The sequence below is a fragment of the Adiantum capillus-veneris genome, chromosome 9 (assembly GCF_014529385.1).
Source record: "Adiantum capillus-veneris isolate H3 chromosome 9, ASM1452938v2, whole genome shotgun sequence".
NCBI classification, from domain to species: Eukaryota; Viridiplantae; Streptophyta; class Polypodiopsida; order Polypodiales; family Pteridaceae; genus Adiantum; species Adiantum capillus-veneris.
In genome coordinates, this window is record NC_140939.1 from 31,659,010 (window position 1) to 31,947,367 (window position 288,358).

A 288,358-nucleotide genomic window follows, 5' to 3' on the forward strand; every position below is an offset into this window, starting at 1 on the left:
CTCGCGGGACTGAAATAGTAGCTAAATGTGTTATAATTATTGCTCAAGAACGAGTACTGTTGTGGTGGGCGCCTGTGCTTTGGTGTGAACACAGCCTCTGAAGACAACTGGAGCTGCTCATGATTAGTGCTAAGAGCCTTGTTAATCCGCTCTGAGTTTCGTGCAACAATTATCTCCCTTCCTAATCTCGAAGAGGGAGAGCTCTAACAATCAAATTCCTATCCATTTAATGCATAATTAATACCACAATGATGAAGGCGACTGATAGAAACAGCAAAGATGCCATCATTTTTATTTATGACATTGTTATACTGCAGGTGCTCCTCATGGTTGGTGGTCAGTGGCTACTCTCATAATTGCAATGTCATAATTCCTCTTAGTAATCTTACCATGCAAGCTGCTACAGCACTCGATTGCATTTTTCTTCTTCTTCTGTTTGCCCCTCATTCCTAGCATTGGCGACAGGATTTTGCTCCATGCTAGTGTGCCACATGAGCTCTTAGCTGGTTTCCGACCTGTAGATTCCTCTTCCTTCTCCTTATACATTTAAGAACATCAAGAACAATGGCAACATTTCTCTCGATGATGTGATGAGATTGCCCGTGTGATGCATCCCTATTCGATGGCAAAGGAGCTCGCTGGCACAGTAAAAGAAATTCTCGGCACTGCGTTTTTGTGGGTTGCTTTGTGGATGGGAAGGATCCCAAGGATTTGCAAACAGAGATTGACGATGGGGATGTTGAGATTCCAGAGAGTTAGATTAATTAATCTTAGGTAGGTGCCGCTCTAGAATGTAGCGCTGCTAAAGTAAGTTTCACTTTGTGGTACTACTACTGGGTTTTTCTTGCAAATCATTTTTGGACAAACGTCAGCTTGTTATACTTCTAATGAGTGTATGCTCAACGTGGAGAGAGAGAGAGAGAGAGAGAGAGAGAGAGAGAGAGAGAGAGAGAGAGAGAGAGAGAGAGAGAGAGAGAGAGAGAGAGAGAGAGAGAAACTGAGAAACTCACTTGGTAACTTTGCTCGGTTTTGAACTTGCTCGGATAAGTTCGCTCGATGTTTGGTAGAACTCAACAAACAAGAATTTGTTGAGACAATATCCACATCTTGTGATACTTCCCCATAGATTTGACATTTGTCTACTAGATAGACAAGTTCTTTTGTGACCTCGTCTAAAGTTGTGCATTTTTTCAAGTGCAAATCCTTCTTGAGATGCTCGTTCTTAAGCCCCTCAATGAACAACACTACTTCGCAGTTCTCCTTAGGTTTCTCATGCGGTGGGCATCTTTCAATGTATTGCTTGAATCACAATGAAACCTCTTGTACTTTTCACTATCTTTCTGCTTGAAATAATGAATTTGTGACACCATATAGTGCTTGATTCCTTTCATGCAGGAAAAATCTTCCCAACAATCCATCAATAGTTCTTCTATGTTTCCATATTCTTCCTTTTTGAAAGATTGGAACCAGGTAAGGGTTGTGCCTTCCAGAGTCAATCCAAAACTTTCAAATTGGATTTGGAAATTTGTGATGTACTTAGCTCTCAATACCTGCTTAAATGATGCAAATGTACGTAGGGATCCTCGGATCCATTGTACTTCAATGCCATTCATTTTGCGACTTGAGATGGGTGCATGGGCCTCGGCACAACTGCATATCTCATCACTCATGGAGCTCTTGAAAAAGCCTCCCCATAAGTACGTGCTACTGTTCTAGGTGGTGCTCTTGCTTCTTCTCTCGTAGTCACATCTAGAACTACTCGCTCGATGTGAGGTGGCATGGATGACCCAACGTTCATAAAGCCGCCTCTGATAGGCTCTGGTTCTAACATGTGACTCCTCATCCAAGGATCTAGAACTTTTGGTGCTCTTGATCCTGTCCTGCGTTGCTCTCTACATGGGGTGAAATTTCTATGACTCTATCCATAAAACTTACCTCTTTTGCAATTGGCTTTTTATGGGCCACTTGATTCAAATAAATGAAAGCAAACAATTCTCCCCAAAAAGAAGCCTTTTCCATGTTTGTCATATACGCATATCTAACTCATGTCCCTTGTTGTCCATCAAAATTGGTCGTTTGCCCGTTTCAAACTGATAAACCTACATGTACATCTGCTTGATGTCAATAAGCTCTAAAGGGCTCACATCTTCCCTAATGTAATAGTTTTCCCCTTCCTTGGTCGTCAGCTTGTATAATCCCACTCTAGGATAATTGATAAGCACTCTCTTCGGCTCTTTATCTAAGAACTTAGGAGACTGCTTGAGAGATCCTCCTCCCTACTACCAGCCTATATATAGACCATAAGACTCATACCTTTGTCCATTTGGATCTCCAATCCACATTCCAAGCTGTCCAAGCCCTTGGCCTAGGTCTGTGACCCCCAAGAAAGTGCTTGAGAGATACTCCTCCCTACCACCCTATATATAGATAAGACTCATAGCCTTGTCCATTTAGATTCCCAGTCCACATTTCAAGTTGTCCAGGCCCTTGGCCTAGGTCCGTGACCCCATGGGTAGCCCTTGGCCTTACATTACTCCCCCCTTAGAGAAGTGTCTTCGTCCTCAAAAACAAAAGTGGGAAACTTCTTCTTCAAAACACTAAGTTTTCCCAAGTGGCACCTTCCTTAGGTCGATCCATCCACTTGACTAAAGATTTTTTGATGCACATGACCGCATGATCTTGGAGAAAATCCTTGACCTATTGGAGCTTTTCAGTTGCCAACCCCACCATAACTAGTGACCTTGGGTAAAAACCATATATGAGCATGAAAGGACTAAATTGAGTCGTAACATGCTTAGCACTATTGTAAGAAAATTTGAGAATAGGAAGATAATCTTCCCAGTTTGATTGCTTCTTGCTAACGTATGCTCGTAGCACATCCTCTAGCACTTGATTGACTCTTTCATATTGACCATCCATTTTAGAGTGATCTGTTGTACGTAGGTTGAGTTGTGTACCCAATCATTTAAACACATCCCTCTAGAAGTGGCTGTTAAACTTGGGATCACGATCACTCACTATGTTACTCACTACAAATTGTCCACAAATAACTTAGCTAACTCTGGAGTCTTAATGAATGACTTAGTTGGAATAAACTTGCAAATTTTAGTCAACTAGACTACGGCCACACATACCAAGCCATGACCTCATACAGTGGATGGTAAACCCACAATGAAATCCATAGAGATACTTGCCCACTTCCATTGAGAATCTCCAAAGGATGTAAGAGTCCTCTTGCCTTCAAGTGCTCTACTTTATTAGCTTGACATTTCTAGGAATGCAAGACGTAATCTTGAACTCAACCCACCTGGCCTTTCGACCCTTTAAATCTGATTGTTGTATAAACCATTTTATGCTTTCATTGTCAAACGCAATTTCAAACACATTTTATGCTTTCATTGTCAAACACAATTTCAAACTATGCCCCATATAAATAATGGTGCCAAGTCTTCAAGGCTGACACTATTACATAGAGTTCTCTTTCTTAAGAAAAAAATTTTGTTGGGCTAAATCAAGTTTCTTGCTTTCAAATGCAATTGGCCTTTCCTCTTGTAAAAGAACTGCTCCAATAGCATGGTTACTAGCATCCATTTCTAAAACAAATGGCTTCAAAGGATCCACAATAGCCAAAATAGGAGTTGTAGCTAGTATGTCCTTCAGAGCATCAAAACTTTGTTGTTAAGATGGATCCCATTGAAGAGTTTTCCCCTTGGCCTTCAGTTGATCTGTCATCGAAACTGCAATGTGAGCATAGTTTTTAATGAACCTGCGGTAAAAACTGGCAAATTCCAAGAAAATCTAAAGCGCTTCCAGATTTTTGGGAGAGATCCACCTCTGAATGGCATCCACTTTGGATCGATCCATGTGTAACCCGTCCACTGAGATAACATGCCTTAAATAGTGAATCTCCTCCTTGAGAAAATCACACTTTGGTTCATTGGCATATAAATGATGCTCTCATAACAAGTCAAACACCTGCTTGAGATGTTGTAGATGCTCTTCTTCAAAACCACAGTACATGAGAATGTCATCGAGGATAAAAATAACAAACTTGCCCAAATATGGTCTCAAGATGCTGTCCATAAGCATAATGAAAATAGATGGCACATTGGTCAACCCAAAGGGCATAACCAAAAATTCATAATCATTAATCGTGTTTGGAAGGCAACCTTGGGTATATCCACAAGTCTTATGCGTACTTGATGATACAGTGATTGTAAGTCTATCTTTGTAATAAAGATACAAGCATGAGTGAGCTTATCAAATAGCTCATTCATCCTTGGTAAAGGGTACTTGTTCTTAACAGTTATTGCATTCAATCCTCGATAGTCTACGCACATGTGTATGCTACTATCTTTTTTCTTCACCAATAAAATTGGAGAATCCCATGGTGAGGAACTCGGTTATATAAAACCTCTACTGTGATAGTCAACAATTTGACATTCCACCTCATCATCCTAAGAATGGCTCATTCTATAGGGTGTTTTACTAATGCATTTAGTGCCTGCAACCACATCTATTCCATGTTGCATGGCCCGTGTCGGCAGTAACCCTGGTGTTAAATCATGTGGAAAACAATCTATATATCTAGTTAATAGTTTTCTTAAACTGTTAGAACCATTTGCTTGTTCGAGAGAGAGAGAGAGAAGTAGTTGTTGATGGAATAGAAGAGAGAAAATCATGTGGTGTTGAGAAATTGTCAAATAAATTATGATCTACATTAGAAATAAAATGACACATGGAGTAACACAAGAAAATTTCTTCTATTTTGCTATTATAAGTGAGCTTCATAAGCTCTGTTGTACAAATGAGTGGTGAAGCAGGCACATCCTTCTCTCCTTACAGCAGCACATGCATGCCATTTGATTTGAACATTAAGCTATTGTGCTCATAGCTACGCTTAAGTGATGGTCCTAGACTATGTGACCACTCTCTACCCAGTACCACATGTACCCGCTCCATATTCATAATTTGGAAATTCAAGGATGTGTGATACCCTTGAATTTCCAATGGCACATCTCTCACTTGAGTGTCCCACAACTCGACATCATGGCCGATCATCATCCCTACCTTGTAACAGTGGGAATTCGGATCTTAAAGAAACTTGAGCCATTTCGCTAACGTATAACTAATGAAATTGCACGAAGCACCATCGTCCACCAAGATCCACACCTTGTGCCCATGGATAGGCCCATTCATACGCACCAGCTCATGTGGATTGAAGGTTGGCTGCCACATGGAAGCCGTGATACAGCATTCATGCACCACCTCGGTGTGTGTTACCTCCACATTGGAGAAGAGAGGACGACTCAAGAGGCAGCAACTGCACCATGTGCATTGCCCGCTCTTTTCCTTGGGCAACATATTTTCCCTTGGGACAATTCTTTTTTCCATGCCCACTCTTTAAACATGTAAAACATAGTTTTTTAAGGCCTTTAAACATGTAGGTGGGATATCCTCACTGGCCATGGTAAACAAACACTAATACGCTTTTAACCTCCTCCAAAAATAGCTTGGATACCAGTCTTTGTATTAGTGTTTGTTTACCATGGCCAGTGAGGATATCCCACCTAAGACGTATGCCTTAGTTCGACAATAATTTTATTGGCCGGGCTTACATCATGATGTTCAAGAGTACGTAGTAAACTACCAACAGTGCCAAGTTAATAAGGCAGAGTGCCTCAAGGTAGGTGGCCTTTTACATCCTTTAGAGATTCCACAAGGTAAGTGGGAGAGTATATCTATGGATTTTGTAGTAGGACTACCTACTACAAATCATGGCCATGATGCCATTTGGGTAATTTAAAGACCGTCTCACAAAGATGGTCGATTTATTTCCACTAAGACTACGGTTATGACATCGGAATTAGCACGGCTATTTGTAGAGCATATATATAAAATCTACGGTCTTCTAGCTAGTATCATTAGTGACAAAGATCGAAAGTTCGATAATCGCTTCTGGAGAGCTGTGTTCCAAAAGTTGGAAACTAAACTTAATCTAAGTACGGCTGATCATCCAGAAACGGATGGTCAAATAGAAAGATCTAATCAAGTGCTAGATGATATGCTACAAGCATACATTAGCAAGAACTAAACCAATTGGGAAGACTACTTACCTATATTGGAATTTTCTTATAATAGTTCAAAGCATGTGACTACAGGGTTTAATCCATTTATTCTTTCGTATGGATTTCAACCTAGATCACTCGTTACGGTCGGCTTGGCTAAGAAGAAGATACAACAAGCGAAGAATTTTCTCCAAGACCATTTTGACATGCTTCGAGTTGCTCGATAGAACGTTAAGCAAGCTCAAGATTGATATAAGAAGTACGTAGATGAGCATCGACGTCTTGCTACTTTTGAAGAAGGAGACAAGGTTTTCCTCAAAGTTCTAGAGCATTCAGAAAGTCTGAAGACGGGAAAAGTTGTTAAACTTTCACCACGCTATTGTGGACCGTTTACCATTCTCAAATGTATAGGTCAAGTGGCCTATAAGTTAGCTCTTCCAGAGCACTCATGAGTTCATCCTGTTTTTCATGTTACCCATTTAGGAAAACAGTCAGGACAGAATGATAATGTCATTGACACAGGTGTGTTGGTTGACCTTATCGCACCGCCAAGCATTCCTCATGAGCCTGAAAAGATTTTGGATTCTCATGAGCTTCGCACCAGACATCATGTCAGACGACAGGTGTTGGTAAAATGGCTAGATAGACCTGAAGAGGGTCTACATGGGAGAATGTCTCCGCACTTAAGAAACATTTTCCTACGTTCGTTTTCGACAACGAAAACGATTCTCCAAGGGGGGGGGGGGGGGGGGGGGGGGGGGGGGGGGGGTAATGTAAACACATGGGTCCTATGGGCAAGGTCATCGGTACGGCCGGACAATGTGTACGCCAGGGGGAGGCTATAAGATAGCACGGTTGGGTGGAGACTAGCACACGCATTACCACCGCCCTTTCACTTAAGCTATGGTGTCGGACCGCGGATAAACCCACGGACCTGCTGAAAGGTATCTAGCCCCTCCAGCTTGAAAATGACATCTCGATAGTGTGAGATATATTCCAACATTGTTTTATGCTGTCGCATAGAACACTTATCCCAAGCAGATCAATTTATGTCCGCTTCATTTGTGGACAGAAGTTCTTTTCTAAATACAATCTCAAAGGCTACCCAAGCCTATGGTATGACACCCTTATCCTTAAGAGACATCCACCATTTATAGAACTTGCCTTCTAATGTTAGACTTGTTTGCAGTGCCTCAATTGCATTTGGAGTGCATCGCAGATAGTGAATCCCATCCCACTTACTGAGGTATATATTCATTGCATCTTTATTGCATTCTCTTTTTTCTCCCTTATTTGTCATCAAAATTTTCCACCTCTTTTTGGGTGAGAGAGTGCAGAGAATACGAAGGGGGACCTTGTCCCTCATTGGAGCCTTGCTCATGCATATGTGTATCAGTAGAGCCCTTGGCCTGCTGTTGCACATATTGCACTACTAAGTTTGATAATTTAGTAACATTGTCATTCAAAGATGCAAAATTTTTCTCCATCACACACATATGCATTTGCATTGCATGAAACTCTTATATATCAAGAAATTTGTAGCTATCATCCGTACCTAGTGCCATGTGAGTACCCTCCATGAGTATATCCACCAACTGCGGGGGAACATCATTGGATTTGGCATAGAATGCTCGAAATCAAATGCATGATTCATATTAATGTCCAAATCCATGGCGGTGTGTGCTATGCTAGCAAGAGAATAGAAGATACCTTATCTTCAACATGGTCAGATGTGATAACAATTTGAAACTATCCTGATTGACCGTGCCACGTAGAAATCACCAGTAGATGATGTCAAGGCCGAAACCACAAGTCGTAACATTTGTCTAAGTGCCTCAATGATTTATATACTTAATAACTTGGTCCGAAAATCATGTGGCGTGTTTGATCCGCAATCCAAGACACAAAATTGCACCTCTTTAGTGCTTGTAGTGTTGAAAATTGACCGCTTATCGATGACTATGTTGAAAATCGATAAGTAAACCTTCTTGCCATGTGTAAAAATTGATTTGAATTGTTATACTTTATGTAATTTTTTTGAAATTGGGCTCAGCACGTGGTCTTGGGTACCTAAGCTCTGTGTGACTAGCTTCGCTTTTGGCCAAGGCAAGAGAGAAGATTATGGAAAAAGGGAAAGGGGGGGTGCGGGGGGGGGGGGGGGGGTTGGCTGTCGTGGGTTTTTATTTACCCTAAAGTTTTTAAGGAGTGCCCAAAAGTAGTGGTGATGGCTTCCTGCTGTAAGATGTTGCGAGGAGAGAATGAGAGAGAGAGAGAGAGAGAGAGAGAGAGAGAGAGAGAGAGAGAGAGAGAGAGAGAGAGAGAGAGAGAGAGAGAGAGAGAGAGAGAGAGAGAGAGAGGGTGATGCCTTGCTCTATGCCCCTTACGCCTGTAATGGGTTATGGCTCCCCTCGGCCTTGCGCTCCCAATGAGCTTGCCTGCAAGTCAAATGGTGGAGGTAGAGCGCCGCTCCCTCCTCGACCTAAGCAGCCTTGCACATGCCAAGAACAGCTCCTTCCTCACCTAGCAAGCCCTCCTACACACAACGGCCATCAACTATCCCAAAAAATTGCATGAGCATGCAAACTCTTTAGTGAAGTGAGATGACCATGCCTTCTTTCCCCAAAAAAGAACCTTGCTCTTGATGCCAATCTAAGAACCCAAGAGACTGCTTGAGATATGCACCTCCTACCACCCTATATATAGATCATAAGACTCATAGTCTTGTCCATTTGGATCCCCAATCCACATTCCAAGCTTCCTAGGGCCCTAGGTTGCCCTTGGCCTTACACTTTGATAACTATGAATCTAGCTCTCGGATCATTCTCCAAAGGAGGTCTCTATTACTTTGTTGATTTTGTCTTTAGTCCAAGTCATACCCATTTCATCTACGAGGTCACGATTATCGGTCCTAGGATAGGCAACCCCTCTTTAGTCAATATATCGGTCTCCATTGTCAGTAGACCTGTTCTCAAAACTTAGGGTTTCCTAAGTTTTCACAAACATAGCATAAATGATGGTTATCCACATAGATTCTGGCTTCTTGACCATCAATGTAATAGTAGTATAACTACAAGGTCAGCATAATTTCTGGTTTCCTTGGGATACTAGCCCCATTACCCTCATGCTAGCTCATTTTTGGTGCTCTTGCAGCCATAAGAATAATGAAAGCCTATTTTGATAAAGTGTCAAAGACGATAACCTCTTTCTAAACAGTCCATAGTTTAGGTGTTCTAAGTTAACTTGATTAACACTCTCTTCAATACACCCACGACCCACTTGATCTCTCTGTAGCCTATCGCCTAACCTGTACCAAGATCTCGACCTCAATAACATGAACAATATGGGATTTGAAACCTAACCTATTACCTAGAATTCTTTAGATTCTTTGGAACTTCTACTTCACTCAAATTCCTCTCGTGCATCGATCTTCTTGCTTGTACAAGACTCAACACAAACTAAAGGATTGGTGGAGTTATGTCAAGCTAGCAGATGGTGTGGTGTATACACAATTTTTATAGACAACAACAATTGACACACAATTTTCTTGGTCCAAAGGGCTACTATTTCTATACAATGCTTGATTTAGAGTACCCAAAAATTTGTCAAAAAATTGTGCTCCTTACTCTTTGGAGAAAAAATCACTTTTTTTTCTTACCTACTAACTTATGAACTAATTTTCAATGTGTCGCTATCATAGGCATACCACACATTCCCAATTTTTAGGCTTTGTCAAGGGTCTCTAGTGGTCACTTGACCCTCTTTCAACCTACTTTCTAACTAGGATTTGTCCTAATACATAGAAGCCCAATCTCACTTTTGACTTGATAGGTGTGACCCTTGAATCATGGTCTACGAGTGGTCCAAAATCTTGGCCACAATTTTCCACTCCAACAGATTTTCTGGAAAAAATGACGTTTTTTCCTTCAACTTGCTTTTGACACTTTGTTTGCAATTTTTGCCAATACCCTATCTCAAGAGTGTATTACCCAAGTGTCACACTATTTGGTTATCTAGTTTGAGATTAATTCAAGTTTAAGAAATTTTCTCTGTTTGAAAGCCGCTAATTGACCTCACACTCACAATGTGAGTCCAAACTCAATTTTTATTTAATAGCTTGTTTTCTAGGGTTAAGCAAAATCCCTATCCCAATTTTTACCCATTTTTGGCTCCTAGAGCTAGGCGAAGGGAAACATTCACGTTTTTTTCTCTATCCTTCCTTATCTGGATTCCAATCTAGTTTTTGGCAATTGGATTATGTTTATCACTATCAAAAAATATTGTGCACCTAGTTTTGGTTAAATTTGATTGTTTTTCTTGCCTGATAAGCTCCTATATGTCCCTTCAATAGCTCAAATCTCTGTGTATGTAAGCATCCAATAGCACGCATGCATATTTTCAACATGAATTAGCATTCAAACACCCAATGAACATAAGCCTACAAGAAAAACTCAAAAACTGAACTCCTGGTGTTGCTCTAGGAAAAAATCACGTTTTTTTCCGCAAGAAAACTCATTTTTCCTTTTTCCTTGATGTGGAGCCACTTTCCCAATTTTTCAAGCACAATGAATGGTCTGCAATTCCTTTCTCACTCTTTACCATTTGGTATTAACTTATGAATAACCTTGTTGACACCCAGTCTCAATGCCTACACACAAACTTGGACTTCCAATGCGACAACTGTATGGTTCAGTGCAAAGAGATAAGATAATAGTAGAAAGAGAGAAGCACATGACATACAAAAGAAAACCTTATCAACTCATTTCATTCATAAAAATCCTCTTCAAAACTTTACAATGTTTCCTTTTATACCCTAGCTTTGGGTTTCATGTACAAAGGCTGAATTTGCTTTAATAATAGCAAGAATTACAACTTGGGGCTCATAATTTCAACCTCTTCATAATTACAAGATGATTATGTGGGTAAGTGTTTTGGGCAAAAATATTACAACCAGTTTACAAGGACAAAAATCTGCTTGGCCACTTCTTTACATAGTTGGCCTCCATTGTTGTTGGAATCTTCCACAACAAAAGGCTTGAGGGATCAGGCACCTTGCCGGGAGGTGGGCCAAAATCACAAGGGGTTTCTCATTTGGGAGAGCTAAAGCAACAGCTCGTTCACAAGAAGTCAGTGTTCGACCAACAAGAGGAGGGAGGATTCATCACCATCACCAGAGGACTGTGGAAACAACAAGAATTTGACCAAAAATTGATAACTTGGGAGGTCTTACCACTATTATCTTTGGAAGTGTCTATAACCCGTATATATCATTTGGACAAAAACTAACAATTGTCAAACTTGATAAACCTATGACATAGAAAACAAGAAAAATAATTTTTGGAAATTTGTGTTGGTCTACCACCTTCTTTAAGAAAATTTTTGTGTTTTGCTTCACTTGCCTTATTGCCAACTATATCCGATAAACAAGAAACACCACTAAATTAACATATATGGCATACATATTTGACGTGGAGATTTGGATACTATTGTTGAATAGTGGATACAAGCAAGTGCACGCTATTCTGAGCAACCATAAAACAAGCATGTTCTTTTGCAAGGATTGTCTCCACTACCAAACATGAGCACCAACTCTCTTGGTGGAGTTGGATTATATATCATTGCTAACCATGAAGCAAGGTTTTAATTCTGCACCAAAGGACCACCTCTTCGCCGAGTGCAAGTTAGTTGCTAAGGGCATTTTGAAAAACTTGCAAAAAGCTCACCAACCGTTAGCTTGATGTTTGATTTAACAACGCCATTGTCGTTGACAAGGGCATTTCAAGATGCTTGGCCAATTAGTGCATGCAGCTTGGGGCGTTGTGCTACACAAACCTTGCAACTCACCTTCTTTACCTTGCTTACACTCATCGTCGACAATGTTATGGTTATCTCTTCCAGGTAGCAATGTTTCAGAATGCTTGGGCACCGCATCAAGCTAGGACATCGTTCTAAAACATGCTCTACAGGAGTGCTACGTCGACCACTGTTGATGGTGTTTCAAAATGCATATTGAGAGGTGACCCTCCAATTTCCTCCGTGAGTGACTAGGGATTTGCTTGATTGTCTACAATGTTTTGAAATGCCATCCTTCAATGCCTACGCTTGCCAATCACCCGTCTAGGCTTTGATACCACTTGTAAGGGTAGCGGCTATGGAGGGTTCCAACGAGGAGCATGGCGAGGTGTATAGAGGAAGGTAAAGCAAACAAGAGAGAACCACAAAATAACGCTATTCTATATTATTATCTTTCTTTGAAGCTTGTTACATATAAATAGAACTAGGCCAACCATGCAAACTCCACAATGAGGAGTGACCCTCATCACTTCATTGGCAGTAGGGTGTTCCCACATAGGTACCAATGGGCTTGAAACCCAACACGTGTAAGTTGTAACTAAAGACTACCATATAAAACTTAATTTTGGTATACTATTGGTGCTTTAGTCTAACGACGTAGAAAATTTTTATTTCCTGCTAGAGTGAACTACAGAAGTTGGAGGTACATGACCGCATGTCCGCATGCAAAGGAAAACAGTAGGTTATAGAGCTTGTTTTATTTCATGAATGCTCCTACAAAATGAGACGCACCCCGACTTTCTAAGATACATGTATAATTGCTTTCATTTTTCTTCGATATCAAGAAAAGAGATGTTTGGATTGGCTTCCAAGGACATGATTGAATTTGCAACAAGTCTTGAAATAGAAATAATGGATGTGTCGTGGCAATAGTGATGTACTCATCATCGGGTAAGTCTCCCCAAAATCAAAGTTGTAGACATCTAGATGAGAGAAATTGGAGCTTGAATTGCATGACTGCTTTTGATAGTGGAGAATTGTGAATGAACATAGACTAACAAAGTGTGTTCTTTGAAATATTGCAGATACTAATGGCGATCATGTTTAGATTGCACATTTGAGTCTCGATGAGAAAAGGGCCCAAGGGATTCACCATGGAAAACTTACTGCACCACGTAAGTGTAAGGGAGGGGTTTTTTTTTACAAGTTACATAAGTGTATAAGTTAGGGGCAAGCCCCTAATAATTTATCTCTCAAGCTTAAAAATAAGGGAGGGGGGTATCATATTTATGGGGGGGAGGGGTAAGAAGTAAGAAAAGGGAAAAATCAGAGGAATTTTTTGTGTTTCAAAGTCATGGCCTCCCAAAAGATTCTGCCCTCGAACTTGTGAGTCTTTAACTACAAAGATATATGCAATAACTAACACTGCTTTGTATCAATCACTTTGTCTTGTGATTATAGCTCATTTGTTGAGGGATGAAAGCTATAAAGAGTTTGTATAGATGCAAACACGAAGAAACTAACACAACTTTATAACCATGTTTTTTGAGTAATTTAAATGGGTCAGAATTGGACAAGTAGCCAGAGTGCAGGATGATCGTCACATAGTTTGTATAGTTTGAAAGTCAAACTAAGACATATTGAGGGTAATGGCACACATCTTTATCACTAAGTGGATATAAGCTCACAGTTTACGCAACAATGCACTGTGATGTATCCATACCAATGTAATCATGCAAGGCATGTATAACAAAGGCTCACATGGTTGAGACTGTCATTGAAGCCAAGGGCTTATTATTCTATTTTTTGATTTGTATGCATGGCATACTACTATGATATCCAAACAACACCCATCATTAACAATTATATTTGGTGGAGTACCCATCGCTTATAATGGACAAGCAAGCGTCCTACCATTTTAGTTTTTTTTTCATGATTGTAGCACCACACGCCTTAAGTGTGAGGATCAAGTAGAGTTTTTTGAATGTCTTAAACTTGTAAGCACTTATCTCTACCAGAGACATTTCTTGACTATTTATGGGTTAATAGAGTGTTTTTTGTGTCTTCCTTTGTCCCCAGGGAATGATGTTGATGTTAACGTAGAATGTCCCCAGGGAATGATGTTGATGTTAACGCAGAATGGGCTTTTAGCACAGAGTGTACCTATAATCCTATTGTCCATGATGCATGCATGTCAGTTGCTGCAGATTCACATGTGTGGTATTTTGACAGTGGTTCTACAAAGCACATTACCTCACATCGTGATTTGTTCACCTCTCTTGAGTATGTCACTCATGGGAATTCAGTTACTTGTGCCAACAATGCCTCTTATCCGGTTTAGGGAGTTGGAAATATTGTGCTTACTGCTGCAAATGGTAGTTCTTTCACACTTGTTGATGCACTTAATTTTATGGTGAAGACATGTTAGTGGGCTCTGCAGTGCATAAATCGATTTCATTATTGTCCACCAATAGTATTGTGCATGGACTACTAGAAACTAAGGTTTCACAATGGAACAATATGGATGTGTATCAACTTGCATGTCTGGCTCTGCTCACACATGCAATGGTCTCAATGACAAAGGAGTACTACTCATTGTGTGCCAATCTCATCATCATTCAATGGTGTGAACGTCACAGGTGCTACTGGATAGCAAGAGGACCATGCAAAAATTGTAATATGCAGCAAGACACCAATTTGCAAGAAGTAGAACAAAGTTGTGTTCATTGCTCATCTCCGTAATGAAGAAGGGAAAGGCACCATTAGAAAAATTCATTGAGTTACCACGATAGGACACCTAGTTCAATCCGTTAGAGGAAGATGACTAGACAAAACAAGAAGATGGCGCGCCATTGCGTGGTAAAGTGAGGCATTTTGAAACAGTTTTGTTGTCATAAAATCTAATACCTAACCAGTCCAAATGATTTTCTCATATCAAACTGATCATTTAATATGGGAGAATAAATGGGAACAAGGGTTAGAATATAGACATGTGCTTATATATCTATCTCAACACATGGCCAAGGTTAAAGGGGTCCAAATGAAAGATGGTTTGTTAAAGATCAATGCTACCTAATGGAGCTTAAAGACCTTAGGGTTAGCTACATTCAAGACCTCCAAAAGTTAGTGTTAAAAAGTCATTTGACCTTAGGCAAGCTAGGGATGACCTTGAGGTGGGAATCCTACCCAAGCATGAGGTGCTTATTGTGCTTGCTAACAAAGGTGCTTAAGGTGTTTGTGGGAACCTTGCTCAAGCTTGAGGTTCTTATCATGCTTAAATGATTAAGGTTCTTGAAGTGTTCAAATTTTCATGCTTAAATGACTAAGGTGCTTGAAGTGTTCAATTGAAACATGATATCTTAAGAAGCATAAAAGACAAATGTCAAGATCCTTCCCATTGGCCCTCATGATGTGCTTGAATCCTATAGGATAGAATTTAAAGGGGTCCAATGAGAATTTAGATGCATAAAAATAATAAATAATTAAGTTCTTTCTCTCAAAGAGGAAAAAGAGGACACATGTCCAAATGATATAATTAAATAATACAAGAGAGAGAGAGAGAGAGACAGAGAGGTGGACCAAGTATGAGAGGGGGTATATTCTCCCACACACACACACACACACACACTCATTGTGTGAAGTGCAAAGGGCAAAATCTCCATCTCCTTCTCCAAGCTTGTTGAGAAGTTGAGAGCCTACACCAACAGTCTTGGCTATGGAATGCAAATCCAACCAAGAGCCATGCTTCAAAGCTTAAGCTTTCCATCTTCTTCATCTTCATTACTATGCTATGCTATGATAAGCAAGAAGAGTGATGATAAGTGAGGAACTATTTCTTTCTCCTATGAATGATTCTTCTTCCTCTTCCCTACCCTCATTCCCCGCTAGCTCTCTCCACCTTCGAAGGGTGTTTGAGGCCTTGGGACTGAGGCTTGGGATAGTTAATGCTTTTTACAAAGTTTATGTTATGCTCGTGATGCATGAAGCTTTTCATCTTCATTGCAACACCTAGGTCACAAGGAACACAAAGATTGTATTGTACCAAGTCTCTCTTGATGGGAGAATTTATAATACAAATGCCTTTTGGAGGGGAACCGGCTCCAAGTAACTCCGGTCCTCAACTATTGTCATGTTCTTTAATACTTTGTCTTGCAAAAGTATTGTTCATGCCAAGTTAATGTTGCTACCATCAATTAAGTTCACCCTCTATGTTCTCAAAGTAATCTAACAAAAATGCTCACGCTAATTCTCTTAATTCCGATATTCTCAAAGTTCATAGGCCATTTCCATTACATTGGTATCAAAGCATTTGGTTTCTCTTTTCTTTCTTAAGAAGAGAGGTCTTTAAGTAGCCTATTAATGGTTGATTTTGTTAATTATATTAGGGTAAGTGGGACTGTGATCTATTATCAAATTTGTTGAGCCCACTATGTGGGATATGGTGCACACCTTGGGAGCTTTGGTCTTAATAATGGGGTCTTTTTAGACTTGCCTACAGCTTTACCATTTTGAGCCATAAGAAGTCCAAAAGGAGCTATCCCTCAGAAATTTTGCAATATTAGACCCACTCCACTACTCTCTATAATTAACAAATCAAGTCGTGGATGTAGATACTTAAGTGTTGTTTTCAAAGGCTAAGAGGAGTAGCAACTAAGGTTTTGAATTGCTAAAGAATACACTAAGTAAACACATAAGTATAACTAGCATGGCTGACAATAACCAAGAGAGTAGAATGAACATGGATTACTTTGATTTTGAACATGAATGTGCTAATGATGATGCCCCTATGTTTGTCAATTATCTTGTTACCAGGTTGCAGCAAGCTATGGGCAACCCTACTTTGCAATCCAAAGTTACTCAACAACTTTGTGCTTATGGGATTTTCCTTCCTCTCCACGAAGAGAGAGAACTTAGGAGGCCTCTTGATGAGACCCTCAAAAGAAGACTCTCTCCCATACGAGAGGAGGAATCCAAAGAACAAGAAAGTAATGAATCCCTAAGTTCCTCTGAAGATGTGGCTCCATGAAGACGGTGGTCTAGACGATCGCCAACTCCTCCCAAGATGAAATGGTCAACACATAGTCCTTCTCCTCATCACTCCAAAAGGGAAGAGAGGAAACAAAGGAAGAAAAGGGCAAGAACGAGGCCCCCATCTTCTCCTTCTTCTTCACCTTTTCCTCTTTCGTCGAAAGCGATGGCTATTCTCCTAGAGAATACAAGAGGGGAGGACATCGCAAATCATACCTTGCATAGCGAAGATCACAGAAGATCAAGAATTTCAAAGAGGGAGGAAAGAGTATCTCTTTTCTCAACTATGATGGAACCTTTGGTGCCACCGACAAAGTATTGACCTTCATCCAGCAATTTGATGCTGCCTTTGGAGACTAGGGCTTCACAGAGGCCTCCAAGCTACACCATGTAGCTATGCACTTCCAAAAATCGGCCCGTCAATGGTGGGATAGCCTTCATGGCAACGGAAAAGCCCCAAAGACATGGAAAACTCTACGAGTTTCCATCATGAAGTTTTTCCTTGCAAGCGATGCAAAGGACAAAGTACTTACCAAATGGCATAGTTTGAAGCTTCTCTCCCATGAATTTATTCACAAATATGTGGACAAGTTTTAATATGTACATCTCAAGGCTGCTATCTTCCAAAAGATAGACTTTGTCAAGCAAAAGCAACAATTTTTTGTGGGATTACATGAGAAAATGGCCAAGTATGTCAACTCCCAATGGTCTGGTTCTATCACCGAAGTAATCCACCACACCATGGTTGCTTCCCGTATCAATTCCCAACAAGGGGCTAGACAGAATGTCAAGCCCATGGAAAACAAAGACAAAAGTGATGCAAAGGGGAAAACCAATGCCCAAAATTCTTCCCAAGGCAATTCCAATAACAACAACAACAACAATCGGCCCAAGGAGAAGGGAGTTGTAGTTTACAAAGGTAAAAGAACACTCTCTCCTGAAGAGCTTGAAGCTTTTCGCAAGGACCATAAGTGTTTTAAGTGTGGGGAGCAAGGATATGGCTATCGTTCTTGCCCCAAGAGAAATGCCCGTAGTGAGACTCCTAGAGCTTCCACCATCGAAGCTCTAAAAGAGGATACTGCAAAGGAGCAACTCTCTCCTATGCTTGGCGAAAGGTAAGGGAACATGATGCCTTCATCTTGTTTGACCCTAGCTCTACTAACAACTTCATATCAACGGAGTTGGCCACCAAGTTGGGCATTCAATCTTTTGAGATGGGAGATACTATAATTGCTGACACAGCTTCAAGGGACAGCAAGCCTCCATTACTCCCTTGATTGGGAAGTTGAGGCTTCATGTCCAAAGCTATGTCGACAAGGAAGACTTTTTCATCTCTCCTCTCCAACATGAGGATGCTATCCTAGGGGCACCATGATTCAACGGCATGGTTGCCAACATGAAGTTCCCTGAAAGGAGTTGTAGTTGTAGCATGGCTAGGATTACTACTTCACCACTTTGGAGTATAGGTACAGAGGCTGGTTTTCATCTATTGGGACAACCAAGTAGCATACACAACAACCTCTATTCTGAGGTGTACTTCTTGCTCCTCTTTAAAAAAATTGCATTAGTTGAGAGATGCCATTAACAGATTTTGTTTTCCCTTCTGGCCTCACCTTAACCTCCTCCACTTGCCACATCAGTGCCTCAAACGACCTCCTCTGCTTGTTGCCTCAGCGCCTCAAAGTATTGTTGCCTCTAGTTGCACTCAAACCACCACAACCCCCCAACCATCACAGTCATTAAGGGAGTCTTCCAATGACACCCCCCCCCCAAGGGTGCACATGCGCTATTCACAAGGCCCCCCAAAACACACACACACACACACACACAAGGGTATACCATCAAGCATGCTTCTTTCTCTTGACTAGTTCTACCACCACCAAAAAATTTGAGAGACACAGAGCAACTCAGTTGCGTAAGAGGCAATAGTTAGCATGCAAAAGCAGCCCCTCACTAGTTGTGCCACCGTTGTCAAGAAGTGCGCAGTGCGGCTAGGAAATCGTAGGGCCTCTAATTGTGAGGATTCACAGAAAAATCAAGCAAGTCGTGGAAGATTTGAAGCTAAAAACACACTCAAAAAGAAAAAAAACTCCATCCATGAAAGCTTCTCTTTGAAAAGGAGCCAATATCAACTCAAAACTATTGTGTGTGTGATATGGTGTAGCCTTGCTCCCAATTACACAGTTGTTGTGCTCTTTTGCCTTGATAAAAACCCTAACAAATGCTTCAATTATTTATCATAGCCATTTCATGGAAGCTTTTGAACTTCATTAGACAATCCAAGTAAGTACTTGAAGTGGGGAAACCCAAGCGACTATAGGTGTAGGCTTTGTATCCCTTCACAAAGGAGCTCAAAGTTCTGATATTCCACTTCTAATATGTTCTTTCAGCCCTCATAGTCACAGAACCATGAGTGATGTGGCATTTTGAGTCATTTTTTACCATTTTGGGTCATTTTGACCATTTCGGGTCATTTTGACCATTTCATTACCTTTTTTGGCAATTTTTTTCCCAAAAATGTTGTTTTTTTTCCCGTGAAAAGCCCAAATGAGTTGGGAAAAACCCCTAAAATTGTGGGAAAATCTATTGGGATTAAATTTCATCTTGAATCTCATTTTACCGCTTGGCAAGCACTTTGGATGCATCTCTTATGCTCGCGCATGAAACCTGCTATTTTTGGTCCAGATCGCCTGCATTGAACTTTCTAGGAAAAATGAGCGTGCCATTTCAAAACACTTGACATTTGTACATTTCTAAAGCAAGCTAGAAATATTTTTATGTGACAAAAAATGCCATAGTGCCACGTCCAGGGCCTCGCTGTCCTGACAAGGTATATACAGAACTGCAATCGTGGCATCTATTTTCACATATATCACAATATGTACACTATAGCATTCGGTCCCACATAACAAAAGCATTGAGAGTGAGGTAACTCTTTTAGTTTCACATTATTCACGTGCCACAGCATGACAGTGCCAAAAAAATTTGAGAGAGAAAGAGTTGTTTACACACACACACACACAGAGCTTTCATGAACTAACATCTTTGTAGTTGTTCAAGAGGATCTCCCAAGATTCTCCCCAAAATTTCCTTTTCAAAAATAGTATCACTGACTCGATTTAAAAAGTACATGCAGTCTTTTGTGTGATACACATGAGTGCTTGCCCCTTTTGGAGGAAAGGGAGAGAGAGGGACACGCGGTTGATGATACATAAATTAATCCCTTTGTGATTAAGTGGCCAAAAATACATAAATCCCTTTGACTAAGGTTCAATCAAAACACTTTCACCTTGATATGTTGGCTATTTCTCAAAGAAAAAGAGAGTTAGAGAAGCATTATGAGTTATTTATAAAGTGTAAGAGGGCTTGGAGCTATAGAGATAGAGAGGAATTGGTGTGTGTGCATTGGTGTCATTTAGGGACTCACCCAATATGGAATGGAATGAGTTGGTATGTATTCAGACAACTATTCCAGGTCGGTACTTAGAATTAGAGATGCCAGACTCAGAGAATCCAAATGACACTTTAGACTAGTGGAAAGCAAAACTAGAAAATGAAAGTACAAGACACTGTAACTGGAAATGTATTCAACATTATCAATGTATAACTGATAAGCATCAAGTATACTAGTAAGTGGCTTTGGAATTACAGATTGAGAGAGAGTGCAATAGCGCAAGATTACAAAACAATTACAAAGAATTACAAGAGTTCTAAGAGCTCAAGACGTTTGAGGGGTCTAGGGAGTCTCAGAAGTCCCTCAAAATGAGTAGTGGGTCTTGTTTATAGGCTGTCAAACTGGTGTTTGACTGATTGTGCTCTGTAAGTTACTTTTGGAAGCTTAAGATGTCCGCCAATCCTAGTAGAGGTAGTTCCCGCCTTCTACATTCCTCCTCTCCTTTCTTGAATTTTGATATATATCAAAATTTCTAGATAATGATTCCCAAATTACTTTCCAATTTCCCAATGATGGCTCCCAATTTCTTGTTGTATCTCTTGTATTTGGGTAGCTAGCTCTCCTATCTCATCATAGGACTCCAAAGTTGCCTGCTACTAAAACCAACGAATATAGTTTATCTTGCAAAAGGCCAGTAGTAGAACACCAATTAGCTCACCTAGTGTCTGTTGAGAAAATCCTCTTCTTGTCAAGTGGCTTCTTCCTCTTGGATGGTGTTTGGGATGCCTTCAAGGTAGTGGTTCCAGCATTTTCCTTTTGAATCAATTTGAACAATGCCTCTTGCTCCAACTGGTCCTTCCTGGCAGTCTTCATTTCCACTTCATAGGGCATCCCAAGTTTTGCCTCTCGTCAGGCAAGTCCTAGCCAGTTTGTGACAATAGAAGGAAGTGTGTATCCATTCGTGAGGCAATGGCTGGTTGCATTTAATGCAAGCTTCAAACAAGATTTTAGCCATTTATCTGAATTGAGGTTCAAAGCTTGTCTTCCTAGCCAGTTCCTTCTCTGGAATTTTTCAGGCCTCAATTGTTAGCTACTGCAATAGTTGATTGGTGATCCGAATGAGCCTTTTGATTTGAACTTTCCATTGGTCCATTAAAAGCTAAAATTTGTGGAGGTCACCCATAGTTCACTCACCACAGTCTTCTAAACTGCATCTTCTAGTACTTTGTTCCATGCCAGCCATTCCATGGCGCCTCCTCATACCAGATTATGAGCCCATCTGCTATTTGAAGATATCTCTGTTGATCTATTGGCTCAGTGTGAGGTGGATAAAGAGCTGGAAAGAAGCGAGGTAGTTCAGCTTCTTTGGTTGGGATGGCATATAGCAATGCTAGAGAATTAGGAACAAAATCTAGAAAACTCAAAACCATTTCATTCTCCTACTGTATCATTTTCCTTGTGACCCTCACTAGGTGAAAAAGAGTCTTTACGTGTGTTTTCTGTTCCTGTAGAGTCATTCTGGTTTTGGGTCCTCTACTGCTGGTTTCATTGTTCTCTAGTAAGGCTTTGACACTCAAATACAGAACCCCCCTGGCACTTTGCATCTGTATGAGCATCTCCTTTTAGTTGTTTTCGAATGGTTGCCATGCATTTGTATGTTGGTTTGTTACCCAATAACATTTCCACATGAAGCCCTAGTGACTTAAGGTCTGTTGTGGTCAAGTCTTTAGCAAATGGATTAACTACTCTCTCATTATTGGTAAGCTCCCACTCTGAAATTCTTTCGAGTACTTGGACACATGCAGGATGTGCAGGTAATTGACAAACTACTTGGTCATGATAATTGGTTGTTTCCAGTCTACAACCATCCCTCTTTCTCCCACATAAAGCATCTTAAATCTTTCCGGATCCAAGTAGAGTGAGTCGTCATCCAAAAAGTGTTGGATCTGAAGATTTTTATCTCTCCGCAGACTTTTGCTCAATCCTAGTAGCTGAGTGTAGTGATTGTAGTCAGATGCATAGTCAGTGTCTACTAATGTTACCATATACATGTGGTAGTGATGTGTGTGAACACACTTAGAACCGTTGGGGCATTTTTTCCACGCTAGGAGGTTTTTTCCCCGTGCATTGTACATACACCCATTACAACTTGTTGATGCACTTTATGTACCTGGGATCAAGATGAATCTTTTGTCTCTATCTACACTTGCTAGACTTGGTCTTGTAGTCAAATTTGTGGATGACAAATGTACAGTACATGATCTCACTTTGAGTGATGAAATTGTTGCACCTTGCATTTTATGTCGTGTGGGCTGTATAAGCTCACTTTGTATGACAATTGTGGGCAGAATTTTGCAAATGCAGTTTTGGATTCAAAGGCTATTTTAGATGCAAAACTTGGGCATGCGCGTTGTCGTGCTGTGACACGTACATAGTGGGAACGCATGCTACAAGATCTATCTTGTATTTTTTTAGATACATAATTATATTTTCTATAGTGTACATATGCATATTTAAGTATAATAATAAGCCTTCTATCTCATCCTATTATTTTTCTCAAGGGTAACCTATCCTTACTTTACCATCAAAAAATACTATGGGAAAAGCATCAATAGCTTCGCCTTTTTAACTTGGGGCAAAAAGCATTGATTCTTTATTTCTACTATTTCATTATCATCTCACACCCTAGCTAGATCCTATATCTAGGGTAAACTCCAATATATATATATTCTATGTATTTTTTATAATTTTCTTATATTTCTTTTTAAATAGCTACAAGGAGAGAATCAAATCCTAGTGGGACACTAGGTGGCATGATTTCAAAGATACACTTATTTTAATGCATTATTGCAAGCATGATTACAAAACTTTGTGAAGCAGCAATGTCATGCTTTCATATGGCATGAGGTGTCCTTTGGAATTAAATGAAAGTCTAGGCTAAGGAGACCACACGAAGACTTTTGCTACCATAAATGGACCCTATTTTGATGAATTTTTTACACAAGATTCCAATCCGAATTGGAAAACGATTTCAAAATGAAAATCGTAGCTAATGAGCTGAAGTTTCTGCCCATATTTTTACTTTTTTATTTGGAGCCACGGTTGAGGAGTTATGATCAGAATACTGGACCCCAGTCTGCCCACATCATGCAGGGACAGCTCATTTCCAACTTTTCCAGTTTCTATTCACACTGGCTCCTCTCTTCTTGTGTAACCCTTTGGGGCTCCCTTCACCTATAAAAGGGGACCTCTTCTTCCTTGAAAAGGAACTCAAGCATTCAAGCCATTGATGAGAGGAATTCTCGAGGGAGTGAGTAGTAATGCCTAATTGTACTTAGCCATTAACATAAGCCCCAGCCTACACTTTCTCCTGGAGGAGACTAGCCATTCTTCCAACAAGCTAACCTTGGAAGATCAACTCTAATCAAAGAAGGTTTTGCACTTGGTGTATCAATCAAAGTGGAATTATCCACTCTTCTTCTCTCTCCCTCCAATAATGGTGCCGAAGGGTTTCAAGTAAGATGTGTTCTACATTGATGTTTTCTTGATTTCTTGTTGTTTTCATTTTCATCTCTAATCCAACATATATATATATATATATATATATATATATATATATATATATATATATATATATATATATATATATATAATATATATATATATATATATATATATATGTATCTAATCTCATCTCCTTAACCAAACCTATCTCTCTCATTCTTAGTAATTCATTCTCTCTAGGTTCTCTTACTACAGGTACATCTCTCCCCGCAGTATCCTTATTGCCTACGGGCAAGAATAGGGCTTGGGAGGGAAACTTCTCATCTCTTCACTTCTCTCATATCTACATTTCTCACATACTATCCTAGATGAATAACCCACATGATGATCATTTCTATCGCTTTCACTCTGTACGATCTATTAGAATTAACGTATGGATTAGCCGTAAAATACACTTTCAACAACGTATAGTGTTTCTCTTCGGCCCTGAAAGGCTCAATGAAATACTTCTATCACCGGATCCCATCATACTACCTCTCATAGACTATAATTTTTCTTTTGATGTAAGCGTAGTTATCTTGCTATGAACCAAGAGGATTTGTACACACAATTAATCCCAATCACTAGACAAAATATATATATTATGGTAAGCACAAAACTACAATTCCAAAGAACAATTCGTAGCCTATTTGGTCAGCCAAGATTGAATGCCATTAACTCATCCATTAACCCTTTCATATTACCCATGATACGATATGACCATAGCCTTGATGTTTTCATCTTCGTATTGTTTTGACATTCTCTTTTGCGTTCTTTCTTTGTGTGTGTGAGTGCAAGAGAGAAAGAGTGAGTCTTCTTTGATTGCACTTCTTTCCAAACCCTAGTCTTCATGGCATCTATGGTTTAACTCCTTCATATAGTTTTTGTTGAGTTCTCTCACAAACTCTCACAGCCATAAGCCCGGTGCTTTCCTGGCAAGACCGCAAATTTCTCGACATATTTTTGGTGAACCCGACGCGAATCTGCTAGGGTGAGAGTTTGTGGGTAACCATGGGTGATCATGTTGAGCAACAGGGTATGCATTTTGACCCAGCAACAATGCAAATGTTTCAAGCATTTGCAATGTTCATGCAACAACAACATGCTACTGAAAGAAGGGAGATTTCAGCAACGAAGGCCATACAAGCGGTCGTCAACAGAATGGATCAGTTCAATGGCAAAGATGTAACCAAGTACTTACGCGAGTATGTGAAGGAGATGGAGCTGCATCGCGTGTCAGAAGGTGAGATGATTCAAAGCTTTGAGCTAGTTGTTGCTCCAGAAATTAGGGAGCATGTTAGGGCAATTAAAGATGGGCATGGGAGAAATTGGGAAGAACTCAAAGTAGCTTTAAAGGAGGAATATTTCATGGAGGACTCGGAGAGAGTGACCAAAAGGACATTCTTAGAATGGGTGGTCAAGCCAAAGCAAGGACTATCAATAACAGAGCTACTTAGGGAATTTGAGCGGCGCTATGCACAACTCACTAGGACAGAAAGGGCCACACTAGATGCAGAGAAGACAGATCTTTTCTTACAAGCTGCAGGTAAAGAGTTTCAAGAAAATTTGGAGCTTCTTCTTGAAGATAAAGATGCTGAGCAAGGACTAAAGACCGACTGGAATGAGGTTGAAGGTGCTGTCTCACTGCTTGCCAAACGACAAAGAAGAAGGGACAAGATGGTAGTAAACACTACAAGTCCTTCCACCTCAACTTCTGACAAAATGGTAAAGCCTACTTTTATCGCTCCTAAGTTTGATGAGTCCATGCTAGATGAGCTTGTGAAGGGAATGCGTGACTTGAAGGTGAAGTTTGCAAAGCTTGAAGAAAAAGGCCAACCATCAGGGCCACTTCCTAGGCAAAGACAACAGCCCAAAGAAGGGTTTGTTAATAGATGTATTTGGTGTGATAGTACAGACCATGTAAGAAGGGATTGTGATGATTTTAGTGATGCTTTGTCAAAAGATGTTGTCTTTTTTAAGGATGGTAAAATCCACTTAAGAGAGACAGGTCTACCCTTGAGAACTAACTTTGGGAAGGGGAGAATGCAAACCTTAGTTGAAGATATGGCAACCAAGCATGCCACCTCTTCAGTTGAGGCAGCTACTTATGGAGTAAAAATTGAACATTTTTGTGATGAAGAGGTGAGTGACCATCATGGTCAAATTTGGCCAAATGTCATGCAATTAGCTAAAAAGGAAAGCTTACAAAAGAGATTCTACATGAAGCAGGTGATTGCATACGTCTAGAAACAGGATGGAATGATCCAGTGGACTCATTGTCAGTGCATGCCTACATTACAAAATGCCAACAAAATGAGGCAATTGTAGAAGAGAAGCGCAGACGTGAGAATGCTGATGAAGGACCATCAAAAAGAGCTTCTAGAAGCGGGGGAAGAAGCGACTCAATGCCTTCTCAAACACCCTCAACACAAGGAGCATCTCCACCTGAAGTACTCATGGAGGAGTCTACAACAGGAAAGAAGAAAGGGACAACGGAAGGTAAGACAAAAGGCCCAACTTATAAACTACAATCTGATATTGAGGTTGCTACAGATTTAAAGAAAGTCTTGGAGGAAACGATCTTGAATAGCAAGATTAAGTTTACTCTGGGAGAAGTTCTTGGCATTGCAAAGCGTGAATTCCATGAGGAGATCATTGACATCATCAAGAGAAAGAGGCAAACCCTTGCAGAAGTTTCTCGTCCATAGGTTGAAGGGGAAACCTCAAAGACACAAGGGATGCAACTGCAAAATAAGGAGAATGATGGAGCTGTGGTAGGATGCTACCAATCTAGTGGGAGAGTGAAGCAAGTGTATTTCTCAAATGATGATGAAGAAGTTGAAGATATTCCTAGGAGTTACTATTCACGAAGTCATTGGGCAAGGGCTACTATAGAAACTTTGGTCAAGGTAGGTGATCTTGAAGAGCCATTTGTTGCCTTGATTGACCATGGTTCAGAAATAAACATAATGTCAAAGAGTCTCTACAACAAGTGTAAATGGCCGATGGACACAGATCATGGCTGGATGGTAAAAGTGGCAAACAATTCATCCGATGAATTGTATGCAGCATGTCCAGGTGTGAAGGTAACAATAGGTGATGTAAAGATTGACCAAAACTTCTTTGTACAGGATACATCTTCATATCATCTCATCCTTGGACAACCCTACATTGTGGGAGTTCGAATGGAAACAAAGGTAATGGACGATGGTTGAGCATATGCTAGAATACGTAGCAAAGATGGTAAACGAGCTGTCCAATTTCTCACAGTCTGTGTAAACCATGAAAGAAATCGTGACAACCTCAGAGAACATCCTCTACCAAAGGTAAGCAAAGAGTTTCATGATCATAGAGAAATGATGGGTTTTTGCCAAGTACCATTGTAAAGCGGGATTGCAGTGGTACAGAAAGAAAAAGGGTCTCGCCTGATCCAAAAATAGGTGAAACTTTCTCAATGAGCTCCTTGGTAACAAGGAATGGATCAGTATGTTTTACAAAACTTGAAGATTTGAAGAGATATGAGAAGCAATATGTGCATAATGTACAAATAGGCATGAAAAAGAGTGGGTTGCTAAAGCCTACTGAAAATGTTTTGGGTTTGTGTGAACAAGTTTCTTTTGTAGATACTATGGGTGAGCTTGATGCTATAATGAGGTCTAGTTTGCATCTTGAAAATGAAGTTGTGGAAGTTTGCTCTATGGAAATGTATCAAGTAATAGAAGCCTTTAAAGAAAGCCAAACAGTTGGCCCAGAAGTCCATGTTGAAACTAAATACAAGAGTGTAGCAAAGAAGGTGAAACCAGTAGCTTCACCCTTACCACCCAACAACAGGGAAAAGATTGAACAGGCTTCTTTACAACCAAGTTTTCGGAATCCTAAAAAGATCGGGCATACCTTCACAAAGGAGTCTTTTCAAGAGTTGCAGATTGGTTGCGAGGAGTTTCTAACACAGGAGGAGACAAAGTGCTTCAAAGAAATGCTTTCAAAGCATGGTAAGGCTTTTGCATTTGAGCCACATGAGATAGGATGTGTTGATCCTTATATTGTAGCTCCTATGGTAATTTTCACAATACCTCATGTGCCTTGGAATCTGTGGCCTATTCCGGTTCCAAAGGCTCATTTGCCAAAGTTAGTAGAGCTATTGAATGAGAAAATCAAAATGGGAATCTTGAAGCCTTCTTGTGCTCCATACTCAAACAGGTGGTTCACAGCTCCAAAGAAGAATTGTTCTCTACGCTTCATCCAAGATGCAACCAGTGAACAAGGTGACAATTAGAAATGTAGGTACATGTCCAATTGTGGATGAATTTGCAGAGGCGTTTGCAGGGAGGGCAATCTCCTCAATGGGGGATCTCTACTCAGGGTATGATCAATTTCAGCTTGCAATCGAAAGCAGAGACTTGACAACCATGAGGACACCTTTGGGTTTGGTAAGGATGTGTACCTTGCCACAGGGAGCAACCAACTCGGTTGCACATATGATGAATGGGATGAATAAGGTCTTACGTGACTTTATTCCTCAAATCACAATGCCTTTCATTGATGATTTGCCTATCAAAGGATGTGAAGAAAGTGACAAAGATGAATCTTTGGATCTCAAGGGATGTCGCAGGTTTGTGGTAAATCACATAAATGATTGTGATAAAATTTTGTCTAGGTTGGAAGAAGTGAATCTTACATTGTCAGGGAAAAAGTCTATGTTTGGTGTCAAAGAAGTGCTCATTGTGGGGCACATGTGTGGGCCATATGGTAGGAAACCTTGTCCATCAAAGGTAGATGCCATCCAAAGAATGAAAGAAACATGCACTAGCATCACTGAGGTTAGAAGGTTTCTGGGAGCATGTGTCTTCTATGTTGTTTGGATTCCACATTATGCACATGTAGCTGATCCTCTTTATCAGCTGCTTAGAAAGAATCAAAAGTTTAAATGGACAGAAGCACATGTAAAATCCATGAAAAGGCTAAAGGAGTTACTCCAGTCAGCAACGACTTTGAGAAAGGTAGACTATGAGTGTCAAAGGCCAGTGATTGTGACAGTAGATACCAGTCCTACAGGGATTGGATGGGCAATAGGGCAAGATGACAAAGAAGGACACAAGTATGTGGTAAGATTTGGAGCAAAGGTACTAAGTGCTCGCCAAAGAAACTATCCATAGATAAAGAGAGAGTTATGGGGTATGGTTACAGCCTTGAAAAGTGGGAAAGAGTACCTAATTGGTCCATGTGTGGTTGTAGAAACAGATTGTCTACCACTTCTTGGGATGATTACAAGCTTCTCAACACCAGACATTACTATGTTGCGGTGGATTGCCTACATTAAGTCCTTAAATCCCGAGTTTAAGCACATTGCAGGTAAAGACAATACAGTGGCACATATGCTATCAAGGGCAAGGTATGAAGATGAGTCACAAATGATTGATGAGGGAGATGATGTAGGCACAAAATTCTATTCTATCTCTCATGTCAAAGGTAACAATGTCTGCATGACTAATTCACTTGAATTGTTCTTGAAAGATCTTTATGAAGGTGATTTGCTTTCTATTGGAAGGTACTTGAGTACTCTAACAAAACAGGATGATTGGTCTGAACAAGAATTCAAGAGGATACGCAGGAAAGCATATGGGTACTTTTTAAGGGATGGTTACTTGTGGAAGCATCCTAAACAAAAGGGTGCTACACCACAACGGGTTATATGTAAAAAAGAGACTCAAGTAAAGCTCATGCAAGAGTTTCATGAGAGTCTATGGGCTGGACACAGGGGTGTGTGGGCAACCTTCTCCAAGTTGAAAGAAAAATACTGGTGGAAGGGTATGTATAAAGATGTATCTCAGTTTGTAGAGTCATGTGTAACTTGTCAAATGTATTCAAATGTTTGACATCGTGATGGATTGCACCCTACATATCCACTAGCCATGCACTATAAATGGGTTGTGGATCTAGTCACGATGCCTTTAGGACTCTGGCAGATGAGATACTTGGTTCTTGCACGAGAGGACCTAACTAACCAGGTTGAAGGAAGAGCATTAAGATCTAAGACCACAGAAGCTGTGTGCAAATTCCTTCTTGATGAGGTGATTTGCCGTTATGGTTGTGTGGGAAAAATCACTGCAGATCGAGGTGAACTGGATGCCGAAGAAGCAAGGGAGTTCTTTTCTAGATTAGGGATCAAGCTTTCTCTTACTACAGCTTACAACCCTGAAGGCAATGGAAAGAGTGAAAGAGGGCATCCTCCTATCATCAAAGCTTTGGCCAAGGCTTGCGAAGGAAGAGTTGGTGAGTGTCCAAAATTGTTACCATATGCTTTATGGGGTGATCGTACAACACATAGCTCAGTAACTGGCTACATGCCTGCGGAGCTAATGCATGGTCAAAAGCCAGTGATGCCGATTGAGGATACAATTCCCACATGGAATGTACTACCTTGGCAAGAGGGACTTAGTAGGGAAGATCTCCTTGCACTGCGTATAAGGCAGCTAGAGAGAAGACCTGGAGACATTGAAGCTGCAAAAGAACGACTCAAAAATGCAAGGTTGAAAAACAAGGACTATTTTGATAAGCGACATCGACTCAGGAGCAAAGCAATTGACAAAGGTGACTAGGTTTTAGTGTATGATAGTAGCCTTGATAACCAGCACACAGTCATGTGTATGTTCTCAAAAAGATGGTTTGGACCGTATGTTGTAAAGCATGTGCATGAAAATGCTACTTACAGCTTGTCTGAACTAGATGGTACAGAAGTAAAGATTCCCATTGCAGGAAAAAGGATTAAAATGTTTAAGAGAAGAGAAGACAATGATCTAGAAGATATTGATGAGGAAGAAGAGAAAAACACAGGTGAAGATCAAAGTGAACATGAACCTCTGGAATCATCCAGTGAAGAAGAAGACAAGGAAGATGTACAAGAGGTCTATTCTTACAAAGAGACAATGTGGCACATACCGGAGGATGTGCAGGTTTAGAGGGGGTGGATGTCGTGCTGTGACACGTACATAGTGGGAACGCATGCTACAAGATCTATCTTGTATTTTTTTAGATACATAATTATATTTCCTATAGTGTACATATGCATATTTAAGTATAATAATAAGCCTTCTATCTCATCCTATTATTTTTCTCAAGGGTAACCTATCCTTACTTTACCATCAAAAAATACTATGGGAAAAGCATCAATAGCTTCGCCTTTTTAACTTGGGGCAAAAAGCATTGATTCTTTATTTCTACTATTTCATTATCATCTCATACCCTAGCTAGATCCTATATCTAGGGTAAACTCCAATATATATATATTCTATGTATTTTTTATAATTTTCTTATATTTCTTTTTAAATATCTACAAGGAGAGAATCAAATCCTAGTGGGACACTAGGTGGCATGATTTCAAAGATACACTTATTTTAATGCATTATTGCAAGCATAATTACAAAACTTTGTGAAGGAGCAATGTCATGCTTTCATATGGCATGAGGTGTCCTTTGGAATTAAATGAAAGTCTAGGCTAAGGAGACCACACGAAGACTTTTGCTGCCATAAATGGACCCTATTTTGATGAATTTTTTACACAAGATTCCAATCCGAATTGGAAAACGATTTTAAAATGAAAATCGTAGCTAATGAGCTGAAGTTTCTGCCCATATTTTTACTTTTTTATTTGGAGCCACGGTTGAGGAGTTATGATCAGAATACTGGACCCCAGTCTGCCCACATCATGCAGGGACAGCTCATTTCCAACTTTTCCAGTTTCTATTCACACTGGCTCCTCTCTTCTTGTGTAAACCTTTGGGGGCTCCCTTCACCTATAAAAGGGGACCTCTTCTTCCTTGAAAAGGAACTCAAGCATTCAAGCCATTGATGAGAGGAATTCTCGAGGGAGTGAGTAGTAATGCCTAATTGTACTTAGCCATTAACATAAGCCCAAGCCTACACTTTCTCCTGGAGGGAGACTAGCCATTCTTCCAACAAGCTAACCTTGGAAGATCAACTCTAATCAAAGAAGGTCTTGCACTTGGTGTATCAATCAAAGTGGAATTATCCACTCTTCTTCTCTCTCCCATCAATAATGGTGCCGAAGGGTTTCAAGTAAGATGTGTTCTACATTGATGTTTTCTTGATTTCTTGTTGTTTTCATTTTCATCTCTAATCCAACATATATATATATATATATATATATATATATATATATATATATATATATATATATATATATATATATATATATATATATATATATATATATGTGTGTGTGTATCTAATCTCATCTCCTTAACCAAACCTATCTCTCTCATTCTTAGTAATTCATTCTCTCTAGGTTCTCTTACTACAGGTACATCTCTCCCCGCAGTATCCTTATTGCCTACGGGCAAGAATAGGGCTTGGGAGGGAAACTTCTCATCTCTTCACTTCTCTCATATCTACATTTCTCACATACTATCCTAGATGAATAACCCACATGATGATCATTTCTATCGCTTTCACTCTGTACGATCTATTAGAATTAACGTATGGATTAGCCGTAAAATACACTTTCAACAACGTATAGTGTTTCTCTTCGGCCCTGAAAGGCTCAATGAAATACTTCTATCACCGGATCCCATCATACTACCTCTCATAGACTATAATTTTTCTTTTGATGTAAGCGTAGTTATCTTGCTATGAACCAAGAGGATTTGTACACACAATTAATCCCAATCACTAGACAAAATATATATATTATGGTAAGCACAAAACTACAATTCCAAAGAACAATTCGTAGCCTATTTGGTCAGCCAAGATTGAATGCCATTAACTCATCCATTAACCCTTTCATATTACCCATGATACGATATGACCATAGCCTTGATGTTTTCATCTTCGTATTGTTTTGACATTCTCTTTTGCGTTCTTTCTTTGTGTGAGTGAGTGCAAGAGAGAAAGAGTAAGTCTCCTTTGATTGCACTTCTTTCCAAACCCTATTCTTCATGGCATCTATGGTTTAACTCCTTCATATAGTTTTTGTTGAGTTCTCTCACATACTCTCACAGCCATAAGCCCGGTGCTTTCCTAGCAAGACCACAAATTTCTCGACAGCGTTTTGGTCATCTGAATTTTGCCAGTTTGTTGCATTTGCAAAAATTTGATATGGTTGCTTCTTTGATGCCTCTTGAAGCACCTATCAAACACGTTTGTGAGGGCGGTATTTTGGGCAAGATGCAGCATTCTAAGTTTCCAAACGAGGATTCAGTTAGAGCCACATGCAGGTTGCAACTTGTGCATAGTGATGTTTGTGGGCCCATGCAAACTATGTCCTTGGGAAATTACCTTTACTTTGTGACTTTCATTGATGATTACTCCAGCCATGCATGGGTATTTCTGCTTAAAGCGAAGTCCGAAGTATTTATGTGCTTCAAATTTTTTTTGGCTATGGCTGAAAATGTCTCAAAATGTACTATGGGCAACGTCCATTCCGATCAATGGGGGGAGTATATGTCTCGTGAATTTAATGCATTTTTGGCTAGTTGTGGGATAAAACACCAATATATAGTGCCTTATACACCTCAGCAAAATGGTGTTGCTGAGTTTTGTTGCCTCTTTTCAGTGGTGAAAGTAAAAATGTAAATTCCAATGAGGAAAATGTACAGCCTATGGGGGTTTCTAAAAATGTTATAGATCAACCTATTACTAATGTAGATGTACATGATGTACTTGATGAGGAAAGGGCTGAAAATGAGCAGGACGGTATTCCAAAATGGTTGGTGCATACATTGCGTGACAGTAAATTGGATGCACCTTTGTCTAGTCGCACTCATTGAGGCTCTCGCCATGCATCTTATGCATCAGATTGTTATGCTTTGGTTGTGTCTAGCTTACATGATGTTGAGGAACCTCTGTCTTTTGCTGAAGCACAAAATTCAAAAAATGCGATGGCTGCCATGCAATCAGAATATGATGCACTTATAGAAAATGACACATGGACTTGTGATTTGCCTCCTTGAAAAAAGGCCATTGTTACAAAGTGGGTTTACAAGTTGAAATGCAAGCCGAATAGTAAGATTGATCGTTACAAGGCTTGACCTGTTGCAAAGGGTTATGCACAAAAAAAAAGGCATAGATTATGAAGAGACTTTTGCTCCCACTTGTCATATGACTACTGTGCATTTTCTATGTGTGTTGGCATCTCATTTTGGTTGACATGTACATACATTGTTATTGCTTTCTTGAATGGTGACATATTTGAGGAAGGACAAGAGGATAAGGTGTGCCAATGTAACAAAGCTTTGTATGGGTTGAAGCAATCTCCTCATGCTTGGTATGAGAAGGCTGACACTCATTTGGTCAAACGGGGCTTTTGTAACAATCCAACAGAAAGCACATTGTATGTAAAGAGTGAGGGTGATGTACTTCTCATTATGGTTCTATATGTGGATGATTTGCTAATCACTGGACCAAATGAGAGACATATTTCTAAATTTAAGGCTGATTTGAATGCTACTTTCAAGATGAAAGATTTGGGCTATTGCACCATTACTTGGGTATACAGTTTAAGCAGTGTGATGGTGGTATTGCCTTGTTCAAAAAAGTTACATAGAGACATTGCTATGTAAGTTTGGACTTGAGTATTGCAAGCCTATTGCCACTCCCATGGATACAGGCTTGAAATTGAGTCTTCATGATGCTGGTGATTTGTGCAGATGTCACTCTTTACCAAACTATTGTTGGATGCCTCATTTATGTATGAAACACGAGGCTGGATATTCAGTTTGTAGTCTCACAGGACAACAGATTTATGCATAGCCCAGGGTCTAAGAATTGACAGGCTTTCAAGAGGATTTTTTGCTACTTGAGTGCCACTCTACACCTTGGCTTGTTTTATCCCAAGGGGGGATCATTGCCACCAGACTTACATGCTTTTTCGAACTCAGATTGGGCTGTTTGTTTTGACATGCGAGTGTCCACAAGTGGTTTTTGTTTCATGATTGGCAGTTCATGTATATCATGGTTGAGCAAGAAGCAACCTAGTGTGGCCACTTTGAGTTGTGAGGTTGAGTATAGGGCAGTCTTTGACAGCTACGGTTGAGTGTGTATGGCTCAGACGTCTTATGGCTGATTTGGGTGTTGGAGAGGACAATGCCAACACTATCTACACTGAAATTCAGAGTGCACTAACAGTTGCAAGGAACCCAGTTTTTCATGCTCGCACAAAGCACATTGAGGTGCATTACCACTATATCCAGGAGAGGCTCTCAGTAGGAGAGATCAGCTTGGCTTATGTGCCAATACAAGACAGCCTTGCAGATCTTTTCACAAAGGCATTGTCTCATGATAAGTTCGAAGCTTTCCACAAATCTTTGGGCTAACTCCCCTTTCTGGACTGATCATGTCCTCAAGGCATGGCACTTCCCTTTGCTCATGTGCCAGCAGGGGAGATTTCTTACCATATACATGTGGTGTTGATGTGTGTGAACACACTTAGGACCACCGGGGAATTTTTTCTCTCACTAGGAGGTTTTTGCCCCCGTGCATTGTACATATGCCCATTCATTCTAGGGCTATCTATCTTTCCATTGCACACTAAGATAATACACTCTTTGTTGTGTGTCTTGAGCTTCCTTCGTCTTCTCCAAGCTGTATGTGTTTTCCTACAACCCTAATTCCAACAACTAAATAGCCTTTCCTTTGTTCTGGATATGATCTCCTTGGCCTTCATGTCCACCAGCCTATTGAGGTGGATTCTGTGTCTCTCCAACTGGTGGGTTGTGGTTCAACTGGCTTTGCCTGAAGCCAGATCTGGAGGTGTACTCCCAGTTGAGTGCCCAACAGGTGAACCAATGTTGTGACCACATGTTCCATCCTCACTCATCATCATCATCACGTTTCTTTTGGGTTTGCTGGTACTTATCTTGAGTCTTATCCTCATCATCATCTTCCTCATAATCCTCACCCTGATTTTGCTGATTGTCTATATATTCCATGATGGCTTCATTGACTAGTGTTGTATTGTACTGACCTGCTTTCTCTTTCAGATCAGACTAAACTGTCTCAACAAAATTCTCAAGGTCAGACACATTCAGAGTTAAATCCCCATTCTTATCCATAATTTGTACTAGACTGGGATAAATATATTTTTTGGGAAATAGCCTCTTTTGTTAATTGATGTTTTTTGAATAGGTCCATGTAGTATGCTCTTTTAGTCTCCCTAAGTGTCTGGAAGCAATCAACATCTCATTGAGCGTCCTCTTTTGACTCCATCATTATTCGGCTTTCCTATGTCAACTTAAGGATCTTCTTCTGCAGTCCTTCCTGATCTCATTTAGCTATTGTTCCTGTATCTGCAGGGCTAGATTTTATAGATGACCATGCAGTCTTCCCCTCCTTTAGCTTCTTCAGCTCAGCTTGGTTTGCTAAGTTCATCCTAAAGTCGTGATTCCTAGGATTCCATCATTTGACCAATGGAATTCACAATTTTATTCCAACCAAATTGAATGGCTATTGCACACCCTTGAGTGATGACATTTGGGTCAATCTGATCTGTCTAGCAGCCACAATTCGAGCAGAGCCTGCTCGTTCTCTTGGAGCACATATTTAGAAATTTTGTTGTGTTGAACCATTCCCAAAGATTCCTTAAGGCTATCTGTCTCTATTGTCATCTTGTCAAGGGTTTCTTACATGCATTGTGACTTCAATTTTATTCCCATACACAACTTAGACAAAGAAGTTTCGCTTGAAGATGACTTACTTGTGGTAGTAGTTGTCATGAATGAGTCAGTGAAAGAGTAGCAAGGTGTGTAGGGGATGGTGACTGTTGAAGGAGTTTGGCTACACAGAGAAGAAAGAGGTATTTGTGGACTTGAAGCGTGCTCTGCAGGTTGAGAAGCAAGTGGCTCTAGCGGTTGCAAGTAAACGGTTGATGGGCAAACCCATTGCATAGTTATACGTATCCTTGCCATGAATGCTTCCCTAGCTGCCCGCCCTTGATCGATGTGCTCTATTTATGATGTATCAAACATGCATTGGCTTGTCCGATAAATCATTACTGGCAAGATTCATTTTGGGATTAACTGCCTTTCCCACCTGCGCGACTGGGTGATGCTATTAACGGTATAGTTGTATGAGTCTGAACTAATCACATAACTAGAATTTGTATTGGTGCTAAAACTATTGACTATGGCTAAAAGGCCTCAATTGGTACTAGTGATGACCCCTCTACTGGTTGCATGATTGAACTAATGCAGAATATGTCTACTATCATACCAATTCTTCCTTCTTTGTTGCACCACTTATTATTCCAATAAATCCCTTTGTCTTATCTCATCCATCTGTAGCAATTTTTTCAGTCAATGTTTTAAGTTCTAATTAGAATCTATCCCATGCTCAACTGCCAGTCCTAAGCTTGGAATGACAAATTCCATGGGCACTACTGCTTCTGTTCCATAAACTGGTTTGAGTAGAGTCATTCCGGTAGTGACTTTGTAAGCAGTATGATATGTCCATAACGTTGTCTAAAGTCTGGCATCCCATTGATGTGGCTCCTTCTAAACAATTTTAGTGAGAATGGTTTTGATTGTTTTATTACTGCTTTCATCCTAACCATTTTCACATGGGATAATATGGCATTGATTTCCTATGTTTGAGTGAAAACATCTTCATGAGGATCTCCATTGTGTCATCAATGAAATGAGTGCCTTGGTCCGACATTATTTCAATAGAATAGTTGTATCTACAAATGATATTCTCTTAAATGAATAATGCAGTAGACCTAGCAGTGTTATCTGGTAGTGCCTTAGCCTCTACCCATTTGTTGACATAGCACGTAGCCGTTATGATGTATTTTTTCTCTCTGGGACTCACTTCTTGAATTGTCCCAGGAAGTCAAGTTCCCATTTCATAACTCCCAGTGGCTATATTGAAGTCAGAGGTGTCATATTCGTTGTTATCATTGCTGAAGTACACCATCAATACCAACCTATAAATCTCTTCAGGAATGATGGTAAATTTCATACTTTGAATAATTAGAGCCTTTTTCTTGTCCTGAGACCAATTTCCTGGGAATTTGCCTAGTTGAAGGAAGTCAATTTTGTATCAAGGCTTTGGAATAATTCAGCATCTATTGGTTCGTCTCTCAAAGATGTTTTTAAAGAGCCTTTAGTGCTTCTGAAAGAAAATCAGCCATGCAAGGTGACTTTGCTTGGCTTGTGGAAGATCTTGAATTCACATTCCATCAGAAACATCATCCACCTCATTAACCTTCCTTGTATTATCACTTGATAAAAAGAAATAACGTCTGATGGTCAACATAGAAGTGGAATAACTTGCCCAATAGATAATGTTTGAATTTAGTTGCACTAAAAATCATTCCCAGTGCCTCTCTTTCGGTGGTTGAATATCCATGTTTGACTGAATTGAATCTACGCAAAGTAGACTAGGTAGTCTATCTTCCCATCAGGCTGAGCCAGTATAGCCCCCATCGTCATGTTTGAGGCATCAATATGTACATGAAAGATAATAACCCAATTGGGTTGGTGAAGGAATGGCTTCCTACTGATTGCATCCCTCTTGCATCCTTCAAGAATTGGAAATTGTGTTCACATTCTTCACTCCAGACGAATTTAGTTTCCTCCTTTGTGAGTTCATATAGGGGTAATGCTTTAGATGCAAACATGTGAACAAATCTTTGATAAAAGTTAATGTACCCCAAGAATGAACTCAATTCTAAAACAATGGTCGGTGTGCTCTAGCTTGTTGAATACTCTTAATCTTATCTTAAATCATCTCAATACCATTCCTTGAGAAAATATGACCCAATAGTTGACCTTTTTAGACCATAAAAACTGATTTGAATGGATTTAAACATATCCTTTTCTCCCTGCACCTTTCAAAGACCATTTCCAAAAACAATATATGCATTTCTTTAGAGGGAGGATAGTATAGTCGTCCGCAAAGATTGCTAGAAACTTGTGGAGAAATTCAATGAAGATCTCCATCATACACCACTAAAAGGTTGTAGGATCATTACAAAGTCCAAATGGCATGACCAAATACATAAATGCTCCCTGTTCATTGATGAATGTTGTCTTAGCCCTGTCTTCTGGTGCAATCTTCAGTTGATTGTAGCCACTATAGCTATCCATTAAGCTACAGATATTGTGGACAACAATCTCATCTAACATCATATCCGTGAATGGTAATGGGAATGGATCTTTAATGGTCTGGGAATTCAACTTCCTATAATCCATGCATACTCTAAGCTTACCGTTCTTTTTTGGAACAACCACTATCGAGAATAACCAATCACTGCTTACTACCTCTGTGATGAATTCTACCTTAAGAAAATTATCGATTTCCTCCCTGACCTTCTTTGCGTAATTAGGATTCATTTTGTACCTCAACAGCCATACTGGTCTGGCATCAGGCTCGATCTTGTCACACTTCTAGATCTACTCCTTTTAGATTCATATGTTCCTAGGCAAATAAATCTTTGTATTTTTGGAACAGTGCCTTGGCCTTCTCCTTGATCTTCGGCTTTAGATGCTTGTTTATTTTAATCATTCTGGGATTCTCCTCTGAGCCGAGATTCCATTCCTGCAATTCTTCATCATCAGGCAGCAACCAGTTTGGACCGCCTCCCTTTCTCTTGGCGAGTGACCCGACTTCTTTATCAACTTGAATTCCAGCCGCATAGTCCTTAAAAGGATTGCTAACTTCTAGTAGACTGTTGTGCATGTTTGTTGTTCCATGAGTCTCCTCAACAGATGTTGTTTAGTTGTTTTTTGAATTGGATTCTTTTGTGGTTTTGAAGTCAAAAATCTCTAATGTAGTCTGTCCTGGTAGTCAACCATCAAGCTAAACTGACCTTTCTCCAGAATTTAACTCTGTGAATTGTTCTGAATATTGCTGCTTTTGTCATTTGGCTTATTCCTTGTCCATTAGTAGTGCACTAAGGTCAATTTCTGTTAGGGGAAAGATGTTCATGGAGGCCAACATCCTCTCGATCTTCTTTGTTCCGTACTTCTTACATAGTTCTTCTGGTCTAAGAGCTTTTCTCCATGTTTTGGTGTTGTCTACCTTTATCTGAATTCTTCCACTAGATCCTTGGATAGTCAAAGTTTGTTTTGTATAGTCATGTATGGCTCCAACAGTTCTGAGCCATGGTCTTCCCAACAAACATCCCATAGGATCCCTGAAAGTTTAACACCAAAAAGCTGGTTTTGATTTTGCTTTCCCTACCCTTATCTGCATGTTTTCAACAAGTCTAGCTGCTTGAACTACTCTATGTTCCACCATTCTTATAAGTTATTGTGAATGGAGTTGGCTTCATATCTGCTATTCCCAGCTTTTGTCTAAGATGTTTGCCACGAATATTTACTCCAGCTCCTCCATCCAGAATAACACCAGATAGTGGTTTCCATTGTTTCTTCAGCTTATAATCCATTTGGATCACCGGAACCTCATCATCTTGGATGGCTGCCAAATCCACTCTTCTAGCCTTTGCTTTGGCTTTTCTCCTCTGTTTGATGAAGCTGTCCACCTTGGGAAATGTGCGTTGGATATCTTTTGTTTCAATGTTAATTTCTCAATTTGTTCACAAACCTTCACATAGATTTCATCTTGCTCATTGCCGGAGCTGCCACTGTCTGAACCAGAAGACATCTCCTCTCTAGTGTCTTCACAATTCCATTTCAATGTTTCTTTTTTGGTTATTGACTGGCCTTGTGATGAATTCTCTTTATTCTTCCCCAAGCTACTCTTTCCAGCCTTGGCCAAGTCTACTCTAACTTACCTTGTTTAGTCTACCATACTATGTACTACAACAATCATAGACTCCTTGAGGCTACGTGCTGCCTTCCCCCTTGGTTCCGAAGGCCGAGGTGGTAGCTTTTGAATGGTTTGAGCTTCTCAATGCTCTAGTTTCTCTGGTAGCTTATTTGACAAATTCTCCGTGATTTCTCTGTTCATACCATTCATCTACAATCTTCTCCTTACCCTTAGCCTTCCATACCTTTCTTTGTGTAAAGAAAGAGGATGCAAGAGAGCTACACAAGACAAGCACAAAGCACACAGAGATGGAAAGCTTCTTCTTCTTTTCACAGAAAAGAGAGTACAAAATGACTAAGTGCTAAAGCTGAAAAGTAGCACATATGTACATGCGGTCACTAAGTGTGAACACGCTAGAAGCGTACTAGGCTGGCACTATAAGTGTAGTCCAGCTGTAGAATCACTGGCAGAGATCCTCTGTGTCAATCACCTAACGTGCCAGTGAGTAAATGTCGTAAGCGGCCAAGACCCGTAGTGGATGCCAACTCAAGATGTAGAGCTCGACATCTCAACACTCCCCCTCGAGCTCTGCATGTCGTAGAGTCCAAGCATAGTCCGGAAACGTCGAAGCTTCTCAGCTCCGAGGGCCTTGGTAAAGATATCCGCTATCTGCTCCTCTGTGCTGACGTAAACCAAGTCGATGTCGCCCGCCAACACTCGCTCTCGAACGTAGTGGTAATGGACCTCTATGTGCTTGGTCCTGGCATTGGAACACTGGGTTCCTAGCCAACTGCATACTGCTGAGGTTGTCACAATGGATGACAATCTGTTGGTCCACCTGCACTCCCAAGTCCTCAAGTAATGTGCGTAGCCAAGCTACCTCGCACGCCGCAACTGCTGCACCTCTGTACTCGGCCTCTGTGCTCGATAAGGCAATCGTAGGCTGCTTTTTGCTGCTCCAAGTAACAGCAGCACTCCCAAAAGAGAACATGAATCCACTCGTAGATCTCCTATCAACAATGCTACCTGCCCAATCTGCATATGTATACCCATACAATGCTAATGGTGCATCTGCTACATAGAACAATGCGTAGTCAAGAGTCCCTTGCACATACCGAAGTGTGCGTCGTACTCCGTCCAAACGTGGCTTCCTCGGAAGCTGCATGAACTGACTCTCCAAGCCTACTGTGTAGCTCAAGTCTGGCCTCGTGATAGTCAAGTAGATTAGACTACCCACAATCTTCCTGTACATCTTGACATCCTCAACAACATCACCCTTCTCTGCACTCAGCTTTGCATTCACATCCAAGGGAATAGAAATTGGCTTACAATCAGCCATACCATACTTTGACAACATGTCCAAAGCATACTGTCTCTGTGACAGCCATACACCCTCTGGAGTCCTGATCACCTCAATGCCAAGAAAGTAGCGCAACTCGCCCAAATCTTTCATTTCAAACTCCTGTTTGAGAAGACCCTTCACATGGTCAATCTCCATAGCATTGTCACCCACAATAATAAGGTCATCTACATATATGGTAATGACCACAATCCCCACATCACTCTCACGTACATAGAGTGAATGATCCACATGAGCTCTCCTAAACCCAATACTGACAAGATACTTGGCAATCCTATCATACCATGCTCTAGAGCCCTGCTTCAAACCATACAAAGCTTTGAGAAGCCTGCATAGATAATCTGGGTAACCTGGATCGACATAACCAGGTGGCTGATCCATATACACTTCCTCTTGCAACTCACCATTCAAGAAGGCATTCTTTACATCCATTTGATGCATAATCCATCCTCTAGATGCAGCCACTGCTATGACAGCTCTCACAGTCGTCATCTTTGCCACTGGAGCAAAGGTCTCCTCATAGTCTATGTCATACGTCTGTGCATAACCCTTTGCGACTAGCCTTGCCTTGTGACGCTCAATGTTACCATCAGCCTTATGCTTAGTTTTATACACCCATTTACAGCCAATAGCTTTCTTGCCACTTGGCAATGGCACCAACTCCCATGTGTCGTTTGCTTCCAATGCAGCCATCTCTTCATTCATTGCATCATCCCAATGCACATTTCCAACTACATCCTCAAAACATGTGGGCTCCACATCCTGTATCACCTTAGCCATGTAGGCTTGGTGATGCGCTAGATACCCATCATAAGTCAATTTTTGAACTGGATTTCTGACTCTGTTAGATCTGCGCGGTCCTGGGTCACTCCTTTGCCCTCTAGCATCTTCTTGTACTTTCCTTACAGCAGGTGTCCTGACAGCCGGAATTCCAAATTCCTCATCAAGACTTTGTTCAAAACCATCTGAATCCATGTCTACATGTGAAAACCCTGATGATGCATCAGCCATATAGGGAGGTTTATCAACCTTTTCCTTCCTTTTCGTGATACATTACCTGTACCTGCTGGTGGAGTAGCCTGCGTACGTAGTCTACCATTCCATGGCTTCTCAACAGAGCCACAAGAAGAGGACTCTTGTGGTCCACTCAAAACCTGTGACTATGGCCTCACATTTTGTAGAACCACATCATCTTTTACATCAGCCCCAATAGTGCCATGTGCATTACTGTACCAGCTGCTCATCTCATCAAAGACTACATCTCTACTCACTCGTAATTCTCGTGTAGTAGGATTGTAGCACCTGTACCCCTTTTGTTCAAGGGAATATCCCACAAGAATACATTTCTCTGCTTTAGGATCCAATTTCCTACTCAACTCATCTGGTACATGCACATAAGCTATGCAGCCAAACACTTTCAAGTGTGCCAAATCAAGCTTTGTACCTGTAAACTTTTCCTCAGGCGTTACATCATGCACCGCAGCTGTAGGTGTCCTGTTCATAATGTACACAGCTGTATTTACAGCTTCAGCCCAGAAATGATAAGGCATGTTCTTCTCATTCATCAATGCACGTGCAACCTCTGCAATGTGCCTGTTTTTCCTTTCTGCGACCCCATTCTATTGTGGAGTATATCTGTATGTAAACTGCCTGCGTATACCATGCATTCACAGAAAATCTGAAAAATCATTCGAGAAGTACTCTCCCCCTCCATCTGAACTCAATGTCTTGATTTGCATATCTATCTACTTCTCAATCATGACTTTGAAGTCTTGAAAGTGACCAAACACTTCACTTTTGTTACGCATAAAGTAAACCCATACTTTCCTTGTATGGTCATCAATGAAAGAGACATAATACCTGCAACCATGTATACTTGCAGTATCGGTTGGACCCCAAACATCTGTGCGCACCACCTCAAGTGGCTTTTTACATACATTGCGCTCATGTGGAAATGAGCCCTTTGACTGTTTTCCAAACTGGCATGCTGCACACACTTTATGCATACCATCTACCTTGAATTTGGGCAAACCTTTTACAATCTCTTTTGATTGCATGCTGCGCAATCTCTGCTCATTGACATGGCCAATACATTTGTGCCAAATGTCAACATCAGCCACAACACCTGTGCCCTGTGCAAATAATGCAGCTTTTACCTCAGGCATGTCTACATTCAGCGTAAACATTCTGCCCACACATTTGCCCTCTGTGATCAGCTTACAACCATTCTGGAAATCTTCTACATAACAGCCATTGGGATTGAAGCCAACCTGCAAACCCTGCTCAACCATTTGTCCAACAGAAACAAGATTCTTTGTAATGTTTGGGACATGAAGTACATCTGCTAAGTACTTTGATTTCCCACTCTTCGTATTTAGAGGTATGTCCCCTACATGAGTAATGGGGTGAGCTGTGTCATCTCCTGTCTGCACATAGCCTGACACATCTGGTTTGCGCATATCTCTAAACCACTCTCCACGAGACGTCATGTGATTAGAGGCACCTGAATCCACATACCAAACATCATCTTGGGTGGAATTCTCTGCAGTCATTGTATTCATTACATGCTGCATAACAAACATGCGCTCGTTTTTGCTGTCATCTGCATCTCTGCTAGTAGATGCATAGTTGCCATGTTCTCTCTTTCCACTTGCTTTTCCCTTTGGACAGTCACGTGACATGTGACCTCTTTCACCACAAGTCCAACATTCTCTACTATCTGCAGTATGTTGCTGCCTGCTTGATCCTGCACCACGACCTCTTTGACTCCCCCTGCCTTGAAACTGGTTTCCCCTGCCACCTGTATTGTTTTGATTTGATTGACCTTCTTGAAATTGGCCCCTGCAACCCCTTGGGCCTCGACCACGACCTCTACCTCTACCTCTGTTCGAGTTAGAATAGAAGGCCTGTTCAGAATTATTTCTGCCATGAGAAGAAGATGTGTCAAGGTTCTTCTCCTCAAGAATAAGCATAGAAATCAAATCTTGGAACACGGGGATGTCGTCTCTTGTATTCATGGAAGACCTGAAATGTACATACTCATCTCCTAAACCATCCAAGCATGCATGGACAATGTCATTGTCTTCCACTGAGACTTTAATAGATCTAAGAGCCTCAATAATACTCTTGATCTTCAAGGCATAATCATTGATTGAGAGGTTGTTCCTCTTAACCTGATTTAGCCCCGACTTTAGTTGAAGCTTCCTGGCCTTGGTGTTCACCTCGAACACTCTACCTAAGTATTTCCATGCAATGGCGGGGGTTTCAGCATCCTGTAGATAGCCCATCATGCCATCTGTGATGCTCATAGAAAGCCAATACATCACTTTGCTCTGGCCTTATTGCCAGTCCCTCAAAGCTTTTCTTTGTTCTGCTGTAGCATTTGCCTCAGGAATCTCTGGTTCCTTTTCATTGTCTCCTTCTACATAGTCCCAATAACCTTTTCCTTTTAGGAAATTTGTTATTCCGAACTTCCATGCAGGGTAGTTATTTTTCTCAAGCTTCTCAGTAACAATCTGACTGAAACCGTCAGACATCTTGAAGCACTAAGACAAAATAGCGGCAATCTGAAAAAATCTGCAAATCTGCTGAACCTGCTATCGTGGTACATGTAACGCTTTCTACACTCAACGAGTGTCCACAATCAAGCGTACATACAACCACTGTACTTGTACAGTAAATCTCTGTATACTGCACTTTGGAGACCTATTTAGAAACGAAGGGATTGCGAACGAAGGGATTGTGATGCTCTTGCTCTCTTAGCCTCTCTTGCCTGCACCAGGCTCTGATACCATGTAAAGAAAGAGGATGCAAGAGAGCTACACAAGACAAGCACAAAGCACACAGAGATGGAAAGCTTCTTCTTCTTTTCACAGAAAAGAGAGTACAAAATGACTAAGTGCTAAAGCTGAAAAGTAGCACATATGTACATGCGGTCACTAAGTGTGAACGCGCTAGAAGCGTACTAGGTTGGCACTATAAGTGTAGTCCAGCTGTAGAATCACTGGCAGAGATCCTCCGTGTCGGTCACCTAACGCGCCAGTGAGTAAATGTCGTAAGCGGCCAAGACCCGTAGTGGATGCCAGCTCAAGATGTAGAGCTCGACATCTCAACACTTTGTTGTTCCCACTTTTGGGCTTCGACATTTTGATTCTCTTCTTTAGTGGGGAGATCTTCAATCACTACCCCCTTGCTTCTTGCAACTACTCCTATTGGCAATGGCTCTGGTGGTTTCTGGTCAGCTACCTCTGGCTTTGGCAAGTCTAGACATTGAGTTGCAAAGTGGCCATATTTGCCACAACCATAACAGTTCATGTTCCTTTTGAATTCTCCTCTACCCCTACAGGCTCCATTTGGGTAACGTCCCCTACCCACTCTAGTGATCGTGCTAGATTCAACTCCCTTAGACCCATTGGCTTCATCATCCTTGAGCACTTTCGGATTAGTAAGTGAGATCATCGACATGTCTTTTCCCTTCTTAAAATGGTGGATCTTGATTCCGCAATTGTTTGAAGCGTGACCAAAGGCCTTGCAATATGTTCACTGGGAACACTCACTCAACATATGGTCCTTTGATTGACATTTGGAGCACCAAATTTCTGCTTTCCGCACTAAGGGTCTTGTCTTTGCTATCTCATAAATTTATCTGGACATTTCTTCAACGTTTTTGGTCCAGGACCCTTTCTTAGCTTTACTTTTGTCATCTAGATCGCTTTTAGAAGAACTGGAAGTGAAAGTGGATCCAGAGCTCTCTTCAATAGATGACTCATTGTCATTGTATCTGAATATTTCAACTTAACGGCTTTAATGAGCTTGTGATATGATCTTAGTCAGCAGGATGGGTAATTGTAGTACCATTTTCTAGTTGTGTCCTTTAGTGTTTGAGAAAAATATGTTGGAATGAGGGTTGCAGAGAAATGCACACATCTTGGAGAAGACAAAGTAAGCTCAAGGCACACAATAGAGAGTGTGTTATTTAGTGTGCAATGGAAAGATAGATAGCAACACACTACACATCACTACCACATGTATATGGTAACAAATCCCCCCTGGAGTGATGCGGTGAACAAGAGCTGGCACATGAGTAAAGGGAAGTGCCATGCCCTGAGGACATGATCAATCCACAAAGGGGAGTAAGCCCAAAGCTTTGCGGAAAGCTTCAAGCTTCTCACGAGACAATGCCTTTGTGAAAAGATCTGCAAGGTTGTCCTGTGTTGGCACATAAGCCAAGCTGATCTCTCCTAATGAGAGCCTCTCCCTGACATAGTGGTAATGCACCTCAATGGGAGAAGTACTTACCCCTTGTAGAGTATACGTACAATAATGTTGTCCGTACTACTACAGGAAAAGGACATTTTGAGATCATAGAGGGAAGATCTAAAAGTCCCTTGGTACTTAAAGTACATGGGAAGATCTTCGTTGGTGCTGATGAGTATAGCTGTGACCTACAAAAATCTTTTCAAAAGGTGAAGGAGGCAGCATCCATCTCGCAAAAAAGGCAAAAAACTAATGTTGACAAGAACAAAAGGGCTTTAACGTTCAAAGGGTCTTACTTAAGTTTCCCAAGGCTCAATTGAGGCAAACGACGGGCAAAAATCCTATGGACCATCAAAAGTATTACGCTAAACTAGCAAAAAGATAATATGGTCCTTAAGCCAATCAATGACATGGCTTATCAACTCAAGTTGCCCAACCATTGACTCATACACGATGCTTTTCATGTGAGCTTACTTAAGCCCTACAAAGGAGAGCCACGAAGAGAACCAATTATTTGAAGACCCTCCAGAAATCAAAGACCAAGAAGAGGTGCTACAACCCAAAGCTATCCTTAGGCATGAAGACAAGGTACTACGGTATCTTATTAAGTTCAAAAATTATCCTTTTGAAGATGCTAGATGGATGCAAGGAATATAGCTTAAGGATAGTATGAACCTTGTCAATGCTTACAATGCTACACTAGAGTAAGCAAATGTAAATGCTTTGTAAATGAACAATGTTTTTGTCTTATAAGACTAATCCTCTTTTATGCACAAATTTGAATAGTATGTATGCTTAGAATCATATTTGTGATGATGACATCACTCAAACACCAAGTAGAATTTGTCACTCTACTTTGGGAGTATGATATGGACTAAAGAGCAGACATACTTGCAGTAGCTACGTCTCCCAAGCACCAAATGGACTAGTCATCCATTCTGGAATGAGGTTGTAGGGTGAAAAGGGATCCTCTACCCACTAAGAAATGTAGACTAATGACTAAGACTTTATCTCTTCTACCTCATAGTCGAGGATGACTATGATTTCAAGAGAGAGGTAATGTCAAAAAATCTAATATCTAACCAACCCAAATGATTTTCTCATATTAAAATGATCATTTAATGTGAGAGAATAAACGGGAACAAGGGTTAGAATACAGACATGTGCTTATGGATCTGTCTCAACACAGGGCCAAGGTTAAAGGGGTCCAAAGAAGACATGGTCTGTCAAAGAGCAATGCTACCTAATGGAGCTTAAAGTCCTTAGGGTTAAGTTCATTAAAGACCTCCAAAAGTTAGTAAAAGTCATTTGACCTTAGGCAACCTTAGGCAAGCTAGGGCTGACCTTGAGGTGAGAATCCTACCCAAGCATGAGGTGCTTATTGTGCTTGCTAACTAAGGTGCTTAAGATGTTTGTGGGAACCTTGTCCAAGCTTGAGGTGCTTCTCATGCTTAAATGACTAAGATTCTTGAAGTGTTCAATTCAAACTTGATCTCTCAAGAGGCATAAATGATTTTCATGCTTAAATGACTAAGGTGCTTGAAGCGTTCAATTCAAACATGATATCTTAAGAAGCATAAAAGATACATGTCAAGATCCTCCCCATTTGGCCCTCATGATGTGCTTGAATCCTATTGTATAGACTTTAAAGGGGTCCAATGAGAATTTAATAAATAATTAAGTTCTTTCTCTCAATGAGAAAAAAGAGGACACATGTCCAAATGATATAATTAAATAATGAGAGAGAGAGAGAGATAGAGAGAGGTGGACCAAGCATGAGAGGGGGTATACTCTCCCACACACACACACACACTCATTGTGTGAAGTGAAAAATGCAAAAGCTCCATCTCCTTATCCAAGCTTGTTGAGAAGTTGAGAGCCTACACCAACAGTCTTGGCTATGGAATGCAAATCCAACCAAGAGCCATGCTTCAAAGCTTAGGCTTGCCATCTTCTTCATCTTCATTACTATGCTATTATGCTATGCTAAGCAAGAAGAGTGATGATATGTGACGAACTATTTCTTTCTCCTATGAATGATTCTTCTTCCTCTTCCCTACCCTCATTCCCCGCTAGCTCTCTCCACCTTCAAAGGTGTTTGAGGCCTTGGGACTGAGGCTTGGGATAGTTTATGCTTTTTGCAAAGTTTATGTTATGCTCGTGATGCATGAAGCTTTCCATCTTCATTGCAACACCTAAGTCACAAGGAACACAAAGATTGTATTGTACCAAGTCTCTCTTGATGGGAGAATCTATAATACAAATGCCTTTTGGAGGGGGGTACGACTCCAAGTAAATCCGGTCCTCAACTATTGTCATGTTCTCTAATACTCTCTCTTGCAAAAGTATTGTTCATGCCAAGTTAATTAAGTACTATGTTTATGTTACTACCATCAATTAAGTTCACCCTCTATGTTCTCAAAGTAACCTCACAAAAATGCTCACGCTAATTCTCTTAATTCCGCTATTCTCAAAGTTCATAGGCCATTTCCATTACATTTGTGGTTTGACATTTTTATCTAAGCATGTTTGATTTTGCAGGAGGTATGGAACGCGGGCATGACCTTATGTGGCAATTGCTTACTCAATACACAAGCAAACATGACATTGTGGTGAGGAGATTCTAGGACACACGTATTGCTAGGAAGCGAGATGGATCGAATAGTTACAATTTCTGAAGACAATGAAGAGTATGCCAACAATTTCGTGCCATCTTGGACGGCAAGTTGTTCATCTTAGACAGATGCAAGAGCATGAAAAGAAACAAGTGATTGAATTGGCTCATGCGACAGAGGAAGGAGCATTCACAGGGTCAGCTCAAGCCAAGTATCATGGAGTTAGAACCACCCACCCATGGCCTAGAGTAGGAATGTTTACTTGAGCTCAATCATATTTAAACTATGAACTTCTTGTAAGCCCATGTGGGTGACCCCACCTTATTTGTAATTGAATGGAAATATGTTCTTACAAGGTTCTCAATGCTTCGAAATTGTGTGAATTTCTTATCTTTAGCTAGGACTACAATGTGTGTGTGTGTGTGTGTGTGTGTGTGTGAGAGAGAGAGAGAGAGAGAGAGAGAGAGAGAGAGAGAGAGAGAGAAAGAGCAAGATAGAGATTTTTAGGAAGGTACGTGCATAGAGATAGGGATATAGCGTGAGAGTTGTATAGTTGCATAGAGTTAGAGAGACATATATAAGAGAGAGAGGGAGAGAGAGAAAGATAGATAGATAGAGTGAGAGAGAGAGAGAGAGAGAGAGAGAGAGAGGAGATTGAGGAGAGAAACAAAGAGATAGTGATATAAAGCCAAATTAGAGAGAGAAAGAGAAAGAGAGCAAAGGTAATAGAAAGAGAGATCAGTATAGGTACATAGAAAGAGAGAGAGGAGGAGGGATACAAAACTATGGAGCGAGCTATTCGAGGGGGCTTTTCTTGATACTTGTTTGGAGCGAGGTTTAAGAGCGAGCTTTTGCAATAGAATTAGTTAGTCTACCAATACCTAGAAAAAGCTCCCCCTGAAGCTCGCTTGAAACCTCTACTCCAAAATTCCTAGACTCGACATCTTGTCAAAATTACCAAGGTTGGTCATTCATGGTTAGTAGTTTGCAAGCTTTCTAACATATTTGGGCAAGAAATTGGTGCCTTTTACGGCTTCTGCGTTTATGTGGCATTCTCATGAAACTTTAATGTTGGTTTAGTTAAAAAAATTTAAAAATCGTAGGAAGATGTCCTTGAAGAAGGCTTGTTCTCTATAGGAAGACTAGGGACCAATTTATTGTCTATATTTTGGCTTATTTCTAGGGTTTTCTTATGGTTATATCGATCAGTAGGGTGGGTTGGTGGTGGGTTGGTGTCCTCTAAAGATCTAAATCTCATTAGTTTAAACCAATTCTCCTACTTTGATGTATGAGCATTCCCTTTCTTAGGAATGCTTGCTAAAGTTTGATGAATTCCCCCGTTTAATTTAGAAAACCTTACACATAGAGAGATTATTTAAGGTGGCTAAGTGTCCTCAATGCTCTCGATCCCTCCCAATTATCATACATTACCTCTCTCTCTCTCTCTCTCTCTCTCTTCCTTCAAAAGTGTTTTAATATGGAGTTTATGTGCTTGTTCTCTTATAGCTTCTAGATGGAGGCTTGCTTATTGTTTCACGAATAGTGTGAATTTTTTTTGAGAATAATGCCCTCATGTCCAAGAAGACAATTTTGTTGCCTTCAAACGTAGAATTAGGAAAAGCATTATAGAATGTGACCTTGATGTAGAGAGAGAGAGAGAGAGAGAGAGAGAGAGAGAGAGAGAGCCCCAAAGCATGCCCCTTTGGCAATGCAGTTGTTAATGTAGGCATCGTCGCCCTCAATGGAATATGTGAGTCTAATTTTCTTTCATATGTCCAGTTGACTAGCTACACTCAAGAACATGGGGCCTTTAATGAACCTCGATTCATGGGATCTACAATGGAGGAGTCTATTTAAGATTCTCCACTGTCCAGGCAAACAGATGGCAAAAAGAAACAAAAAGGTTTGCCTTTGATTGAAAACCCATACTAGTCGATTCGACACCAAGGAAAAAGGGGTGAAAAATACATGAAAATAGCTCAACATTCCTACAAGTTAGCAAAATTCTACTAATATTCTTACAAGTATCCTTTCAAGTAGGTGATTCAATTAATTTAAATGAAATTGAGAGTGGAATCAAAGGTGATGCTGTTATTTTTAGTGAAAAGTGCCGCCCGTCGCCAGTTATGAACGTGAGTTCGCGCCGCCTAAAGTCGAGTTCGCGCCGCCAGAAGTTGAGTTCGCATGGGTTAGGTTGGCGACCTACATGCGGTGATGCTTTTAATCCAGCGCGTGGCAATCGCTAGCGGCAAGAAGCCAGAGTCCTGTAGGCAATAGCGACAGGGGTCGCACTGTTGCGCAGCAGGACGTACCATGGGCGTGGCAGTTGATAGCGGCAGGAGGTAGTAGGCATTTGAATTTATTTACCTGCACACACAGTAGGTGATTCAGTACGTGTTTCGCCTGTGGTCACACAATAGGTGATTATTTACCTGCACACGCACAGGGAGATTGAATTTATGTAAAGGAAATTAGTAGAGTATCGTCGCAAGCAGATAGGTGATTCAGTTCGGTTTCGCCTGTGGTCACACAGTAGGTGATTATTTACCTGCACACACACAGGGTGATTGAATTTATGTAAAGGAAATTAGTAGAATATCGTCGCAAGCAGGAAGGCAGTCTTCGTGTACAATAGGTTTTCAAATTAAACGTTACTGTATTTGCCTGCAGTCACATCAAGGACAGTTGGAGGTGTTTCACGTAGAGTTACACGGAAACGAAAGACAGCACGTGATTCAAACAGCGGGCAGAAATTAGTTGCGGCATCGAGAAAGTGGTCTGAAAGGTATAATTTCATGAAGTAGTAAAATTTCATGCTTGGTTTAATTTGTGAAGCGTGGTGTGGTTCGATTGGTTTGTGTTTATGAGGGTCCAATGTTGTAGGTTACCATGGTGAGGATGAAGAAAGCTGCATATTCGGTTGGCGATAGCGGGGATGCATCTCCCTCTTTGGTCCGTAGGGGTAGACCTAGGAAGACCGAGGGGAGCTGCTCATAGCTGAGAGTAGGCGTTCGAAGAGGCTTTTCGAGCTAAGTATCACTATCTCTGTTGGGGGGGCGGACGCAGACACTGGCTTGCTTCCTGTGTTGAAAGAATTCCTAGAGAAAGAGACTATTGATGGAATGTGTTCCATCGAGCGTGGCGGAACGGTATTCCACTTGCACTTCCAAATGGTCGTGCGTATTATGTCCACATCTATTATAGCGGTCAACAAAAAGGTGAAAGCATACTTGGGATGGGATAGAGAATCGCCTGTAGGGGCCACTGTTCTTTGCAGGGCACTAAAGCAAAAGAACATGCACACATTTCAAGGAATGATTGGTTACTGCTTAAAAGACTTAGGTAAAGATCATTTTGAGAATGTTGGCCACAACATATCTCCTGATGACATTAATAAAGGGATTGAGCTTTACATGCTTCATGGGGCAGACGACTTGAAAAATAAAGTCTGCTTGACAAACACTAATGTGTTTGATAGGGCTTTCATGTATTGGAAATATAGTTTGAATCACCCTTTTGGTCATGACTTCCTCGGTACTTTGCACCGCATGATTAAGAGCGGTAAGTACTATCTGTCGTCTAGTTGGATTACACCTTACCAAGGGCGTGGAATGGAGCAACGTAAAATTGCTGTTGTATGGAAGTGCATGGCATTTTTCGAGTACAATGACGTACAACGACATACTCGACATTTTTGTACTCCAAGGTGCCACTCACCCGTGTCTGGATTGGTTCCTGAACAGATGGCAAAACACTGAAAGGTATTCCATTAACTGCTATTATTTGGTGACGGCCTAATTATTTGGTGCTATTATTTCTCTTTATGAACCACAGAGAGCAAGGGGAAAATACGGCAACCAAGGAAGTGGTAAACATATATGATAGCGGCGACAACGACGACGACGTTGACGCTGTCATTGGAAGTGACTTCATTCCCCTGCTGAAGAGAACTAAAACTGACGTTATTGCATGCTAGGTATGTTGCTAGAATTTTCTTCTGCTGCATTTGCTCTGTTTGTCGATGGCTTCTTATTTTATATGCTGGCTCTCGTAGGTGCGCGGCATGGAGTCAACAGAGCCTGCTGTGGAAGCTGAGGGAACGCAAACGGATCATAGTGAACATGATAATTTAGACGACGTATTATTCCAAAGACTAGAGGATGTACTTATGCAAATCTAGCGACAGCTCCGTCGTGCCAATGCAGACGACAATGACACTCTCCGTGCTTGCATAGTCAATTGCACACAGAGTGTCAAAGACATGCTGCAGGATGTACAACTTAATGCTGCTGATGTCCAGGTTGCAGAAATGCAACAGCAAATATATGCTTTGTCGAGGAAAATAGTTTCTTTCAAGTCACAACTGAATAGGTTGAATGCAATAGTTGTCAGGCTAGGAAACATAGCATCTAGAAATTTTTGTTTGTAGCACCTGCAATAGATTTTATAGCAATGGGACATTCGTAAGTACCTTTTTTATCTATAGTCTCACACTTATTTACACAAGAAGTTATTGTAATTGTTGTGGTTATGAATTTTAAACAAAAATGAAGTGTTCATGTCGTTTTGTTTCGAGAAATTAAAAGCACCTCGCAAATCGTTCGTATGGGTTGTTTTTTACTCTTTCTTAAAAATTAATGCAATTTTCTATGGTCTGCTGCTTGGATTAACGATGAGAATCTTTGAAGATTTGAATTTCTTTTACGCGGAGCGAGTAGGAAGTAGGAAGTTCGGCCCCCCTCCCCCACATCAAGCGTTGAAAAATGTGCCTTAATAATACGTCATTGATTAGCAACCCAATTGGATGGATTAACAACTGAATCAATCACTCCGCCGGTACTCAGCTGGGCACTCCCGTTGCGATGATTAGCTCGGAGTCCACCATGGAGAAGGTGGCGAGGCGGCAGCAAATTCTGATTAATCATCTCATTCCTCGCCCAGCCGATCCTTGGGCCTCTCTGGTAATTGCTTGTGCACGCAGAGAGAGAGAGAGAGAGAGAGAGAGAGAGAGAGAGAGAGAGAGAGAGAGTGAGTGTGTGAGAGAGAGTTCAACGTCGACGAGTCTTGATATTCAAGAGGGAACTGCGATAACCAATCTACACTTTTGGGTGATGGAAAGGTTATTTCAATTTTCCCTTCTCAGAGTCTCTCTCTCTCTCTCTCTCTCTCTCTCTCACACACACACACACACACACACACACACACACACACACACACACACACACACATTTTTTTTGTAAATTGGATTTGATTAATTTACAAGTGGGAAACCTCAAACCAAGGAAAACCCACGAAAACCCACGGGAAAGAAGAGGTACAAAAAGCGGAGCGGTCTGATGCTCCGAGGGCTAGAAACAGTCAAAGTAAATCCTATATGCATCAAGAGTAATATCCCCAGCCTCGGAAGCGAAATGCAGCGCTTCGTTAAACGATAGGTTAAAATAGGGAAACAGGGCAACATCAATGCATTGAAACATCAAGAAGTTGCGATGGTGCCAGATGGCCCAAAGAACCCAAAATCTAACCCAAGCAAAAAAGATTGCAAACTGAGATTGTGGAGACTGAAGCATCCCAAAAAGCCAAAAAGTCTGTGAAAAGTGGCGGAAGGGAAATGGAGCCGAAGAGCTCTCTCTCTCTCTCTCACACACACACACACACACACACACACTCAGTCATTACCCTAATGCTAGTAACTACTCTAGCTAGCTAAAACACTTAAATTTTGTAGCTACCATTGCCTATGTCCCTTACAGAATTCATGGCTTGATAAAGTATAATTTTTAACTTTTTGGAAATTAAAAGGATTGGTTTTCTCTAAGACATAATTATCTTGTCAGTGGATTGTACACTGCTTGTGGATTGTACACTTTTACATTGGGCATTGTGCTTTGAATCTCTACCTTACTTAGTAAATACCCTCCTTGTTGTAAACTGCATTTAAACGGGCTTGGTGGGATGCTCCCCTGCCATAAGGGTAGCTGGTTGCTTGATAGTATGGTGTGGCATTAACTACCCCTTCTCTCTCTCTCTCTCTCTCTCTCTCTCTCTCTCTCTCTCTCTCTTCCATGGGCCTATGTTTGATTGACTCTTCTAACGACCTGGTTGTGGCTTGCTCTATCTTTGCTTGCTTTGAGGATGCAAATCTGCCCATGGTGAGATTTGGGCTTCTTTGATAAGTGATTGCTTATGACAAGTAAAATTTATCTCTTACTGCTTAATGCTCTCATACGTCTTGCCTCTTCTCTCTTTGATGTTCTTCAAATCTATGGGTTGCATAAACTGGTTCACACCGGCTCAGCTAGGCACTCCGGTCACATTCGGATCAGTATTCGAAGGGTTGACCACCTGACAGCATGAGTGAGGGCATGCTCTACCTTATCCCCAAGCAGGGTCGATAGTGGCGACCCATCACTATCCTTAACTCATCCTACAAAATTCTGGCGAAGGCTCTGATCTTGAACATTCAACCACTACTCGAGAGCATTAAACATGGGACCCAGACAGGTTCTGTCAAGGAGCATAGTATCCTTGACAATATCTTCACTTTTTTAGAAGCGTGTGCCCTCGCGCGTCTCCGCGGATAGGATTTGGTGATACTCCTCGATTTTGAGAAGGCCTACGACATAGTTGACTGTTACTTCGTGGAGGGCACTCTATGCAGGATGGGTTTCTCAGATGCTTGGATCAGAGGTGTGTCAGCTCTCTATAGGCGTGCACACAGTCAGGTGCTCTTGGTAGGGGGAAGAGGGGAACGCTTATTGCTCACGTGTTCGGTCAGACAAGGTCGCCCTCTAGCCCCCTTCCTTTGTATGTTCTATGTTGAGGTAATGAGTAGATTCTTGACTTCTTAGCAGGTTGGCTTGCGTGGTCTCGAGCTCCCTATTAGGACAGATAAGCTACTTGACGCTGAGTTTGCCGACGACTGAGCCTTGTACTTGATGGGCCAGGAGGCCAATCTGCACAGGTGTGAGCAAGCCCTTGAGGTGTTTTGTTGTGCATCAGAAGCATTGATCAACTGGAGGAAGACAGTAGCTTTCTGGGTTGGTAGTGCTCCTGCTCTTGATTGGTTGCTAGGTCAGTGTTTTAGATGGATTCCCCAAGGGACTGCAACTCGCTATTTGGGTTTTCAGGTTGGCCTGGACCTGTTCCGTGAACAACAGACTGCTCCCCTCCTCTTGTCCATTAGGAAGAAGTTGCTGCAGGACGTGCATGTCCAAGCACTTAGAGTAGTTGCATACCCTCTGATTGCACAAGTCATTAGTACTCTTAAGTGCACGTCCAGGCACTTAGAGTAGTTGCATACCCTCTGATTGCACAAGCCATTAGTACCCTAGCATAAGCATTCATTGGATAAGCATAAGGACTCTACAATACGAGACCAAAACTCTGCTCGTGCACTTGCCACATTGGGGGCATATATACCTTCAGGAAACCCATGAGGCAACCCTGAACCTGCATAGTAATCCACTGAGCCTTGCCTGACACAATAATAACTCTGCCCACAATGGCGTGCTGCCATGAGTCCGCAATATTCATACGTACCCCTCCTTTGATTCCTCCAGGTCCAAATGTAGCTGGCCAAAATGTCCCATACTGACCAGGCAAAATCTGACCACATCGTCTAATTCGGCTCTCACAGAGATGATACTCCTGTAGCATAAGAATATTGATCTCAACACGCACAAGGCATCGCTGAAGCTCCTGACTCAACCGACTCCTCTGACGCTGAAATCGGGGTCCTCCTAATCCCTGCACATTCCATGAGACGATCCTCGTGGAGTCAGTGAGAGAAAATAGATGCTGCAAAACAGCAGCCAACCTTGTGAGGCTGGCTTTGATGGGGAGTAATCTGTATCCGAGCGATCTTTAGACAAACGCAGTTGAAGTGACTGTCCCACCCAGGCCCAAGCTGAGCGTGTAGTCCGTAAGGCTACATCCTCCGTCCAAGAATCCTCACATAGCAAGGGGGGCTCTGAGTGTTAGCATGTAGGTGTACCACAATGTGCCTGCAACCTGTTGCATCCGACGGCGTCACACTAAACTTGGCTAAAGGCTAAAGTATCTGTACTAGATCTGTCACTCCCAGGTCCCTTGTGTGGTGTGAGAACTCAATAGCCTGGACCTGGAGCCAGTCAAGAACTGTGTGTAAGGTCCGCTATGTATGGTCCCTGCATAACGGAAAGGAGAAATCTACCGTTGTATCTAGAGCCTTAGTGCCTTGGGCTGCTAAGAAGAGGACGTGAACTCGAAAGCAAGCCTCCTCCAGGTCGGAAGAAGGGTCACCAAGGAAGGTGTGAAGCTGTAGTCAAAGAAGTTCCATCGTCTTTGAATGTCGAGCTGGTCAAACCACGAGGAACTGCTGCAAAAGGAGAGGTCTAGACCAGAAGGGGTAGCCTCAGGTGGGGCTGTCCTTCCAAGCTATGTGACTCGTAGCAAAAGCACTACCAAGAGATCGTCTCGCTGCGGATGAGTGTCCAGTCCCTTGCGTCTGAGGAGGAGTGTGGATGGGTCGGGAGATGAGACTGAGGACCCCACTGGGGAGATAGGAGGAGCGGGAGGAGAGGGTGAGGGTGGGGGAGGAGGAGGAGGCGGAGCGGAGGAGGCTGAAGGTGGGGGGGGGGGGGGGGGGGGGGGAGGTGGAGTTCAGTGGAGGGGGCCTCCTCAGAGGGCTCCTATTGGAGGAGGTCAAAACGGTTCCCTGTCGGAACCCAATGTTGATGAGCTGCAAGAGAACGGCCACCGGGGGGGGGGGCATTGTGGCGAGCCCGTCCCTGATCGTTGGCCTCTGTCGAGGTATCAGCCTATGTGTCCTGGGTACCTGTCCGCTGAGCACGCTCAGCCTTGGGAGGTTGCGCATGCGCTGTGGGTCGAGATCTCGTGCGAGGACAGGCCTCGCTAAGTGGCCCAATTGTCTGCAAATGCAGCACTGGTTCGGGAGTCCCAAATACTCCACCCCCTGGCGTAACATCCCTCACTCACCCTAGGTAGAAGGACCACCTTTGGGAGAGTGAGTGTCACGAACCAGGATTTAACTGAAGGCACACCGGCAGCCTTGGCTGCAACTGAAGCTCGGGGTCTCCAAGACTGTCCCGATCTCGGAACCAATCCTCGAAAGAAGCGGGAAGTACTCCCTCCGCAGGACAGGGAAGCAAACCAAAATAGGCAAGTCTGCCTCCTCGATAAGAACATCCGATGTTGGATCGAACCCATGGTGCCATTGTCGGAAACGAGCTCTGACTGCTTGAATGGCCAACGGGCTCATTGAGATGACCATGACAGCCATCTCGGGAGTCTCAAACTCTATCGGATAGTATCCTCGTCCGAGAAGCTGGATGTCAATGATCTTCCCTGCCTCTGCTAGAAGGTGGGCCTGCAGAAGGTCGCGTACCTCTCCTCGACTGGGACGACTGCCAATAATCTTGTAGATGAGAAAGGTGGCCTGAAGACTCTCCACCTCTGCTGCAAGGCTCGCTTGCTCTGCCTGGCGACAAAGCAAGTCGGATGGTGGGCTCGGCGGGGTCGGACGAGGGGACTTCATCTGAGTCCCTCCGTGGCGGAGCACGAGCTTCCATCTGTGCTTGCTACTGTTGATGAAGGCGAGAGAGGGTGTATTCCTACTGAAGTGAACACCAACGAGCAATGTCAATGAGGCATCATTGTCGAGCCAACAAACCACAGCAGAGGCTTCTAGGGGGGGGGGGGGCAATGAAAAAAATGTGCGGAGGAACGGGTGGTTAGTGGGTAGTGTTGGGGGGGAGTTGCGCGCTGGCCAGGGAGGGGGTGGACAGAGCAGAAGCGGAACAGGCGGCCGAGCGGGGGGGGGGGGGTGTGTAGCGCGAAGGGAGAGGGAGGGAGTGGCGGGGGGGATGGGGTAGGGCACAACGTGGGGAGGGAGCAGGGGCAGCATGAGGGGAAGCAATGTGGCGTGAGCAGCAACAACGAGTGTCGCCTGCTTGACTGTCTATTGTCGTCTCTCTCATTCATTGTGCGGAGTACTAGATCCGAGCTAAATCCTTAAACTCTTCCGCTGCACCTGACATCGGTATCGGAGCTCTGTGCATGCTTTGGATTTGCAAGGGAAGAACCACCAAGAACCCAAGCAGAACCAAGAACCCAAAGAACCTCTCAATTTTTTTTTTCCCTCAAAGAATCTTTGTGTCTCGATCTCAGACTTACCCACCCTTAGTTCATCATGCATCGGGCGCGCTCGTGTCTTCATTGCTATGTCTTTGAATGAAGATAGACATTTGATACACGTAAATCCAGATTTTGAATACTAAGATTTGCTTGCCTCGTATGCAGATAGGGAAGCAGTTGGAGCAAGGATCCTTAACCCTCTTCTGCATTTGCATTTTCATGTAGCGTGCATCCACTTCCGTTGACAAGCAACCCTTATATATTTTTCCGAGCACCCTTACCTTTCATCTTCACCCGCAATGTTCTCACGACAGGGATTTTTGAGTGGTAGTACTTGCTCGCATGGCAGAATCAGCATCAAGACTAGTCAGAAGTGAGGCTACCTAGTAAGTCGGTTGGTCGGTGATTACATCGCAACAATACCTACATTTGCAGTATCCACAAGTTTGGAGGAGTCTTCATCGGTTTATGCATCCACAAACATCAAGAGCATTGAGCATCAGAGTACAAAAAGCAACCAAAGGAAGAAGTTCGGTAGTTGTGTCTCATGTTTAATAAGGGGGGGGGATATCACATGTGCATTGCAGTGGCGCCACGCGGACAAGCTTCTGCTTTGTTTAGTGTCAGTTTTAGTGTAGCGTAGGATTCAGCCTGGCACTTTGTGAGCCTCTAGTAGGACGTGCATGCCCAGGCAGGTCATAGCTGCATACCCTCTCTTGCATAGTACAATCAGTTGGCATATAGGCGTGTGAATCACCTCTTATTAGTAGGCTCTCATTTTATGCAGGCAAATCTACAGCATCTTAGTAGTACCTAGCAGCCATCAGCGTTTTCACCATCAGCATCAGCGTTTGCAACAGCCTTCATAACATTTAGAACCGCAACAGATCAACGCTTCAACCATCAGATTCAGCATTCAGCCCTTAGCATTTTCAGTATTCAGCCCGTAGCCTCGCCGTACCCGAAGTACGAAGCCTCCACGTCAAGTACCCATCAGCCCTCCAACAGTACTCAGCATCAGTAGCATCAAGTGCCCTTAGCATCTCAGCATCTCATCAGTCAACATCATTGTATCAGTATTTTTGTGCAAGACACGAAACAAGTACTTGCTCTAGCAATAGAGCAAGGGGGCCCTTGAGGGTGGTTGGGACCCGACATGTAGTGTCGGCGCTCTCTCTCTCTCTCTTTGTGCCTCTCTCATTCATTGTGTTGAGTTTAGTTTCTCGTTTCAAGTGAAGTAAAGTAACCTTGTGTTTGTGAGGAGTATTAGATCCGAGCTAAATCCTTAAACTCTTCCGCTGCACCCGACAGACGTGGAGGCTGGTGATCCGTAGACATTACAACAGACAGTACGCTTGGTTCAACCCCAAGAGATGAAGCACAACAAGGGTAAGCTCAAGCAGCCTACGGTAATGGTAACTCTTCCTCTCATGACTCCTCTAAAGATAAGGATAAAAATTCTAATTGGAATGATAACAATAAAAAGAACTCTCCAAATTGTTCGTCAAAATCTTATTCTCCCCATCTACATCTCAATCTAAGAGCGACAAATCGAAGGATAAGGGTAAAGGAAAATCTGATAAACCTCAACTCACACCTGATGAGAAAATTGCTCAAGGAATTGTAGTGGATCAGGTGCAACATAATTGAAATGGTGAAGATCTAGGTTTTACACTTCCACAAATCTTTACTTTTTTCTTTCTGTTAATGATTGCTTCTTAGCATGCATGATGGTTCCTTATATTTCCCTGAAGAGAGAGAGAGAGAGAGAGAGAGAGAGAGAGAGAGAGAGAGAGAGAGAGGAGAGGAGAGGAGAATGACACCAAATGGGGTCCCAACCAACCCTCTCAAGGTCCCCCCACACCTTTGCCGATGTGGTATTTGCCCTTAGATTGCGTAAATGGAATGTACACACATGTAATACCTCAAGTGCAGACTCTACTGACTTGAATGGGGAATGTCACCTTGGTAACTCTTCAAGATGAAGCACCTTCGGGGTTGATTTGATACACCTTTGGATCCGTCTCGATGTGGGATTACAGAGGTCACAAAGGGGTAGATCTGGGGCTAATTTGTGCTCTTGATGTGAGAGGAATGAAGGGCTGAAAACGCAGATCTTGACGATGCTGATGATGGACAGCAATGGGAGCACTCGATGCGGCGAGGGAATGGCCGAGGAGAGGCTCAATGGGCTTTCGAGGTACCAGACCGCAACGAAAGACCAGTGAGGACAAATCGGATCCTTTCTAGTGAGGGAAAGAGGCTGAAATCTGAAAATGCTGGCTGCTCTGTTGAATGCTCCAAGCGTTAAGACTGATATGCTATTGTAGAGCAAAACGCTAGGGCCAAAGGCTGATCGGAAAGCGCTGGTGTGCCCGATGCCAAAACGCTAGCTGCATTGCTACAAAAACGTGAAGGCTGATCTGGCGCTACTTGTTCAAATGCAAAATGCTGGCCCTGTCTGCTCCCTTTATAAGTAAGATTTGTTGGTTATAAACTCCTTAAGGCTTAGGTAGGGCAAAATATTTGTCAAATTCCTAAAAAATAAATCATTAAAATGATTTATTGTTAAGTTTGATGAGGGCTCAGTTTCTAGGTGAAATTGTTGCACATCTGCCAATCCAAGAATTTGATTGATGTGGGAAATGACTCATTGGATTCCTCTAACCTAAAACTACATGCACATCTTGCTGCCAGATGCCCACCGTAGTGTAACAATATCTGTCAATACATTTGTATAATCCATTCATGCAAGAGGGTTTGAAAAACCTTATCTAATGGACTCGTCTGGACATGCAAGTCCTACGAACAGGCTCACAAAATTGTTGGTACTAAACCTCCTAAGATTCTAGATACTCTTATCTAAGGATAGGTGGAGAATTGGCTCTGGAAGTCGATGGAGCTTGTCCACGTGGCACATAGAGCCATGTGCACGTGACATGTAGGTGCTCAATCAAGTAAAGAAAAACATGCATTGTATGCAAAGGAACGTAGGTGTTTTTGTTGTCACGTAGTAGGTCACATGAAAAAAGATTGTCCTAAGAAAGAATCCAAACATGAACCTGCTACTGCGTCAACTTCGGACTCTACTCCTTTAGTGAATGCTATGAGTGTGGTAGAGAAAGAAGCTAAGCAAGAGGGGACCTTCGAAGAGGATGAACTAATAAAATCCTATGGACATGTTAATGATCAAAGGATCATTGTGTTATTTGATTTTGGAAGTTCTCATGATGTCATAAGTGAATCTCTTGTGAACATGCACGTCTTCAAACTTCTTCTATCCCCACCCTCCCAGTGCAGGGATTCTATGAAGGCATGGACGCTTCGATCTCTCAAGAATGTAATTATGTCAAATTGGTCATTCATTAGACCCAATTTACCCGTTGTTTTGTAGTCTCGAAACTTGCAGGATGTGATATTATTTTGGGCATAAAGTTGTCAAACGAAACCTGTGTTCCGCTTTCTTTGAGCTCCGAAACGTTTCATGTCACACTGCTAGGTCAATGAAATAATCCTCACGTCGTTTGGGAGGGAGTGTAGGGGGAAGATCATCCTTGAGAAACAAGAGATGACCGCCACTTGGCTCCTCGACGTAGCTCTCTTTTTGCTTGGACGTGAGAGAGGAGAAGAAGAGAGGGAATACCGCTCTCGCCTGTATGTACCTATAATTATACATTTAATATACATACAAATTCACCTGTCAAGACGTGTAAACTACCAAAATCTAGATGTGAGACTTGAGTCACGAGTAAACAAGGTATTGATGTTTTGAGGTGGCCTTTGTACATGGCTTCAAAAATCCCCAAACGGGTGGTTTGAGGTCAACTGGTCAAAAGGGGGCAAAAAAAAAATCGACTCATTTTGACCGTTTACCCGAAACGTTTTGGCTATTTCACTGTTCCGGGGTTTCAAAGGGCCGAAACGCGTTTTTATGTCACTATGAATCAGACCTAGTGAATGCACCAACCTGTAAGTAAGTTACATATCGTTTGAACAAGGCTAATGAAGAGGAGCTAGAGCGCCAACCAGGTGAGTTGTTTGGGAATAGGGGTTTTATACATCCCAATGTAAGTCCTTTTGTTGCTCCAATTATTTTTGGTCGTAAGAAAGATGGCTCATCGCGGTTATGTGTGAATTGGAGGGCCCTCAATAAGATGATGGTCAAGAAGAAGTATCCTATGCCTTGCATCGAGTATATTTTGGAGCGTCTCAATGGGGCCCTCGTGTTTTCGAAGATTGACTTGAAGAGTAGCTACCACCAGGTAAGAATCGCTAAGCGAGACATCTACAAGACCACCTTTAAGACCGAGCACGGATACTACGAGTTCATTGTTGTGCCATTTGGTGTGACAGGTGCACTTGGTATGTTTAATCGTATGATGATGCTATCTTCGTTGACTTGGTCTGTAAGTGCGTGCTTATTTTTCTGGATGGCATTCTCATTTTCTTAACTTCCTAGAAGCAGCATGCTATTAGTTTTAACTTGATTGTGTCAGGTGCAACGGAAGTGTTTACGGATTTAGCTCCGATCTAGTACTCCGCACAAAACACAAGGGACACTTTACTTCACTTGAAAGAACTGAACTGAACTGAAAGAAAGAGAGAGACAAGAGAGAGAAAACAGACAACACAGGGATGTCAGGTCCCAACCCTCACGGGCCCCCTTGCTCTGTTGCCAGAGCAAGTACTTTTTTTATTCTTACACAAATGCTCATTGACTGGATGGTGAGATGCTGATACTAATGGGTACTGATGCTGGGTACTGGCTACTGATGGGTCTATGTCGACGACGAGGTCAAAAATGCTAGCTGATCTGGGCTGAATCTGCAAAGCGCTGGCTGCTTTGGGCTGAAACCAAAAACGCTAGGCAGATTTGGGTGTTGATGGTCAATGCGGCAAGGATCTGCAACTGGGAAGGGTGCAGTACGGCGAGGTTCCGGGCTGACCTGAAAATGCTGGTTTTATGGGACTGAAAACGCTGGTCTTCTAATGCTAAAAACACTGGGCTGATCTTGGAGAAAACGCTAGATATCATGAGGTGCTGCCTCTTTGTGTCTCTGCATTCATCAGCTCTCTACTGGCGCCCCATGCTTCCTTTTATAGTTCCTTTAGCCATTTGCCCTACCTACATTCCAACAAGGGTAAATGAAAAGTCACTTATTAATAAATGACCTATAAGAGGTGGTTCACACGGTAAAATGCTTGCATGATGAAATGTGTCACAAATTGATAACATGGTAGTGCTCGGACATACACATACGGGCGTGATTATAGTACGGATCTTTGCAATTCATGCTGACTGGTTGACAATATGGATCTCCGCAATTCACGTTGATTGGCTGACATGGCAGTTGTACGAAATCCCGCGATTCGCATTGACTTGCTGACTTGGCAGTGCGTATGGAATTCTGCGATTTTTGCTGGCTGCTTTTGGGAGACATTGCTTATGAAGTTTAATGCTTTTGGGGCTCTTCTTTTAGCAACCCTTGTAACCTTTAAATTAAACCCAAGGGGGCTCACTCTGCAGAGCATCTGGATGCAGAGTGTGAGAGCAAGCACCTGCACTTTGCTCAAAGATTAATATAAAAAGAAATACCGAAAGGGGCGCCAGTCTTTGGGGCCAATACCTCTGGGCACGGAACTACACTGGGCCGTGTCGACTCTCAAATTTGTGTAGTGTTTTGAAGTGAATCTGTGATGTACCGTGGTAGAATCTTGACTTGGGGTGTCCAAGTTTGTTAAGTGGTATGAGAGCACGATCGATTTCTCTTCTACCGGGAAATCCAATCCCTTTTCTCGCGACACTTATGGATTCCGAAAAGAATCATTCGACCTTTGTGCAACCGCTGAGGCGGGAGGTGTAAGGTGCAGCGGAAGTGAATGTTTGAACTTTGCTCAAGATGAGTGCTCCGAATTGTGCTCAAGGTTCCTTTTTATTCTTATGGAAGGGAGAGCCTTCCGTCCTTAATGAGAGAGTGCAATGGATACGAACAAAGTGAATGGACACTGTGCGTGAAAGTGTACGAGACTGAGAGATACAGAAGAGAATACGACACCGGAGATGTTGTCAGACCCTCCTCCGAAGGCCCCACTCTCTATGACGAGAGCGGTCTACTTATGATTGCACAAAAGTCTACAATGCTTGGACTTGCCGAGGCCCGGACGATGTCGACGACGATGAGGGCGACGACGAGACGGGCTGGAATCTGCAAATCTTCTATCTGCTGAATTCTGACTCTAAGTCGGTGACGATGGCGATGACGACGATGCAACGACGAAGCGCTGAAAACGCAGATGCTGAAATCTGCGTTTTCCGGGCTGAAACTGTAAACCTTGCGGGATCTGACCGTGCGGCGAGGATCTGCTGTGGGAAGGTGAGATCTGCGAGGTTCGGGACTTGATCTGTGAGTGCTAAAGGCTGAAAACTGAAAATGCTGGTGGTTCTTGATGTTCCATCGTGGTGAATTTGCAAAATGCCGGGGCTGATCTGCAAACCAAAAACGCTAGGGCTGATTTGAAGCCTTCTTGCAAAAACACTAGGGCTTTTGCTGGTTCTGCTGTTGCCGGATGTCTTGCAAATGCAAAACGCTAGGCTGATCTGTGGTTCTACTATCGTCGGGAATCTGCAAGTGCAAAAACACTGGCTGATCTGGGTTCTTGACGCAAAACGCTAGCCTCGCTGCTGTGTAGCAAAAACGCTAGGCCTTGCTGGGGGTTCGTGCTGAGAAGGTGCCTGTTGAATCGAAGCTCGTGCTGCCTCTTCTGGTAGAAAGTGCTAGTGCTAGGTTTTTATTTATACAAACTTACTCAATTTGCCCTACCTACTTTCCAACAAAAGTCACTTAAAAATAATAAGTGAAAAATGTCAAAAATAGGGAAAATAGGTCTATGCACTGTAAAAATGCTACTGATGGGTTCTGACTGGAATCTGATGGTCATGCTGTGTGCAACCAGAGGATATGCATCTAATCTAAGTGTCTGGACATGCATGGTCTGCGAATAGACTCACAAAAGTGCCAGATCACTTCCTATTCTAGACTGACTTGACTGAATTGAACCCTTGTCATGCGGTAGCTTGTCCACGGACACATAGGGCTGGATGTGTCACGTGACAGGAGGAGACAATGCAGAAGATTTAAACCACTTAACAGAAGATGAGTATGGGCCACCTCGGCTCACACAGTATGAACTTTTGGAGATGCAACGTCGACAACAGGTTGACGAGTGCACAAAGCAGATGCTTCAGTTTTCTAAAGATCCCCAGTTTGCAAAATTTTTGCCTCAGCAGTCCATGGCTGAAGTGCATACTTAGTGGCAAAAAGCCATCGAACCACCAATTAAACCAGCAATCAAAAAACCTCCTACTTCGAGGATGTTTACTGAACAAGAACTTCAAGAGGTGGTTCAGACCCAGATCAGTCAGCTTTTGGACACGAAGAATCAATCGAAAAAGCAATTGAAGAAGCGCAAGAAGGGGACTGACTACCCTAGTTACTTGGGCCGTCAATCTTTTTTTGCATCTGCAAGAAAGCAGAAGAAGCATGTGCGTTTTGAAGGACTACCCAGTTCTTCTTCCTCTTCTTCTGACAATTCTTCTAGCTCTTCCGACTCGAATGAGGAGGATAGAAAGGGCAAGAAGCAAAGCAAAAAGCAAAGCTTCAGAAAGAATAAGAAAAAGGCAAAGAAACTCAGATTCCGACCAGTTTCTAATAGCTCTACGAAGGAGTCATCCTTTGACAGTTCGGACTTCGACGGACATATGTTTTATGCGAAGAAGCACTTTTACAGAGCCAACCAGTACGAGTTCCTCGAAGATAAGAGCAATAAGACGAAGAAATTCAAAGAGGGTGGATAGTCAATTAATTTTGAATCCTTTTCAGGATTCCGAGATGCTCGGAGGGCTTTCCTGCAGTTTGACATAGCCTTCTCTGGAGGGCATTACTCAGAGCACTCCAAGATCAGGAGGGCTGCATCTTTTCTAAAAGGAAATGCTCGAACATGGTGGTCCACTCTTCTTCTGAGGAAAGAAGCCCCGGTCAAGTGGTTGAAATTCAAATGGCTCTTTATTTCTTCTTGGCTGACCCGGGAGTACGAACGGGATGTAAGAACCGCTTGGAACCATCTTCGTATGACCAAGGGAGATTCTTTGGATGACTCTTCTCTACCGACCTCTTGAGTTAAGAAGGTCACCTTTAAGGAACAGATTGAGAGGTTTTGTTACGGACTCCCTACAGAGATCTGAGATTACTGCCTGGAACAAAAGTCGGACTCTATTCAAGAATTAATGGGTCGTGCGAAACGGGGTTTCTCGATACATTCGGGGAATTTGACTTACCCCACTGATGAAATCTTGACTCAAAGGACCAGACAAACCTCCAACAATGAAAGTAGAAAGAAAAAGAGTCCCCATGAAAACAAAGATACAAGACCCCAACTAACCCTTAGAGAAAGGGCTAACTATCTCAAAGAGGGGAAGTGTTTTGGTTGCGGGAAACAAGGGCACATCTCCGTAAAGTGCCCCAAAAAGGCCCAGCAAGGACCGAATGAAGACAAGCCAGAGGGTTCTAGAGCAGCAAAGGAATGTGGTAGAAAAGGCAAGATGAAAGCAGGACTGGTACCGGATTGCATGGGAACTGACCCAAGCCAGATTAATGAAAGTATAGAACCTTGCCAAGCTTGGGGCAAAGTGTGAGATCAGGAAGCCCTTATATTTTTTTCCGATGGAGGAGCCAAGGCCAACTTCATTTCACATGAATTGGCGACGCAGCTCGAGATTACGCCCGACAGGATAGGGCCACTAGCAGAGGCAGTTCTAGCGGCACCCGGACGAGATGTAGCCATTATCCTATCATTGGCAAACTTTGTATGCATTGTCAGGGGTATTTAGGGCACGAGGACTTTTACATCATGCCTTTGGAAGGGTGTGACATCCTCCTAGGAGTCCCTTGGTACCATAAGAACAATGCCGTGGTCGACTATCAGACCAAGAAAGCAACTTTGACAAATGAAAAGGGCAAAAAAAGTGTACTAGATATAAAATTGAAGGGCGAGTCTGTCCCTATTGTATCGACTTCGGCCATTTGAGAATTAATGAAATCCAGTCTTTTTGTTTACTTGATCTATTTGAAAGAGTTAAGTGATGACACAGAACGAACATGTCTGAACTTGACAAAGAACGCCAAGATTTTCTCCACACACATACTGATTGTTTCTCTGAAGGCCTGCCAATCGAGTTACCTCCATCTCGTCCTGAGGATCTTACTATTGATCTGATTCTTGAAAGCACACCAATGAATCGGCCACCTTACCGTGTTAGCCGAGCCCAGAATGAAGAAATCATGAACCAAGTGAAAGACCTTCTTGGAAAGGGTCTTATCTAGTCAAGTACTTCACCCTACTGCTCTCCGGTTTTGTTGGTAATAAAGGAAGACGGATCTTGGAGAATGTGCATTGATTATAGAGCTCTCAATAAAATTACTATCAAGAACAGATTTTTGATTCCAAGGATCGATGATATTCTTGACCGACTTCAGGGATCCTCTTGTTTCAACAGGATTGCTTTGAAAAGCGGATATCATCAGATCAAAATCGCTCCGGGAGATGTCTACAAGACGGCCTTTCAGACAAGCTTTGGTTTATACGAATTTTTGGTGATGCCTTTTGGACTTACCAATGCTATAGCGACTTCCAACCGAATGATGGATAGGATTTTCCGAGAGCATCGATCTTTTGTTGGCACTTTCTTTGATGATATTATAGTTTTCTCCAAGGATGAAGCAGAACATTGACACCATCTGCTACAGGTCTCTCAGGCATTGCATGACCATAGATTAGTTATTAATGCCAAAAAGAGTGAATTTTTCTTGCCGGAGATACACTTTCTGGGACACATCGTCTCAGCAGCAAGAGTATAGATGGACCCGACCAAGATTGAGACTATCCGCGATTGGCCAGATTTAAAGAATGTTCATGAAGTTAGAAGCTTCTTGGGCTTGTGTTCTTACTACAGGCGGTTCATTCGGAAGTTTACAGAGGTAGCTTCCCCTTTGCACATATTGACTCAAAAAGGAGTCGCTTTCTCGTGGGGATTGACAAAGGTGACTGCCTTTTAGACACTTAAGGGAAAATTGACTACTGAACCAGTGTTGGCTTTGTCAGACTTGCAAAAGCCATTTGAAGTATATTGTGATGCTTGTGGTCGTAGTCTGGGAGCGGTCTTAATGCAAGAAGGCCATGCGATTGCTTATGAAAGCAGATTATTTTCAAGGCAAGAATTGACAGCACAGATTTATGAGAAAGAGCTATTGGCAATGATCCATGCTCTTACTCAATGGCGACATTACCTACTCGGAGCCGATTTCACGGTCTTTATTGATCATCAAAGTTTACGCTACTTCTTGTCACAGAAGCAGCTTTCGGAAACGCAGATGTGGTGGGCTAACATCTTGTCACAGTTTCACTTCCAGATTGTCCATGTGCAGGGACATAAAAACTTGGTGGCAGATGCATTGTCTCGGAAGCCCCTAGTCTTGGCTATCTCCATGATTCATCATAGCAGCTTCAAGGATATGGTTGATCAGTACACCACCGATCCGGATTTTTCCGATGTATTCACTTGGATACAAAATGGAGAGATAGCGGAATATTCCATACGGGATGGCTACTTGATGAAGAAAACAATGTTGTGTGTTACACAACCGTTGAGGGAAAAGGTTTTGACTGAGACATACAAAGCGCGTTTTGCAGGAATTCCGTACAGCTCTGCCACGTCATTAGTTTTTACGCAAGAAGGTGATTATGTGTCCTGTTTTATTTTAATCCCTTCAGGTCACTTGGACTCCATCGGACGGGGTCCCATAAGTTGGTGGGAATTTCTCTTTAAACATAGGCCACTCTGTAAGACTTTGCAAGTTGGTAAAACTTCTTTCGTTGCTTTTTCTTCTTCTTCTTTTGTTTCTTCTTACGGTTTAGGCCCCTCGGCTGGAATCCGCAGGTTGGCCTTGTTCTGCAGTGGCCCGACACGTCAGGAGTTTGTGACATCGAGAGTGTTAAGCTTCGACTTAGGAGTCCTATTCTAGGCATGCTAATAAGGATTAACAAGATGCCTCATTCAAGGAATGTGATTGGATGTTTTTAAGGATCATGAAACAACGTCTCAAGCAAGTTGGTAAGAGGTTTCCTAAATCTCTTTTTGTATATATGGTCCATTTCCTATCGTCAAAAAGGTAAATGATGTTTCCGTGCAATTATGTTTACCACCTTCTTGGACAATGCATAATGTTTTGTATGTTCCTTGGCTTAAATTGTTAGCAATCAAGGGACGTATTATGCATTGCCATCACTCGTGACTTTCTAAGTTTCTTGACACCCTCCTCCAAGAATCCCTTTAAGCCGATGTACCAGCACCCCTAGTGTTTTTGGACCTCCATCCTCGCGGGCAGTTCCCAGCACTTGGCGCTTCCTTCCATTGCAGAGTCGCCACCATTACCCTCAGCATCCTAGCAACTGCAGATCCCCATCATTGCTAGAAATCTCAGCTTTGCTAGCGTTTTTCCATTGCTGCCATTTCAACGTTTTTGGCTCCACAAGCCTAGCGTTTTTGGCAAGGGCAGATCCAGCCAGCGTTTTTAACTCTCAGCCTTTACTGCATCAGACCACCGCATTTTCAGCCCTAGGTTACAGTAGCGGATTCATCCCAAGATGGTTGCAGATGTTCCCCCATTTTCAGCCATAAAAACGCAGCCAAAACAGTCATTTTCAGCCACCGAAACAGTCCCGAAATTCAGCGATTAGAAGATCTTAGATTTCAGCCATCAAGTCGCCGTCGTCATCATCGTTGTCGTCATCGGCATAGTCCCATTGCATCAGTCCATTGCATACGCATTGTACACCTTTGTGCAATCAAAGTAGACCACTCTCGCCGACGAGAGTGGGGCCTTCGGAGGAGGGTTTTACAAACTCTCGGGTGTCGTATCTCTTCTCTCTCCTTCTCTCAGTCTCATTCACTTGCACGCACAATATCCACACTTTGTTCGTGATCATAGCATTCTCCATAAGACGGAAAGCCCTCTCTTTCCCTAAGAACTAAAAGGAACCTTGAGCAATAAAGATCACTAATCTTGAGAAAATACAACATTCATTCCGCTGCACCTAACAAGATCAGCCTGGTGTTTTGCACTCAATAGGCCAGCGTTTTGCATTGGCACCAGATCAGCCAGTGTTTCCAGTTCTTAGCAGATCAGCCCAGCGTTCTCAGTTTTCAACCCTCTTGATCGCCGGAGGTCGTGTGGATTTGCAAAGCGCTATCTTCCTCGATGTAGTCCGGTACTTCGACAGCCCATTGAGCCTCTTCTCGGCCATTCCCTTGCTGGATTGAGTGCTCCCATTGTTGTCCATCATCGGCATCATCATCATTCGCACTTCAGCCCTTCATTCCTCTCACATTGGGAGTGCAAATCAGCCACAGATCTACCCCTTGGTGGCCATCAACATACCACACATCGAGAGGATCCAAAAGTGTATCAAATCAAATCGGAGATGCTTGATCTTGAAGAGTTACCACGGCGACATTCCCATTTGAGTTAGTAGAGTCCGCACTTGAGGTATTGCATGTGTGTACATTCCACTTACGCAATCAAAAGCAACACCACATTAGCAATGGTGTGGGGGATCCTTGAGAGGGTTGGTTGGGACCTCATCGGGTGTCATTCTGCTCTGTTCTCTGTGTGTGTGTGTGTGTGTGTGTGCACATCTCTACCTCTCTCTCATTCCCTCTCTTTAGGAAAATAAAAGGAACCATCTCTCACGCCAAGTAGCTATCACTAACGCAAGGAAGAAGTAAAGATTTGTCGAAGTGTAAAGTCTGGATTTTCACCATTTTGATTCCGCTGCACCTGACACTGCTGCTCAACAGGTGGCCACTACTTTCAGAAAGGGCTAGTTTGTAGAGAGCAAAGTGCAACCGCCTATAGTCCAACAGGTTCCTACAATCGATCTTATGGCTGCACCTCTAGAGCAAACACTCGGAGTGTTGCAGTGGCGACGACACTCTCTCTTGGTCGACACAATCGGGAGAGTGTAGCTTATCCTCATTGTGTTGTAGATATGCAATTCTTTTTCAGGTGTCTCAGTACACATAGCAGTTTCCTTTCGCAGTTTTGAGTGTCTTCTCTCACCGAGACGGTGAGTAGTTTTGTGGCGGGCAACCTGTAGCACGGCTATAGTGTCACTTGCATAGGACAAGGCAGTTGTAGTCGGTCTTGAGTTCCCACCGGTGAACTCTCGCCTGGCGGCACGTGGTAGATACACGAGTGGTGGTCTAGTAGACACTGTGGCGAGTTCACTGCCACCACAATTTGGAGATGGAGGTTGGTGGACTGTGAGGGATATTTTGTCAAGTCATTGGTTGCTCTTTTTGGTTGTATTTATGCTCAGCTGGTTCTAGTCGTTAGATATCATACTTTCTATGAATTTAGAGTCTTGGTTGTGTTAAGGCTAGCACCGCACATCTGCACTCTCCCCGCACCTTTGGAGCCTCGACACCTCCATTTCACCTGTGAGTCTTGGACTTGGAACTGAGTGTATTTCCAGCCAGAGTCTGTAGTGGTTCCATGAGTTAGTCGAGCTCCATTGAGTTCTAAGTCTGTTGTTGTGTCTTTTGAGTTTGCTTGTTCCATTGCCCTACAGTGTTTTCATTCTATTGGAGTGAGGTTTACTGAGGAGCACCCACAATAGAGAGCACACCACCTTTGGAGAAAGCTCTCACCATGCTGTTCATGCTGATTCCAATTTGTGCCGCCAAATGTGGGGTAGAAAGAACTGCAGCTAGATGTCAATGGGAGATATTCCCATATGGGTCAGCCATTCACCAATGTCGAAGAAAAGGGAATTTTTGTAAACAAGTAATCTTCATGGTTTACATGCGTTCAACAATCTTTTCTAGAATTACTTAATGGGGACTTACTAACTATATCATGAGAACTCTGGAGCTATGTGTGCATATTTTATCCCTACAAAATTTTAGAAATGTTTCATCCATTTGACATGCAATGCTAAAACTGTTTGGTCTCATGGGCTATTCTGGCTTTTTGGAGGATGATCTTCTCTGCCAAGTCAATGTATGTAATCTTATCTGCAAAGGGTTCTCTATGATCGTTGATCGGTGTCTATTTTTGCTAGGCATTTAATAAACAATCAAGGAAGGGATTTAACTTACATTCTTTTCACTCACTGGTTTAGTCAATGACATGCTTCATTTTACGGAACCTTCACTTTATTTTGCATATCCATGAAGGGGCATCAAGACTGGTCAAATTTCTAATATTTCATTGAGCTGGACATTAATTTTTCTCCTTCAACAGGCAATCGAAAGCACATCTCAGTGCTCTTCCTCTTATGAGAGGGCTGGTGACCTTTATGATGATGTGGCCATTGTTTCGTAAGTATTGCAGATCCTGTATGATTTTTCCTTTAACAATATCTTGAAGAGTTCTAAAGAGATATATTTTAGACTTTTGTAACTTGTTCCTTTTTCTTTGCTTTTCTGTCTATATAGTGCTGTTAGGACGCCAATTTGCAGAGCCTTTCGAGGAAAATTCAAAGATACAAGTTCCAGAGATCTTTTGTCAGCCGTCTTAAAGGTGAAATATGAATTGATGCTATTCTTGCAATGGGTTTCTTATACTTGAACGAAAATCTGGGTTCTAGAAATCTTTTGTCAGCCGTCTCAAAGGCAAAATATGAATTGGTACTATTCTTGATATTGGTTTCTTGTAGTTGAATCCAAAATCTTTTTGTTTTTACCTGGTAGGACAAGTTATTCAATACCTCAAAAATCTGTTTGTTTTTACTTTGTAGTTGAATTGAAAATCCTTTTTTTTTTTTCAACCTGTAGGACAAGTTATTCAATACCTTGAAAAATTACTACTTTTTAATGTCAATATCAGTTTTAATTGTGTCTGATGTAAGCTTCTGACGGCAATTTTTTTTAATGATGAGGCAGTCTTCTTTATATTTCGTGTCTACCATCTCCTTGATGTATTACAGTATTTTCCTTGTCAACTAGATGCCTATCAAGAAAAGAGGGCTGTCATGTTCTTTATGGAAATTTTGGCTTTCAGAGTTAAACCACTTTTATGTATCTGAAAAAATCTGGGGCTCTTCTCTTCGAGTCTGTGGGAGTCATATTACAGGGAAAGTCTAGTAAGCTCTTGAATCCTGATTACTCAGGCAGTGGTGGAGCAAAGTGCAGTAAATCCAGGTGAAGTGGGAGATATTGCCGTTGGCATGGTCCTTGGACCCGCCGGAAAAAGAACTAAAGATTGTCGTATGGCGATGCTTGAAGCTGGTTATCCTGGTAAATTCTTCAGGCAAACATTGTTGTGTAATGCAAATGCTTTGTTGAAAACTTTGGTGTTTTTTAACGGAACTAGCTCTGTTATTGCATTGAAGGAACAATGGTGAGTGCTAGGTGCACTTAGGTTTATTTGATGGAAATTTCTGATTGTTTTTTATGTAGGGCAGGAAACAGTAGATTTGTGCTTTGCTTGTAAGAGGCCTGTTTACCAGGCAACGATTTTTGTGAGAGATGGGAAGCTAAAATTTATGAGGTCATCCTCATCATCTTCTCTCTGTTAGGTGTTTTTGTAGTAGGAGCTCGTTGAAGGTGTAATGATTAAGGTTGAAGCTTAGTGGCTCAGGTAACATCAACCTATAACTTCTTTTAAAAGAGGGAGCATGAAATTTTTTGATTAGGTGATTGTATCAGTTGGATATGCAAAGTATGCAAGTAAATGAGTTTTAGTTATCAAGGCATTGTCAAGAAGTGCACAGTGTGGCTAGGAAAGTACAGGGCCTTTGACTGTGAGAATTTGGAGCAAAATCAAGTGAATCATAACCTTTGAATCTAAAGACACTAGAAAAGACCAAAACTCCAGCCATGAAATCATCACTCTAAAAAGGAACCAAGATCAACTCAACTCTTGTGTGTGTGAAGATTTGGCATCGCCCCACTCCTAATTGCACATATACAATGCTCTTTCTCTCTATCAAAAATCCTAAATTAACACTTCAATTCTTTGTCGTGACCATTTCATGGGAGCTTCAGAACTTCATTAGACTATGATTATTTGAAGAGGGAAAACCCTAATTGGCTACCTCACAACCTCCACAACACAAGGCGGAAACAGTATGGGACTGCACTAGCACCTTCCCTTGCAATGGGTGTATCTTCTTCATTAGATATATAAACGGGTTTATTTTTGGCTCTATGAAATCTCTCAGCTTGAGCAAGGACGGCACCATTGTAGATGTGGATTTTGAGCTATTTTTTACTATTTTTGATCATTTTATGGCCATTTGCAGCCATTTTTAGCCAGAAATGCCTCTTTTTTGTCCGCAAAAGCCCAAACAAGCAGAGAAAAATTCCTAACTTTGTGAAAGGTTTGTTTTGGCTCAAGTTACATGTTGAACCTCATTTTCCCACTTGTCAAGCACTTTGGGCACATCTTTTACGACCATGCATGAAACATACTATTTTTGGCCTAAATCGCTTGTATTGAACTGTCTAGGCAAAGTGAGTGTGCCACTTCGAGACACTTGACATTTGTATGTTTCTAAAGCAAGTTAAGTATATTTTATTGAGAGAAAACACACCATAGTGCCACGTCCAGGGCCTCACCTCCTAGGTAAGGTATGTACATAATTACGATCGGGGCATCCGTTGTCGCATATATCACACTATGTACATTATAACATTTGGTCCCACATAACAAAAGAATTAAGAAGAGCTAGATATTTAAGTTTTATATTATGCACGTGCCATGATACGACATCCAGCCCCTCTAAACTTGCACATCCTCTGGCATGTGCCACACAACTCCAGTCTTCATTTAACTCAACATACATATCAATCCCATTTCCATCTTCAATGAAGTCTAGCGCATCATCCTCTCTTCCGTCATCCTCATCTATCGCATTTTCATCATGATGCTCATTTTGACTTTCTTGTGAGTCAAAGGGATCCGTGTCACCTCTTCTTTTGAACAACTTGATCCTTTTTTCTGCAATTGGAATCTTCAATTTTGTCCCATCCAACTCATGCAAAGTGTAAGTTGCATTCTAATGTACATGCTTAACCATGTACATACCAAATCATCTCTTTGAAAGCTTCTTATTGTTGAATGTATGTTGTCAAGAATATTGTCATACATCAACACCCAATCTCCTCCCTCAATAGCTCTAGGTCTGAGTCTATGTCTTTTTCCAAATCCGTCTTTATTCTTTAACCTTTCATTTTTGAATCGTATTATTGCAATCTCAATATCTTGAGGCCTTCTTTCTAATTGTTGTATGTGCAAAGCAAGAAGCTCTTCCCTACTCATTCTATCCTTCCAAGACAATACATTCCATGTGGGAATTACATCCACACTTGGCGTTACAGGTTTCTGACCATACATTAACTCAAAAGGCATATAACTAGTAATTGAGCTATGAGTTGCACATCAACCCATAAAGCATAAGGCAATAACCTAGGCCACTCTCCTAGTTTAAGACTTAGCCAAAGCTTTCATGATAGGAGAATGCCCACGCTTCGATTTACCATCCCTTTTAGGATTGTAAGCAGTAGTGAGAGTAAGTTTAATGCCCAACCTAGAGAAAAAATCCCTAGCTTTGGCGGCATCCAACTCACCCTTGTCTGTTGTTATTTTACCAAGGTAGTCATAACGACTAATCATATCTTCCAAGAGGAACTTAGATATCCCTTCTGTGCTTTTTGTTCTTAGAGCATGACCTTCAACCTGGTTAGTTAAGTCTTCTCGTGCAAGCACTATGTATCTTATCTGCCATAAGCTCAATGGCATTGTAACCAGATCTACTACCCACTTATAGTGCATGGCCAATGGGCAAGTAGGGTGCAATCCATCACGACGATGCACATTTGAATACATTTGATAGGTTTCACAAGACTCCACAAAGTGAGATAAATCTTTATACATACCTTTTCACCAATACCTCTCTTTCATTTTCGTAAAGGTTGCCCATACACCTTTGTGTCTAGTATAAAGACTTTCATGAATCTTTTGATAAGCTCATTTTGAGTGTCTTTATCATTCACAACTCTCAAGGGTATCCCATTTCTTTATTTTGGATGCTTCCGCAAGTACCCATCTTTCAAAAAGTATCCATGGGCTTTTCTATGTATTCTTTTGAACTCTTGTTAGTCCACCCTTCTTGCCTTGCTAAAGTGCTCACATAGCATAAAAATGAGCAACCAGTCACCTTGATATAGGTCCTCTGTAAATGACTCAAGTGCATTTGACAGGCAAACATGATCACCCTTGACATGAGAGCTACTATAAAACCTTGTGCCTACATCATCATCCTTGACAACCATTTCTTCTTCATTTTCATACCTTGCTCTAGAAAGCATATCTACAATTGGATTATCTTTACCTGCAATATGCTTAAATTGTGGATTCAGGACTTTACATAGGTAATCCATCTCAACATAGCAATGTCGGGAGTTGAGCAGCTTATGATCATTCCAAGATGACGTAGACAATCAATCTTCATTATTACATTGTGCTTCTATCAAATACTCTTTATCACATTTCAGTGTTGTGACTGCTCCCCATAATTCTCTTTTTACCTGCGGATAATTGCGTCGACGAGCATTTAAAACCTTTACTCCAAATCTCACCACATATTGCTTGCCAACGGCATCATCTTGCCCAATCGCCTATCCAAATCTTTGGGCCTGGATACTTGGGGCTAGTATCCACTGTCACAATCACATGTCTTCCACATCCATAGTTTACTTTCTTCAAAGTTGGAGACATAAGCAACAATTTCTTTAATTTTTGCATGGCATGTGTCTGTATTTTTTTGGATTGTATGTCAAAAGACAAAGTATGATTGAGTCTCTCAAGAGTTGATACAAAGGTTCTGCTACATGTGTTTAATGTGGAATCTAGATAATATAAAACACACATGCATCCAAGAATCTTCGAATCTTAGTAACATTAATACATATCTCTTTCATTCTTTGAATCACATTAATCTTTTTTGGACAAGGTCTTCTACTATATGGCCCGCATATATGTCCTACAATAAGAACTTCATTCACACGAAACAATGAATTTTGGTAAGGTTCACTTCTTCCTACCTTGAAAAGATCTTATCACAATCATTGATATGATTTTCCACATACTTGCGGCACCCCCTCAAGTCCAAATCCACATCTATATCACTTACATCACATCCTTTGATCGACACATCGTCAAGAAAGGGCATCGTAATTTGAGGTATGAAGTCTCGCAAGACTTTGTTCATACCATTCATCATATTTGCAATTGAATTAGTTACTCCTTGAGGGAAGGTGTACACCTTTACCAAACCCAAAGGTGTCTCTCTACTTTCCATTGCTAGTTCGAATTGATCATACCTTAGAGTACAAGCCCCCATTGAATATATCGTCCTTTCTACAAATGCCTCTGCAAACTTATCTACAATTGGCCCTATAGCAACATTTTTTATTGTAACCTTGTTCACAGGACATATCCTGAATCAAGCATTAAGAACCATTTTTCTTTGAAATTGTGAACCACCTATTTGAATATGGAGCACATTGCACAAGAAGGCTCCAAAATACCCATCGTGATCTTTTCATTAAGCAACTCAGTGAGTTTTGACAAATGAACCTTTGGAACTAGAATAGGCCGCAAGTTCCAAGGTACATGAGGGATAGTGAAGATTACCATAGGAGCAACAATGGAAGGATCAATATACCCTATCTCATGCGGCTCAAATGCAAACGCCTGTCCGTGTTTGGCAAGCATTTCTTTAAAACATATTCTTTTAACCTCTGTCAAATTGTCCTTGCAACCAATCCTTAGATTCTTCAAAGAATCTTGTGTAAACTTATATCCAATTTTACTTGGGCCACAAAGACTAGGTTGCAAAGTAGCTTTCTCTATCTTATCCTTGTAGTCTTTTGGTAGAGGTAATGTCACTTGTTTCGCTTTCTTTGCCACAAACTTATACTTGGTCTCCACTTGTACATCAACACCTTGAGCATTTTTGAAATCCTCAACGACTTTGTACATTTCTATAGAGCATACTTTCACAACCTCATTCCCCATACACAAATTGCAATCCACTAAAGACTTTAAGTCTTGCATAGTATCCATAAATGAACACTTATCGGACACACCTATGGCTCCTCAAACCTTTTTGTACACTATTTACATGTTGTCTTTCACCCCGCATCAAGTAATTACACTTTGTCAAAGAGACAGATCCATAGAGTGTTAATCCTACAAAACCTGTAGAAAGCATCTCCTTTGTATATACATCATGTGAGAACTTTTCTCTTCTTGTATGACTGCAATCCTACTCTATAATGATACATGGCCAAAACCCCTCATATCCCATTAGTCCTTGAATTCTTTGTTCGTCTTTGGCAAGGGTTGCTCTCTAAGAGTGTCACGGTTCCTTCCATGTTCCACATAAATAGTAAGGAATTGGACCGCACGTCTCCCATCCTTGCTCCTTATCCTAGCATAAGCTCATCCATCGTCCGTCGCCTTTGTTTACATGCGTGTAGCAGTGATGTATGGTTGCCCAAGGATAAGAGGATATGTAGACATCTCGTGTACAAAGAAGGCTTGGTCATCTTTCACATCCCCTATAGTCACCCTTATATTTGGACAAGCTCCATATGGCTTCCTTGATGAGTTATTTGTTGCACAAATCATTCGTCCATGATTTATATCGATTGGCCATTTGCCTTTTTGATATACTCTTTGAAATGAGGACCCATGATCTATTAGTGCAATGTATGGTTCCTTTAACTCTCCTACTTTTACCAGGGTCTTAGTAGTTGCTCTTGCCCAGTGACTCTTAGAGTAATAACTCTTGTGAGTGGTCTCAACTTCATCTTCATCATCCAAGAAGCGAACCTGTTTTACCCCTCCTCTAGACTTGTAGCATCCAACAACGGTTTCATCACCTTGCCTACCATAAACTTGTACTCCTTGTGCATTTTAAGTCTCTCCTTTACCCTGTACATGGATAACTTTAGTAAGAGGCTGTCTGTAACAGACTTGGACACTCCAAGTCGAGAATCTACCATGACACCACAAATAATCACTTCAAACAGTTCACAATTCACAATTGATTCGACACTGGCCAGGCGGAGTTCCGTGCCTACAGATATTGCCCCATAGTCTGGCGCCCCTTTCGGTATTTCTTTTAATCTTTGTTCAAAGTACAAGAGTGCAGGCAGGCGCTCACTCTCAGACTCTGCGTCCCGATGCTCTGAGTTGTGAGAGGCGTCCCAGCTTATTTAAAGATTACAAGGGATGCTAAAAGCAGAGCCCCAAAAACTGGTAAAAGTCAAAAGCTTGGGTATTTTTAAAAGCCCTCATAAAATAAAGCAAAGGCTCTTTCTCTCTCTTTCTGTTATGCTTTAATAAAATAAAGAAATTCCAAAAAGCTCCAGCGTAAACTTTTAGCCAGAAATTGTGTAGCCAAAAACAGTCCTCAGCTTTCCGTAAAACGCGGAAGTCCGTACATGCTGCCACGTTTCAAATTTCCGCAAATTGCTGGCATGTCCGTACTGCAGCGCCACGTCAGCAATTCAGCGAGCTGTATTCCCTGCCACGTCAGCATTCCGGGGTGTGTGTGGGTCTAGTGGGCAGCCACGTCATCAATTTGTGACATGCCCCCTTCTTGAAAGCATTGTAATCGCCCTCGATTACGCCTGCAAGACAGACAGAGGCCATAAATTGTCTTAGCAGACACTGATTGCTAGTACCGACGCACTAGGAACACACATCCAGCACATGTACCAATCGACAGTCACATCACTCGACATCACATGAGAAATCACATTCAACATTCATTCAGATCTTAGACCATGATTTATTGGCAATGCAGTTAGCAACGCATCTAGATCCACTTAGGACCTCATAGATGCCCGATTGACTAACCCCTATTGCAACCATGTCTATTTGAGATCATTCAGACCAAACTGCTGCAGTCATTTCGTCTATCAGTTCCTACACTTAAAACAAGTCAAGAACAAATCAGTTTTATATTCGGGAATACCATTTTATAAAGTCATACAACAGAATATTGTCAGCTCTCAGTATCCCTGAAGCTCAAAGAAACATCAGTGACTCTAGTATTCAAAAATCGAGGCATCTGTTGACAAAGGAGCGGAGTAACTCCCCTCTTGTGCAACCCACTGCACCAGATCTCCGACCAAGCTGAATTCGGGGTTCCATCTGGAGTAGACTATGCTAAACCAAAAGCTTCCACTTTGCATCCAATGCAGGATAGTTCTTGAATTTAACCCAGAACCGCCTTCTTACTTTACCCTTATTCTTTCTGTCCTTATGTGCCAAAATCTGTTCAGGAACAAGGATCTCCTTGTTTTCTTCCACTTCAGGTTGCTCATCAGGCTCCCAATCTTCAAGCACATCTCCTTTAAAAGGTTTCAAGAGACTCACATGAAATGCATTGTGAATCCTCCAAGTGTCAGGCAGTCTCAATTGGAAGGAGACATCATTGATCTTTTCGGAGATCTGGAAAGGTCCGTAGTATCTCATACTAAGCTTTGGAAAAAGCCTCTCCTTTCCCTTCTTCTTTCTTAGGCATGCCTTCTCAAAATGTAAGAGCACCCAATCATTCTCCTTCAATTTCAAATCGCGACGATGGCGATCTGCTGCCTTTTTCTGTCTTTCCTGAGATTTCTGCAAAGCCTCGCGGACCTTGGCAAAAGTCGTGTCCAAGTCGCACGTGTACTCATTGGTTTCAAAAATCTTATCTTTCGTGCTTAGGAAGGGTGGAACCTTCACAGCACCTTCAATAATCTCAAATGGCGCCTTCCCCGTCGAAGAGTGTATTGTGTTGTTGTAGGCAAATTCCACCAAAGGTAGATACTTTTCCCACCGAGTCTTCTGATCTGAGATGTAAGACTTCAATAAATCTAAAACCACTGAATTGGCAATCTCAGATTGCCTGTCAGTCTGCGAGTGGAAAGATGACGAGAACTGCAACCGCGTGCCAATGTTCTCTCAAATTGCCTTCCAAAACAAACTCGTAAATCTAGGGTCCCTGTCGGAGACAATCATCTCAGGCATGCCATGTAATCTAAAGATCTGGGCCACAAACAGTCTCGCTAAGTGATCCGGCTTGACTGTTTTCTTCACTGGAATGAAATGAGCCTGCTTGCTAAATCTATCAATAACAGTCCAGATATTATTGTGACCACTCTGTGTTCTCGAGAGATCAAAAATGAAGTCCATTGCAATACTTTCCCATGGGTGGTGGCTATGGGCAAAGGCTGTAACAATCCCTGTGCTTTATGCCTATCAAACTTGACCTGACATACCAAGCAACTGCGCACAAACTCCTCCACATCCTTCTTGAGTCTTGGCCAAAAGAAGTATCTCTCTACCCCTTTCAAGGTGGTAGCAATGCCACGGTGACCCGTAAAAGACGGACAGTGGCATTCAGTCATAACCTTTTCCCTCAACGGCTGTGTAATGCACAACATTGTCTTCTTCATCAAAAAGCCATTCCGAATGGAATATCCCGCTACTGTCTCTCTATCCCGTATCCGTGTAAAGATATCTGCAAAATCTGTATCTGTGGCATACTGATCGACCATATCCTCGAAGCTTCTATGATGTATCGTGGAAATAGCTAGAACCAATGGCTTCCGAGACAAAGCATCTGCCACCAAATTCTTCTGTCCCTGCACATGGACAATCTGGAAGTGAAACTGTGACAAGATGTTCGCCCACCGCATCTGCTTTTCCAATAGCTGCTTCTGTGACAAGAAGTAGCATAAACTCTGATGGTCTGTAAAGACAATAAAATCCGCTCCGAGTAGGTAGTGCCACCACTGAGTAAGAGCATGGATAACCGCCAAAAGCTCTTTTCATAAATTTGTGTCGTCAATTCGGGCCTTGAGAACAATCGGCTCTCGTAAGCAATGACATGTTCTTGCATTAAGACCGCACCCAGGCTACGTCCACAAGCATCACAATATACTTCAAATGATTTCTGCAAGTCCGACAAAGTCAAAATTGGTCCCGTAGTCAATTTCTCTTTCAAAGTCTGAAAGGCATTCACCTCTATGGATCCCCACGAGAAGGACTCCTTTCTGTGTCAAGATATGCAAAGGGGAAGGAACCTCTGCAAACTTTCTAATGAACCGCTTGTAGTACGAACACAATCCCAAGAAGCTTCTAACTTCATGGACATTCTTCATATCGGGCCAATCACGGATAGTCTCTATCTTGGCCGGATCCATCTGCACTCCTGCTGCCGAGACAATGTGTCCCAAAAAGTGTATCTCCGGTAGGAAAAATTCACTTTTCTTCGCATTAATCACTAATTTGTGATCTCGTAATGCCTGAAAGACCTGAAGCAGGTGTTCTCTATGTTCTATCTCATCCTTGGAGAAATCAATGATGTCGTCAAAGAAAGTGCAAACAAATAGTCTGTACTCTCGAAAAATCGTGTCCACCATCCGGTTAAATGTCACAGGAGCATTGGGTAGGCCAAAAGGCATCACCAAAAACTTAAATAACCCAAAAGTCGTCCGAAAGGTTGTCTTGTAGACGTCTCCCGGGGCGATTCGGATCTGATGATATCCACTCTTCAAATCAATCCTGCTAAAACACGAGGATCCTTGTAATCTGTCGAGTACATTATCGATCCTAGGAATTGGAAATCTATTCTTGATGGTGATGTTGTTGAGAGCTCTATAATCGATGCACATTCTCCAAGATCCGTCTTTCTTCAATACCAACAACACTGGAGAGCAATACGATGAAGTACTAGGCTGGACAAGACCCTTTTCCAAGAGGTCTTTCACTTGGTTCATAATCTCTTCGTTCTAGGCTCGGCTCACACGGTAAGGTGGCCGGTTCGGTGGTGTGCTTCTAGGTATCAGATGAATAGTATGATCTTTAGGACGAGTGGGTGGTAACTCGCCTGACAAGCCCTCTGAGAAGCAATCGGCATGAGAGTGGAGAAAATCTTGGCGTTCTTTATCAAGTTCAGACATATTGGTCCTATCCTCATCACTCAACTCTTTCAAAAAGATCGAGAAAACAAACAGACTGGATTTCATTAATTTAGAAATGGCCGAAGCCGATACAATAGGGACAGACTCTTCCTTAAGTTTTACATCGAGTACAATGGTTCTGCCCTTCTTTGTGGTCAATGTCGCTTTCCTCGCTTGATAGTCGACCACGGCGTTGTTCTTATGGTACCAGGGAGTTCCCAAGAGGACATCACAACCTTCCAAAGGCATTATGTAAAAGTCCTCATGCCCCAAATACCCCTGACAATGCAACTAAAGTTTGCCAATGACAGGTGTAATGGCTACGTCCCTGCCGGGTGCTTCTAGAACTGCCTCTGCAAGTGGTCCCATCCGATCGGGAGTCATCTCGAGCTGCGCCGCCAATTCCGGTGAAATGAAGTTGGCCTTGGTTCCTCCATCAAAGAAGATCAGGGCTTCTTGGTCTTTCACTTTGCCCCAAGCTCGACAAAGTTTTGTACTCTCGTCCATCGTGCTGGGATCGGTACCCACGCAATCTGGAACCAATCCTGTTTTCGTCTTGCCTTTTCTTCCAGGGTCCTCAGCTGCTCTCGAACTCTCAGGCCTTTTGTCGTCCTTGTCGTTTTGTTCTTTCTGTGCCTTTTTAGGGTACTGCGTGGAGATATGCTCAGTTTCTCCGCATTTAAAGCACTTCCCCTCCTTTATGTAGCGAGCCCTCTCTTGAGGAGTAAGTTTTGGTCGTGCATCCTTTTCTTTCTGTTCTGGGTTGCTCTTTCTCTTTCTACTTTCATTTTTCGAAGTCTGTTCGGCTCTTTGCATCATGATCTCATCTGTGGGGTAGGTTAGACTGCCAGAGTGAATGGCAAAACCCCGTTTCGCATGACTCATCAACTCCTAAATGGAAGCTGACTTTTGTTCTAAGCATTGATCTCGGATCTTTGTAGGAAGACCCAAGGTAAACCGCTCAATCTGTTCCTTGAACGAGATCTTCTTAAGTGAAGAGGCGGGTAGAAAAGAGCTCCAGAATCTCTTGCAATAAGCGTCCACTGTGTCCTTCTTGGTCATCCGAAGATGGTTCCAAGCAGTTCGTATATCGCGTTCATACTCTCAAGTCAGCCAAGAAGAAATAAAAAGCCTTTTGAATTTCAGCCATTTAACTGGCGTTGTCTTGTTTAATAGAAGCGTGGACCACCGAGTTCGAGCATTCCCCTTAAAGTAAGAGGCAGCTCTCCGAATCTTAGAGTACTTTGAGTACGCCCTCCTAAGAAAGCTATGTCAAACTGCTGTATAAATGACATCAGAGTCCGAACTGTCTGTAGATCTGAAGCATTGCTTTTTGCTTCGCTTTTTGCCTTTTCTGTCTTCTTCGTTCGAGTCAGAGGAGCTAGAAGAACTTGAGGAAGAAGAAGAACTGGGTACTCCTTCAAATCGAACATGCTTCTTCTGTTTTCTTGCCTTTTCAAATGTAGACCGATGACCCAAATAACCTGGGAAGTCAACGCCTTTCTTCTTCTTTTTGTCGTGCTTTTTAGCTTTGTTCTGCGCGTCAAAAAGCTAAGTAATACGCGCATCAACCACCTCTTCTAATTCTTCCTCTGTGTACATCCTCGGAGTAGGAGGTTCCTTCAGGGCCGGTTTGAGGGGTGGCTCTGTGGTCTGCTGCCACTGCGCATGCACCTCATCGAAAGAGGTCTCGCTCATGTATTTTGCAAATTTTGGGTCCTTTGCAAAATTGAGCATCATCTTTGTTGCATCGCCGATCAATCGTCGACGCTCCATCTCTTCGAGCTCCGCCTGAGTAGGCCGAGGCGGGCCGTACTCCTCGCGTGAATCTTCGTTGTGATCTCTTCCCGCATCACCGGATGCAGAGGAAGTCGACTGATCTTTGCCTTGAGCCATAGGTGCTGCAGGACAAAAAAGGGATTGGATTTCCCATAGAAGAGAAATTCGCCGTGCTCTGATACCACTGTAACAGACTTGGACACTCCAAGTTGAGAATCTACCATGACACCACAAATAATCACTTCAAACAGTTCACAGTTCAGAATTGATTCGACAGTGGCCCGACGGAGTTCCGTGCCTAGAGTTATTGGCCCCAGAGTCTGGTGCCCCTTTCGGTATTTCTTTTTGTGTATTAATCTGTATTCAAAGTACGAGAGTGCAGGCAGACGCTCACTCTCAAACTCTACGTCCAGATGCTCTGAGTTGTGAGAGGCCTACCTGCTTATTTAAAGATTACAAGGGATGCTAAAAGCAGAGCCCCAAAAGCTGGTAAAAATCAAAAGCTTGGGTATTTTTAAAAGCCCTCATAAAATAAAGCAAAGGCTCTTTCTCTCTCTTTCTCTTATGCTTTAATAAAATAAAGCAATCCCAAAAAGCTCCAGCGTAAGCTTGCAGCCAGAAATTGCGTAGCCAAAAACAGTCCTCAGCTTTCCGTAAAACGCGGAAGTTAGTACATGCTACCACGTGTCAGATTTTTCGCAAATTGTAGGCATGTTCGTACTGCAGCTCCACGTCAGCAATTCAGTGAGCTGTATTCCCTGCCACGTCAGCATTCCGGGGTGTGTGTGGGTCTAGTGGGCAGCCACGTCATCAATTTGTGACACTGTCGCTTTTTCTTGATAATGTCAATGATTTCTTTCTGGAACCCCCGCTTTGCTATGCCAAGGACCTCACCCAAGGTAAATTCAATCTTACAGTTTAAAATCCTCTCTTCCAAAACCTTTTTGATATTTGCCGCTATCTTTTGACTCTTTTATGGTTAATAGGTTCCACCTTCAACCCATAGTGCTACCTGAACCATTGAGATGGTATGGCTAGTAGCCATGTCCTCAACTAGCTTCTTCAACCCTCCTTTGCCAAAGTTTGTCCCCAAGGGGCACTTAAGTGAATCCTGCCATCTTATAAGAAGACAAGCTCCTTCATCAAAAGCATCTCTGAAACTTTCACAATCCCTTCTTGCTTGGTCAGTACTGTCACAGTATATGCATCTATGTACAAAGCCTTCCCAGTCTTGAGGTCTTTGCCCTGTAGATTGGCATGATGGTTACCCCTTTTCTTCTAGCCTTGCAAGCTTTAACTTCAGCTCTTGCATTCCTTTAACAATATCATTTAAGATGGATTTGTCACTCTTTGGAACCACAATAACAGGCTTTATGCAACTCTCAGGAACACTTGGGATTTGAGGAGGGTTAACTATCATCTTATCTCTTTGTTGTTATCGCTTAGCTAGATGTGGTATTACATCTTCGACCTCATTCCAATCGGTCTTTAAACCGTGTTCAACATCCTTGTCCTCAAGTAGTAACTCCAGCTTCTCTTGAATTTCTTTCCCTGTAGCTTGCAAAAAGAACTCCGTCTTCTTTGATGTTAGAATGGCTTTTTCAATCCTTGCAAGTCGATCATAGTGCTGTTCAAATTCCCTTCGAAGTTCGGTAGGTGGAAGTTCCTCTTTTGGCCTAACTACCCACTCTAAAAATGTTCTCTTTGCCATCCTTTCAGAGTCCTCCATGAAATACTCTTCCTTCAAGGCTAATTTGAATGCTTTCCAAGTTCCCCCATGTTCATTTCTAATTCTCCTTACATGCTCTCGGATTTCTGGAACCATAGCTAGATCAAAAATCAAAACTTTGTACCATCTTTGCTTTAGGCACTCGATGCAGCTCCATCTCCTTCACATACCCACAAAGATAATTTGTTACATCTTGACCTTCAAATTGGTCCATTTTGAATTTTCTTCACCACTAATTGAAGGGTTTTGATTGAAGAAAGTTCCCTTATTTCAGTAGCTATTGTTGCATGAACAGAGCAAAAGCTTGAACCTTTGCATTGTGACTGGATCAAACCGCACCCCGTGTTGCTCTTATTGTTCCATAGCTTTAAAGCTTTGATTTGAGACCTTCAAAGAAGCTTTTGAATCCTCACCCTAGCCTACATTGCGTTGGGTTCACCAAAAATATGTCAAGAAGTGCGCAGTGCAGCTATGAAAGGGTTGGGTTGGGCCTTTGACTGTGAGGGTTCGGAGCAAAATAAAGTAAATCGTAGAACCTTTGCAGCTAAAGACACACTAGAAAAGACCAAAACTCTAGCCATCAAATCATCACGCTAAAAAAGAACCAAGATCAACTCAAAACTCGTGTGTGTGAAGATTTAGTGCCGCCTCGCTCCTAATTGCACAGATACAATGCTTTTCTCCTTGTCAAAAACCCTAAATTAACGCTTCAATTTTTCGCAGTGACCATTTCATGGAAGCTTTAGAGCTTCATTAGACAAGCGCAAATGATTATTTGAAGAGGGAAAACCCTAATTAGTGGCCTCACAGCCTCGAACACAGGGCGGAAACAACACAGGACTGCACTAGCACCTTCCCTTGCAATGGCTGTATCTTCTTCATTAGATATCCAAATGAGTTCCATTTTGGCTCTAAGAACTCTCTCTCTCAGCTTGAGCAAGGACGGCACCGTTGTTGATGTGGCCATTTTTAGCAAACAATGCCCCTTTTTTGTCCGCAAAAAGCCCAAACGAGTGGGGAAAAATCCCTAAATTTGTGGAAAGGTTTCTTTTTGGCTCAAATCACATGCTAAACCTCATTTTCCGACTTGTCAAGCACTTTGGACAGATCGTTTATGGCCAGGCATGAAACCTGCAATGTTTGGCCGAGATCGCTGCATTGAACTTTCTAGGCAAAACGAGCATGGCACTTTGAGACACTTGACATTTGTATGTTTCTAAAGCAAATTAGGCATATTTGATTGAGAGAAAACACGCCATAGTGCCACGTTCAAGGCCTCAGCTCCTTGATAAGGTATGTACATAATTACGATCGTGGCATCCATTTTTGTATATATCACACTATGTACATTATAACATTTGGTCCTACATAACAAAAACATTAAGAAAGAGGTAGTTTTTTAATTTCATACCATGCACGTGCCATGGCACGACAGCGTATTTACATTTTAGTATGCAATGTTACAACTTTAGAGAGTCCACATGAGGCCATTCAGGTAAAGGAAGCACCTATACCTTTTATCATATCTACTGGAAAAAATCGTGTAATGGAACACGCACTTTCAGTCAACCAATGGACATAGAACTTGAACAAACAAGATGAAAATTGCTCCTGCTCAGGTACCCTTGACATGATGAAATGGTTGTCAAAAAATTCCAGGTAGAAGAAATCATGGAGTTATCCTGAGAAAGGAGAGCTTGGAGATGAGTGGGTGGTGTAGGGAATGACTGAGAATGGGGTGTGACTATATTTAAGGAATGCATATGCTAACAATAAGTTTTGTGTTCAAGCACCTCTTATATAGCAGTATATTCTATATAATCAGCCTTTAAGTTGAAAGAACATTAGGTAATCAGATTCTGTTGATGTTTGGAGGGGTTTCTGGTTGGAATTAATGAAGAAGAGGCCCAGCATAAGAGGTGTCTGAAAAGTTGTAGACTTCTCCCAGTAAATAGGCTTGATCTGCTCCATGACATGGTTATCTTTTGGGCTCAAGCTTCCTTTTTTCCTTTGTTGAAATGGATATTCTTCCTCAACATGCATGAGTTCAGGACTGGCACTCACAAGGCTAAACTAAGTCTTGCTGTATGCCATGTTTTGTATTCTTGGCATTGATACCGGATTTTCATACCATGTTCACAGCTGGACAACTGTCATGTGGCATAAATCTGCTACCTTGAGCTGCTTGAGGATTGCATCTTTGGTATGAGGAGGTGTGCTGCTTATCAATAGCAAAGTGAACTGCTGCATTGTCTGTGTCATTGTTATGAAGTGAGAGCTGCTGGTGTTAGAAGTAGAAAACCTGTCAAACCTTCACAATTCTGCAAGTAGGTGATTAACCCTGAGGTGGTGTAAATAAGCTCCATTTGCAATAGTGAAAACCTTGAAAAATGCAGCTCCACAACTCATACGAATAGAAGGAGCTCATAGCGTGTGTGCATAACAATGATAGGATTTGAGAAAAACTCTCAGGATTTCTTACATTTGAATTTAGTCATTTCACAATTTTTGATGGCTTGAAGTGCTGATGCTCCTTTTCTGCAGAAGAAGTGCCTATACGTAGCCTCAATAGACAGTGTGGGTCAGGCCTACAAGCAATCGCCGATATTGCAGCATGTATCAAAGCAGGCTTCATTGATATAGGTATGAGTTTGAGGAACTAGAGTGCTATCTGAGTCTTAGATGAAGTGCTTTAAGAAAAGTCATGCAAAATGTACAGGATGTTACAGGTTCTTTGTTTGCACTCTTTTAAATTCACATGGTCATTTGCTAAGTTTTGGTGTAGAGGTGCTACTATCTCCATTTGTGCATGATTGAGTCAAAGCTAAGTGTTTAAAGACACCAGAGGACAAAAAAAAGAAAAAGAAAACTGACTAGTTTCCTTTGCACTGCTTTAGGGATTGGTGCTGGTGTGGAATCAATGACTTCAGATTACAGTCCTGGATGGAAAGGATCAGTTAACCCTAAGGCATGTTTTCACCATCTAAAGTGGCATATTTGCTTTCTATATGTAAGTATTTAGTTGGACTTTGTACCTTTAACAGAAGGCTGATGGTCAAGACAGACAGAGGTGAGGGTCCCTTCGTGAGGACTCCCAAGGGTCCCATGATAGCCAAGCTGAAGGCCATGCACCGGGAGCCCACAACCTCCATCCTCCTCTGACTGCCTTTTCAAGAGCTGGGCCATTGCAAGAACTCTAATCCTTTGGAAAGTGCATTCCCCGTCTCAATCCACTTGGTGTGCTGGCTCGGCTCACGTGGCCTGCTTGGGTCCTGTTGTCAATCCTTCATAGGTGACCAGCCCGCCGTCCGCTTCCCTACCCCACATAGTCTCAAGCTCCCCCACGACTCATGCCAAGGGCATCCCGCTATCAAACCTTGTGGCATCACGCCGCACTGCACGGTACATGGAGTGGGACTAACATGTCTGGGCGGGGGCTCTCTGCTCGTTGGCCCTTTGAACGAATCTCTAGCCTTATACCAGTGCAGTATAGGATGGAGCTAGCTAGCGTGGAGTACCTCACTCGGCCAAAATTGGCATAGTTGAATAGCATCGAATGCTGTCTCCCAAGCAGCCTATGCAAAACCCCATGCTTAGGCTGCAGGCATGGACGGGGTCAATGTGACCTGTGTGGCATCTTTCTAAGTAGGATGAGTGATAGGGGCAGCATGGGACGTATATGTAGCGGCAGCAAGCTCTAATATCAGTACTCAACCTAGACCATGATGGATACACAGATTTGTCATCCATAAGGCTTAAGCACATCATTTCAATTGTAGAAAGAGTAAATTTTATGATGTACGAAATCACTGCTGCACCCGCACCCGGTGATCTCTAAGAGAGCATATATTAAGTTTGAGTTCTGTGTGATTGCCTTAGGTTGTGCTTGTGACTTCATCCTAGTCTCACCCTTAGAAATTTCCAGGGACTTCGCTCATTAAGCACACTAGAGGCTCATTATATTCAGTGTCATTGCAATTCTATCACCACACCTATTCAATTGCAAATTCTAACATTTTGGAAAAATGTGTCCCATTTCTTTTTTGCATTCTTCAACGTGTATGATAATCACCCTGTGCTGATTTTCAGAATTAGGCTGGTTGTGTGTCATTTAATAAGCAAATGGAACCACTTGTTGTAGGTTCATACCAACCAAAAAGCAAAGGATTGCCTCCTTCCAATGGGGCTCATGTCAGAAAATGTTGCCTCTGCTTATGGAGTTTCCCGTGAAGAGCAAGATGCCAGTGCTGTGAGATAAATTGGTTTCTCTCATTTATTCCTCTGACATAATATATCAACATACTTAACTTAATAACTTGCAGGTTCTGTCACATAAAAGAGCGTCCTCAGCCTTGTCAAGTGGGAGATTTGACGCTGAAATTGTACCTGTGAGGACTAAGGTTAATATGGATGATGTCTTAACTTGAACATTATTTGGAAGAAGCAAAAGATTTGATAATAGACAAAGCTATGAAAATGCTTCCAACTCACATGTTGTCTGATTTTTTCATAAGTTGATAGACGCAAGAACTGGGAAAGAAGAAGAAATTACTGTGCTCACAGATGATGGAATTCGTCCGAATGCAAACATGTCAGATCTACGCAAATTAAAGCCTGTATTCAAGGTGGAGGGCTCAACTACAGCAGGTATCTTGCAATTGTGATGTGTGTGCATTCATCTGTATGTGTTTGTTTGTTGCCAAATCAGTAGGGAAACGTAAAATGAGTGCTCTTTCCTTAGAACTTTCTTCCCCATCTCCATGCACTCGTGTGTGTGGCTTCAGAAATGCCCATGCGTTTCAAGAGTTCTTCTTCCACATTTCCAATGTCCTTAAGGCTTGTGACACGCACGTGAAGGGCTCTAGTCTTCCTCTTCTGTTCTTCCTCAATGGTCATATTGATAATGGTGGCTGTTGGTGTAGCTTCAACCATCTTAGTTTTTCCCTTCTTTGAAACCTCAATCCTCTCTTTAGTTTCAACAACCTTCTCTTGCATTTTGGTGAGGACATCCGCCCAAGAAGTGGTTGTTCCAAACTTCTGCTCTTTCTCTTCTCGGAGAGTTTTCACTTGTTCTTTGATCTTCTCAAGCTTCTTAATCATTGAGGGCTGAACTTATCTCTTCTTTTTCCAGGAATACCTTTACTCTTAGAAGCTGCCTTCTTCAATCAATGTATCTTTTGCAGTTATGTGTTTTTCCATATTTGATTTCCACGACTCACTAGCAGCAAAAGCCTCATCTAACCTTTTTTGCATCACAGCTTCCATTAACGTGCACCTCTACCCTCACAATAGCTTGCATCTCCCCTTTCACTGCCATGTACATCTCATTGTGCTTACAGAGCATCTTGTTGTCCAGCTCTTTCCTCATATATGCATACATAGCATTTCTATAATTCTCCGTAGTTGCATACATCTCTTTTTCAATGTCTCCCCTCATAAGGTTCAACTCCGTCTTAATCATCACGTGTATCTTCTCAAATATTAGGTCATCCTTTACCCAGGATAGTCTCCTTGCTCTACGAGAACCGAGCGACAATGTGTTGTTTTGGCTTTTCCACCCAAATGTGACCTTTGCTTGGGGCGGGGTTTTGATATGCATTTGGATCTCCCGTATTGTGTGGTCGGTCCATCATTTGGTTGAGAGAGAGAGAGAGAGAGAGAGAGAGAGAGAGAGAGAGAGAGAGAGATGCCTCCCTGCTAAAAGTGTTGCGCCGCAGCTTCCTCCATCACGAGCTGCTTCCTAGTGTCTAAGCTGTCTCAATTTTTCCGCTACACAACATCTAGTTCAATTAATTATTAGAAGTTGACGTGACTGCAATACGGATGGGTCCTAAAAGTGTTGGGCCGCAGCTTCCTCTGTCACGAGCTGCTTCCTAGTGTCTAAGCTGCGTCAATTTTTTCGCTACACAACATCTAAGTCAATTAATTATTAGAAGTTGACGTGGCTGCAATACAAATGTGTCATCATCGCTCGTAGCTTCGGTGGCCCGCAAATTCACTGCCCAGCAACACCCATCTTGTGGCGAGTTTCGCCTCTGCTATGAGAGAGAGATGATGATGTATTTATGTCCTCGGGGGGCCAAAATGACCCATGGGACCCAAAATCTCATATATGAGACTCCCCCCTTCCCATGTGAAGGAGGGGGCGTGTCATGATTCTGTGGTGATCTTGTTTGTGAGTGTGGTGTGATGTTCTAGCACTTTGGCAAGATAGATGCCTAGTGCTATTGGAGAGGGATGTGTTCTTGAGAGAAGCTCCTCAAATGTAGTACATCCTTGAATAAGTTGAGGAAAGTCGACCCGAATGTGCGCATATGTTGGACATTCAAGGGTTACATGTGCCTCATTTTCCAATGAATTCAAGTTGCATTGAGTGCATCTCCTCACGTTTGCATCAATATTCAGCCATCCTCCCGTTTCACTTTTGAGCATGTGTCATCTTGTCCGCATCAAGGTGATGGCGTGTCTCGCACGGTAGGACATGGGTGTCCTGATATGTATTTGGGTTTCCCCGGTTTTTTGTTCTTCCCAGTATCGTGTGTTTATGTGCTTGCAATAGTATTCAAACTTGGACCTGTGCATTGCATTCTTCCATTTGCTATGAAGGGCCTCAAGTAATTGTAGTTCAAAATTCAGCTCGTGCTCATGCTCGGTACCTTCCTCTACATTCATGTCCACATATCTCCCACATTCCATTTAGAGAACCATTTCCTGATGTCCTCAACAAGGCTAGAGGTGAGAAACTTGCTTTTGTGGTTTTTTTGCGGCTTACATCCTACCTCCCATGCTATGTGAGGCAAATGGTTATTAGGCATCAACTTCACCTTCAAGAGATATCTATGCATTCTTTGCAAAGCAAGCATTTCCAATGGTCTTTGTCTAGTCTCCAATAGCATCACTGAGTATGGTGTTGTGGTTTTTATCCCCATATGTTTACATAAGAACTGTTTTTGAATTTTCTCAATGTCATTCCATGTGCTGGCCGGAATACTTGGTCCTCATACCTCTACCCCATACAATAGCGTTTGGACCACACACATTGAAAGCCATGGACTTTATTTCCCACCTTCTAGTGACGCTTTGTTTGCACATGTTTTCAAACTCGTAATACTTTGCTTGTCCTGCCTCAATTCTTGTTTTTGCACATTGCCCTCATCTATGATTCGAAGGTATAATGATGCCCAAGTATTTAAAGCTGTCAACTGCTTGAATCTCTTGCCCATCATACATAAGGGCGGGCTGATCCTTTGATTTGTGTGTACAAGTCGCCATACATTTTGTTTTTGTGACATTCACTGAGAGTCCTGTAGCTTCACAGAAAGCATGTACCGCATCCAAAAGTTTTTGCAAAAGAGATATGCTATGCACTAAAAGAACCACATCATCAACATAACTGAGGAGTAGCAAAGTAATGAGGCCTATGTTCGGTGCATCTTCATTATCTTGCGTCGTTTGGCATATAAAGCCTCAAGCTCATCTATGCATAGCCCAAATAATGTTGGGGACAAAGGACACCCTTGTTTGACGCCTATTGTGCTAGAGAACTCTTTGGAGAAGCCTGTTTGCATTTTCAGTTTACATCGAACCGCATGGTATAGGCGTGCCACTGCAACCCTCAAATGCATGGAAACCCCAATGGTCTCCATGCGGGACCATAACCCATGACGGGATACCGTATCAAACTCTTTCTTAAAGTCCACAAAACAACAGTACATAGTTTCCCCTTTGAGTCGCACCTCTTCCATCATAATCCGGATTGTAATCAAGTGGTCTATGGTACTATGTTTTGCTCTAAAACCTGCTTGACCGATAGCCCTCTTTCCACTGTTTTCAGCCCATGTGCTAATATCTTTTTCTATCAGACTCCCAAAAAGTTTTGCCATGCAAGAGCCCACCATGATGGTGCGGTAGTTCGTGAGTAGGTTACGGTCTCCTCCTTTACACAAAGCTTTGACCCAATTCTCTTGCCAATCTTCAGGCATACCTTGGTGAATAGCTTGATTCATCATGCAGTGTATCCATTTCTTAGCTTCATTACCCGACCATTTCAACATTTCGGAGTTGAAGTGCAAAATGTCAGAAGCTTTGCTTTCCCAGTGGCTAGTTTTTTCAAACCTCTCAAAGCCACTGCAAAAGTTATAGGTTCCTTAGTGTCAACCTAAATTTCAGAATTCATCATTATTTGAGCATCGGTGGGAGCATTGAGTGTTTGTGCATATACATACATTTCGTCCATGCTGAAATTTCCCAGTATATCCTCCTTTTTTCCTTTCATGTTGTGCCATGCTTTCTTGGGTTCTTTCTTAAATCGAATCACCTCTTGCTCCTCCTTCAAAAGTTCATGCATCCTTCTCTTTTTCCTTTTCAGCATCCTGTATTCCTTGGCTGCATTTTCCAACTCCTTCGTGGACTTATTGAAGCACTTTAGCTTGCGTTTGGCTGCTTTACACACTTCATCAAACCATGGGTTATGAGGGAGACCCTTCACTTGTTGTTGGTCTCTTTTAGATCGCCCCATAGCGACCTCTGCTGCCTCTTCTATTGCTTGACGAAAGGTAGCCCAATTTTCTGAAATGTTCTAGGATATGCATTGTCTACTCAATAGGCTGTCCAGAAAAGTGGCATAATTAAATTTCTTTGTAACTTGCATTCGATATGCCCAACTTGTCGCCTTTTGGAGGCATTGTGTAGGCATGTGTGGGAGGTCTAGACATACATGAATTAGAGTATGGTCCGAGTTCGGTAACCGAGCACCAATTTTAAAGTGTCCAATTAAATCCAATGCATTGTGGCTAACTAACACATAATCATTAGTGCTTCTTCCATGGTTTGATGTATAGCATGTGTATGTTCCGGAGCTTGCAAATTTCTTGGTGCCATTCATGACTACAAGTTGCATAGAATTCATCATAGATATCAAAGCCGAACCTTGTTCATTCATGAGGTGATCGCATGAGCATCTATCCCACATTGCATCTAATACGAGATTGCCATCTTTGTCTGCGGGATGGATTGAGTAGTCAACCAATTGAACCTGTATGTTGGCTATGTGAGCATTAAGATCCCCGAGTATCATCACTGCCCCCTTTGGTGTGTAGGTTGCAATATCTGCATATAAGTCGGCAAAAGGGTCATTCTTGGAGAGATTATGTAAATCATAGAACGGGGATTCCCGATGTGGGGTGTAGTATCCCGCAATGAACATCGATCTCCCAGATGTACATATCTCAATCCATATGTATCGTTTGTGTTCATCTATCTTGCATATCTTAACCCGATTTTGCATTTCCTCCTTGTACATTATAGCAACACCCCCTTGCCCACGCATCTTGGTACCAGGCCACCAAACCGAGTGTGTAATATATCCTTGAATACTTGGCAGTCTACATGTGTCTTGTTCCATGTTTCAAGTAGAAAAAGTATGTCTACTTGAGGTAGAACCTCTGTCAATCCTTCCCCTTTGTGCCAAGGGAAACGTCGGCAATTCCAACTTGTGACGTGTATGTTCGTGGTCCCATGGGTTTCCCCCTGTCATGCTTCTGGTGATGTTGCCCCTGTGGGGGTGGTGTTCTTTTTCATTCGTTCTTCATATGCCTGTCTTCTTTCTTTTTGTTTCGCGGGTGTCCTATCTTCACTGATGTAAATTGGGCTGTCCCTTAGATAAATGCGAGCATTTTCGAGTATGATGGCTCTTTTACGTGCATCCAACATTGTGCATACAATTGCGCGATTGTTCTCAGGTCTTTGCTTATCCACACGATGTGCCCCATACACCACCACATCATGCATGCCAAATGTGTTTGCAAGGAGGTCCGTGACCTCCGCATTCAACATGAGTACTTTCTCATTGTCAGATTCGGGTATGCCTCGGATCACAATATTCATACTGTGTTTCTCTCGCTCATTATACTCTGTGTCATCTACATTTGCATACGTCTCATGTGTCTGCGTCATGGCATTTGGAGTACTTCTTACTACATGTGCCCAGGAGGTCATATTTCCTGTTGCATTATCACTCATGTGTGCAAGCTTCTCATCGTGTGTAGCTAGAGTGTCCTACACATTGGAGACCTATTTGCTTAATGCATCTTGCAGGGCCTGGATTTTCTCATCTTGATGTGATGAGAGCCTGGATTTTCTCATCTTGATGTGATGAGAGAGAGAGAGAGAGAGAGAGAGAGAGAGAGAGAGAGAGAGAGAAGTTAAATGAAATGAAATGTTATATTAACGTCTTCAAAAGGCCAAAATGGCCTATGAGACCAAAAAGTTACAATTGGTGAATCTGATACCATGTCTGAGTACGGAAATTACAAAGGTACAAAGAACTAACACTAAGACGCTAAGGAGAAAGGAAATGGGGGGGGGGTGGGTTTGTGGGTTCAGATGAAATTTCTCATTGGTCGCTGTCGGATCTCATCGACCTCCTCCATGGTCAGTACTCTGGTAGGGCGTCTTGCACGTCGAGCTAGAGTGATTTGTATCTTTTGTTGCAGCCTTCGTCTGTAGTGGGAGACCCCCCGAGGTCGTGGACGTCTGGATCTGCCAAGTTCCGTGGCTCGATCAAGTAGTGTACCTCTAGTATGAGTAGGCTCTGAGATTTGTTGTAATGACTGCTCCGTTGGCTCTCCTGTGGCTGGTGTAAAGAAATCTGTGATTCGTCTCTGAGACTGTCTTTCCTCTGATGTTCTCAGCAAGCTCTCCCTAAGTTTGCGCAACTCTAGCAGGAACAATCCGAGACACCTCTGATCCTTGCATCTCATGACTCTAGAAAAAGGTCCAAACCCTTCTCTGAACAGGCAGTGGAAGCGGCCGCGTATCTCATAGTATGCCGGGCAGTGACGTGTAGTGCAGCTCTATCTCTGACTCTAAGTTGCATAGGTGACATATCCTAGCTCCTGCCGGCACCCCTCGAAATTGGCCAGTCTCGATTTGGAGCTGATGTGAGGATGTGCGTATCTGTCCAAGAGCGCATCTTATCCCATGAGATAAGAGAGAGAGAGAGAGAGAGAGAGAGAGAGAGAGAGAGAGAGAGAGAGAGAGAGAGAGGGAGGGAGGGAGGAACCTTGCTATGACGCGAACCCTAAGCTTCCCCTTGAAACCCTACTCTGCATGCATAACCCTAGTGCTAGCGGCAAAACCCTAACCCTAACCATCTAGCACCGCCTCTTCTGACCTCGTAGTCCTGACCCGCCTCGCGCAGCCTTGCTACGCCATCGCCCCAGTCAACGCACTGCCGTGAACCGCCTGCGTGTTGCCTTCACTCTGCCTCCCGTGCCTTCCCTCGCCTCGTGTCGCCTCTCCCAGCCCTCCCCCTACCTTGTTTTGCCCGCCTTTGGTCGGCCCTGTCAAGCCTTGCCCATGTCGTAGCCCCCTGCCCTGGCCACCCAACTCACTTCGCTGCACCTCTCCCTTGCCCTAGCCCGCCACTCCCCACCCTTGCCCATCCACTCCCATACCTTGCCCGCCTTTCCCCTACCCTCCCCTGTCCTATCCCGCCACCTCTCTGCTTTCTCCGATTAGCCGGGACCTGTCCTACCTTCATTCACAGTGGTCTGAGAGGCGAGGTAAGGAAGGTTAAGGTTTTGGCCTTAGGTATATCTCCCTCTCGAGTGTTATGGCACCTTCAATGGTAATTTTTGAAGATCTTCAACGTAAAATTGGTGACCGGAGTAATATCCTCTCTCGAAGAGGGGCCGTCGGCCGCTTAGTGGGTTGCTCCTACCCCTAAGTCAACATCCGAGAGTGGCTCTCGTGCAATCTAGCTGGTTTGGATGAGGGCAACGTGGAGGACAGCATCTTGCTAGGCAGAGGTACTTTCATTGCTATTTTCTCTTTAAAGAAAATTGCCTCTCAAGTCATCAGCTGCACTCCTTTCGGCTTTGGATTGGTGTTTTTGCACCCGTGATATGAGGATTTCCCACATTTCTTGTATATGGACCTATGATCGACTTTTACGTAATGCAAAGGGTCAAAGCCCCACTTTCTTGGAGAGAGAGAGAGAGAGAGAGAGAGAGAGAGAGAGAGAGAGAGAGAGAGAGAGAGAGAGAGAGAGAGAGAGAGAGAGAGAGAAATGAAATGAAATGAAATGTTATATTAACGTCTTCAAAAGGCCAAAATGACCTATGAGACCAATCAGTTACAAAATAGTGAATCTAATACCATGTGTGGGTACAAAAGAACTAGAAAAGAACTAGAAGTGGAACAAAATACTACTACTACTACTACAATCTAAAACTACGTGGGTGTAGCAGCTGATACAATAGGTACCCGGTAAACTGGATGTAACAGTGTGTGAAACAAAGATGGAAGAAATGGTGAGGATCCATCCTCATCTGCACTCTGGATGTCGAGAGAGTATGGCTCGAATCTTCTGTTGTAGTCTCCGTGAGAGAGAGAGAGAGAGAGAGAGAGAGAGAGAGAGAGAGAGAGAGAGAGAGAGAGAGAGAGAGAGAGAGAGAGAGAGAGAGAGAGAGAGAAATGAAATGATATATTAACGTCTTCAAAAGGCCAAAATGACCTATGAGACCATCAGATACAAAGTGGTGAGTCTAATACAATGTCTGAAGTACAAGTACAAAAAGTACTGAAAGTAAAAATGAAAACTGAAAATGAAGTGTGAAATGTGAAAATGTAGAATAGGCCCTCAATGACAATCTGGGTGTCGTGCTAGAATGCCCTTGATCCTCTGCTGGAGTCTCCGCCGATGGAATGTGCTCTTGTGTCTCGGTCATGGTCGTCTCGATCTCCCGAGCTCAGTCGCCCTGTCAATGAGGGTGCCTCTGGTATGAATGCGTGTACCACCCTGTGCTGGTGGTTGGTCTCCTGGCTCCCTCGATCCAAAGAAGTCTGTGATCTGTCTCTGTGACTGTCGTACTCCATGTCTTCTCAAAAGGCCAAAGAAAACTGGCCTGTGAGACAGATCCATGTACAAGAATGTGAATATCCTCTGGATATCTGGAATGTGCAAAATGACCGGGTAATAATAGTATCTGGTCTACAAAGTGTAGTGTGGTAAGTGACCAGGTAATAACAAAGCATTCGGTGTGTAGATGTGGGGGTGACCGGGTAATAACAGAACATCCGGTGTACATAGAGAGAGGCATGTATGTGTGTAGTGAGAGTGAGGGGAGGAGGGAGGGGGGTGGTGTGGTACATCAGCTCCATCCAGTAGTGATGGCAGGGTGTAGTATCTGGTACATCCGTGAGCCTGATGTGAGGACTCTGGCTATGCCCACCATGTCTTGTGTCTGCTCTCCCCTCCTCTAAATATATGATGTATGTCGATCTCTAATGGCCTGGACCTCTTGTCTGTGTCTTTGAGAGGCCCTGGAGCGATATCCTGGTAGGCGTGGTCGCCGCCTAGCTCTGGCCTCCTCAGCTCGTATCAAAGTCATCCCCTGATGTGTGGATGGCTGTGGCTGCATGGGTACTCTAGCCTGGAAGTAGTCTGTAAGGTGTGTCTGCCTGTCCGATCCTCCACCTTCCCCCGTTTGAAGGGCTCTATCTCTATGCTAGTGCATCTCCACCAAGAGTCTCCCAAGTAGTCTCTGATCTAATGATGTCATCACTGTCTGTAATGAGACCTCTGGCCTGTCAAATAGAGTGGGGTACCGTGATCTGATCTCTGCATAGTGAGGGCATCTGCATAAGAAGTGGCTCTCACACTCTACCTCCTGCCTGCATAATCTGCATATCCTGGCCTCGCGTGGGACCCGTGCTGCTCTGCCGCTCTCAATCTCAAGCTGGTGGGATGATACTCTGAACTGTCCGATGGCTACCCTCATGCCATGTGGTAGATATATATCCATGTAGTGGGGCCTCTGTATGAACCTGTCCTCTGTGAGCATAAGGAAATGATCTCTGTAATATGCCATCTTTGTGGCCAATGGCCGCGAAGGTGTGAGCCAAGTCTGCTCTACATACCTCTGTATGAGCTCATATCTAACAACTGTGCTCCTCTCAGTGTGTGAGAGGGCCTGGCGTGGTGCATTTGGATCATAGTGTGAGGGAGGCAATCTGTCCATAGAGTAGCCGTATGTTTGAAGCCATCTAGTCACACTCGCGTACCATGATCTCTCATCCCCAGAGTCTGCTAGCCCGCGGGAAGCCTCAAGAGCAAGGCGAGGTAGTCTATCTACCCTCATGTCTCGCAGCCTGTAGAGGTATCCCACTATCTGAAATAGCGCCTCCACTACCATGGGTGGGACACCGAACTCTGCTCTCACAATATCATGTGGGCTGATGGTTTACTCCGGATCATCCGGGCAAGCAGCAATATTTGTGGCCTCTCGAGTCTGCTCCAAGCCTGCTCTGATAATCCTGGGGTCCACACTGGGGCAGCGTATAGAAGAGTTGGTGTCACCAAAGTGTCAATAGCCAGCTCTTCATTCGGGGCTCCTGGAAATGTGTCTGATGGCATCCCCTCTCAAGTATGGCTAGAGCTGCATACGCTCGTGTGGTGCGATCTCGGGCTGCCTGTGCCATAGAGAAGCGGCTAGTCCTGGCTGTGAAGGTGATGCCCAAGTATACATATGACTCTACTACCTCAATCTGGCTGCCCTCAAAAGGAAAAACTAATCTCCTCCGAACAATGCCTGATGTGTGGAATATCAAAACCTTGGTCTTGCCAAGGTTCACTGTCACTCCTCTCTGTGTACAAAATAAGTCTAGAGCCTGTATGTGGAGCTGGAGATCCTCCTGTGACTCTGCGAGTAAAATAATGTCATCAACATATAGCATAATGTGTACCTCAGTGCTTGATAGGTCGGCGCGTGCTCCTCCTCTCTATCGGAGAGAGAGAGAGAGAGAGAGAGAGAGAGAGAGAGAGAGTACCGTCCTGTTGAGACCAAAGTTGGGCTGTAGGACAGATCAAAATACATCCTTGGTTCAATCCACTTTGGGTATCATTTAGAGAAAAGTGCATGTGGAAGAAGCTAACTTCAAAGCTCTCGTGACTCATGAGAGTTACATGTTACAATGGTAGAATCATTATGTGCATAATGTGATTAGAGGTGTATAAGTATCAAGTTCATGTCTTGAGAGGGAAGGTGGACCTTTGAAATATCTGATAATAGCTTTTCCTCCTCTATAGACCGCCCACTTTCCTTGCTTCTGTCACAAAGTGATGACGGTGGCTATCCGTTCTGTTGAAACTCTAACCCTAAAAATCTGAAACCCTAATTCTGCTGAAACCCTAACCCTAAAAATCAGAAACCCTAATTCTGCCCTAACCCTAACCCTAATCCTGAATTTTGCTGACGTGGCAGTTGACACGTGGCAGCTGTACGGATCTCCGTGATCTGCGGCGTGAATTGCGCTGGCAGCTTTTTGACAGTTTTTAAGCCATGCTTTTTTCCACGCAATTGTTGAGAGAGAAAGAGGGAACCTCTGTGCTTTATTTGACTAAGCAAGAGAGAGAGAAAGAGAAACTGCTTTATTTTTGCAAAGCTTTTGAGCTTTTGATTTTCAGCTTTTGGAGCTCTGCTTTTGGCATCCCTTGTACTCTTTAAATAAGTGGGTAGGCCACTCACAACTCAGAGCATCTGGACGCAGAGTCTGAGTGTGAGCGCTTGCCCGCACTCTTGTACTTTGAACGCAGATTAATACAAAAAGAAATACCGAAAGGGGTGCCAGTCTTTGGGGCCAATATCTCTAGGCAAGGAACTCCGCCGGGCCAGTGCAAATCATTTGTGAACTGTGAATTGTTTTGAAGTGGTTATTTGATGCTGTTGCGGTAGATTCTTGACTTGGAGTGTCCAAGTCTGTTACAGTGGTATGAGAGCACGGCCATTTCTCTTCTACGGGAAATCCGATCCCAATTTTTTTTTCCGTGGCACGTATGGCTTCAGGCAAAGGTCAGTCAGCTCCCTCTGCATCCGGAGATGCAGGAAGGGATCACAATGAAGATTCTGGGAAGGAGTATGGCCCGCCTCGGCCTACTCAGGCAGAGCGTCGAGAGATGGAGCGTCGTCAATTGATCGGCGATGCAACAAAGATGATGCTCAATTTTGTGAAGGACCCAAAATTTACAAAATATATGAGCGAGACTTCTTTCCAGGAAGTGCATGCGCAGTGGCAGAAAACCACAACACCACCCCCAAAACCCGCTCTCAAGAAACCTTCTGCTCACAAGAAATATACAGAGAAGGAATTAGAAGAGGTGGTTGATACACGAATTGCTCAACTTTTTGACGCGCAGAACAAAGCTAAAAAGCACGGGAAAAAGCAGAAGAAAGATACTGACTTCCCGGGCTATCGTCAGTCGACATTTGAAAAGGCAAAGAAACAGAAGAAGCGTGTTCGATTTGAAGAAGTACCCAGTTCTTCTTCTTCTTCTTCCTCTTTTGACAATTCTTCTAGCGAATCTGACTCGAGCGAAGAAGACCCAAAAGGCAAAAAGCGAAGCAAGAAACAATGCTTCGGAAAGGGCAAGAAAAAGGCAAAGAAGTCTAAATCTCGCCCTGTGAAAGCCAACCAGTATGACTTTCTCAAAGACAAAAGCAAGAAAGTCCGAGAGTTTAAGGAAGGTGGACAGTCAATTAAATTTGACACGTTTTCGGGATATAGAGATGCTTCGAAGGCTTTGTCTTTTGTACAACAGTTTGACATCGCTTGTGCGGGAGGACGTTACTCTGAGCACTCTAAGCTTTGGAGAGCTGCCTCTTACTTTAAGGGGAATGCTCGAACTTGGTGGTCCACGCCTCTATTAAGCAAAACTGCGCCAGTTAAATGGCTGAAATTCAAGAGGCTTTTTATTTCTTCTTGGTTGACTCGAGAGTATGAACGTGATATACGAACTGCTTGGAACCATCTACGGATGACCAAGAAAGATACAGTGGACGCTTATTACAAGAGATTCTGGAGCTCTTTTCTACCCGTCTCTTCATTTAAGAAGATCTCGTTCAAGGAACAGATTGAGCGGTTTACCTTGGGTCTACCTACAGATGTCCAAGATCACTGCTTGGAACAGAAATCAGCTTCTATTTAGGAGTTGTTGAGTCATGCAAAATGGGGCTTTGCCATCTACTCTGGCAGTCTAACCTACCCCACATATGAGATCATGACACAAAGAGTCGAACAGACTTCGAAAAAAATGAAAGTAGAAAGAGAAAGAGCAATCTAGAATAGAAAGATAAGGATGCACGACCCCAGCTTACTCCTCAAGAGAGGGCTCTCTACATAAAGGAGGTGAAGTGCTTTGAATGCAGGGAAACCGGACATATCTTCGCGAAGTGCCCTAACAAGGCACCGAATGAACAGGATGAAGAAAGGCCAGAAAGTTCCAAAGCAACTGAAAGACGTGGCAGAGAAGGCAGATAAAAAGCAGAACTCGTATCACATTGCATAGGGCCTGAACCGAATCAAATGAATGAAAGTACAAACTTTGCCGCTTTTGGACAAAGTGAAAGATCTGGAAGCTCTTTTGAAGGAACCTAGGCCAACTTCTTTTCACTTGGAATTGGCGGCACGATTTGGAATTACGCCCGATTAGGATGAGACCACAGGCAGAGGTAGTTCGAGTGGCACCCAGACGGGATGTTGCCATTACACCGAGCATTGGCAAACTTCGTTTGCAATGAGAGGGGTGTTTAGGGCACGAGGAGTTTTACATATTTGCCTTGGAAGGTTGTGACATTCTACTCGAAATCCCTTGGTACCACAACAACAACGCCGTGGTTGATTACCGGGCCAAGAAAGCGACTTTGACAAATGAAGGGCTCAGAGATTGTACTTGATGAACTTCAGTTTCTTTACTCATTTTTTTTGGGAGAGAACTGAATGATGGATAAAGGTCGAATATGTTTTGACCTGAACAAGAGAATGCCAAGATTTTCTCCACACTCATGCCGATTGCTTTTCAGAGGGCCTGCCAGGCGAGTTACCATCCGCTCGTCCTACTATTGAGCTGATACTTGGAAGCACACCACCGAACCGGCCACCTTACCATGTGAGACGAGCCCAAAACCAAGAGATTATGAACCAAGTGAAAGACCTCTTGGAAAAGGATCTTGTCCAGCCTAGTACTTCACCGTATTGTTTTCCAGTGTTGTTGGTTTTGAAGAAAGACCGATGTTGGAGAATGTGCATTGATTATAGAGCTCTCAACAACATCACCATCAAGAACGGATTTCCGATTCCTAGGATCGATGATATACTCGACAGATTACAGGGATTCTTGTGTTTTAGCAGGATTGATTTGAAGAGTGGATATCATCATATCCGAATCGCACCGGATGATGGACAAGATTTTTCGAGAGTACAGGCTATTTGTTGGCACTTTCTTTGACGATATCATTGTTTTCTCCAAGAATGAGGTAGAACATAGAGATCATTTGCTTCAGGTCTTTCAGGCATTACGAGATCACAAGTTAGTGATTAATGCAAAGAAAAGTGAATTTTTCCTACCAGAGATACACTTTTTGGGATAGCAGCAGGAGTGCAAATGGATCCGGCCAAGATAGAGACTATCCGTGATTGGCCCGATTTGAAGAATGTCCATGAAGTTAGAAGCTTCTTGGGATTGTGTTCGTACTACAGGCGATTCATTAGAAAGTTTGTAGAGGTTGCTTCCCCTTTGCATGTCTTGACACAGAAAGGAGTCCCTTTCTCGTGGGGACCCACAGAGGTGACTTCCTTTTAGACATTGAAAGAGAAATTGACTACGGGACCAGTTTTGACTTTGCCGGACTTGCAGAAGTCATTTGAAGTATATTGTGATGCTTGTGGTCGTAGTCTGGGTGCGGTCTTAATGCAAGAAGGCCATTTCATTGCTTACGAGAGCCGATTGTTATCAAGGCCGGAAATGATAGCACAGATTATGAGAAAGAGCTTTTGACGGCTATCCATGCTCTTATTCAGTGGCGACATTATCTATCCAGAGCCGATTTTACGGTATTCATAGATGATGGGAGTTGACGCTACTTCTTGTGAAACCGGCCTATTCAATCCAAAAAGGGCGGTAGACTTTACTTTAAACCTTGATTTAGCTTTCACCCATTATTAGTCGTCTATTTTACCTGTACTTTCAAGACACAACAAAGGGGAGAGGGATACAGGCTGCTAGATTGCACCTGTATGAGTAGACGGACACCAGATTGGCTCCTAACTTAGGCGCCCCTTTCGGTATTTCTTTATTGTTCAATAGAGGGAATAAACGCTGTGGTTCCCTACAAGCTGCCCCGCACAAACTCGGCTGAATTTCCACTGTTCCAGCCCGATTTCGGCAGCATAACTGTACTAGAACCCTTCACGGTCAGTATTCCCACGCATTAAATGACTTTCCCGACGCATACGGGCACTTTGCAAAACCTGGCGAGAATCTGCAGCACGCTGAATTCTCTGTTTTCAGCCCTGAAAATGCGCTAGATCACCTGTACAGCGGTCCCCTTGCGTCCCCGAACCTCCTGGGGGTATTAGGGTCCGTTTAGGGCCAAAACCCTAAACCTGCAAAAATACACAGCAGGCTGTAATTTACTGTTTCGGGCTCCGTTTCGCGTGCCGGTCGCATCCTTAGCAAGTCCTCGAGCTCCCGCACCTGTAGGGCTACTTGCCCTTTGAATCGGACGAGATTTCTGGCGTGAAACCTCTCCGAATTCACCTGTACCTGCGGGGGGATTAGCCGCTAGCTAATCCAGTACCTGTGCAAGAGGCTCTTGCCTCGGCAATCGCGCATGAACCCACACAACTGTACATTGGTCAAATGAAGAGCCCACTAGAGGGGCATAACATACTGCCAAAGGGGAGAGAGAGGGCAGTGCGTAGCGTGCAGGGCATCACTCCTGGCACCGCACTGTGCATAAGAGGGAAAGCAAGCACTCCATAGCTCTTAACCTGTGACAAAACTGAAAATAAGGCTCTCCCCTCTTCAAATTCAGCGCCACTTCTTGTTGCATGAGGCAAGTGCACCAGAATGTGCCACTTGGCACATTTACAAGCATTTTTCCGTTTCGGGGTTGCCGCCTAAAAATATCCCAACCGGTTGCCCAGTTGACTTCACGGCAGAGTAAGAAAATGTTCCCTTTGTCATTCCGGAGGTAATGACGCCAACACATTTTCAGGTCCCAAAATAGCAGTTCCCTAAATTTTAGGAGATACTGCCATTGTATCTTTCTAGGTCATCCGACCCTCTTTGTACACTGCGGCCACACCCAGAACTGAAATGTAGCCTCTGTTGCAAAGGATTCCACTTTGGCTAGTCAATGACCCCACTTGGCTAACCATAGTCCTTGTCCAACCTTAGTGCTCTCTTGCCCTCAGGCCTGGACTCCCTCTGGACAGTTCCACACTAGCTATGCAATGCAGGGCAGTTAGATTTCCCGAGGGGTGTTTCCAAAAAGTGAAAGTAAATAGATAATAAGAAAGAAATCAACAAAAAGGATAGATAGTAGTCACACGCTGGTGACATACCCCCCTCTTGAAATCTCAAACGTCCTCGTTTGCATCTATGTCGTACATGCTTACTGTCAACACTGATGTATTCAACACTTGTCGACACATATACGACACATACATGCTCATTGTCAACCCTGGTGTATTCAACACCTCGTCGACTCATGTATTGCCTGCGTGTGAACCCTGTCCCAATGACATAGTGGTAGCTGCGCACTGTGCCATTGCTTTGTGTCACTAACTTTCCAATGACAAAATGGTAGCTGCACATTTTGCCACTGTCTTATAGTACACGTTGGATCCCGTAACACTTTCGAGCATACCCAAACCGATAGTTTAAGAATGCAGTTACACATGTACTCTTCAATAGAAGCAATTACTGTATCCTTGACAAACTGACAAGAAATACTCACTTCTATAGCACTAACCAACTTTTGGACATTCCATAAGAGCAATTGCCAAACTGACAATCTGTACAGCTCTAACATTCATGTAACAGGTATTTTATTTGAGCTCACTTTAAATACCATGTACATCATTTGTTTCAGAAGCCATTGTCACACTGACAATCCATTTAGCTTTGAAACTCAAGGGGTCAAGGTAGGTTGCAAACCGAAGGCTTCAAGGTAAAGTGATAACACAGTTGGTGACTCTGCAAGTTCACCTTCTTCCATCCACTTAGCATCCATTGGTGGATAGTTTCTGAACTTTACCAAGTAACGCCTAGCAACCTTGCCTTTCACTTTCCTTTCTTTGTGTGCCAAAATCTGTTCAGGGACCAAGATCTCGTCAAGTTCCTCGATTTCCGGCTGATCTTCAGCTGGCATATCTTCTGGCACATCACCCACATAGGGTCTGAGAAGACTCACATGAAACGCATTGTGAATCTTCCAACTGTCAGGCAATTTCAGCCTATATGCAACATCACTGATTATGTCGCACATTTGAAAAGGCCCATAGTAACGCATGCTGAGCTTTGGAAACAGTCTTTCCTTGCCCTTCATCTTCTTTAACCTTGCCTTTTCAAAGCGTAAAAGCACCCAATCACCAAGTGAATATACCACTTCACGACGGTGACAATCAGCTGCTTTCTTTTGCTTTGCTTGAGTCCTTTCTAAGGCCACTTTGACCTTCTTGTACATTTCATCCATGTCCTGAACATACTTATCTGCTTCAAATATCTTGTCCTTTGTATGCAGTATGGGAGGAACTTTCTTGCCACCTTCAACTATCTCAAAGGGTGCCTTGCCAGTTGATGAATGCACTGTATTATTGTATGCATACTCCACCAATGGCAAATACTGCTCCCACTTTCCTTTATGCTCTGACACATAGCACTTCAACAGATCTAGGACAGTAGAATTTGGCTCTTCTGATTGCCCATCTGTTTGAGGATGAAATGACGAAGAGAATTTGAGCGTTGTGCCCATATTCTCAAACAAACCTCTCCAGAAGAAACTTGTCATGCGTGGATCACGGTCGCTAACAATCGACTGTGGCATGCCATGATACTTGAAAATATTGCTCATAAACAAGCGTGCCATCTGATCTGGCTTTATCTTCTTCCTGACAGGAATAAAATGAGCCTGTTTGCTGAATCTGCAAATAATGGTCCAAATACCATTGTTTCCTATCTGCGTTCTCGGAAGATCAAAGATAAAATCCATAGCAATACTTTCCCATGGTTTATCTGGAATAGGTAGTGGTTGCAATAGCCCTGGTGCCTTTTGCCTGTCAAACTTGACCTTTTGGCATATTAGGCATTCTCGCACAAAGGCATCCACATCTCTTCTCAATGTAGGCCAGTAGAAGAATGTCTCAACCGCTTTAACTGTAGCATCGATACCACGATGCCCTGCATACGGTGGGACATGACTCTCTTCCATAACTTTGCGTCGCAATGGCTTTGTGACACACAATCTGCCATGCATCATCATGAACCCATCTTTAAGAAGATAGTGTTCATGACGTTGTCCATCCATTAGCTGCTCGAAGACCCTTGCAAAATCTTCATCATTTGCATACTGTTCTCTAATATCATCAAGTTCATGATGATAAGGAATTGACACAGCTGAAATTTGTGGCTTCCTTGACAAGGCATCAGCCACAACGTTCTTCTTGCCTTCCACATGCACAATCTGAAAATGGAACATGGACAAGATATTTGCCCATCGCATATGCTTCTCAGATAACTTTGTCTGTGTCAAGAAGTATCACAAGGTCTGATGGTCCGTTTGGACAACAAAGTCTGCACCTAGCAGGTAGTGTTTCCAACTTAAGAGCGCATGAATCACAGCCAGTAACTCTTTCTCATAGACCTGCATGGTCATCTCTGGCCCTTGCAAAATTCTGCTCTCATAGGCTACTACCCTGCCATCTTGCATTAGCACTGCACCAATGCTACTACCGCAGGCGTCACACTGGACCACAAATGACTTCCTAAGATCTGGCAACACAATGACTGGATCTGAAGTCAGTTTTTCCTTTAAGAGATTAAAAGCTGAAATCTCTTTTTGTGTCCATCTAAAGGTGACTGCTTTCTTTTGAAGAGCATGTAAAGGTGAAGCAATCTCAGCGAAATTTCGGATAAACCTTCTGTAATAGGAGCATAGTCCCAAAAAGCTTCGGACATCATGCACCGTCTTCAAATTTGGCCATGACTTGATCGCTTCAACTTTTGCAGGATCCATTCTGACACCATCCTTTGAGACAATGTGTCCCAGAAAGTGAATCTCTTCCAGGAAAAAACTCACTTTTCTTTGCATTGATGAGCAACCTATGACTGCGTAGCTCTTTGAACACAATGGCCAAGTGATGCCTATGCTCCTCTTCATTCTTTGAGTAGACTATCATGTCATCAAAGAATGTACCAACAAACTGCTGGTGTGGACTGAAAATTCTGTCCATCATCCTATTGAACGTAGCAGGAGCATTTGTGAGACCAAAGGGCATCACTAAAAATTCGTAAAGGCCAAACGTCGTTCTAAAAGCAGTCTTGTGCATATCCTCTGATCTAATGCGGATCTGATGGTACCCACTCTTTAGATCTATCCTGCTAAACATAGCTGCTCCTTCTAATTTGTCCACAATATCATCAATTCTAGGTATAGGGAACCTATTCTTGATGGTATTCTTGTTCAGTGCACGGTAGTCAATGCACATACGCCATGAGCCATCCTTTTTCTGCACCAACAACACTGGAGAACAGAATGGAGATGAACTGGGCTGAATCAGCCCCTTTTCTAACAGCTCCTGTACTTGGCCCATTATCTCTTTCTGTTGAGCCGCACTAACCCTGTACGGAGGCTTATTTGGTGGGCTACTGCCTGGCACCAAATCTATCGCATGGTCCTCGGGTCTCTCTGGCGGTAATTGAGACGGTAATGAATCGGAAAAGCACTCACTATACTGTTGTAAAAACATTGACCTTTCTTTATCTAGCACAGATAAATTTGATTCATCACAATTTGACACTTCACGTGCAAAAACCAAGTACGCAGAAAGATGCTTTTTCATTACAGAAGTAATAGCAGAAGCTGATACAGTAGGAATAGACTCCCCTTTAAGCTTTACATCCAGAATGTGAGTCTTTCCCCTGCTCTGTACAGTGATCTTTTTGTTGTAGGCATCCATGATTCCCTGTACACGAAACAACCAAGGAATACCTAACAACACATCACATCCGTCCAGTGGCATGATGTAAAATTCTTCAGCATCTACATAGGACTGGATATGTAGATGCAACTTTCCAATGATGGGTGTCACAGCCTCTGTATGGCCAGGACATGCCAAACCTGCCTCTGTTGTATACCCCATCTCTTCAGGTTTGATTCCCAACTTTGAAGCCAATTCTGGGGAAATGAAGTTGGCTTTGGCACCTGGATCAAAGAAGATAAGCACTGTTTGATCCCTGACCTTTCCCCATGCTCTGCAAAGCTCACTTGCATCTGAATTTGGCTTATCGCCCACCATATCTGGCACTAGACCAGCCATGGGCTTCTTTCCTTTCCTGTCTTCCTTGTCATCAGAATCAGCTGGCCTTTTCTTTGTAGGACAATTGTAAGCAATGTGGCCAGGCTGCTCACATATAAAGCATTTGTTCTCTGTCCTCAGGACCTTCTTTTGCTCTTCTGACTTGCGAGGAAAACGTCTTTTCCATTTCTTTGCTGGTCCTTTTTCTGATTCAGCCGTAGCTTTGTCTTTCCCTGCGTTGGCTGACTCCTGAGTCCCTTTAGGAGCCTCATTGGGAACGTGCTTCTTGGCTGAATTTTTCTTGCCTGATCTTGCCTTGACGCCAGTGTTAAATTCACAATCTTCTCCCTTGAGCAAACCATTGCCAGTGTTTGCTACCTCGATGAGCTGCGTCAAAGTAGTGACTTTTGTCTTCGTGCAGTACTTTCTCAATCCTTTGGGTAGGCCACAACAGTATTTTTCAATCTGTTCTGTCAATGGCACAAACCTATAGGAAGTTACTGGAAGTAGAGCTTTCCAAAACTTCCAATTGTAATCATCCAGATTTCTGCAAGTGGCAGCATTAAGCTGGTGCCATTCTGTCATGACATCTGCTTCGAAATCATCAGATAACCATGCTGCTGCAAAAATCTGCTTGAAGTAAATCCATGTGGACGGAGCTTGCCCTTGAAGCAATAAAGTTGTCCACCATTGTCCCGCATTCCCTGTCAAGAAAGTGGTTGCCTTGCGGACCTTTGAAGCCTCTGTAAAGTTTCCCCCTGCATAGGCCTTGTCAAACTGCTGGAGGAATGAAAGAGCCTTCTTCCTGTCATCAAACCCTGTAAAGGTCGTGAATGACACACCTTTGCCACCTTCTTTGTACGGAGTTGGCCTCTCCAGCGGCGTTAAATTGTCATATGGAAGTGACTGAAACATGGGAACACTATTAGGGTTCATCTGTGTTCCTTGGCCGCTATTAACTTGACTTGGAAACGCCATATTTGGCTGCTGATTTGTAATTCCAGCCATACCAAAATTTGCTTGTGGCATCCCAAATTGGCCCTGAGTGCTCTGAAACCCTGGTAGCATGCCCGTGACACCATACATGGGGTTAGGCATCATCGTTTGAGCACCCCCGAACACTGTTCCTGGTGTATAAAACTGATTTCCAGGTGCATGACCAGCCATGCTTTGGAATACCGATCCACCTCCAAAATAGCCAGGGTGTACTGAAGGTGGTGGGAAGACCTGTTGCATAGCCTGTAGGTTGCTTCCCTGCCCATTAGAACCAGTTATAGGCTGTTGAAAGGTGGCGGGCTGAACTGGTACAGCCTGAAAGACTGGTATCTCAGCCACCTGTTCTTGCACCTTAGGCATAGGTTGTGGAGACTGCATGTTCTCCGTCAAGTGTACAGGTATTTCCATTGACTGTGCAGTATGAATCACCTGTGCTCGAGCCTTAACAGGCTTTTGAATATGATCCAGTGACCCAACTTGTTGAGACGGAACAAGAGGTTGCAGAAAGGCTAAAAACCTCGGATTCTGCATTACTTGTGTGAACATAGCGACAGCAGTAGCCAACTGGGTCCTGAATATATCGTCATCAGTCTGTGGTGGTCTTGAGGACTCACCCACTTCATGTGTCTGTTGACCCTGTGAAGAGGAAACCTCTTCAGTCACATCATCTGGTCTGTCAGCCATAATTGCAATTCCTTGTGTCTGGTCTATGATCCCCTGTGTCTTCAAGCCCAAAACTGCCCAAGGCTCACTTCTATGGGAAAAAGTGATTTAATCCCGTCGATGGAACCATGAAGCCAGCCTGTTCAATCCAAAAAGGGCGGTAGACTTTACTTTAAACCTTGATTTAGCTTTCACCCATTATTAGTCGTCTATTTTACCTGTACTTTCAAGACACAACAAAGGGGAGAGGGATACAGGCTGCTAGATTGCACCTGTATGAGTAGACGGACACCAGATTGGCCCCTAACTTAGGCGCCCCTTTCGGTATTTCTTTATTGTTCAATAGAGGGAATAAACGTTGTGGTTCCCTACAAGCTGCCCCGCACAAACTCGTCTGAATTTCCACTGTTCCAGCCCGATTTCGGCAGCATAACTGTACTAGAACCCTTCACGGTCAGTATTCCCACGCATTAAATGACTTTCCCGACGCATACGGGCACTTTGCAAAACCTGGCGAGAATCTGCAGCACGCTGAATTCTCTGTTTTCAGCCCTGAAAATGCGCTAGATCACCTGTACAGCGGTCCCCTTGCGTCCCCGAACCTCCTGGGGGTATTAGGGTCCGTTTAGGGCCAAAACCCTAAACCTGCAAAAATACACAGCAGGCTGTAATTTACTGTTTCGGGCTCCGTTTCGCGTGCCGGTCGCATCCTTAGCAAGTCCTCGAGCTCCCGCACCTGTAGGGCTACTTGCCCTTTGAATCGGACGAGATTTCTGGCGTGAAACCTCTCCGAATTCACCTGTACCTGCGGGGGGATTAGCCGCTAGCTAATCCAGTACCTGTGCAAGAGGCTCTTGCCTCGGCAATCGCGCATGAACCCACACAACTGTACATTGGTCAAATGAAGAGCCCACTAGAGGGGCATAACATACTGCCAAAGGGGAGAGAGAGGGCAGTGCGTAGCGTGCAGGGCATCACTCCTGGCACCGCACTGTGCATAAGAGGGAAAGCAAGCACTCCATAGCTCTTAACCTGTGACAAAACTGAAAATAAGGCTCTTCCCTCTTCAAATTCAGCGCCACTTCTTGTTGCATGAGGCAAGTGCACCAGAATGTGCCACTTGGCACATTTACAAGCATTTTCCCGTTTCGGGGTTGCCGCCTAAAAATATCCCAACCGGTTGCCCAGTTGACTTCACGGCAGAGTAAGAAAATGTTCCCTTTGTCATTCCGGAGGTAATGACGCCAACACATTTTCAGGTCCCAAAATAGCAGTTCCCTAAATTTTAGGAGATACTGCCATTGTATCTTTCTAGGTCATCCGACCCTCTTTGTACACTGTGGCCACACCCAGAACTGAAATGTAGCCTCTGTTGCAAAGGATTCCACTTTGGCTAGTCAATGACCCCACTTGGCTAACCATAGTCCTTGTCCAACCTTAGTGCTCTCTTGCCCTCAGGCCTGGACTCCCTCTGGACAGTTCCACACTAGCTATGCAATGCAGGGCAGTTAGATTTCCCGAGGGGTGTTTCCAAAAAGTGAAAGTAAATAGATAATAAGAAAGAAATCAACAAAAAGGATAGATAGTAGTCACACGCTGGTGACATCTTGTCACGGAAGCAGCTATTGGAAAAAGCAGATGCGGTGGGCAAACATCTTGTCACAGTATTATCCATGTGCAAGGATAGAAGAAATTGGTGGCAAATACTTTGTTCCGCAAGCCGTTGGTTCTGGCTATTTCCATGATACATCATAGGAACTTCGAGGATATGGTCGGTCAGTACGCGACAGAACAGATTTTGCAGATGTATTCTGTTGAATACAGAAAGGGGAGATAGTAGCGGACTATTCCATTCGGCATGGCTACTTGATGAAGAAAACGATGTTGTGCGTTACACAACCGTTGAGGGAAAAGGTTCTAACCGAATGCCACTGTCCGCCTTATACGGGTCACCGCGGCATTGCTACCACCTTGAAAGGGGTAGAGAAATACTTCTTTTGGCTGAGACTCTAGAAGGATGTGGACGAGTTTGTGCGCAGTTGCTTGGTATGCTAGAAGGTCAAGTTTGACAGGCATAAAGCACAGGGATTGTTACAGCCTTTACCCATACCCACCCACCCCTGGGAAAGTATTGCAATGGATTTCATCTCCCGAGAACATAGCGTGGGCTCGATTGTTAATTGCCGAGGTCTTCAGATTACATGGCATGCCTGAGACGATTGTCTCCGACAGGACCCCAGGTTCACGAGTTTGTTTTGGATGGCTATTTGGGAGAACATAGGCACGCGGTTGCAGTTCTCGTTCCACCCGCAGACTGACGGGCAATCAGACATTGCTAATTCAATGGTACTGGATTTGTTGAAGTCTTCTTTGTTGGATTAGAAGACTACTTTTTACCTCTGGTGAAATATGCCTACAGAAACACGATTAACTCTTTGATGGGGAAGGTGCCATTTGAGATTTTTGAATTTGCTACAACAGTTGTACCCTTTCTTAGTGCGAAAGATAAGACTTTTCTTTGAAGCCGACCAATCCACGAGGGACTTGATCCGGAAGGCTTAACAGAAATTTTAGGAAAGATAGAAAAAGGCAGCAGATCGCCATTGTCACGATTTGAAATTGAAGGAGAAGAATTGGGTGCTCTTACATTATGGGAAGGCATGACTGAGAAAGAAAACAAAGGAGCGGCTTCTTTGTAAGCTTAGCATGACATAGTGTGGACCTTTCCAGGTTTTCCGAAAAGATAAATGATATCTCCTTTGGACTGAAGCTGCCAGAATACTTGGAGGATTCACAATGTTTTTTTATGTGAGTCTTAAAGCCTTTTGAAGGCGATGTGCCCTCTGATGGGAAGCCAGAGGTGCAATCTGAATTGGACGAAAACGAGCAGATACTCGTTCCAGAACAGAAATTGGCACAGAAAGAAAGAAAGAAGGTAAAGCGAACTGACAGTTCTTGGTTAAATTCAAGATCTACTTTGCATTGGATGCGAAGCGAATGGAGGAGGAAGACCTAGCAGATATTCCTCGGGAATGTGAATCTTTACCTTGAAGCTTTTTGGTTTAGCATAGTCTATTTCTAATGGAACCCAAAATTCAGCTTGGCCGGAGATCTGGTGCAGTGGGTTTGCACAAGAGGGGAGTTACTCCGCTCCTTTGTCAACAGATGCCTCGATTTTTGAATACTAGAGTCACTGATTTCTTTTTGAGCTTCAGGGATACTGAGAGCTGACACTATTCTGCTCGATGACTTTATGAAATGGAATTCTGGAAAATATGAAACTGACTTGTTCTTGACTTGTTAAACTGCAGGAACTGATAGACGAAATGACTGCAGCATTTTGGTCTAATTGATCTCGAATAGACATGGTTGCAATAGGGGTTAGTCAATCGGACATCTATGAGGTCCCGATTGGATCTAGATGCGATTGCTAGCTACATTGCCGATAAATCATGGTCTAAGATCCGAATGAATGTTGAATGTCATGTGATGTCCTGTGATATCGAGTGATGTCCTGTGATGTTACTGTCGATTGGTACATGTGCTAGATGTGTGTTCCTAGTACGTAGGTACTAACAGTCAGTGTCTGCTAAGACGGTTTATGGCCTCTGTCTGTTTTGCAGGTGTAATTGAGGGCGATTACAATGCTTTCAAGAGGGGGGTATGTCACAAAGTGATGACGTGGCTACTCGTTCTGCTGAAACCCTAACCCTAAAAATCTGAAACTCTAATTCTGTTGAAACCCTAATCCTAAAAATCAGAAACCTTAATTCTGCCCTAATTCTAATCCTAATCCTGAATGAATTTTGCTGACGTGGCAATTGACACGTGGCAGCTGTACGGATCTCCGTGATCTGCGGTGTGAATTGCGCTGGCAACTTTTTGAGCCATGCTTTTTTCCACGCAATTGTTGAGAGAGAAAGAGGGAAGCTCTTTGCTTTATTTGACTAAGCAAGAGAGAGAGAAAGAGAAAATCCTCTTTGCTTTATTTTAGCAAGAGAAAGAGAAACTGCTTTATTTTTGCAAGGCTTTTGAGCTTTTGATTTTCAGCTTTTGGGGCTTTGCTTTTGGCATCCCTTGTACTCTTGAATTAAATGGGTAGGCCACTCACAACTCAGAGCATCTGGACGCAGAGTCTGAGTGTGAGCGCCTGCCCGCACTCTTGTACTTTTAACTTAGATTAATACAAAAAGAAATACCGAAAGGGGCACCAGTCTTTGGGGCCAATATCTCTAGGCACGGAACTCCGCCAGGCCAGTGTGAATCAGTTGTGAACTGTGAACTGTTTTGAAGTGGTTATTTGGTGCTGTGCGATAGATTCTTGACTTGGAGTGTCCAAGTCTATTACAGCTTCCTTGCTTCTCTGACCTTGGCCAGTTCCCCTGCTCTGTTCTTTAACTATAGTGGTGTCGGCCCATTGGAGATCTACACAAATGTACCTTGCAGTGATTTAGTCTGCTTCAATACCTTGATCTTATCATCCATGTCATACTAGCGAACTCTGGCCTGTTTCCCTTTAGTTTGAATGTCAGCTGGCTCGCCAAGGTCTACAAAAAGTACCACTTTGACGAGTCGTTCCTTAATTATGTCTACATCCAAGATGTATCCCTCTAGGTGCTCGTATGAGTTGGTACCTATTGACCAACCTTCTGGCAAACCCCCAGCTCGAACATAATTTTCCAGGCTTTTGAACCTCTCATTCTCTTTCAAAACTGATAGTACTTCAGTGACAAAATTCTCAGATTTTACCTGAGGTTTCATGCTGCCTTGTTGTGCTTCCTGTAATTTCTGGGTCACTTCTTGAATCTCCTGCTTGTTCTTGGTGTCTTGCAATTGAGCTTCAAAGCCATCAATCCTTGTTTCTTGATTGGCAATCTTTGTTTCTTTGTGTGTTAATTCTGTTTTGAGGGTTGAGACCTCCTGCTGCAATTTCTTCAGTTCTCCCATGATGAAGACCTCCCATTGGCTCTATGGGGCGAGGGGTGGGTTTGAGGTAAAAGTGGTTGCAAAAGTCTTTTGTTTTGGGGCCATGTTCCTGAGCAGTGGGGGGTGCTGTATTCAGCCCTAAAGTAAAGGCCCCGCCCTCCCCCCTCGGGGGGTATTATGAAAGAGGGTTTTTTGGGTTATTGCAGGAGAAGAGAAAACAGTTTAGGGCAACGGGCTGCTGCTTCTACCAGGTGGCGGGTTGTTGCTGCTGCTGACGAACGCTGCACTGAGGGCCGAAACTAAGGGCAGCAGGGGGGCGCGTGTAGCACGCTGCAGCAGACAGAGACGGGAGATGCAGGGGAGAGAGAGAGAGAGAGAGAGAGAGAGAGAGAGAGAGAGAGAGAGAGAGAGAGAGAGAGAGAGAGAGAGAGAGAGAGAAGAAAGAAAGAAAGCTTTATTAACGTCTTCGAAAGGCCGAACTCGACCTATGAGACAATATCATATACATGTGTTGATGCTCTAGGCATCGGAAAATAAAAAAAGGGGTACAAACTCAAATGAGCCTATACTATGCAAGAGGGTGTGGTAGGGTGGTGCATGTGGTGTACAATGTATAGTGTGGGTCCTCGTGTCGAGGTGTGCTCACGCATCATCAGGCTCAACTAGGGACTGCAAGGTGATACCACCATGAGATGATAGGGAGGGTATCTAAAAACAAGCAACATATGTAGGGTAGAGAATGTGGTACATCGGTGGTGGCCTGCTCAGGTATCTCTGGAATGCTGGATCTCCTGGTGCTGGTACATGACTCTGCTCTAGATACTGATGGTGTAAGGTTAGTATCCTCGAGATCTCCCTCTGGTGACACCCATGTGTCCTATATCCTGGGAGCCTCGGTCTCCGACGTGCCCTCTGAGACTCTGCCTGCAGAAGGGTAAGCCCTCTACTCTGTGTAGGTAGTGTGGGGGGGTCTGGTCCTGCTCGTCGGAAAAACTGTGTGATGGTAGTCTGTGTCCTGCTATCCTGACTCTGGCGTGGCTGTAACAACTGCTCTCGAACCTCTAAAGCCGCAACCAGGAACTGGCCAAACCTCCTCTGCTCTCGGCCTATCATATGCTGCTGTAATGAGTCTCCAATGCCATATCTCTCTCTCAACTCTGTATATGCTGGGCATCTCATGACAAAATGCTCCTCACTCTCCACCTCCGTCTGGCAAATCCGGCATGTACGCTCCTCTCGTGGTATGCCTCTGGTTCTGCCACTCTCAATCTCTAGCTGATGTGATGACACTCGTAGCTGGCCAATGTTGACCCGAAGTCGGTGTGGCATGTACTCTTGCATGTATGATGGAATCTCAATGAATCCCTGCTCTGAGAACCTCAGAAAATGCTCATAGTAATATAGCATTTTAGGAGGTAGGGTGTCTGTGGGCCTGCGCCATGTCCTCTGAATATATGTATGCCATATCTCCTGTATGATGACCCTATTCCGCTCAGAGCGTGAGAGGGTATAGGTCGGGGCCTGGGTGTCATACTGGAGTGGTGGTAGTCTATCAATATCAAAACCGTGCTGAGCTAGCCAGTCTCTTGTCTGGGCATACCATGAGCTAGTGTCCCCTGCCTGTGCCATCTCTCTAGATGCAATGAAGGCTCTATGAGAGATCCTATCTGGATCCATATCTTTGAATCTGCGAAGAAGGCAAACAGTCTGAAAGAGTGCCTCTACCAACATCGGTGGTGCAGCCAGCTCAGCTCTAATAATGTCGTGTGGAACTGATGGCTTGCTGCGAATCATCCTGGAGATCATAATAATCTGTGGCCTCTCTATCTGTGTCCATACTGAGTCTGCCAGTCCCGGTCCCCAAATGGCCGAGGCATACATGAGTGCAGGTGTGACCAGTGTGTCAAAGAGCCACCCCTTCGTCCGGGGCTCCTGGAAGTGGGCCTGGTGGCACTGTCTCTCCATCAGAGCTAGTGATGCGTATCCTCTGGTAAGTCTATCTCTGGCTGCCTGTGTCATGGAGAAGGTCCCTGATGCTGCGGTGAATGTAACCCCCAGATATACATATGAGCCTGTCACTTCTATATCCCCTCCAGCTACTGTAAATCTACTCTGTCGGCGAATCTGAGCCGATGTATGAAATATGAGAACCTTGGTCTTGCCAAGGTTCACCGTGAGTCCTCTCTGTGAGCAGAAATCATCCAGGGCCTGCAAATGTAGTTGTAGTCCCTCTGCCGTCTCTGACATCAGGACAATATCATCTGCATATAAGAGTATGTGTACAGTAGTCCCTGCAATATCCACACCCTCTCCACCCCTGTGCAAGATGAAGTCTACAATCTCGTCAATGTATAGACCAAAGAGTGTAGGTGATAGGGGGCAACCTTGTTTCACACCAATGGTGCTCACAAGGGTGTCAGATAATCCACCCGGGCATCTCACTCTGCCAGATACATGCTCATACAATGCATAGATCCCCCATACCATCTCCTCTCCAATCCCAAGCGCAGCCAGACATCGGAAAAGTCTCTCTCTAGGTACTGTGTCAAATGCTTTGCGGAAGTCAACGAAGCAGCAATATAATCTCCTCTTCCTCACCCGTGTCTGGTCGATCAGACAACGAAGGGTGAAGATATGATCAATAGTAGAGAAAGCTCGGCGGAAGCCTGCCTGTCATGGTGTCCTCATGCCCTCTCCCTCTGCTAGAGAATTGAGCTCCTCCTCTAAAACCGCGCCATATAGTTTGGCCAGTATAGGACCAATCATGATAGTGCGATATGAGCTAGGATCCATGGCATCCCCAGATTTGTGGATAGACACGATGGTGTGCGCTGTCCACGACTCTGGGAATCCCTCTGAAAGCGCGCGGTTGAAGAGGTGGGCAATGAGTGGTGCCAATGCATCACAGCCATATATAAGATGCTCTGCCTGTAGGCCTGCCTGATCTCTAGCCCTCCCATGCTGTAGGTGGGATATAGCTTTCTTCACCATGTGGATGGTGAAGAAAGTAGATGATGTGAGTCGGGTAGCCGATGGCGTAGGTATGGGTGGCTGTCCTGGGATCTCGTATAAGCTCTCGGCATATCTGTGCCATGCCGCTAGGTCCTGAATAGGAGTGGATGGCCTGGGAGGTCTGATCCGACACCATGCCTCAGCACTATTCTTGCTCATGAGTAAATGATAGATGTCCCAATACTGGTGCTCCTCCCACTCCCGTCTTTTACGACGGGTAAGTGTCTGCATCTTGCGCTGAGCCTGGCGATGTGTAATCTCCCCTCTGATCTCCAGTATATGTAGGTGTCTGTGTAGATCTCGACATTCGTCGTCGTACCACCTGTTTTGTGGCATAGTGCCAGTGCGTGGAGGGTGTGTGTGTATGCGATGTGGGAAACTTTGAGTGGCTGACTCGTGTAAGATGGATGTAATGTGTGTGGTGAGTGTGTCCAGAGGGGCTGTGGGGTCTAAGTGTATAAGGTGCTCATGCAGGTGATGTATATAAACAGGAGTGAGCTCATGAGTGAAAGAAATGGTAGTGTAAGTGTGAGGGGGGGAGGCGGGGGGGTCAGCAAGCTGTGTAGCAAAAAGGGAGAATGTGAGATAAGTATGATCCGCCCCTATCGGTGTGCGTGCAACGCTGAAGGAGTGTATAAGCTCTGCTGTCTGGGTAGAGCCCAACAAATAGTCTACTGTGCTCTCTCCGCCACTGTGTGGGAGCAAGTGAATCCCCCAGAATCTGGCCACCTCGCCATCCCGTTATAAATAACGAGATGGTGCCTGCTGCCAAGCTCAAGAAGGTGTCTGCCATATCCAGTGTTGTCCTGTCCCCCATCTGCAGACACTCTACTCACCCCCATGTCCTCTGCATCAAGTGCCCTCATGATCTCCGGCTGCTCCATATCATAGATCTCACACTGTCGGCTCTGTGTCCTCCCGTTGAAGTCCCCCATGAGGAGGACTTCCCCGAGTGATGTGTAGTGAGAAATGTCCTCCGACAGTCGGGAGTAGGGGTCCTGGATAGCATATCGTGATCCATGTGGTGAAAAGTAGCATATGGCAATGTATAGCCCTCTCTCGTGGGTGAGCTCTAGCCATACCCACATATAGCATGCCTCCTCGTCTCTACTCATCACCTGTATCCGGTTGTGTAAGCTCTGTTTGAATAGTATGGCCACCCCTCCTGACCCCCGAGCTGTACTCTGTCTGGTGATGGTCGGGGGTCAGGAGGGGTGTAAGTCGACTCCCACTGGAATCCTGTGACTACAGGTAGTCCTCTCTCTGGGCTCTCATGTGTCTCCGTAAAACATACAAAGTCATGCTCACTGATGATCTCCTCTAGGCGCTCCGGATGTGTCCATATAGAACCATTGCAGTTCTAGACTGCCCCTCAGAGAGAGAGAGAGAGAGAGAGAGAGAGAGAGAGAGAGAGAGAGAGAGAGAGAGAGAGAGAGAGAGAGAGAGAGAGAGAGAGAGAGAGAGAGAGAGAGAGAGAGATGAAATGAAATGTTATATTAAATGTCTTCAAAAGGCCAAAATGACCTATGAGACCAAACTGATACAATCTTGGTGGATCTAAGACAATGTGTGGGTACAAAATAAAAATTGAAGTAACTGAAAAACTAAAATCATCATCATCAATGCTCGAGGATGCCCGACCTCGGGCGTTGTCCGAGAAAGTATTGCATTGGTCGGTGAAGAGCATCGTCAATGTCCACCTCTGTAAATAGTCGTACTGGATGTCTCACATGTCGTGCTAGAATAGTCCCGATCCTCTGATGGAGCCTCCGTCGATATCGTGGTCGCCTTCGTAGACTGGGGGCCTAGCACTCCCGAGGTCAATGGCTCTATCAACTATTATACCTTTGGTATGGGTGGCTTTGAAGTCTGCTGTGAAGCTTGCTCATTTGACTGCCGAGCCCCTGCTCTAAAGAAGTCAGTGATCTCCCTCTGTGAATGTATCCCATTGCCTGGTCTCCTCAAGAGACTCTCCCTGTGTGTGCGTAGCTCTAGCAAAAACAACCCGAGGCATCTTTGATCCTGATATCTTATGACTCTAACCAAGGGTCCAAAGCCCTCTCAGAATAGACGATGAAAGCGGCCTCATATCTCATAGTATACAGGACAATGACAAATGTGACGTAATTGTGTCTCTGGCTCTATATGACACAATTGGCAAATCCTGGCCTCTGTTGGTACTCTCCTAAATCTGCTAGTCTCAATTTGTAACTGATGCGATAATGTGCACATTTGACCAATAGCACATCGTATCCCGTGGGATAAATGAGTGTCCATATAGGCCGGTCTGAGCACATATCCATCCTCTGTTAGTTGGAGAAGATGCTCTCTATAGAAAGCCATCTTTGTGCCCAACTCTTGTGTCGGTTGTATCCATGTGCTCCTAATATCAAGCTGAATCAGATCCTGCCGTATAAGTCTACTAATCTGTGTCCATGTGAGAGATAGGGGGGTGCATCCAAAGAGTAATGGAACGGAGGCATTCTATCCATGCTGAAACCATACGAGCATGTTGTATCCCACTGCAGCGCCAGCTGTTGGGATGACTCAAGGTCTAGTCGAGCATATATGTCTCTAGGGAGGTCCCATAAATCTATGCATGAAGGATACTAATCTAGTAAGCGCCTCGACCACAAGAGAGGGGGCAGCTAGCTCGGCTCGAATAATCTCATGTGGCACTGAGGCCTTAGCCCGAATCATCCAAGAGATCATAGAGACTAGCACATGGATACAACCGACACAAAACTTGGGTAACCTTGGGAGGATTGGACAGGATGTGTTCGCAGGTTCAGTTTCAAGAACCTCAAATAAAGCTCTTGCTTTTTGACACTCTAGTAGCTTCAGCTATGCTTTACGGAGTTCTGATTTGGGGACCCTCAGTGACCACCATGGCAGATTTGGTTGCACTGATGGATGGAGATGTATAAAGAGGCCTTTGGCGCTACATTGGGATACAACATGCTGGTATGGGCAAATGACACATGGTTTCAGTCACATGGTTTCAGCATGGATAGAATGCCTCTGTTCCATTACTCTTTGGATGCACCCTCCCTATCTCTCACACGGACAGAGATTAGTAGACTCATACGTCAGGATCTGATTCAGCTTGATATTAGGAGCTGTTGGGATGACTCAAGGTCTAGTCGAGCATATGTGTCTGGGGAGGTCCCATAAATCTATGCATGAAGGATACTGATCTAGTAAGCGCCTCGATCACAAGAGGGGGGCAGCTAGCTTGGCTCACATAATCTCATGTGGCACTGAGGCCTTAGCCCGAATCATCCGAGAGATCATAGAGACTGAAGGCCTCTCCATACACCTCCATCCGTCAGTGCTACCAAATCTGCCATGGTGGTCATTGAGGGTCCCCAAATTAGAACTCCGTAAAGCATAGCTGAAGGTACTAGAGTGTCAAAAAGCAAGAGCTTTATTTGAGGTTTTTGAAACTGAACCTGCGAACACATCCTCCCAAGGTTGCATAAGCTCTCGTCTGTCTAGTTTCTGCTGCTCTCTTCAATGAAAACACCGGTCTACTGAAGACTACCCCAAGATAGGTGTATGCATCTGTATACTCCACCGTCTCCTGGCCATATGTAAATGTGGGTGCTGACCTCCTGACCTAGTGTGGTGTGGTGCTAAACACCATAACCTTGGTTTTCCCCAGGTTAACAAACAATCCACTATCATGAGCAAATGTGTACAAAGCATCTAACTGATGCTGCATTTCCTCCGGGGAGTCAAAAATCAACACAATATCATCAGCTATAACAGTAGTGGGATCCATGTCCCTGCCAACTGTGCTCCTCTATCACCATCCCTCTCGATGTAGTCAGAAACCTCATCCACATACATGCCAAATTGTGTAGGAGATAGCAGGCAGCCCTGTTTCACCCCCATAGTGGAGTGACCCAAATCAGAAATCCCCTCTGGAGGCGTACATGCCCCACGGCCAACCCCCCTGCAACACTATCATCCTGCTCGTGAGAGTGGACCAAGCAGCTGCCCCCCCAAGTGTACTGTCGAGCTGTGGAAAGAGCTGGCATCAGCCGAAGGACACGAAGCCAAACCTGCTGTGCAAAGGACAATCCCAAAGACAGTGGCGCTGACTCTTCACCGGATGGTCACAAGCTGCGCATGCTGCCGAGAGACCACAATGTACAAGCCGGCTCCCAACTGCTGTAGCCCAATGTGCAACCAGCCACTGGAACAAAGTGACTCGCCGCGGCTGTCTGGAGACCCACAACCTAGCCCAAAAAGCTGACAAGAACTCAGCTGTGAGACCCTCCTCCTGCCAATGAGGTGCTGCAACAGGACGAGCCTCTCTCCGTGCTACCAGTATGTGACGTCCGAGACGAACAGTGTACTGAAAGAAAGGGACACTTGGATGGTCGACTGAGGAGAAAGGGTCCCTCCAAAAATTTACCAGGATCCCACTGCACTCGTGCTAGTGGACAACACTCCCAAGCCCACAGCCTCGAGTGGCCAACAGTCCCAAGAGCTGCTAGGTCAAGATCTATGACACAAATCCTCCCACAGATGCCCACCACTCGGATCCTCTGAAAACAGCACTCTGCCACCTATGGGGCCTGTAGCAAGCTACAGTGTCACTTTCACAGGACACTCAGTTAGTACAGTTGGTCTGGTCTGGTTCACACTAGACGGACTCTTTGGGCTGGGCAGTGACACGTGGCAGGATACGGACGGTGGTCTAGTGGATATCGTGGCCAGGTCACCACCACCACTCACTTTGGAGATTGGCTTAGGTGGCTGACATTTATGGGTCGTTGGGTCATCGGATCATCTTCTAGATATATGGTCCAGCATCGTCGTCTAGAGCATTGAGTCTATACACAGAGCACTTATTCACTATCCCTCCACATCTGAGCCTCGACACCCCATTGTACCTGAGAGTCCTGGGCTGGAGCTGAGTGTGCTGCCACGCCAGAGTCTGTATCAGTTCTTTGAGATAGTCGAGTCATTTGTTGTGGTCTACTGTTGCTGTTGTGTCTCTGTGAGCTTAGTTGTTGTCTATTGTTTCCTGTTTTCAGTCTGTTTTGAGTGAGATTGTCACGCGCATTGCACTGCAGAGCACCCACTGTAGAGAGCACGACACACTATTTGCGCTACAGGTGCTCTCATTTTGGCGATCACGGTGGGACCTCAACTGAAATCTCACTCTGTGAGGTACAAATCTTGAAGCTAGTTGGGTCTATCTAGCTTAGCCTATTTTGCCTTGCACTGTTCTCCTCTCGCCCGGTCCAACTGGTCTAGTCCTCTCTTGCCCTAGTCGCCCTGGTCCAACCTGTCCTCGTCCTTGGTCCAGCTTGGTCTAGTCACTTACCTGGTCTAGTAGAGTCTAGACCAGTCTTCAGCCAGCTCAAGGTTTTCTTGCCCAAAGCTTGGTTGGATTGGTGGTCGCTGCATGACACATACAAGGCGGTCAGTCGAGCGTCAAAGCGCACTACTGAGTCCTCTGAAGTACTACAACAGAAGACGACCGTTGGTACCTGTTAGAAGTACAACCTCATCACCCATACCTCCACATAGGATATCCCCCATTCCTCCATCCGGTTCCACATCTTCCAGATCTCACCTTCTCCAGTAAAGCTCTCTCCTGTTCTGCTACAGCAGGCTATTGAGCAGCAGGCTATTGATCAACGGGCTCCTGAGCAAGGGGCCATGGAGGCTTTGGCAAGTGTTTTGGCCAAGGTGAACATCAAGTTCCCTACCTTCAAAGGACTCTCTTCAGAAGATGCTGACGACCATGCAAGGAGGTTTGTATCTCTCTGTAGGGGTCGTAGTCTTAATAGAGAGGATGCTTATTTGGTACTCTTTCCATCTACCTTGGATGGCTTAGCAGACAAATGGTATAGCCAGTTTGCAGAGAACCATTTTGCAACTTGGGCAGCCTTAAGACAACAGTTCTGTGCAGCATTCAGGCCAGATGACTACTAGGAGAAGGTTTTGGATCAGTTGGCCAACATGGTGCTCCAGCCAGAGGAGACTTTTGTAGAGCTTATGACTAAAACCAAGTCTCTGGTTGCCAAGCTTCCCCAGCAACCCGATGAATTTATGGTTAAGAAGTGGGTGGAGAAGGCGCTTCCCAAAACTTCTCAGCAAAAACTCCGAGAGTCTCGAACCCGACGCCACTGTGGAGGAGTTCATCGCAATTGCTACTAGGATAGAGGGGGCTAGGAAGCTGTTCACCAACTCTTCTTACGTAGAGACCCCTTCAGTGTTTTTGGAAAGTCCTTCTGATCCGTTAACTTCTTTACGCAGGGAATTGGAAGCCCTTAAGCTACAGCGAGCTCTTCAAGAGGAGAAATCGATCTCTCTCAGACAGGAGAAGGCCCCACATCACGAGGCTTTGGATCAAATCAAGAGGAGCTAGAAGAGCTTCGGTCTCAGCAAGAGACTAAGGCTATGGTATGGTGCAGCTCATGTCGCTCTCGAGGACACCCTCCACATGACTGTCCCCTTCGGGCTTATTGCCACTTCTACGAAAAGTCTGGGCATGAGGACAAGGACTGCTACTACCTCAAGGGATTGCGACAAATACAACAAGTCTTGGTCCTTCTCTTCAACAAGTGTCAGCACCTGCATCCAACATGGTTTCTCCCTGTGGCCATCTACACCATATGCCACCTTTGCTGACAGCCCCTCCTATTCAAGGTATGCAGAGCACTTTTCCCTCTTAGAGCTTTTATCATACCCATGCTCCCTCATCACCTCAAAGCTTCTATGCCTCCACCTCCAACTCAATGCACCAGGAGCAAGGACCACCTCGCCCTTCGACTCGCCCTTTGAATCGGCCCATTTTGTGCTACAGATGCGGGAATATGGGCATTACCAAAGCAAATGCTCCTTGCCAGAAGGGTCCCCTCCCTGCCATCATTGCCTTGAAACGAAGGATCACTACAGTAAGGATTGCCCTAAAATTTGTGCATCCACGGCTTCGAACCCAAGTGAAAGCCAGAATGAGTTTGCCTTTCCCAAGCTCAATTTAATAGCAGTTAGCACCATTTCTCAGCCACCCCCTTCTACCCACGTGGTTACCCTCAAAATAAGCCACCGCAGTTGGCAGAGGAGCCATCGGGTGTCCTCACCCGGGCCCAGAGAGCCGCTCTCGGTCTTAGCATTCCAGGAAGTTCAACTCCCCCACACATTCTCACACCAGTGGATACCCTGCCTACAGCTGTTAACAAGCCATCCCCCAGTGCCACGAAGGAATCCAAATCTTTGCTCTCCGATATTGATGAAGCTTTTTTGGAAGCAGTTTCAGATCTACAAAAGATCAAGGTACCAGAGAAACCATTAGTAGAACAAGAAAAGCTTACAGCAGAGACAGTCTTGAAGAACACTTTCCAACAAGTGTCCCTCTATGACATGTTGCGGCTAGATGCGGGTTTCAGAAGTGACACCCTTGCAGTTTTTCAGTCACTTTACCCTGGAGCAGGTCCTAGTGGCAGGCACCTCCCAGTGCGACCGTCAGAGTCCTATATGATATCCAATCCCAATGCTCTACTCACTGATTATAGAAGCCCTTGCCTGACAGTGTTCGTTTTGGGTCGGCAATTCTCGGGAGGAATAGTGGATGGTGGATCTGGCATCAACCTGATGCCCGAGTTCACTATGTTAGCTCTAGGTCTACAGCCTACTCGCCCTGCTCCCTTCACAATTACATTGGCCAATGAACGGACAGTATACCCAGTGGGCATCGTGGACAACGTGCCTCTTCAGGTACAAGACTTTACTTTTAAATTGGATTTTGTTGTGGTTCGTCTTCCCCAAGTTGAGGGCGGATTTCCTTTGCTCATTGGAAGACCATGGCTGCGACACACTAAAGCACTACATGATTGGGGAAACGATGCGATGTGGATACATACTTTTGGCTCCCGGATGCAACCCATTCTCTTAGAAGGAGGTATGGATCCCGTGGTGCAACAAGTTTCTTTGTCAATGGAAACCAACCTTGAACAAGAACAGCCTACTACACCTGAAGGGTCAGATGAGGATCTGTTGGAGTGGTTGGATGCTACCAAATCTATGCCTTGTTATGGAGTCTATTCACTCTTTGCCGAAAGGTACACCCTCTTCCAATGTTTCCTTGGTGGACGCCTTTGAATTTGGTACGCCTATGAAGAATCATAGAAGCGGGAAGAAATCACCACTACAAGAGTTCACCCCCCTTCAAACATCAGCCTCAGTGGTGTCTGCTTCTACGACTAGAAAGAAGCTCTCCTCTAGGTCTGGCGAACTCCCTTCACAGAGCCCGGCCTGCTTGATGAATTCCCTGCTCTTGATAGTTGTCTTGCTCATGGTACCTCCTCTTGCTCTCCATCAACTGCCGCGCTTTGTAGCAACTCAACTTTCAGCTCTTGCTCTCCATCAACTGCCGCGCTCTGTAGCATCTCAACTTCCAATTAGTGGACCATGGAATTCGTCTGTAACGGAACACGGACTCTTCCGGCCATACTTTGCATGGGTGATTAATAATTGCTATCTGCCAGCCCCTCACACCCCCTCGCCCCCTACATTTTTTCACCCTCGCCCCTACCCACCCCCTCCCTTCCCCTTGCCCCTACCCACCCCCTACCACTCACCCTCGCCCCTACCCCCTACTCAGCCCTCCCTTGCCCTCGCCCCTACCCACCCCTCCCTTCCACTCGCCCCTAACCAGCCCCCCCTCGGCCCTACCCACCCCCTACCACTCACCCTCGCCCCTACCCACCCCTCGCCCCTATCTTCTCCCATCTCGCCCCTACCCACCCCTCCCTTCCACTCGCCCCTAACCAGCCCCCCCTCGTCCCTACCCACCCCCTACCACTCACCTCGCCCCTACCCACACCCCCTACCACTCACCCTCGCCCCTACCCACCCCTCCCCCCCCCCCCCCCCCCAATCAGTCCTCGCCCCTATCTAGTGCTATCTCACCCCTACCCACCCCTAGTCCCCCCTCATCAGCCCTCGCCCCTACCCAGTGCCACCTCATCCCTACCCACAGCTCTCACCCCCTACCCACCCCTCGCCCCTGCCACACATGGCCCGAAAAAATCCCTTGTTGCTTCTCATCACCCTCTCCCCTGGATACGCACCCTCTCCCCCGGGTACTTTCACAGTGTGTAACCTCTTGTCTTCAGCTTGAGGAGACAGACCTTCTATAATTTAAAAATCAAGCGGCCCTCTGGCGTTGTTTCCTTGTTCACAGAAGCAGGAGAGCGACACAAAGGGGGGGAGCAAGTTTTTTGTATTTCCTTGTGGCTTTCAAGCATTCACCTGGCGATCATCTTGTTGCTATTAATGTTTTTTGTTCTGCAATCATTATGGAGCTTAACCTTAATTGCGGCGTTACTCGGGCTTATGGTCATCCCTCTTAAGAGTGTTGTTGCAATAAGATGCAAGGTTCATCTGTAAGCATGGACCAGGTCATTTTTCTATCAGTATGGTTATGGAGGATAAAGATGCGCTGGATCCAAACCAAGCATATCTCTTTGCTGTGGAGCCTCATTCTGTTTTGCCGATAGGGATTCTTGGACTATGCAATCATACTGGGTTCTGGCCTATGCAAAGGCTTAAAGCGTTTGCAAGCAGTGCAGTGTTTTAACTCCACTTTTGAGGCATGTAAGGTTATGCTTGGGCCTAAACCCTGCTTCACGAAAGATGTACGGACGCGGTACCTAGTGCTTCTCTTTCACAGTTTCAGTATTCCTCTCACGGAGACGGTGAGCGGTCTTGTGGCGGGCAACCTGTAGTAGCAGGCTACAGTGTCACTTTCATAGGACACTCAGTTAGTACAGATGGTCTGGTCTGGTTCACACTGGACGAACTCTCTGGGCTGGGCAGTGACACGTGGCAGGATACGGATGGTAGTGGACATCGTGGCCAGGTCACCACCACCACTCACTTTGGAGATTGGCTTAGGTGGCTGACATTTATGGGCTGTTGGGTCATCGGATCATCTTCTAGATATATGGTCCAGCATCGTCGTCTAGAGCATTGAGTCTATACACACAACACTTATTCACCATCCCTGCACATCTGAGCCTCGACACCCCATTGTACCTTAGAGTCCTGTGCTGGAGCCGAGTGTGCTGCCACGCTAGAGTCTGTATCAGTTCTTTGAGATAGTCGAGTCAGTTGTTGTGGTCTACTGTTGCGGTTGTGTCTCTGTGAGCTCAGTTGTTGTCTATTGTTTTTTGTTTTCAGTCGGTTTTGAGTGAGATTGTCACGCACATTGCACTGAGGAGCACCCACTGTAGAGAGCACAACACACTATTTGCGCTACAGGTGCTCTCATTTTAGGAAGATGTGTCACCCTAGTCTGCTGGCTCTCTGAAACTGGCAAGGAGAGTAAAGAATGCACTGTATCCTTCGCCACTTTTTCTTTGATCTTCTTTTTCTTGGTAAGTGTAGGGTCAGCCTGAATACTTATAGATTTTCTTTTCCCTTTCGAGGTTCCCTGTGGATCCTCATCCACTTCGTCGAGGCTAACATATATATTTATGACCCATGCCAAGAGAGGTGTTGCAAAACATTTGAAGCTTAACTGCACAGATTGCACTTGGGCCCGAAAGCGTTTAGCCCTAGATTGTAAAGAGGTAAAGAGAATCTGGTGGAATCCACAGGGTATGGTGTGGATCAAACAGTAGAGGCCGTCGCAGTGGGAGAAGATAGTGGGAAGATCACCTTTTTCTTTATCTTCTTTGGCTTCTCTAGCGAGAAAGTAATGAAGATTGCCATAAGCCGTTTGTTCCTTTCATAGTTTGGGTGATCCGAACTTAGCAGTCCTTGACATGCTTGAATTGTTGCATCCTTGGACGGCTTAGAAAAAGTGCGTGTAGCCGGCTTCACAGATGGAAAGCTGGTTATACCCATGGCATGGCCAAGCCTAGTAGCTATCAACTTGTGGCCCCTTACCGATGGAAAATCTTTTAACAGTTGATGTATCATCTCCGTAGGAACAATGGTAGGTAAATTGGCATCGGCCAATGCTGTGAGACCCAGAGTCTGTAGCTGAGCATTGGAAAAGACCACCTCGCTCAGAGATGGTCGAGGCTGCTGTAAATAAAAATCCAAAGAGAACGCGGTGCGATTTTTGGATGTTGCGGGCCTCTTGATTCCATGACTCATGATTGGCTGTTTACCTCTCTTTTGAGCTGATTTTGTATGGTCCTCTTGATCACTTAAAGCATTTGACTCGGAGTGTGCTTCTGAATCAGACGGCGAGTTTGCTTTGTAGCTTTCATCGCTGGGGTCACTGGAAGTTATGTCATCCAAGCCGTGGCTACTGCTTGCTGACATCTCCTCGCTATCTGATTCTGCAACCACAACTTTCTTTTTTCTCAACAATTCTTTTTGCTTGCTATCACCTTCTGTCTGTCTCTTGCAACCACCTTCTGTCTGTTTCTTGCTACCTCCTGCCATAGTGAGTAGAGTGAGTGCAGTTGGAAGAGTGTATTAGACACGAGACATGACACTAGCAGGACTAGTATACGAGGCTCAGGTAGAGAGCAATAGGTTCGATAGGGGCGGTTTTTATTTTTAGGGTAGGATCGAGTGGTGTTAGCTTGGGGCGATCGCGGTAGGGGCGACGCACAGAGTGGTAGGAGCGAGGGGTGAGGCAAGTTAGGGGTGAGCCAATAGGAGACACAAGGGCGAGGGGTGAGGTTGAGGGTAGGGGCAAGAGAGAGAGGGTAGGGGCAAGGGAGAGAGAGGGTAGGGGCGAGGGGTTGAGTAGGGGCGAGGGGATGGGTAGGGGCGAGAGGTGAGGGGGTGGGATTGGGTAGGGGCGAGGGAGAGAGAGGGTAGAGGCGAGAGGTGAGGGGGTGGGATTGGCTAGGGGCGAGGGAGAGAGAGGGTAGGGGCGAGGAAGAGAGGGTAGGGGAAAGAGGTGAGGGGTGGATAGGGGCGAGGGAAAGAGGGTAGATTAGGGTAGGGGCGAGGAAGAGAGGGTAGGGGCGAGAGGTGAAGTGGTTCCTAGGGTGGTTGAAGCATAAGAAAGCCGGGGGAGCAGAGAGAAAGTGAGTTTTAACGTTCAAAAGCAAAAGCAGCCGAAGAAAAGAGAATTTTAACGTCCATGAAGCACCAAAAGCAAAAGCAGAATAAAAGAGAATTTAAATGCCTTGAAGCTATCCAAGAAACCTTAGAGATCTATGCAACGAGAGTTGAACTCAAGACCTGACCTAATCTACCACAATGAGGGAGAGAGATGCTAATTGTTGAGGAGCAAGGTAAATTGATTTCCAGAATATTTAACTAGAGTGAATGTACGAAGGAGGGAGGGAGATTGGGATGGGGAAGAGGATTTAAAGCGTAACAATATAATCATAGTGCATGCAGATCGGAGACAAGAGAGTAGAAAACGATGAAATGAAAAAAGGTGATGAGTGTAGTGACTCTGAAAGAGAGGAAGAGAAGTGGGACGGGAGAATTATAGATTCCATAAAATTGGAGATGAAAGGCGAAGTTAAACTCAGGAACAGCTGAGAATGCAATTACATCAAAAGTGATATACTTGAAAAGAAGATTAGAGATGTAAGAACGGTTGGTGGGTTGGTGGACACAGAGCAAGAGAGATACATCACTTTTTGCTGTGTCACTTTTTTGCACACAGTGGTCCTACAGGTGGCCACTACCCTGGTCACATCATGGTGCAAAAAATCTTACAAAAAAACTTATGGTGGCCCTATATATTTAGAGATGCTATTGCTCATGTCAAGATTTGTGATGTCTGCCGATCAGTTACCAAAAAGTGACATTTGTTAGGATTGAGTTTTAGCCGTGCCTCTTTGTACCTGAGGAAGATAGCAAAGAGCTGAGCGATATGCTCCTCTAGATTTTCCACTGGGGTTGAACATTGGGCACCTGAGAAGGTCGAAAAATCGTCCATGAAGATGCGAAGATGACCCGTAAGTAAAGGACAGAATATAAGATATACTGCTTGATTGAAGGAAGGTGGAGCGTTTTTCAACCCAAACGACATCCTAGTGTAGATAAAAATACCCCAGGGAGTCACGAAGGCCGTTTTAAGCTGATCACCTGGATGGATGCCCAACTGATTGTATCCACTGAACCCATCCATAAAACTGTACAATATATGTCCTGCTACATCTTCGAGCACACGCTCAGTGAAAAATGTGGGGAAACCATCTGGGATAGTTGCCTTGTTCGGAGCACGGTAATCTACGCACACCCGGATTTTATTGGACTGCTTCTTGGGCGCTATCACCATGGGTGATAACCACTCAGAGTGCTCCACAGGTATAATGATCCTTGTCTCTTGCATTTTTTCGAGCTCTGACTTGATAGCCTTCACATACTTTTGGTTGAGCGTGTAAGCTCGGCCTCTGACAGGCTTAGCCCCTTCAACCAGAGGGATAGTGTGGAGACCCAATTCTGGTGGGATCCCTTCCAAATCCTTGTAGGACCAAGCAAAAACATCCTTAAAAAAGTGTATAAAAGAAACTACCTGATCAAGTAATGCGGGATGCTCCCATAACCAAGCTGCTAAGAGGACATGCTTAGGGTTGTCAGGGTCGCCCAGGTTGACTTTTTTGACCGGGTCAGGAGGTGTAATTGTGTAAGGTACTTCAGAAGTTGAGAACTGAGCTGACTCTTGGAGCTTCGAGACATCATGTGCTGGTGTTTGATCGATTGGAAACTCCGCTTACTCTTCTTGTAACCTTCCTGGTGGAAGCCCCGCGAAGGGTAAATCTTCAGACACAGACATAACAGAGTGCTTTTGAGGGGGCAGGGCGTTCGACCTGGGAGATGTTAGAGGAAGGGGGGAATCATTGGCGAGTTCATGCAGAGGAGATTTCTTCCCCCTTCGGTGATGTGTTAAAGGTTCCCCGAGGACGACGGCTTTTATCAGAGGAACATTTGAATCATGGGAATGAGGGAGTAACACACTTACTTCTTCGACTGGTACACTGTTTGTTGTAGGACTACTGTCTATTGTAGGACTTGGGACATTGGTGTTCACCTGAGGAGCTGGGAGAGAGAGTGTTACCGCTAAAGGTGACTTTTGAATAGAGACCACATAGCATGGCATCGAGGCAGTAGCTTCCAACCACTGCAGCAGGTCTTCGTTTGACCCGTCCGGTGGGATGGCTTGCTCAGGGTCGGGGTTGCACTGTACTGACAATGAGTTGTGATGAACCATTGGATCCATAGCCTTTTCGAGCGGAATTGGTTGCATGGGGGAGCCAGGAGTATGTATCCACATGGCGTCGTTTCCCCAATCATGAAGTGCCTTAGTATGCCGCAACCATGGTCTACCAATCAGCAAAGGAAATCCTCCCTCCACCTGAGGAAGACTGACCACCACAAAATCCAAGCTAAATGTGAAGTCTTGTACCATCAGAGGCACCTTCTCTACTATGCCCACATGGTAGACTGTCCTCTGGTCTACTAATGTAACAGTGAATGGAGCAGGGTGGGTAGGCTGCATACCTAAGGCCAACATAGTAAATTCTGGCATCAGATTGATCCCAGATCCACCATCCACTATGACGCCTGAGAATTGATGTTGGGCCCAAGAATAGACACAGTGAGACGAGGACTTTTGTAGTCGGTGAGGGGAGCAGCTGGATATGAAATCATGTAGGACTCCAAGGGTTGCACAAGTAGGTGCCCGCCACAAGGCCCTGCACTAGGGTACAGAGACTGGATGATGGAAAGGGTGTCACTTCTAAAATTTGCATGAAGTCGAAGCATGTCGTACAGTGACACTTGTTGAAAAGTGTTTTTCAAGATAGACTCTGTTGTGGGCTTGTTTCCTTTGATTAGATCTTGCTCTGGTATCTTAAGCTTCTGCAAGTCCTCTACTGCTTCCATGAAAGCACCATCAATATCTGATAGAAGCGAGGTAGGTTGGCTCTTGACACTACCTGCTGGTTTGTCAACTACTAAGGGAGTTTGACTCATTTGTGTGACAGGAGATGTAAAAATTGGACCAGGGAGGCTGAGCCCAAGAGCAGCTCTCTGAGCCCGTGTGAACACAGCAGCCGGCTCTTCCACTTGCTTCAACCCATCTCGAGAGGCAACTACAAGAGTGGAAGGCGGGGCCTGTGGAATGGTACCAACTGTGATGAGGTTAAGCTTTGGGAGTGTAAACTCTTGCTGGTTCTGGTTTGTGCTTGTAGATGTGGATGCTCGTTGTTTTGGGCAGTCCTTACTATAGTGATCCTTAGCTTCAGGACAATGTCGGCAAGGAGGGGACCCTTCTGGCAACGGACATTTGCTCTGATAATGTCCATACTCTCCGCACCTGTAGCACAAAATTGGCCTATTGGAGGGGCGAGGTGGTCTCTGCCCTTGCTGCATGGGACCAGATGCTGACATGTAGAAGCTTTGGGGGACTGAAGGAGTTCTAGCATGATAAAAGCTGAGAGATGCAAAGTTGTTGTGCATACCTTGCTGCATAGGAGGTGTTGTAAGCAGAGGTGGCAACAGGTTTTGATGGCCATAGGTGAGACAATGTTGGATGCAGGTGCTAGCCCTTGTTGGAGAGAAGGACTTAGACTTTGTTGTGTTTGCCGCAATCCCTTGATATAGTAGCAATCCTTGTCTTCGTGCCCAGATTTTTCGCAGAAGTGGCAATAAGCCCGAAGGGGACAGTCTTGTGGAGGATGCCCTGGAGAGCGACAAGAGCTGCACCATACCATAGCTTTAGTCTCCTGCGAAGCCCGAAGCTCTTCTAGCTCTCTCTTGATTTGATCCAAAGGCTCAAGATGTGGTGGTTTCTCGAGAGATTGATTTCTCTTCTTGGAGAGCGCGTTGTAGTTTTAGGGCTTCAAGTTCTCTGCACAAAGAAGTCAATGGATCAGCAGGACTTTCCGAAAACACAGAGGGAGTCTCTATGTGAGGGGGGTTGGTGAACAGCTTCCTAGCCCCCTCTATCCTGCTAATATAGAGGGGGCTAGGAAGCTGTTCACCAAACCCCCTCACATAGAGACTCCCTCTATGTTTTCGGAAAGTCCTGCTGATCCATTGACTTCTTTGAGCAGAGAACTTGAAGCCCTAAAACTACAACGCGCTCTCCAAGAAGAGAAATCAATCTCTCTTAGACAAGAGAAACCACCACATCTTGAGGCTTTGGATCAAATCAAGAGAGAGCTAGAAGAGCTTCGGTCTCAACAGAAGACTAAAGCTATGGTATGGTACAGCTCTTGTCGCTCTCCAGGGCATCCTCCACAAGACTGTCCCCTTCGGGCTTATTGCCACTTCTGCGAAAAATCTGGGCACGAAGACAAGGATTGCTACTATATCAAGGGATTGCGGCAAACACAACAAAGTCTAAGTCCTTCTCTCCAACAAGGGCTAGCACCTGCATCCAACATTGTCTCACCTATGGCCATCAAAACCCGTTGCCACCTCTGCTGACAACACCTCCTATGCAGCAAGGTATGCGCAACAACTTTGTATCTCTCAACTTTTATCATGCTAGAACTCCTTCAGTTCCCCAAAGCTTCTACATGTCAGCATCTGGTCCCATGCAGCAAGGGCAGAGACCACCTCGCCCCTCCAATAGGCCAATTTTGTGCTACAGGTGGGGAGAGTATGGACATTATCAGAGCAAATGTCCGTTGCCAGAAGGGTCCCCTCCTTGCCGACATTGTCCTGAAGCTAAGGATCACTATAGTAAGGACTGCCCAAAACAACAAGCATCCACATCTACAAGCACAAACCAGAACCAGCAAGAGTTTACACTCCCAAAGCTTAACCTCATCACAGTCGGTACCATTCCACAGGCCCCGCCTTCCACTCTTGTAGTTGCCTCTCGAGATGGGTTGAAGCAAGTGGAAGAGCCGGTTGCTGTGTTCACACGGGCACATAGAGCTGCTCTTGGGCTCAACCTCCTTGGTCCAATTTTTACATCTCCTGTCACACAAATGAGTCAAACTCCCTTAGTAGTTGACAAACCAGCAGGTAGTGTCAAGAGCCAACCTACCTCGCTTCTATCAGATATTGATGGTGCTTTCATGGAAGCAGTAGAGGACTTGCAGAAGCTTAAGATACCAGAGCAAGATCTAATCAAAGGAAACAAGCCCACAACAGAGTCTATCTTGAAAAACACCTTTCAACAAGTGTCACTGTACAACATGCATGCAAATTTTAGAAGTGACACCCTTTCCATCATCTAGTCTCTGTACCCTGGTGCACGGCCTAGTGGCGGGCACCTACTTGTGCAGCCCTTGGAGTCCTACATGATTTCATATCCAGCTGCTCCCCTCACCGACTACAAAAGTCCTCGTCTCACCGTGTCTATTCTTGGGCATCAATTCTCAGGCATCATAGTGGATGGTGGATCTGGGATCAATCTGATGCCAGAATTTACTATGTTGGCCTTAGGTTTGCAGCCTACCCGCCCTGCTCCATTCCTGTTACATTAGCAGACCAGACGACAGTCTACCCTGTGGGCATAGTAGAGAAGGTGCCTCTGATGGTAGAAGACTTCACATTTAGCTTGGATTTTGTGGGGTCAGTCTTCCTCAGGTGGAGGGAGGACTTCCTTTGCTGATTGGTAGACCATGGTTGTGGCATACTAAGGCACTTCATGATTGGGGAGACGACGCCATGTGCATACATACTCCTGGCTCCCCCATGCAACCAATTCGGCTCGAAGGAGGTATGGATCCAGTGGTTCATCACAGCTCATTGTCAGTACAGTGCAACCCCGACCGTGAGCAGGCCATCCCACCGAACGGGTCTGACGAAGACCTGCTGCAGTGGTTGGAAGCTACCGCCTCGATGCCATGCTATGTGGTCTCTATTCAAAAGTCACTTCATGATTGGGGAGACGACGCCATGTGCATACATACTCCTGGCTCCCCCATGCAACCAATTCGGCTCGAAGGAGGTATGGATCCAGTGGTTCATCACAGCTCATAGTCAGTACAGTGCAACCCCGACCCTGAGCAGGCCATCCCACCGAACGGGTCTGACGAAGACCTGCTGCAGTGGTTGGAAGCTACCGCCTCGATGCCATGCTATGTGGTCTCTATTCAAAAGTCACCTTTGCCAGTAACACTCTCTCTCCCAGCTCCTCAGGCGGACACCAACGTCCCAAGTCCTACAGCAGACAGTAGTCCTACAACAGACAGTGTACCAGTCGAAGAAGTAAGTGTGTTAGTCCCTGATTCTCATGATTCAAATGTTCCTCTGATAAAAGACATCGTCCTCGGGGAACCTATAACACATCACCGAAGGGGGAAGAAATCTCCTCTGCGTGAACTCGCCAATGATTCCCCCCTTCCTCTAACATCTCCCAGGTCGGACGCCCCGTCTGAAAAGCACTCTGTTATGTCTGTGTCTGAAGATTTACCCTTCGCGGGGCTTCCACCAGGAAGGTTACAAGAAGAGTAAGCGGAGTTTCCAATCGATCAAACACCAGCACATGATGTCTCGAAGCTCCAAGAGGCAGCTCAGTTCTCAACTTCTGAAGTACCTTACACAATTACACCTCCTGACCCGGTCAAAAAAGTCAACCTGGGCGACCCTAACAACCCTAAGCATGTCCTCTTAGCAGCTTGGTTGTGGGAGCATCCCGCATTACTTGATCAGGTAGTTTCTTTTATACACTTTTTTAAGGATGTTTTTGCTTGGTCCTACAAGGATTTGGAAGGGATCCCATCAAAATTGGGTCTCCACACTATCCCTCTGGTTGAAGGGGCTAAGCCTGTCAGAGGCCGAGCTTACACGCTCAACCCAAAGTATGTGAAGGCTATCAAGTCAGAGCTCGAAAAAATGCAAGAGACAAGGATCATTATACCTGTGGAGCACTCTGAGTGGTTATCACCCATGGTGATAGCGCCCAAGAAGCAGTCCAATAAAATTCGGGTGTGCGTAGATTACCGCGCTCCGAACAAGGCAACTATCCGAGATGGTTTCCCCACATTTTTCATTGAGCGTGTGCTCGAAGATGTAGCAGGGCATATATTGTACAGTTTTATGGATGGGTTCAGTGGATACAATCAGTTGGGCATCCATCCAGGTGATCAGCTTAAAACGGCCTTCGTGCCTCCTTGGGCTACACTAGGATGTCGTTTGGGTTGAAAAACACTCCACCTTCCTTCAATCGAGCAATATATCTTATATCTGTGCTTTACTTACGGGTCATCTTCGCATCTTCATGGACGATTTTTCGACCTTCTCAGGTGCCCAATGTCCCCAGTGGAAAATCTAGAGGACCACTTCACTCAGCTCTCTGCTGTCTTCCTCAGGTGCAGAGAGGCACGACTAAAACTCAATCCTAACAAATGTCACTTTTTGGTAACTGAGGGCACACTTCTAGGCCATGTGGTGTCTGTCAAAGGTTTAGCACGTGCTGCAGAGAAGATCATGGCAATCTTGAAGTTACCACCTCCCATCAACCCGAAAGGTGTTCAGAGCTTTGTATGCCACACAGGCTATCATCGCAGGTTCATATGAATGTATGCACAGGTGGCTCAACCATTGACCCGATTCACTAGTGCTACAATACCCTTTAAATGGTCAAAACCTGAGGCTGAAGCATCTGAATACCTCAAAAAGCGTCTCACTGAAGCACCTATTTTAGTGGGTCGAGATTGGTCTCTCCCTTTTCGTGTGCATACTGATGCTAGTTAACTGGCTGTGGGGGCTGTGCTGACTCAGCCTAGTAAAGAGGACAACCTAGATCGCCCTGTTCACTATGCAAGTGGCTTGCTCACCAAAGCAGAGCAAACTATAGCACCACAGAAAGGGAAGGTTTGGCTATGGTGTATTCTTTACAAAAGTTTCGTCATTACTTGTTAGGGATTCACTTACTATCATCACAGATCATCATGCGCTATGCTATCTTCTGAATAAACCCCAAGTTGCAGGAAGAGTCTGGAGGTGGCTACTGATATTTCAAGAGTCCGACTTCGGAGTAGTTCTTAGTCCAGGCAGGCGGCACGTCATGGCCGACCATCTAGTCACTCTGAAAGGTGTGCCCCTGCCACTAGTAAATGGATCCAGGGTGAAATGCTATCACCAATCCTCTAACTCAATTTAAGGAGTTCTCAGCTATGTTATCTTCAATATAACCTTCTGTCTTCTGTTTGTAACCTGAATCAGATTTCAAGCTTTCAGATGTATCTCTCTTGCTCTGTCTCTACCAACCCACCAATGGTTCTTACATCTCTAATCTTCTTTTCAAGTGTATCACTTTTGATGTAATTGCATTCTCAGCTGTTCCTGAGTTTAACTTCGCCTTTTCATCTCCAATTTTATGGAATCTATAATTCTCTTGTCCCACTTCTCTTCCTCTCTTTCATAGTCACTACACTCATCACCTTTTTTCATTTCATCGTTTTCTACTCTCTTGTCTCCGATCTGCATGCACTATGATTATATTGTTACGCTTCAAATCCTCTTCCCCATCCGAATCTCCCTCCCTCCTTCGTACATTCACTCTAGTTAAATATTCTGGAAATCAATTTACCTTGTTCCTCAGCAGTTAGTATCTCTCTCTCTCATTGTGGTAGATTAGGTCAGGTCTTGAGTTCAACTCTCGTTGCATAGATCTCTGAGGTTTGTTGGATAGCTTCAAGGCATTTAAATTCTCTTTTATTCTGCTTTTGCTTTTGGTGCTTCATGGACGTTAAAATTCTCTTTTCTTCTGTTGCTTTTGCTTTTGAACGTTAAAACTCACTTTCTCTCTGCTCCCCTCGCTTTCTTATGCTTCAACCGCCCTAGGAACCACTTCACCTCTCGCCCCTGCCCGCGCCTACCCTCTCTTCCTCGCCCCTACCCTAATCTACCCTCTTTCCCTCGCCCCTATCCACCCCTCACCTCTCGCCCCTACCCTCTCTCTCCCTCGCCCCTACCCAATCCCACCCCCTCACCTCTCGCCCCCACCCACCCCCTCGCCCCTACCCACTCTCTCCCTCGTCCCTACTCAACCCCTCGCCCCTACCCTATCTCTCTCGCCCCTACCCTCTCTCTCCCTCGTCCCTACTCAACCCCTCGCCCCTACCCTCTCTCACCCTCGCCCCTAACCAATCCCACCCCCCCACCTCTCGCCCTTACCCACCCCGTCACCCCTCGCCCCTACCCTCAACCTCACCCCTCGCCCTTGTGTCTCCTATTGGCTCGCCCCTAACTTGCCTCACCCCTCGCTCCTACCCCTTGCCTCGCTCCTACCACTCTGTGCCTCGCCCCTACTGCGATCGCCCCAAGCTAACACCACTCGACCCTACCCTAAAAATAAAAACCGCCCCTATCGAACCTATTGCTCTCTACCTCAACCTCGTGCACAGAAGGTGGTAGCAAGCAAAAAGAATTGTTGAGAAAAAAGAAAGCTGTGGTTGCAGAATCAGAGAGCAAGGAGATGTCAGCAAGCAGTAGCCACGGCTTGGATGACATAGCTTCCAGCGACCCCAGCGATGAAAGATACAAAGCAGACTCGCCGTCTGATTCAGAAGCACACTCCGAGTCAGATGCTTCGAGTGATCAAGAGGACCATACAAAATCAGCTCAAAAGAAAGGTAAACAGCCAATCATGAGTCATGGAATCAAGGGGCCTGCAACATCCAAAAATCGCACCGCGTTCTCTTTGGATTTTTATTTACAACAGCCTCGACCATCTCTGAGCGAGGTCTTTTCCAATGCTCAGCTACAGACTCTGGGTCTCACAGCATTGGCCGATGCCGATTTACCTACCACTGTTCCTGCGGAGATGATACATCAACTGTTAAGATTTTCCAAAGGTAAGGGGCCACAAGTTGACAACTACAAGGCTTGGCCATGCCATGGGTATGACCAGCTTTCCATCTGTGAAGCCGGCTACACGCACTTTTTCTAAGCTGTCCAAGGATGCAACAATTCAAGCATGTCAAGAATTGCTAAGTTCGGATCACCCAAACTATGAAAGGAACAAACGGCTTCTGGCAATCGTAAGGTATTACTTTCTCGCTAGAGAAGCCAAAGAAGATAAAGAAAAAGGTGATCTTCCCACTATCTTCTCCCACTGCGACGGCCTCTACTGTTTGATCCACACCATACCTTGTGGATTCCACCAGATTCTCTTTACCTCTTTACAATCTAGGGCTAAACGCTTTCGGGCCCAAGTGCAATCTGTGCAGTTAAGCTTCAAATGTTTTGCAGCACCTCTCTTGGCATGGGTCATAAATATATATGTTAGCCCCGACGAAGTGGATGAGGATCCACAGGGAACCTCGAAAGGGAAAAGAAAATCTGTAAGTGTTCAGGCTGACCCTAGAGTTACCAAGAAAAAGAAGATCAAAGCAAAAGTGGCGAAGGATACAGTGCAATCTTTACTTTCCTTGCCAGTTTCAGAGAGCCAGCAGACTAGGGTGACACATCTTCCGAGTCACACTCCATCTACTTCTACCCCTCGTTCTATTGTGCCCGCGCCAGTGTCTACTTCCGCTCCTCAGACAAGATGGCGGCTTCGCCCTTATAGGATCCTCTCCCTTCTTCTCCCATCTTCACTCATACTCCAGTCAACATATCTCACTCTCCATCTGCAACAACCATCTCAGAGGTACCTACTACACCCATTGTACCGACTCCTAGCTCGCCGGCTGTGCCACTTACGCGTCCTCCAGCATCCCATGCATCTGAGGGATATTTAGGCATGCCCGACTCTACTTCTCTGTTCCAGCTTTCTGAGAAGTTACTTCAAGACTCAAGGGTTGCTATTGCCACCATAGAACTAGGTACAGAGCAGCTAGCTGCCACGCACCAGCATCACTCCGCCACATATGCTGCTATGGAGGGATCTCTGAGAGTCGTCGAGAGTGCCATCGCAGATCGAGATGCTACTATTTTCGCATTACAACAAGCATTGAAGATAAAGTCAAAGATCATTGACGACCTAAGAGCACATCCACAAGGATTTCAAGAGATGCTTTTGTATGGTAATAGGTCTACACAGGTTCCTGTGGGATACGGATGGACTAGGCCAGGGACACAGGTCCAGACTCCTGCAGGGTATGTAGGAGCATCAGCAGGTCCCTCTCAGCAGTTCTTGGGATCGTACACACAGCCCCCATTCCAGTACTATACTTTGCAGGGGCCTCAAGGTCAGGTACCACAGGTGCAGAGCGTTCCTTGCTATGACGGTGTTGCTGGTGCACACCGCCATGGTTGTGTCACTGGGCGTCCTGAGTACACTTCAGGGTAGGTGCTTCCATCTACTGTGCAGCAGGTGGCTGCTCCACCCATAGGGAGCCAGTTTGTTCAGAACTTAGTTCAGCAGCCGCATCGTTACACAATCGATTTGATGGATCCCTTGGACGTCGAGACTTCTGGTGCAGTAGTGGCGACGATACTCTCTTGGGTGACAGGACCGCACTGCTTGCTACTCCTTTCATTATACATATGGTTACTTTTTGCAGTTTTTCAACGTTTTTCTCACCGAGATGGTGACTAGTCTTGTGGCGGGCAACGACGGTGGTCTAGTGGACATTGTGGCCAGGTCACCACCACCACTCAGCTTGGAGATAGACTTAGCTGACTGGACATTTATGAGCCGTTGGTGGCTCTTTATGATTGTACATATGAGTAGTCGTTTTGGGTCATTATCATCATCATCTTCATATATGGTCCAACGTAGTCGTTTAGAGTGAGTCTATACATAGAGCACTTATTCACCATCCCTGCACATCTGAGCCTCGACACCCCATTGTACCTGAGAGTCCTGGGCTGGAGCTGAGTGTGCTGCCACGCCAGAGTCTGTATCAGTTCTTTGAGATAGTCTAGTCATTTGTTGTGGTCTACTGTTGCTGTTGTGTCTCTGTGAGCTTAATTGTTGTCTATTGTTTCCTGTTTTCAGTCTGTTTTGAGTGAGATTGTCACGCACATTGCATTGAGGAGCACCCACTGTAAAGAGCACGACACACTATCTGCGCTACAGGGCCTCTACTGAAACTCGATGTAAGCGTCCCTCACCCTGTAGCTCGAAAACAGGGCGAGAACAGTCTCTCAGCAAGCCCGAACTACGATGAGAACCTCTAGTCACGTGAAGCCCCCCATCCATTTGGGGACTGCTGGTACTGCCTCTGTGATGTCCTGGAAGAGGTTATGTATGAATGCGGGTTTCAGATGTGCGGCAGCATTCTAGCTTCGTGAGGCCACCTGATAGCCTGGTCTTCTCTCGTTCGAACCGTAGAGTGGGAGGAGTGAATCTATCTCGGATCGATTGCTTCTACACTAGTGACCACTTCTGTGACTCGGGTGGGTCAGTTTGCATCCTGCCTGGGACCTCTTTTCCGGACCATGCACCAGTGATCCTCACAGTGACAGAGAGACAGAGGAGGGGAAGTACGATGCTACGCATCCCACAGAGGGTCTTCCTGGACTCTGCGCTCAGAGAGCGAGTGGTAACTCTTTGGATAGAGGGCTTTAGACTTGCAGGACTCTCTTGCTGACATAGTGGCCTCTGGACTTGCTCAGCTTAGTCGGCTATTTCTCCAAGAGTCTTTGGCTCGCCTGACTACATCGAGAGAGGAGGAGCAACGTCTCCGACAGGGCGTTGCTTCCTTGCAAAGGATGCAAGAGCAGCATCTAGACAGTCCTTGGTTGGAGGAGTAGTTGCAGCAGGCTCGCAAGGAGCTCGCTAGCACAGAGAAGAGGTGCCATGAGTTTGCTTTCCATTGACAGGCATCTCAGTGGACCCAGGTGGGTGACAGAGTGACAGGCGCTTTCTTTGAGGCAGTGGGACCCCAGCATACGCAAGCAAAGGTCAGCTAGTTGAGGAGGCCCGATGGGTCAGTTGCTTCGGAGCCAGAGGACATGCATGCAGTTGCTACCGACTTTTACCGTGATCTATTGTCTGCATAGCCTCAGTCAAAGCGTCAGGATGCATGCAGAGAGCAAGTGTGGACACAGATGCCTTGTCTTGTGACTGAGGAGATGCTCTCGAGGCTTGAGGTGCCTCTTCAGATAGAGGAGCTACACGCGGCCCTTAGAGCACAACCCCGTGGTAGCTGTCAAGGTGAGGATGGTTTGACTCCGAGCTTTTTCTTGGAGTACTGGGACTTGGATCTCTCCAGCACCTTTCAGTACATCCTGCACACAGGAGAGATGCCTGACAGCATGAGTGAGGGCCTGATTTACCTCATTCCCAAGGAGGGTGGCTCCTTGGATGAGATTCGACAGTGGCTGCCCATCACCATCCTTAACTCAGCCTACAAAATTCTTGCCAAGGCTCTGAGTTTGAGGATTCAGCCACTTCTAGAGAACATTATACATGGGACTGGAGAACATTATACATGGGACATAGACAGGTTTGGCCAAGGAGCGTAGTATCCTTGACAACATCTTTACTTTTTGGGAGGCTTCTGCCCTTGCGCGGCTCTGTGGTGAGGATCTAGTGATACTTCTTCTCGATTTTAAGAAGGCCTACGATAGAGTTGACTGGGACTTTTTGTAGGCCACTCTACGCAAGATGGGCTTCTCAGATGTTTGGATCAGAGGTGTGTCAGCTCTGTACAGATGGGCACACAGTGAGGTACTTTTGTTAGGAGGTAGAGGTGATCGTTTCATGCTCACATGTTCAGTCAGACACGGATGCCCTCGTGCCCCCTTCCTCTTTCTGTTCTACGCTGAGGGGGATGAGCAAGTTTTTGGTTTCATAGCAGGTGGGTCTATGAGGCTTAGCGCTCCCTATTCGGAGAGATGAGCTACTGGATGCTGAGTTTGCAGACGACTCAGCCTTGTACTTGGATGGCCAGGAGGCCAACCTTTACAGGTGTGAGCAGGCTCTTGAGACCTTTTGTTGTGCATCAGGCGCACTGATCAACAGGAGAAAGATAGTGGCTTTCTCAGTTGGTAGTGCTTCTACACGTGATTGGATGTCAGGTGAAGGTTTCATATGGATTCCCCCAGGGACTGCAGTTCGATTCTTGGGTTGTCAGGTTGGCTTGGACTTGTCTCCTGAGCCGCAGATTGCCCCCCTCCTCGTGTCCATCAGGAGGAAGTTGTTACATTGGAGCTCCGTACGACTTTCTCTGTCAGACAGAGTTGTAGTGGCCAACTAGGTGTTGTTGGCTACTATGTGGTACATCACTTCTTGTTGGATCTTTTCGAGTTCTTGCATCAGCCAGGTAGAGAAGCTGATCAAGAACTTCCTTTGGTCAAGGTGCAACACTCAGATAGCCCGGGCCAGAGTGGTTTGGCAGGTCATCACTCTACCTTGTTCTCAAGGGGGGTTGGGGATCATAGACCCAGCACAGCAGAGCAGAGCCCTTCTTGGGAAGTTTGTTGTCAGAGGACTGCTTCCAGGCAGGGGAGGAGCCGTAGAAGGAGTTTTTGCTTTAGCGGCTTAGAGCTAGAGTGCCTCAGGCTGGAGGCCCTTGGAGACCTTCCACCAGATGGATTTTCACAAAGATGCGCAGAGTTGACCTGAGCAGGAGACTAGAGGACCGTTTTGCTGTGAGCCTTCTTTGATCCTGGGAGCAACTGCAAAGAGGCTTGGAGCAGCACCAGTCTACTTGCACGGAGGAGAGCGTGAGACAACTCCTTGTTTGGAACCCCATGGTCATCACTCAGAGAGGCCACTTGGTTGGTAGTAGGCCTCATGTTGCCTGGGGTCCCATGGCAGAGGGTCCAACACGCACTTTAGGTGATTGGCTACAGTTCTCAGGCTTGTCAGAGGAGCTTCAAAGCATCCAATTTCAAGGCATGAGAGGGGTGCAGAGCAAGCTGCCAACTCAACTCCATGCACAGTAGTATGGCTACCTCCAATCCTGTCAAAGGGATCCTTCAACATGTTGAGTTACCCCCAATGCACCATTGCTCTGCCTGCGGCAGAGCCTCAACAATCTGAGACCAAAACTCTGCACGTGCATTCACCACATTGGGCGTAGATGTTCAGGAAGCCCATGAGGCAACCCTGAACCTGCATAGTGATCCACTGAGCTCTACCTAGCACAATAATCCCTCTGCCCACAATGGCCTGCTGCTGCAAAGAGTCCGCAATAGTCATGCATACCCCACCCTGGATGCCTCCAGGTCCAAAAGTAGCTGACCAAAACGTCTCATATCGTCCACACAAAATATGACCACATTGTTGAGTGCGGCTCTCACAAAGATGATGCTCCTGTAGCATAAGAATGTCAATCTCACCACCCACAAGGCATCTCTGAAGCTCCTAACGCAGTCGACCCCTCTGACGTTGAAACTGGGGCCCTTCTAATCCCACCACATTCCATGAGATGATCCTCATGGAGTCAATGAGAGAAAACAGATGTTGCCCCAGCAACCAACCTCACTATCTTTGAGGCCGGTTTGGATGGGGAGTAATCCGCATCCGAACGACCTCTAGACAAGTGCGAAAGAAGTGACTGTCCCGCCCAAGCCCAAGCCGAGCGTGCAGCTCGAAGGGCTACATCCTCTGTCCAAGAATCCTCATGCACAAATACATAAAAGGAGGGCACTGAGTGTCAGCAAACAAGTGTATCACAATGTGCCTACAATCCGCTGCATCCGGAGGCGTCACGCTGAACTTGGCCAAAGGCCAAAGTGTCTGCACCAGATCTGTCACCCCTAAGTCCCCTGTGTGGTGTGAGAACTCAGTAGCCTGAATCTGGAGCCAGTCAAGGACTGTGTGCTGTGTCCACTCTGTGAGATCCCTACCACACAATGGAAAGGAGAAACCCACTGCTGTGTCCAGAGCCTCAATGCCCCTCTAGCTGCAAGAAAGAGGACGTGGACTCGAAAACTAGCCTCCTCTAGGTCAAGAGAAGAGTCATCCAGAAACGGAGTGAAGCTGTAGTCGAAGAAGTCCCAGCGTCTGCGTATGTCGAAGCTAGTCAAACCTCGAGGGGCTGCTGCAAAGGGAGAGGCCTACACCCAAAAGGGCGGCCTCAGGTGGGGCTGTCCCTCTCGAGCCACACGGTTCGTAGCGAAAGCACTACGAAGAGAATGCCTCGTGGGGGCAGAAGCGTGTCCACAACCTTGCGTTTGAGGAGGAGTGGAGGGGTCTGGAGATGAGGCTGTGGGCCCCATCGAGGAGAGAGGAGGGGCGGGAGGTGAGAGTGGAGGTGGGGGAGGGGGAGGAAGCGAGGGAGGTGGAGCGGTAGCGTCTAAGGAAGGAGGAGGCGGTGGTGGAGAAGTTGAAGTGGGCGGGGTCTCCTCAGGTGGGTCCTGCTGAAGGGGGTCAAAACGGTTCCTAGTCGGAACCCGGTGCTGCTGAGCTGCAAAAGGACGGCCACCAGGGGGAGCAGTGGGACGAGCGCTCCCTTGTCAACGGCAGCAAGGCACTTGCTACCAACCGTCAGCTGTCTGATAACTGGTCTCTCTCGAGGTACCAACCTATGTGTCTTGTGTATCTGGCTGCTTGGCTTGCTCAGCCTTAGGATGCTGCGCATGCGCTGTGGGTCGAGGTCTCCTACGAGGACAGACCTTTGCCAAATGGCCCATCTGCCTTCAAATGAAACACTGGTTCGGGAGACCCGAATTGAAACCGGCCCGTGGGGCGGTAGGCGTTGGCTTTCACCCGAAATTCTTTACTTTAGACACACACACACAGAGCACTTTGCAAAGGAGACCTGTAACGGGAATTAACACTTAATCACACACACGGCTCGGAAGCTAGAATGCTCCGAGCAGACGCCGACAACCTGTAGGTCCCAGAATTGGCACCCCTTTCGGTATTTCTTTATTCTTTAGGAGGGTAAAGTACAAAGAAGAGTCCTGGGAATCCTTTGACTGTATCCCACTAGATACCGCCTGTTTTGGCCAAATTCTGGGCAGCATAACAGCCCCTAAACTTGCGCAGAACCAATTCCCCTGCTGGAACTCACTTCTACTGGCGTATACCCTCTGATTCCTGCCTAAAAACAGTAAATTCAGCACGCTGTATTTACTGGTTTTTGCCCTGTTTTCAGCCCCAAACAGTCCCCTAACTGTCCTCTGCCAGTGGGGCACGATTCCCAAAGGTTCTGGCGTCCGTATGGCCGAAAAACAGTAAAATTACAGCGCATACACAGTGCTAATTTTGCACGTGTATGGTGAGGTTATGACCCTCACCAGATGCCTGCTTTGGAGTAGCAGCTAGCTACCCCTGTTCCTGCTCAAGGAGGCTCTTGCCTCAGCACAAAAGCATGAACCCACACAGCTGTACATCAGTCAAATGAGGAGCCCTCTTGTGGGGCATCACATAACTGCACGTAGGGGAGAGAGAGAGCAGTGTGTAGTGTGCAGGGCATCACTCCTAGCACCACACTGTACATGGGAGGGAAAGGAAGCACTCCATAGCTCTTAACCTGTGACAAATTGCAAATGAAGGCCTTCCCAGCTTAAAAATTCAGGGCCCATTTTTCTGGAAGAGGCAAGTGCATGAGAATTTGCCACTTGGCGCATTTACAAGCATTTTCCCGTTTCGGGTTCGCCGCTTAAAAATATCCTGACCGGTTGCCCAGTTGACTTTGCGGCAGAGTTGTAAAATGTTCCCCTAGTCATACCGGAGGTAATGACGCGAACACATTTCACAGCCCAAAATAGCAGTTCCCTAAATTTTAGGAGATGCTTCCATTGGGCTCCCACCGGTCATCTGACCATCTATCCTCATTGGGACCGCATCCAAAAGTGCAATGTGGCCCAAGTATTAGATACTTTCTGTTGGTAGTCACACCTTGACTTTAGGCCTTTATTGAGTTCACTTCCTAGTATCCACCAACTTGGTAAGTGCGACGGGGGTCCTATATGATCTTGCTCTGAGCCTAGACATCCTCTTACCATACGAATTCCAGTGCCGACCACTTCCCGTCTGCGGGTGAAACTACCGTTCACATTGGCCATACAATGTCCGACCATTTGCTAGTTCAAAAAGAGGGTCTCAAAACAAATAAAATAAACCCCATTGGAAAGAAACCAACAACCAAGGTTAGCAGTTGCCACATCTCTGTGACATAGTTAATAACTGCCACGTCCTCGTGACATACCCCCCTCTTGAAATCGCAATCGTCCTCGATTGCATACCATAAATACACGCCACTGATGATCTTGTGCTATCAACACTCTTTTATCATCGCATGTATCCGCAAGAAAGGTCGTAACATACATAGATACAAATGACTTAATGAGACCTTCATACTTTTGCCATTTTCATCTATGGCACTGAATTCATATGTACATTTGATGTACTAGCTCTATCATTACCCCTCCTTTGCACACGTTGGGTTGGGGCATAAGTAGGCTGTAACCCAAAGGCTTCAAGGTAAAGCTGCAATACATTTGGTGACTCTGACAGTTCATGCTCTTCCATCCACTTTGCATCCATAGGCGGATAGTTCTTGAACTTCACCAAATAGCGTCTTGCAACTTGTCCTTTAACTTTTCTGTCCTTATGTGCCAAAACTTGCTAAGATACCAGGATCTCCTCAAGTTCCTCAACTTCTGGCTGATCCTCAACTGCCATATCTTCTGGCACATCTCCCACGAAGGGTCTTAGAAGGCTCACGTGAAACGCATTATGAATCTTCCATGCATTAGGCAATTTCAGCCTGTAAGCCACATCACTGATCTTGTCAAGCACTTGAAAAGGCCCATAGTAACGCATGCTGAGCTTAGGAAATAGCCGTTCCTTGCCCTTCATCTTCTTTAACCTTGCCTTTTCGAACCTTAACAGAACCCAATCACTAGGTGATAACAGCAATTCACGACGGTGACGATCAGCAGCCTTTTTTTGCTTTGCCAGAGTCTTCTCCAAGGCAACTTTAATCTTCTTATACATCTCATCCATGTTCTCAACATATCGATCTGCCTCAAAGATCTTGTCCTTTGTATGCAAAATGGGAGGAACCTTTTTGCCGCCTTCAACAATCTCAAAGGGTGCTTTGCCAGTAGACGAATGCACCGTATTATTGTACGCATACTCAAGCATAGGCAAATACTGTTCCCACTTGCCCTTATTATCTGACACATAGCATTTCAGTAGATCTAAGACAGTAGAATTAGCCTCTTCTGACTGTCCATCAGTTTGTGGATGAAACGAAGACAAGAATTTGAGTGTAGTGCCCATGTTCTCAAACAATCCTCTCCAGAACAAACTGGTCATGCGAGGATCACGATCACTGATAATCGATTGTGGCATACCATGGTACTTAAACACATTGTACATGAACAAGCGTGCCATCTGATCAGATTTTATCTTCTTCCTGACAGGGATAAAATGGGCCTGCTTGCTGAACCTGCAGATAATGGTCCATATACCATCATTCCCTGTTGGCGTCCTTGGAAGATCAAAGATAAATTCCATAGCAATGCTTTCCCATAGCTTATCCGGAATCGGTAGTGGTTGTAACAACCCTGGTGCCTTTTGCCTATCAAACTTGACCTTTTGGCAAACTATGCATGCTCGCACAAAGGCATCCACATCTCTCCTCAAGGTAGGCCAATAGAAGAATGTCTCTACCGCTTTAACTGTTGCATCAATGCCATGATGCCCTGCATACGGTGGGACATGACTCTCTTCCATGACCTTATGTCGCAGTGGCCTAGTGACACAAAGTCTGCCATGCATCATCATAAAACCATCTCTGAGGAGGTAGTGCTCGTGATGTTGCCCCTCTTGTAACTGTTCAAAGATCCTTGCGAAATCTTCATCAACAGTATACTGTTCCTTCATGTCATCTAACTCATGATAATAAGGAATTGACACAGCTGAAATTTGTGGCTTTCTTGATAACGCATCAGCCACAACATTCTTCTTGCCTTCCACATGCATAATCTTGAAGTGGAACATGGAAAGAATGTTTGCCCATCGCATATGCTTTTCGGATAACTTTGACTGTGTCAAGAAGTATCGCAAGGTCTGATGATCTGTTTGGACAACAAAATCAGCACCTAAGAGGTAGTGCTTCCAGCTAGAAAGCGCATGAATCACGGCCAAGAGCTCTTTCTCATAGACTTGCATAGTCCTCTCTGGCCCTTGCAAAATTCGGCTTTCATAAGCTACTACCCGTCCATCTTGCATTAGCACTGCTCCGATGCTATTGCCACACGCGTCACACTGGACCACAAATGACTTCCTGAGATCTGGCAAAACAATAACTGGATCTGAAGTCAACTTTTCCTTTAAGAGACTAAAAGCTGAAATCTCTTTTTGGGTCCATCTGAAAGTGACCTCTTTCTTTTGCAATGCGTGAAGAGGCGATGCTATCTCTGCTAAATTTCTGATAAACCTTCTATAGTAGGAACACAATCCCAAGAAGTTTCTGACATCGTACACAGTCTTCAAGTCTGGCCATGTCTTGATAGCTTCGACCTTTGCGGGATCCATACTAACACCATCCTTTGAGACTATGTGGCCCAAAAAGTGGATCTCTTCGAGGAAGAATTCACTTTTCTTAGGATTGACAAGTAACCTGTGTGACTGCGCAGCTCTTCAAACACAATGGTCAAGTGACGCCTATGCTCTTCTTCATTCTTCGAATACACTATCATGTCATCAAAGAACATTCCAACAAACTGTTGATGCGAGCGGAAAATCCGGTCCATCATTCTGTTGAACGTGGCAGGAGCATTTGTTAGCCCAAACGGCATCACTAGAAACTCATAAAGACCAAATGTCGTTCTAAACGCAGTCTTGTGCACATCCTCTGGCCGTATACGAATCTGATGGTACCCACTCTTAAGGTCTATCCTGCTGAAAATTGCAGCACCCTCTAAACGATCGAGAATATCATCAATTCTAGGAATAGGGAACCTATTCTTGATGGTATTCTTATTCAACGCACGGTAATCAATACACATGCGCCATTAGCCATCCTTCTTCTGCACTAGGAGCATTGGGGAGCAAAAGGGTGAAGAACTAGGCTGAATCAGTCCCTTCTCTAATAACTCCTCAACTTGGCCCATAATCTCTTTTTGCTGCGCCGCACTAACCCTGTAGGGAGGTCTATTTGGTGGGCTACACCCTGGCACCAAATCTATCCAATGGTCCTTAGGTCTCTCTGGCGGCAATTGCGACGGTAATGAATAAGAAAAACAGTCACTAAACTTTTGCAAAAATGCTGACCTTTCTTTATCTAACACAGATAAATTTGATTGATCACTATCTAAGACATCACGTGCAAAAATCAAGTACACAGAAAGATGATTCTTTATTACAGAAGTGATAGCAGAAGCAGATACAATAGGGACTGACTCTCCTTTAAGCTTTACATCCAAGATGTGAGTTTTGCCCCTATGCTGTACAGTGATCTTTTTGTTGTAGGCATCCAAGACTCCATGCACTTAGAACATCCACGGGATCCCCAACAAGGCGTCACAACCTTCCAGCGGCATGATGTAAAACTCTTCAGTGTCCACATACGACTGAATATGTAGACGCAGTTTTCCAATGATGGGAGTAACACACTCTGAGTGGCCAAGACATGCTAACCTTGGCTCTACTGTGTACCCCATCTCTTCAGCTCTGATGCCCAGCTTCATAGCTAACTCTGGTGAGATAAAGTTGGCTTTGGCACCTGGATCGAAAAAGATGAGTGCCGTCTGATCCCTAACTTTACCCCATGCCCTGCATAACTCACTGGCATCTGTGCTGGGCCTGTCACCCACCATGTCTGGCACTAAACCTGCCGTGGGTTTTGGCTTCTTGCCTTTCTGGTCTTCTTTATCCTCTGAGTCAGCTGGCCTTTTCCTTTGTGGACAATTGATAGAAAAGTGACCAGGCTGCTCGCATATAAAGCATTTGTTCTCAGCCATTAGGACCTTCTTTTCCTCGAGCGACTTGCGCACAAAAGGCTTCCTTTTCTGTTTCTTTGCGTGCGCTCCAGAAGTCCCGGCTGAATCCTCGTCTTTGGTGGCCTTTTCTGACCCCTGTGACGCATCAGGAGCCGTTTTCACCAAGGGCTTCTTCGCAGAATTTTTCTTTTGCTGCCCTCCTTTGTCACTGCTCGGAAATCCAATGTCCTCTCCTTTCAACAAGGCAAGACCAGTGTTCACAACTTCCATAAGCTGAGTAAGGGTAGCCACTCTGTTCTTTGTACAGTAATCACGAAGCCCTTTAGGCAGCCCACAACAGTACTTCTCTATCTGCTCTGTCAATGGCACAATGGCACAAATCTGTAGGAGGTCACTGAGAGTAACGCTTTACAAAACCTCCTATTGTACTCCAGCAAGCTCTTACACAAAGCTGAAGTAAGCTGGTGCCAATCTGTCAGGACGTCAGCTTCAAATTCATTTGATAGCCAAGCAGATGCAAACATTTGCTTGAAGTAAACCCAAGTGGCGGGTGCCTGTCCTTGCATTAACAATGTCGTCCACCATGTAAGCGCATTGTCCTTTAAGAAAGTGGCAGCTTTCCTGACCTTCGAGGCCTCTGTAAAATTCCCTCCCGCATAAGCTGTATCAAACTGCTGGAGGAAAGTGAGGGCCTTTGTCTTATCCTCAAAACCACTGAAGGTACTGAACTTTACAGTTGCACCACCTTCTTTGTAAGCCTTCGGCTTCTCTAGTGCCCCCAAGTTGTCATACGGAATGGTCTACAACATGGGCACTGTAGTAGGCATGATCGGCACGTCCTGGCCATTCACATTTTGCGTCAGAGGTGCGATATCTGGCTGCTGTCCAGAAAAACCAGCCATGCCAAAATGAACCTGTGACACTCCAAACTGGCCCTGGTTGCAGTGGAAACCTTGCTGCATGCCGATACTACCATACATGGGGTTTGGCATGATGCCTTGCATACCCCCGAACACTGTTCCTGGCATGTACGGCTGACTTCCAGGCGTATAACCAGCCATACTTTGGAACACTGATCCACCCCCGAAATACCCAGGATGTACCGTGGGTGGTGGAAAAACTGAGTGCATAGCCTGGTATCCAGCTCCCTGTCCATTCAAGACAGCATGCTGGCTCTGAAAGGTGGCGGGTTGAACTGGCATAACCTGTGGAATAGGCGTTCTAGCCACCTGTTCAAGCACGGGAGGAACCTGCTTTGGAGCCCCCGACTCCGCAACATGCAAGTGTTCCCTTTCCTCCTGTGCCACATGAAGTACCTGGGCTTGAGCATCAACAAGCTCCGTACGCGGCGTAGGTTGCCTATTTTGCTGTTGCACTGGTGGCGCTTGCAAAAATTCCATAAACCTCGGATTCTGCACCAGCTGCGAAGAGACATTCACCGCGGCAACTAACTGAGTCTTGAACGCATCATCCTCAAGTTGCCCAGTCATAAAGCCCTGTACTATTGGAGGGACATTCACATTGACAGGAGGTACAGACTGACATGGCCGTGAGCTCTCGCCAATCTCAAAAACCATAGGAATCTCTTGCCTGTCCTTTGAAGAGGAACCCTCTTCCATAATTCCCTTCCCCTTGTCGGCCATAGTGTAATCCCCACGTTCCTGCACGCTGTGTCTTTACCCTAAACAATCCAGGCTCGCTCTTTAAGGAAAAAGTGATTCATATCCCGGCGACGAAACCATGAAACCGGCTCGTGGGACGGTAGGCATTGGCTTTCACCCGAAATTCTTTACTTTAGACACACACACACAGAGCACTTTGCAAAGGAGACATGTAACGGGAATTAACACTTAATCACACACACACGGCTCGGAAGCTAGAATGCTCCAAGCAGACGCCCACAACCTGTAGGCCCCAAAATTGGCGCCCCTTTCGGTATTTCTTTATTCTTTAGGAGGGTAAAGTACAAAGAAGAGTCCTGGGAATCCTTTGACTATATCCCACTAGATACCGCCTGTTTTGGCCAAATTCTGGGCAGCATAACAGCCCCTAAACTTGCGCGGAACCAATTCCCCTGCTAGAACTCGCTTCTACTGGCGTATACCCTCTGATTCCTGCCCAAAAACAGTAAATTCAGCACGCTGTATTTACTGGTTTTGCCCTGTTTTCAGTCCCAAACAGTCCCCTAACTGTCCTCTGCCAGTGGGGCACGATTCCCAAAGGTTCTGGCGTCCGTATGGCTGAAAAACAGTAAAATTACAGCGCATACACAGCGCTGATTTTGCACCTGTATGGTGAGGTTATGACCCTCACCAGATGCCTGCTTTGGAGTAGCAGCTAGCTACCCTTGTTCCTGCTCAAGGAGGCTCTTGCCTCAGCACAAAAGCATGAACCCACACAGCTGTACATCAGTCAAATGAGGAGCCCTCTTGTGGGGCATCACATAACTACACGTAGGGGAGAGAGAGAGCAGTGTGTAGTGTGCAGGGCATCACTCCTAGCACCACACTGTACATGGGAGGGAAAGGAAGCACTCCATAGCTCTTAACCTATGACAAATTGCAAATGAAGGCCTTCCCAGCTTAAAAATTCAGCGCCCATTTTTCTGGAAGAGGCAAGTGCATGAGAATTTGCCACTTGGCGTATTTACAAGCATTTTCCCATTCGAGTTCACCGCTTAAAAATATCCTGACCGGTTGCCCAGTTGACTTCGCGGCAGAGTTGTAAAATCTTCCGGAGGTAATGACGCGAACACATTTCACGGCCCAAAATAGCAGTTCCCTAAATTTTAGGGGATGCTTCCCACTGGTCATCCGACCATCTATCCTCATTGGGACCGCATCCAAAAGTGCAATGTGGCCCAAGTATTGGATACTTTCTATTGGTAGTCACACCTTGACTTTAGGCCTTTATTGAGTTCACTTCCTAGTATCCACCAACTTGCTAAGTGCGACGGGGGGACCTATATGATCTTGCGCTGAGCCTAGACATCCTCTTACCATACGAATTCCAGTGCCGACCACTTCCCGTCTGCGGGTGAAACTACCGTTCACATTGGCCATACAATGTCCGACCGTTGGAAAGAAACCAACAACCAAGGTTAGCAGTTGCCACATCTTTGTGACATAGTTAATAACTGCCACGTCGACGTGACACGAATACTCCACACTCTGTGTGATCCATCCCCCACTCACCCGAGGCAACAATACCACCTTGGGGAGGGAGTGTGTGTCGCGAACAAGAACCTGCACAGTAGGTAAACCTGCGGCCTTGGCCACAACTGAAGTTGCAGTGTGCGTAGACTCCAGAACTGTCCCGAACATGGAACCAATCCTGGGGAGAAGAGGGAGGTTCTCTCTCCTCTGTCCTGGGATACAGACCGAAATCGGCAAGTCTACCTCCTCCTCGAGCACATCTATAGTAGGGTCAAAACCATGATGCCATCCTCGGAAGTAAGCTCGAGTTGCTCGGATGCCGAGCGGGCTCATCGAAATCACCTTGGCCATCATATCTGCAGACTCGAACTCTACTTGGTAGTATCCTCTTACGAGGATTTGGACATCGGTGATCTTGCCCACATCGGAGAGAAGACGGGCCTGTAGTAAATCATGAACCTCGCCCTGACTTGGCCAAGTGCCAATGATCTTACAGATAACCGAAGTGGCTTGCAAGCGCTCCACTTCGGCGGCCATCAAGCTCGCTTGCTCTATCGGCGAAAGAGCAAGTCCAAGAGTCGGCTCCGCGGTGTCGGGCGAGGGGGCTTCAGTGGAGTCCCTCTGAGGTGGAGCAGAAGCCGGCATTCTGTGTCTACTACTGAGAGGGTGGTCGAGGGCGTCACTGAATGCGAGGTGAATTGAGTGAGCCGGGAGGTTGACGACGTGAAGAGGGAGAAGGGGACGGGTGAGCAAGGTAAGAGGAGTGCGAGTCGAGCGAGGAGGGGGGCTGGTGGGATGCTGCTGGCAGCGCGAGGCGAGTGTTGGGGCGGAGGGGGGGGCTGGTGGGTTGTTGCAGGCAGCGCGAGGGGGCAGGGACTGGTGGGATGCTGCAGGTGTGGGCGGGGGGGCAACACACTGAGAACAAGCGGGGGGTTTCGTGCAGGGCAGAGCACGCAGGGGCGGGCTGAGAGGCTGCGCGCAGGAGGTGAGGGGGGATGGGGCTACGCGAGGGCAGCAATAGCGAGGGGGGCTTGCGGGCAGCAGTAGCGAGCTAGTTAGGAGCATAACTCGCAATCATTGCAGTCTTCAAGGGGTTTTAGTAGGCAAACAGATCGTTTGCTAGAGCAACTAGATAGATTTCATGTGGGCGCCTAGGTAGCATCTCATGGTGGGACAGTTGTGATTTGGCTTGGCACAATGTTCTCTGATCATTCCCTAGTTTCTTTGCATTTGAAATTTGAGACTTCCTCTATGCCTAGACCAGGATTTCACATATCTGACTTGGTGTTACAGGATGCTTCATTGTCTCAGTTGAACCAAGATGTTTGGATATGCATAGGTTCTATAGATTCCATGTCCCATCTGGCTACATGCGTCACTGCGTCTTTCGAGGCTTGCAGACAGATAGCTGCAGAGCGGTGATGAGACCTGCTCTGCAAGGAGGGTACACGATGCATCACTGCGCCTTCCGAGGTTTGCAGACAGACAACTGCAGAGCGGTGATGAGACCTGTTCCGCAAGGAACGTGAGCTACAAGACTGTTTGAGTTGCATACACTGAGGAGCTTCCAAGAGACAAGTTCCTAGTGAGCGTGAGGTTGACACCGGGGAGACACTTAGTCACACTCAGATTAAGAAATCTGAATTCACCTATCATGCTTCAAGCTCGAAATGGATATTCAAAGCAGATAGGATGAATAAGGATTTCTTTGCACACTTTCCGGATCTTCCCAAGGGGACTTATATTAGAGCCTTACAAGATTCTGCAGATAGGTTATAGACGAATCTTGATGAGTTCCTTCACATAGCTTCAGATTATTTTGAACATCTCTTTACTGCAGATCAAGTGACTGATGCTATTGTGCATGCCAAAGAAGAGGTTTGGTCTCATGTACATCTTGTGGTTACAGAGATTATATGCCACACTTTACTGGCCCCCTTCTCTACGCAGGAGATGCATGCTGCAATGGTTGGGAGGATTGGGTTGACTAGACAATCATCTGGCACCATTTGGGCGTTGTGAGGGGAATGAGCCTCTTCTTTGCAAAAAAGAAAAAAAGAGAGAGTTTACATTTTTTTTGGGGGGGGGGGGGGGGGGGGTCTGGGGGGGTGGAGAGAGAGAGAGAGAGAGAGAGAGAGAGAGAGAGAGAGAGAGAGAGGACAGAGATGGCTCGCGCACGCCCCCAGCCTCTCAATGGCGCTATGCAGTGCCGGCCCTGTTTCTCATGCCGAGTCTCTTGCCTTCCTCTCTCCCTTCCCTTGCTAACGGTCATCCCTGCTGGCATCGAATCTTCTTCTCTTCTTGTCCCCAACAATGGCAAGTACGTTAACTGCACAAAGCTATCAGTTCCTATCAGCTTGCACATTATAGAGAAAAACTTGATTGTGGCTCTTTGCTGCAAAGAGAACTTTCCGCCTTGTTGACTCTATCGCCAACCACCTTACACCGCAATGCATGCTCATCCTGAGCATCAGGTTGCGTTGAGGGTCTCCTCCGTGTAGTGTAGCAAATACCACTTGGAGGGGCTCCCCAATCTTTCTTTAGCCGAGGGCCTGCAATGGTGCATCGAGTCGTGGTTGCTGGTCTTCATGGAGGTGCAGAAATTGCTCAACTTGGAAATTGCCAGTATAGGCTGATGACAGGTTTGTTCATCTTTGTTTATTTCTTGTTCTTGCTTCGTTTTGTTTTTGCTTATTTTTAGCTTGCATTCCCGTGTGACTCGAGCTTGGTTTTTGCATGCTGTGTTTTCTCATGCTCTAATAACTGACTTTTGGGTGAGTGTGAGTGTGTGTGTGCACATGTATAGGTGGGTGAGTGGGTGTGGGGTGAGTTTGCTTTTAGAGCACGATTGTTTGATTTCATTGTTTGCCTGCAATGGACTCTGCAAGCAACAAGCCTTGCATCGAGTCGTGGTTGCTGGTCTTCGTGGAGGTGCAGAAATTGCTTAACTCGGAAATTGCCAGTATAGTCTGATGACAGGTTTGTTCATCTTTGTTTGTTTCTTGTTCTTGCTTCGTTTTGTTTTTGCTTATTTTTAGCTTGCATTCCCTTGCTCTGGTTGTGTATGTGTGGTGTGACTCGAGCTTGGTTTGTTCATCTTTGTTTGTTTCTTGTTTTTGCTTACTTTTAGCTTGCATTCCCTTGCTCTGGTTGTGTATGTGTGGTGTGACTCGTGCTTGATTTTTGCATGCTGTGTTTTCTCATGCTCTAATAACTGACTTTTGGGTGAGTGAGTGTGTGTGTGCACACGTATAGGTGGGTGAGTGGGTGTGGGGTAAGTTTGTTTTTAGAGCACGATTGTTTGATTTCATTGTTTGCTTAATCTTCTATTTCTTTCTTTGTGCTCTTGGGTTGTATGGGTCTGCTCTTGTTGGCCTGCTACTCTGCTCTCTACTCACTCTGCCAGGTTTCTACAACAGGTTCCCAAAAGGAGGTTTTTATCAGAGCCTCCTTCACCGTCTTCTTGGAGTTCTCTCTCTAGCTCTGGCCTTCACGAGCGACCTTCAGTAAGTGGAGTGGTGTCTACCCCAGCCGATAGCTCCTTGTCAGCTCCAGTGCAATGCTTGGTTGCTTATCTTGGAGTTTCTTGATGATGTCAATTTCCTCTTCTCTCTCATCTTTGTCATCAACTGCTCCCTCCCCTTTGTTTATCCATTGCCAATTGGTGTCAAATAATAGAAGTTGGCGGGCAATGCCCGATGTTCAAGCTCTCACTATAGCAGATGCTCCTTGTCCTCTTCAGTTCTGGTAGCTTTTGGTGGTTCAAGTTTTTGAGATACATAGCTAAGTTTGCTTTTGGTGGAGTGCCCATCTTTCAAAGGCTATTGTCATCCTCTCGGGTTCTTAGCTTGCCTCTCTTTAGGAGAGGTTTTTCACCTTGGCTTTCAGTTTTCTATAGTTCGCCACATGGCTAGTTATATCTAGTTTTTACAGTTCCCAGATAGTGCCTTCGGGCATGCTTTGTAATTATTGATGTACTTGCCCTCAAAATCGGCACCACTTGGGCACGTGGCTAGTTTTTACAATTTCCAGATGCTGCCTTTGGGCATGCTTTGTAACTAGTGATGCACTTGCTCTCAAAATTGGCAGCAGTTGGGCATTCCGAGGGATTTTTCAAGTAATAGATCAACCTCTTTCTTAGAGAGAGAGAGAGAGAGAGAGAGAGAGAGAGAGAGAGAGAGAGAGAGAGAGAGAGAGAAATGAAATGAAATGTTATATTAACGTCTTCAAAAGGCCAAAGTGACCAAAGAGACCAGGAAGTTACAATGGGGTGTATCTGATACCAAGTCAGATTAACAAAATAAATCCAACTAGGGATAACAAGATATAAATACTGCGGAATCCTAAACTAAGCGGATAGGTGTGAAAGGCGAATAGGTGTGAGATGTGTGAACTGAGCTATACAATCTGTAGAAAATTTGGGAGGGAAGTAGAGATCTATCTTCATAGAGATCCATCTTCATGTGTACTTTGGAGGACGAAAAAGTATGGCTCGAATCCTTTGCTGTAGCCTCCTTCGAAACTGTGTAGCTCCTCTTCTCCATCGGGGTCGTCTAGATCTCCCTAGCTCCAATGCTCGGTCAATGAGAATGCCAGTAGTGCAGGTAGACCTCTCCACTGTTGGTTGCTCCTCTGTCTGTTCTTCTGGGTGTACAATATCTAGTGTAAAGAAATCTGTGATTTGTCTCTGGGGTAGTCTCTCTTCAGCTCTCCTCAGTAAAGTTTCTCTATGCCTGTGTAGCTCAAGTAGTGAGTAGCGTTAAATGGTAACCTTGCATTTGCACTACATTTCTACTCAAATGTATATATTTTTTATCAAAGTTTTAACCTAGTGTTCATTCTCTCTTTCCGTAATAGCCTTTTTCCATACAAACACCTTACCCTTATTAGATCTTTATGCATTTACATCATATTTCTCTCTTCATGCTGAATGTAAATAGTAAACTTAATTCTACTCTCCTAGTTTTTTTTACTGCATATTCTTTTAACTAATTACCTTTACTAATTTAAATACCTATCTACATCCCATAATTTGTAAATAAATAATTTATGGGCACTTATCTTACCCATCTTCTCTCAAGGGTAGGGTTAACCTTATAGGCCTTCCCTTCCCCACCACTATGTGACCCAAGTCTTGGATCATTTACTTGTGTTGGTCAACAAATCTTAAATATAATGTATATCCTCAATAAATCAAACTTTATTGGAGCCTACCTCATTTCTTTAAGGTGGATTCCCTTTTGAAAAAAGCATGCTACACCTTGGATGCATGCTAAAGGGCCCCCTACAAGGAGACTTGGTTCAAAAGGTGTTTTGGATGCATCTTGAACGCCTTAGCTCGTGGGTATACTTGAAGAACACTCCAAAATCAGCTTAAACACTTTGAGAAGGTCAACTTTGCTTTTTACAGCACCCAATTCTGAGTTACAGGCTGAAAGTTATGGTGAAAACAAGGTGCTGCGGACACTGTTACTGCAGGTCAAAGTTACAATCAGGTAAACCACAAAGGTGAAAAGTTTTCTTGACTTCTCCAACATTCTAAAATACCAATGGGGAGTTAAAAACCACTTGCATGTGGAGGGGTCGGCTCAAGATGCTTCCAGAGACACAACAAACAGGATGGGGACACTCTGTAGGAGCCACTGGAGGGACATCATGGTGGGGCCCACATACATTATCAACCCTTATGGAGCCTCCACGACCTAAAAAGCTATTTTTAATGAAAAAATAAGTCCCTTATTTGCATAATTGAAGGAATGGTCAAAAGGGAACCTAACTATGGTTAATTACCTACCCTAGTCAAGTTTAACCTAACCCAAGGTCTTGTACAGCTATAAAAAGGCCCTTTGGCAAGCACAAAAATACACACACCTACTCCATTGCTGCAAATAAGCTTCTCTAAGGTTAGGGAAGCCCTAATCTCTCTCTCCTCTTGTCTCCCTATCCATTTCCTAAGCTCGCTATCATAAGCGGCACCATAGAGAGAGCATCAATATGCTATTGTTACCATTCTCTTGCAAACATTTCTCTTATCATACTCATCCCTAAATAAGGATTGTAGATTCTATATGAGAGCAAGGATATCAAGTTCAATGATCTATCTCATGGTTTAATCAACACATTGTTGCAATTGGGGTGTCGTCATCACACTTTTGCTCTAAACGCATGTAAAATTGGTAAGCCTATCTTGACAGCTTCTCATATTTTGTGCTCATTGGGTTGTTTGTTTGTTGAGAAAGTTTTTTGTGCACCATGGTGTCTATTTGCTTGGCTTCTCTCCTTATGTTGTGTGTAAGTAAGTCTTGGGGCTGCATAGATGGAGAAGAGCTCTCTATGCATGCCGCCTTATGTGTGTAAGTAGTCTCTTCTTTTGGGAAAGGAAAGGAGTTGTCAAGTATTTGTGCATTATGGTGTTTTGAGTTTTGAGGTTTTGTGCTTGCTTTTCTTAGAAGTATATGAGCACTAATATGGTGAGGGTTAATCTTTGCATGTGAGTTTGTGTAGTGTTCAAAGGGATTGCTTAAGGAGTGTGTGTTGAATGGTTGTCACCGAGGAAAATACCTGTCTTTTTGAGAGTAGGCCTCTTCCTCAAGAATTCCTTCTTCTCTTCCAACGAGGGAAAGCGTAGTATGAGAGCTCTCCCCTTTGAAGACTCTCCCGTGCCATCACTTTTCTTACCTACCCTCCATGCCTTTGTGTGCAAAGGCTTTTCCATCCCCATCATGGATGTAAGGCTTGTGACCTCTTTCTCCACATTGTTTATGTCCTTGAGACCGGTCACTCTCACATGCAGTGCTCGCATCCGCCTTCTTTGTTCCTCTTCGAGAGTCATGTTGATAAGCGTCAATGTACAAGGAGTTTCTTGACCTTTCCCTTTCTTGGCGACCTCAATCCATTTTTCAGCCTCGTCCGCCTTTTTCTTTGTCTTTGTTATCATCTCCGCCCATGAAGATGTCTTTGCCACACTCAATTTCTCTTCCTGTGTGATCATCCTTACCTGTTCCTTAATTTCCTTGATTTCATCTATTACTGAGGGTTGAAATTCGCCTTCCTCTAGTCCATTTCTTACTCTATCAGCAAGCTCCTGTTTAAGGGCTGAGACTTCTTTTTTGAGTACCCGTATCTCGGCGTTTGGGTTCTCCTGTTTGAGGGCTGAGACTTCTTCTTTGAGTGTCTGTATTTCTGCGTTAAGGCTCTCTTTCTCCTTCTTCCACTGTGCGCCCTCATTGAAGACCATCTGAAGGAGGTTGGCCTTCTCCTTCCACCATCCTTCCATCTCTGTTTTCCACTCCTTCATTTCCCTCTCCATCTGCGCCATCCGCTTATTCGTGAGCATGAAGGTTGTCTTTGCTCGCGGCTTGCAAACAGGTGAAACATTGGCGGCTTCCGTGTCCTGTGCAGTGTGGATCCATTACGGTGAGGCCCAAAGAATCAGAGAGAGAGAGAGAGAGAGAGAGAGAGAGAGAGAGAGAGAGAGAGAGAGAGAGAGAGAGAGGAGGTGCGATAGAGAGGTTGAGGAGAAGGGAGGGGGGGGGGGGTTTCGCGATAGACAGAGGAGGGGGGGGGGAGGGGCGATAGACTGAGGAGGGGGGTTAAAAGTAACATTAAATTAAGGAGGGCGATAGACAGAGGAGAGGGGCGATAGACTGAGGAGGGGGGTTAAAAGTAACACTTAATTAAGGAGGGCGATAGACTGAGGAGGTGGGCGCGATAGACTGAGGAGGGGGGGAGGGGGGGGGGGGGGGCAGCGCAAGAGAGAGAGAGGGAGCGAGGGAGCAGCAGGGGGTGCGGGAGAGCGCGCGAGAGAGAGAGGGTGAGGGAGGAGTAGGGGGGAAGCGCGAGGGGCAGGGGCGGGCAGCGCGCAAGAGAGAGAGAGAGAGAGAGAGAGAGAGAGAGAGAGAGAGAGAGAGAGAGAGAGAGAGAGGTGAAATGAAATGTAATATTAACGTCTTCAAAAGGCCAAAATGACCTATGAGACCAAAAGGTTACATGTGGTGAATCTAATACGAGGTCTGGGTACAAAAAGTACAAAGAACTGAAGAGAAAATAGTGGGTAGGGGTGGGGTGAAAGCTGATACAAGGGGAATACAAAGGGTGAGCTGATACAATGGAGCTCTCTGACAGTCGAGGCATCATATACATATTCATCAGTATCCAAAAGGCTATAGAGATTCAATGTCCTCCAAGGTAGGCATTCTGTCGAGATGGCTCCCATGTCGCGCCAGTATGGTATGGATCCTCTGTCGCAATCTGCATCGATGTCGAGAGGGCCCCCTCATCCGTGGGCGACGGGACCGCCCCAACTCTATCGCCCGATCAAGCAGTATGCCTCTGGTGCCTCAGGTGTTGTTATGCTGTTCGGGCTGCTCGGACTCCTCTATCTGTGACTAAAAGAAATCTGTAATCTTCCGCTTTTGTTGGATCTCTCTCATTGTGCCCCTCTTCAAGAGATCCTCTCTATGTTTGCGATCTCCGGTAAGTATAATCCGAGGCATCTCTGATCCTGGTATCTCATGACTCTAGAAAGTGGACCAAAACCCTCTCTGAATAGAAAGTGAAAGCGGCCTCGTATTTCATAGTATACTGGGCAGTGGCATATGTAATGTAGCTCTGTCTCTGGCTCTATCTGGCACACCTGACAAATCCTGTACTTAGTGGGTACTCTGCTTGTCTCGATCTCCAGCTGATGTGAGGATGTGTGTATCTGACCAATAGCACATCGTATCCCTCCGTGAGTTGGAGAAGATGCTCTCTATAGAAAGTCATCTTCGCACCTAGCTCATGTGTAGGTTGTATCCATGTCCTCTTCGTATCCAGCTGAATCAAGTCCTGTCTGATGAGCCTGGTAATCTCTGCCGTAGTGAGGGAGAGGGAGATGGAGGGTGCATCCAGAGAGTATTAAAATGGGGGTAGCCGATCCAGACTAAAGCCATGTAACTGAAACCAAGATGCCATGTTTGCATACCAACATGATCTATCTCCCTGCAATGCCAGCTGTCGCAAAGACTCTAGTGCTAATCGAGCATATTTATCTCTAGGGAGAGCCCAAGTGCTATGCATAAATGAAACTGATCAAGTGAATCTTTTTTCGCCTATAAGAGGCCCAAGTTGGCCTATGAGACAAATCAATATACGTGTGTGTCCTCTATCTTGAGAAAGGACAAAAGTACGAAGTAACAGAATGTCGTCTTGGGGGGGGGTGCGCGTTGATCTGTGAGAAGCTAGGGTACAAGATACATGATATACGAGGGAGGGGAGGTGAAGTTCTATCCCTAGGGGGTATTGGTGCACCTCTATATGCTCAAGGAGGTACAATCATGAAGTGTATCAAGCTGACTAGCTTCGTCCTATGTCAAATTAGGGTGTAATGTCTGGTGCATGGGTGGGTGTGGTGTAAGGGTTGCATGTATGATCTAAATGTGCAGACAAAGTGCTCCTTACCCTCAACCACCCTCTTTGTGCTAAGCTAGAACCTCTCAGCTCGAGGGGTATGAGTAGCTCTACCTTTGTCTTTCTCTAGCCGGTGTGATGATACTCGGAAAGTTACCAATCGCCACTATTAAGCGATGTAGCATGTTTGTGTCCATGTAGCGTGGTTCCTAAACGAATCCCTTGTCTAGCATGGTCAAGAAGTGCTCTGTTTGAGGACAGATCAAAGGGGCACCCAACTGGTCGGACACGTAGCCGGACACCACATTTGTACTCTATTAGTTTTCCAAGCTAATGTAATAATACTCTGTGTAAATCCTGATTCCAGAGTAGTGGGTCAATTCCCTGAGTTGTAATGATGTCATGATAATTGTAAAGGTCCGTGTGAACCGGCCACTGGCCATTTAGAATGCCCTAGGTATAAAGGTCAATAACCTAAATGAAAAGGGAGGCTTATCTTTAGCAGAAGAAGGGAGCTCAAAAAATGTACGCTCAAGCTACGAGCTGCTCCAACCTTGTAATCATCGCAGTTAATGAATGGGTAATCAGTTTTTAAATCCGAAACTTGCATTGTGTTCCTCTTTCTTTGCTCTTTCATTCTAGTGTAAGCATTGTCAGTTTTGTTGTGGTTCGCGAGTACATGTCTGTGAGCTGTAATTGCAGATTTGAGTGCTTAAATTGTTGTTTATAGTCGTTTTGACCATAGGAGAGTGTTCCTAGACCATAGGACGACAGTTCTGGATAGATCTGTTGCAATTTTCAGGACCTTTTTCATGATGGATCGTGATTTTGGTACCTTGTCGGATTGCGACGAGACTTGCTAGGATAGGGTCCCTAGGTGTCCTAGACCTCCTCCTAAAGTTTCGTTGCATTTCGAGTCTGTTCGAGTGCCGAAATGACGTGATGACCTAAAGTTGTGAGAAAGGACATTGGTAGATTTCCCTAATCATTGAGTGTTGGTTTGCTTGTTGAGCTAGTGTGTTTGCTTGTTAAGGTTCACTTCGTGAGATTGACGATCTCATAGAGTCTCCATGCCCCATCTGAGTCACTTTCCCTCAGTATTGACATTATGTTAGTGCCAGAAAGCTATGTTGCAGACGTCCGTCGCGGCGACCCGCTAACATTGACACCGCTACCGGGGATATGATCCTTAAATGGTGAGTGACCTACTGCGTATTTAAAGTGTTCTTTTTCTAAAGATTTGTTCTTCCATTCCATTTACACTCTAGCAGTGAAGCAGCTAGACACGGGGTTTAGTGCTTGATAGAGTTTAGTAGTCGAGGACTTGCTATATCTATTCTTGAGAAGTAAAGAGGGTTGTGAGTGAGATAGCCAAAAGCATTTCATTCTCCGATTTTCCCTATGCTTTCAGAGTGCTGTATCGTTTTTCGTTTCGACTTTATTTTGTATCATTTTATTTGTTTTTGTTTCATGTTTCATTTAAGTACTTAGGAGTAGGATAAGTAGAAACTACCACCATCAAATTTGGGCTAAAAGATTGAGGGTAAAAAGGGTGAAAACCATATTTTGGCCAAAATGACCATAACTCTTAAATTCTGAAATGGTAGAGACCTCAAAAGTGATCCAAATTCAAAAATTTGTGGATCAAGAGCACCAACATACTCTCTAGAATCAATCTGGAAAGTTTGGCAAGAATCTGTGGAGGAACATGGATCGCGATCCATGTACCCCAAAAAAATATTTTTGGTGAAAAGTGACCAGTTACAGTGAGCATCAGTGGGAAACTGCTCTGATCAAGTTTTCTTGAAAGGAAAACTCAAAAATCACTTCAGAATTGGCTGTTAGGGTAAAAATAGTAAAACAGGCATTGCAGACAAAATTGAGCAAATCTTGAGATTTTGGGATTCAAATTCAAAAAGGGGTGAGATTTAGCTTCTACAGGGTATAAAGAACCAACAAAACAAAATTCATGAAAAAATGCTGCCAAACATGGATCGTAAACATGGATCGTGATCCATGTACCTTTTTGACATTTGGGGCTAATATTTGACAAGTAGATTCTTGATATCATTTGGAACAACTTTGCAAAAAGGGACCATGTTAAAAAATTGATAAAAGTTGGTCAAAATAGCCAAATACAAAAACTAGTCAAAAACCGCAGGACAGACAGAAAAACTTGCTTTTGAATGACAAAAACTAGTCCAAATCCAAAACTTTTAATACCATAGCATCTACTAATCATGCTAATTCTGATGGTACCAAGAAATGTCAGTTTGGCTTCCAAACATGGATTGCGATCCATGTACCTCATGAAAAAAATTTGAAATTTTTTGGCTGAGATTTGAGCAGTAGGTAGCTGAGACATAGACAAATACCCAAAGGAACCATATGCAAAAAAGTTGTAAAAAGTGGTCTAAAGAGCCAAAAACAAAACATTCTCTAAACTGTCACAGCAGATTGTAGAAGTCAGTTTTGGTTAGGCAAAACTGATCCAAATCCAGAATTTTTTGTGAAACAAGCTACAAACATCATAAGCTATCAGCACACCAAAAATTCAGATCCAAAAGTGGTGAGAAATTTTTGGAAAAGAACTTTTCAAGCCTGTAGCAGAGACCATTGTGAACAACCCAGAACTGCAAAGTACTCTATTGAAGTGCCATAACTGACCTAACTTTCAATCCAGAGGTCTATCTTCAAAAAAAATGATACCATAGGACCTCCTAAGCATGGTGAATCTGATGATACCAAGAGAAGTCAATTTGGGCTCCAAACATGGATCGCAATCCATGTACCCTAGTGACAGCTTAACCTGAAAGTTTTCCAGATTAGTAGTGCATATACAAGGAAACATATCCCGAAGTCCAGTTTTGGAAAAAATTGAGCAAATTTGGGTCAAAAGGGAGCAAAACAGGTGACACACTGAAAACCGTAGTACAGACCTAGTGTTGGCAATTTGACCTATCAAAACAAGTCCAAATCCAAAAAGATTTGAGATTTAGCTTGTGGATATAGTCGGGAACAAACTCCTAAGAGGACAGGTCCAAATGTGGTTGAACATGGATCGTGATCCGTGTACCTCAACCTTAGAATTTGCTGAAAATTGGCATATAGTCTGCTTATGGCCTTGTCTACACACAATAAAAATTTTGGAAAAAAAAATTGACAGGGAACATGGATCGCGATCCATGTATCTCTCAGCATAGTAGGGGTATCTGACTTGATGATCTTGTAAACATACCCCAAATCTCAAGTTTTGAGCTAAAAATACCTTCTGGAGACCAAGATACAAGCCAAAGTTCCTGTTCTTTGGTCCTGAGACTGTTTTGAGTGCTGTTTCAAGTGTAAATCACCAAAATTGCTCTAACTTTTAATAGACAACTCCAAATTGAGTCAAGTATAGCTAGGAAGAAAGATTGCAGGCAATAGCACACACCTAGATCTGGTTTTGGTTTTAGAGTTGAATTTTACTAGGTTTCCCAAATTCAAACTTTTAGGGTACCCAAAACTAGTTTCTAGAGACCAAAAAGTCAAAAATTTCTAACTTCTGAGAGACCTTACCAGTGGCAAAAAGAGATAAGTTGCACTAAGCCAAGTTGGGCTTGTCAAGTACTATCTTGAGAAATTTGAGTGAGTCTTGATCAATCATCCACCATCAGGGTTCTCTACTCCACTCTGAGACATGAAAAACGCAAGAAACACTGCAATGCCTTCAACAGAGGGATCGAGAGAATACATATAGGAGGGGCATCCTCTGATCAACAAACCGAACGTGAGATTCATCAAAGCCAATGAATCCATGAGAGTGCTCACAGATTATGCTCATGAGGGCTTATATAGATTCACAAACGGGAATCCATACATCTTCTACAGGTGTGTAGAGCCCTATGCTAGAGAGTTGACCACCCATAAGAACCTCTATGCATTCACATATACAGATGCCCACGGAGTGCAAGTTTTGATGGTAGATAAGTATGGACGTGAGTACAAACTTGTTGATCCCATTGACCGCGAGAGATATACATACAAGGGTACTCTAATCTCTACTTACTTTCAGCCAAAAACGATGACAGAGTACACATCAGAGAGTATTCCACCAGGATCTCTCCAAGACGAGAGGAGAGAGTGAGACATTTTTCCAAGAGACCACGAATTGGTTAGACTGGTGACTGAACCACAACGATTAAGACCATATCAAGTGGCTCAATGTGTCAAGAGAAAATACGATGGATCGAAGGACCCATATGCTCATGTCTCACTCTTCAAACAAGTTTTGAGAGCTGAACAGATTGCGGATTTCCTTACTCAGTATGAGGGATTTGGGTTAACATTGGAAGGAACAGCCTTGGCTTGGTTCCAACCACTAAATAGAGATGATTTTCCAAACATAGCACAACTCTTACAAGAGTTTGTAGAGGAATTCTCAAAAAGGGGAATCAAACATAACACAGTGTCCCAAATCTACGCTTTCAAACAAAAAGCAAACGAAAGAGTGAAGAAAGCTTTGCTTCGCTTCAAACAATACATTGATAGATGTCCTGTGAGAGAGTTACCGCAAGATGAGAGATTATCAGTTCTCTTCATAGAGGGCTTGAGGAATGAAACTCTCAAAAAGGACCTACATTTGAAAGGATGCACAACGTTAAACCAAGTCACTAGAGAAGCTCTATATCTAGTTGACAATTGTAAGGCCTACGGAGAGGTGACTGAAGATACAGACAACACGATTAGTAGTGCCTCTTCTCCAAAGAGCGAACCCACCACAAAGCAAGATGTTCAAACTCCTTGGGAACCAATCATTGATCAAGTGGTCGAGGGGGTGATTAGAAGAATAAACCAAGGCTACAAGCAAAACCTGAATGTACGACATCCTCAATTGAGGATATGCAATACTTGTGAGGGGATCACCCCACTCCATGGTGTAACACTCAGCCAAGCCACAACGTGTGCTAGGGCAACAACCACCACTTTTGAATGATGGGAGAGTGATAGTCAACTACGCTCAACCAATGCATATGCCACAACCCATGAGAAACCAGTACTCCATGGATGCGAATACACTCATGTTCATAGCCAATCATTCACAGGAGTATGGGTCAAAGAACATCCTCACAAGGCAAGAACAACCATCGGCTGGATCACCAGCTATGAAACAAGAAGGTCCATGCTATGAGTGTGGAGGTGATCACTGGGCACAAAGTTATCCAAACAAGGGTCCACAAATTGAATCATTTGTATTCTGTGAACGTTGTGGTATAGACCATATACGTCAACACTGTGCTAAAATCCAAACTACAAAGGAAAAGCAACAATGAATGTTGTAGGCGGGATGCCTTCTTCAAGCGGATGCGACATACAACCGGTCATTCCTTTAAACGTGATGACACGAGCTCAAGCTCAAGAAGCTGCAAAAACCAAGCCAACTGAAAAAGCCACATTGCCTGTTCAAACAGAATTTTGAGAACAAATCGGTGAGAACCTTCGGAAGAAGATCATGGAAAGGCAGACGAGACAAAATGAAATTGAAGAGGCTGAAGGAGAAAGCTGCTTTGAAAACTAAATTGAATCAAACAAGAGAGCAGCTTAAACAAGAGCAAGAAAGGAACAAAAACCTCAAAGGAACCTAAAGAGTCAAAGACTAACTCGGGAGGTTCAGTCTTAGTGGAAAAAGTCTTTGAACCTTTAGATACAATTTTGAAGGCCTATGAAGCTAAGCTAAAACCCAACCAAACCCAAGAGGATAGATGGCTGACATATCCTACTCCAAGGTATGAAAAAGAGAGGTTGCAAATGTGCAAGAAGCTCATCCAGAAGGCCCAAGCTCTTATGGAACCACATGTTCCAAATGCTCCAAAAACGGAGGTGCTAATCCGCGATGAAGTCCAAGAATTGGAGAGCCAGGGTATTGTAAACAGAGACCAAGAAGAGCCGAGAGTTGAGGCACCTCTAGATACAAGGGAAGTAGCCAATACCACAGATGGCGTGGGCTCACAAGCAGTGATGCCTATTCCGGAGGTAGAAGAACCGTGGCCACAATCCTTGTGGGAATCGATCAGAAATCAAAAAGATGGTAGTGCTACTTTACAGTCAGCACCTATCCTTGAGATAAACATAGAACATGAATTTTTCCCGGGGGATATACGATCTCTATATGGGGATGTCGGGTCTGTCGTATTTGAAGAGAGTAAACCAGGCTCTCTAAAGACTTTGTCATCTTTCATAGGAGAACACGATACAAAATCCGAGGTTAAAATGGTACCTTCTCAGTGGAAAGCCACACCAAAAATGATGGATACCAAGAGCTTGCATGAATTGATGTCTCTCCTATACAATGCACACTTTATCTCTCAGAGCTACTAAAAATTAGACCGTATCTATGGGGCCAAATGGGCAAACACATGGAAAAGATGGGCTTGAAAATCCCTTCACATGACCAACTTGCTGACAAAAACATGGGTGACACCTTGCCTAAGAAACCACAGACAAAGCCAGTACCAATAAATAAGGTGGGTGACTACTGTGAAGGAGAAGAAGGAAACACTACCTTACCACTGGAGTACAAAGGAGTAAAGAGAGTTGCTATATTAGATAGTGGGGCAGGAATTGCCATTGCAACCAAAGAGATATGGAAAAAATGGGGAAAGCCTGCTCTTAGGAAAACTCGAATGAAACTGCAATTAGCGGATAGATACACCGAGAAACCAATTGGAATATTAGAACAAATCATTGTATCCTCGTGTGGCATAGAGTATGAGCATACCTTTGCCATAATGAATTTTGACAAGAGCAGCAACTTTGATATCATATTGGGCAGACCATTCATGCGTCAGCTCAAAATGGTATAAGACTGGGGCTATGACTATATCTACTTGAGACACAAGGATGTCACTGCGAAGATCAGTGTCACGAATCATAGTTATAGAGATGTAGTACGAACCCCGGGGGAAGACTTAAACTCCACAACTGATTTGGAAAGCAAAGCGCATATTTGGATGTACGGAGCTCCTGAGAGTGGAAGTCTTAGAAAGGAAGATTGCATCCTAGAGCGTTCAGTAGAAGATGAGGCGTATGTACCAGAGCCATTTCCAGAGGAGTTATTTGAACCCTTTGGATGGGATCAAATACTGGCGACTCTTGATGTGTGTGAATGAGGCGACCCTGACTAAATTTTGCGATAAAGGTGGGTATGATATAACTCCCTTATTTACGATAAAGGTGTTGAAGGAAGCTAATGAAGTTTGTGAGTGTGAAAGCAGAAAAGGTGAAACAGATAGCTACGTCATGGAGCATGATGCCAAAGTACACATGAAGGAAGCAGAGCAACAACGAGAATATGTCATCATTGACATACCTGAAGAATCGGCAAAAGTTGTTTCAAAGAAGCCGACTTCAGAAAAAGTGCAAATGAAAGTAGATGAATGATCCAAGTTCAACGGCAAATCTTCAACAAACCAAGATCAAAAGAAGAACTGGGATAAAGATGAAGATCGATTGTCTCCTACGATGATCAAATTCAGCATAAGCGGGGAAACAGGACTCAAAATCACAGGTTCAGCTTTGATAGATCCAGAAGCAACAAAGAATATAATGACATATGGAACGTAGATCATGATGGGAAAGCCACCAATCAAAGTTCTAAAACGCCGATTCCTAGCTTCGAAGTGGCAGAAGCTGTGCTCAAGTTGAGTACCGCGGAGTATAAGGATACTTTTCACATAATCGACTCCCATCACATCAAAGAGAGTCTGATCCTGACAGAAAGCTGGAGGAACATCTTCTTTCGACCACAAGGAAAAGCTTCAACAACAACACCATCAGAGGCCCCAAAAGAACCTCAAATCCATGAGGAGAAGAAATTACCAACCATCACGGAAAAAGGTAAAGCTAAGGTAAACATTGAAGTATATCAACCTCGCAAGACGACTTTACCTTCAACGAGCTTACATCAAACTTCCAACGAAGCTTCTACATCAAGAGCCACACCATTAACAATGCAATGGAAACCGAAACAAAAAGTTTATCAACCAAAGTTTCCATCACATCAAAGCATTAGGAAGAAGCCAAAGAGAATCAACCAAGTGTTGGTATCCAAAGAGCACATAAAAGTCAAAGACCCAGTTTGGATACATGAAGCACGGGTTCAACCACAACAACAAAAGGTGACAGGGTGGGTAGCATCAAATGAGTCAAATCACTGCCCAAGGCTACGTTGAAGGAAACATTAATGTTTGGGCCAAAAAGCCTAAAGTAACAGCTTAGATGTACTCACTTCAAGAAAGAAGTTCTATAATGAGCGACCCAAGCTATCATCGGAATAAAAACAACTCAAGCAGGAGAAAGAACAACAAAAAAGGACAGAAGAAAAGACCTTCCAAGAAAGCAACACAACAAGTATGGGCACCAAAGTCAAACTTCAACGAAGCTACCCAACACAAACGGACGCAGCACCGGATGATTCAAGTTAAGCTACTTGAAGCACAAGGATTTTATGAAGGTAACACTCCAATATGGTTACCAAAAAGTGTAGCTCAATCTAGAACAACCAAGAGAAATCATGCAGCACAAGCTTCTATCCAAAGGCAAGCAATGAAAACCAAGAGCCAACAGAAGCCAATTGCAACGAAGGTTGCTACAATCTCTAGATGGATACCTCGTCATCAATTACAAAAGCAAGGCTTCTACAAAGGAAATCATCAGATCTGGTTACCAAAGCCTAGTGTCCATCAAGTCATCGAGCAAAAGGAGCAAATGCAAAAGACGGTCACACAAGGACCAAAAACAAGATGGGTTCCGAAATTGCTCGTGGAAACTCAAACACAAAGAACCCACACACATCAACAACCGCTTCTCATGGGAAATAACGGAAAAGCTACATCAATCCCTACAAGAGCTGAAGGACTTGTTTCACAAAGCAGTGTGAACATACAACAAGCAAGTCAAGAGGAGCCAAAGTATGCCAACCTACTCGAAAAAATGGTGGCATCCAAAGACCAACACAATGGAAGAGGCCTAAATTTCCAGAACTCATGGAATTGGGTTTCTGGCCTTGAATAGATAAGTCCAAGTTGCCATTAAAATTACATGGCATAAAAGTCAAAGTCGGGCAGCTAAGCCACTAAATGAGCGAGGCGTTAGTCCCAAACCTTCATGTAATATTCTCTGTGGTCTAGGCATCTTAGTTATTATAGGTACTGCTCAAGCTGGAAGAGTTAAGCATAATTACGTTGTGTCGCTCATGCTAGTATAGGTGAGCATAAGAGTCAAAGTCATTGTAGTATAGTGGTAAGTAAAGGAGGAAGTCCAAAAGACACTCACACACTCAACACAGTGAGGTATGAGTAGAGAAAGAAGCTTCTACATCGAAAACCCTTCTTGGAAACATGGAAGCTATTAAGACGTCCTTTGATGTCACATGTGCTACATTTGTTCTTTGAAGCACCCATCAACTCCATCTCTTACACTACATGCTTTTGCTTGAAAAATTTTCATAAGCATATAGAGTGTCCCATAATTGGCACTTACATTAGGCACTCTTCCTTTGTTCTCCCAAGCACTCACCTTGCATGACAAGTACTTCAAGTGGATTTTCCCCAACTCCAATAAGAGCGTACACCAAAGGCACTTTTTTCCCACCAGGTTTTTTCCCTTTGGTCATCCAGGTTTTAGACCCTAATCTAGAATCACATCATTTTCTTGTATGTATTCCTTGTACATCAGCAATAAGGAAATGTCTACCCAAATCAATGGACAACGACTTGGAGCAAAAATTGCAGGTCTCTGTATGCTTATCAGGAGCATCTTTTATCTTCAAGGGTGACAACAAAGCTCCATCAAACAATGGCAAGTCAAAGAATGGCCTACAACACCAAGCAATGAAAAATTCAACAAGAGAGCTATCCACAACAATCATATGTAGCTCACTTAGTGCTTCCACATTGTGGCTATCTATTGTGGAAAACTCAAATTGCACTGGACCTTGAAGAAAATCCATGATAAAGTCCACGCCACAAAGAGGATCAGTTCTACAAGATCAGACACATCAGCATCCATCATGGTGGCCACGACTGGCAACAAAAAGGAGAATACGCAGCAAGAAAAAAAGTTGCCTCAACAATCAAGCTCAAATCACGTATCAACAACACGACAGCTATGAATGAATCACTCTAGGAAGGGGGGAGCGTCATCAACGATAAAGCACTTCCCAAGTTAAAGACCAACCTTGAAGACAAAGCTGAAGATAACCGTATGACAAGACTGCACAAGGTCGTGTCAAGGGACGACACGAATTAGGAAGGGGGGAATGTTTGAGGACAGATCAAACGAGCGCCCAATTGGTCAGACACGTAGCCGGAAACCACATTTGTACTCTATTAGTTTTCCGAGCTAGTGTAGTAATACTCTGTATAAATCCTGATTCCAGAGTAGTGGGTCAATTCCCTGAGTTGTAATGATATCATGATAATTGTAAAGGTCCGTGTGAGCCGGCCACTGGCCATTTAGAATGCCCTATAAAGGTCAATAACCTAAATGAAAAGGGAGGCTTATCTTTAGAAGAAGAAGGGAGCTCAAAAAACGCACGCTCAAGCTACGAGCTGCTCCAACCTTGTAATCATCGCAGTTAATGAATGGGTAATCAGTTTTTAAATCCGAAACTTGCATTGTGTTCCTCTTTCTTTGCTCTTTCATTCTAGTGTAAGCATTGTCAGTTTTGTTGTGGTTCGCGACTCCATGTCTGTGAGATGTAGTTGCAGATTTGAGTGCTTAAATTGTTGTTTATAGTCGTTTTGTCTATAAGAGAGTGTTCCTATACTATAGGACGACAGTTCTGGATAGATCTGTTACAATTTTTAGGACCTATTTCATGATGGATCGTGATTTTGATACCTTGTCGGATTGCGACCAGACTTGCTAGGATAGTGTCCCTAGGTGTTCTAGACCTCCTCCTAAAGTTTCGTTGCATTTCGAGTCCATTCGAGTGCCGAAATGGCGTGATGACCTAGAGCTGTGAGAAAGGACATTGGCAGTCGGATTGCGACCAGACTTGCTAGGATAGTGCCCCTAGGTGTCCTAGACCTCCTCCTAAAGTTTCGTTGCATTTCGAGTCCGTTCGAGTGCCGAAATGACGTGATGATCTAGAGCTGTGAGAAAGGACATTGGCAGATTTCCATGATCATTGAGTGTTGGTTTGCATATTGAGCTAGTGTGTTTGGTTGTTAAGGTTCACTTCATGAGATTGATAATCTCATAGAGTCTCCGTGCCCTATCCGAGTCACTTTCCCTGAGTATTGACATTATGTTAGTAACAGAAAGCTATGCTGCAGACGTCCATCGCGGATGATCTAGAGCTATGAGAAAGGACATTGGCAGATTTCCGTGATCATTGAGTGTTGGTTTTCTTGTTGAGCTAGCGTGTTTGCTTGTTAAGGTTCACTTCATGAGATTGACGATCTCATAGAGTCTCCGTGCCCCATCCGAGTCACTTTCCCTGAGTATTGACATTATGTTAGTACCAGAAAGCTATCAGCATAGCTTTCTGGTACTAACATAATGTCAATACTCAGGGAAAGTGACTCGGATGGGGCACGGAGACTCTATGAGATCGTCAAGCTGATAGCTTTCTGGTACTAACATAATGTCAATACTCAGAGAAAGTGACTCGGATAGGGCACGGAGACTCTATGAGATCGTCAATCTCATGAAGTGAACCTTAACAAGCAAACACACTAGCTCAACATGCAAACCAACACTCAATGATCAGGGAAATCTGCCAATGTCCTTTCTCACAGCTCTAGGTCATCACGCCATTTCGGCACTCGAATGGACTCGAAATGCAACGAAACTTTAGGAGGAGATCTAGGACACCTAGGGGCACTATCCTAGCAAGTCTGACAAGGTACCAAAATCACAATCCATCATGAAAAAGGTCTTGAAAACTGCAACAGAACTGTCGTTCTATGGTCTAAGAACACTTTTCTATGGTCAAAACGACTAAAAACAATGATTTAAGCACTCAAATCTGCAATTATAGCTCACAGACACGTAGTCGTGAACCACAACAAAACTGACAATGCTTACACTTAAATTAAAGAGCAAAGAGAGAGGAACACAATGTAACTTTCGGATTTGAAAAATGATTACCCATTCATTAGAAAAGTCAATTACAAGTTGGAGCAGCTCGTAGCTTGAGCGTACGTTTTTTGAGCTCCCTTCTTCTTCTAAAGATAAGCCTCCCTTTTCATTTGGGTTATTGACCTTTATACCTAGGGCATTCTAAATGGCCAATGGCCGGCTCACACGGACCTTTACAATTATCATGACATCATTACAACTTAGGGAATTGACCCACTACTTTGGAATCAGGATTTACACAGGGTATTACTACACTAACTCGGAAAACTAATAGAGTACAAATGTGGTGTCCGGCTACGTGTCTAACCAGTTGGGTGCCAATTCGATCTGTCCTCAAACATGCTCACTGCTCCTCTAACTCTATGAGTGCACGATGAAGGGTCATACTAGAAGGGTGGTAATCTATCCGTGCCTAGTCCATTTGGTCCAAACCACTGTCTCACATGTGACTACCAAGACTCGTGCTTGCGTGACTCTGAAATCTGCTTCGAGGCTTTGAAGGGTGTGTGTGTTAGTCTATCTGATGGCGTCTCTCTCATCCTCTGAACGAGGCAAACTATCTAGAAAATGGCCTTGACTAGTATGTGTGGAGTAGTTTGCATGGGTTTTTTTTTTTTTTTGGGGAGAGAGAGAGAGAGAGAGAGAGAGAGAGAGAGAGAGAGAGAGAGAGAGAGAAATGAAATGAAATGATATTTACGTCTTAAATGGCCAAAATGACCTGAGACCAATCTGTTACAAACTGATGAATCCGATACCATGTGTGTGTGCAAAAAAGAGATACTAAAATGAATCTAGTAGTCTAGTATTGCTACTATCTGGAATTATGTGGGGTATGCGTGATCAATGAGAGAATGGGTGCCCAATACAAGAGGGTGATATAATGGGTGATGAATCCATCCTCATCTATCCTTTGGATGTCGAGATAGTATGGCTCGAATCCTCTGTTGTTGTAGTCTTTGTCGATGCTGTGAAGCTTTTCTCCTCGGTCGCGGGCATCTCAATCTCCCTAGCTCTAGTGCTCGGTCAAAGAGAGTACCGTGGGTATGAGTATGAGCTACGCTTTGCAGTGGTGGCTGCTCCTCTATCTGTCCAGTGTATGGAGTGAAGAAATCAATAATCTGTCTCTTGGATTCTCTCTCAAGATCTCCTCAGTAAACTATCTTTGTGTGTGTGTAACTCAAGTAGATAGAGTCCAAGACATCTTTGGTCGTGATAGCTCATGTTTCTGGAGAAGGGTCCGAAGCCTTCTCTGAATAGAGAGTGGAAGCGACCCCATATCTCATTATACACTGTGTAATAACATATATAATCCATCTACGTCTTTGGCTTTATATGGGATAGGCTGTTGCTCCCTCTGAATCTACCGGTCTCAATCTCAAACTGGTGTGAAGATGTGTATATCTGAACAATGGCACACTGTAACCCATGAGATAGATATGTATCCATATAGCTGGGTCGAATTAGAACCCCATCCCTTGTGAGTTGGAGAAGGTACTCTCTATAGAAAGCCATCTTTGTGCCCAACTCCTGTGTCGGCTCTATCCATGTTCTCCTCAAGAGTTGGCTCTATCCATGTTCTCCTGGTGTGTCCAATTGCGTCAGGTCCTGGCAAATGAGTCTAGTAATCTTCACCCGTGTAAGAGATAGCGGTGATGCATCAAGGGAGTACTCGAAGGGAGGCAAGTTGTCCATGTTGAAGCCATGTTTCTAGAACCATGATGACATTTGTGCATACCAGCATTATGTGTCCCCCTGTAAAGCTAACTGTCTGGAGGACTCGAGGGCCAACCTGGCACATGTCTCTGGTAGTATCCCATAAACTATGCATAAAGGGAGACTAATCTGGCAAGCACCTCTATCTCCATTGGGGGGTTGCTAACTCCTCTCTAATGATCTCATGTGGCACAGAGGTCTTGGCTCTAATCATCCGAGAGATCATAGATACCAAGGGCCTCTTCATACCTCTCCACCCATTGTGAACCACAGAGAGTCCCCAAACCTGAACCCCATAGAGCATAGTTGAAGCAACCAACGTAGCGAAGAGCCAGAGCTTTGTTTGGAGTTCCTCGAACTGAACCTGCGAGCACATCCTCTCCAATTCTCCCAAGGCCACATACGCTCTGGTCAGTCTAGTCTCTGCTGCTCTCTTCAAAGAAAACCTTGGCTAGTGAAGACTACCCCAAGATAAGTATATGCATTTGTGTACTCCACAATCTCCTGACCAGAAGTGCATGTAGATGGTGATCTCCTAATCCACTGCGGTGTGGTGTTGAACACCATAAACTTGGTTTTACCAAGGTTGACAAACAATCCACTATCCTCCGCAAAGTTATGTAATGCATCCAAATGTCATTGCATACCCTCCGGTGCAAGGTTGTTTCAAAACGTACGTACGGATCTGTTCTATACCGTACGGCTGTACTCTATGATCCGTACGGTATGAATCGATCCGTACAAGTCAAAAATTTTGAATTCATTTTTAGGGGAGATGAGGCCATTGAGTGATTTCGAGAGGGTTTTCGAGCCATTCCGTACACTTATGGGCACATAAACAAAGATGTCTTCAAATGTCTCTAGAAGCTAATACATGTAATCTTGTTCTTAATTGGAAATGTCCTAAAAAGTTCGGTAAATTGAGGTTTTTTTACAAGAATATGTATTTTTACGTACATTTTTTTTTGTACGGAACCACGTACAATACATACACATCCACCGTGTACAACAGTACGTTCTGAACCACCTTGCTTTGGTGAGTTAGAGATCAGCACAATCTCATCAGCATATAACAACAATGGAACCCATGTCTCTGCCAGCTGGGCACCTGTGTCGCCCTCTGTCAATGTAATTTGGAACCTCATCTATATACGTATCAAATAGAGTAGGAGGCAATGGACAACCTTGTCTCACTCCAATAGTGGAGTGAACTAAATCAGACATCCCCTCTTGAGTGCATACATGTCCCACCATTAATTTATATAGAGCCATGATCCCCCAAATTAACTGAATGGGCACTTCCATCTCTTGTAATCTACGCATCAATCTGGCTTTGGGCACTGTGTCAAATGCTTTGGGGAATTATGCTACTAGCTGGAGCTGTGTGGGTTATGTGTGACCAGTGATACAATGGGTGCCCAATGAGAGAGAGAGAGAGAGAGAGAGAGAGAGAGAGAGAGAGAGAAATGAAATGAAATGATATATTAACGTCTTCAAAAGGCCAAAATGACCTATGAGACCATCAGATACAAAGTGGTGAATCTAATACAATGTCTGAAGTACAAGTACAAAAAGTACTAAATGTAGAAACTGAAAACTGAAAATGAAGTGTGAAATGTGAAATGTGAAATGTGAAATTGTGAAAATGTAGAGTAGGCCCTCAATGACATTCTGGGTGTCGTGCTAGAATGCCTCTGATCCTCGCTGGAGACTCCGTCGATGGAGTGTGCTCCTGTGTCTCGGTCGTGGTGGTCTCGATCTCCTGAGCTCAGTCGTCTCGATCAATGAGGGTGCCTCTGGTATGAATGTGGGTACAACCATGTGCTGGTGGCTGGTCTTCTGGCTCCCTCGATCCAAAGAAGTCTGTGATCTGTCTCAGTGCTGTCGCACTCCATGTCTCCTCAGCAGACTATCTCTATGTCGGTGTAGCTCAAGTAGATATAAGCCAAGGTATCTCTGATCCTGATACCTCATGACTCTATCTAGGGGTCCAAAACCCTCCCTGAATAAGCAATGGAAGCGCCCTCGTATCTCATAATACACAATGCAGTGGCATATGTAGTGTAGCTCTGTCTCTGGCTCTCTATCGCATAGTTGGCATATCCTAGACTTCGGTGGTATCCCTCTAAATCTACCCGTCTCAATCTCCAGCTGTTGTGAAGATGTGCAAATCTGACCAATAGCACATCGTAGACCATGAGATAAATGAGTGTCCATGTAGCTCGGACGAATCACAAACCCATCTCCCGAAAGTTGGAGAAGATGCTCTTTGTAGAAAGCTATCTTCGTGCCCAACTCCTGCATCGGCTCTACCCATGTCCTCCTGGTGTCCAACTGTATAAGATCCTGACAAATGAGTCTAGTGATCTCCGTCCGTTTGACTGGCAGGGAGGGTGCATCCAGGGAATACTGAAAAGGAGGCAATCTATCCATGTTGAAACCATGCCTCTGAAACCATGAGGTCATCTGCGCATACCAACATGATGCGTCTCCCTGCATCTCTAACTGTCTAGAGGACTCAAGAGCCAATCTAGTATATCTGCCTCTATGTGTATCCCATAGATTGTGCATAAAGGACACTGATCTGGTAAGAGCCCCAATCTCTATAGGAGGGGCGGCTATCTCCGCTCGAATAATCGCATGTGGTACGGAGGCCTTGGCTCTAATCATCCGGGATATCATAATTACCAAGGGTCTCTCCATCCTCCTCCAACTGTCATGATTCACAGATGGTCCCCAAACCTGAACCCCATAAAGCATAGCTGAAGCAACCAAAGTATCAAAGAGCCATAGCTTTGTTCGTGGTTCTTGAAATTGAACCTGCGAACACATCCTCTCTAGCCCTCCCAATGCCGCATAGGCTCTGGACAGTCTAGTCTCTGCTGCTCTCCTCAGAGTAAACCTTGGTCCTGTGAATACCACCCCAATGTATGTATATTCATCTGTGTACTCCACAATATCCTGACCATATACGAGTGTAGGTGCCGATCTCTTGACCCACTGTGGTGTGGTGTTAAACACCATAACCTTGGTTTTACCAAGGTTCAAGACAATCCACTATCCTCTGCAAAGCTGTGCGATGCATCCAACTGTCTCTGCATGCCCTCTGGTGACTCTGATATCAACACAATATCATCAGCATATAATAATAAAGGGATCCATCTCCCTGCTAGCTGAGCGCCTCTGTCGCCCTCTTTGTCAATGTAGTTAGAGACTTCATCTACATACATACCAAAAAGTGCAGGGGACAAAGGACACCCCTATTTCACTCCAATAGTGGAATGAACAATGTCAGAAATCCCCTCAAGAGTGCGTACCTGGCCAGTCACTGAGCCGTATAAAGCCATGATCCCCCATATGATCTCTGTGGGTACTCCCAACTTCAGTAGCCTACGCATCAATCTGGCCCTCGGCACTGTGTCAAATGCTTTGCGGAAGTCCACAAAGCAACAATACATCCGTCTTCCATGTGTCCGACCTTCCTCAATAATGGTTCTGAGTGTAAGAATATGGTCCAAAGTGGAGAAACCCCTCCTGAATCCAGCCTGTCCTGCTGCTCGTATGCCCTCATTTTCTGCCCATTTACTCAGTTGCTGTTCAAGAATGGATGCATACAACCGTGCCAATGTGTGACCTATCATAATAGTATGGTAGTTCCCTGGCACCGTGGGGTCCCCTGTCTTGAAGAGAGAGATGAAATGTGCTATTAATGTCCACAAAAGTCCAAAATGACCAATGAGGCCAAAAGTTAGACCCATAATGTGAATGTTACAACTGTCCGCGTAAAAGACTAAACTGAAAAATAACTATCATGACATTGACAACGTGTAGGGTATGATCTTTTTCAGGGAACTCTAGCCAAGTAAGCGATGGTGCGAGTGCAGTACTTCTCATGAAAAGAGCTTTGGCAGTCCAGCGTGGGATTCCTATTCTTGGCATTTTTAAGTAAGCTGCATTTCTGATTTGTGTGCATTGCAGGTGTGTTGTTGTTATTAATAAAAGATGAATTGTGTTTGCCGAGTGCAGAAGTTTTTCAGTTGTTGGCGTCAGTCCTGCTATAAATGGAATCGGCCCTGTTTATGCAATACCTAAAGCTGTAAAACAAGCAGGACTGCAGCTAGAAGATATCTCTCTTTTTGAAATCAATGAGGTAAATGGTTGGAGCTTTTGGCTTATTCACTGTAGTCAATAGTCCATATCCTCTCCTTTGGCTGTGATCTAAGTTGATTCTAAAGATCAGATTCAACGGTTCTTTGCTGCCACCTTTTTCTTGCACTAGGACATCGTTGTGCCTGTGTAAGTGTTAGGATCACCTTTTCGTAATCACATTAGTATTATACGTATATCCTTCGTCCACCAAAGATGTCGGAGATCTCTTGTACTCTGTGTGGTTGTCCATGTCCATTCCATCGTTGTGCTGTGTCTTGCCTCTGAGTCTGGGTTCCCGGTTGGGGTTGTGTTAGTGGCAATTTCATCGGAAAGGTGCATGCATGTTCATCTCGACGTGAATGTGCATTGCATGTCCATCTCAGTGGGAGTCCACATCTGTGTTTGCACCTGCGTCTGCATATTGGTAATGTTTAGTATAATCGAAGCGTGCAAGATGTAAAATAAATAAGAGGTTATAGAGCGTGAGGCTGATATCAAATACATACAACTGAACATGGAAACCCCAAGTATGCAACACATAAGGCTGATTAATAAGAAATATTTTGTGTGTTTTCTTCTCACGCCTTTGTGATTACCAAAGAGGCTCATAAGCATCCCTCTCCATCACGCTTCACATATAATTTTGTCATTTGAGGATGCTAAAAACTAAAGGCATCATCAGGTGTATTAGCAATTATCTTAGCACAGAGCTAGATGTGAGCAGCATATTCTCTGTCTGGAATGTTTTCCCAATTCAATCCCCTGAATAATCATACAAACTTCACATAAAAGGGATAAGTTCTTCATACTCCAACGAATATGGAAAGTATGTCGTGGGTGTACACCATTCCAATGAATATACAAATGACATTGGATCGCATAAGAGGGCAAGTTCCGAATTGATGTCTCTTTGAATGCGATTGTCCATCCAAAGTCGGGCGCAAGGGGCGGGGCGGGGCGGGCGGTGGGGGGGGGGGGGGGGGGGGGGGGGAAAGGGGGGCTTGGGGGGGTTTCACGGTAGTGGCCGTCCTCCTCATGATATGACGGACGCATGCCATTGGCCATAACATGTCAAATCTATATTTACAAAATGCAAATGCATCTTTGTACGACTGTATCAGATCATCATGATCCATCAAATCCTCAGAGTTCATCCACTGTACATCCATGGACAGGTCGTTCTTGAATTTCACTAAAAGGTCTTTCCTCTTGTGGTTCTATCCTTGCGAGCATTAATATATTTTGGAATTAAAATCTCTTCAGTACCTTCAACTTCTAGCTGAGCATCATTTGATGGTTCAATAGGTAGATCTCCCTTGAATGGTTTGAGAAGACTCACATGGAAGGCATTGTGTATCTTTAAGGACAGCTAATGTGGAATACCGGATGCATCCTAAGTTGTGAGGGTCCACAATACCCAAAAGATAATGTGAACATGTATTTCTTTTTTAATTGTAGCAGGGCTACAATGTCACTGGTGCAGGACAGACAGTTAGTTCAGTTGGTCACAGTTGGTCAAGAGTTCACACTGGACAGACTCTCGCCTAGGCAGTGACACGAGGCAAGTGATAGGAATGGTGGTCTAGTCGACACCGAGGCCAGATCACCACCACCTCAGTTTGGAGGTAGGCTTAGCTGGATGGGGATATCTACTAGCCGTTGGTGGCTCCTTACATATGAGTGGCTGGGTCCAGGTCGGATGGGCGATCGATATCATCTTCTTTTGTGTGGTCAGTCATCTAGAGTCCTTTATCTTGAGTTGTACACAGCACATCTGCACCATCCCTGCACAGTTGAGCCTCGGCACCCCCACTGTACCTAGGAGATATGGGTTGGAGCTGAGTGTGCTTCCATGCCAGAGTCTGTATTGGTTTCTTGCTCGGGTGGAGCATGTGAGCGCAATTGGAGCTCTTACTCTCTCATTCGACGAAGATTTGAAATCGCCTTAGCACTTCTCAATTGGATAAGTTGGTGTTTTGTAGAGTTAACATGAGGCTCGTGTGGAGCTACCAATCTTTGGGGCAATCCAAACAGGTAAATGATCTCGGCATATGGCTGCTAGCGTAAACGCATATTATAACTTTTTTATTCACTACCATTTATTTTACTCTTCAACAGGTGGATGTGACACAGCTCAAGATGGTAGATGATCCTGCTCCAGAGGAGATGGACCGAGAGATTAGAGACGAGCAGGAGACGATTCTCAAAGAGCTGCATAGAGAGCTTGAGAGTGTGGATCGTCATGTGACTAGATTGCGTGCACGAGCTCTCAACATTCCTCTACGCACGACGCTTCCAAATCAGTGAGACGAGAGAGTATTCGCAAGGGGAAGCTTCCTGTTCGCTCCTCTCGCACGCGAGAAAATAAAGTTGTCTAGCTCATTCACACCGAGATTGCTGATTTCTTTGAGGAGGCTAATGGTGCAGAGGTGCTTGTTCCAGATGCCACTGTTGCTAAGCCATAGTTTGATGAAGAGGGCAATGTGCTTGATGATGGGGGCATGATCTCTTCCGACGATTCATCTTCGGCATGGACATAGACTTTTGAGGCTATAGGGCATGCCGCCTACTAGCCTATGTGCATGCTTTGGAGAGCAGCAAACTTTTATTGTGTTTCATTATTTTGATTCAATTTGTATGGCATATACAGTGCCAGCTTGTGGCTGATGTCATAGACATTATGCTTGTAGTTGAGTTTGTACGTGTGTTTCATTGTTTTGTTTCAGTTTGTATGGCATTTACAGTGCCGGCTTCTGGCTGAGGCTAGAGATAGTATGCTTGTAGTTGAACTTGGTTTTATGATTTATCATTGAGGCTTGAGGTATTTGAGTTTCATGTTCAATTATCAATATGTTTTTCAGCGTTGTAATTTGTAATGTAAATTTGTTTATAAGTCTATGGATTTTCACTAAAACATGGGTTTTCTACAAATGATACGTACCTATTACGTACCTGAAAGGTGGTTCAGTACGGTAGTACATTCCGTATGTACCTAAACATGTCGTACACTACGTACCTTTCCATCTTGGGCCTACTCAGAGCTATCCTCTTCGGATATCTCCGATTTTAAATTCAGCATTGCTCAGTTTGTGAACAAGTCTTCTTCATCAGCAGAAATACAAAAACAGGGTGGCACAGAAAACGCTCGCTGCTGCTGCTGTTGCACGACTCGCCCTCACCTGCGCCCTCACCCCCTCTTGCGTTTGCTGCCCCCTCTCCATCTCCAATGCGCTGTCCTGCTGCCTCCCGCCACTCACGCTCGCTGCCTCCTGCCGCCCGTTGCCTTCGCTCTCAGCCCTCCCGTTGCCGCTGCCCTCCATCTCGCAAGCTGTCCTCCACCCGTTGCCGCTGCCCTCCACCCCGCTGCCCTCCATCCCGTTGCCGCTGCCCTTCACCCCGCCTCCTCATCCTCTATCCTATACCCCTTGTTAGCTCAAGGCAAGGGTGTCACCTTTCGTCCTTGACTTGTCATCCTCTCATTCGCTCAAGGCAAGGGTGCAAGGGTGTCGCCTTTCGTCCTCGACTTTTCATCCTCTCATTTGCTCTCCCTGGGTCGTCATCGTAGCAGCAAACACAGATGGAGGATTCTGCTCCGCTACAGAGGGACTCCACTGCAGCCCCCTCACCCGACCCCGCAGAACCCACCATTCGACTTGCTCTTTCGCCGACAGAGCAAGCGAGCTTAGAAGCAGAGGTGGCTCGCCTTCAGGCCACCTCTGTTATCTGCAAGATTCTCGACACCAGACCCAACAGAGGGGAGGTGCGCGATCTCCTTCAGGCCCGCCTTCTCACTGAGGTGGGCAAGATCCTCAATGTTCAGCTTCTCGAACGTGGCTACTACCAGATAGAGTTTCAGACTCGCGAGATGGTGTCCAAGGTCATTGCGATGGGCCCCCTAGCCATCCGAGCAGTTCGAGCACACTTTTGACAGTGGCGCCACAGTTTCGGTCCAGCTACCGACGTTCTTGTCGAGGAGGCAGACCTGCCCATCTCAATTTGCTTCCCCGGCCTGCGGAAGGACTACCTTCCGCTCCTTTCCAGTGTCACAACACAGTGACGTGGCAGCCCCGGTGTACACACACACACACACACACACCTACCCCTTTGGCTTGGACAGTCCCGCATAAACCCGAAATGCTGACGTAGCACTGTCCGTACTGCCCCCGCAATTCACGCCGAAAATCACGGGCTGTTGACGTGGCATGTTGTACGGATGCCCGTTTTTTGCGGTGCAGTTTACGGCAGCAAGGGCAGATTTTGGGGCTGCTTTTTGGCTACGCAATTTGCAAGAGAAAAGAGGGAGAGAGCTTTTGCTTTATTTTTGCAAGGCTTTTGAGTTTTCAGCTTTTAGGGGCTTTGCTTTTTGGCATCCCTTGTAATGAATAAATAAGTGGGCAAGCCTCCCATTTCTTAGAGCATCTGGACGCAGAGTCTGAGAGTGAGAGCCTCCCACTCACTTGTACTTTGAGTTGCAAATTAATACAAAAAGAAATACCGAAAGGGGCGTCAGTCTTTGGAGCCAATATCTCTAGGCACAGAACTCCGCCGGGCGAGTGTCGAATCAATTGTGAACTATGAACTGTTTTGGATTGAATTCTTGTGGTGTCGCGATAGAATCTCGACTTGGAGTGTCCAAGTCTGTTACAGTGGTATCAGAGCACAGCCGATTTCTCTTCTACGGGAAATGCGATCCTTTTTAGGCGGCACTTATGGATTCAAGCAGAGATCAATCGACTTCCTCTGCATCCGGAGATACGGGAAGAGATCACGAAGAGGATTCATGCGAGTATGGCCCGCCTCGGCCTACTCAGGTGGAGCTTGAAGAGATGGAGCGTCGACGATTGATCGACGATGCTACAAAGATGTTGCTAAATTTTTCAAAGGACTCGAAATTTGCAAAATTTATGAGCTAGACCTCCTTCGACGAGGTGCATTCAGAGTGGTGGCAAACCACAGAACCACCCCTCAAACCAGCACTAAAGAAACCTCCTACTCCAAGGATGTATACAGAGCAAGAATTAGAAGAGGTGGTTGATGCACGGATTCCTCATCTTCCTGACGCGCAAAACAAAGCAGAAAAGCACGACAAAAAGCAGAAGAAAGGAACTAACGTCCCGGGTTATTTGGGTCGTCAGTCTACATTTGCATCGGCAAGAAAGCAGAAGAAGCGTGTTCGATTTGAAGGAGTGCCCAGTTCTTCTTCTTCTTCTTCTTCTGAAAGTTCTTCTAGCTCCTCTGACTCGAGCGAAGAAGACAGAAAAGAGAAAAAGCGAAGCAAAAAGCAAAGCTTCGGAAAGGGCAAGAAAAAGGCAAAGAAGTCTAAATCTCGTAGTTGTTGACAGTTCTACAGAGGACTCGTCTTTGGATAGTTCGGACTCTGACGACAGCAGCTTTTACGCAAAGAAGAAGAATTTCTATAAAGCCAACCAGGATGACTTTCTGGAAGACAAAAGCAAGAAAGCTCGAGAGTTTAATGAAGGTGGACAGTCAATTAAATTTGACACGCTTTTTGGTTATAGAGATGCTTCGAAGGCTTTGGCTTTCATACAGCAATTTGACATAGCTTTCTCTGGAGGACGTTACTCAAAGCACTCCAAGATTCGGAGGGCTACCTCTTACTTTAAGGGAAATGCTCGAACTTGGTGGTCCACGCTTCTATTGAACAAGACAGCTCCAGTTAAATGCATACGAATTGCTTGGAACCATCTTCGGATGACCAAGAAGGATACATTGGACGCATATTACGAGAGATTCTAGAGCTCTTTTCTACCAGCCTCTTCATTTAAGAAGATCTCGTTCAAAGAACAGATTGAGCGGTTTACCTTGGGTCTTCCTACAGAGATCCGAGATCACTGCTTAGATCAAAAGTCATATTCCATTCAGGAACTGATGAGTCATGCGAAACTGGGTTTTGCCATTCACTCGGGCAGTTTGACCTACCCCACAAATGAAATCATGACGCAAAGGACCGAACAGACTTCGAACAATGAAAGTAGAAAGAGGAAGAGCAACCCAAAAAAGAAAGAGAAGGATGCACGACCCAAACTCACAGCCCTTTACATCAAAGAGGGGAAGTGCTTTGGATGCGGGGAAACTGGGCATATCTCCGCGAAGTGCCCTAAAAAGGCACCGAAAGAACAGAACGACAAGGATGAAGACAAGCCAGAGAGTTCGAAAGCAACTGAGGAACGTGGACGAAAAGGCAAAATGAAAACAAGACCGGTTCCAGATTGTGTGGGTACTGACCCAAGCACGATGGACGAGAGTACAGAACTTTGCCGAGCATGGGGCAAAATGAAAGACCAAGAAGCCCTTATCTTCTTTGATGGAGGAGCCAAGGCCAACTTCATTTCACTTGAATTGGCGGCGCAGCTCGAGATCACACCCGATCGGATGGGACCACTAGTAGAGGTAGTTCTAGTGGCACCCGGCAGGGACGTAGCTATTACACCTGTCATTGGCAAACGTCGGTTGCATTGTCAGGGGTATTTGGGGCATGAGGACTTCTACATAATGCCCTTGGAAGGTTGTGATGTCCTCTTGGGAATTCCCTGGTACCATAAGAACAATACCGTGGTCGACTATCGGGCAAGAAAAGAGACTTTGACTACAGAGAAGGGCAGAACCATTGTACTTGATGTAAAACTTAAGGGCGAGTCTGTCCCTATTGTATCGGTTTCAGCCGTTTCCAAATTAATGAAATCCAGTCTGTTTGTTTACTCGATCTTTTTGAGAGAGTTGAATAATGAGAATAGGACAAATATGTCTGAACTTGATAAAGAACGCCAAGATTTTCTCCACACTCATGCCGATTGCTTTTCAGAGGGCCTCCCAGGCGAGTTACCACGTGTTCGTCCTGAGGATCATACCATTGATCTGAGACCTGGAAGCACCCCACCGGACTGGCCACCTTATCGTGTGAGGCGAGCCCAGAACGAAGAAATTATGAACCAAGTGAAAGACCTCTTGGAAAAGGGTCTTGTCCAGCCTAGTACTTCACCGTAATGCTCTCCAGTATTGTTGGTTTTGAAGAAAGACGGATCTTGGAGAATGTGCATCGATTATAGAGCTCTCAACAAAATCACCATCAAGAATAGATTTCCGATTCCTAGGATCGATGGTATTCTTGACAGCTTCTCGGACGACTTTTGGGTTATTTGAGTTTTTGGTGATGCCTTTTGGCCTACCCAATGCTCTTGCGACATTTAACCGGATGATGGACAGGATTTTTCAAGAGTACAGACTATTTGTTGGCACTTTCTTTGACGACATCATTGTTTTCTCCAAGGATGAGGCAGAACATAGAGCACATCTGCTTTAGGCCTTTTAGGCATTACGAGATCACAAGTTGGTGATTAATACGAAGAAAAGTGAATTTTTCCTACCAGAGATACACTTTTTGGGACACATTGTGTCAGCTTCAGGAGTGTAGATGGACCCGGCCAAGATAGAGACTATGCGTGATTTTCCCAATTTGAAGAATGTCCATGAAGTTAGAAGCTTCTTGGGCTTGTGTTCGTACTACAGGTGGTTCATTAGAAAGTTTGCAGAGGTTGCTTCCCCTTTGCATTTGTTGACACAGAAAGGAGTCCCTTTTTCGTGGGGACCCACAGAGGTGACTGCCTTTCAGACATTGGAAGAAAAATTGACTACAGGACTAGTTTTGACTTTGCCGGACTTGCAGAAGTCATTTGAAGTATATTGTGATGCTTGTGGTCGTAGTTTGGGTCCGGTCTTAATGCAAGAAGGCCATGTCATTGCCTACAAGAGCCGATTGTTCTCAAGGCCAGAATTGACAGCACGGATTTATGAGAAAGAGCTTTTGGCGGTTATCCATGCTCTTACTCAGTGGCGGCATTACCTACTCGGAGCGGATGTTACTGTCTTCACAGACCATCACAAAGAAAATCAGGACACTTCAACAAAAAAACAGTTCGAAGAAATGGGATGCTTCCCATAGTAAAACCATTGAATTAATTAAAATGATCTGCAACCAATTCCCCCCATTAAAGCTACCAGGTAATGGACAACTTATTCTCTACACAGACGCTTCGCTAGAAGCTTGGAGTGCAGTTTTCTGTGAAGAGAATAAAAACAAAGAAATGGTAGTTTGCAGATTTGCAAGTGCCTCTTTCCAAAAAGCAGAGCAAAATTACTCTTTTGCTCAAAGGGAAATTCTTGCAACAAAATTAAGCATAAAGAAATTTAGGCTATTTATTTTGGGAAGAGTTTTCATTCTCCGAATGGATCTTATCAATTTCCCCAGATTCCTCACTTCAAAAAATGCCAGCAAAGACAAATGCTTGATTTTCTCAATGGGACTACAAGTACGAACACGCCAAAGGCTCCAAAAACATCCATGCTGACATCTTAAGTCGATTCATTCCACAAGCCGGCAGGAGTGATATCATCACTTAGGTCATAAAAGATACCACGGCTGTGTCATACTCAGTGATGACTGGAAAAAAGCATGAGCATCGAAACTTTAAGTGGCATACCCCTGAAGATTCTACTTTGAAAGCTAAGGCCGCTTTGAAAAAGAGATTCCTTCTCCACTAGTAACTTAGCCTGCAAGGCAAGATACTTGCCTTGGAAGGCACCTTGCCTCTCTATATAAAGGGAGCGCTCCTTCATTGTAAATCATCTTCAGTCGAGCCTAGCCTTGTGTATAAGCTCCATAACAATCCTTTGCACACTTAGTGTATTTCTTTTGTAACTCTTTGCTTTATAATACACTCTTTCCGCCTGCAATTATTGTGCGTGCGTGTATCCTGGTATATATGTATATGTATATATACATATATTTATATATGTATGTGTGTGTGTGTGTGTTTGTGTGTGTGTGTGTGTGTGTGTGTGTGTACATATATATAGAGAGAGAGAGAAGATTGGGGACCAGAAGATGGGTTGGTCCCCCCATGTAAAGAGTATCGTTATTACTGGGGAGAAGTCATTTTACAAGTACTAAAAGGGAACGTATCACGGCGTCCATTCTATATCTCAGACTCGATGGAACTTGAAAACTTTTGCTTCCTAATATGAAGGCAAACCCTATCCTCAAGAACCTCTATTCCCTACTTAAAATCGTTGAGAACCACGGTTCTCACCTCTAGAACTCACCTTCCAGTCTTAGGGCATGGCATCCATATTACTCTCTTCAGACTCTATTTCCTAAGTCCTCTCCCGTAGAAACCTTAGTATTTGGACACAAAGTCCCTTCTCGGGAATCTCTATTCCTTGATCCCCCCACGAGAGTCTACCACTCTTAGATCTAGGGGTCTACTCCCAGTCTCAAGGTGCGAAACCCTTAGGCTGATCTGGCTCTGTTTCCACAAAGCACTTTTCTCTTGCAGAGGCTCTTGGATTCCTCTTCTCCTACTCCCTCTTGCAAAGGTAGAACATGTGCAAACAAACACTCATAGACCAAATCAACTAAACATGAAAAATATTATCTATGAAGACTCAAAACTTGGAAAGTGACTCGGTTCTTGGAAAACAGCTCCTTTAAAAAGATCTCGATACTGAGAATCTTCTTTTCCAATCCTACGCACAAAAGAGGTAGTGTTCTTCGGCTCTATCTTGTAAATCAGTCTTGTCTATGGCATTTATGGGCTGAAAACAGAGAAAAAACAGAAATTTATTGCGATAGAAACAATCTCTAAGGGCACTTCTTCACGATGGAACTCGTCTACTTAGTCTTGGTGTCAATTGGTGCACATAGGGGTCATCGGCAACTTCGTGAAATCTGCAGCAGCAAGGACATGTCTATGGCTCCTTAGTTTCCTCCTTCAAGTCTCTTCTAATTGGGGTGTTAGTAAGTGCTTTTATAGGCACATAGCCAACCAAGCAAGAACATGTCTCTCCACCTACTAAAAAATCTTCAACAATGCCCTCTCTAGACCAGGTTCCTACAACATCCTAGCAGATGTTGAGCAGACAATTATATTTAATGTGGCCTGTGTCCCAGAAGAGAAGATTCGCATCTTTCGAAGTGATAGAAGAGTCAAGGACTGTTGATTTTGCATAAGATTCGCTTGTAAAACTTCTAGCAAGAATATTGTACGTCTCAACGTCCTATTGTCTGGAATCTTCATAGGAGATTGCTTGCAAGGGCCTCAAATGGCATGTTTCTTTTAAATTTTGGAATAGGTCAGTTTAATCTTGGAATGTGGATGCTAGGTTCCTCAAGGTTTTCTATTTAGTGTGCCGCTTTATGCCATTGCAGCACCATTTGTTATTTTATATGGATAAAGTCACGAGGCGAGGTAGTTTACAAGGCCTTTCTATGCCGAATGGCTCATGGTTTTTGGTTGAAGCTTATGCAGATGGTTCGCTCTTTTTTCCACAAAGTTCACCAGGGTGTAAACAATTATGGATGCATTGTCACTTTATGGTCTTGCTGCTGGTTTACATGTCAATTTTGCGAAGTCATGTCTATTTCCGCTTTCTTGTTATGGCTGGCATTCGCATCTCTGGCCTGGTCAAATTGTTCCTCATGGTCAGTCAATAGCCTATTGATTGAGATGTGTGATTGCTTGATGTATCCTTCTCCAGTCTTTCAACAGGCTATTTAGGCAGAGATAAGTGTTGGTGTGTACCTAGGGGCGAGAGATAGCAGGGAGGCTGAAGTTTTCTCTTGTATGCCAACAAAGAAGTTTGTATACCTTAACAACCTGAAATTGAGCTCGTGGATTTTTTTGCGTACGTTTACAGGCTTTTGCTTCACAATATGTTTATTGCTGTAAGGAGCTTGGGCTGAACTTCGACAAAGTCAATGTGAATGGTGGAGCCATGGCTCTTGGGCATCCTCTTGGATCGACTGGTAATTGTATTGGACTGAAACTAACTAGCATGATAAAATTCATATCACAAACAAGTGTCCTTGCAAATAGTAGATTTTAAATGGTTAGATAGCACCTAAATTTTAAAAATGTAAGATATCATCTAAATTTGTAATCCATTCTCGAAACTATTTGTGTGGTAAGACATTTTGGATTTTGATTTGTCCACTGTGCAATTAAAAAAGATTTTTTTGGCAAGGTATTGAGAATTTAGCAAGATATTCTGTAGCTTGAAAACTTTAGTAGCTCATATTTTGTGGAAAGCTTGTATTTGTAGAAACAGCAGCAATTATAGGAATGTATGCAATGAGTTTCTTAGTTCTCGTTGTGTTTGCCTTTCTACTTGTTAGTGCATGCATCAACTAGTAAAGTTTCATCATATGCTTGTTTCTACTTTTCACTGGCATAAAGGACAAAGAAGGTATCATTTTGAAGATCCTCTGTACTTGATGATATCTTAGGCAGGTGTCATTAAATTTTGAAGATCATCCGTAATTGATGATAAGCTAAGACAGTTGTCTTTACTTGATGATACCTTGAAGAAGGTATCCGTAGTTGATGATAAGTTTGGACTGTCATTCGTGCGTGATGATAAGTTTAAACTGTCGCATTTCAAGCTAGCCAGGACTGCCCACCAACCCACACCCACTGGTGGCATTGGCGCCCATCAGCCCGCAGGGGATCAGCTTCATAAGTTTTGAGTCTCAGCCCTAGATCTAGGCAGTTTTTCTGCCATAAGCTACTCGAGCACCCTCTCCTACCACCCAAGAGGAGTACATTACACCAGACAGAGACTAATCGAGCTTGCACACAACCTGGACACCAGGGTACTGAGCTCAAAGAGTACATCAAAGTGAGATATGAGAGATCCAACCACAACACGAGATAGTCAGACAGTAGTAGTTCTCAGGTATGCAGCTATTGTCTTTGGTTCTCATCATTGACACACCCATGCATCGTATCTACGGTATCGGATGGAGCTGGCTAGATCCAACTCCCTGAGCATAAATTTCATACCCCTGAATTACTTTGATAGCAGAGAATGCAGGAAGGTAAACATTGTTAGCTGTGAAAGCTATAATATGCTGGTGAGGATGCTTTACACCTACCACCCACTCAAAACATTCATAGTACTAACTGTATGTGTTGGCTGGCTGGTTTTCTTGTCCCTCACTTAGGAGTGCCCATAGTAGAAAGCGCTTTCTGCAAACCAAACATCAATCTCTCTATAACTTTGTATTGTACAATCGATTAATACCAAGTTCTTTCTTGGATTGTGATTATGCATATTTCTTGTGTGTTTTCTTGATTTCCAATTTATACCGTGCTTAAGTATATGATTCCAATTATGGTCAAGAAAATAGACAACAAGGAAATGGCAACAAAATCGGAAACAAAAACTATAGTGCAATTTTGAAGTTTTGGGTAATTATAGGAGAAAGGGAAATGGAAACAGAAACAGAAAAGGAAACGGCAACAATATTGGAAATGGGAAGTTGGAGTTTTAGGTAACCATGAAACATATAGTAGCCCTCTGTAAGGATTTGCATGATCTCTGCACTTTCATTGATCCTCTGCTGCCATCGTTTCTGGAGGTGTCTTTGGTGTCCGGCTCTGATGTCCTAAATCACCCTCCTGTGTTGGTGTGATGATCTATAGTCTGGCCCTCTCGGTTTTGCATACATTCCCTCATATGAGCCAACTGATGAGGGGCGAGATCATCATCTAAAAATATGCCCGTACCCTTCAAGTGTTCTCAAGTTCCAAAATCCTTCCTAGCTTCCATTGTTGAGAAACGAAGTATAAGGGCTCTATCTTTGGAAGTTTCTCTCTACCGTCCAAGCAGCTATACGGATTCATTTTTGAATCCCCATTAGTTTATATAGCTTTTAGTCTCCTCATTCACACTGTTCCACATCATTAAATCGGTCACCCTCATGTGACGTGCCCTTGTTTTTCTCCTTTGTTCCTCTTCAAATGTCTCATTGATGGTGCGAGATTTTGGTTTGAGAGATGGATGCAGATACCTGGGAAACCTTCTTTTTCTTTGCCACCTGAATTGATCAAGGTTGGGTCTGGTAGTGATACTTTTGTATTTGGGCTATACTTTCAAAAACTTATGCTTACTGTACGCACCATTGGATCTTCTCTTGATAACTGGCCCAAAGTCTAGCGCCCCTTTCGGTACTTTTTATATTGATGAATCACAGGGTGCAACCGTGGGGGAGTCACTTCTGCAATCTGCTACCAAGCTGATCTCGAAAAGTGACCTCCTAGGCTCAATTTTAAAGGCCTTTAGCCTAAAAGAAATAGTTACAAAATCTCAAAAGCAACTACTACAATTGGCGCCCATAAGTTTTACCGAAAAGCTAATCCTCTTCTTCTAGTAGGTTTCCACATCATCACATTGTGACATATATCTCCCTCCCTCTTCCCCCTTAAAAGAAGAGTAATTGCCCTCGACAGTAAATTGCTCAGTAGACACTGACTCTATGCCTACATGCATTTGACAACTCAAACCATGCACTAGCGCAAAGGCAGAAGTCATTGACAATCATAATCACATTCACATCACTATCCTTGGTGAGACATGAACTGTGATCATTATGACTTATTCAGCAATCACATTCACATCATTATCCTTGGTGAGACATGAATTGTGATCATTATGACTTATTTAGCAATCATGTATAGACCAACTGATCACTCACGGACGCCTTGATGCAATAAATCTCGTCATTTTAGATTCACATCAGCAAGACAAAATGCTACAGTCATTTTTTCTTCTACAGATACTTAGACAAAACAACACTAATAGGAATTCCAAACCACATTCCCAAAAATTATGGTCAACTTTTATGTATGTATCATAAAGTCACTCAATAGAGTATTATCAGTCGTGAGCACCCCCAAATCTCAGAGAGAATTGGAAAGCTGCAGTCATTTTGTCTTTCAAACACACTCAAACAAAACAGCAATTACGAACTTCCAAACCACAATCCCAAAAATTGTGGTCAACTTTTATGTATATATCATAAAGTCACTCAACAGAGTACTATCAGCGCGTCAACACCAAAGTCTCATAGAGAAATTGGAAAGATTCAACCGCTAATTCAAGGTGTGTTTCTAGACCCAGAGCTAAACCAAAAGCCTCGAGGTAAAGCTCTAGTATCTAAGGAGTATCTACCAAGTCCTCCTCCTCTATCTACTTTGCATCAAGAGCTGGATAATTCATGAACTCAAGTAGATTTTTCTCAGTACCAACTTTCCTTTGACTTCCCTTTCATTGTGTGCCAGGACCTCCTTAGGTATAAGAATCTCCTTTGTTTCTTTTACCTCTGGCTGCTCCTAAGACTCATATGAAATGCATTGTGAATCTTCCAAGTGTCTGGCAACTTCAATCGAAACGAGACATTGTTGATCTTTTCAAAATTTTGGAAGGGCCCATAATATCTCATACTTAGCTTTGGGAAAAGCCTCTTCTGACCCCTATTCTTCTAGGGTGTGCCTTCTCAAATCTAAGAAGCATCCAGTGACCTTCCTTGAACTCACACAACACTTGTTTGCCACTCTCTCATGGCGTTCTTGAGACATTTGCAATATCTCCTTAACCTTAGCACAAGCAGTCTCAGATCGTGTTCAAAATGACATGCCTGAAATTTCTTGTCCTTGGTGCAAAAATAGGTGAAACCTTTTTGCCACCCTTGACAATCTAAAATGGTTTCTTCTCTATCAAAGTGTGAACATCGTTATTATAAGAAAACTCTGCCAATGGTAAATACTTCTCCCTCTGAGCCCCCCCCCCATCTCTAACAGTCTGTGCATCAATCCAGCTATGGGCACTGTATCGAAGGCTTTGCAGAAGTCCACAAAGCAACAATAGAGTCGTCTCCCACGTGATCTCCCCTCCTCAATAATGGCTCTGAGTGTCAGAATATGATCAAGAATAGAGAAACCTCTCTTGAAACCTGCATGTCATGTTGCCCGTACACCCTCTCTCTCTGCCCATCTACTCAACAGCAGCTCAAGGATGGATGCGTACAACCGTGCCAATGTGTGTCCAAACATGAGAGAGCGATAGTTCCCAGGCTCCATAGGGTCCCCTGACTTGAAGATAGCTACAATCGTGGACAAACTCCAAGTATTAGGTAGGCCCTCGCACATGGCACGGTTAAACATCACTGCTAGAAGCTCTGCAAGCAAATCTTTGGCATGTATAAAATGCTCTGCTACCAGGCCATCGTGATCATATGCTCTTCTAGTCTGCATCCTCTCAATGGCTTTCTTCACCATCTCCGTGGTAAAGAAAGCACATGTGTGTGGGCGTGGCTCTGGCGGATCTAGAAGAGGTGACTGCCCCGAGACGGTGTAGAGAGATGATGCATACTGACCCCCTACCTCCGTAGAAGTGATGACTGGTGGGGCTGTTAATATATAAGCGAGCTCCCCGAAAGGTCTCCTTGGATCCTATGTGCATAAGCGTCTGTAGATACCATCTATGTAGACAAAATCAGTCTCTGAAGTAAAAGTGTATCGGGTATGCGTAGGTGTCTGTGTCAGTCGACCTGTGGTGGAATGGAATGAGACGGTAAACGTGAGGAGACCATGATCTACTGCTACCCCAATAGGCCTGGGCCCGTCTGTAAAGTCCTGAATAGAGGGTATGAAACTGGGCAGTAGGTGCTGACCTCCTGACCCACTGTGGTGTGGTGTTAAACACCATAACCTTGGTTTTCCCAAGGTTAACAGATAATCCTCTATCGTGAGCAAATGTGTACAAAGCATCTAAATGACCCTGCATTCCCTCCGGGGAGTCGAAAATCAGCACAATATCATCAGCATATAACAATAGTGGGATCCATGTCCCTGCCAACTCTGCTCCTCTTTATCACCATCCCTCTTGGGCGATGCATAATGAGATGTGCTGGGGGCAAAATAGCATATTGCAATGTAGAGTGGCCACCCTGTCTCTGCTCGCACTCTGACCCAAATATAACCTGCTCATCCCTTCAAACAATACGAATGAGTGGTTGCAGCTCCTCCCTGAATAGGACTGCCACACCTCCTGACCCTTGTCCTCTATGCGTTGATCTCACTTCTTGCCTACAAGTAGTCTCCTAATGGTATCCCGTCACTCTAGGTAATGTGCCGCCAGGAGTCTGATGCGTTTCATAGTAAAAAATAATGTCTCTTCCCTTGAAGCTATCCTCAAATGCGCCTACATCTAGCTTCATTGATCCGTTACAATTTTATGCTGCCATTTTAAGGGTTGGTCCCATAGGTGTTGCATTATCATGCAGTGTGTTTTTCCAACACTACTACTCTCCCTCCCAGCAATTTTTCCTGTCTTCTCGCCGCCTTGATCTCTGACATCAGCTCTTGCATGTGTGCTACCTGTGTTAGAGTGAGGTCATCACCCAAACTTATCGTAGTTCGCTTGAGTCTTGGTCTCTTCTTCAAGAATTCCTTCCTAGCTTCCAGTGTAGTGAAAACGTATAATGAGTGCTCTTTCCTTGGGCCTTCCTTTCTCATCACTTCCCTTGTTGCCAACTCTCCAACCACTTGTGTGTGTGGGTTCAGAAATACCCATGCGCTTCAAGAGCTCTTGCACTTCTTTTACTTTTCCAGTGTCTTTGAGACCTGTAACACACACATGAAGGGCTCTAGTCTTTCTCTTTTGCTTCTCCTCAATTGTCATATTGATGATAGTCAATGTCGGTGTGGCTTTAGGCATCTTATCTTTTCCTTTCTTTGCGTCCTCGATCCACTTTTCAGCTTTATCAACCTTCTCTTGTGTTTTAAATAGGTGCTCCGTCCATGAAGAGGTTGTTCATGCCTTTTTCTCTTCCTCTTCTCGTAGAGTTTTCACCTGCTCCTTAATGCTTTCGAGCTCCTTGTTCATTGAGGGTTGATTTTCTGTCCCCCTTTACGGGGGTATTTTTGCAAGCTACAAGGTCTTCCTCAAGTGCTTCGATCAATGCATCCTTTTCATTCATGCTTCTTCCATTTTTTATTTCCAGGATTCAAACATAGCAAGTGCATCCTCTAATCTTTTTTGCTTCATACATTCCATTACATTAATTTCCGCCCTCACAATCGTCTGCATTTCGGCCTTCAATGATGCGTACATCTCGTCACGCTTTTTAAGCATCTCTTTGTCCAATTCTTTCCTCATATCTGCATACATAGCTTTTTTGTAACTTTCTGCATTTGCATACATCTCTTTTTCAATGTGACCCCTAATCATCACCTGTACCTTCTCATACATTAAGTCATCTTTGACTCTAGAAAGTTTCTCTGCTCTCACAGAACCTGGCGATAGTGTACTCTCTCGAAACCTCCGCCTAAATGTCGCTTTCGATTTAGGCGGGGCGGCTGCTCCAGTAAATCGTTGTAAGCCATTAAGTATGGCTAACCCATGTGCAGTCGTCGTCTCCGTGAGGTATCTCCCATACTCCGTTTGCTCTCTGTCATGTGAGCATATGTCAAGCCCCAACTCACCCACATCCAGCTCTCTAAGCATCTCATCTGAAGTGTCGTAGAAGATTGTTTGAGAGTTGCCCATTCGGGCATTGAAGTCCCCTAGGAGGATGATATCACCATCCCTAGAAAACTCCCATATATCATCATCTAGTATAGAGAAAGGCGACTGTCCTCTAGATGCAGCATATACTGACGTACTGGGAGGGAAGTACCATATGGCAATGTATAGAACAGCTCTCCGCCTCACCCACATATATCTAACATGATCATCTCTCCGTACAATATGTAGTAGTGGCTGCACTGCTACTCCTCCTGAACCTCTACTCCCATGCTCAAATCTCGCACCACATGTGGCATAAGCTGTCCCAGGACCTGATGCGTCTCTGAGAAGAAAACAATGTCCCTGTCTCTGAAATTGTCCTCGAAGGCACCAACGTCCAACCTCATAGATCCATTACAATTCCAAGTAACCATCTTCAGTGTGGTCCCATAGGTCTCACACCGTCATGTAGAGCACCGCTCTACAATCACCACCCGACTATCTCTATAAAAGGCAAGCTTCCTTACCTTTCCCTTTCTTGGCAACCTCAATTCATTTTTCGGCCTCCTCTACTTTCTTTTGTGTTGCGGAGATGACCGTGGCCCAGGACTTCTTCTCCTCACCGTCCTTGATAACCCATATTTCTTCTCTCATGGTATTCAATTCTTCCATCATGGATGGCTGAATTTTGCCTTCTTCGAGCTACCCACTTTTTGCTTGTAGATTTCGGATGATGGAATTTTGGATGACCACTTTCTCCTCAAGCGAAGCGATCCTCCTACACATGCCATCTCTTTCTTCCGTTCATCTTTGAAGAATAGTGCTCCTCTCCTTCCTCCACTCTTCAACTTCGTTTCTCAATTCTCTCATTTCCTTCTCTATTGCCGACATCCTTTTCCCTGTCTGCATGAAAGAGGCTTTGTGGGCGACCGGCAAGGGATGCATCTTCTTACACATGGGGGAAGCCGTCGGCACTTCTTCGACGCTTCCCATGATTGTGAGAGAGAGAGAGAGAGAGAGAGAGAGAGAGAGAGAGAGAGTCTAAAATAGCAAAAAAATATAAGAAACCCTAAAAAAAACAACAAGAAACGCTTGTGAGACCTTACAAAACAGGAAAACACTGATTTGAAACCCTTAAGACAGTGGAGAACCCTAAAAAACAGCAAGAAACGGTGACAAAACCCTAAATGACAACGAAAAACAGTGAGAAACCCTAAAAAAAGCAAAAAAAACAGTGACGATACCCTAAAAACAGCAAAGAAGTGGTGAAACCCTAAAAACAGTGAGAGACCCATGAGAGAGAGAGAGAGAGAGAGAGAAGAAGAAGAGAATTTTAACGTCGTAGCAAACTATCCCAAGAGACCTTAAAGATCTAGCCAATGAGAAGTTGAACTCAAGACGTGTTATTCAAGAGGGAAATGGCATAACCGATCTACCACACTTGGGTGATAGAAAGAGGAGAGGAGAGAGAGAGAGAGAGAGAGAGAGAGAGAGAGAGAGAGATAAAATGATGTTAGAGAGAGAACTCTTGCTAGTCAACATTCAGAAGTAGATAGAATTCGACTCTTCTTGTCAAAAGAGGGTTCTTTACACATGCTCTGATATCTGTAACAAGGTGAAAATCCCATTGAAGGAGGACACTTGGCTTGGAGTGGTGCATCCTTGCTTATGTAGTGCACACACATGCTATTTATCTTTGTTGCCGTAAGAACTGTTGTAACTGTGGCTGGGGAGAGAAAACCGGCAGGAAAAATGGGCAGCTAAATGCTTTCACAAAAGATACTTAAAAAGCAAGGGCCCCAAAAAGCTCCTCAAACAGCCGCACATGCTAAAAAGCAGAAACTGCTAATCTGACTTTCATTTTAGAAGTGAAGGATGCAAAAAGAAAAGCTTCTTTTTTACATTAGAAAAGCAACTGGAAAGCAGACAAACAGGATCTAGAGAGAGTCGTACCTAGAAAGAAACCTTGCTTAGATAATTAGTACTCTCTCTAGAATTAACGTCTCTAAAAGGCCATAATGGCCTATGAGACCAAAACATGAAGTACAACGAAGTTTTTTCTCTGCTCCAAGAGAAATGCAAAAATAGTGTTGGGGGTAAAGGCCCCCTGTGGCCCCCCTTCTTGTATAGTGTACACATACTTATACTTAAAACTCACTTATAAGTGAGTACACACATTTTTTATTATGTGTCCGGCCACTTTGGCCGGACAACTTATAAGTGTACTTAAATAAAACAAAGAACCCTCAAAATGACAATCGTGGGTTTCTTACGCTTGAGCTCTCTCTCTCTCTCTCTCTCTCTCTCTCTCTCTCTCTCTCTCTCTTTCAATCTGTTGCGCATCCTACTTCTTGTAGTGTGTGCCCATCTCCTCCTGCTCACACACTCCTTGCGCTCAACAAACTGGTATCAGAGCGAGGCTATGTACCTTGGGCAAATCTCTCACGCGTAGGAAGGAGTTTCTCTTTCCTACGTAAATTTTCTCTCTCTAGAAACAGCAGCGCAGCAGCTTTCTCTCTCTTCTCCAAGTACGGTACGTCGACTACCATTGCTTACACGCTGAAAATAGGGAATTACAGGTCCAAAACAGGTGTTTTTGGGCTGTTTTTGGCTAAAAACATGCCATTTTCTGCATGTTCAGGTGTAAAAACAACAAAAACAGGTTTACAGGCTGTCACAGGGCACTTTGGGAACCCAATTTCACGTTTGGAATTGGGGCTTTCTACCACTTTGCTGAAATTTGTCAAATTTCAGCAATTATTCGTGACAAAACTTGGGGCTTTTGCTAATTTCAGCAAAAACTACCAAGTTTACTCCTTACAGGTGCAGGTAGCAAAGCTACAATGAAGAATTGAGCAGTGAGACTTTGGGGTTCTTACTGAATTTTGAAAAATACGGCAAAATTTCACTTATGTACTTACATTTGTGGTCAATTTGAGGAGAGAGATTGAGGCTTGTGGAGCCTACAGGTGTTTATTCAATTATTTGAGCAACTTTCACCTCTTATGTGTATTGCCAAATGTACTTTATGTAGTGAAACTGTGGCATGTACAACATTGGGGTCATTGCAAATGCATTTGGTGATGTATACTTGATGTGAGGTTGTTCTATGCGTTGAGTTTGACATACTCAATATGTCATCTTGCTGAAAATTTTACTTTTGAAGTAAATTACAGCATTATATTTGCTCTTGTAGACACTTTTACAGTGTATATTTGCATTTGCTTTTGCGGTGCAGTGATTGTACTTCTTGGCTGAAAATTATCAGTTTTTGTTTTGCCTCATTATGGCTGACACTTCGTCATCCTCGGACTCTAAGAGCCTCTGTGAGATCCGTAGGTTTGATGGTACAGGTTCTGATTTGTGGAAGAATCGCATACAGGGCATTCTTTTCTTGAAAGAGTGCGATGATGCATTGTCTGCAAATAAGCCAGAGGGTATGACAGATGCAGATTGGACTAAGCTTAATAGGAAAGCCATTACTTACATCAAGATGGCTGTGACTGATGATATCCTTGTTGACATCAAGGGACTTGACACAGCTATGGCTGTGTGGGATAAGCTTAAAGAAACTTATGAGAATACGACTCCTGTAAATCAGGTCCATCTTATGAGGAAGCTTGTAAGCTTAGAGCTTGATGAGTCCAAATCTGTCTCTGATCACTTGAATGCCTTTGGTGGGATTTTGAGTCAATCGAGTGATTCAAGTTTGCAGGCTTTTGAGGATGATAAGCTCAAGGCTATCTTTCTACTTATGACACTGCCAAAGTCTTGGGAAGCATTGGTTGTTTCTTTGAGCAACAACTCCAACTTGACCTATGATGGTGTGCGTGGTTCTATCCTCAACGAAGAGATTAGACGCAAGTCAAGTGGGAGTGGCAGTGGATCAGCCTATAACGTGCATGGACGCAATGAAAAAAGGCAAAATGTTGCAAATAAGCAAAGAAATCGCAGCAAAAGCAAGGAAAAACAGCAAGACATCACTTGCTATCAATGCGGAAGAAAGGGGCATAAAAAGCCCGATTGCAGGTATTTTAAAAAAGAGCAGGAGCGCAAGAAGCAAATGAATGCAAAAGGCAAGAAAAATGACAAAGAGGGCAGCTCTAACCCTAAGGAAAGTGAGCCTGAAAAGGCAAATGTGATCTCTAGTGTTGTCATTAAAGAGATTGATGAAAATGAAGACACTAGTGATCTTTGCATCTTTAGATCCACATGTCATGACTGTTGAGGATATACATATCACTAAGCATGATGTGATAGATGCTTTGCTTTCTACTCATAATGGCCTGTCACAATCTTGGATTGTTGACAGTGGTGCCTCTTTTCATGTAACTCCCTCTTTGGAGTGTTTTGCCTCATACACTGCAGGAAACCTTGGAAAAGTGTATTTGGGCAATAACTATGCTTGTGACATTGAGGGAGTTGGCACCATACACCTAGCACTTCATAATGGCCAGGAACTCACTCTTCATAATGTTAGATATGTGCCTGGTATCAAGAAGAGTTTGCTTTCAGTTGGGCAGTTGGTTAGCAGAAGCTTCTTCACTACATTTGGTGGTGGCATGTGGAAGATCCAAAAGGGATCTATGCTTGTGACTAGAGGCAGTAAGAAGGGTACTTTATACTATCTGCATTGCAAGGCATTACCTGGTCGTTTTGTTGCAATTACAGAAGTGCAATCACACATGGAGCTTTGGCATAAGCGTCTTCTTGGACATATGAGTCATAAGGGACTGCAGACTCTTTCCTCCCTTGGTAGGATTGATGTAAAAAGCTCTAAACTTGTTTTTTGTGATGATTGTGTACTTGGGAAGCATATAAAAGCTTCTTACTCTCATGGAGCTTCTAAAAAGGCTAGTATTTTGGATCTTGTACATTCTGATGTATGCACAATGTCAATAAAAACTCATGGTGGTTCTCGTTACTTTGTGTCTTTCATTGATGATTGTTCACGTAAGCTATGGGTTTATTTGCTCAAGGACAAGAGTGAGGTTTTAAATGCATTTAAAAAGTTTTATGCCTTTGTACTCAAAAGGGTTTGAAACTTAAATGCATACGTACAGATAATGGGGGGGAGTATGTTTCTAAAGATTTTAATGTTTTTTGTGATGAGAATGGGATTAAAAGGGAGCTCACTGCCCCATATAATCCATCTTCAAATGGTGTGGCTGAGCATATGAATCGCACGTTATGTGAGAAGATTCGGTGCATGATGTCTACAGCTAATCTCTCGCAATTGTTTTGGGGAGAGGCACTTAAAACCGCGGTGCATATATGCAACCGTTCTCCACATCGTGCACTTGATGGTGGCATCCCTGAAGAGGTTTGGTCTAGCAAACCGGCTTCATATGACCACTTGAAAGTCTTTGGTTGTGAATGCTATGTACATGTGCCTGTTGACTTGAGGACCAAACTCGATATGAAATCCTTGAAAGGCATCTTCTTGGGTTATGGAGATAAAGGTGAAATGGGATATAGAGTTTGGATTCCGGGGTCACATAAGGTAATTCGCAGCCGGGATGTGGTATTTAATGAACCTAAGCTGCTGAAAAATGCCACATCCAATGACTTTGATAAGAAAAAGGTGAAATTTCAGCATGATCAATCACTTCCACATCCATTTTCTACTGAAAATTCAGCTCCTTTTGATACTGGTCATGAGGGTCAGCGCGTTATCATTGAGCCAGATGATAATGGACAGCAAGGGGAAGCTGAAATTCAGCCTGAGGGTCAAAATCAGCATGCTGAAAATCAATTACAGCAGGGTATAAATGCTGAACATCAGCCTCTAATTGATGGGGTTAAATGTTCCACATGATGTAGAACCCTTGCCGGTTAATGTAGATCATTGGGTGAGGCGGTCTACACGTGTAAGAAGACAACCAGAGAGGTTTCAGCCCTCTTTGGATTGTGTCTTGTTGACGGATGAGGGAGACATTAGAAAATTTCGTAGGTCATTTGGAGGGCCTTGTAAGAAATTGTATTTCTCTCTCTAGAAAGTTTTTATAAAATGCACTTGCACCTTGTGAGTACGTCCAAAAGGACAACCAGACACTCTAAAAAGTAGATTTATATTCCCAATCGTCCTTGAAAACGGTCACTTTTTTATTTAATGCGAGCGTCTTTTTCAGGAGGCAAGTGCGGCGCATTCAATGCAGCTTACTTCATCACTAAAAGTTGAAAAGTCACAAACTGTCAAATAGTGATAGATTTTGAGGCTTTTGACACCACCAATGCATCCGGAACGCCAAAATACCCTAAAAACGAATGTCTGCTTGCCTCATTCCGACAACCGGAGAGGCAAAACATATCAAAAAACCCCAAAAAATGGGTTTTTTACTTAAGGCGCACGAGGAGGCATTTCTAAATTCTAGAATGCCCCTCTGCACGCCGTTAGTACAAAGCTCCTTTTAGTGATTTTTGGACACTTATCTTTCCAGAAAGCCCCTTTTTAGAGGTTTTTGGACATTTTCCTCTCAAAAAGCTCCCTAAAAAGAGGAAAAAGGGGCTTTTTACTAACGGCGCGCGAGGAGGCATTCCAAAATTTTGGAATGGCCCCTCGCGCGGCGTTAGTAAAATGTTCCTTTAGGGCTTTTTGACATTTTTTTGCCCCTTTGGATGTCTGAGCGAGGCAATTGGACATTAATTTCTAGAAGATATGCGCGTCCCGGACGCATTGACAATATCAAAAGTTTCAAAATCTTCCACCACTTGATAGTTTTGTGACTTTTTGAGTTAGCCCGTATCAAATGCACTGCATCTACCTTCTGAAAAAGGTGCTCGCATTAAATGAAAGAGAGTGCTCGTCTTCAAGGACCACTAGATTATTAAATGAGGAGAGGGACACCTTTTATATTTTTGTACGTAACGTAGGCTCTTCTCTCATTGGAGGAGCTTATTTTCCTCTCTCTTCCAAAAGGCCCTCCAAAAGACCTCGGAAATCTCCTAATGGCCTCTTACATACAAAGAGGCCCAGTCTTGTGAAGATAAGAGTAAGTGGCAGCTTGCTATGAAATCTGAGATACAATCATTGTATGCAAATAATACATGGAGCTTGTGCCTTTGCCCAAAGAAAGGAAAGCTATTCCTAACAAGTGGGTTTATAAGGTCAAATGTGTTGATGACAAACCCAAGTACAAAGCACGTCTAGTTGCTAAGGGTTATGCACAGAAGGAAGGCATTGATTTCCAGGAGATTTTTTCACCTGTGGTGAAGATGTCCACTCTCCGTGTGCTGTTTGCTTTATGTGCTATCTTGGATTTGGAGCTGGATCAAATGGATGTGATCACTACTTTCTTACATGGTGACTTGGATGAGGAGCTGTATATGCAGCAGCCTGAGGGCTTTGTCAGCCCAGGGAAAGAGCATTTGGTATGCAAATTGAAACGTAGCTTGTATGGGTTGAAGCAATCCCCTAGACAGTGGTACAAGAAGTTTGATACTTTTATGCTCAACCATGGGTTCAAACGCAGTCATGCAGATCATTGTCTTTACACTAAAAAGGCTGAGGATGGAAGCCTTATTGTGTTGGTCCTTTATGTGGATGATATGCTACTTGCAGGAAAGCATAGAGAGACATTAGATGCATTGAAGAAAGAGCTGAATTCAGCCTTTTCTATGAAGGATTTGGGTGCAGCTGAAAATATTTTGGGCATGCGCATTAAGCGAGATAGAAAGAAACGATTGTTGTTTCTCTCACAGGACAAGTACATCAAGAAGGTACTTGAACGTTTGCATATGGTTGATGCTAAGCCTCTTGGTGTGCCTTTACCGCCACACACAAAGCTCAGCAAGCTTGATTGCCCAAAAGATGATGCTGCCAAACAAGTCATGAAAGGGATTCCTTATGCATCCGCCTGTGGTTCTTTGATGTATGCCATGGTTGCTACACGTCCTGACATTGCTCATGCAGTGGGAGTTGTTAGCCGGTTTATGTCCAATCCTGGCAAACCACATTGGGAGGCAGTGAAATGCATCTTTAGATATTTGAAAGGTACACAGGACATATGTATATGCTATGGTGGGAGTACACTTGCGCTGCGGGGTTATTGTGATTCGGACATGGCAGGTGATCTTGACACTAGGAAATCTACCAGTCGGTATGTTTTCACACTTACTGGAGGTGCTATTTCTTGGTGTTCAAGGTTGCAAAAGATTGTCGCACTGAGCACTACAGAGGTTGAATATATTTCAGCCACAGAGGCTTCTAAGGAAGCCATATGGCTTGGCAGGTTGGTCAGGGATTTTGGTCTTCCTGCACATGCTCCAGTGCTTGCTTGTGATAGTCAGAGTGTTGTATGCCTGGCTAAGAATGCCATGTTTCATGCTCGTACCAAACACATAGATGTACGGTACCACTTTATATGACAAGTCTTGGATGATGGTTTTGTCTCATTGACAAAAATCAAAACACAAGACAACCTTGTAGATGTCCTCACTAAAAGTCTTGCAAAGTCTCAACATGAGCATTGCATAGGCTTAGTGGGAGTTGCTTAAAGGTATCACATTGGGCCTTTAAGTGGGAGGTTGTTGGGAGTAAAGGCCCCCTATGGCCCCCCTTCTTGTATAGTGTACACATACTTATAGTTAAAACTCACTTATAAGTGAGTACACATATTTTTTATTATGTGTCCGGCCACTTTGGCCGGACAACTTATAAGTGTACTTAAATAAAACAAAGAACCCTCAAAATGACAATCGTGGGATTCTTACGCTTGAGCTCTCTCTCTCTCTCTCTCTTTCGATCTGCTGCGCATCCTACTTCTTGCAGTGTGTGCCCATCTCCTCCTACTCTCACACACTCCCTGCGCTCAACAAATAGAACTAAAGAAACCTACTAGAGCTCTATCAAAGAAATACATCCGTATCCAAAGTTCCTGCATGGAGCCATAGTACACTCTCGGTGTGGTGTAGCCCTCGTCAGGAGATGTCCATGTGTAGCTGAGATGCTACGGTATCCTCCTCCTGTAGCGCTCAAGATTAGTCCCGATCGTGTGGAAATGCGGATATTTAGTCACCTCGCATGACTCAGGGCCATTGCTCTATCCAAAGTGACTCCTCTCAGTCAGAAACAACTCTCATTCTGAGTTAGAAGCTAGTATGGACCACTCTATCAGGGTTTAATAAACAAGAGAGAAGCAACCGAAAGAGCTCATAAAGGCTAAAATGCATATGTAGGCCTACAAGCCTTCAATGCAACCTAAGCACCACATCTGCTGGTGATGGCCGAATCTCCAATAGTGCTTTCAATGGCACACCTCTTTCAGCTTGACTAAGAGTAGGACAGCAGCTTCACACACGGCAGAGGTTACCCCCACCTCTTATGTCATTGCTACCCCCACCTTCCAATGCTAACTCTGCCAATTTTGGCATCAACGCTCTCTATCCCCGCCACTTTTAGTCATGCGAATGAGTTGAAGAAGCTCTGTTAAAACAACATGCGGCCAATACAACTGCTATCAGCTCAATGTTGCCCATGCCCGTGCAAAACTACCTGGACTCGTGCAAAAAAGGAAAGAATCTTATGTATAGTATCTTTCTTTACACAACGTTCGATGTATGACTGTGTGTAACGTCAGATGCTTGACAGATTATTGTTTTAGAGTAGTCCATAATACTGTATGGTGTGCCTTGGTAACAGGTGCAAGGTGTGCTGCTACCTTACTTCATGAGATGCAACGACGAGGCAATGCTTGCAAGTATGGAGTCATATCAATGTGCATTGGTATGTAGAAACTTACTCTTTATGCTTCTATTCTTTGTATATGTTTTGCTTAACGGAATCGCTCCAAAGAAATATGTGGACAGCTTCTGACTTTCATAACACTGCAACCACATTTGTACCATAGTCACAAGGGAACATCATTCCAAGCTCTTGGAATGGGGGAACACATTCCATAGAGAGAGCCGTTTCCGTTCTCATCCCAAATGACATGGGAAATTGTGTAAGGGGTATCTGTGAATTAGGTTCATGTCAGACAAACATGTGCATTTTCATGACCATGATTGAGATCCTTTGAGTTTCTTTCTTTATGATTCCTCTTTTTCAATTATTTGGACACATTTAAAGCAAATGCATACACGCATTTATGCAATAATGTGAGCATCCTTCATTCCGTTCCCTTCTACTCCAGCTTGTCATTTCCATTCCAAAGAGCCATACATTCCCAAAACATTCCTGTTCCCTTGTCACTACGATTTTTGCTTGCTTAGAACTCTGCGAATTGATGAAGTTTTTAATTTGTGAAGAAATTGGCTTGTTTTTTGTTCTTTCTTCAGAATTCACTTGTTTTCATTTGCAGGTTCCGGCATGGGAGCGGCTGCTGTTTTAGAGCGTGGTCCCATGAGTGACACTCCAATTAACTGCAGAGTTAGCAGCCTAAGCTGAAATGTAAGCATTTTGTAATCTAGACTTATGGAGGTGTTACTGTTATACCATCTCTCTCTCTCTCTCTCTCTCTCTCTCTCTCTCTCTCTCACACACACAGGTCTCTTGGGATAGTTTCCTACGACGGTAAAACAATCTTCTTCTCGGGTGTGTGTGTGGGTGTGTGGGTGTGTGCTAAAAAGAGGAAAATGGTATAACCTTTCTATCACCCGAGTGTGGTAGATTGGTTATGCCATTTCCCTCTTGAATAACAAGTCTCGAGTTCAAACTCTCCTCACCGGCCAGATCTTGAAGGTCTCTTGGGATAGTTTCCTACGACATTAAAACAATCTTCTTCTTCTTCTTCTTCTTCTCTCTCTCTCTCTCTCTCTCTCTCTCTCTCTCTCATATACTTCTTTACCCAATTCTTATTTATATTTTTCCTTAACCATGATGTATAGTTATATGCATCCTTTGTATATGGCTTTGTAATAATTGAAAATATGTTACTTTGTTACTATTTTACTTTACCCATGATATATATCAATATGCATCCTTTGTGTATGGCTTTGTAGTAATTGAAAATATAGTACTTTTTTCTCTCATGATGCTAGAAAAAATGCTTCTTTATTTTCTATTTTTCTTCACCCATGATATATATTAAAATGCATTCTTTGTATATGGCTTTGTAGTAATTGAAAATATATTACTTTTTTATCTCATGATGCTAGATAAAAATGCTTGTTGAGCGTAGCCGGAAGAAGTAGAAAGCCGGATACGCAGCTGTAACCATGAAGGATTGGAGTTGGATTGCCGAAACTATATTTGAATCTTGATGCTTTTGTAATATTTTTTATATAGTCTTACAAAGCAGTTGATTACTCTGGTAAATTGGACTCTACGATGTAAATAGAGCTAGATTTGGGTCCCAAAAAAAACGAGGGTTACATGTAAAGTTATCGGCAAATACCATAAGCATGGTCAATGTATTAGGTATAGGGGCTAAATGTGGTCCAAACGTAAACCTGTGTATGATTAAACCAAAATAAGGGATAGAATTATTATATAGAAATCTATAAACATGTGTATGATTAAACCAAGTTTTCTATTAAATTGAATAGTATCTGACCAACTAATGGAAATTGTAGGTAGACTATGCCACACCGTAATGTCCCGACATGATTATGACTTTCCCGTACTGCCCTAGTGTATTTAGGATGCCGCTTTTATAAAAATAATTCTCCTAAAAATCCCATTTGGTCCCTTTTTGCTACGGGTGATCATCTTTAAATCCAACAGATACTAAAATTAATATTTTTAGGTTTAGGTCATCATAAAAAGCACATTACTTTTCAAAAACGTCGAAAAGCACGAAAAGCTAAAAATAGCGTTTTAAAAAAAAAAAAGCAACGTTTTCTAAAATTGAACCATGAGTTCTCCTTGTCCCCTAGAATAAGAAAGCGGACTCGCTTTTCACTAAAAAGCACTAAAAAAATCATGAAAAGCTATAAATAGTGTGAAAAACACTCAAAAAACAACTTTTTATAAAATTGGACCATAGCTTTTTTGGAACACATAGATTGAGGATCCGATCTTGCTTTTTGCAAAAAGCATCTAAAAGCATAAAAAGCATGAAAAGACTTCCAATACTGTTAATCAAGCATTTTAAAGTCATAATTTATCAATATAGATATTGAAAGCTAGTTTTTTTATTTTTAAAAGAGACCCAAAAAGTGGGAATCTTACATTCTCCCACACTTGAAAAATTTGAGGTGTCCTCACCTCGACATGAAATTTGGATAATTTAGTTTTATTACTCTTCACGTTTTCAAGTGGCATCTTCCTGAGGATATGTTGACCATTTAACAAGGTGTTCAATAATGGTCCGGTTACATAGAGGCTTGGTTCTACTCTAAAGTATTTCTTTGGGATATACTTAAAAGTTCCATCGATAGAGGTAGATATTAGAGATTCATCAAGAATATATTGCGGATCACGTACATACTTCTTGAGTAAGCTGACGTGAAAAACATCATGTACCTTTATGTGTGGTGGTAACAAGAGTCTGTAAGCTTGATCATTAATCTGCTCTGTGATTACAAAAGGTCTACAATATCTAGCACTTAGTTTCTTACACTTACCCATTGATAAGGAACTACGTTTGGGTTTTACTTCAGAAATGTATTAAAAGTTTATAGATTTACATTAATTTTAGCTTTTGACCTAATGAATAATTTTTTGACCTACAAAGGCTTTTGAATAGAAATTCTTCTAATAACAATTTACCAAACACACTCCCTTCTTACATTCTTCACTAAGCTAAAAATTGACTTGTCATCTTTGTGATATTTTGTCCTTAGAAAGGGGAAAATTAAAATAGTCCGTTCCATTGTGCATGTCTTTTGAAACAATAGGGAGCCCTAGCATTGGTCTAGGGGGGAGCACCAAATCGTCACTAGAGAGATGCATCTCTCTCTCTCTCTCTCTCTCTCTCTCTCTCTCTCTCTCTCTTTTTGAAAAACCTCGTGTTGTCTATATTACATTTTTATGTTAACATCTTTTTATCTCTCAAAGAGCATCTATGTACCTCCTCATCTGCCTCTGTATGGATTGAGGCAACTATACAAAGTCTTCCACAATGGTTTTCATAATTACCCAAGGTAATCGAATTTCTTGATCACACTTATTAATCACATCTTCTCCCTTAAAGACCAGATACAGATGATGCTTTGCATATTCTTCCTTCTTTTCATGGTATATGAATCTTTAATGACCAGAGGAGTCCATAATGATTGCAATTTTTACCTTCTTGTTTTTTTTTCATTTAAAAATGCATGTTAGTGCCTTGTCCTACACGTTTCAAAGAAAATCTCCGTTGTCTTAAAGTTTGTGATTGTTTTTAGTAACGTTTCTACCATATCTTCAAAGGTAGTAATAGCTAATGTGTGTGCTTTATTTTTACAATACCTAGTCGTTCAACGAGAGCATGGACTATTCATAGATGGTCGCTAAGCTCATCATCAGTTTCCAAGACGAAGAGTTGTCTTGAAAGATACCTTGGAGGACATAATTTTGTTTCCAAAAATGTGATTCACACTTTCCCAAATATTCTTTCTAACAATAAAAATTAACATGATGTATCAAAGAATTGATTAAACCAAGCCCAATGATAGTTATGGTCATTTGATTCCAAAGAAATCATAATGATAGTTATGGTTTCTATTTCTTTACCAATGATAGTTCTAACCTTTTAATTTATTTCTTCTTTTCTTCCCAAAACTTTTATTCCATTGAGTAGAGATGTGATTTGCTTTCCATGCTGAAAAAAATTGTCCCAAAACTTTCTCAATAAGGTGACTCCCTTACAAATTCTCGACTAGAGTAATTGATGGGAGTGCCATTTTTGTAAGTAAACAATGTTGCCAATGATGGGCAGCACTTGAGAGGAATCACCAACCATGCATCACAAGACGCCATGCACTGACGTTGTATACACGTTGCATGTATTCACGTCCACAAAAAAACTGCTAAAGTGGCTAATCATTCACACGCCAAAGCGGCTAGGCAGCAAAGATCAACCACCATCATTGACTTCACATTCTCGAAAGTTTTCGTGCAACTTGTGCACACAACCTAATTTTTTAGCATCCCAGTGTTGCTCCTTGCAACTACTATTGGACCAAGTGCCACAAGCACCAATGCACACAAACAACTAGTTTAAGATTAATCCTTGCAAGTTTTATCCAAGTTGAAGAAAGTTGGGTTCAATAAAAAAACTCTTACCAAGGCTATGGCCCACACAAAAAATGTTGCAAAAATGATCTTTAACAATTGAAGCTTGTAAACTGCACAAGCAAAGTCACTTAAATTCACCGACAAAAATGGATTAATGAAGGAATCACTTACTATTTGCAATCAATGCATCAAAGCACAGATGGTAACAAATAGTATAAGAACAATTATGATACACAATACTCATCTGAGAAAAGGTGACATCAGTAATTACTAGCACTAATTACATAAGAAAGAAGCCAAAATTGAGAGATACCAAATGGTCCTTACATGCTCCTATACAATCAAGACGAATAGCTTATCAGTCATGGATGTGTACTCAAGACACAGTAGACTATAGTTCTATCTTGAAGCTATGTATGATCATAACTTTTTAAAAATCTTATTTTTAAGTGCTTTAAGAGTTTGTTTTGCTAATTCATTTTTAGCAAGCTTGTAAATTAGATTGTGAAGTCAATGAAGAAAGGAGAATAGTCCTTATGTCTTACCTAATCCATCAAACCATGTAATTTTGAGGTCAAAAGACTATAAAGTAAAAAAGCTCCAAAGACCTTGAAATATACAATTCAGACGTACGTGTCTCACTATTTGGTGAAATTCCTATTAAGAGAAGTATGGTGTATGTGCATGTGTATGAATTCATATCCCTTTTTATGCAAAAATAGGCATCACAAAAGGAATTGGGCAAGGCAAGTAACCTAGCCATGAGCAAGTTAACTAAAGCTATGCTTAAAATCTAAATTTACATATAGGGAATGCAAATGGTAAAAGAATTAGAGCTCTCATTATAAATTACTTGAGATCCTTCAAAACGTGTGATGATGCTTCCCTTCAAGGTGGTATGAGAGCTATGTGAAGCCTTTAGAAGCTAAGTACAAAAGGATTTGTGTGCTGTTGTTTGGGGGGAGGGGGGGTTGCTGCATAGCAATTAGCAGAGAATAGAGGCAAAGTGTGTACTAAAAGCTTGCACAATTCGTACATGCAGAGATCTGAGGAGATGAGGTGTGCTGGGAATCAACAAAATTGATTGTAAGAAGAAAGTTGCCAAAAGAAATTGCATAGTGACTTCATCTCCAATCATCCGAATGGTCCAAATTTTATGGACCCCATAAAGTTTTTCTTTTCAACTGTTTAGCTCTAAAGCTTAAGTCCACGCCTCACAAGGAAGTTCTCGTTCCTTGCCTTGGATCGCTACCCATTTTAAAGATGGCAGGACTCATTTTCCAACGCATTCAACCCACGAAGTGCAGAAAAGAAAAGGATGTTCACCTTATATTAGATGATTTGTTTCCACATACAAGCTTTAAAATTTTCCACCAGATGTGAGTCTAAAACTTGAACAAATTTTTGTGAACTTTGGGTACCAAGCGACATGTCAAAGAGATGCGGGTGCCGTTTCTCTTGACTACACCAAAGACATCCTTTAGGGAACCCTCTTTATCACAAGCCAAGTCATCACGACACTTGATCTCATCGACATCCATTGGATGAATGGGCACTTCTCCCAAGAACTCCTCATTGTGTGTCTGAAGTTTGTCCATATTCACAATTGTTTTGTCCACTCTATGCTCGATGGTTTCACTGATTCCATGCAGATAATCTGCCAACAGCTAGCAATGCAAAACATTAACTTCTATCAAAAGCCTTCAACACAACTTTCAATACACACATTGTCACACTCGGGCTCCCATGAAGGATGTAGACACTCTACATGCACACAACAACGAAGTTCTGCTGAATTGATCGCAAGAAGGCGAGTTTTTGAAGACTAATTGCTGAACTTTCAGCATCTTACCCTCCGCTCATAAAGGGACATGAAAGGACCCGCAAACAAGATAGCACTTACGGCATTAAAAGACCACTAAATCAGCATTTGCATTTCTAAGAACAAACCTTGATATGCAGCATCCTTAAAGACAAGTAGACTTCCAGGCATTAAGATCACAGAGACTCCTTCATGTACATTGCCGGGGTCCCCACTTTGACCCAGTAACTTTTGATGAGGAGTGAACTCCATAACTGCTGGTGAACCAAGGGATAGGATGGCAACTATGGGAAAATACGCAGGACCATCCTGATGCGGCTGCATAATTGGCAGAATAAGTGGGTGAAACCAAATACATACAACACTCATTGCATTCATTAACTCATAATGTGGAGAAAAAAATTACCATAATTCCTTGCCCAGGCAAATATTCATTGATAAGCACATGATTTAAAGGCGCTGGAAACAATCCCACATCTTTACAAATATTTCCTGTCAAATCAGAAAGCCATGGTGGCACTGCAACTACCATCATCGAACATCTCGTAGAGGGGCCAAACATACTACACATACATACATATTTCTCAAAGCAATGTTTACAAAATTTACACATATGACGTACATTGTTGTGGTAGCAGCCCTTTCTCATGCACGACCCCACCTGCAAACATACAACTTGTGAAATCTACATGAACATAAACCTTTGCTCCACTGAACATTGCTGACAATTTTTAAATGATCTCTTATACATTTTCTCTTTGATATCAAGGATTATAGAAACCAAACACAAGACAAACCATTACATACCCCAATTTTGTAGCCTTCGATTCTTTAATGATTTCCATTTTGTGCTTGAACCAGTATTGACCTGTTTCAGCTAGAACATGTTAAGGCACAGTGCACCTCAAAATTTTCACATATTTAAATCTCAAAAGCTGAAAGTTATTTCTACGATAAGTGCATTCGTCGGAATTAGAAGCGAAAGATCAAAAAATCAAAGTCTGCAGGATCCTGAAGTGAATGAAATTTGGTCAGTAATTTCCAACCCACACATGAATGTGAGAGTGACTAGTGTAAATAGAGAGAGATCGCTCTCAATGCAGATAGGTAAGTCTTGGTGTGGAGAGGGAGATCTGCTAGAGAACGATAATAATAGCTCTAACGGAGAGAGTCGCAGGGCTGGATGGCTCTAGCGGAGAGAGAGAGAGAGATCCCGAGCGGGTATCGTTCTAAAAAATCACATGACCTTGGGTTGTGGTGAAACCCTAATCCTGTTGGCCTGCTTCTGTGTTAAATGCCATACACTTGCCCAACAAAGCACCCCTTGCCCTCGCGACCTGTCCATGCCACCGCTCTTGTTGCTGCAGGCCTCTATCATAGTGCCCCCTATCACCAGGACGTGTATTTTTCCTGTTGCCTTCTTTAAAATATGTCCTACATATTTTTATTTATCTTATTTTTACTTGTTTTCCCCGGAACCCTTGAAAAGGACGGCTGCGACCGAACGGGTTTCTCACATCGAGAATCTAGGTCGGTCAGTCTGGGACAAGTCGGACCAGTTAGCACTGAATTGATGAGTATGGAAGCCTATGTGCGCCAGATGGAATTTGGGCCACTCGGCAAGTCACAACTTTATAAGTCGGTAAGTACTAGGAATTAAACCAAAAGGAGCAAATTGGACACATGGCAATAGAGAGCAACCTGCACGTCAACTCACTCTCTCCAAAAGTCTCATCCCAAGAGGGGGCGCCTGAAATTGAAGTGGAGGCTGATTTTTAACTTAAGTGCATTTACAGAGTGTGTGTGAGTAGTGGGTGCAAGTTCCCAACTTTAATGAAAAGCTTGCCTTCTCCTTTGTCTCATGTAGCACATTGATTTGCTCTTGCGCATCTCTCTCCCCCCTTTGCACATATGGTAAGAGTGAGTTGACCTGCAGGTTGCTCTCTACTGCCATGTGTCCAATTTGCTCCTTTTCCACTATTTGGGCTACTCAGATGATCATGTACAGTTTTGAGGGTTTTACGTGCGTTTGCCAAGGCAAGAGCCTTCTGAACACGTACCGGATTAGCTCCCCCACAGGTATGCACGGTTCCATCGCGAAAGATTGCAAATTTCTAGAGTTTTTGTCGCAAAGTGATGACGTGGCTGCCAGAAACCCTAATTCTGCTGAAACCCTAACCTAAAAACAAAAACCCTATTTCTGCCCCAAAACCCTAATTCTGTTGAAACCCTAATCCTGCCCTAACCCTAACCCTGCTTTGCTAACATGGCGGGCTGACAAGTGGCCTGCTGTACGGACACCAGCGCGATTACGGAAAGCTAGGCAGATTTTTGGCATTGCTTTTGCTTTTGCGAGGGCTGTTTTTTATTTATGCTTTTGGCATTGCTTTTCCACGCAATGGGAAAAGAGAAAAAGCCTCTTTGCTTTATTTCATTTAAGCAAGAGAGAGAGAGAGAGAGAGAGAACCTCTTCATATGGAATGAGAATCGCTCGCTACTGTTGAACGCCCCCCCCTCCCCTTCTCGCTGCCCCCCGCCCCCGCCTGCCCTTGCGTGCGACAGCCCAGCCCACCCCACCCGCCCCCTACTGCCCGTACCCGTCCGCTGCCTTCATCTCGCGCTGCCCCCCCCCCGCCCCGCCCCCACCCGCTACCTCTTGAAATCCCGCATGCTGCCAGCCTTATCCGATCCTCCCCCCTGTCTTCTTCTTCACCGAAGGCCCCTGCACTTGGCTCTGGCAGCACTGTTTCTTCGGACAGTGCTCGGCGCGTCGGTTGCAGAGTCTCTTCACCGTCCGCTTCTTCGCCACAACAGTAGACACAGATGGACGCTCCAGCTCCGCCACACAGGGACTCATCCGAAGCCCCCTCGCCCGACCCCGCTGAGCCCACCATTCGACTTGCTCTTTCACCGACAGAGCAAGCGAGCCTAGCCGCAGAGGTAGAGCACTTGCAGGCGACTTCTGTCATCTGCAAGATTCTCGGCACCCGACCTAGCAGAGGAGAGCTGCGTGACCTTCTCCAGGCCCGCCTTCTCGCAGAGGTGGGCAAGATCCTGGACGTAGAGATGCTCGGACGAGGTTACTATCAGATCGAGTTTCAGATCTCGGAGATGGCGTCCAAGGTCATCACCATGAGTCCATTGACCATCCGAGCAGCACGAGCCCACTTTCGACATTGGCGACATGGTTTTGACCCTGCTTCGGATGTTCTAGTAGAGGAGAAAGACATCCCCATCTCCGTTTGCTTTCCGGGTTTGCAGAGGGAGTACTTACCACTTTTGTCCAGGATCGGCGGCTCAGCCATTGGGACTGTCCTAGAGACACCTCGCACGGCAGCCTCAGTAGCTACCAAGGCGGCTGGCATTCCCTCAGTTCGCGTTTTGGTCAGAGACACTCACACGCTCCCGAAGGTTATTCTTCTGTCTCGGGTGAGTGGGGGTTGGTTTAGACAATGTGGAGTATTCGGGCCTCCCGAACCAGTGCTTCATTTGTCGACAGATGGGCCATCTAGCGAAGGCCTGTCCACAGAGGAGGCCTCGACCTACACCATAGCCTCAACCCCAGCCTGCAAGGGCTGGCCAACAGACACAGACAGAGACACAGCGCACACATGCAGAGCCACCCTCTAAGCCTGGGGCTCCAGCGGAGGAGGGATGGCAGCAAGTCTGTGGTCGACGACGACAGGGGCCACAGCGACAACCTGGCACTCAGAGTGGTCCTCAGGCGCCTACTCAGCAGCAGTGGGTTCCCACTAGTCCTCTTGAGCAGGATGAGGTCCCTGCTCCAGCCCCCACCCCAGCTTCAGTCTCGACAGTCCCTCCCCCCCCAAAGTTCCCCCCCTCTTCCTCATCCTCCCCCCCGCCTCCTGCTCCCGCCGCCTCTCCCCCCCGCCCCTCCACCTCTGTCGCTCCCCCCCCGCCCTCTTCTCCACCGCTCCCCCCTGCTCCTTCTTCACCCCCTCCCGCTTCAATTCCACAATCGTCCCAGGGGGCAGGGCCTTCTCCGGCTGCTAGGAGATCTCTTGGCAGCGCCTTTGCCACGAGTCGCTTGGCGAGAGAGGGACAACCTTTCTTGCAGACCCCTCTACAGGTACAGACGTCTCCCCTGGCAGCTATCCCTCGTGGTCTGACGAGCATTGACATCCGGCGCCGATGGGACTTCTTCGACTACGACTTCACTCGTTTTCTCGGCAACCCCTCAGCAGACCATGAGGCAGCCTGCTTCAAGGTCCATGTTCTGTTCCTTGCAGCTAGGGGGACAGAGGCCTTGGACTCAGCAGTGGGCTTCTCCTCTCCCCTTTGCGGTAGGGACCAGACTGAGTGGACTCTCGACTCAGTGTCGGGATGGTTGCACACACAGGTCCTAGAGTTCTCTCACCACATGGGAGAACTAGGAGTTACAGACATGCTTCAGACTTTGTGGCCATTGGCCAAGTTTGTCGTGACACCTCCAGATTCAACAGGATGTAGACACATTGTGGTTTACTTCTTTGCCGATACACAATGCTTGCCATGCTATGTATACATTCATGAGGACTTCTGGACAGAGGAGGTTGCTTTACGTACGGCTTGCTCTGCTTGGGCTTGGGCCAGGCACTCGTTGCAGTCACGCCTATCTAGAGGAAGCTCGGATGCGGATTACTCCCCATCCAAGCCAACCTCGAAGATAGCCCGTCTAGCTGCTGCTGCAGCATCTGTTCTCTCTCGCTCCCCATGAGGATCGTCTCATGGAACGTGCAGGGACTAGGTGGGCCCTAGTTTCAGCGTCAGCGAGGCCGACTGCGTCAGAATCTTCAGCACTGCCTTGTGGGAGGAGAGATTGATCTCCTTATGCTTCAGGAGCACCATCTGTGTGAGAGCCGCATTAGACGTTGTGGTCAGCTCTTGCGTGGACGATATGATACTTTTTGGTCAGCTGCCTTTGGACCTGGAGGCATCCAGGGTGGGATATGTATGACTATTGCGGACTCCTTGCAGCAGGCCATTGTGGACAAAGGGATTATTGTGCCAGGCAGGGATCAGTGGATTACTATGCAGGTTCAGGGTTGCCTGGTGAGCTTCCTGAACATCTATGCGCCCAATGTGGCGGGTGCTCGAGCAGAGTTTTGGTCACAGATAGTTGAGTCTCTGCCGCAGGCAGAACACTGGTGCATAGGAGGGGACTTTAACATGTTGGAGGACCCTTCTGACAGGATTGGTGGTAGCCATGCTACTGTGCATGGAGTTGAGTTGGCAACTTGGGAGAGGTTTTGTATGACTCTGAGGGTCTTGGATGTTTGGCAGCACTCTAGTTTTGTGAGGCCCCCAGACAGCCTTGCCTTCTCTCGTTCGGACAGCAGAGTGGGAGGAGTGAATCTATCGCGGATAGATTGCTTCTACACTAGTGACCACTTCAGTGACTTGGGAGGGACAGTGGGCATTCTGGCAGGGACTTCCTTCTCGGACCATGCACCGGTGGTCCTCACAGTGGCAGACAGGCAGAGGAGTGGGAGCACGATGCTTCGCATCCCAGAGAGGGTCTTGTTGGACTCAACACTCAGAGAGCGGGTAGAGGCTCTTTGGACAGAGAGCTTGGACAGGCAGGATTTCTCCTGCTGACAGAGTGGCCTCAGGCCTTGCTCACATTAGCCGTTTTTTTCTCCAGGAGTCCCTGGCTCGCCAGGCTGCAACGAGAGAGGAGGAGCAGCGTCTCAGATGGGGCATTGCTTCGTTACAGAGGATGCAGGAGCAGCATCCAGACAGTCCTTGGTTGGAGGAGTAGCTACAGCAAGCTCGACAGGAGCTTGTTAGCACAGAGGAGAGGCGACATGAGTTTGCTTTCCACCGACAAGCATCTCAGTGGACCCAGGTGGGCGACAGAGTGACTGGTGCTTTCTTTGAGGCAGTGGGACCTCAGTATTCGCATGCCAAGGTCAGTCAGTTGAGGAGGCCCGACGGGTCAGTTGCTTCTGAGCCCGAGGATATGCGTACAGTTGCTACTGACTTCTACCGTGAGTTATTGTCTGCAGAGTCCCAGTCAGAGCGTCAGGATGCATGCAGGGAGCAAGTTTGGGCACAGATGCCTTGTCTTGTGACTGAGGAGATGCGTCAGAGGCTTGAGCTGCCACTACAACTTGAGGAGTTGTACACAGCTCTTAGGGCCCTCCCCCGTGGTAGCTGTCCAGGTGAGGATGGGCTCTCTCCCGGTTTTTTCTTGGAGTATTGGGACCTGCTTGGCCCAGATCTCTGTAGTGCTTTTCAGTACATTTTGCACACAGGAGTGATGCCTGACAGCATGAGTGAGGGCTTGAAACTACCTCATTCCCAAGGAGGGTGGCTCCTTGGATGAGATTCGACAGTGGCGCCTCATCACCATCCTCAACTCAGCCTACAAAATTCTTGCCAAGGCTCTGAGTTTGAGGATTCAGCCACTTCTAGAGAGCCTTATACATGGGACTCAAATAGATTTTGTCAAGGAATGCAGTATCCTTGACAACATCTTTACTTTTTGGGAGGCTTCTGCCCTAGCACGGCTCCGTGGTGAGGACTTAGTGATTCTTCTTCTCATACGATAGAGTTGACTAGGATTTTCTAGAGGGCACTCTACGCAGGATGAGCTTCTCAGATGCTTGGATCAAAGGGGTGTCAGCTTTGTACAGACAGGCTCACAGTCAGGTACTTTTGGCAGGAGGTAGAGGTGATCGCTTCATGCTCACACATTCGGTCAGACACGGCTGTCCTCTTGCCCCCTTCCTCTTTCTGTTCTATGCGGAGGCGATGAGCAGGTTTTTGGTGTCACAGCAGGTTGGTCTACGGGGCTTAGCACTCCCTATTCGGGGAGATGAGCTACTGGACGCTGAGTTTGCCGACGACTCAGCCTTGTACTTAGATGGCTAGGAGGCCAACCTTCACAGGTGTGAGCAGGCTCTGGAGACCTTCTGTTGTGCATTGGGCGCACAGATCAACTGGAGAAAGACAGTGGCTTTCTCGGTTGGTAGTGCTCATGTGCCCGATTGGATGCCAGGAGAGGGCTTTAGGTGGATTCCCCTAGGGACTGTAGGTCAGTACTTGGGCTGTCAGGTTGGTTTGGACTTGTCTCCGGAGCAGCAGATTGCTCCCCTTCTCCTGTCTATCAGGAGAAAGTTGTTACATTGGATCTCAGCACGACTCTCTTTGGCTGGACTATGTGGTACATCACTTCTTGCTGGATCGTCTCGAGTTCTTGTATCAGCCAGGTAGAGAGGCTGATCAAGAACTTCCTTTGGTCAGGACATGACACTCAGATAGCCCGAGCCAAGTGGCTTGGCAAGTCATCACTCTTCCTTGTTCACAGGGAGGGCTTGGGATCATTGACTCAGCATAGCAGAGCAGAGCCCTTCTTGGGAAGTTCATCGTCAGAGGACTCCTTCCAGGTGAGGAGCCCTAGAAGGAGTTCTTGCTACAGCAACTTCGTGCTAGGGTGCCTCAGGCAAGAGGCCCCTGGCAACCTTTGACCAAATGGATCTTCAACAAGACATGCGTAGAGTTGGTTTGAGCAGGAGACTAGAGGACGCTTCGTTGTGAGTTTGCTTCGCTCTTGGGAGCTCTTGTGGCGAGGCCTAGAGCAGAGACAGCCTACTTGCACGAAGGAGCGCCTACGGCAGCCCCTTGTCTGGAACCCCATGGTTAGCACTCAGAGAGGCCACTTGGTTGGTAGTCGGCCCCATGTTTCCTAGGATCCCATGGCAGCGGGTCCAGCGCGCTCTTTAGGTGACTGGTTAGAGTTCCCAGGCTTGTCAGAGGAGGTGCAGGGTTTCCAGCTACAAGGCATGAGAGGGGTGTAGAGCATGTGCCAGGACATCTCAGAGGCAGTTCCAGTTGAGTGGCTCATGCCTCTCGAGCCAGTAGCACCCAGGTGGATGGGAGCCTTCACACGACTGGAGGTTCTCATCTCAATCAAGGCCTGCTCAGAGACTGTTCCATCCTTTTTCTTCGAGCTTCAGGGTGGGGGACGCCTACAGCGAGTTGCAGTAGAGGGCCCGCAGGTGGCAGAGTGCTGTTTTCAGAGGATCCGAGTAGTGGGCATCTGTGGGAGGACTTGTGTCATAGATCCTGACCCAGCAGCTCTTGAGACTGGACAGTGGAGGCTATGGGCTTGGGAGTGTTGTCCACTGGCACGAGTACAGTGGGATCCTGGTGAGTGGCTCTGGAGGGACCTCTTCTCTTCTGCAGACCACCCAAGAGTCCCGTTCTTTCAGTACACTGTTCGACTGGGACGTCATATACTAGCAGCACACAGAGAGGTCCGCCCCGCTGCAGCACCTCATTGGCACGAGGAGGGTCTCACAGCTGAGTTCTTGGCAGCCTTCTGGGAGAGGTTGTGGGACTCCAGACAGCCGAGGCGAGTGACCTTGTTTCAGTGGCTGGTCGCACACAGAGCTACAGCAGTTGGGAGCTAGCTAGTGCATAGTGGTCTCTCGGTCGCATGTGCAGCTTGTGACCATCTTGTGGAGTCAGCGTCACTGTCTCTGGGACTGTCCCTCGGCCCAGCAGGTGTGGCTACGAGTTCTTTTGCTGATGCTTGCTCTCTCCACGGCTCGACTGTACACTTGGGGAGCATCGGCTTGGTCCACCCTCACGGGCCCGGCACTTCAGTTTGAGCTATCTTCCACCAGCAGGATGATCAGGAGGGGCGACCTACATTCCAGCCTGCTACAGAGCCTACTCCACAGGAGTGGTGCAGTGAGAGAGGAGTGTTGGGAGCTCATCAGTGGCCTGACACTCTGGTTCATCTGGCGGGCCCGTTGCTTCCGCATCTTTGAGGCTCGCCCTGTGCCACCAGCAGAGACTGTTCGCGATTTTTGGCTAGAGCTGATCCATACTCTCAGAGAACAGCTTGAGGGACTACAGGGCAGCTCCGACCGCATGCGGGAGCGCAAAGAGGCTTTCCTTCGACTCTGGCGTCCTGGGCCTTTTTACACCATGGTCCAGGGTGTACTCCGATGGCATTACCGACCACCTGTGTGGCTTTTCCCTCCCCCCATTTCTTGATTTAGCCCCATTGTACATATGTTGGTTTGTTCATTGGGAGAGTTTCCCATCATGGTTGTTGTAGCCCTCTCTTGAAGGATCTTTTTCTCCAAAAAAAAAAGAGAGAGAGAGAGAGAGAGAGAGAGAGAGAAGAAAAGCCTCTTTGCTTTATTAAAAGAAAGAGAGAGAAAGAACTTTTGCTTTATTTTTCAAAGCTTTTACTTTAAGCTTTTGATTTTCAGCTTTTGGGGCTCTGCTTTTGGCAACCCTTGTACTCTTTAAATAAGTGGGTAGGCCACTCACAACTCAGAGCATCTGGACGCAGAGTCTGAGTGTGAGCGTCTGCCCGCACTCTTGTACTTTGAACTCAGATTAATATAAAAAGAAATACCGAAAGGGGGCGCCAGTCTTTGGGGCCAATATCTCTAGGCACGGAACTCCGCCGGGCCAGTGTCGAATAAATTGTGAACTGTGAATTGTTTTGAAGTGGTTATTTGGTGCTGCCACGGTAGATTCTCGACTTGGAGTGTCCAAGTCTGTTACAGTGGTATCAGAGCACGGCCGATTTCTCTTCTACGGGAAATCCGGCCCCAAATTTTTTTTCCCGCGGCACCTATGGCTTCACACAAGGATCAGTCGACTCCCTTTGCATCCAGAGATGTAGAAAGGGATCACAACAAAGATTCCGGAAAGGAGTATGGCCCGCCTCGGCCTACTCAGGCGGAGCATCGAGAGATGGAGCGTCGTCAATTGATCGACGATGCAACAAAGATGATGCTCAATTTTGCGAAGGACCCAAAATTTGCAAAATATATGAGCGAGACTTCTTTCCAGGAAGTGCACGCGCAGTGGCAGAAAACACGATACCACCCCCAAAACCCGCTCTCAAGAAACCTTCTGCTCACAAGAAATATACAGAGAAGGAATTAGAAGAGGTGGTTGATGCGCGAATTGCTCAGCTTTTTGACGCGCAGAACAAAGCTAAAAAGGACGGCAAAAAGCAGAAGAAAGGCACTGACTTCTCGGGTTATTTGGGTCGTCAGTCGACATGAAAAGACAAAGAAACAGAAAAAGCGTGTACCCAGTTCTTATTCTTCTTCTTCTTCTGACAGTTCTTCTAGCTCATCTGATTCGAGCGAAGAAGACCGAAAAGGCAAAAAGCGAAGCAAGAAGCAACGCTTCGGAAAGGGTAAGAGAAAGGCAAAGAAGTCTAAATCTCGCCCCGTGAGTGACAGTTCTACTGAGGACTCGTCTACAGACAATTCGGACTCTGATGACAGCAACTTTTATGCAAATAAGAATAATTTTTATAAAGACAACCAGTATGATTTTCTGGAAGACAAAAGCAAGAAAGTCCGGGAGTTTAAAGAACGTGGACAGTCAATTAAATTTGACACGTTTTCAGGATATAGAGATGCTTCGAAGGCTTTGTCTTTTGTACAGCAATTTGACATCGCTTTCGCGAGAGGACGTTACTCAGAGCACTCTTAAGATTCAGAGAGCTGCCTCTTACTTTAAGGGGAATGCTTGAACTTGGTGGTCCACGCTTCTATTAAGCAAGACTGCGCAAGTTAAATGGCTGAAATTCAAGAGGCTTTTTATTTCTTCTTGGTTGACTCGAGAGTATGAACGTGATATACGAACTGCTTGGAACCATCTTCGGATGACCAAGAAAGATACAGTGGACGCTTATTGCGAGAGATTTTGGAGCTCTTTTCTACCCGCCTCTTCATTTAAGAAGATCTCATTCAAGGAACAGATTGAGCGGTTTACCTTGGGTCTACCTACAGCGATCCGAGACCACTGCTTGGAACAGAAGTCAGCTTCCATTCAGGAGTTGATGAGTCATGTGAAACGGGGTTTTGCCATTCACTCTGGTAGTCCGACTTACCCCACCAATGAGATCATGACACAAAGAGCTGAACAGACTTTGACAAATGAAAGTAGAAAGAGAAAGAGCAACTCAGAAAACAAGGATGCACGACCCAAGCTTACTCCTCAGGAGCGGGCTCGCTACATAAAGGAGGGGAAGTGCTTTGAATGCGGGGAAACCGAGCATATCTCCGCGAAATGCCCTAGCAAGGCACCTAATGAACAGGATGAAGAAAGGCTAGAAAGTTCTAAAGCAGCTGAGAGACGTGGCAGTTTTGCGCGAATGACGGGTACGATGATCTAAAACTGCCTCTGGTTCTCGAGGAATATACTCAGTTTGCATATCTTGCTATACATTTTCCTCGATGGGCACGACAACGTCGGCTTCGCCCAATTTTAATTTAAGGCGGCTGACATGAAATACTGGATGTATACTAACATCCTAAGGAAGAGCCAATTTATAGGCAACTTGGCCAATCTTCTTTGTGATCAAAAACGGACCACAATATCTAGCTGAAAGCTTATAATGCTTTCCTTTCGCTTAGTTTTGGAATCCTTGGGTATCTTCAGATAGACCCATTGTCCCACCTCTAGAGTCCTTGGAGACCTCTTTTGATTAGCATAAGTAGTGACTCGATCACGAGCCGTTCTTATACTATCCTTAGCCAATCCGAGCATTTCTTGCATGTCATACAAAAAATCACAAGCTTTGCGTTCCTTGACTTTTTCTAAGCCAATAGCAATTGGGAATTTAGACTCGAATCCATATATCAACATGAACGGGCTAAATCCACTAGCAGAATGCTTGCTACTATTATAGGCAAACTCTAACTGTGGAAGATACCTTTCCCAATCAGACTGCCTGTGAGAGAGACATAAGCTCCCAACATGTCCTCTAACGTCTAATTCATCTGCTCAGTTTGTCCGTCAGACTCAAGATGGTCGGAAGACGACATACTCAACTTCATCCGAAGATGAGCGAACATATCTCGCCAAAATCGGCCAGTGAACTTAGTATCTCGATCACTGACAATATCTTTTGGCAGACCATACAGCTTATAAAGCTGATCGACAAATAAAACCGCCAACTCATGGCTTTTTATTGTCGACTTGGTTGGTATAAACTTTGCCATTTTTGTGAGTCTATCGACCACAACCCAAATAGCGTCATTGTCCCGACTAGTATTTGGCAAACCAACGATGAAGTCCATGGAAATACTCTGCCACTTGGCATCTGGGATTTCCAATGGATGTAGCAGGCCAGCTTTCTTAAGGCGCTCTGCCTTATTGACCTGACACTGAGCGCATCGCTTCACATAGCTCTCTATGTAAGAGCGCATTCTTGGCCAATAGAAATATCGCTTGACCAAAGCTAAAGTTCTCTGAATGGCTAGGTGCCCAACGCTAGGAATATCGTGGCATTCGCACAAAATCCTTTGTCGAATCTCGTCGATTTCCGGCACGCAGACTTTACCATTTCTGAACAATAGTCCACCTTTAATGGGATATTGTCGTTCTCTCGTCTCTCCAGCATGACTCACTCGGGTCTCCAGATCATCCAAGCCTGTACGCGAGTCATGCCCCGCTTCGACCTCGTTCCATATCTTGCCAAAATGGCCATCAGAACGACATAGCCTCGGAGAGCCAATTAGTATATCACCTCCAACATAGTAAATACCATAGTCACGTAGTGTCAAAGCTATCAATGTGACCAATTTTTCAGTAGTAAAAATCGTTCTATCAAGAGGTTGGTTGCAATTCTACATATGTGATGGACTAAGCTTAACCAAATACCAAGTTTCATTGGTTGGCCCTGATCTTTTGCATCATCACAATTCATGCATTGCCAAAAGGCCAACAGACAAATGTGCTCCAGACATGGATAAAACCCCACCAATAACAATCCGAAATGTCTGAAAACACTATGTTGCAAATTTGATGTTAAATCAAACAATCTCCTATTAGGGATCCATTGTAAATGTTTTATAACCGTTTGGTTTTTATGTGTGCAAGGGCGCGGGCGCATGTGTGTGTGTGTGTGTGTGTGTGTGTGTGTGTGTGTGTGTGTGTGTGTGTGTGGGCGTGCGTGCGTGCGTGTGTGTGTGTGTGTGTGTGTGTATCGTGAACCCTCTGCTGTCCTGTCGCGTTTTCTCCTGTGCGCTGCCAGTGTGCTGTGCCAGCGCCTCTGGGTGTGTGTGACTGTGGGTGGGTCAGCTCGTCTGCACGCGCATCTGCCCTGCTGTCGTGGAATTCCCTGCACGCTGCGCGCAGCAGCAGCCAGTGACTGTTGTCTGCGTGACTGCCCCTGCACGTCCCTTACCAACTGTGCTCTCCTGCTAATCGCTGCTGCAAAGTGCAGTCCTGCCCAGCCAGTTTAACAGTGACAGAGCTGCAGGTTTCGTATGTCCTCTGGTGGCCGGTGATGTTCTGTCGGGTCTAGCTGTGCAGGACCAGAAAAGACCAGCGGGACAGTTTTGTATACAGGTTAGAGTTTCAGTCAAGCCTCAGTTTTTTGGGCAGAATTCGACAGATGTCTATTTCTGTGGTTTTGGTTGCTGCCCTATGTGAATTATGTACAGAGCTGTGGTAAGTCAGTAATTTGCAAAAGGTTTTCTTCACAAGAGATTGTGGAATCGTCTTGCCGATCAGTTTTGTTCGAAGTAGGGGTTTCTTTTTAATTTATGTTTGACTCACTGTGCGTCTTTAAGCGTCGGAAAGCGATGGAACCAACGTCGGAGGCAGCTTCTGAGATCAAGGCATGCTTGTATGAGGACTTTGAGGAGGCTCGACAAGCATGGAATGGTCAGGCGCCTGCTCTTGAGGTGCGCATTCCGGTACAGGACCTCATGGACCCAGTTGCGCAGTACGCTATGAACGCAGTTATTCTGTTTTTCCCTGGGAAAATGCCTACTGCGCAAGATGTCGGCCAATGGGTCGATTTTCTCCTTAAGCGACAAGCTGTCCGTGGTGTCTACTTCGGGGCGCGTGGCTTTTATAAAGTTTTGCTTGCAGATATAGAAGCTCGAAATCTTTTGCTTGAGATGTCCCCCCTCTTTTTTAATACGCAGATGACACATGTTCTCCCATGGGCGCTCACTAAAGATTACCAGAGTCTGATTCGTCACAAATGCCCGGTGTGGGTGGAAATTGTTGATTTCCCCCGCACGTGGAGACATTTCTTGCCATTGTTGGCTACGCAGCTTGGAAAGGTTATCTGCCCTCCCAAATTGGATGCGAATACCAACAGGTTTTGTATTCTATGGGACACGGACAAGATTACCCCTGAGGGTATTATGGTTGATTCAGGTGATCCATGGGTTGGCAAGCGCCCCTTTAAACTTAAATGGGGAAAATTTGCGAATTCATGTTTTCGTTGTGGCAAGTTTGGTCATATGCAATCCGAATGTCCAGAGCCGGTCTTGCAACCCCCTCCTTCTGCTATTCCTTTGTCCACCTCTATCCCTACTGGAAAACCCACAAGTGAAGCCAAGCAAAGCGGAGTTTCTACTGCTAAAGTGACTTCGAATGTGGATAAAGGGAAAGGCAAGGTACAGCAAGTTTCTGATCTTGGAAATGGGACTGCTACTAAAGGCAAAAATGTTGGACATGCTGATGTCAACACGTGGGTGGTGCCGAAAAAAGTACTGAAAATTCGCACGCCACTTTCTTCTCATAATTACGTTCCTTCTGTTAATGCTAACAAGAATGCATCGTTTAAGCAACTTCCATGCAATGATAATCGCACGCTGATTGACGCATGGGACAAAGCGATGCACTCTTACAAAGATGTACTCCTCAGTGAGGCTTCCACATCGCATGTGAACAATGTGAGACACGTTTCCAGCCCTGACTCAGAGGATGGGTCCTCGTACGGATGTAGTGGATGGAGACGTGTCTATGGGCACCTCCACTTGATTTTGATCCTTGTTGCTTTTGTACATATGTTTTCAATGCAAAGTCATATTAAATGCATCTCATACAATGTGCGTGGGTTATGCAATCTTGACAAATGGCCGCTGACCTAGCACTATGTACATACATGTAGGGCAGACATAGTTGTATTGCAAGAGCACAATCAGCACGAGTTTGCTGGTCAATGCTCCTATCTTGCCGGGTATTGGATTGCGTATGCTGGCTCGCAAAATTTCTCTGGTGTATTGATGATGATTCGACATGAGCTTCAGCCTGTTTTGTTATACAATGATCCGCATGGTCGGTGGATGGTTGTACAGTGTTTGTTGAATGGTCGAGTTCATGAATTTGGAGGTACATATGCATTTACGGCCTCTGAGCAAAGAGCTGCTTTGTGGCGGGAAATCTCCTCTCGCCCATGGACATCGAATGCCTTTCTGTGTGGAGATTTCAATAATACTCCTCGTTTGCTTGACAATACCACAGGAAATTCGCATATGCTGCTTGCAGAGAAACACAATTGGGATCATTTTGTTGCCGCTGCGCAAATGATTGATATATGGCGTTGTTTGCATCCTGATGCCTCCGGTTTCACTTTTCAGCATGCTGCTAACTTCTCTTATAGAGCGCGATTGGATCGTTGGTATTTGCTTAATGGACAACAGTATGAAGAATTTGTATGTGACATGAGGATAGATTATGCTCTGCAGCTTTCGGATCATTATCCTCTTTTGCTGTCGTATTTTGGACAGTCTATTTGTGATCGGCCTCTTCACAGGAAACGTTTGTTGCATGTTAATAATGCCTATCTTACTCATGAAGCTTTTCGTCATATGGTTGTAGATATTATTCCTCCGCTGTTGGCCCAAATGCATATTGATTTGGATGCTGCTTGGTATCGTTTTGTCATGCGAGTACAAAGTGTGATTTCTGACTATGGTAGGCAGCATATGCAGCGCATTCGGGAGAATGTTAGTGATGCGAAACAGGTTAGTTAACGATTACAACAATTGGTTGATTTCCGCCCATTGTCTGATTCTGAAATGACGGAGTTATGTGAAGCTAAAGTGTATTCAGCAAAATGATAAGCGGAAGCTTGCTAAGTGGCAGACGCGTGCACGTCAACAGGCCTTTATGGATAAAGGTTGTGCTTCGAAGAAATTTTTTAAGCATTTGCATCATTCGAGAGTTACACAGTCGATTAAACGGGTTATGCTTCCCTCGGGTGATTGGACTACTTCCAAGAGGGAACTTGCTGAGGTTATGGTTTCACATTACCGTAAGGTGTTTGCTGCTCCATCTCAGCCGTCTTCGGCAGCTTCTCGAGCGCGTGAATTGTTGCTTTCTTATGTTCGTCCGATCTTATCTTCGCAGGAGGCACACTGCCTTGAGGATCCTTTCTCTGTCGCCGAATTGCATGCTGCCTTGCCTGCATTGGGTCGGTGGAGATCTCCTGGTTGGGATGGCCTTACTGTGGAATTTTTCCTCTCGTTTTGGGATGCTCTTAAGCAACCCCTGATCTTCATGATAAATGTGGCATGGGAAAAACAGAATCTACTAGTTTCATGGAAAGAGGGTTTACTTAAGTTGTTGCCCAAGCAAGCGCTTTGCGAGCAATTTTCTCATTGGCGGCCCATAACTCTGATGCCGGTGATATACAAGATTCTGGCTAAAATGTTGGTCCATCGCATCAAGGACTATTTGTTTACTGGACTTCATCAGGCTCAGTATGGTTTCATTCCTCGCCGTCAAATCATGGATAATTTGGCCAATCTTATGATTGGCATGGAATATGCTAAGTATACGCAACAAGATGTGCTGGTCATGCAAGTTGATATTGAAAAGGCCTTTGACACTGTGCATTGGGACTTTATTGCTGCCACAATGAGAAGTCTCGGGTTTGGTCCTTAGTTGGCCAATGTGGTTTATTTCTTGTATGACTGTAGTACGTCTTCGAGAATTCTGGAAGGGGAAGTGACAGAATCGTGGCCACTTGGTTGTTCGGTTCGGCAAGGTTGCCCTATTAGTGCTTTGCTGTATGCAATTGCGTCTCATCCTTTGTTGATGTAACTTGATCACTTGACATCTACGCAGTGTCTTCATGGTTTGCAGCTACCTTCGGTTAATACTTTTATTGGGCAGGCTTATGCAGATGACTCGCTATTTATGCCTCGCAATCAGCAAAACGATGTTCAAGAGATTATGAACGCTTTGGAATTGTTTGCACTTGCGGCTGGTCTTAAAGTCAATTTCCGTAAATCAAAGCTCCTGCCGCTTCGTTCTTGTGATTGGCATGCTCTGTTGTGGCCAGGAGAGATTGTTCTTCCAAATGTAATCACTAGGCATTTGGGTTATCCAATTGGCTGGAATGTTACTCACAAGCAAAAAGTGGATTGGGTTATGAATCGCTTGAATGTTAAATTGCATTACTGGAAGCTTTCTACCTGGCCGCTCCATGTTCGTCTGTGAATTGTTCAGAGTATCCTCATGGCATATGTTCAGTTCTTTTTGCCATTGTTGCATTGGCCCCGACATTGTCTTGACTCTCTCATGTCGGCCATTTTGTCTCATTTATGGCAAACGCGTGCCCACAAGAAAGGTTTGCGCTTGATATCAATGGCAAAACTTTGTACACCAAAGCGATTTGGTGGTTTGAATATTTTGGACTTGCGTAGGCATGTCATTGCTAGGAAGGCTATGCTTTTGCCTACACTTGTGCATCAATCTCAACCTTGGACTCTTATGTTTGCACACTTGAGTCAGCATGTGGTTACATCTTCATTTGGTCACTGGCAATCATCCATGTGGGAGGCAATATTTGGTAAGTTGGATGGACACATTCCTGGATGCCCGCTTTCTTCCACCTTGCTTTCTGCATGGAAACAGGTTACAATTCATCTCTCATGGAATGCTCGGAGGGAAGGAAACTCACTTCGTGCAGAGAGCCTTCATTGGAGTCGGGTTTTTCCTCTTACTTTGGTCGACCGCTCGCCTCGTCAGGCGTATTTTCTTTCTTGCCGTGGCATTCGAGTGGTTGAGGATGTAGTGGATGCAGCTGGTTTTACTTTCGAGTTTCCATTTGCCGCTCGTCGCTTTGGATTGGGCATGCATTATCGCCAGTTTTGGAGAGAATTACAACAAATGTTGACAGGTTTTCTGCCCGTTTCACCTATGGCGGATGGTGATCGTATGTCTGACTGGAAGTTGGGAGATATGCCATTTCAAGATATTTCTGCTGGTCGAGCATATACTTTTCTTCTGCCTCGTCCATGGATTGCTGATCATTGCAACGTTATTTGGCACATGCATAAATCGGACATCTGGTGGCGCAGGATTATATCTGCAATATGGAAAAGCCGTTTGCCATTGAAAGAGCGATTGTTTCTTTGGCGGTGTTTACTTGGTGTGCTCCCAGTGGGTACCTTTCTTCGGAAGCGCCGTGTCGGCCCTTCATCGTGTGTTCGTTGCTTATCTGCCGAGGAGAATGTTTGTCACCTCTTGTGGGATTGCTGTGTCACTCGAGATTTCCTTCGTCAGGTATCTGCATGTGTGCGGCTACGTTTTCCCTCGACGGTCTTCCATAAGCGGTTTTGGGTTCTTGGCATCTTCTCGCCGGCGTTGCAAGGCTTTGCAGTCTTCTTCATGTGGGTCAAGTTTTGGGCATATTGGAGCATATGGCGACAGCGTAATGGCTATATGTTCCATAGCATACATGCGGATCCTCTCCCTTTCTTGAGGATTTCCCTTCGGCAATCTCTGCGGTTTGCCTTGGAAGTGGTGCTATGCCTTGGAAGTGGGTGATAGCACAGCGGAAATACATCAGCTTTCTTATGAATGCTTTTAGATATTTAGCTTTCTTATGAATGCTTTTAGATATTTTGTACAGCTGAACACTATTGTGTTCCTTTCCTTGTACATCTTTTTGGTGGGTTTTCCTCTCTTTGAGGTTTCCCCCAGTTAGTTAAATCAAATTGATTTACAAAAAAAAAAGTGTTTGTGTGTGTGTGCGTGAGAGAGAGAGAGAGAGAGAGAGAGAGAGAGAGAGAGAGAAGGCGCACGCCTGGTTTAGAAGTCGAAGCTGATCCTGTCGAGAGAGGTAGTCGGGAATGTAGAAGATGGTGGGCAGAGTGCCCACTCTGTACATTTCCAGCTCATCAGGGCTCATGCTATGCTATGTCCCAGACGTCGAAACTCCACTGTGTGTTGATAGAGATTAGAAGAAGATGAAGATATAAAAACTTATTAATGGCCTAAAAGACAGAGAGACATCACTTTGCTATGAATTAAAAGCTCATGGAAGATGTTTTTGGCTTTCTAAAAGAAGCCATAGAGGACCTCCCCATTATTTGGCACGGGCGTTTTCAAATGGGATCGACGGTGGGGGTCATTCGGGCCGTCAGATGCATTATTGCAAATTCGGGTGATCACATAAATTCGGGCCAGTAGGTAAATTCGCGTCCGTACCTTGAGCTTCGAACCCACAACCTCCCCCATGCGATGCATGTGCTCTAACCACCACGTCCGTATGTGTTCGTTGAAGTATGTGGCATTTCAATGCCACATATGTAAATGCGGGCCGGTTAGTAAATTTGGGCCAGTAGGTAAATTTGGGGCGCACAATTTTGTAAATTTGGACTGCACGATCTTGTAAATTTAGGCTGCCTGATCGCATGGCTCACAATGCACGCGCCTCACCTTTTTACCTTCACCCTTGATCCCATTTGAATATGCCCGTGCCATATAGTGTTGAGGCTTAGAGGAGAGCTGGGTTAGAGATACTTTCAATGTTTTCAATGATGATTGAGACTCATCATAAATGTTATTTCAGTTTTAAAATAGTAAATGGATCTTTTTATTTCACCTTTCATTTCACATCCTGACATGTCTTGACTTTTCTTGCATTCTATTGTTTTAAAATGTTAAAGTGAAGCTTCACCTTGCATAATTCTAGTAAATTCTATAGATACTAGTATGTGACCCGCGCGTTGTTGAGGCCAAGAAAATCATGGCAATTGTAGATCTCTCTCTCTCTCTCTCTCTCTCTCTCTCTCTCTCTCTCTCTCTCTCTCTCTTTCTCTCTCTCTCTCTCTCACACACACACACACACACACACACACACACAGTCTATCGAGTCATGACTGCAGGTGCTCCCACCTAATCCATCAGCTCTTTTTCCTCTCTCTCTATCAGCCCCAACACTCTGTGGCTTGAGCAAACCCATGTACACCCATTGCCTTGAGCACCCATTTTCTACTACCAAGCGCTCCCCACTGGCAAGCAGTGTATGTCCCTTGTTCAACTCTTCTTCACAACCAAGTTACTACAGCAAATGTTGCAGCATCATCACTTGGCCTATCATACCTATATGTGATCACCAATAGCTACCCTAGTCAAGTTCTTGGTTTTGGTCTTGGTAGCCCACCTCATTCTTTCTCTTTCTTTGTCTAGTTGCTAATGACAAAGTGCTCTCTCTCTCTCTCTCTCTCTCTCTCTCTCTCTCTCTCTCTCTCTCTCTCTCTCTCTCTCTCTCTGCACACATGGTGATGATGAACACACACACAGTGCACACGCGTATGCATACACACACACGCAAGTTGTCAGGCGTACAATGTTGGGTACTATAGTTTGCACGTTGTTGAAAAATGGTAGATTTGCACAATCTCTCTCTCTCTCTCTCTCTCTCTCTCTCTCTCTCTCTCTCTCTCTCTCTCTCTTACACACACACACACAAGTTAACACGATGTCAAGTGTATAGTTTTAACTATTTCAAGGCTTTGGGAAAGAATAGATTTGCATTGAATTTGGAGTACTACATGTAATGTTTGAAGGCTCTTTAATACGTCTATAGGACGACAACCAACAGGGACTCAAAAACTCAATTTCGGTGTTGATCCAACATGCCGTGCAAATCAACCGGAAGGCGACACGTGGAGACCCTCTCCTCTAATTTTTCAAGCTCCATTATAAAGAGTATAGATAATGGACTATTGAATATTAGCAAAAGAATATTGTGAACGCAAGTCCTCAAGAGAAACCCACCTACAAATCTCCTTGACTATATCTAATGCATCTTGGAGGCCCCTGCCACGTGACATAAGGAAAGGGCTTGGAGGGGATGGGAGTTGGAGACCAAGATAAAGCAAGAAAGAGACTGAATTGGGCGCAGAGAAAAGGGTCTCTCTCTCTCTCTCTCTCTCTCTCTCTCTCTCTCTCTCTCTTTCCATAGGATGGGCCACACACTCGTAAGATTTAATCTGAAGGTTAGGACACCCACAACAATTGGAGGAAAAAACCTAGGTTTAGTATAATCCCACCTACAAATTTTGAGATTTACCTCTATTTTTTTTAAAACCTTTGTTTTTACCAGCACTCACTTATCACTTGTCAGAGTGAGTTGTAATGAATTAGAAACATAAAAAATACAATATCACTAATCTCCAAAAAAGCCATGGATGCAAAAAGGCTAACAACTTAACATCACAACGTTAAATTTTAAAATCAAGGTGAGAATATCTCCAAAGTTCAATGAACTTAAATTAATGTTTAGAGAATCTACGGAGAAGTTTAGTGCAAAAGCCTTAAAATATAGTAAATTTGCTTCTAAATTTAGTGGGAAAAACATAGTCCTCGCTTTAGTGTAATTCCACCTGCGGATTTTAAAATTTATCTCTAGTTTTAGATTTGAAGTGAGAAAATCTACGAAGTAGAGAAATTGAGTGTAATAGCCTTCAAATATAATATAGTTGCCCCTAAAAATTTTCATATGTAACTTTTTCGAGTTTTTGGGAGAAAGTATTGTGCCGTGCAACCCCGCTTCAAATTTTTGAGATTTGCTTCGAAAATTCTAATTTGTCTTTAAGCGCTTGAAAAAGCCTAGGCTTAGTGCAATCCCACCTATGAATTTTGAGATTCACTTTTGAATTTTGAGTCAACCCAAGGCAAGAGCAAGAAATCTAGCATAAAGACCTTCATCAATAGCCAAGATTTGCCAAAATAACCTCCCATCATCCGTCTTTGCTATCTAATGTAACATTTAATGGCCTAAAATCTTATGTGTAGTGGAAATTAGCATGAACATAGTGGGCATTTCATTAGAATAGATTCCTAATGAGAATTACAAGAGTGCTTGGGTGGAGAGAGCAACAAAAAGCATAACACCTAGTTAGATAGCATCGACAATACTTTCAAAAGAGAGAGCAATTAAGCTATTGACAACAGTTGAGGACCGGATTTGCATGGAGCCGGTCCCCCCTCCAAAAGGCTTTGTATTATGGTTTCTCCCATCAAGAGAGACATTGTACAATACAATTCTTTGTGTTCCTTCAAGACTAGCTAGTGCAATGAAGATGGAAGCTTCATACACCAAGCAAAACACTTAATCAAACACAACTTGAATTATCCCCGTTCTCAGACCCAAGACCTCACACACCTTCGAAGATGGTGAGAGCTAGCAGGGTATGAGAGTAGATTGAGAGGAAAAAGAAGTATCTTACGAGAAAGAAGTACATCTCCTCACATAATCACTCATATTAGCATAGCTTAGCTTAGTAATTAGCTTGGTAGAGAAGATGAGCATGCATTGAAGCTTGGCTCTTGGTTGGATTTGCATCCACATGCCAAGAGAGTGTTGATGTAGGCTTCTATCTCACAAGCTTGGAGTAGGTGATGAGCTCTCCATTAAAGCTTGGGAGGAGATAGAGTATTTTCCCTTCACACATGGTCAAGTGTGAGAGTGTGTGTGTCAATGCCAAGCAAAAATCAGCCCCCCCCCTCTCTTGGGCGAGCCCTAGCTGCTAAATAAGTCTGGCCTTTGCCTCATTGGACCTCCCCAGGTCAAGCCAATAGGAATTAAGCAGCATAAGTGATAGCCTTTAGACATGTGTCCCCCTTTCCCCTTTTGTGAGAGCTTTAGGTAATTAAATAATTAAACTAAACTCTCATTGGACCCCTTTGCCTCCTGGCCAATAGGAATCAGGCAAGCCATGGGGCTCCTGAATGCTCATTGGACCCCTTGGGAGACTGCCCAATAGTCTTCTAGGAGACTTAATTCTCATTGGTTTCTTTTATTAAATGTTTTTAAATTAATTAAACTAGATTTACTCTAGCCTAATTCTCATTGGTCCACTTCAAGGGTCTTCCAATAGGAATTGGGCACACCTTGTGGGCATCTGGCCTAGGGAGCAGACATGTGTCCCTCATTCCCTTTGTGTAAAGGGAGCCTGTGTGTGTGTGTGTGGCTTTCTCTCTCATCCCCTAGCTTTGGGGCTCGCCCCCTCCCATGTAGGGATGTAGAAAGACTTTTTGGGCACACACTAAGCATCCAATTTTCCCTAGGGTTGACCTTTGGACACAACCTTTGAATTTTGGAACCTTAGCATTTTGGAAGTCTTAATGGGCTGAACCTTAGGGTCTTTTTGGCCCATTGTTTCACATGGCTCTTTTGCAGATGGCCCCCCCTTTGGATCCCTATTTTCCCTCCTTTGGATCCCTACTGTGGCCGGTCTGCTAACTTAACCAATATTCTAGCTTTTTCTCCCTTGGCACTTCCCCACATTAAATGATCAGTTTAATATGAGAAAATCATTTAGGAGAATTAGATATTGATTATTATGACATTACCTCTCTCTTGAAATCATAGTCGTCCTCGACTATGGTGTAGAGAAGATAAAGCATATGCATGAGTCCTTTTCTTAGCGGGTAGAGGATCCCTATGTTACCCTACGACATCATTCCATAATGGATGACTAGTCCATTTGGCGCTTGAGAGCCTGAGGCTGCCGCAAGCATGTCTGCACATTAGTCCTATCAGTCTTCCATAGTAGAGTGACAAGCTCTACTTTGGTGTTTGGGAGACGTCGTCTCCACAAACTTGATCTAAGCATGCATACTACTTCATTTTTGTGCACGAATCAAGAAAAAGAGAGTCTTATAAGACAAAAAAATTTTGTTCATTTTTAACATTTTGTACATTTGCTTACTCTTGGGAAGCATTGTAAGCATTGACAAGGTTTAGGTTATCCTTTAATTGTATGCCTTGCATCCATCTAGCATGTTCAAAAGGATAATTCTTAAACTTAATAAGATATCGTCGGATAGTCTTACCGCCTCTTAATACCTTGTCTTCATGTCGGAGAATGGACTCGGGCTGCAGCACCTCCTCGTGGTCCTCGATCTCCAGTGGGTCTTCAATAGTTGGTTCTTGAGGTGGCTCTCCTTTGTAAGGCTTTAAGAGGCTCACATGAAAAGCATTGTGTATGAGCCAATGATTGGGCAACTTAAGTTGATAGGCCATCTCATTGATTGGCCTAAGAATCTGGAAGGGACCATAATACCTTTTTGCTAGTTTAGCATAGTACTTTTGGTGGCCCGTAGGATTCTTGCCCGTCGTGTGCCTTAATCGAGCCTTGGGAAACTTTAACAAGACCCAATCGTTTTCTTTAAAGGCTTGGGCTTTTCTGTGCTTGTCAGCAGCAGCCTTTTGCCTTTGCTGTGAGATAGAGATAGCATCCTTAATCTTTTGGAAAGATTCTTGTAGGTCTCGGCTATACTCATCTGCAGCGAAGATCTTCCCATGTACCTTAAGTAGCAAGGGACTTTTTGATCTTCCCTCAATTACCTCGAAAGGTGCTTTTCCTGTAGAAGTATGTACAGTGTTATTGTAAGCATACTCTACTAAGGGTAAGTACTTCTCCCATTGGGATCTTTGATCTACTTCCGTTACATAGGCTTTTAGTAGATCGAGAATGGTTAGGTTAGCTATTTCACTTTGGCCATCAGTTTGTGGATGATAGGCCGAAGAGAAGTTTAGCCTTGTTCCTAAATTCTCAAAGAGACCCTTCCAGAAATTACTGGTCATTCTAGGATCTCTATCCGACACTATGGACATTGGCAAGCCATGGTACTTGAAAATTTGTGAAATGAAGAGGGTTGCCATTTGATGGGCTTGGATAGTCTTTTTGACAGGTATAAAATGAGCTTGTTTACTGAACCTGTCTACTATCGTCCATATTCCCGTATTCCCATGGATAGACTTAGGCAATCCAAAGATAAAATCCATGGATATGCTCTCCCACGGTGAATTAGGGATTGGCAAGGGTTGAAGCAATCCAAGTTGCTTCCCTCTATCAAATTTTGTCTTTTGACATACCACACATTTGGAAACATACTCGTGTATGTTCACTTTCATGGTAGGCCAATAGAAATATGTTTCAATTCCCTTTAGGGTAGACTGAATCCCTCTATGCCCTGCATATGGGGGAGCATGAGATTCATACATTACTTTCTCACGTAGTGAGTTAGTAACGCATAGTCTATTGCCATAGAGAAGATAACCATCTTGTAAAGTAAATGGTTCTTCTTTCTTCCCTAATGCAAGGGCTGAAATCACATCTCTAAAATCGGGATCAATAGCATACTCATCTATCATTGAAGATAGATCATTGTGAGTTGCTATGGAAACCGCATTCACTCTCGGGCGTCTTGAGAGTGCATCGGCTACTTGATTATGCTTGCCAGCAATGTGAGCAATATGAAAATGAAATTGCGAAAGGAAATTTGCCCACCTCATTTGTTTGTCGGAGAGCTTGGTCTGCGTCATGAAGTACTTAAGACTTTGGTGATCCGTTCGCAGAATGAAAGGAGTCCCCAATAAATAGTGCTTCCATGAGTCTAAGGCATGTAGAACTGCAAGGAGTTCTTTTTCGTATATGCCTAGAGCTTGCTCAACAGGATCGAGCCTTCGACTCTCATAGCCTATGGCGTGCCCTTCTTGGAGTAGAACAGCCCCAAGGCAATCACCACAAGCATCACATTGGACCTCAAATGGTTTTGAGAGATCCGGTAGTGTAAGCACAGGTTGAGAGATAAGCTTTTCTTTAAGCTTTTCGAAAGCATTGTTCTCCTTAGCAGACCACGTATACCTAACATTTTTTCATGTAATGGTCCCGCAATTTGTGAGAACTTTTCTATGAAGCGTCTATAGTATGCACACATACCTATAAAGCTTCTTAGTTCATGAAGATTCCTTGGTTTAGGCCATCCTTTTATTACCTCTAACTTAGATGGATCCATTTTGATTCCATCTTGAGAGATAATGTGACCTAAATATTGAATCTCTTGCAAGAAAAATTCACTTTTTTTTCGATTAACATAAAGTTTATTCTCTCTTAAAACTTGAAATATTACCTGGAGGTGTTGCTTGTGTTCCTCCAATGAATTAGAGTAGATGATAATATCATCAAAGAACACTCCAGTGAAGGTTCGATGAGGCCTGAACAGCTTCTCCATCAAGCGGTTAAATGTGGCTGGTGCATTAGTCAAGCCAAAAGGCATGACAATGTATTCGTAAAGACCAAATGTAGTACGAAATGCGGTCTTTACAATGTCTTGATCAACTATCCTTATTTGATGATAGCCACTTTTTAGGTCAATCCTACTGAAGTAGGTCGATCCTTGTAGCTTATCAAATAGGTCTTCTACCCGTGGAACGGGAAACCTATTCTTGATAGTGATCCTATTTAGTGCTCTATAGTCGACACACATACGATATGTGCCGTCTTTCTTTTGCACTAATAGCACAGGTGAGCAAAATGGAGATGAGCTAGGCCTAACCATGCCCTTCTCAATTAACTCATGCACTTGCCGCATAATCTCCTCTTGTTGAGCTTGAGAAACTCTATAAGGAGGTTTGTTAGGCGGTGAACTTCCTGGAAGAAGTTCAATTGCATGGTCGTCATTACCTCGTTTAGGAGGTAGCTCACAAGGGATGTCGTCAATAAAGACATCTTGAAACCCCTTGAGAAAATTGGATAACTCTAATTCCTTTTGGTTGCTTTTATTTTCTTTTGCTAAAGCATTAGGTTCATTTTGAGAATCTTTAACAAAAATCATGTACACGGAAATAGAGCTCTTTATTGACTTGTTGAAAGCTGGTGTATGTACAATGGGGATGGTGTTACCCATCTCCCTAGCATCTATATACATGTCCTTTTCCCTGAACTTAAAGGAGATTCTCCTTTCAGGAAATTTAACATGGGCAGCCAGGCGGTCAAACCATGGTGCCCCTAGGATTACATCCTCATGCTTGAGAGGAGAGATAAAGAAGTCCTCTTTGTTCACATAGCCTTGGACATGAAGCCTCAATTTCCCGATTAAGGGAGTGACTGAAGCTTCTTGCCCCTTGAAGGCATATCTCCCATCTCGTAGGATTGTATGCCTAGCTTGGTGGCTAACTCCATAGATATGAAATTGTGAGTAGAACCAGGGTCAAAGAGAATAAAAGCATCATGTTCTCTTACCTTTCCCCAAGCATGGCATAGAGGAGATCCTTTGTGGTGAGTTTGATGAATCTCCTCCTCTTGGATTTCAACCAAAGAAGCTCTAGGAGGATCTTGGCGGTTGTTCTTTTGGGGACAAGCGCGGTACGCATGCCCTTGTTCGCCGCACTTGAAACACCGGTTATCTTTACGATAACGCTCAAGCTCTTCAGGAGAGAGTTTATTCTTTCCTTTGTAAACTCCCTTCTCTTTAGCTTTGTTGGAATTGCCCTTAGGAGACTTTTGGACATTGTCCTTCCCCTTAGGCTCATTGGAACCCTTGTTTTCCGGGGGCTTATTATTTCTTTTACTCCCCGTTTGGAAATTGATTCGCGAGGCCACCATAGTATGGTGTATTACCGCCGATATGGTACGTGGCCTTTGGGAGTTGACATACTCCGCCATTTCTTCGGTTAAGCCCGCACAAAATTGTTGCTTTTGCTCTCCAAAATCCAACTTTTTGAAGACAGTGGCTTTGAGTTGTAGGTCCCAAAACTCGTCTACATATTTGTGGATGGATTCATTGGGAGAGAGCTTTAAGCTTCGCCATTCGGTGAGTACTTTGTCTTTGGCATCGGTGGCCAAAAACTGCTTCATAATGGAAGCTCTTAAAGCCTTCCATGTTCGTGGAGCTTCACCGTTGGCTCGTAGGCTAGACCACCATTGTCTGGCGGACTTTTGAAAGTGCATAGCTACATGGCGTAGCTTAGAGGACTCCGTGAAGCCCTCATCTCCAAACGCCGCATCGAATTGCTGGATAAAGGCCAAAACTTTGTCTGTAGCACCGAAGGTGCCATCATAGGTAAGGAAAGAGATGCTCTTCCCTCCCTCTTTGAATTTCTTCAGCTTGGACGACCTCTTCCATGCGGCATAGGATTTCCTATGGCCTCTTCTTTTTGATGGTTCAAAAGTTGCACCATCACTTTCTTCAGAAGATGAAGAATTTGAAGAAGGTGGAGAAGAGGGTGACCTCTTTCTCGCCTTTTTCTTGTCTTGATCTTTGTCGTCTTCATCATAGCTTTCATAAGAGGAAGAGGATGAAGAAGATGGAGAAGAGGGTGTCCTCTTTCTCGCCTTTTTCTTCTCTTGCTTTTTATCATCCCTCTTTGAATTATGGCGTGGAGAAGAGTGTGATGGTCTTCTCCGCTTTGGTGGTGATGGAGAGCGTTTAGCCCGCCGTCTTCGTGGAGCCATCTCCGCCGAGGTGGCGGGAGACTCGCTTCTTTCTCGTTCCTTCGGTGGAGGCTCTTGAGTTCTCCTTTGGGAAGGAGATGCATCATCAAGAAGTAAGTTCTTGAGCCCTTCATATGGATTCTCTTCTTCTTCCCGAATCGGAGAGAGACCTCTTTTGGTAGTCTCACAAGGAGGCTTCCTAGGTGTTCTCTCGTCATGGTGATGAGCTTGGAGAATCCCGTGAGCACGGAGCTGCCGTTGCACTTCACTTTGGAGAGATGGATTGCCCATGGCTTGTTGAAGCCTAGAAACAAGATAGTTAACAAGCATTGAAGCATCATTAGTAGCTTGCTCATGAGCAAAATCAAAGTTATCAACATTAATTTCACTCTCTTTACTATTGTCAGCCATTCTAACAACTTTTAGGTGTAAACTTTTTAGGTGTACTTTGGCACTTCAAGCCCTAGTTGCTACTCCTCTTTACCCCTTTAGAAAAAGCACTCAAGCTACTGTACCCGCGGCTCGAATACCATTAATTGCAAGGAATAGAAGAGAGGGTCTTTCGACACCAAAACAGCACCGGCTCCTGTCAAGCTTCTAATAGCTCAATAGTGGTTAAGCCGTAGGCAAGCCCCGTAGGACTCCACTATTAAGACCATAGCTCTCGACGGTGATGCCCCGTTAACTGCACAAAGGCAGGCGCACTGCAAGGCTGAAAAATCCCTATTCTACTTACTCACAGGCAATTAATAATACCAACCATTTGTAGCTAGCTTGAGGACCTCCCTTCTTGAGCAAGAAAAGAGAAACCTTGAGCTCTGATACCAATGTAACATTTAATGGCCTAAAATCTTATGTGTAGCGGAAATTAGCATGAACATAGTGGGCATTTCATTAGAATAGATTCCTAATGAGAATTACAAGAGTGCTTGGGTGGAGAGAGCAACAAAAAGCATAACACCTAGTTAGATAGCATCGACAATACTTTCAAAAGAGAGAGCAATTAAGCTATTGACAACAGTTGAGGACCGGATTTGCATGGAGCCGGTCCCCCCTCCAAAAGGCTTTGTATTATGGTTTCTCCCATCAAGAGAGACATTGTACAATACAATTCTTTGTGTTCCTTCAAGACTAGCTAGTGCAATGAAGATGGAAGCTTCATACACCAAGCAAAACACTTAATCAAACACAACTTGAATTATCCCCGTTCTCAGACCCAAGACCTCACACACCTTCGAAGATGGTGAGAGCTAGCAGGGTATGAGAGTAGATTGAGAGGAAAAAGAAGTATCTTACGAGAAAGAAGTACATCTCCTCACATAATCACTCATATTAGCATAGCTTAGCTTAGTAATTAGCTTGGTAGAGAAGATGAGCATGCATTGAAGCTTGGCTCTTGGTTGGATTTGCATCCACATGCCAAGAGAGTGTTGATGTAGGCTTCTATCTCACAAGCTTGGAGTAGGTGATGAGCTCTCCATTAAAGCTTGGGAGGAGATAGAGTATTTTCCCTTCACACATGGTCAAGTGTGAGAGTGTGTGTGTCAATGCCAAGCAAAAATCAGCCCCCCCTCTCTCTTGGGCGAGCCCTAGCTGCTACATAAGTCTGGCCTTTGCCTCATTGGACCTCCCCAGGTCAAGCCAATAGGAATTAAGCAGCATAAGTGATAGCCTTTAGACATGTGTCCCCCTTTCCCCTTTTGTGATAGCTTTAGGTAATTAAATAATTAAACTAAACTCTCATTGGACCCCTTTGCCTCCTGGCCAATAGGAATCAGGCAAGCCATGGGGCTCCTGAATGCTCATTGGACCCCTTGGGAGACTGCCCAATAGTCTTCTAGGAGACTTAATTCTCATTGGTTTCTTTTATTAAATGTTTTTAAATTAATTAAACTAGATTTACTCTAGCCTAATTCTCATTGGTCCACTTCAAGGGTCTTCCAATAGGAATTGGGCACACCTTGTGGGCATCTGGCCTAGGGAGCAGACATGTGTCCCTCATTCCCTTTGTGTAAAGGGAGCCTGTGTGTGTGTGTGTGGCTTTCTCTCTCATCCCCTAGCTTTGGGGCTCGCCCCCTCCCATGTAGGGATGTAGAAAGACTTTTTGGGCACACACTAAGCATCCAATTTTCCCTAGGGTTGACCTTTGGACACAACCTTTGAATTTTGGAACCTTAGCATTTTGGAAGTCTTAATGGGCTGAACCTTAGGGTCTTTTTGGCCCATTGTTTCACATGGCTCTTTTGCAGATGGCCCCCCCTTTGGATCCCTACTGTGGCCGGTCTGCTAACTTAACCAATATTCTAGCTTTTTCTCCCTTGGCACTTCCCCACATTAAATGATCAGTTTAATATGAGAAAATCATTTAGGAGAATTAGATATTGATTATTATGACACTATCTATTGAGGTCTGCTCTGGCTTTGGGCTTGCACACCTTCTACCTTGGATTCGCCTGATCGGAATTTTTCAAACTACATCAATTCTCGATTTTGTAGACGTCGATCTCGATTCTTGATTCTTGATTGTGGATTTTGTTGATCGTCGCTTTGTAAGACCAATGCTTATTCTCCCTCCTCTCTCTCTCTCTCTCTCTCTCACACACACACACACACACACACACACACAGAGGATGAATCACATGGACCATTCTCTATTTCTCAGCACACACAAAATCTTGCAATCAATAACGTCTCATTCTCTCTCTCTCTCTCTCTCTCTCTCTCTCTCTCTCTCTCACACACACACACACACACACACACACACACACACACACACACACAATGCGTGTAGGACATCCACAAAAATCATTGGACTCCCATCGTTGAATTGTTGAGCTTGTTGCGCTTCAGTAATGCAATGCAAATGTGGAAGGCCTTCTTGCAACGCTCTAACACCTCTGCGAATGGCACGCCAACTCTGTCTCTCATACACACACACACACACACACACACACACACACAAAGACAACGTCTCTCTCTCTCTCTCTCTCTCTCACACACACACACACACACACACACACACACACACACACTCACACACACACACACACACACACTCACTCACTCACACGCGCACACACACAAAACACGGATACATGCGTGTAGCTATTGAGCTTTGAGCACTAAGGCTGGAGAGAGATCATTTACGACATGGAAGGTCTATGCAATCCTACAAAGGGGGTGGTTCATTAGGACATGGTCATGCAAAGATTAGTTGTCTATAAGCCTCGATAGTTTTAACTAAGGCAGGCACGACAATACAAAACATCACGAGGAGCAGCAAGTAGAGAGGGAGAGTGAGATGCAAACAGGACACACTTTACTCGGTGAACCAAACCCTTTTTCTCAAATAAGGCAGTACTCTCATCCACGTAGAGAAATTTTCTGACTTTTATTTTCTCCATGATCACACGGCCTCCATGATCGTAGCTTTTAAACTATGTGCGGCTTTGCTGGCTTTTTTTTGCAGGCTGCTCGACTTTTGTAGGGGGTGCTTTGGTGGTGTTTTGTATCTCAACCATGCATATTGTCTACATTTGAGTGCATTTTCATTCCATGTCATGCCCACTATTCACATTTGCTACCTCAAACTAGTCTATAAGCCACTCATGCGGCTATTAAAGAACATGTAGCTGAAAAATGAAAGGTGGGCTTAGTATAGCTAGCTTAGTTGTTTATATGTAATGATTTCAAGTGGGAAATAGAGACTGCCTATCAATTTTCTGGCATCCTCACATAGTTTTTGGCAATGCTTTTGAAATTTCCTAGTGCAGCTAGTGGGTGGTGGACTTCTACTTTCAAACTTGGATCATAAGCGAGTGGGCAGGATACCATACTCAACACTGAGCCCCACCTAGAACTCACTTTCACAACACAAGAAGTTTTGGACAAATTCTCACAATAATTCCCACATTTTGACTTACCTCAACATCGTGAGCTTCTGTGAGGGAGGCACGGCATACCTAGCCAGGTACGATTGGGGGCAGGGGACTGCCGGCGCGGTGGTCCCCTGCCCCCAATCGTACCTAGCTAGGTATGCGGTGCCTCCCGAGCAGAAGCTCATGATGTTATGCATTGTATGAAAAACACTGAAAAAGACTCCGTTTTCCTACATGATAAAATTTCTAAATCTTCTTGTGCAAGTTCACTTTACCTCCTACTATCCACTTTCAAAAAGATTGCATCTACCATGATTCTGTTGGAATTCCGCTACTTGAGAAACTCGTGCAAGGGTTGACTACATGCGAGGTTATCTTTTCCGGTACATTTCACAGGTTTGGACATTCCCCAATCCTATGATCCAAAGTATTATCATGCAATGTATTATGATCCTACTCTGTATGCATGTGATACTTGCAATGATTGGACATGGTAATGGGTATTTGGATGTAGGGCTGCATGTCTTAGCTTAAGTTAAGAGGCGGGTCATTGTGTTTTCTGTCAAGATTAGTATTTATATTTCATTAGAGCTAGTCACGGATCAGGGTATGAAACCTATGAGTAAATTGAAATCTTCATACACATACTTGAATTGTCCTAGGTATTGTAAACCTTTTCTTTGCGCTCATATTCGAGCATTGAAGGATATTTTTGCAAATTTCATGGTGACACGAGTTTATTTGCTTTTGTAACACACGATGGCAAGGTACATAGTGCATGCATGCGCTGCCTGTCGGGTGGCGCCATCAAGATGCGGGGCTGTTTTTGGTTACGTGACGGCGATGCTGGAGGTCATTGGCGTCGTACGCAACTTGGCCGTTGTCGGTGGATGTGAGTTTTGGGGTGATGATGTGGAATCCTAGAGGCCTATCTTGTGCCCAAAACTTTTAAAGGAAAGGTAAGGAAGAACCCCCCACCCACTAGTGACCTCACTAGTGCTCGAGGCAGGAGAGGTGTCATGTGCACATGAGAATGAGAGAGAGAGAGAGAGAGAGAGAGAGAGAGAGAGAGAGAGAGAGAGAGAGAGAGAGAGAGAAGATCCAGAGGGTCAAAGGGTCCATTCAAAGAGTCAGTTCAAAGCCCGTACAAGGGCAAGCCAAGCTAGACAAAGGGTAAGTCCAAAGGTGAAAAAGAGAGAGAAAATGAATAAATAAATATAAAATTTTGAAAAATGCAAGGGGTAGAAGCGATGCTACTATTGTCCCCAACTCAAATCACAAGTGAAGAGAGCAGATGGGAGATCAAGCAAGGTGCCCTTCCAAAGCTTGCTTAATTGAATTACGAGGTGGACCAATAGGAGTGCATAGGCCCAAAATGAGAGGAGGCCCTCTATATAAGTCAGTTTTTGTACATTTTTAATGCTTTTTAGCCAACGGTCTTTTTTGCTAGGCCCTTGAGCCTGCATAGAGCTAAGAGAGTGTGAGTGAGTTTTTTGATGGGCTTCTTTGTGCAGAGGCGGGTGTCTGCAAAGCCCAAGAAGTGTGATTTTTTGCCCGATGACCATGTGCGTTTGTTGCAGTCGAGCTGCACACGGCATTTTTAAGCATGGTGAAGCTTCCATAGTGTTTCTTGAGTGTCGTTTCCCCTACCCTTCTTCTCTACTTCTTCTACTTTTGGGTTGAGTTGGTGTGGATGTGTGTGCCCCTTGGGCCTCTTTTTGTGTGCGAAATGGAGGTGAGAGAGTGGTTTTGTGTGTGTCAGTGTTATGTGGCTCGAAACAAGCTGTGAAATGCATGGGTAGCCAATCTCGACGAGCGTGTTTGTGCATTGATATGTGTGCATGCAGTGGTCTACTTAGCAAAATTGTGTTTATTTAAGGTGTTTTTCGAAAGGATAGGGGTGTTGTGAATGCCCTGAGCTATAGAGAGGCCTTGTGTGGTGTGTTGGTGTGTTCCCCCATTCCCCCTCTCCATCTTTTGATGCCCCCACGGAGGAGCGCACTGATGCTCTTGGTTGAAGTTGAAGAGGTGGTTTTGCCGATGTCAAAGATGAAAGTTTTGAAGAGCAGGTGCTGCTAGCAAAGATGTGGTCCAATTTTCCCATTTTCAATGGGGTCGAAGATGCAAAAACATGGTCGAGGTTGGTGTTTGTGTTTCATTGAGTGATGATGGATGTCAGAGAGACCAATAAGGGTATCTAGAGTCTATTACACTAGGGCTCAGGCCCAAGCAGGGAACATTGACCCCTTTCAATATGAACAAACTATAGATGGAGAAGGAGAAGAAGATGTCTTTGAATTGCAACCAAGGAATTAGGTAGGGGAGAGTCCAAGAGCACCAGAAGGAAGGCAAGTGAGGCAATTGGTAGGAACTCTACTCTTGGCACCAACATCTGCAAGAAGCAGAAGAAGACTCCACTTTGACCCACTACAGGTATCTACCAGGCAAAGACCAAGGAGAGTACCTCAACCTATCCCAATGGCCCAACTACCTCCTAACCCTAAGGTTAAAGCAACTAAATTCAAAGGCAAGTCTAGTGAAGATGTTGATTGTCATGTGGCTCAATTTGAGACCAAGTGAAAAGTTAGTGGACATCATGCTGGAAATGGTGATGATATAGAATTGCAGCAATTTGCAACAACACTGGAAAGCAATGAGTTGGTTTACCCAATACGGAATTGCACATTTTGCAAATTATGGTGTAGTCAATATTTTTGCAAAGAGTTAGAAAGGAAAAGACTCCGATTGATGTCTTGAAGAAATCAGGGACAACAAACAGGAAAGTATGCTGGTGCAAGATTATGCTCAAAAATTCAAAATTTTGGTGGATAAATTACAGGGAAATGAAAGACCCACATATGAAATGTTAGCAGGGTATTTCTTGAAAGGTTTGAGAAAGGGATTGAAGAATGTTGTAGCCATCATTGATATCGCAGGTGATTTTGAGAATTTGGTTAAGGCTGCAACTAGAGTTGAGAAAAGTCTTGGTATGACCAAAACCAAAAGCAAGACTAGGGATAGCTCTGATTCTGAAGAGTGATGGGTTCTGCGGTAGAGTGTGCAAGAGAGGTAAGCTTGCAAGAGAAGGGGGAATTGGGGAAGAAGGAGAAGTTGCAAAGGGAATTGGGTTAGTGGAGAGGAAAGTGAGAGAGTGGTCAACTCTCTCACTTTCTCTCCCTATATTGATTAGGAAGAAAAAAGTAAGCAAGGGTGGTTTTCTACGGCCACCTGGTCTACACCCCAACAACCTCCCACTTGAAGGTCACGATGGCCAATAGTAGCATCATTATATTTAGTTTTTACAAAGTTGATGAAGCATCACGTAGGCTTCATCCTACACTCATAAGTTCTTTGCAATGTGTAAATCGCTATGAGGCTAGGCTCTTCATGAGAGTATCTGCGGGGTTGTTGTCAGTGTGGACTTTGACGTCTACATGAAACCCTCAGGTTGTTTCATGTAGACATCTTCATCTAGATCCCCGTGAAGAAATATTGTGTTCACGTCCATTTGGACAAGTTCCTTGTCTTGGATAGCAACCAAGCCAAGCACAGTACGAAGTGTAGTCATCTTGACTACTGGAGAGAAAATCTCATCAAAATCCACAACTTTTTTCTGCTTGAAACTAGACGAGCCCAAGTCGGTAGTGCCACACCGCACTGTCAACTTCTGTAGTTGCTGCACAAGCTGAAGGTTGCGTGCTAACAGTACACAAGTAAAGTGTACCGACTTTTTTACCCTTGGCAACCACCAAAGATCCCTTTGAGATCTTCCACCGTTTGTTTCCGAATGCAATGTTGTGACCTTCATCGTCCAATTGTCCTGTAGAGATCAAATTTTTGCGAAGAGAAGGAACATGCCTAACATCTTTAAGCTTCCATTCATTTCCGTTAGCAGTTTTGACAGAAACTGTACCTTTGCCGACAATCTCACAAGCTTCATCATCTCCCAAGTATACATACCAAAAATTACCTTTGGTGTAGTCTTGGAAATGTTGCTTGTGTGGTGTCGCATGGAATGAAGCCCCGGAATCTACTATCCAGGAATTAGACACATTGTCTAATGAGAGAATTAGAGCATCTTGCTCTACTTTACCTGCCACATTGGCCTCCGATGTTGGCTTGTTGTCTTGAGACTCCGTCTCTTTCTTCTTCTTGGACCAGCAATCCTTCTTGACGTGGCCCTTCTTGCCGCAGTTCCAACATTCAAGAACTGACTTTGTGCGTGACTTGCTCCGCCTTAAGCGATCACGACCCTTTTGGTTTTTGAACCTCTCCTTAAGCCTTCCTCTTGTTTCCACTGATAGTGCAGCACTTGATGATTCTCCTGTGCTTCTCCTTCGCATTTCCTCGCTTAGGAGAACACCCACAACATCATCAAACTTAAGAGTATTTGTGCCAGAGATAGAATTACTTACAGCCATCACAAGGCTGTCCCAACTATCCGGTAGAGATGATAGTATAAGGAGAGCTCGCACTTCGTCATCGAAATTGATTTTCACTGATCGAAGTTGACTTATGTTTGTGTTAAAGTCATTTAGGTGTTCTGCAACTGAACCATTCTCTGCCATCTTTAGATTGAACAAGCGCTTCATAAGAAATACCTTATTGGATGCCGATGGTTTCTCGTAGAAGTCGTCAAGTGACTTCATCAAGTCCTCCGTGGTCTTCATCTCCGAAACATTGAAGGCCACCGTTGACGCCAAGCTTAACCGGATTGTTCCCAGTGCCTTTCGATCAAGGACAATCCATGCTTCATCTGCCATTGTTGCGGGCTTCTTCGCAAGACCGCCTAGTGGCAAATAGAGGTCCTTCTGGTAGAGATAGTCTTCAATCTGCATCTTCCAATGTTGGTAGTTTTTTCCGTTGAACTTCTCAATCTTGAGCTTCCCTTCCTCCGCCATAACTCCCACTAAATTCAAGGAATCCTTTCCTTGAGATAATTTAGCTACGAGCAAACCTTGCTCTGATACCAGTTGTTAGGAAATAAGACGTAGCTAAATAGATAATTGAGTAGATTACTTAATGGAGAGAGACAGATTTATATACACGAGATTATAGAGTAGAGAGAGAGAGAGAGAGAGAGAGAGAGAGAGAGAGAGAGAGAGAGAGAGAGAGAGAGAGAGAGAGAGTACACACGATATATGTGGTTCACCCAATGTGGGCTACGTCCACGGGAAAGCAGCCACTCAATGGCTTTAGTACTTCAAAACAAGAAGTAGTTTACAAAGGGATTATACCCTTAATGGAGCTCCCGCCTTGCTTCACTCTCACCACCTCACACTCACCTTGTTGCATCAACTTCACACTATGAAATGTGTGTAGAAATGGCCTCCTTTTATAGGCCAAAAGGGCTGCCCTCTCTTATGAGAGACAGCCATGTGTAGCCGCCCTTGTGCGAATAAGTCCAAATCGGACCCTCCAATCCGCCCATGTGTGGCCGCCCTTGAGAAGACAAGTCCGCTTTTGAATTCGGCCACCGGCCACCGGCCATTGACTTTCGACCACCGGCCATCGGCCATTGACTACCGGCCACCAGCCAACCGGCCGGTTGTTTTCCGACCACTTTCCGGCCGCCGTCCGGCCATAATATTCCGGCGAAAAAGAATATTCCAGCGAAAAAAAAGTCTCGGGGGCCTTTAAAGTTGCCCCTGATTCTTGTCCGTGAAAATTTTGGTTTCCGGTGAGTGATTTTCCTTCACGCACGATGGCTTCTCCTCATAATGGGGGCCTTACAAATGTGCGCTTTTACCACAGAAAATTACAAGGGTAAATCGGGCTCCATACTTAACAAAGGTGATGTGTCCATTGGGCATGGGAAGAGGAATTTCAAAATTTTTTGTAAGCACTATTGTGATTAAACAAGGATGTCCATTGTCACCAACTCTCTTTGGCCTATGCATCGATCAATTGGAACAAATGGTACTTGACTTTATGCAAGAAGAAGACATTGAAGAGGTCACTATTTGCAATGTGGTAATCATGCTTTTGTTGTATGTAGATGATGTTAGTGCTTCTAGCACACACTTTAGAAGATGCACAAAAGCTTATGGTTGTCCTTGAAAACTTTTGCTTGCATAGTGGGTTGATTGTGAATAAATCCAAAACAAAGGTTATGCTTGTGAAAGCCAGATAAGGTTAGGAGTATGACTTGTGATTGTATTGTGCGCTCTTGGGAATCTGTAGACACAACTGACACTATTTGGTGACATAACTGTGAAATTTTTTGTATAAGATTAAAGATAGATCGGACCAATCTATCAAAATTGATATGTAAAGGTACTTGTGGAATTTTTGAAAATTGAGAGACATTTTGATAATCTCCACAAAAGATGGGTAAGTTGGTAGTTTTCCTCGGTTGTTATAGCTTACAAACAAATTTTTTATTTTGACGGACTCTATTGGAGTAAGGTGTATCAGAATTGCACAATGTCTTCTACCAATTCTAATTCGAACAATGAAGAAATTTGAAAGTGGTCACTTGAGGTTCTTTGGTTATACAAGCATGCTCTCACATGAGAGGTTTCAATGTGCTACATCTCCCTGATTGAGGTTGTTTTTCTATTAGGTCCATATGAGAGATGTGAAGCAATGTACGCTTCTAAAATTTGGGAGTGTCACATTGTAGCCTTCTTGGAAAATCAAATATGTACCGTCCCATTGATGTATGAATTTGTAAATTGGAGCTAGCTAATGCTCCCTTTTGCTTTTACCTTGCCACTAGCACATTGTAGCCTTGACAAATTGGTTGCATACCCTCCTCCATGTTTCTTAGTATTACTCTATAGCTTTCAAGTGGTTTATTGGCTTCAATGCTTTGTTGGGACTCTTTTTGTTGGCACAATGACGTTTTTCTTCACTTGAATGCAAAATAAATGGAGGAACTTGGCATAGTGTACATTGTCATTTATGTAACTATTATTTCTAATGGATCTTTTATCTTGATCTCATTTGTATATGAAATGTTAGACCCTTTGCATTTTTCTTACTTATTTTTTCAATCCTCGAGAGAAATAGGCACAGGCTGATATAAAAAGAGAAAAGTTTTTCTAGCCACAGGGGGATCATTTCACCATTTTAGCTCTTTAGGAGGGATAGAAAACCTTGAATCTCCTTGGAAACAACGTCACTCTTTCCCTCTCTCTTGCTATTGCTCCCCATCATATTGCATGAGATATTGAAACTAGTGTCAATGTACAAAGGGAACTATCAAATTTTTTAAAAATGTCCAAAGGAAGCTATTACACGATCTAAAATAACAATATTTTGAAATTAGTGTTAGTGTACAATGGAAATTATCAAAATCTTGAAATTAGGGTCAATGTACAAAGGAAACTATCAAAATTTCAAAAAACAATTTTTTTACAACCCGTATATATATTAGAGAGTGGGTCAAGTCAACTATACAAGCACCATAGAAAGGGGGTGTATAGGTTCTTTTAGAATTTGTAGATAGGTGGTTGGGTTAGTGTACGGGGTCCGTAGTTAAATGGTTTTTTCCATATGGCTGTACGCAGGTGACATCCCCCCTAAGTATAAGTGAATCTTCGGGGTGCATCCAATAATTACATGTGGTTTTTGTGGGTCTTTAATCATCTCTGCTATGTAAAACGATCGACTTGGGATGAACCTCTCAACAAACTTGGTTTCAAAAATTATTAAAGCATTTTAAATGAGAAACCCTCGTTGTAGTGATGGCCAACTAAGTTGTCTCTTCATGGCTACCGCTCCGGGGGAGGGACAATGTCACTTCCCCCCCTCTCTCCTCGCACCCCCTCTCATGATTCTGCCTGGCACCACCCATCTAATCCCCTTTCCCATAGATTTGTCATATGAAGCAATATTCTACACTCTCTAAATGAAGGCCAACCCCTTCTCCCTCCCACCCTCTACAAGGAGGTAGTGGACACACTACCAGGGGAGATCGTCCAAAAGCTTCAGGTGGCCCTTCCATTCGACCTAGATCAATGGCTAGCAAAAGTGATCGGAGTACCCTGAAGGCCCTACAAGTGTAGATAAAGATGCTCTTCACAAGATCCCTCTAGAGAGGAGGATCACCTGCCCAAAAACCTTTTTAATGGAGAAAGCAAAAGTACTTTTGGAAAGTGCTCTATAGAAAATGGAACAAGTAAGCCCTTTGTGATCCTCCCTTCAACTCAAGTTAGAAAATTACAACATGACCTTGAGGCCCGGGCCCTCATTAAACTCTTAACAAGCCCACGCCCTTCTAAAGAGATTCTGAGGTCCTAGATAAGGACATAGTGGGGCACCATTAGGTTCGAGATCAATACCATCGAGGTCCTCCCCAAAAGCCACTGCCTCTTTGTCTTCTAGAACCTAGAAATGGCATCCAACATCCTCAGTTATGGACAATGTATAATCAAAACTTCCCCCCTCAGCGTGTTTAGATGGAACAAAGACCTCAATCCCAAGCACTCTACCCTCATCAACTACCGTGTATGGGCTGAGTTTCCAAACCTGCCCTCCACTATCATTCACATCTCGGCACCATAGGCTCAAAGCTAGGAAAATTCCTTGGCACCAAGCCAAGGGTGGATTACATTCCCTCGTCAAAACGCAAGGTGCTCATTGAAATGGACATCTCGGTTGACCTGCCGTCTACCATCAACATCCGCACAAATGATGGAGAGTGCTTTGAGAAGCCTCTTCACTACAAGTATCTCCCAACCGCTTGTTTCCACTACAGAGAAAAAGGGCACTTTGTCCAAAATTGTCTTGTCACATTCTCTCAGATGTCCCATCCCACCTTGTTACTGCCCCTCCCACTTTCCCTCAAGCCAACATTGCTCCCCTTGCAACAAAAACCCCTCTCCTCCGGCTGACAAGAGAAAGGATAACCCCAACCCCATAAATTGCCAATCCAACCGATTTGCAGTCCTGGCATCCCTCCCCCTTTATGAGGAAAATGAAATCTCGAAGTCCATAGCTTCTGAATTTGAGGACGAAGAATCTCTTTCTCCCTAACTTAAAACCCAATTCAACAAGCTCGATGACATCATGATGATTGATTTGAATCAGTTTAGTCCCCCCCCCCACCCCCTTCCCCAAACTAGCTAACAAAGAAAACATCCCTCCCTCATTCCCCAAGCGCTCCCCCATGGAGGTGAAAAAACATAACAAATGCTCCTACGTAGCGGTCTCCAACACCCTTGCCAAAGCCACCCCTAGCTAGAATAGGAAAGACAAGAAAGCCCATAAATGAATATCCTATCATGGAACATTAAGGGGATTTTTAATTCCCTCAAAGCGCATAAGATTTGCTCATTGTTGGTAGACAATTCTATTGACATCATTGCCCTCCAAGAGGTTAAACCTTCAGACATAGAGCTTCATCAATTCCTGGACACTATCTCCAAGCAACATAAGTGGATTATCTCTCCCCACAATAGAGGTTTAGGCAACACTGCAATCGGAATACCTCATTGCTTCTAGATGAATGAATCAGCCTCTCTAGCTAGGCCAAACCGGGTAGCCGTCCCAATTTCCTAGTTTATTTGTTGCAGGTGGTATCCATCTATGTAGGTGGCTCGATTTCATATAGAACATCCCTTTGGGGATGCCCTCCACACTCTCCAAGGGAAAGTTATTTTGATGGGGGACTTCAACATGGTGGAATCCCTCGAAGATAGATACAAAAAGCTGAGCAAAGTACTGGATGGATCTGAAAAAGCCTCTTGGGAATATCTCAAGGCCTCGCTTGACCTCTGGGGATGCAAAGGAGACTCAAAAATTCTCTTGGAAAAACTATTCATTGGGTCTCCTCTCCAAAAGAGCTAGAATCAACATATGCTACATACCATCCTCCCTGGTAGGATCCTTCAACCGGTCAAAATCCAAAGTACATTTCAACTCTTGCATCTCAGACCACTACCCCTTAATCACCACCATCAACGACAAAGCTAAGAAAGTCAAAAACCAATGGTTTCACATTGATCCCATCGTATTCAAGTTTACTAACTGTCCAACAAATCATTAAGGATATCTGGACCTCACAATTTAGAAATCACTCAAGTACATTCGTTGCCTAGTCCAAAGCAACGTACATCACCCTCATCAACTTCAAGAAAGAGGTCTCCAGTATCAAGAAAAGAAGGAGGAAAAAAAACAAAACCCTCTCAAAACTTGAATCTCTTCTTCTACAAACCCTACCGTCCAAAGCTAGATAGTTGAAAACAGAAGAAAGATTAAAAAAACGAGGAAATCTAGCCGCCAAACAAGATTCCATGTTCTTCAATGAATGGTGGGCGGGAAAGATCAATGGGCCTTCTAACAAAATGTTCAAAATCCTAAGGAAAAATGAAGAGAGAGACTCTATCCCTCTCATGCTCACCCCCCAAGGCAAGACTTCCTCGAAAAAAGAAAACCTAGAGTATGTAAAAGGCCACTTCTAGGATCTCTTCTCCTCCCATGAAAGCATGACCCACAAAGTCCAGCTAGCCAGGGACCTTGTTTGGACCCATAGGACATTAGTAGTTCCCTCAAGCTCCAAGCTCTAGCCGATCAATCCCTGCCACTCCAAGATATTCATATTGCCATATAGGGCCTCCAAAGAAGTGGAGCCACAAAAAGAAGCTAGAGCAGATTTTATAGTTTACAATTCTTAAAGAATCCCTTCGTGAAGCATCACCATACATCAAGAAGGAGAGATTGGAATTGGAGGGTGCATCAGTCTACAAAGCTGTATATCGAGATTCAAAAAATAACATGGTGATGTCACCCATGATACTCAGAGAGGCATACAATCTTGGCAAAAAGCACCAATTGAGGATGCTCTCAAAAAGAAAAATCTGCTCAACTACTTCCAGGTGTCCCCATGTGGAATAGACATCTAGAGAGCTCATGAGCTCTACACCAACATCACAAAAGATGGCACGATGGAGATTACCACATTAGAGAGTGATAAAGTTCAAGTGTAGATCACCTCCTAATTGATCTTTGAAAATTTCTAGCCCGGGGTTTGCTGTGCTTAAGATTCCAAAAATACCAATATTTTCCGTGGTTGGACAATTCTACATTTCTTTTTCAATAATCATATCAGTTTGATTAAGCTTTATACAACCTTTAAGGTTTAAGAAACTGAAAACCTTACAGCCACCTCCGTTCTTGGGCCTTGCACCCATTCTCATTTCCCCACTGCCATGGAATCATTTTTTTGTGTTGTTTTTCCATAGGAATTGGTTAATGGGTTTCATTTTTTCCCCCAATTGCATTTGGGGATAATCAAAATAGGAGAGACTAAGGGTATATAAGGATTCATGAAGGAATTAATCACAATTACTCTATTGTGGATAAGGAGGAGTGCGGACTCCCAATTTTTCATCTTCTTGGGTATGTGGCCTTTAGCCTATTTTGCAGCATTTGGTGTGTACAATATATAGTCTAGCTAGCATTCAATCAGTAGAAAATCATGTGATAGAATGTGGGCTTAGGTGAGTTTCATAAGGAGCCACAAAAGTTCCCTTTGGATTCCACATTGGGAGGTTGACCCTTACCCTTTAGGAAGGTTGAATTCACCCTTTTGGGAGATGCCTCTTGGCCCTTGAGAGGTGCACCTAGCCATCTACAACTCCTATAAACTAGCTGTTGTTGATTGTTCATTTCACAATCAAGTATTGTCAATAGTATTATACTTTTTTCATTGTCCAATTGCTCTCTTTTATTACTCATTATGAATGCTACACTATTCCTGCAACCTTAACCCTAACCTTTCAAATGGTATCAAAGCCACGTAGTGGTTGGTAATTTTTAATCGCAAGTTAAATCATTAGGTTAATTACTCCCTAATCAATATCCTAATTTTCATGTATGGGTATGTTCTTGGTGAAGTCCAATGAGCCACTAGCCTCCATAGATTGAGTATAATTGATTAAGGAGTTGTAGGTGTCATTAGCACTTAGTGTTTGCATTACCATTATCTCTCTGCTAGATTGATGGGAAGAAATCTCTTTCCTGAACTCCAACCAATCAATTGAAATTTCACCTCATTTTTAGTGTGCATTTTTTGTGTTTTTTGTGTAATTTAATCCTCCAATTACTTCCTCCCCTTGATCAAGATCAATAGCCCTCCTTTGTATGAAGATTTTTGAGGTTTCCATAGAGCCTACAAGCTAACCATTCCAAGGTCAAGATCCCCCTCAACTCCATTACCCATTTCATGCTAAAATAGGGTTTTTTTTTGGTGTGCATACAGCAGTGCTAAAGCCAGGATCTTCTTTTACTTTTTAGGATCTTAATACGAGCAAAGCCATGAGGGCTTGATGGTTAGTTCATAGACCCTATATTTTGGGGGACCCATAACACTTGAGAAAAATAAAAAGGGTACATTTCATATAAAAAATTAGAAGCCGATGTCTTTGGTGAACTAGCCATCTCTGAGAACACAGATAGATTTGGTTAGGTCTCTAAAACATGAGGGTTGTTTCTTGTTCTGCTTGATGTGACATGGTGCATTGGTGCACTCTCGTTACTAGTCCCTCTTGCTCATTTACTGTTTTCATTCTCTTTTTTGTTTTTTAAATTTGGTTTGCTTTAGTATAGGACTATATATATACATTCCCTAAGATTTGGAAGTTAAGGGGGTTGGGAGGAAGGTTAAGAGGGAAGCAATCAAATAATGATTGCTAGTAAGTACTCCCCCCTTCCTTGGATATATCATACCTTTTGGAAAGTTGTCATCACCTTTTGAAACCAACTGCTCCAAGTTGTAATGGGCAAAGATTTTGACCAATGGGAGTTTGCCACCTATGGCGATTCATCAAGTTGTAATGGTGGTAAGGTACTCTCCCATGATATTACTTGAGAAGTTGCTTCAGGTGATGAACTTATAATTGGATGTACATAGTCTTTTTTGTTTGTGTGGATTTGTAAATGGTAGGTGGAGGTTGTGTCAAAGCTTGTATTTCCATAGATGAACTACATGACTCTGTTTAATTGGCGTTATCGTGTCTTATGAAGCTTTAGATAAAATATCAAATTGAACGAAGAAAAGAATCTTCATTTTACTTTCTTGTTCCTGAGCTAGGTGGAGCAAATAATTCTTTCTTTGGTACCCAAACTAGCTCTGGAACGGGTGTGTAGCATTCCATGATCTTTTCCTTTCCGCGTTGTTCAAATTGTTTTGGAGTTATAGGATTTGGCCTACATGGATCTTTAGCAGGTGACATGGGAGAACACAAGGTACATTTAGGTACCTAGATATGATTGTTTCCATCATAGTAGCCTTGAATTTCCAATAGTCATTTAGGAATCCATCGCAACGTATTCTTGCACTTCTTGGGGCGAGTGATTTTCTTTTGTGAGGCTTGTGTTTTGAACCAGATTGAAGATAAAAATTAGTGGTCATTCACAAAGCTTTAGAAACTCATTAGTACGTTTCATTTGTCAAAATATGCTGCTTCCGGGGTGCCACATTCTCTATTTTAGGTAGAGGAGTTGAAGTTTTTGAGTTTTGTGCTACATGCATGGATGCATTAACCTCTCATATTTGCAATGCTTTGTTCTTTTCTCCCTCAAGAGGCGATAACTCAAGGACTACAATTTGAGTGGTGGGACTTTTTGTGTTGTGATACTCCCAGTGCCCCAATCAATATAACATTTAATTACATACATCCATGTGGGCCCTATATTTGTGTTACCCTCCATAGTGCCAACTGGCATAACCAAAAATATTTGGGTCACCGTCCCATTATCATAAGTAACAAGAGTGTGTAAGATTCCAAAGATAGTAGTTTTCTTCTTGTTAATACCCTTGACTTGGATGGTTCTCTTGGATAAAGATGACTTTCCTAACTAACACCACACTCCATAGGATAATAGATTATGTTTAGCTCCTGTGTCCACTAAAGCATTATATAGAAATTTCCCATATGTTCTATTTAACTTGATGGGGTATCGTAGAGGTGGGTCAAAATCTTCCAAATTTTTCTCCGATTCAAGTTGAAATGCATGTGTAGCTCCGTTTGTCCTCTCATTGGCACCTAATATGTTATTGTCCCTCTCGAGCCTCAGCTTAAGCTTGTATTCTTTTTAGTTTTGCTTATGCCTTGGCTGCCCCTTTTTTATGAATGGCACGTAGCTCCTCTTGGCCTAAAGGATCATAATATCTTTTAAATTTACTCCCATTGAGGAATCCAATGGTTTCCACTCCATCAAGAGTTTCCACACAAATGCTCCCTTGTGGGGTGATTTCACATACTCTATATGGTCCTTTTCTTGCATATTTCAGCTTTTTCTTCTTGTTACCCACTCCATACATAAGAACTGTATCCCCAGCCTTGATATCCTTGTTATTTAAATGAAGATCAAACCATTTCTTTCACCTATCCTTCTCGACAAGTACATTTTGCACAGCCAATTGGCTCTCTTCATCTAACCTTGAGCTCCACAAGTGCATTTGGCACAGCCAATTGGCTCTCTTCATATAAAGCTCAAGGATATATAAATGCCCAACTAAAGGGTTACCATCCCAACCTTCATGTGAAGCTACTCAAAGACTAGGAATGACAAACTCCCAGGGAATAACTGCTTCTTGGACATATACCATCTTGAATGGTGTACAATTAATAGCCACTTTGTGCAGTACGATAAGCCCATAGAGTTGATGTTAGCTTCAAATCCCAATCTATGAGATGAGCCTCTATCATCTTGGTCATGATAGAAAATAAAGTCTTGTTAGTACTCTCAACTTGGCCATTTTCTTGTGGATAATAAGGTGTCGACTTATGGTGGGATTTTATGAAGCTTGTTGTGAGTTCCTTTATCACTTCATTTATAAAATGAGTGCCATTATCACTCACAATTTCAAAGGGACAACCAAATCACGTAATAATGTTCTCAAAGAGAAACTTAGGGTTTGACCTTGCATCAACCTTGCGTGTCTCCTTAGATTCTGCACACTTTGTCATATAGTCAGTTGCAACAATAATATACCAGGATTGCGTGTTATGGGGCTGCCGGACTTATTGGGCCTACAAAGTCTAAACCTCATTTTTGAAATGGTTGGGTCACTTTAATAGGATGTAAGGACATCCAATCCTTCCGTTGTGCGGTCTTGTAACGTTGGCAATCATTGTATTCCTTTGCAAAAAGTGATGCATCCTTGAATAAGATAGGCCACCAATAGCCTGATTGCAACACCTTCTTAGTGGTTAGCTATCCTGAAAAATGTCCTCCGGCTATGTCCATGTGTGCTTCTTGCAGTATGTACAAATACTCATCCTCACGAGCACATCATCTAAAAATATCATCCTTCCCTAGCTTGTAGAATGTATCTGCAATAAGAGAATAAGGTTCACATTCCTTTAATAGCTTTTGAGCTATATCCCTACGAAGCTCCTTGAATGGAAAACCATTAACTAAAAGTTTACAATCTTCTCACTCCATTTCAGCATGGTCTCGACTAGGAATATGACGATATCAAGCAATTCATCATCGATTCTAGTTAGGGCTTCACCATTGGGTATGCGAGACAAATGATCAACCATGACATGCCTTTTATTGAGTCTCACCATGACGGTAAAATAAAACTCAAGAAGAATTAATAACCATCGTGTAATTATTCCCATGGAACATGGTTTGTTTACTAGATACAATAACGCTTGATGATCCACATAAAAAACAAACTTGTTGGCAAGAAAGTAATAGCAAAATTTCTTTACTTCATAAACCATAGCTAAACCTTCCCGCTATATAGTGGTGTAGTTCCTCTGAGCATCATTCAGCTGGTAACTTGCAAAGCTAATGGGGTAGTCCATTTTATGTTCTCTTGGTTGAGCTAAAACACACCTAATAGCAAAGTTTGACGCATCAATATGCACATGAAAAATTACGTTCCAGTCGGACACTTGCAAGATTGGAGCACTTGTCAGGGCCCTTTTTAATAATTCATAGGCATGGTCACACTCTGCGGTCCAGTGAAACTCGATAAGAAGCTTGTACAATTGACAAGCTATCTCAGCAAAATTTAAAATAAATCGTCGATAATAACTACCATGCCCCATGAATCTTTGAACTCCCTTATAGTTTGTAGGTGGTGTTAAATTAGCAATGGCTTTAATTTTTCTTTCATTAGTGGAAATCCCTTGAAAGGATTCAATGAGATGTGATATAATCTGCACCTTTCAAACACTTTTTGTTAACATGATAGATGTTCTTTCCACGAAGAATAAACACTTCATTTAAAAAAGCTTCGGAAAACTCCCTTAAATATTACCTAAAAGCAAAATTTATAAATCTTTGGAATGTAGCAAGGGCATTAGTTAAGACAAAAGCCATAGCACAAAATGCAAACACTACAAATTCAATTATAAAAGCAGTTTGAGCTTGGTCCTCTAGCGCAATCGTGATTTAATTGTAACCAGAGTACCCATCTAAAAATATATAAGCTTCCTTTCCTATGAATCTCTCAAGCACATGTTCTGAATATGGCAAGGGGTAATGGTCTCTACTAGCGGCAACATTAACCTTCTTGAGATCCATACACACCCTGAGTTTCCCATTCTTTTTTGGCACATTAACTATTGGAGACACCCATTTTGAGTGCTCAATAGGGTATATGAAGCCACATTTGATAATCTTTTTGAGTTCTTTTGGAACAATCTTTGCATACTTAGGATTCATTGGGTAGGGTCTTTGTTGGACTGGTTTAGCAGTGCTAATAATTGGAATTGTATGTTGCGCTACGAAAGGTGGAGTACCCTTCATGTCATGATATGTCCAAGAAAATATATCCTTGAATTCCTTGAGGAGCTCCTTAAGTACATGATATGTCCAAGAAAATATATCCTTGAATTCCTCAGTCTTTGTCAGGTCTTGGGCAATGAAAACAGGTTTGGAGTCCTCACTTGGGCCTGCTAACTCTATTTCTTTAACTATTGCCAGACCATCATAGACTCTATTACTTCCATTAGTAGGTGTTCTTTGGGCCTTTGTATACACAACCTTACGCTCCTCCACGGTGTAGGATTAAAATGATCAGGTGCAAGGTGTAAGTCCATGGGATCTTGTTGTGTTGTGGAGTGTGATTGGGATTTTGCTTCCACTTCCCTTAGTTCTTGATCTAACTCTTGGTTTTGGTGTCTCCATACAGTACGACTCAACCTTGGCTTCTCTGCAGCCTTTACTATGCAATGTCAATGGCTTGTGGGCTGCACCACATGATGCTTTGAAGGTAATTATCTACCAACTTCTGAGGAGCATCACATTCCCCCATATAATCGAGCCATTTTGCGGTAGATGTCTTTTTATTTATCCTAGCATGTACATTCGCTCGATATCGTTGCCTCTTATATTGATTACTCCTCTTGTCTAATTTTTTATTATGGTCGGTCTCTAGTGGAGAGTTGCTAGATGAATTGCTACTCATGTCTTCTCCACTCCAAGGTAGATTTTCATCTAGGGTACCACTGGGCCCTGAATGGTTTGTCCCCTTATTTGCACCAATATTTAACTCAATTTTTTTGTCCGCAGAGTCAATTTCAACTGATGATTTTGACTCCAAATCATGTGGGCTATAGTCTTCTGAGACGGTATTGGTTTTGATGTCAATCAAGCCTTCATCTTGTGGGTCATGAGAAGCTATATGCATTTCTCCTATCATATTTAAAAGTATGAGTTGTGGCACTTTGTCCCCCTTAGGTGTTACCCAAGTTGTCCCTCTATTTCCCCAAGTGTTTATGGTTGCCGCTAGGTGGACCCAGTCCACCTTGTCAAACGTACTCAACCATTCTAGGTAGAACATCCATATAAGGGGAATCTTTCTCAGCATCGGTGTCCTTTTTACACGTGCAACAATAGTGCAATGGGTCCCAGTGAATTGTGGTGTCAGATCAATGGTCAATTATAAATATAATTCCTAGAGGATGTGCTCGATCAATCATAAGATCAAATCAAATGATAGAGTCTTAGAACTGTAAGCATACATAGTTTTTAGACCTGTCATGCACCATTTTTGCTTCACTCATGAAAGGACGTCGGAAGATCATTTCAAATGACATAGTGTGCTTGGAAAAACCCATAACAATGAAGTGTGCCTTACCTTGTGTCCAAAGACGTTGATCTTAAGATCTTCTAGCATCCCAATAGGTTTAACGATGGTCCCATTGGCCATCTTTACCACTATGTTTGTAGTCCCAAGGTGAGGTCTCCCCATAGATTCCCAACAATGTTTAGTTACAATGCTGCTACCAGACTGATTGAATGGACGTCCACCTGGCTGGACACATAGCCAGACACCACATTGGAACTCTATTATTTTTTTGAGCTAGTGTAGTGATACTCTGTGTAAATCCTAATTCCAGAGTAGCTGGTCGACTCCCTGAGTTGTAATGCTGTGATGATATTTGAAAAGGTCTACCACTGGCCATTTAGAAAGCCCAAGGTATAAAGGTCAATAACTTTAATGTAAAAGGAGCCTTATCTTTAGAAGAAGTAAGGAGCTTTGAAATTGTACGCTCAAGCTACAAGGATGCTTCAGCTTGTAATCAACTTTTCTACGATTGGGTAATCCGATTTTGATTCCAAAACTTGCATTGTGTTCCTCTCTCTTTGTTCTTTCATTCAAGTGTATGCATTGTAAGTTTTGTTGAGGTTTGTGATTACACATTAGTGAGCCTAATCTTTAGATTTGAGTGCTTAAATCACTAGTTTCAATCATTTTGACCATAAGAGAGTGTTCCTAAACCATAGGGAGACCTTTTTGTACGGATATGTTGCAATTTTTAGGACCTTTTTTCACGTTGGACCAGATTTTGGTACCTTGTTGTATTGCAACCAGACTTGGTAGGATAGTGCTCCTAGGTGTCTTAGACCTCCTCCTTAAGTTTCATTGCAATTCAATTCCATTCAAGTGTCAAAATGGCGTGATGACCTAGAGCTGTGATAAAGGACATAAGCAGATTTTCCTAATCATTGAGTGATGGTTTGCTTGTTGAGTCGGTGTGTTTTCTTGTTAAGGTTCACATCTTGAGATTGACAACCTCAAAGAGTCTCTGTGCCCCATCCAAATCACTTTCTTGAGTATTGACATTATGTTAGTGCTAGATGCCATGCTACGGACATCCGTCATGGCGACCCGCTAACATTAGCGCGGCTGTTGAGGATATGATCCTTAGATGGTGAGTGACCTAGTGTGTATTTAGAGCGTTCTTTGTCTTTCCATTTCATTCACACCTGAGTAGTGAAGCAGCTAGACATGTGGTTTAGTGCTTGGTAGATTCTGAGGACTTGCTAGGTCTATTCTTGAGGGGTAAAGAGGGTTGTGAGTGAGATAGCCAAAAGCATTTCATTCTTCAATTTTCTCTATGATTTCAAAGTGTTGTTTTGTTTCCCATTTTCACTTTATTTTGTACCGTTCTATTTGTTTTTCGTTCATGTTTCATTTCAATACTTAGGAGTAGGGTAAGTAGAAACTACCACCATCAAATTTGGGCTAAAATATTGAGGGAAAAAACGATGAAAACCATATTTTAGTCGAAATGGCCATAACTCTGAAATTGTGAAAATTTGATGGTAGAGACCTGAAAAGTGATCCAAATTAAAAAATTTGTGGATCAAGGGCATTTGCATACTTTCTAGAAGCAATCTAGAAAGTCTAGCCAAAATCTATGGAGGAACATGGATCGCAAACCATGTACCCCAAAGACCATTTTTGGGGAAAAGTGATCAGTGACATTGTGCATCTATGGAACATTGCTCTGATCAAGTTTTCTTGAAAGAAAAACTCAAAAATCACATCAAAATTGGTTGATAGGGAAAAACAACAAAACAGGCAGTGTAGACACAAAAGATGGATTTTTTCAACTTTTTGAGATCCAAATTCAAAAAGGGCTAAGATTTTGCTTCTCTAGGGAATAGAGAACCATCATAACAAAATTCATGCAAAATGCTGTCAAACATGGATTGCGATCCATGTACCTTTTGACGTTTGGGACTGATATCGACAAGTATATGTGTGATAAATAGTGGAACAACTTTGCCAAAAGAAACCATAGCAAAAAATTCCAAAAAGTTGATCAAAGTACCAAAATTTTACCAGATAGCCAAAAACTGCAAAGAAGTGGTGGCGTAGACTACTGACACTACAGGTAATCACTAGGCCAAATTTGATGTTTAGATTTGATGGTACATGGATCGAGATCCATGTACCTCATCAAAAATTTTGGGTTGAGATTTGAGGAGTAGGTAGTTGAGACATAGACAAACACATTTCCCAAAAGAACCATTTGTAAAAAAGTTGAAAAAATTGGTTGAAAGAGCCAAAAACAAAATTTTCAAACCACCACAGCAGACTGTAGAAGTCAATTTTGGTTGGGCAAAATTGATCCAAATCCAGAAATTCTTTGTGGAGCAAGCGAAAAAGATCATAGCTATAAGCACACCAAAGATCAAGTCCAAAAGTGGTGGAACATGGAATGCGATCCATGTACCTCTGAGAAATTTTTGGATAGAAACTTTTACAGCTTGTAGCAGAGACCATAGGGAACGAAAGTCTACAAAGGAGTTTTGTCAAAAGAGTCCAAAAAACACATCAAACGTGCCAAAAACAATTCAAGGTGAAAACCCTAAAATAGACCTACAAATTGACTTTTTCTTCACCTAAACAAGTTCAAATCACACAAAAACCATACAGTAGAGATCACTAGACCAAGGGCAAGTTGTGAGTCAAGTTTCATACCATCTGATATAGAGGTACATGGATCGCGATCCATGTTCCTCTATCACAGACTGATACCAAACTTGCATCATAGCTTGAGGAGATCACAAGGAGTCTAGTGGTCTTTTTAAAAGTAAATTTGGATATCAAAAACTAGATCAAAGCCCAAAATTGCCAAGTACTGTGAGAAAGTGCCAGAATTGACCTAATTTTCAATCCAGTGGTCCATTTTCAAAAAAATTAATACCATAGAACCTACTAATTATGCTTAATTTGATGGTACTAAGAGAAGTAAATTTGGGCTCCAAACATGGATCACGATCCATGTACCCATAGTGACAACTTGACCTAAAATTTTCCATTAGTAGTGCATACAAAAGGAAACATATCCCAGAGCCTAGTTGTGAAAACAATTTGAGAAAAATTGGGTCAAAAGGAAGCAAAACACGTGCTAGACAAAAAACTGTAGTGCAGACCTAGTGCTGGCACTTTGACGTATCAAACCAAGTCCAAATTCAAAAAGAGTTGAGATTTAGCTTGTGGAAATAGTCATGAATATACTCCTAAGGGATCAAGTCCAGATGTGGTTGAACATGGATAGCGATCCATGTACCTCAACCTCAAAATCTAGTACAGAACCTACATATAACCTTGTCTACATACTGTCAAACTTTGGAATTTTTTAATAGAGGAATATGAATCACAATCCATATACCTTAGCGTAGTGGGAGTTTCTGACTTGATGATCTTGTAGACATACTTGAGTACATCTCAAATCTCAAGTTTGAGCTAAACATACCTTCTGGAGAGCAAGATACAAGCCAAAGTTCCTGTGTTTTGGTCCTGAGATTGTCTTGAGTGTTGTTTCAAGTGCAGTTCACTAAAATTGCTCTAACTTCTGATTGACAACTCCAAATTGAGTCAAGTATAAACAGGAAGAAAGCTTGTGGGCTATAGGACACACCTAGACCAAACTAAATTTAAAGTTGAATTTTTCTAGGTTTCCTAATTCCAAAATTTTAGGGTATCTAGAACGAGTTTTCAGAAACCAAAAGAGTCACAAATTTTTGACTTTTAAGAGACCTAATCCGGGGCAAAAAGGAATAAGTTGCACTAAGCCAAGGAGACCTTGTCAAGGACTAGAGAGTGTTGAGTGAGCCTTGACCATGACAAATCATCCACCATCAGGGTTGTTTGTTGCACTCAGAGACATGAAAACGCAAGAAACACTGCAATGCTGACAATAGTGGGATTGGGAGAATACCTAGAGGGGAGGCATCCTCTAATCAACAAACCAAATGTGAGATTCATCAAAACCAGCGAAGCTACAAGAGTTCCAATGGATTACGCTCATGAGGGCTTATATAGATTCACAAACGGGGATCAACATATCTTCTACAAGTGTGTAGAACCCTATGCTTGAGAGTTGCCATTACATAAGAATCTCTATGCATTCACGTGTACAAATGTCCAGGGAGTGCAAGTTTTGATGGTTGATAAGTATGGAAGAGAGTAAAAAATTATTGATCCAATTGACCTAGAGAGATATACGTACAAGGGCACTCCGATCTCTACTTACTTCTTGTAAAAAATGACACCAAAGCACATATCTGAGAGGATCCCACCGGGATTTTCTCCAAGCCGAGACGAGAGAGTGAGAGACATCTTTTCACGAGACCACAAACTAGTTACATTGGTGATTGAATCATAACGTTTAAAACCATATAAAGTGGCTCATGTGCTAAAACAAAATACGATGGGTCATGGGATCCATATGATCAGGTCTCACTCTTCAAACAAGTTTTTAGAGCTGAAAAGATTGCGGCTTTCCATACTTAGTATGAGAGATTTGGGTTGACATTAAAAGGAACGGATTTGACGTGGTTCCAACCTCTAAACAAAGATGGTTTTCCAAACATAGCACAACTCTTACAAAAGTTTGTAGAGGAGTTCTTGAAAAGGGGAATCAAACACAACATAGTGTCCCAAATCTACGGTTTCAAACAGAAAAAGGACAAAAAAGTGAAGTAAGCTTTGCTTTGCTTCAAATAGTACATAGACAAATGTCCTGTGAGAGAGTTACCGCAAGATGAGAGATTATCAGTTCTCTTCATAGAGGGCTTGAGTAATGAAACTCTAAAAAAGCACCTACATTTAAAAGGATGCACAACATTTGAGCAAGTCACTAGAGAAGCTCTATATCTAGTTGACGATTGCAAGGCTATGGACAGGTGACGTACAACATAGAAAGCGTGACTAGTAGTGCCTCTTCTCCAAAGAGTGAACCCACAACAAAGAAACATGTTCAAACTTATACGATCCAAAGATTTGACCAAGTGGTCAAAGAGGTGATTAGAAGAATAAACTAAGGCTACATATAGAACCCGGATGTACAACAACCACATTTGAGGAGATATAATACTTGTGGAGGGGATCACCCCACTCCATGGTGTAACACTCAACCAAAAATGCAATGTATTCTAGGGGAAAACCACCTCTTTTGAATGATGGTAGAGTGGTAGTCAACTACAAGCAGCCAATGCATGTGCCACAACCCGAGAAAAACCATTACTCCATGGATGCAAATACACTCATGTTCATAGCAAATCAAGAGTATGGTTCAAAGGCTATCCTCACAAGACAAGGACAACTAGCAGTTGGATCACCAGATCTAGAACAAGAAGGTCCATGCTATGAATGTGGAGGTGACCATTGGGCACGAGGTTGTCCAAACAAGGGTCCACAAATAGAAATATTCATTTTCTATGACGGTTGTGGGAGACCATCTACTCCAACACTATCCTAAACACCCAGACAATAAGGGGAAAACAACAATGAATGTTGTAGGTGTGATGCCTTCTTCAAGCGGATCCGAGGTAGAACCCGCCATTAAGCTCAAGCTCAAGAATCTGCCAAAAATACAATCGTTGTTGAGAAACCCACATTGCCACCTCAAACAGAAATAAAAATCTTAGCGATGAGAGCTGGAAGAAAATTATGGAAAGTAAAACAAGACAAAATGAAAAAGAAGAGGTTGAAGGAAAAAACAACTTTAGAAATAGAACTACATCAAACAAAAGAACAACTTAACACAAGCAAGAAAGCAAGAAAGCAAGAAAGCAAGAAAAATGCAAAGGGACCTAAAGAGTCAAAGACTAACTTGGGAGGTTCAGTCTTGGTCAAAAAGTCTTTGACCCTTTAGATGCAATTTTGAAGGCCTATGAAGCTAGGATAAAACCCAATCAAACCCAAGAGCATAGATGGCTGACGTATCCTCATCCAGGGTATGAAAAAGAGAGGTTGCAAATGTGAAAGGATATCCAAGGTGTTGCAAACTGAGACCAGGAAGAGTTGGTGGTTGAGACACCTATTGATACCAGGGAAGTAGCTAATACCAAAGATGGGTTGGGCTCACAAACAGTGATGCCAATTCCAAAGGTAAAGAATTGTGGCCACAATCCTTATGGGAATCGATTAGAAACCAAAAAGATGGTTGCTGCCTTACGGTCACCGCCTATCCTTGAGATAAACATGAAACATGAATTTTTTCCAGGGGATATACAATTTCTATATAGAGATGTCAGGTCTATTGCATCGGAAGAGAGAAAACCACACTCTCTACGGACTTTTTCATCTTTCATAGGAGAACTAGAAACAAAGTTTGAGGTTAGAGTGGTACCTTCTAAGTCAAAATCCACACCAAAAATGATAGATACCAAGAGCTTGCACAAATTGATGGCTTATCCTATACAATGCACACTTTATCTCTCAGAGTTTCTAAAAATTAGACCGCATCCATGGGGCCAAATGGGAAAACACTAGGAAAAAATGGAATTGAAAATCCCTTCACATGAACAACTTGCAAATACAAACATGGATGAAACTTTGCCTAAGAAGCCACAAGAAAAACCAGTACCAAATAAATAAGGTGGGTAATTACTACAAAGGCGACGAAGGAAACACCACTTTACCACTTGAGTACAAAGGAGTAAAGACGATTGTGATATTAGATAGTGGGGCAGGTATAAACCCTGGCGGTCAAGGACTAGGCCCAACGGGGCGGCTGCTAGTGTGGATAGGGAATGAGGCCCAAGGGGCTATTTAAAGGGAGGTTGGAAGGATCATTCCACGGCAGTCCCACCAAGGGTTTTACACTGGTATCAGAGCAGTTCTATTTTGGGAAAGGGGGGTGTGGAGCCAACCACTTTTGCATGATTATGCACTAAAGAAGCAAGGCCGTGTGTGCAGTTGTCCTTAACAGGCGACAAAGAAGGAGGACAAGGAAGGTCCGCGTGCAACAACCCTAGGTCGGGGGGAGGGAGAAGTTTGATTGTTGCCGTATTGCTTGCAAGCGGGCTCGATTAGAGTGAAAAGCCGGGAGGAACATATCTTGACATAGAGCCAAGGCCCGAAAAGCAATCGAACATGCTCTCTCTCTCTCTCTCTCTCTCTCTCTCTCTCTCTCTCTCTCTCTCTCTCTCTCTCTTCCTTGCCCGTTGCGGTCTGCTCGCCATCGCTTGTCTTGGAGGTCTTCTTTTTCATACCCAAGCGCCCAAAGGCCTTTAGCCTTAGGACAAGGACATATTCAATTTAGGGCAAGTGCCCACCGTTAGGCCCTCCGCTCTCCTCGAAAGTGGACACACGGTGCCAACATTGACCAAATTCATCGGCAAGGGACTGAGAATTTCATCAACGAGCTATCAATTTGCTACAAAAACTTTCAAAATTTCAGAAATTGCAAAAATTTGGTAACCGCTAAATTTTGACGGATCGGAGATTTTCAAGAAAGCATATATTACAACTTTTTACTTCAAGACGATTAAGTCTTCTGCGAAGTTTCAAAGCAAATGATTATATCTCAAGTGGTGCATTTGGATGATCGAGCTTACAGATTGACATACAGGTTCAGATCTATTTTTTGCTAAATGCATGCACACTAGGTGTTATGGGTCCTAGTGTTTAGCAAAGGCTGATTTGGAGCAGCATGCATATTCATCACCTTAGTGCTATGAATAATTTTGCACTCTATGTGCAGTATCTCTTTGAGATTATGTTTGGATCTACCAATCACCACCAATAGAGGTCCTGGCTCGGTTTGGGTGCTTGTGGATCTTTCAAGTTAGTCAAGATGGTTATTCATGAAATTGTCATTTTCTTAGCAATGTTGTACGACATTGTGATCCCATTTACCAGTCATTTGGAAGATTGTCTATAAACCGTGGGGGAACTTGTCGGTCCAATAGGTGTGTAGGTGATCGCCGATGAGAGGCGCACCACTTATCTTATATTTACAGTAGTTTTGCAACAATCGGCCACTGTAGAGGCCCATGTATGAATGGGTCAAACTCTTATAAAAGGTCCATTTGACCTAAATCCTCATTCTTGGAGGTGTAAGCTAAGAAGTACTCTTGCTCCATCTCTGTCTCCTTCTCCTTCAGGTGCTCATGTGTGTATGTGTGTTTGTGCGCTTGTGAGAGAGAGAGAGAGAGAGAGAGAGAGAGAGAGAGAGAGAGAGAGAGAGAGAGAGAGAGAGAGAGAGAGAGAGAGTGATCGAGCACTACGGCAGCGACGAGGCGGTTGACCGCGGCATCGATGGTGGCTCCTTCTTCTTTGTAGCACAAGATCCTTCACAACAAAAGCATTGAGCGGTGAGTGACACACCATTATTTCTTTGAGCTTGCTAGGACTCTCTAGTTGTGTGCTTGCAGCCTTTTGAGGCTCACACAAAATGCACAGGCAAGTTCCCAGCCTTCAAAACGTGCGGCAAAGTGCAAATTTTTGCTGTCGCTATTGGGGAATGCCTTGCATTAAGCTAGAGGAGCACTCAGTGCTACCTATGGAAGCCTTTCTTCCATCTGTTTTCTGTTTTTTGTTGAGTTATGTGAGAACTGTTAAGGGCTAAAGAAGGATGGAGGTGGATCTGCATGCTACAATGAAGTGTACCTATGGGTCACACAAAGTTACCCTATATCTCTGCACATGGTTCTTTATATTCCTTTTATGTAAATAGCATAGTTGTATCATTTGGAGAAGAGAAGGTTTCTACTTGTAATGGCATCTCATTCCAATGATGTATCATTATACTAGCTCAACCACAGAGCCCTATCTTAATGGAAAAAAACATTTTTACATCCCATCTCTGTGCATAACTGTGGATTGTAAAGTTTAAGTTAAGTTCTTTCAGTTTTTAATTCAATTTAGGTGGTGATTTTGGTAGTTCATTAATTTTTGAGTTGTGAATGTGTCAACTTTGAAAGTCATTTGTGAAGTTTTAAATTTCATTTCTCCTTGTCATAAAACTCCAGCTCTCTAGCTTTTTATGCCGGTTTCTCCCATCTACTTCCATGGCAACACCCCATTAGACACTCCTCATGTATTTGACAAAGATGGACCTTTTCACATCAATACACTAGTTCCCATGTTTGAGGGCACAATTGACATGGAGGCAACATCCTTCATTCAGATTGATGCATTCAAAAAGTTTGTACATGGAGGCACACATGTCCAAATATGCAATTGTTTTAAGGGACTCACACCATGTGGTTGTTGATTAATTTTCTAAAGCATATGTACACATCTGACAAGAATTTTTGATATTTTTTATTGAGTTTTTTCCAAAGGGCTTGTTAAGAGAGACTACAAGATAGAGGATGGGGATGACCTCATTGACTTAGGCATGGGGTGTATAGGGACCCGATTCCTTAATTGGGACATGGTTCTAGCTTTGTTGGTGCTTGAGGACATAAAGAGGGCTAAAAAAATAGTAAAACGCACGCAAGATGCTCGTGTAATCCTTGTTGACAAGAAAGATAGGGAGGTTGAAGAGGTAAGTGAGAATTTTGTGGCCTCAATGGCACTTGAGATCCTATGGAACTCTAGCCCTGCACCACATGACAAAGATTAAGTACTAGATGGAGATGAGGTAATGGAGGACATTTTCACTTTGCATGCAATGGCGATCGATCTCTTTTCCTCAACAACATTTCAAACATTGTGGGACTTCAATAGAATGAAAAATTCTAAATTATTCCAAGTGCGCTCATTCATTGAGAATGGAGCTTTGGGAATTATGGACCTCTTGCTCCTTTAATATTTTTGTATATCATGAAAGGCCACTTTCTTGGCTCTCCATTTCCTATTTTTCTTAGTAAGTAGTGGTGGAGGAGGAAGGGGTTGCCATTTCCACTCAAGCTAGTGTACTTTTTTCTACTCTTCTAGAGCTATCTATTCTTCTATTGTTTTAGCTATATTCTTCTTCTTTTTTTGTCTTGTTCACTAATGATCTAGTCTTGCATGCCCTCTCTACAAGAGGTCTACTTATCTAGAAAAATAGGGTTGATTAGAAAAAGATAAGTGGTGGCTAGTGGTGGCAAGATATGTACCAAAGAACCATGTGCGCCGGGTTTGTTGAGTATTGGGGAGAACCTAAGATAGTCAGTGCACCATGGCACAAATTTGGCCTATTGGATGTATTTTTGGGACCAAAAAGGGGAATTTTTGTGCACGGCCATGTTTTCGAGGCAAATTTGGCAAAACTAGACGACAAATGCATCCAAAAACCGCATCAGGGGGTGTATAGGTCTTGAGGAGACAAAAGTTTGGCTTGTGCACCACACTTTCGGCTCCTCGAGACCCGTACACCTCCCCGATGCGGTTTTTGGACACATTTGTCATCTGATTTTTCCAAATTTGCCTCGAAACATAGCCTTGCACGGAAAATTTCCGTTTCCAATCATTTTTTGGCCACCATTGGGATAAGATATTCTACCAAAAGGGAATATTTCGACGATCCTGGTCTCGAGCTTTGCTCGAGACTGGGGATGAATTTTTGCTTTTTTGGATTTCTCACGCATGATGGTTTCTCCTTGTGATGGGGGCCTTAAAAATGTGCATTTCTAGCATAGTAGTTATAAGCATAAATTAGGCTCCATACTTAGAAACTCTTGATGGCAACCATTTTTTCCAATTCAGAGTTTATGAGCTTGTTCCATAGGTTGTACAAACTTTGCTTTGTTAATTTTGGATCAATCTGGAGTTAGTTTATGGTCATAAGTCAAAATTGATGCTTTGTGCACCACCATGTCCTTTTCTAATTCCATGGCCATCAGTTCCATGGCCATCAGTTCATGTTTCTTGATGATCTAAATAAGGTACATTGTCTATAACCTTCATCTAGAAGCTTTCTGTGCAGTGGTTAGAACTCAATTCTAACGCTTTGCCAAAAAAGAGATTATTATCTATAAACCCCCTTGGACCCTAAGTCAAATGGTCATATGAGCTTGTGGAAGTGCTCTATATGTCTATGATATGGCCCTTTCCAATTTTGGTATAATTTGGTATACCAAGCCAATCGCTATGGTCAATTTTGCACCCATGTATCCCAAAGAGGCCATGCTGATCTAGTGTTTTCCTTAGCTTCCCATTTGTCAAATTTTGAGATTGAGTATTGATTTTTGGTTTTTCAGTTAGTGATTTTGGTTTTTTGGCGAGTAATTTTTCTCTTGCACAATGGCTGTTCTTCATACAATTGTGCTTTTGTAGGAGAAGAATCACAATGGTAAATCATGCGGCATATTTAACATATTTCCATGTCCATCTTTAAGGGGACAAAGTGTTAAGTCATAGGAATTTTCAATAAATCATAAATGTAGATCATATATTTTTACAGTTAGCTCTAAATCCATTTTTAGGGGCCCTGTAGAGTTCTAAAGCTTCTACAATGTCTCAATAACAATTTGATGGAATTCAATACTCATTTAATCTCAAATCTAAATTACAACATAGTCCATAACTTCTACTTTTGAAAAGCATCCTTCTTTTGGGACCTTTGAAATCAAATACGAGTCTTATCTTTTTTCCACATATTTAAACTATATTGTCATGTATATTTCATATTGTATACAAAAGTTATGGTCAAGTTACCAAAATCAATCATAAGCTACATGGTCGAAGCTACAAACTTGATCCAAGGCAATTTTTGTACAGATGTCCTAAGGTCTACCACTAACTTGGTCCAAGTGCACACACTTAACCACTAATTGAATGATAGCATAAAGTACTTCAAAACAATGACAAAAAACAATGTAAGCAATTAGATGACACTGTAATATGGAAAAGATACATTGTATTAATAAAGTACATGAGTCCACTGGCTTAGCATATGAGTTTTCTAAATAAGTGTTGAGTAAATGCGAAATAGAGCTAGATTCTCAGGTCTCTCTCCCAGCACGGTGATGAACGGGTCCTCTCTTTTTTGCTCTACTGCTCCACCTTTTTGGCCCCTTTGTCTTGCCTTTCATTTGCAGCATCTTTCTTTGTTGTAACTTGAGCAAAAACCTGCATTAATTCTTGGTTGTTGAGGGTTGGTTCCACAATTGAATGTTCATCCGCTTGGTTGGTTCTTGGTGTGCAACTGACCACACGAAGTGATGTGTGACCCTTGATAAGCCTTACATACACCGGCACCATGTACAATAGATCTCTACTCCATTGTAATCCTTTGGTAGCAATGAACAAGAACACTCCTTTGGTGCCTAGTTGAGAGAGAGAGAGAGAGAGAGAGAGAGAGAGAGAGAGAGAGAGAGAGAGAGAGAGAGAGAGAGAGAGAGAGAGAGAGAGAGAGAGAGATGTTGCAAAAATTGTGGAAAGAGATCTAAAAAGGGATAGGGAGCTAGAGAAGGAAAGTTGGTGGTGCAGGTTATGGAACTTGAAAGAGAGATCCAAGCTTGGGAAGAGAGTGAAAGTGGGCTAGGGAACCTTGATGAATGAAAAAGATATTGGATCTATGGAGAAAAAGGTTGCAGACCTAGAAGAAGATGTTGGAGCTATGGAGGAAGGGGTTGCAGATCTAAAAGGAGATGTTGGAGCTATGGAGACAGAGGTTGCAGATCTAGAAGAAGATGTTGGAGCTATGCAAGAAGGGGTTGCAGATGTCAAAGGAGATGTTGGAGATATGGAGAAAGAGGTTGTAGATCTAGAAAAAGATGTTGGAGCTATGGAGGAAGGGGTTATAGATCTTAAAGGAGATGTTGGAGCTATGGAGAAAGAGGTTGCAGATCTCGAAGGAGATGTTGGAGATAGAGGGTGAAAATCTAGATGGAGATGTTGTAGCTATGGAGAAAGAGGTTGCAGATGCAGAAGGAGATGTTGTAGCTATGGAGGAACATGTTGCAAATCTAGAAGGAGATATTACAAAGTTAAAATGATGTTTGGTAGACTACTTACAAAAAGGTGCCCTAGCATGTGTGTGTGTGTGTGTGTGTGTGTGTGTGAGTGTGAGAGAGAGAGAGAGAGAGAGAGAGAGAGAGAGAGAGAGAGAGAGAGAGAGAGAGAGAGAGAGAGAGAGAGAGAGAGAGAGAGAGAGTGGGGACAAGTATTGTAGATCTGCACTTTTCAGTAGTAGCAGTAGTTGAGGAGAGAGAAAGAGAGCACGGGTCACTTTTGGAGGGAGGGAAAGAAGAAGAGAGATAAGTGACAAAGAGGGAATAAGAGAGGGAAACTTTTAATATTTGAAAATTGAAAAAGTACTTTTTGGGGGAGAGTAACTCTAACCAAATCTAGTAAAATCTGCATCTATTCTTCAAGAAAAAAAGCAAAAGTATTTTTATATATGCATGCCTAGGCTATCTACCCCACCATTCTAGCCTTTGGTCAAAGCTAGATTAAGTTTTAAGTACTTCCTTAAACTGCCAAATAAAGAGGCCCTCCTATACCCCATTCTCTTCCTAATGCCTAGGGCCCAAAATGTTGTTCAAACAACACCCTTATCACCTTCAGTGCTAGGACCGCAACCACCACATCCGAGAATCACTTCTATGAATCAAGTGTGTTGGAATTAGGGTTGCAGAGAAAGGCACACAGCTTGGAGAAGACGAAGGAAGATTAAGGCACACAATAGAGAGTGTGTTACTTAGTATGCAATGGAAAGATAGATAGCCCTAGAGTGATGGGTGTATATACAATCCTCGGGGGGAAAAAACCTCCTAAAGAGGGAAAAAAATGCCCCGGTGGTCCTACTGTGTTCACACACATAACTACCACATGTATATGGTAACAAATCTCCCCTGGAGTGATGGGTGAACGAGAGCTGGCACATGAGTAAAGGGAAGTGCCATGCCTTGAGGACATGATCAGTCCACAAAGGGGAGTAAGTCCAAAGCTTTGCGGAAAGCTTCACGCTTCTCACGAGACAATGCCTTTATGAAAAGATCTGCAAGGTTGTCCTGTGTTGGCACATAAGCCAAGCTGATCTCTCCTGTTGAGAGCCTCTCCCTGACATAGTGGTAATGCACCTCAATGTGCTTTGTGCAAGCATGAAAAACTAGGTTCCTCGACTGCCAATGCGCTCTGACTGTCAGTGTAGATAGTGTTGGCAGTGTCCTGTCCAACACCCAAATCAGCCATAAGGCATCTGAGCCATATACACTCAACTGTAGCTGTGAAGACTGCCATGTACTCAGCCTCACAACTCGAAGTGACCATAGTAGGTTGCTTCTTGCTCAACCATGATATACATGAGCTACCAAGCATGAAACAAAAACCACTTGTGGACACGCGCGTGTCAAAACAACCAGCCCGAAAAAGCATGTAAGTCTGGTGGCAATGATCCCCCCTTGGGATAAAACAAGCCAAGATGTAAAGTGCCACTAAGGTAGTGGAAAATCCTCTTGACAGCCTGCCAATGCTTAGACCCTGGGCTATGCATAAATTTGCTAACCTGTGAGACTGCAAACTGAATATCTGGCCTCGTGTTGCATACATAAATGAGGTAGCCAACAATAGTTTGATAAAGAGTGACATCAGCAAGATTGCCAGCATCATGTAGACTCAACTTCAAACCTGTTTCCATGGGAGTGGCAATAGGTTTGCAATCCTCAAGTCCAAACTTACATAGCAATGTCTCTATGTAATTTTTCTGACACAATTCAATACCACCATCACACTGCTTAAGTTGTATACCCAAGTAATGATACAACAGCCCCAAATCTTTCATCTTGAAAGTAGCATTCAAATCAGCCTTAAATTCAGAAATATGTCTCTCATTTGGTGACCAAATGAGTGTCAGATTTCTCATACCAAGCACGAGGAGATTGCTTCAACCCATACAAAGCCTTCTTACATCTGCACACTTTGTCCTCTTGTCCTTTTATGACAAAACTGCGAGGCTGCATTACATAAACTTCCTCAAATATGTCACCATTCAAGAAAGCAGTAACAATGTCTGATTGATGTACATCCCGACCAAAATGAGCTGCCAATGCACATAGAAAATGCACAATAGTCATACGACAAGTGGGAGAAAAAGTCTCTTCATAATCTATGCCTTTTCGCTATGCATGACCCTTTGCAACAAGTCGAGCCTTATGGCGATCGATATCACCATCCGGCTTGCGTTTCAACTTGTAAACCCACTTGGTACCAATGGAATTTTTTTACAGGAGGCAAATCACATAAAGTCCATGTGTCATTTTCTATAAGTGCATCATATTCTGATTGCATGGCAGCCATCCAATTTTTTGAATTTTGTGCTTCATCAAAAGATAGAGGCTCCTCAACATCATGTAAGCTAGACATAGACAAAGCATAACAATCTCATACATAAGATGCATGGCGAGAGCCTGAACGAGTACGACTAGACAAAGGTGCATCCAATTTATTGTCGCGCAAAGTGTGCACCAGCCATATTGGCATACCTCTAGCTTGCTCATTTTCAGCCCTTTCCTCATCAAGTACATCATGTACATCTGCATCAGTAATGGGCTGATCTGCAACATTTTTAGAAACCCCCATAGGTTGTACATTTGCCTCATTGGAAATTACATTCGTATTTCCACCACTGAAAAGAGGCAGCAAAGTGTCATAAATGTCTTGTGAGCTTACATTACTGTCTCTAGTACATGACAGCAAGGGTTGAACAGAATCTTTCACAAACACTACATCCCGTGAAACCAGAATTCGCTTTGTTTGTGGATGATATAACCTGTAACCTTTGCTTTCAACACTATAACCAACACAAATACATTTGACAGCCTTATCATCCAATTTTGTGCGCTGTGTTTGTGGCACCAAAGCATATGCCAAACAGCCAAAAACACGCATGTGCTCAATAGAAGGCTTTATATCATGCCATGCTTCATATGAAGTAATAGACTGCAAAGCTTTCGTAGGACACCTGTTAAGTACATAAGTGGCACACATGATGGCCTCAAGCCAAAAAGAATGCGGCAAAGCTTGAATTTTGACCATACATCGTGCCATTTTCGTCAGTGACATGTTTTTCCTCTCAGCAACACCATTTTGCTGAGGTGTATAAGGCACTGTACATTGGTGTTTTATCCCACGACTAGTCTAAAATGCATTAAATTCATGAGACATATACTCCCCCCCTCGATCAGAACGGAGGGTACCCATAGTACATTTCGACATTTTCAGCCATAGCCAGAAATTCTTTGAAGCACATAAAAACTTTGGACTTCGCTTTAAGCAGAAATACCCATGCATGCCTGGAGTAATCATCAATGACAGTCACGAAGTACAGGTAATTGCCCAAGGACGGAGTTTGCATGGCCCACAAACATCACTATGCACAAGCTGCAACCTGCATGTGGCCCGAACTGAACCATCCTTTGGAAACTTAGAACGCTCCATCTTACCCAAAATACAGCCTTCACAAACATGTTTGACAGGTGCTTGAAGAGGCGGCAAAGAAGCAACCATATCAAATTTCTACAAACGCAGCAAACTGGCAAAATTCAGATGACCAAAACGTGCATGCCAAAGTTTTGCATTTGAAATAGCCCTTGAATCTGCAACATCATTTGCAAAATTTTACCCACACTTGTCATACAAAGTGAGCTTATACAGCCCACGGCACAAAAGGCCAGATGCAACAATTTCATCACCAAAACTGAGATCATGAACTGTACATCCGTCATCCACAAATTTGACTACAAGTCCAAGTCTAACAAGTGCGGATACAGATAAGAGATTCTTCTTGATCCCAGCTACATAAAGTGCATCAACAAGTGTGAAGGAACTGCCATTTACAGCAGTAAGCACAATCTTTCCAACTCCTTGAACCGGATAAGTGGCATTGTTGGCACAAGTGACTGAATTCCCATGAGGGACAGACTCGAGAGAGGTAAACAATTCACAATGTGAGGTAATGTGCTTTGTAGCACCACTGTCGAAATAGCACACATGAGAATCTGCAGCAACAACTGACAAGCATGCATCATGGACAGTAGGATTGTAAGTGCACTCTGCGTTAAAATCCCATTCTGCATCAACATTAGCAACACAGTCTCCTTTCACAGAAGACTCAACAATGGCTGCATTTGTAGTGGAACTAGCATTTGTAGTGGAACCACCCTCTTTCTTCTTAGCCTCTTTGGCCTTCAACTTAGGACACGGCTTGATCATTAGATTTACAATAATGGCAACGCATCTTCTTTTTGCCCTTATCACCAGAATTTCCAGACGAATTGCTGCCAGCAGAAGCATTAGGAACATAATTTTTGCCACTCGCAGCAGAACCATAAGAAGTGGCTACATTGCTATTACCACCCTTTCTTTGAGAAGCAATAAAAGCCTGCTCAACTACACGCTGTCTGGTCCTGTTTTTTTTTGGAAAGTGACTCTTATAACAGCAATGTGCATAATGCATCAAACTTGACAACTTCTGGATTTCCTTGGGTCATAAGTCTCTAAGTACTAGCAAAAGTCTGGTAAGAATCTGGTAAGACATCAAGAATAATCTGCACAAGGGAACTGTCTGAAATGACTTCACCTGCAGAAATAATTTGCTCATTGATATCCTTGACACTAGCAAGGAAAGTTTCCATATCATCTTCCTCATGCATAATCTTTGACTCCAACTCTTTACGCAGCAAAGCAATTTTAGCCTCATTGCGACTTGCATAAAGACCAGCCAAAATATCCCAAGCCTGTTTTGTAGATTTTGCTGAACGGATGTGAGGAACAATGGTGCGCTTCACAGACAACGCAATCAATGCATGAGACTACGCATCCTTTACATCCCCATGAGCTTGTTCTGCCATAGGCAAAACAACTCTAATAGCAGCAATCCTTGCAGCAAGACCTGCAACATCCTCAACATCGCCTGCATCCTCAAACCAGGACATACATCAATGCTCTGCACAGCCCTTTGACACAAGAACGTGTTGCATCATATAAGCCCACATAGGGTAATTGTCCCCATCCAACCTGTCCTAAGCAGCAAACATCTTGAACACATTTGTGCTGTTGTTGTCAGCCATGGTAAATGTTGCACCTGATGTGAAAACTGCTCGAAAATAGGAGAAACAGAGCAAGAACAACACGTGCTATATAGCACAAACCGTAGAAGACTATAAGGCACCTGTTATGCAAAAAACGGCTCTGATAGAAACTCTGCACAAAATGAAAAAATAGCCTGTGCAGTACTGCCTGTAGTGGAAACGGAGGCCGAAATGAGCCCGAATAAAAAATCTGAGCTACGAACGCTCGCCAAACCTCACTGAAATCAGAGAAAGTGAGCAGGCGTGTGCTGGAGCAGCTGGAGACTAAGCCCGGTAGGATGCAACCTGCTCTGATACCAATTGTTG

General features: G+C 43.8%; 3 protein-coding genes, 1 long non-coding RNA gene and 3 pseudogenes across 5 annotated transcripts; 4 read left to right on the forward strand and 3 right to left on the reverse strand.

Annotated features, from left to right (window-relative positions):
* The window catches only part of LOC147450296 (uncharacterized), a 613-nt pseudogene extending 157 nt beyond the window's left edge, over positions 1 to 456 (reverse strand).
* A 52,212-nt stretch (positions 457 to 52,668) lies between these two features.
* LOC147450297 (uncharacterized) lies at positions 52,669 to 54,208 on the forward strand (annotated as a pseudogene).
* Positions 54,209 to 54,538: 330 nt separating this feature from the next.
* LOC147450298 (3-ketoacyl-CoA thiolase 1, peroxisomal-like) lies at positions 54,539 to 215,491 on the forward strand. The gene is made up of 15 exons (XM_086519569.1): positions 54,539 to 54,740; positions 74,277 to 74,353; positions 74,471 to 74,555; positions 75,145 to 75,271; positions 91,053 to 91,151; positions 91,406 to 91,476; positions 92,650 to 92,757; positions 92,831 to 92,908; positions 93,023 to 93,155; positions 186,361 to 186,457; positions 186,539 to 186,662; positions 197,375 to 197,483; positions 213,666 to 213,749; positions 214,327 to 214,415; positions 215,123 to 215,491. The coding sequence occupies exons 1-14, from the start codon at positions 54,642 to 54,644 to the stop codon at positions 214,410 to 214,412; spliced, it is 1,377 nt and encodes a 458-aa protein (XP_086375695.1). The 5' UTR covers positions 54,539 to 54,641; the 3' UTR covers positions 214,413 to 214,415; positions 215,123 to 215,491.
* On the reverse strand, positions 119,595 to 122,113 carry LOC147450299 (uncharacterized). The gene has a single exon (XM_086520693.1). The coding sequence runs from the start codon at positions 121,938 to 121,940 to the stop codon at positions 120,162 to 120,164; it is 1,779 nt and encodes a 592-aa protein (XP_086376819.1). The 5' UTR covers positions 121,941 to 122,113; the 3' UTR covers positions 119,595 to 120,161.
* Positions 187,674 to 189,485, forward strand: LOC147450300 (uncharacterized). The gene is made up of 2 exons (XR_015189262.1): positions 187,674 to 188,695; positions 188,780 to 189,485. It is a non-coding gene; the product is annotated as an uncharacterized LOC147450300 (long non-coding RNA).
* A 3,704-nt stretch (positions 215,492 to 219,195) lies between the features above and the next one.
* LOC147450301 (oxidoreductase) lies at positions 219,196 to 239,011 on the reverse strand. 2 transcript variants are annotated; one of them, XM_086519570.1, is made up of 6 exons: positions 238,781 to 239,011; positions 220,756 to 220,816; positions 220,571 to 220,609; positions 220,355 to 220,467; positions 220,077 to 220,266; positions 219,196 to 219,783 (listed from the first exon to the last, which is right to left on the reverse strand). In XM_086519570.1, exons 1-6 carry the CDS (start codon positions 238,883 to 238,885, stop codon positions 219,512 to 219,514), a joined length of 780 nt encoding a protein of 259 aa, XP_086375696.1. In that variant the 5' UTR covers positions 238,886 to 239,011; the 3' UTR covers positions 219,196 to 219,511. The 2 variants fall into 2 exon arrangements, with proteins under 2 accessions (XP_086375696.1, XP_086375697.1); XM_086519571.1 differs by having other exon boundaries at positions 220,355 to 220,609; positions 238,779 to 238,916.
* A 43,526-nt stretch (positions 239,012 to 282,537) lies between these two features.
* Positions 282,538 to 282,958, forward strand: LOC147450302 (uncharacterized; annotated as a pseudogene).
* The last annotated feature ends 5,400 nt before the right edge of the window (positions 282,959 to 288,358 follow it).

Bases quoted from the DNA above. Each gene is read 5' to 3' on its own strand.
- LOC147450301 (XM_086519570.1), bottom strand. From the start codon at position 238,885: ATGAGCCCTGATGAGCTGGAAATGTACAGAGTGGGCACTCTGCCCACC. The intron at 220,817-238,780 runs GCGTGCGCCTTC...TAGCTGAAACAG, and splicing joins AGCTTCGACTTCTAAACCAG to GTCAATACTGGTTCAAGCAC. The intron at 220,468-220,570 runs GTACGTCATATG...TGGTAGTTGCAG, and splicing joins AGGGCTGCTACCACAACAAT to TGCCACCATGGCTTTCTGAT.
- LOC147450298 (XM_086519569.1), top strand. From the start codon at position 54,642: ATGATTAGCTCGGAGTCCACCATGGAGAAGGTGGCGAGGCGGCAGCAA. The intron at 74,556-75,144 runs GTGAAATATGAA...CTGATTACTCAG, and splicing joins TTTTGTCAGCCGTCTTAAAG to GCAGTGGTGGAGCAAAGTGC. The intron at 93,156-186,360 runs GTATCTTGCAAT...GATCTTTTTCAG, and splicing joins GGAGGGCTCAACTACAGCAG to GGAACTCTAGCCAAGTAAGC.
- LOC147450299 (XM_086520693.1), bottom strand. From the start codon at position 121,940: ATGGTATGGGGGATCTATGCATTGTATGAGCATGTATCTGGCAGAGTG.